General features: G+C 36.4%; 11 protein-coding genes across 18 annotated transcripts; 8 read left to right on the forward strand and 3 right to left on the reverse strand.

Annotated features, from left to right (window-relative positions):
- Nucleotides 1-5,370: 5,370 nt before the first annotated feature.
- LOC131520373 (RING finger protein 223) lies at nt 5,371-8,926 on the reverse strand. Its single transcript, XM_058744564.1, has one exon. It carries the CDS (start codon nt 7,934-7,936, stop codon nt 7,172-7,174), a length of 765 nt encoding a protein of 254 aa, XP_058600547.1. The 5' UTR covers nt 7,937-8,926; the 3' UTR covers nt 5,371-7,171.
- Nucleotides 8,927-9,944: 1,018 nt separating this feature from the next.
- On the forward strand, nt 9,945-18,427 carry sgpp2 (sphingosine-1-phosphate phosphatase 2). Its single transcript, XM_058744550.1, has 5 exons — nt 9,945-10,289; nt 10,858-11,019; nt 12,227-12,406; nt 14,269-14,358; nt 16,505-18,427. The coding sequence occupies exons 1-5, from the start codon at nt 10,035-10,037 to the stop codon at nt 17,066-17,068; spliced, it is 1,251 nt and encodes a 416-aa protein (XP_058600533.1). The 5' UTR covers nt 9,945-10,034; the 3' UTR covers nt 17,069-18,427.
- A 1,987-nt stretch (nt 18,428-20,414) lies between these two features.
- farsb (phenylalanyl-tRNA synthetase subunit beta) lies at nt 20,415-30,409 on the reverse strand. Its single transcript, XM_058744535.1, has 17 exons — nt 30,275-30,409; nt 29,680-29,735; nt 27,393-27,547; nt 27,239-27,314; nt 26,957-27,072; nt 26,721-26,871; nt 25,728-25,836; nt 25,469-25,539; nt 25,149-25,210; nt 24,977-25,028; nt 23,528-23,589; nt 23,211-23,418; nt 23,037-23,117; nt 21,978-22,070; nt 21,737-21,854; nt 21,512-21,664; nt 20,415-20,740 (listed from the first exon to the last, which is right to left on the reverse strand). Exons 1-17 carry the CDS (start codon nt 30,330-30,332, stop codon nt 20,589-20,591), a joined length of 1,773 nt encoding a protein of 590 aa, XP_058600518.1. The 5' UTR covers nt 30,333-30,409; the 3' UTR covers nt 20,415-20,588.
- Nucleotides 30,410-30,795: 386 nt separating this feature from the next.
- scaf4b (SR-related CTD-associated factor 4b) lies at nt 30,796-56,919 on the forward strand. Its single transcript, XM_058744530.1, has 19 exons — nt 30,796-30,991; nt 31,663-31,746; nt 32,572-32,616; nt 32,703-32,864; nt 32,962-33,091; nt 33,677-33,822; nt 35,099-35,194; nt 35,415-35,500; nt 35,588-35,651; nt 35,756-35,911; nt 38,061-38,131; nt 38,212-38,426; nt 38,551-38,651; nt 39,439-39,552; nt 40,138-40,294; nt 40,423-40,517; nt 54,727-54,871; nt 55,406-55,468; nt 55,743-56,919. The coding sequence occupies exons 1-19, from the start codon at nt 30,956-30,958 to the stop codon at nt 56,216-56,218; spliced, it is 2,442 nt and encodes an 813-aa protein (XP_058600513.1). The 5' UTR covers nt 30,796-30,955; the 3' UTR covers nt 56,219-56,919.
- Nucleotides 56,920-58,815: 1,896 nt separating this feature from the next.
- Nucleotides 58,816-149,457, forward strand: tiam1b (TIAM Rac1 associated GEF 1b). 7 transcript variants are annotated; one of them, XM_058744519.1, is made up of 31 exons: nt 58,816-58,940; nt 77,782-77,909; nt 81,437-81,492; nt 102,817-102,882; nt 104,018-104,888; nt 108,297-108,506; nt 109,600-109,873; nt 110,998-111,170; nt 112,093-112,317; nt 114,008-114,193; nt 117,956-118,102; nt 118,354-118,428; nt 119,690-119,860; nt 120,274-120,378; nt 120,860-120,941; nt 123,304-123,390; nt 124,977-125,189; nt 125,529-125,621; nt 135,109-135,161; nt 140,881-141,075; nt 142,471-142,539; nt 143,200-143,325; nt 143,580-143,688; nt 144,045-144,224; nt 146,377-146,495; nt 147,016-147,124; nt 147,238-147,296; nt 147,531-147,636; nt 147,744-147,831; nt 148,243-148,415; nt 148,790-149,457. In XM_058744519.1, the coding sequence occupies exons 5-31, from the start codon at nt 104,028-104,030 to the stop codon at nt 149,305-149,307; spliced, it is 4,806 nt and encodes a 1,601-aa protein (XP_058600502.1). In that variant the 5' UTR covers nt 58,816-58,940; nt 77,782-77,909; nt 81,437-81,492; nt 102,817-102,882; nt 104,018-104,027; the 3' UTR covers nt 149,308-149,457. The 7 variants fall into 7 exon arrangements, with proteins under 7 accessions (XP_058600502.1, XP_058600495.1, XP_058600499.1 ...); XM_058744512.1 differs by lacking the exon at nt 135,109-135,161 and having other exon boundaries at nt 125,529-125,629; XM_058744513.1 differs by lacking the exons at nt 77,782-77,909; nt 135,109-135,161 and having other exon boundaries at nt 58,850-58,940; nt 125,529-125,629.
- Nucleotides 149,458-153,694: 4,237 nt separating this feature from the next.
- LOC131520372 (claudin-8-like) lies at nt 153,695-157,688 on the forward strand. Of its 2 annotated transcripts, none has more exons than XM_058744562.1 (3): nt 153,695-153,730; nt 154,680-154,769; nt 156,019-157,688. In XM_058744562.1, the coding sequence occupies exon 3, from the start codon at nt 156,051-156,053 to the stop codon at nt 156,819-156,821; it is 771 nt and encodes a 256-aa protein (XP_058600545.1). In that variant the 5' UTR covers nt 153,695-153,730; nt 154,680-154,769; nt 156,019-156,050; the 3' UTR covers nt 156,822-157,688. The 2 variants fall into 2 exon arrangements, with proteins under 2 accessions (XP_058600545.1, XP_058600546.1); XM_058744563.1 differs by lacking the exon at nt 153,695-153,730 and adding an exon at nt 153,906-153,963.
- Nucleotides 153,703-170,040, forward strand: cldn8.3 (claudin 8.3). The gene is made up of 6 exons (XM_058744555.1): nt 153,703-153,730; nt 154,680-154,769; nt 158,890-158,923; nt 167,442-167,550; nt 167,660-167,724; nt 168,775-170,040. The coding sequence occupies exon 6, from the start codon at nt 168,817-168,819 to the stop codon at nt 169,843-169,845; it is 1,029 nt and encodes a 342-aa protein (XP_058600538.1). The 5' UTR covers nt 153,703-153,730; nt 154,680-154,769; nt 158,890-158,923; nt 167,442-167,550; nt 167,660-167,724; nt 168,775-168,816; the 3' UTR covers nt 169,846-170,040.
- Nucleotides 159,750-161,109, forward strand: cldn8.2 (claudin 8.2). The gene has a single exon (XM_058744557.1). The coding sequence runs from the start codon at nt 159,824-159,826 to the stop codon at nt 160,715-160,717; it is 894 nt and encodes a 297-aa protein (XP_058600540.1). The 5' UTR covers nt 159,750-159,823; the 3' UTR covers nt 160,718-161,109.
- Nucleotides 163,290-165,068, forward strand: cldn8.1 (claudin 8.1). The gene has a single exon (XM_058744560.1). It carries the CDS (start codon nt 163,423-163,425, stop codon nt 164,218-164,220), a length of 798 nt encoding a protein of 265 aa, XP_058600543.1. The 5' UTR covers nt 163,290-163,422; the 3' UTR covers nt 164,221-165,068.
- Nucleotides 170,041-172,255: 2,215 nt separating the features above from the next.
- grik1b (glutamate receptor, ionotropic, kainate 1b) lies at nt 172,256-203,126 on the forward strand. The gene is made up of 15 exons (XM_058744529.1): nt 172,256-172,867; nt 184,929-185,096; nt 186,610-186,867; nt 188,030-188,211; nt 188,856-188,909; nt 189,917-190,090; nt 191,458-191,601; nt 194,876-194,983; nt 196,624-196,737; nt 196,815-197,018; nt 197,137-197,360; nt 198,313-198,431; nt 198,696-198,913; nt 200,232-200,457; nt 201,332-203,126. The coding sequence occupies exons 1-15, from the start codon at nt 172,699-172,701 to the stop codon at nt 201,619-201,621; spliced, it is 2,652 nt and encodes an 883-aa protein (XP_058600512.1). The 5' UTR covers nt 172,256-172,698; the 3' UTR covers nt 201,622-203,126.
- Nucleotides 203,127-206,509: 3,383 nt separating this feature from the next.
- LOC131520345 (NACHT, LRR and PYD domains-containing protein 3-like) lies at nt 206,510-217,027 on the reverse strand. The gene is made up of 13 exons (XM_058744520.1): nt 216,995-217,027; nt 216,829-216,887; nt 216,136-216,337; nt 215,865-215,993; nt 215,522-215,638; nt 215,184-215,306; nt 214,823-214,939; nt 213,443-213,565; nt 210,370-212,178; nt 209,835-210,008; nt 207,634-207,807; nt 207,036-207,214; nt 206,510-206,687 (listed from the first exon to the last, which is right to left on the reverse strand). Coding segments are annotated over exons 1-13 (3,210 nt in total). The 5' UTR covers nt 216,997-217,027; the 3' UTR covers nt 206,510-206,685.
- Between the last annotated feature and the right edge of the window lie 296 nt (nt 217,028-217,323).

Consider the following 217,323-nt stretch of genomic DNA (forward strand, 5'->3'; position numbering starts at 1 on the left):
AACACTAGGCTAGATTATTCTCTCTTACTTAAAAAGTTAAATCAACGCCAAAGAGGCTGGGCCCTGGAGACACCGAGCCAACGATTTAATGGTTAACAATGAATGTGTGTGTGCGCGTGTTTGTTAATGAGTTTCTATTCGATGCATTAATTGCATTATTCATTATTTTCCTGTCAGGTTAATATATTTTTTATTACATAATTTTCTACATAGGCTATATCTGCTATAAGTCATCTTATATTTGTACAGAGGCTGAATAGGAATTAAATGTAGAGAATTCACACAACATCGTTTCGTTAACTCTGAAAAATAAGGTTCTAAATAGAACCAAGCGGATTGGAGAATATGTTTAAAACAAATGGAATATTATGCATTTATTTCCTACTTTAAACATCTAATAAAAGCCTAATATATTGGCATGGTGTGAAACTGGAAAATGTATGGTACGTCTACCTTATTAAAAATAAATGTTTTTTTTTTTTTTCTAGTTTCTTTTGTGCAGTTTATTCAGCATTAAAAAAAAAAAAAAAAACAGAGGATGATTGTTTGAAAAGGAGAGAACAGGCGGCGGTGTGATGCATGTTTCAGGCTTTGAAACACCGGATCTGCGTGTCGAATCCATTTTTGGAGAACAGATCTCGAGCAGAGGTGCGCTCTGATGTGAGCTTAATTAGTTTTATTATCAAGGGTCAAATATCAATATTCTCCAAGCAAATAGTGTCAAAATAATTTGAATCGGTTTTACAATATGTATATGAAAGTTATTAAAAAGTTTGAAATGCATGCTTTTAGTCCAAGCCAAAGAAATCTGAATAGTTTTTTTTGTAACTGTGATCACCTTACAAAATAACCTGAGATTGAGTATGTTGGTCAAAATTTCCATTAAAATTTGACTAGGTTTGCCAGTGTTGGAAAGAAAAGTGTATAAACCTGTACAGGAATGTAGCAAGAATTCACCAACACAAACACCATTTGACCATTTAATGAACTTCTTGAACAGTGCATATGTTGTTGTGTCATTTGACTTGTGATCTGTCTTGTCCAGCCTGAGGAAGGTCACCACCACTTTAACCTCAATTAGATGGGGTTCACTCAGAGAGAACGTAAATCCTCCCCAAAGACAACTTTAGGATAAAATCATCTGTCCTGCATTTACTGGCACAAGCATCCCTGAGCTCCAGGCTACAGAGAACGCATGGTGCGGATGGAGGACAACATCGTTGAGATAGTACCCTGCGGAGACACTTAGCCAGGTTACTGAAAACATTTATCATTCATTTTCATGCTATATAATAATCAGAATTTGAAGATCATAACAGGTACGCCACTGTAGGCTAGCTAAATAAATTACTGCGCCATTTCAAACTTGGTTCCAAGGTTTAAATGATGAAAAGCTGGCTGAAAACATGAATTTGATTATCTGTTTAACTTACATGAGTATTCACAATAACATATAATAACATAATATTTAATAGGCCCAGAATGTTAGAGGAATTGAGGCTTCCGGTGTAATTCACTACCTGTTCAAAAACAACCCGTTATGCAGCTTGCTTGCTCGTTACGCTCGCAAACTGATAGGCCTATTTGTTATCATACTTTTTACATTTATTTTCGTAAGCATGAACACACTTGTTTGTAGCACGAATAGTTTTACCATTTACTGCACTTGTTATTCTTAGTTAGCTATTAAATAGTTAGTTTCAAAAGGTGGAGACATGCACACACATGCAGCGATTTCATATTGTATATGAAATACATGAAAACAGCCGTTTTCTTCATTTTTCTAATTTATTAGCCAACCGAGAGGTGTGTTCTTGTATGTAAACAGAAAAATTTCAATGTGCAAATACAATTCAAACAGGTTTCACAACAATTATTGAGGCATAATAGTAAAAACACACATAATCCTAATTCTAATAAACATATTACAGAGTATATAAGGGCTGTGTACAAAGCCCATGACCCTACGTAGTGTTACTAAGAGGGCTGGAGTGCATTAAGGGAAGTATAGTCATCCCAGGCAGTAACACTGGGTTCAGGTAAGTGCCGTGCAGTCACTGGGCCAGTGTGTGCGGGAGAAACAGACATATAAACAGATGTGTGCACATCAGGCCTGATGGTCCAGACAGTCACAGCGATAGCGGTACCATGAGAACAAGGGGAGGTCACGTTGAATGGTACAGAAATATCAATTTCATTGGATGTGAACATTTTGATCGTCAGTTTCGTTCTTTCCGGTTTGGTCCTTGTTTTTGTAAGTCAGCAAGACCAAGTTGATTGAGTTGACACAACTGTTTCTGTTTCCTTTCAGGCTCACATCTATGAAATAACTGGACCAGGACAGAGGACAAGAGCATCTTATCTCTTATCCTCATCCCTGTTGAAAAGACCAGCATATACTGAGCTTTGAATGCTGGTGTGCCTTCCAGGTCTCTTGACCTGCAAGATTTTCTTGGTCCAGCAGCTTTTCCAGCAAGACCAGCACTAACCAGCAGTTTACTGTTCAAAGTTTGGAGTCGGTAAGATTTTTCAATGTTCAAGTTTTTTCATGTTCACCATTTACTTGATCAAAAACACAGTAAAACAGTCATATTGGGAAATATTATTACAGTTTCAAATAACTGTTATATATTTTAAAATGTAATTTATTCCTGTGATGCAAAGCTCATTACTCCAGTCTTCAGTGTCACATGATCCTTCGGAAATCATTCAGATTTTCTGCTCAAGAAGCATTTCTGATTATTATCAATGTTCAAAGCAGTTGTGCTGCTTAATTTAATATGATTTAATGTTCTTTCTTTTAAAAAAGAAAAAAAAAAAAATCTTACTGACCCCAAACTTTGTTGTTGGTCTTTTCAGCAGGCAGTAAAAAGGCTGTAAACCGAGGTCATTGTGTAAAGTAAAATTACATATATATAGCCCAACAGAATGGCAGGAGGAGCTGTGAAGCTGGTGACTATATAACACTACTGCACATTATACTATACTTTCTCTACAAGTGTTGCTTTGTACAGCACGGATAACAGCAGATAATGGCTGTTTACTTCCTTAACACTCAGGGAAATAACCTTTGCTTGTCTAAATCACTGCTGCAATACCCCCACATTCACTTTATAAAACCTTCCTTACAAAAATCTAAGCAAAACCTACACAAATGACTGTGTCACTACACTTGTCTACCAACAGAGGGCAGACCTGGTTTGATCCATCGCATCTGCCTACAACAACAGCACAACTTATACATATCAAACGGTAAGCTTATAGAAAATTCACTTGATAATTCCTATTAAAATGTTCCATTCCTTCAATAAATAAACCAATAAATAAAAAGTAAAGGCACATAAGAGCTAATTTAACGAAGTAGTGATTGAAAATGATTTACACACCCTCATGTCTTGCTCTTGCACTTTTTGGAACATGATGTTTTTAATATTTCTCCTTTTGCGTTCCACAGATAAAGCGAGAGGGTTCGGGAATAACATGAGGGTGGGTAAACTACAGAATTGTAATTTTTGGATGAACTGTCCCTTTAAGAGAATATGATCAAGTATGTTTACCATTCTAAAGAAAATGGCCTTTACCCTAATAGAAGGAAATTTAGGCCATCAAGTGTCCTTAATCATCGTCATAAAACCATTAGGTCTAAACTATCTGGACAATATATTCAGTATAATGCCAAAGCGGGCTAGTTGTGTTTTGCACTCAAGTTAACAAGCCACAGTTAGCTGGAGGAATATATCAGTTTGTGACACCAAGACAAATGACCTTTGGGAGAGATGCAAAGTTTCATAAGTGGGTCAGGAAACACTCGAAAGCACCTCTTGGCTGCAGTCCCAGTGTGCGAGTCTTTATCATTGATTTCTCTATGGCTGCATCCTGTCACTGCAAGGACACAGCAAAACTCTAGCTGCTCCTCAGGTGTCAGATTCCTGCTTGCTTCACCCGCCATGCACATCTTTTCTAAATGTAGTCACATTAGCGAAATTTTGCGGGTAAAAAAAACATAATTGTCAGTTTTATAAATCACAGGCTCGCACAAAAGTCACTTTCATACCAAGCAGCTTTCTGTTTGTCAAAGCGAGCGAAATCTGTGTGGCCAACTTTTTTTCAGGCGAAAAAAGTCATTCCTATTTGAATGACTGGAATCTGCTCACGAAATTTCGCGCCTTAACAGAGAACTGTTTGAATACGATTTGTATAGCTGTTCACCAGCACTTTTGAAGTGGAACATCATCGTATCAAATACCCTTTATAAATGACTGATTTGTCATTGCTTAATGTAGAAACGGATCAAATCAGTACTGATTCAATTAACAAAGAAGCTTTCCTCAAGCAGTGAAGGCTGACCTTCATTTCCAAGCACAGTTCAGTATCTAGTTTTTGTTTAACATCATGCAGGTTTTCTTCTAAACTAGGTACATCAGATACTGCTCATCACAGGTTTGCGTGGTACAAAAATCCGATGAACGAGTTGGTAAAGTGAGTACTAAGGTCGATGCATCGTGATGCTACGCACATTAAAAGCACACACAGACGATAGCAAAAAGAGATTGTCAGTTAGTTGTTAAACGACACGGTTTTACCGTGATAGATGCATAGGTGAAGTGGAGAACAAAGAGGTGGTATAAAATTCGCAATTTCTATAGTAAAGCTATTGATCCATAAGAACAAAAAGGTCTTCTTTTCAAAGACCGAATAGTATATGATACAGCGAGAGGATAACAACACCCAGCTGCCATTTTGAGAATATCATCCAATAATTGCGTTTGCTTGGCCGTGTTTTACCTAGCTACCAGACTTTATTAGTGAATTTCCAGTAAATGTCACATAAGCGCAGGTCTCATTTGCTATGATAAAACTGTATTATATAATACAGTGGGGTCCAGAAGTCTGAGACCACATTTTATTATTTAAACCTGGATATAAACAGAATGATTTGTATTAAAAAAAAAGAAAGAAAAAGGTTTTCACAAAAAATAGAAAAATAGTCATTCTAGGCTAGTATGCAGATTTGTGACCAGTTTTTTAATTAAACTTTGCATAGTGCTAACAATGATAAGGTCATGGATGGATTCCCGGGGAATGGATGAACTATTTGAATGCAATTTAAGTTGTTTTGGATAAAATTGTTTCCCAAATGCATAAATGTAATTAATAAAAATGTTGGGTTAAATGATAAAACAATACAAAATAGATGCATTTTCACTAGTGGTTTCACTTTTGGACTTTTGGACCCCACTCTATACAGTGGCCCCCACAACCAAAGTCCGAATATCATTGCTTTAGCTGCTAAATATCAAACCAAATGGCAGCTGTGAGTTTTTCCCAGCAACAATGTTTAACTAACAGATGTTTTGGTGATTTTTAGAGGATGTATGAAGTCAGTTCTTCTCAAGCTCACACAGGTGACCCAGCCAGACGAACCTCAGGTGGCCATGCACAAATATGAGGCCTATGAAGAGCAGCACAAAAATGGACAGAAAGGAGAAGATGGCACACACGTATCCGGTTTCAGTGGATGCCTTAGGGCAGGTTCTGTATCCGATAGTCTGGTATGTGTGGCATAGGGGGCATCTGATTCACCACGGCTTCTCATTGCACACAAGCAACATATGCAGACACTTCTCACTTAAGGTGTGCATGCACTCCAAGATCTTGGGCTGAAATAGTTGAAAAAGCGGCAGATTTTGCACCCATACTCCTTGTCGAGAAACACCGGCCTGTACTATTAAGTGATCTGTTAATGACTCATTAGATACTAGTACTTCTATAAGTACTAGTCCTTCTTTAGTTATAGAGTTATTTAGTTATTAAGGACTTACTTGTATTTTTTCAAGTTTCCCTGTGAACTCCAAGTAACATTGGTAATACTTTACAATAAGGTTCCATTTGTTAACATTAGTTAAACACATAGTTAAAATGAACTAACAATGAAAAATACTTCTGAAGCATTTATTAATCTTACTTAATATTAATTACAACATTTACAAATACACTATTACAATAAAAAGTTGTGTTTGTTAATATTAGCCTAATGGACCTTAGCTAACCAGAACTGTATTTTTATTAACTAACTTTAATAAATGTGACAAATGCATTGCTCATTGTTAGCTAGCCTAATGCATAAACTAACGTTAACAAATGGTCAGTAAATAATCATTACACAAATATAAGCAATTGTAACAAAATGTTACTAGTGATTATATTGTAAAAAAAAAAAAAAATGATGTTTGTAAATAAAACATAGAAGTTGGCATATGTTTTGCAAGAAAATGCTTCCACTTAATTTAATCCAATGTGATACTTGAGGTTTCTTTGTAATTATTTGTGAACTTTACTAGAGTGAAAATTGTTTCAAAGTAGCCAATTTTTTCCCAGTATACTGGGATTGATAGAAGTAGGCACATCTAACCTACCTAATAAATAAAAAGATACGGTAACACTTTATTTTAAGGTGTCCTTGTTACACACGTTACATTTACTTATTATTATAATAACAATTAATTATGCATAATTACATGCAAGTAACCCTTAGCCAAATCCTAACCCTAACCATATGTGACCCTGGAGCACAAAACCAGTCTTAAGTCGCTGGGGTATATTTGTAGCAATATCCAACAATACATTGTACGGGTCAAAACTGTCGATTTTTCTTTTATGCCAACAATCATTAGGATATTAAGTAAAGATCATGTTCCATGAAGATATTTTTCTAAATTTCCTACCGTAAATATATCAAAACTTAATTTCTGATTAGTAATATGCATTGCTAAGGACTTCATTTGGGCAACTTTAAAGGCGATTTTCTTAATTTTTTTTTTTTTTTTTTTTTTTTTGCACCCTCAGATTCCAGATTTTCAAATAGTTGTATCTCAGCCAAATATTGTCCGATCCTAACAAACCATACATCAATTGAAAACGTATTTATTCAGCTTTCGAATGATGTATGGATCTCAATTTCATAAAATTGACCTTTATGGCTGGTTTTGTGGTCCAGGGTCACATATAGTAAATACATATAATACTCAGTACTTATATGTATAATTACACTGTAACAAGGACACCTTAAAATAAAGTTCAATCAAAGATACTATAGTACTAGTAACATGAAAATAAACTAACTGGTATTAATAAAGACTTTAAGGGCTTGTCATACGATGCTCATCTCCTGTCACGCGTTTCTACGGCTCGCGTTAGTGGTGGCCGACGAGCGGCCCGTCTCGTGCTCCGGTCGGTCTTTGAGCCAGTAGAGGAGCCACGTTACCATCGCCGACACCATGGCGAGGATGCTGGCCACCGACAGGCAGAGGGGTCCCGCGGGCGAGGGCGGCCCGCCGTGGCTGTGAACGAAAATGAGGCCCATGAAGAGCAGCACTAGCATGGACAGTAACGAGAAGATGACGCACACGCATCCGGTGGTCAGCGCGAGACGCCTGCAATTTTGGCAGCTCTCGTAGCGCGAGACCGAGTCCTGGGACAGCGTGGTCGCGGTGGACACCGTCGTGGTGGACGGCGTCGCGTGTCCAGCCATGGACGCGTCCTCCTCGCGCCTGAGCGCCACGAGCGCCGGATGCAGCGGAGGCCGGTGAAGCGGCAGAGCATCCTGAGGCACGGGGTCCGAGTCGATGTACAGAGGGAAGTCCTCCGTGACCTTGGTGTTGTTAGGCAGGTTCTGGATCCGGTAGTCCGGTACCGGCGTGCGGTGGCGGCACACGGGGCAGCTGATGCGCCACGGCCGCTCCTCGCACAGCTGCAACGCGTGCAGACACTCCTCGCAAAACGTGTGCAGACACTCCAAGATCTTGGGCGCCCGACGGTCGAGGTCGAAAAAGTTGTAGCAGATTTTGCACTCGTATTCCTCATAGGGAAACGCCTTAGGTACCGGAACACCGGGAGGCTCCGGCCCGTTAGCTGCTGCTGCATCCGCCGCTGCCATGGCATCTCGCGCTGCCTCACATCCTCCACACAATGAACGCGAGCCAGTCACGCGAGCAGCCTTTTCTTCTCTTTATCCAGTCAGCGAATGCCGTTAAACCCGGACATTTTTGTGTCGGGCCTTTTTTTAAAAACGCTTATTAGTCTCCGTGCACGTTGAGTAAATAATTAACCGTATAGTTCCGGTGACGTAATGCCGCCTGAAGGGCGACTTTAATTGCTCTCATCCAGAACCGATTCCGGAAAGATGCGGGACGCGGCGGGAATCACACCTCAATCAAAGCATCAGACACACGTCCTGATCAAACAGCACGAGCCTTTCGGCTAAACGATGCTGTTTACGTCAGTAGATTTAACTCCTTTTTTGCTGTCCGAACCTCTCTGTGTTTTCTTCCATGTATCATTCTGGCCATTTAACCGCGTTTATTCCCCGTTGTGAGACATCTACCTGTTTGGCATTTCAACTGGCTCACGTTGTTGTCATGGAAACTAATAATCCAGAAACATAAAGCGTGCCTAGCCTATATTTCAGCTTCATTCACAGACTTCCCAGACACCCTCCATTCAAACGAATAAACGTTTTTATGTGACAACTAGCCCCAGGGTCCTTTTTGTGTTGTTATATTGGATACAATACTAAATTTACAATTTTCCAAAAAAGGGAATCACATTTTTGGTCACTTTTCCCCATAGCATCTGAGATGAAAAACTTCAAACAAACTAATCAAACAAAACATTTAAATTAGTAATCTAATTATAGCCTAGGTCTTTCCTTCATAGCCCATCAGTTTCCTGCTAATCTGAAGTAAAACTAACAAAAGCCATTTGCCAAATGACATCATCTTCCAGGACCAGGAAGTGCATTTCTGGCGGGAAAACAACAGCACAAACACCAGTTCAAATGAAATATGATTGGGCTTCAGGTAGGCTATTAGATTGGAGCAATTATTTTTATTTATTTTTTTATCTGGATCAGACCATCAGTAGTCAATTCAGGTAAACTGGGACACTTTTTGGGGGGGGGGGGGAGGCCAAATTAACCTGAATTAAGCCCTGTGGGTTGTTAAAAAAAACTTTTTGGTAAGATTGGGATACCTTTGATCCAAAAATCATGAATATCCAGGAAAAAAAGAATGGATTTAGGGTGGATTTCCGGAACAAAATAAAACTTTGGTCAAATAATACAATGTTTGTATCATGCAGTCCATATACAGTGATAAAATAGAAGAACATCTAAAACAATTTTTTTTTTTTTTTTTTTTTTGTGGGTCAGATGAAGATAAATGTTTAAAAGAAACTGAAAACGAAGGAGATCATTCCGATCCAAATTCAACTTTCAGAGCTTTAGCAAGGGATGTGGTCAATTCTGTGATGTTTTGTGATTTAGTTAATTTGTCTCACTCTTAAACATCTCATTAGATAAAATGACATAAAAAGTGTAATTATCATATTATCCTTGATGAGTTTGAATTATTTATTTTTCAATCTGATACCACAAATTCAAAAGTAGGCAACAGTAAGTTATTTTTGAAAGCCAAGATACTAGATATTAGTGCTAATATTTTAATAATTATTTTTTTTTGTGATTTATTTTAGAGGAGCATATGGTCTATAAGTAAATAAAATGACATTATCAACATTACATTGATAATGAAATTTCAGACTTTAATTTTTTGTTTTATTAATATGAAATCAAAATAAACACAGTTGACACCTTCATAATCCATAATCCTTCATTTTTTTGCTATAAATAAATAAGAGCAAATAAATAAAATAAAAATAAACAAGACTACAGTAATGCTTGATCACTTGATTGTTTCTGAAAATTGCTTTCAGATACAGAAATATACGTCTCTAAATGACTAGAATAACACTCGAATATTCATTTTTTAGAGTCAGAGTCAAAGGTATACTGCAAGGCAGGAATGACCCACCTGTGACAGGTACGATAAGCAGGTAATTTTCCGTGCGTAAATATGTTAGCCAATCAAAACAGCCATGAGCTTCTACGTCAGCACACTTTTACGCTCTGTCACCTGCAGCTGTAAAACACACCTGTGCACGCGGGCTGGGTGCGGAAGCTCAAACTCCGCGCGACCATGTGGGGGGTCATCTCGTACCTGAACAGCCCCGAGCTGGTGGCCGGTTTCCAGCGGTGCTGCGGCCTGGTTTCGAGAGACACCCGCTCGCATGTTAGTCAGAACGGACTCGTTCACGCCAATGGATCCGGTAAGGACGGTCCGGTCACGATCCACCGGCGCGGAGCGGAGCAGGTGTCGAACGGGACGTCACGCGCACACGACAGTAACTCCAACTACAAACCCGCCAGTTCACGGTGTGAAACCAAAGGCGAAGTAAGTAAATCAGATTTAAATGAGACTCTTCATTCAGGCGAATTAAAATCGAGAGGTTTCCAAATGCAAAGGCTGTGCTTTTAAAAACAGAAATCCCAAACTACAAGCTTTTCCTGTTTCTCTGGTCGGTTTAGACTGTCAGATGTTTATAAAGCAATTTTTGATGTCTCATCTTGTAGTTACGTTAAAAAACTGTTTTCAAAATTCATTTATGTTTTTAATGTATACAGTGAGCTTTAAACTGAAAGGCAGGTCACTAACCTGAACCTAAATCTGGCTTTCAAATCTTGCATTAACAACATACTTTAATGCTACTACTAATAATAATAATAAAAAACATGTCAATTTTTAGTGTGGATTCAGTTAGTTACAAATGTCATTAAACTTTAATATAATTGAAATATTTAAAAGTGACATTTTTTATGATGCACAGAAAAAAATGCGAGTCTACAACCCTCCAAAATGTTGAAAAACACAAATATGTATATATTTATAGTGGACAACTAAGTATGATTTGTGGTTTGTTGATGTGGTGCGTTTATTCAGCTAGAGGAATTTCTCTGTTCAGGAGCATCCCAGGCCTCATTATGAGGTGAGGAACTGGCTCTTCTACTTCCTGTTTGTGACTTCGGCTACTCTGGGTCACGAGGTCTTTTACATCACCTTCCTGCCCTGCATCCACTGGAACCTCGACCCGTTTCTGTGCAGGCGGCTCGTCAACGTGTGGGCTGTGAGTAGCTGAGAAAATCACGCACACCCTGTGATTAAGTCATCGTACTGGAGGGTCTTTGTTTTTCTGCAGTGAGGAGAAATAAATTAGAATAGACAGAAACAAAATAAAATTGAACTTGGTTGTAACACAAACCAAATTCTCTTATTCATTTTCATCAGTTTTTCTATTATAGATCTTTATGCATCTTTGTTGTGCTATTTCCACAAGTTTACATATAGTTTCCACAGCAACAGCGGTAGACAAACTGCATTTGATTGGTTCTCCTCTGAAATCAATGTAGCTATTTATAATGAACTAAATTTAGCACGAGAGAACTTATTCATTTGCTCAAACATTCAGTGAGCCTTCATTCTGAATTGTTGCTGTATCTCCTGTCATGACTGAACCAAGGTTATTATCGTTAACTACGGGGGTGTTACATGACCGTTTTTAAATAGCTTTTTAAATGTATTTTGGCAACAACAACAACAGCATTTTGGAAAATGCGAACTTTTGAAAACGGGTTTCAGAGTGAAAGGTTTTTCGATAATGACACCTTTATCTGGAGGGCTGCCGTCCTGCAGAGTTTAGTTCAAAGTTTTGACAACGTTGTCGTCTATAATGCAAAATTTTGTAAAAATCACAAAGGAAAAACTTCTGCTTTTTAGTGCAATCCTTGTCATGTAAACAAACCTTAAAACTTAAACAATTACAACATTTTGTTGCTTGAAATATGATAAACTCTTACAGAAAAACAAAATTTTTCATTTTTGTGTAGTTTAACTTGAAGTACTAAAATAACAAAAACGGAAATAAAAAAAACACATGTATAGACATTAATAAATGTATTAATAAAAACTATAATAGTATATTAATGATACTAAAATAATACTGAACTGGAAAGTCACCTAAATCTGGCAATATACTGTAAATGCTAAGAAAAAAAAAGTACCATTTTTAGGTATCGATTTGTATTATAATCTTATACTACACTTTTAGAAAGTACAAAAGCTGTTGCTGGTCGCTACCTTTCCAATAGGTATACTTTTGTACCTTATTTACCCCAAAATGGTACACATATTAGTACCTTAAAGGTATGTATTAATCCTCAAATGTACATGGCAGTACCTAAACGGTACGTATTTGTACCCTTTTTCTTATTTAGCAACAGTACTTATTTTTGTATTTTCCCTTGTACATCTCATTTCTCTGTCTCTCTCTGCAGGTGGTGATGTATATTGGGCAAGTGATGAAGGATATTTTAAAGCTGCCGCGTCCTCCGTCTCCCCCTGTGGTCAAACTGGAAACGCGTGTGGATGCGGAGTACGGGATGCCGTCCACACATGCCATGGCAGCGACGGCCATCTCATTTACACTGCTTCTCAGCGCTCAGGAGAGAGTGAAGGTCAGACATGCTAGATTGAGAGTGTTTTGAATGTGGTTTGTTTTTGCATAGTTCACTGAAGGGGCGGAGCCATCTGTCACCATCAGTCAGCCCAAGTCCCGCCCACACATCTGCTGTGTGCCATTATAATGAACTCTCAGTAAATGACTGTCAATCAGTGTCTGGGTATAGCTTTCAAACCTTTGACTCTTGAGTGTTTTCAAATATTGGTTCAGTTGTAAGTGTAAACCTATAAACTTCTGTGCTCCTTTTATATAGGCCGCAGAGTAGCACACGCATATGTGCATTATAAAATTTTATTAGTGGATTGTAAAGTTGCATTCCTTTCTTTAAGAGTGTTGTTTTGCTGTTTTGTCTGTGGGCTTATTTGTTAATGTAAGCAGAAATTATATATTTTTTTTAATTTAATTTAATTTTATATCTGTGTTGAAGCTAATTTGAAACCGTAGTCAAGATATCAAGTTAAATATACAAAATAAGAGATATAATGATGAAATATATTGAGCAATCAGAGCAATATTTACTCTGCCGTCAAAAGTTTGGGGCCAGTAAGTTTTTAATGCTTTTTTTTTTTTTTTTTTTAAAGAATGTAATGCTTTCAATCGGCAAATATGCCTAAAATTTATCAAAAGTGACAGTAAAGACTATTTCTATTTCAAATAAATGCTGTTCTTTTGAACTTTCTATTTATAATTAATCCTAACAAAACGTATCACAGGTTCTACAAAAATATGAAGCAGCACAACTCTTTTCAACATTGATAATAATCATAAATGTTTCTTGAGCAGCAAATTAGAATGATTTCTGAAGGGTCATGTGACACTGAAGACTGGAGTAATGATGCTGAAAATTCAGCTTTGTGTCACATGAACAAATTACATTTTACAATATATTTACATGGAAAATATTTATTTTAAATAGTAAAAATATTTCACATTATTTCTGTTTTTACTGTATTTCTGATCAAATAAATGCAGCCCTTGTGAGCATTAGAGAAGAAGTCATTAGTTACTAGTCCAAACATTCAGTTTTGAAAATGGCTCAACTATATTGTCACCCTACTTAAAACTGGTTATATTACTAGCTTAAAAGATTAACTGATTTGAAAAACGGTTCTTTGTATGTGAAGGAAACCAGAGAGCCGTATGTGTATGATTTAAGAGTGGAAAAAAAGCCATTCCAGTCAATTATACATGAGCTCTACTGTCCCGCAGTCCTTTGTGCCCATTCAGGAAACGTTCTTCATTAACTTCCTGTGAAAGACCCCCAGCTGACAGAGGAGGAAAGAGAGGGAGGAGAGGAAAGGAGAGATAGACAGATGGAGAGACGGAGAGACGGATGGAGTAAGACAGAACAGAGGGGGCGGAGCAACTTCATGAATATGTAAAGACTCTTCTGGTGTTGTCAGTGATTAACAGAGTCCTGAATAAAACCAGAGGGAAGAGTACATGTCAGAAGAAAAAATGTTATTAGGAGAAGAGCTGCCACACAGAATGGATGGAGACTGCAACATAGAGAGAGAGAGAGAGGAAAGATGGATGAGAGGATGTTTTGATAAAGACACTACATTTTCAGCTAGAAAGACAGATTAGGTGGAAAAAACACTATAGAAGTAGTTCATATGCCGCATGCACTATATACCAAGTCATCTGAAGCTAAAAGATTTTGTGGAGAGCAAATCAAATTTAGCACATTATTTATGGAAAATCTAAGCCTCTGCCATAGCTTTCAAATCTAATTTGTATTTATTTACATTTAAACATATCCATTTTTGACATAAGTGACATCAAACTGACTGTGAATGATGCTAAAATGCGAATTTTTGACTGAACTGTTCGTTTTTCTGTCTTTGTGCATGTTAGTTCCCGTTTGAACTGGGATTGATTGTGGCCGTGGTTCTGTCTGCACTGGTGTGTCTGAGTCGTCTTTATACCGGCATGCACTCTGCTCTGGTAAGTCTGGAAGAGAGACTTTAAAATGGACATGTGCTTTTGCGTCTGATATGAAACATTTATACTCCTGTATAATTCATATAGTCTGGCTGGTCTCCATAGATTTTACCTCTAGTTCCTTTAATATAGCACAGCTGTAGTGGTGCATCATGCTGAGGCAAACGTTTTGCCTATTGCTCATGCTTGGAGATATTAATATAATGAAATAATAAATAAAAATAATATTAATGTGAATATTTAAAAATGTAATATATTACAAGATTTGTATTAGTAAATATTTTTATATGGTATTATTCAAAAACTTAGTAGTTTAGTAGTAGTACATTAGTAGTTTAGCATGAAATCTAGCTGTTAACCTGTTGATTTAAATGGAGCTTTACATGTCACATTGTAGTCAAATTGCCCATATAGAACACCTTGCAAACAGCTAAAAACATCCTAATAACCACACAAAACACCCTAGCAACCACACAGCAATATGTTAACAGCCATAAACATTCTAATCACTCGCAACAACCCTGCAACTGCATAGCAACACATTAACAACATTAGCAACAATATTAAAAACCACTGTTAAAAAACACTGTAGCAACCGCATGGCAACATATTAACAACCACTCAGAACACTGTAGAAACTGCACCGCAACAAATTAACAATCACTGAGAACACTGTAGCAACCGCATGGCAACAAATTAACAACCAATCAGAACACCCTAGCCACTACATAGCAACATGACATCCACTCGAAACACCATAGCAACAAATTAACAACAAAACACTCTAGCAACTGCATAGCAACACCATAACCACTCAGAATATCCTAGCAACACATTAACCATTAAGAACACCCTAGCAACCGCTGACAACACAAAAACTATTGCACCGCATAGCAACATATTAACAACGAATCAGAACACTGTAGCAACTGCATGGCAACAAATTAACAACCAATCAGAACGCCCTAGCAATCTAGCTGTTAACCTGTTGATTTAAATGGAGCTTTACATGTCACATTGTAGTCAAATTGCCCATATAGAAAAATTCAAATTTAGAACACCTTGCAAACAGCTAAAAACATCCTAATAACCACACAAAACACCCTAGCAACCACACAGCGATATGTTAACAGCCATTTAGAACACCCTGCAACCAGCTAGAAACATTCTAATCACTCAACAACCCTGCAACTGCATAGCAACACATTAACAACATTAGCAACAATATTAAAACCACTGTTAAAAAACACTGTAGCAACCGCATGGCAACATATTAACAACCACTCAGAACACTGTAGAAACTGCACCGCAACAAATTAACAATCACTGAGAACACTGTAGCAACCGCATGGCAACAAATTAACAACCAATCAGAACACCCTAGCCACTACATAGCAACATGACATCCACTCGAAACACCATAGCAACAAATTAACAACAAAACACTCTAGCAACTGCATAGCAACACCATAACCACTCAGAATATCCTAGCAACACATTAACCATTAAGAACACCCTAGCAACCGCACAACACAAAAACTATTGCACCGCATAGCAACATATTAACAACGAATCAGAACACTGTAGCAACTGCATGGCAACAAATTAACAACCAATCAGAACGCCCTAGCAATCTAGCTGTTAACCTGTTGATTTAAATGGAGCTTTACATGTCACATTGTAGTCAAATTGCCCATATAGAAAAATTCAAATTTAGAACACCTTGCAAACAGCTAAAAACATCCTAATAACCACACAAAACACCCTAGCAACCACACAGCGATATGTTAACAGCCATTTAGAACACCCCTGCAACCAGCTAGAAACATTCTAATCACTCGCAACAACCCTGCAACTACATAGCAACACATTAACCATTAAGAACACCCTAGCTACCGCACAACACAAAAACCACTAGAAACACCTTTGTAATCATCTAGAAACATTTTAACAACCCCTCAGAACATCCTTGAATTTGCATAGCAACGCGGTTACCATGCATAGAAAATGTGTACATATTTCATAATAATGGCCCATAAACTGCATTATTGTGTCATTATGACCATGCTTAAAACTCATAAATCTAGAATTACAGAGTCTGATAATAATGACTGAAATCGTTCTCCTTTATGTTTCCCCTTCCTCTCAGGATGTGATCTGTGGCGTTGTAATTTCAGCCGTCATCATGGTTGTGTCGTACCCGTACTGGGGAACCATTGACTACCTTCAGCTGCACAACCCTCTCTCCCCCATAGTGGGGGTGGTTCTGCCCCTCTTCCTGTCCTATAAGTACCCCGAACTGGACCATTACAGCACCACACGGGGGGACACCACCATTATTTTAGCATGCTGTTCGGGATGTTCGGTCGGATACTGGGTGAATGAGCGATTGGGCTTGACCTTTGACCTTGCCGGGCCTTTTCCAGTGACCCTTCCACCGCTGACCCTCGCAGCCTTGGGTCTCTATGTGGTGCGATTCCTGGTCGGGTTAGGGATGCTGGTTCTGACCCGGCAGACGGTGCGCTGGGTGAGTCTGCGGGTGATCTGTCGAATTTACGGAGCGTCTGTGAGTGACGTCGACGCACGCAGGAGGAAAGAGATCGAGGTGCCGTATAAGTTCAGCACATATGTTGCCATCGGACTGGTCAACAGTATCTTGGTGAACAGAGTGTTTGTGATGATGGGACTCTGGGATTTGGGAAAATCAGTGTAATTTCTCAGTGTTTACAGGCAAGTTTGAACAGAATCCCAATCTATAATTCATTCTCAGGGAGAAATTCACGTTAGTCTTTGTTTAGGAATGGCTGGCACATTTTAATTCTCACATTGAACAGTAACGTTAGTTTGTTAAACCTCCTAGCTGCGTTTTGTTAGATTTTGAAAACTGAAACCGTTTGTGTGGATGCAGTTTCGCTTGATTTTAAGTGATTATTCATGGTTAAGCACAAGATAAAGGGGAAGTGTAATTTCTGTGCCACACGAGTCATCAAATTAAATATAATACAAATGACTAATGAATAATTTCCTTAACGCTCATCTGCTGTAGAGTGAAATTAGCTAGCATTTTTGTGCAAAGATTTGTGTATTTTTATACTCTCGTGCACTTTTTTTTTTTTTTTTTTTGCACTTCCAGTTGCATCGTACTGAATTTAATATTTTTTTGTGAACAAGTTTTTGGTTTGATGTCTGTGTTTACACAAGCTCAAGATATTCTCTTACACTTTTGCAAACTATTCTAACTCAAACTTTCCAACTAAGGATTGAAAGAGTTGTCAGAAGCTTAATGGTACTGTGGACAAGTTTGTTTATAGCTCACGTTTAGCTTTTTTACTTGTCAGTTGTATTTACGCTTGTTCATTTGAGGAGATTATCATGTTGAACAAAAAGCGTAAGAATCATAATCTTTTATTGGTCCCAGAGCTTATTTTCTGCAGTAATCCAAAAGCCAATGGAAAAATCCTAACTTCCTGTTTTGGCCTACTAAATTACATCATCTCTGCAGTACTCTGTTGCTCAGACAGTCCTGCCATAAACAATACTGGTTAAGTCAGTGCTTTGACCTTTATGCTCTTTTGACAGTGTCTACAGCAAACTGTTGATTTCTTTCAATCATAACCTACATGTAAGTCTATAGTGCAAATATGACTGTTGCCCCATAGACTTCCATTGTAAAAACATTTTTATCAGGATAAACTGTTGGACAAGTTAATATTATTGTTTTCTGTGGTAACTACTAACTTGAATATATTGATTGATATTTTCCTAAAGACAGCCTTGCCTTAAAAGTTGAATTTTGCAGTCACTTTTACCGTTGTTGAGTGGATTTCAACACTAAAAATTTGATTGTTTCAATAAGAATCCATGTAATCTGGAATTTCTTGTGAGGGCAAGTTTTCCACACAGATTTCGTGACGGGTTCAAGATGGTTGCACAAATTATTAATACGTATATCTATGGTGCGAATTTGCCAGGGTTGACCAACATATTTTGTAGATTGAGTGGTACGACACTCAGGAGGTGTTTATGAGCTTTTACCGATGTCGTAAAAGAAATGAATAAACAGTAAAAATGTCTCCTCTCTCTGTTTGTTTTGTGTTTTTTAATGGTGTTGATGCGCTGAGGAGTGTTTACTGTAGAGGGTTTAACAGTTCTTTATGACAAACACTACAGAAACCACAAACACGCCTCTCATGGAGCCACAAACCCTCACAAATGCAGTGTACACACAGACCATCCTTTCACACACACAAATTAAAGACAGCATAACAGCCTCTGATCTCTTACCCTCTTAAATGTGTAGTGCAGACACTAGAGACCTACTCAACTTCTAACACTTAGAATAATGTCAAAGGCATTAAATGAAACAACTACTATGAAACAACTACTAAGGCTACTATGAAACAACAAAAATGCAAGTATGGGAAGCTATTTAGTTCATTTTAATCATATAAAGCCTATAAGCCTTTGGATTCTTAAGATCATGAAAAACTGAAGTTCAGTCAAATGCATGTAAACAAGTCTGGTGTCTGCATGAAATCAGGTGGAGCCTGACTCTTTTGCCCTGACTTGTCTGATAACCTGTTAAACTGGACACTTCCTCACTGTCATCTCAAATCAAACACACAGATTTGGGCTCGTTAATCAGTGATTAGGAGTCCTGTTTAACAAGTTACAGCTGAAATATACTCACATACACTAGCCACCTTCAACATACCTGTGATTAATCCTATATAGCATAAGCATACTTGGTTTTCTAGCATCAATGCAGCTGGAGTTGCTTAAACTTATGACAGTTCAGTGCCACATATCGCCATACAGGTAAACACAGCTTTATTCATCATCCAGCCACGTTACGAATCTGGGGCCTGTACCATGATGGTAGATGAGTTACAGGAAATTCAGAGTTACAGGATCAGTTTCGAGTTGACAAAACCAAACCACTCCAATCCGGCTTCGATGGTACCATGATGCTGATCATCAACTTTCTTTGTCAACTCAGGCTTTGATCCTAACTGAGGTTGTGGAGCACGTGCACATGAATGTGTGACATCACTGGCAAACAGCCAATCACAAGCCTTGGTTAAAGGTTTTGCTAAAGGTTAAGAGATTGAAGAATATGATGAATTCAAATGCATTTACCATGAAAAAAGTACTTGTTCGTGAAAGAGGACAAATAAAAGAAATGAACTTGCTTTATCAGTGCAGTCACAAGTGTAATTTAAGTTAGTTTATATAGTTGGAAATATACAGCAATAGAGACTCGAACATGTATGGCCAAGTAGTCATTTTTAAAGCATTATCTATTGATTCTACAGCTTATATTACATAAGATCTGCATTTATTAACATTCAAAAAAAAATATTTATAATAACTGTTAAACTAAAATAGCTTGTAATGGATTAATAATAATATAAATCATATAAAATAATTATCATTAAAGCCAGACTTTTTTTTTAGTACTAGTGACCTTTAATTTGGAGCAAGAGAAACTGGGGGAGTGACTTTTTTTGTGTAAGATATGCGTCACTTTGCTCACATCTGATTGGTCCAATTTCAGTTTGAGATCTCAAACTCAGAACATAACCTGGTCTGGAGCAGGCTAGCCTTGGAGTGTAAGTTACTATGGCAATGAACGCAGCTAAAAGCCAAGCCACTTTCATGGTACCTAAAACCCAGGATTGCCAAGCTAATGGTGCAAACTAAACTGAAACTTACCTGGCTAGCCAGCTAATCCGGCTTCATGGTACAGGCCTCTGATAGACTGCATGGGCTTAAGACCTTCAATCCATTAAAAGCTTTTAAAACTACTTCAAACATCGAAGTTCGCCTTGATTTTTTAAAACATTTAGAGATACAATATTGTTTACATTACCTTTAGAAAAAGTACAGTGTGTCACATTAGATGACTTTGCTTGATGTACATCAAATACATGCAAAAACCAACAAATCTAGTTATTTTTGATTTATTCATCCATAATTATTTATTTCTATGTTGTAAAATGAGCTGGACACAAACGTACAGCAATTATGTTTAATATATGAATAACATACTAGCAGTGGACAAGCGGAGTTTTATTAAAACACTGATTTATACCATGAACATACAGTAACACGTGCTGTTGTGACTAGAACTCGTTCTCCTAAAGACAGATGTGACAGTAATGTGTGGCTGTGGCTTCGGAGGGAGGAGCCCAAAACGGAGGGGTGTGGCTGAGGTTATTTGCATTATGACATCACAGGAAGGGTTCAATGTCGATATCGATGGCGGAGCAGGGCATGGTCAGCTCAAAACGACTGATGACATCAGGGTGAAGGACCCCGAGGTGTCCGATGCTTTTGCCACATGAGAAGATCTCAGCACAGCGGCCGGGGAAGAAGGTGGAGTCTGTAAGAAAGAGATTAAATGAATTAAATACGAATCTAATTCTTCAGAATAGCATGTTATTTCAGTATGTATTATATGCTATTACAGCATTTATTAAGATTTTGAATCAGCTTTTAATTTAATATTTTCAGTTTTTATTTTAATGTTAAAGTTTTAGTAATTTTGTTTTGTGCTTTTGTCTTATCTGCTTTATTTTAATATTTAGCTTTCATTTGTGTTTGAGTAATTTTAGTACTTCAAATTAATTTCAGCTTTTTCAGAATCTCACGTTTTTTCATAAATATTTATATATAATTTATTTAATTAGTATGTATATTTATATTACTTTTCTAATGTTTTATATTATTCTTTTTTTAATTAAATACAATAATTTTTAATAGTTTTAGTTTGAAATAACAACACTGAAAATGCACTGATGAATAATTCACAATAAGACCAGGAACATGAATCAAGTAATTAAATCTAGGGCCAGTTTTTATTTCATTAGACTTCAAAGAGATTCTTCCATACATCAGGTGGAAATAAAATTAGGAAAACAAAATAAAAATAAAAACGTAATAAAAATAATCCAGTAATAAAAAAAAAAGTCCCACCAAAAGCACTAACCTTTCCTATTTTGATTTTGATTTTTGTTGACCTACAGCACATAAACGCTGTTAATTATTAACCACTAAAATAAATCTTTGAATATGACTCAGAGAGCTCATAAAACAGGTGCACAAGCGGATCACAGGAAGGACACCATGTCGACTTTTAACATTTATGACTCACCCTCTGCCGCCTGGATGTTGTATCCTTGGTTACGGCCTGGTTTGACGTCCAGCAGCTGCATGACCCGGTCCAGAAGTCCATGGATGACTTCAAATCCCGGGCTCTTGTTGTAGTACACCGCACAGAGACGCCTGTTGTTACGGGCTCCTACGTCTGCCAGACACAAAGTTCAGTAACTGCATACATATTAGCATGCATTACGTGATGTGAGGACATCAAACACACCTTTAGTTTCATCCTTCAGGACAACGTCTGAAATCTCAAACAGTTTGAGAGGAAGGGGCATCTTCCTGTTGGCAGCGAGCGTCTTCAGGAGTCCAGGAAGAAGAGAGGTACGCGCCACCTACAGGAAAGTACGGTTTATTTAGTCAAATCTCACTACGAACTGATTTAGACCCGTGAAAGCACCCACTAGTGGACAAATGTGAGAAATGCCAATGGGACTTGTCAGTGTTTTTGTGGGTACCTGAAACTCTGCAGTCTTTGGGTTGGAGATGTGGACTGCTCTGGTTTCTGTGATGTTTTTCCTGAGTTTATCTGCGATATCTTCTTGTGAGCACTGCAGAGAGAGGAAAAGACTGTCACATCATTGAAAAGATAACACAAAAAAACTGTTCTTGTGGCTGTTCACAAAAACAAATATACAGCACAACCAACGTTATCATTTGTTTTCAAATCAGACTTTAATGAGAAGTTTTTTAAAGCTGGCATGAATTGAAAATTTTAATTTTTAAGTTCATGTTATTGTTTTTTTTCTTGACTGATTCATCCTTGATTCATGGATATGTTTTAATATTTGTGACTTTGTTTTTTAAAACAAATTATCATCACTAGGTTCCTGGATTACGTTTTAAAAAAATTATAATTCAATAATCCATTATACGTCACAATACAGAAGAAAATGAATGAATGAAAATGCTTTAAATGAACTCACAAACTCAAGATTTATTAGTTTGAAAAATTACTTGTTAAATCTGTCTTGGTTAATCTGGTTATGCCAGTCAAATTTTAAATATTTATATTTCAACAACGAATTGGAAATGTAATTCTATCATTTAAAAGTCAGCGTAAAAACTGATGTACAGTATGTGCAGTTTAAATGTTTGTATACTACAATTTTTAAATGAGTGTTGATTATTACATCTAAAAAAAATAAATAGCAATGGACTTTCATTTAATCTTTAATATAATATTATAGTAAATGTACCATCCTGTATAGTTTACTGCATTAGTTGAGATATTGTTTTCCTTAAGAAAAATTGACATGTACAGTACCTGATATTTATCCGAACAAATTGATATTAAATTGAATTTTAATGGAATCAAGACCTTGCGAATTGGAAAAGATTTGATTTTTAAAATGTCTACCAAGCCCTAATAACAAAGATCACTTTTATTTTAATGGTCAGAGAGAGAAAAATGGCCATGAAAACTAAATGACAAATGTTTTAGGTTCAAGAAACATTATAAATGGACTTCAGGAAGGAAAACATCCAGAATATAAGAGAAAGGAGTGATTTCTAACCAGAGCGAATGTCAGAGCTTCGGTAAACCCAGCGGCTGCGAGATCTTGCCTCAGTAACTCTGTCAACTTATTTAGAGGGAGCTGCAAATATAAAAACACACGTGTAAGAGCCATAACGTCAGCACTGAATCTGATCTCAAGGTTAATTGGTCAAAATGAATGTTACTCTCAAACCTGATTGGCTACAGTGTACGTGCGCGGCGTGCTCCTGACGATGTTGTTGAAGCCGTACGCTATGGCGGCGTCCTCCATGATGTCACAGGCGTGGATGACATCAGAGCGCGTGGGCGGGATCTCAACCTGGATCAGATCGCCCTCACCGCTGACCTCTGACCTCAAATACATCCGGGTCAGCAGCTGAGCGATGCTTTCTACTGATTCACTGAGAAACAACACCGAGAGTGTGATCAGGCTTCAATCGTTTGACCGAAACTGAGAAAGAAATCTATAATCTCTAACGAGCTCAAATTAAAGATTTATAATGTGCTCACTTGATGCCAACTCTTTTGTTGATGAAGTCCCCAGACAGCGTCTCTGTCCTGTACGCCAGCTCCTGAAGTCAAAGTCGACAGTCAGCAGATATCAAAATGACTTTCAAATAAGGCATAATTTATGACTAATATTTTTTTCTTTAAAGCCACGCTAATGTTGTTTTAATCTGGATTTAATATTTAAGGTCATTGCACACAGAGTCCGAAATTTTGCGCATTAAAAAATAAATACGACCTCATGTTGTGTCAATCACGTTTACACACTGCCTCGAAACTTTTGTCCGTCATAAAAAAATTCGGATCAGGTTCGATTTTCTGCATTTTCGCATCCGTAGCAAGCATTTTGATAGGAAAGGATACGAAAATTTCAGACTCGGTGTGCAAGGACCTTCAGTCCTTCATACAAGTTAAGATCTAGCAACAGCATCTATAGCACAAAAATAACAGATACGTTTTTCATTTAAAATTTAAATAAAGCTTAAATTAATACTTTTATTTAGCAAGGATAATGTTATGAAACATTTCTATTTCAAATAAATGCTTTCAGATAAACAAGTATCACCATTTCCACAAAAATATGAATCAGCACAATTGTTTTCAACACTGATAATAATCAGAAATGTTTGTTGAGCAGCAAATCAGCATCTTAGAATGATTTCTGAAGGATCATGTGACACTGAAGACTGATGCTGAAAATTCAGCTTTGCATCACAGAAATAAATTACATTTTAAAATATATTCAAATAGAAAATAGTTATTTTAAATTGAAATAATATTTCACAACATTACTGTTTTTACTGTATTTTTGATCAAACAAATCCAATCCTTGGTGAGCATGAGGAACTATTTATGACTTATCACTTTAAACAATAGTGTATATTGCATTTTTAAAATATTCATTATATATTATTTATAAATGTTTGGTAACTGAGCTGTAAAGCTGTCCTAATGAGACACTACTGTCTATGTGCGCTTCTGGTTATGTGCTACTGATGTAATTCCTGTGGGCAGAGTTTGTTCCATGTAAACAGCGCTTGACAGATCACATGACAAGCCTTCCTTGTATCCTCATGTGGATATTGTGCGAGAGTTAAATGAGCATCACCATCAGTAGAGCTTAACTTGTATTTCACAAAGAATATTTCATTAAAGAAATTACCTCACCCTTTATTTGTTGTGTGGGACACACAAGACGGTAGCTTGAAGAACTTTGGTAACCAAACGGTTTCGGTTCCCATTATATTTTTGACCATACAATGGAAGTCAATGGGAAACAAAACCGCTTGGTTACCAACATACTTCAAACTACCGTCTTGTGTGTTCCACAGAAGAAAGAAAGGATGAGTAAATGACATGAGGTTCATTTTTGGGTGAACTATCCCTTTAATTCCAGTGTAGTTGTGCGGTTAGTTAGTGTAATTAATATCAAGTTAAAAACTGAATACATACAGGATACACACACAATCTGCCATCAGGATAAACAACCTCTGCCTCCTCAACCCTGAATAAAGAGACAAACATGTTAAATCAAACACATTTCTGTACTGAACAATATACTCACTGGGTGAATCCAAACTGGAGATACTATAAAACAATATAGAGTGTGTAACTTTATACTCACGTGAATGGTTCATCGCAGTATTCACTAAACATGGTCACTACCATATCCAGCGTGACCTTTGCCTGCAAACACACACAAAACGTTTTTCATGTTTAAAAGCATGCTGTAGTTCTTAGCTGCTTTTCAGGATTATTTGATGAACAGAAATTTCAAAAGAACAGCAGTCATTAGTAACATTATAAAAGTCTTTACAGTCACTTTTGATCCATTTAATGCATCATTTCTTTTAAAAAATTTAATCTTATAGACTCGTTTGAACTGTAGTATATTGTATTATTACAAAATAGTACTAAAAACATTATAACAGTAAAACGGTTTACCTTTGTGAGGTCTGTGGCCGTGCACTCAATGAAAACGTTCTTTGTGTTTAATGAGATTTTGCTGTGGTCCCCTGAGAGAGAGAAATACAAAACTTTAGACTAACACTGTTTAAAAAACAAACAAAAAACAGCTATATCTACAGAAAACTGGACAAAATTGAAAAACAATCACAAAAGTTAAACAGAAAAAATGGAGTATGTGTGTGGACATCTGTGCATGCTCCTGTGCATGCATACCGTATGTGTGTTTTTAACTCACCGTTGATGATTGGAGGCATAGACAGGACGATTCCATTACTGTCGTATATGATGGGGTAGAGAGGTTCGTTCTCAATAATGTGCAGGTAGTGCCTCAGATGACTGTCAGTCTACAAGACATTAAATATTCAAAACAAAAAACTTAACATTAATAGTAAGTTTGAAGATGTTTGTTGTAACTTGTTAAATGATGCAGTCTGGGGGAAAAAAACTCAACAGACATACAAGATTAGACAAATATGTTGGCAAATAAGCTACTAATATACTAACCAATCAGTAGGAGACTTGACTGATTGTGGCCAATCAGCATCCATCTGGCCCAGCATTGATGTACTATTATAGTTGTTGTTAATATGTTGAATTTTGTTAATTTTTATATTTTATGATTTCATATTAATTTAAGTTTTTTTTTTTTTACTTATTTAATTAGCCTATATATTTTTTAGTTTTAGTTATGTTAGTAATGTAGCTTAAATTAAAGGAAAATTAGAAATGTTGCCCTATTATAGCTGTAGTTAATATTTTGAATATTTTCTATAGTTTTCATTTTAATTTAAAAGTTGTGGATAAAAGCATGTTTTTGTCATTTTTATTAAATGTCTCTACAGTCTTTAGGTTTTGTAGTTATTTTACTACTTCAACTGAAAATAGGAAATGTTGCTTTATTATAGTTTTTAATAATATTTTGAGTAAAATTTTCTTAATACATTGTTTCAATTACAATTTCCTTAAATTTTTGGTAACTTTGTTGTTTTTATCATTATTTTATTTAACTATGTATATATAGTTTTTTTTTTTTTTTTAATTAAAATTTAGTTTTAATTTTAGTCATTTTAGTACTTCAACCTAAACTAAACGAAAATGAGAAATGTTGCCATGGCAACTAGCGGAATAAAAAATAAAAATAAATAAAAAATAAAATTTTATTTGAAAATGCTGATTTTAGTTAACGGTAATAACCCTGATCTGGCCAGAACAGCCAATCAAATCTCACCTTATAGAGACTCATGAGCTCAGTGGCGGTGTACTCTTTGCTCTGATTGAGCGGTTTGAAGCGGATATCGCCGGGAGCTTTGGCTGTGTACGTGAATGGACCAGATATGGTGTCTAAATCGTGAGTTCCTATGGCAACCAGGGTCCTTTTCCTGATGAGAGAAGAGACGAGTGTTAAACATCAGAATCGGCAGTGCAACTTCTCACAATAAACCAGCAAGTGATCTGATGACTCACCTGCAGACGTTCTGGTGCAGCTTCTCCTGCAGCTCTATGAAGCTCTCGTATCGTTCCTGAGTGAAGGTGATGTTACGCAGTACAGCTGCTACAGCGTGTGGCCTCACAGACGCCGTCTAGATAAACACGTAACATTATCTAATATCAGCGCCGCAACCATTACATTCATTTAAATGATCTCCCTCCATTCTTCACTACGGCTGATGGTTTCTCACTGTATTTAAGCTCTTAAGAAATCAATATAATTAAACCTCTAAGCTGAAATACGACACTGATATGAACCTCCTCAGTTATGACCAGCCGCTGAGGCTCTCCTCCGTCCGCCGGACTCACACGCTTGTACCGGGGAGCTTCCAACCTACAAACACAACAAAACCAGTCATATAAAGACCATAACACTCAACCTGACAGCAGAACCACAAACAGCGAGTCTTACTTCTCCTTGAAGACCTGCAGACCCCTGACGAGACCCTCCAGACACAGGAGATCATAGCGGTTAGCTGGCACGTCGATCTTATACAGCACAACATCAGACGCTCCTTCTGCCTTCTCATCTCCCTGTTCACGGCTTAAGATTTCCTTCTCTGATGTCTAGACATTGAGAGACAGACAAAACAATCAGATTTTTAATTCAAATGTTTAAATTTTAAATTTAAATTAATCAGTAGTGCTAACATGAGTTTTGGAAAATAACACAAATTTCTGTAATGATATTCTAAATATTTATTTTATTATATAAATCATTATAATTTCATATAACTGAATTACTATCGGTCTGTATGTGTGTATATATATATATATATATAGCGTAACAAAAATACACTTTACTATACTATATAAACAATAGAAAAAAAAATAAAAAAAATAATATATACACATACATACAGTGAGGAAAATAAGTATTTGAACACGCTGCTATTTTGCAAGTTCTCCCACTTAGAAATCATGGAGGGGTCTGAAATTGTCATCGTAGGTGCATGTCCACTGTGAGAGACATAATCTAAAAAAAAAAAATCCAGAAATCACAATGTATGATTTTTTAACTATTTATTTGTATGATACAGCTGCAAATAAGTATTTGAACACCTGAGAAAATCAATGTTAATATTTGGTACAGTAGCCTTTGTTTGCAATTACAGAGGTCAAACGTTTCCTGTAGTTTTTCACCAGGTTTGCACACACTGCAGGAGGGATTTTGGCCCACCTCCACACAGATCTTCTCTAGATCAGTCAGGTTTCTGGCCTGTCGCTGAGAAACACGGAGTTTGAGCTCCTCCAAAGATTCTCTATTGGGTTTAGGTCTGGAGACTGGCTAGGCCACGCCAGAACCTTGATATGCTTCTTACAGAGCCACTCCTTGGTTATCCTGGCTGTGTGCTTGGTCATTGTCATGTTGGAAGACCCAGCCTCGACCCATCTTCAATGCTCTAACTGAGGGAAGGAGGTTGTTCCCCAAAATCTCACAATACATGGCCCCGGTCATCCTCTCCTTAATACAGTGCAGTCGCCTGTCCCATGTGCAGAAAAACACCCCCAAAGCATGATGCTACCACCCCATGCTTCACAGTAGGGATGGTGTTCTTGGGATGGTACTCATCATTCTTCTTCCTCCAAACACGTTTAGTGGAATTATGACCAAAAGTTCTATTTTGGTCTCATCTGACCACATGACTTTCTCCCATGACTCCTCTGGATCATCCAAATGGTCATTGGCAAACTTAAGTCGGGCCTGGACATGTGCTGGTTTAAGCAGGGGAACCTTCCGTGCCATGCATGATTTCAAACCATGGCGTCTTAGTGTATTACCAACAGTAACCTTGGAAACGGTGGTCCCAGCTCTTTTCAGGTCATTGACCAGCTCCTCCCGTGTAGTTCTGGGCTGATTTCTCACCTTTCTTAGGATCATTGAGACCCCACGGTGAGATCTTGCATGGAGCCCCAGTCCGAGGAGATTGACAGTCATGTTTAGCTTCTTCCATTTTCTAATGATTGCTCCAACAGTGGACCTTTTTCACCAAGCTGCTTGGCAATTTCCTCGTAGCCCTTTCCAGCCTTGTGGAGGTGTACAATTTTGTCTCTAGTGTCTAGTTTTTTTTTTTAGATTGTCTCTCACAGTGGACATGCACCTCACGATGACAATTTCAGACCCTCCATGATTTCTAAGTGGGAGAACTTGCAAAATAGCAGGGTGTTCAAATACTTATTTTCCTCACTGTATATATATATATATATATATGATATTACAAAATGCACATTAGATTATAAATATTAGAACTTATTTACATATATTTATATATAATGTATTTACTATAAACAAGTAATATGTAAACTATATAATATTAAAATTATTACAATTTCTAAAATGATAGGTGGATCCTGTTGCCAAACACACACACAAAAAAAATCCACATCCAGGCACTCACATAAGAAAAGTAAAAAGGTTAAGTAAGCCAAGTAAAAAGCCTTTATTCTAGGGCAGGACTACTTATTAAAAGTCATCAATGCGTATCAGCCCAAACAGGACTTTGTCAGGGTGTTAATTTTATTATTTTTATTATATTAAAATTTCTGCTTATAAATATATACGTATATATATATATTTTTTTTACATTTCATTATTACTATAACACACACACACACACATGTACACAATTACATAGATTTTAAAACGCTTTAATAACAAAGGCAGTTTGTAAACAAATGCAGTTTTTCATATGACTTACGATTTCGTCCAGCTCGAGGCCAAACTCGAAACATAGTTCATCAAATTCTTCATCAGCTAAAATGTGAATAGAAAATAAAATGTTATTATTTAAATACATTTAAAATAAAAGCCTGAAATTCTGAGTCGCATTATGATTGCGTCATCTATGGGCTTCCAATTTGACATCTCAGCTTTTCAAATGAATGAAGAAGAATAAAAACTACATTACAAGACATAAAGTATTACAGTAGCCTATTCAAGCAACACCAGACTTGAAAATTACATATTAAATATATATATTTAAAAAACTTCACTGAATTCGGTAAACTCTCGGAATAATTTGAATCTGATGCAATCGCTGCGACACACCGGTGAAATGTATTTTAAATTCGTTTTGAGTCTCAATATTAATTCGTTCAGTAATGATGAGATGGACCAGTAGAATATGTGATCTATAAAACGTAATCTGTTTTATTAAGATATTCCTCATCGTTTCCCCAGATGCAGACACGATCAGCCAATCACACACACGCACATTGAGCACATTTTCCCTGCTAACAACACACTCGTGAATGCACTCGCTTTTATAAAACACATACATGTTAAACACTTACTGTATTTTTGCCCCAAAGCTTCAAAGAGCAGATCTCTCTTCACGCTGACTGTCGGCATGCTCGCAGCTGATCACCGGGGTCTGCTCGGAAACGGAGGGTCGAGTGTCACAGGAACTCTACATTTCAAAATAAAAGACCACATAGAACAACATAAAAAACATAGACATAATATACGTATATTATGTCTATGATAAAAAAGGCCTAGATTTAAAAAATAAAAGTCCCAATTGAACACTTGAAAATCCACGTTGACATGACATACTAAACTTCTTAAATTTTGAAGAGACTCTTTTAATAATTTTTAATTCGTGTGTATTTTATATGACGGTGGTTTTGGGGGATATTTGTTTATTTTTTATGTATTTATTTATTTGAAAAATATTCGGGATGGGGATATTGCCAGATTTATACGTTAAAATATTGCTGAAATAAATAAACAAATATATAATAATGTTTTATACATTCTGGCTATATTTTCTGTCCGTGATCGCTACAGTTGTTCTCCGGTCCGCGGCGCGGCGCTCTCTCCCCGCGCGCTCATCACACATCAACGTTCGCGGAAGGTTGTGTTGAGTTTCTGTGCGTCAATCTCATGCGGCCTCCAATTCGAAAATCCATTTTTCACATGTTTATTCAGGTCCAGGAGAATATATCCAAAGATATATTGAGTTAATAACGCTCATGGACATGGAAGCGGTGAACGCCTTTAACGGGGAGGTGAGAATTTACGTTTTATTTGCCGTTTACCCTTTACCATTAGCCGAGCGCGCGCGCCTAGCGACACCAAAACAATTCCTGTTTATGTTTGTTTGTTGTTCACTGACGGATAAATGTCATAGTTTTTTTGTAACTTAATATTCTAAAGTCAAATAAAATCCGAAATATAGTTAAACAGATGTGATATTAGTATGAATGAAGTTAGTTTGTTTAGTGACCTTCCTCCTGTTCGTGTTGTCAAACTGCGCTTCGTTGAAAATTAGTTTCAGTGCTTACAGTACGTTTACGGTTTATAGAGAGATTATTCAAGTGATACATAATATTTTAAGTGATTTAATCTAGTTTTTAAATGTTTGTTGCTTAAAATTGAACGTAGAGAGAATTTCAGTGGCGCCCCCTATAGAGTCAGATACTTGATCGACTGTATCGATGATTTAATCAAGTGTTATAAAGGTGTTTCTGAGCTCAAAACAGAGATCTGCCATTTTCATTGAGTTTGTTATGAGGTTAAATGCGTGTTTTATTCATTTTGACATTATCTATGTTCTCAGAGGTTTTTGAGATTAAGTTGGCCAGTAACTGAGCCAGTGTTTTGGTCTCAGTTCTTTCTTGGTCTATATTTCTTATGTGGGTAAATTTGACATTTCTTCATCCTGCTTGCTACCCTGTAGATGCTGTCCATGATGGACATGACTCCCCCGATCTCTCGAGCCAAAATGATGTCTGTAACCAAAGCAGGAATCAAAGCTATCAAGGTAAGTCAGGACGGAAATAGGAAAGGGAAGGGATTTTGATAAATTATGAAGAATTGTTCCTATTATTTTGAGTTTGCAGTGATTCTTTTATGTAAAAATGGGTTTAAAGAATCTGTTTTACAAGCGCAGTCATATACTGATTGTGTTTAAAGGAAAATTTGCTGAAAATTAAATCAACCTCATGGATCCTCTGCAGTGAATGGTTGTTGTCAGAATGAGAGTAAAACATCACAATAATCTACAAGTCCATCAGTTAACATCTTGTGAAGCCAAAAGTTGCATGTTTGTAAGAAATAAATCCATAAAGATGTTTTTAACTTAAAATCATTGTTTTCTGGCTAAAACACAAGACCTCTATTCATAATGTTGCTTTCTCCAGAGGCAAGCTCATCTAAATCAGGAGAGAAATAAGCACAGATCAAGCACTGTTTACAATTGAAAATAAATATATCAGTGGGTTTTGATGTAAGGTGATGAACTTTTTCACTGGAGGAAGCGTTATGGATTATGGTCTTGTATTTTTGCAAGAAGCGACCAAATCAGCTGCTTGGACTCTGACGGCACCCATTCATTTTATACGGTAGAAGAGAAATGAATTAAGATTCTCATTTAAGCCCAGTTTTCATGTTTTGTCTGTTTATTGATTTTGATATTTAAACCTGATAGTTTATTGATTTTTTTTATTTTGATTTTTTCCTTTTATTTCTCATAGCTATTGGTGTTTTGACATTCTTTGTGACCACATTTTAAATACACAGCACTTACATTTCTGTTAACATTTTGTTGAATTTTTCTTTTGTTTTTATGGTTTATTTGCTTTGTTAGCTTTACAAGCACGTTGTTCAGATCGTGGAGAAGTTCATCAAGAGGGTATGTAATAAATATACTGGCATTCTTGTACTGATGACTGCTGTTATGGGAAGGTAAAGATTGAATGTGTTTCTTTTTTCCATCAGTGTAAACCAGATCTAAAGGTTGCTGGACTCTATGTGGTCGACTCAATTATTCGACAGTCGCGCCATCAGTTTGGCACAGACAAAGATGTGTTTGGTCCGAGGTTTTTGAAAAACTTCACTGTTACATTTCAGAACCTTTTCCAGTGCCCAGCCGATGACAAGGTACTGAGTAATTACACCCAGAATATACAGTGAAATAACAGTGAGATGTTTCTGTGCTGATGAATTTTATTGGTGAATTTTTTTTGTTGAAACGTAGGGGAAGATATTGCGTGTGTTGACTCTGTGGCAGAAGAATGACGTGTTCAGCATGGACATCATTCAGCCGCTGTTAGACATGGCCACAGCTCCTGCATTCCCTGTTTTGGAGAATGGAATCACAGTTGCCGGTAAATGAGCACAAGAATTAAATGTTGGCTTACTTAAGAATTAAATGTATGCTTTACTCTTTAGATTTTGAGTCAAAGTCTTTACATTTACACTACCGTTCAAAAGTTTGGGATTGGTAAGATTTCTCTTCAAGGCTGCATTTGTTTGATCAAAAATACAGTAAAAACAGTAATATTGTGAAATATTTTTATAAATCAAAATAACTGTTTGTGTTGTAATATGTCTTAAACTCCTTTGACACACATTTTCAACATCATTACTCCAGTCTTCAGTGGTGTCCCTTTCAACTGTTGTGCTGCTTCATTTTTGTGGAAACCATCCAGATTATCTTTTTTTCCCCTGAATTATTTTAATTGAAAGTTCAAAGGAACAGTATTTATTTGAAAGAAATCTTTGGTAACATTATAAATGTCTGTACTGTAAATTTTGCTGAATTTCATTGCGTTTCTTACAACAACAAAAATCTTACTGAACCTAAACTTGTGAATAGTAGTAGTGCATATACTTGGCTGAATTGTTACGGTAACTTGTATCCTATTCAAACTAGCAGCCTGTTAAACTGCAGCTTTCATGTCTTTTCGTAGCGCCATCAGCCATGCCAGTGGAATCGGCAGTGCCAGAGCCAGCACCGGCACCAGCTGTTGAGACGGCAGCAGCCCCGTCCTCCCTTCAGAACCCAGTGGCCCTTGCTGCAGTCGCCCAGCTCCTCCAGGGCACAGGGGGCGTTGAGGTAAAACAACACTCACTGCACTCAAACATGGCTTTCTCTATGAAAAACGGACTTGATTATTCAAGTAACAGATTATTGAGCATAAGATTTTGAAGGAGTACAAAGGAGCAACCAGGCACACTGTAAAAAAATACTTTTTAGAAATTGTAAATAAAACAGATTATTGGAGTGTGTTCTTGAAAAAACTTTCAGTTTTTCTAGTTCAAAATGTCATTTTTAGTTCAAAGGATTGTTGTTTCCTTAGTTCTTTGTGAAATTTACTAGCAGTTTCTGAGTAAAAACTGTTTCAAAATACATACTATAGGTTGCACTAGGGCTGTGCAATATGACGATTTTTGATCGTGGATGATAAAAAATGTCTCCACGATCTGCTTTTGAAGAAATATCGTGCTTCAGTGCTACACATTATATCAGCTGCAGTTCTGGCGCCTCCGTCTCAATATACTGTACAACGCCACATACATTCACATCAGCGTTAACTCAGCGGTAGAGTTACTCTCACGGGACACTGCACTTGTTCACAATCACAAAAGTACATTATTTGCTAGTGCTTTAAAGCCTTACTGGTTAAACGTCTCATTCACGTGCAGTTCTGATGTGTGCTTTTTCTGAGCTCGTAACGTTACACCCGAAGTGTGCTCACTAAGAAAACCACAGCGCCTGATCACTAAACTAATTTGTCTTTAGCGCCAATACTGTCAAAACACACAAGGTTTATGTATAGGCTGTGTATAGTTGGTTATGTCTAAAATGAAAGTAAACAGCTGAGAGAAACGAATGCGTGCAGTTCTTAAAGGGACAGTACTAAACATGCTGCCGACAGTCATTAAAGGGATAGTTCACACTAAAATTTCATTTCTGTCATTATTTACTCACTCACATGTTGTTCCAAACCTGTATTAATTTCTTTCTTGTGCTGAACACAAAAGAAGATATTTTGAAGAATGCGGTTAACCAAACAGTTGCTGGTCCACATTGAATTTGATGGTAGGAAAAAAAATATATACTATGGAAGTCACTGTGGACCAGCAACTGTTTGGTTTTCCACGTTCTTCAAAATAGCATTTATTTTCAGCAGAAGAAAGAAACTCATTCAGGTGTAATACAACATTTGAGTGAGTAAATGATGGTAAAAAAATAAAACACTATTTTTATTTTTGGGTGAATTATTACTTTGATGTTAATAAAACACCAAAACACAAAGTTATAATGAGAATATAAAATATTAAACTGAAATGTTTATATTTTGATATTTAATGTGATGTTTGTGTGTCAGTTACAGCAGCTGATCCACACTCTCCAGCAGGCCGGAGGGGCGGGGCTTCCTCTGCCCACTGCCCCGCCCACTGAGCAGAAACCATCATTAGCTAAGGTAAGCAATCTGAATCTGAATGGTTAAATTTGATGCTTTACCACCATTTTGACACAACCCACACATCCTTATATATCTGGGTAGGGAATGAATAGAGTTGAATCTGGAAGATATCAGCCTTATCTTGCTGTTCTTATGCTATATAGAAACCACAGAGTGAACGCATGGTTTAGAGCTATTAAATCACTGCCTGTAACATTGTGTTTCTGGTTCGACTCAGTCTCTGCTGGATCGATTTGATTATGATGATGACCCTGAACCTGTGGAGGAAAAGAGTGAACCAGCCCCTGCTGCTCCCATTACAATGTAGGACATAATAAACTCTCATTCCTCCCTGTTCACATACATTTAAGTCTTTTTCTAGAATTTATTTAATATTGTCATTCTTTACAGAAATCTCCCACCAGAATTACAGCAAGCCCTGCAAGCTCATCTTCTTAGCCAAATCGTTAACCAGGTATTAACTTTGAACCACAGAGCTTTAAAGAATAAGGACGTGTCAAAAATAATGTATGTAATACATTAATTATTTAATAATACAAAGTGTATGTTCATGTCCAGACGCAGATGCATGGTCAGTTGATGTCACAGGGTCAAGTGCCGTCCCAGGATCAGATAGCACCTCAGGACTTCCCAGCGACGATTCAGACCCAAATACCAGATAATACTACTCAAGTGTGTGATGAGAGTGTCATACAGCCCGGTACAACCCAGCAGGTATAGAGAATCATCTCTGCTCCTTTACCAGATGTTAAAGGGGTGGTTTACTGCTTTTTTTCTTTGCTTGATTGTGTTTATGGGGTGCAATATAACATGTCTTCGTGTTTCGTTTGTTAAAAAACGCCTTATTTTTCATATATTTCACCTTTATTGTAAGCCGCTTTCTCCTCGACCGGTTGACTTCCTGATTCTCTGAAACCACTCCCTCAGAAACAGGCGATGGGCTCAGATTGGTTAGTTGGGCCGGTGTGTTGTGATTGGCTAAACCACGTACTGCACACTGTCCGGAAACTTCACGCCCATTACCTTCACGGGCGACAGTTGCATGTGCTCCGGTCAAATGTAAATAATGGTGTCAATATTGCCGTATCAGTTTGAGCCAGAATCAGACCCAGAAAGCGGTAATGAAGAGAGTCAAGCAGAACTTCTGCAAGCACGGCTCTTACAAAACCTTTCTGAATGGAAGTTTGCTGTTGTGATTACATATAATTTTTTGAAGTTCATACACGTTTGTCTTATACACACAAAATAGCATCGAATTAACTGGCTACTATAACCAAACAGCGTTGGCTTGTGTTTACGGTCTTGATCAAATCGAAAAATTACGTCATAAAGTATACATGGAAAATACATTTACAAAATTAGTACATAATTACAAATTCGGGTCCAAAATGTTTGTATGCGTTTGTCATAGACACACGAAATAGCATTTAACTAACTGGCTAAAGCCAGCGTTGGCATTTGTTTACGTCCTTGATAAAACATTACGTCTGAAATTATACATGCAAATACATTTAAAATTATTAAATCTTACTTACAGGTTGTGGCCCAACAACTGCTGCCTCTGGTTTTAAAGTTGGAACTGCTCCATGTTTTAGTAATAGTTTCTGTGTGAATCCGGCATTGAACTCGTGTAAATTCTGGAAGCTGTCTTCCGTAAAATGCGCAGCACAGAGAGCTAAATTAGGATTGTAATTGTCAGGAACATAATCAAACATAAATTTTAACCATTGCTGACGAACTACAGCATCCGTAGGAAGCCCGAACACAGAAGACCTGACAGCTGGGTGAAAATAGCCCGTTTCGACGGCATGACTACAACTCTCCACTATAACTCTTCCTCTTCGACACAGCCGCAGAACATGGCCTTGCCCCCTTTTTTGCATGTTCCGGAGGGAGGGGTTGATGCAAATTTATGGGTTTGTTACGTATGCAACCCGGGAAGTATCTCGTTGTAGTCTCATATGAGTCGTTTTGTAGGCATTAAACTTCCTGATTTTTAAAAGACGATATCTCCGCTTACATTGAACTTTCAGCGCAGCAACTTTGCAGATACTGTTCATGCACCAACAGCAACATTACACACTATTTAAAATGAAAAAAGTGAAATCGCAGTAAACCACCCCTTTGATGTCTCTCATAACGCAAAATGTCCTCCCCAGTCTAAGTAGAGCTCATATTGAAACTTAAATGGGGCGCCTTTAAAATGAATTTTAGTTTTTCCTGAATTCCATTTAATTTTAATTTCTCTCGATTCTGCTCATTCATTACATTTTAGTAATGAAAAACTGAAACAATTCATTAAAAATTTAACAAATTATTTTTTAGGGCTCTGTGAAATCAGTTTTATTTTTTTCCTAATTTTTTCTGAAATGCATTTTAATGGTTTAATTTAGTTTTTATACATTTTATCAAAAAGCATGCCTAATCAACTAAATTGATGAAACTTCAACATTCTTACAAGAATGCAGTGTTTTTATTTTTTCAGAAATTGTGTTGTCTGTTTTAATTTTGTTTTTGTTTGTTTTTTTTACTATCAAACCAGTGGCAATCAAACTAGGCCATAAAACATTAACAATTTCATAAATTTTTAAAAAATGTAATAAAAAAAAAAGTACACATCTCTGTTTGATTAGGTATACAGCCGTACTTTTCATTTATTCATCCAAAATTTGTGGAATTCTGTGATTCCGTGTTTACCATAAATCCCATTTTTATGATTGTGCTCCGTGATTGTTTTCTGCATCATGAAATTCGTAGGGCCATACTTAAATGCTAAAATCATTCTGAACTTTCTGACGTAGGACTGGCAACATCAGTGAGGCTAAAATACATAAAATTAATTGTTTTTGACTCATCATTTCAGGCTTCAGCTGAGAGTGAACGCTCGGTGCATGATGGGAGAGATCGAAGACACAGCAGACGGACGAGATCAAGGTATGTTTGAATGAATGCTTTTGAACATAAAGTCTCTTAAAAAGATTGTGGTTTAGTTTTCGAATGTTGTGTCTCTCCAGGTCTCCAAGGAGACGATCGTCTTCACGCTCACGAAGATCGCGGTCTGGTTCACGTTCCCGCCGAGAACGGTCGAGGTATCACCGCACGCGTTCCCGATCCAGAGAGCGGCGAGGCCGGTCCCCACCGGCGCGATCAGAGGAGAGGAGAGACAGGGAGAAAGAGCGAGAGCGACGACAGAAAGGACTTCCGTCCATCAAGAAGGAAACTCTCAGCGGTGAGAACACAAACTTATCTTATATAATTGTGCCTTTTTTAGCACTGATCATAAATGTTATGTCAACTTATTGTGTTATTGTTCTGATATGCTGTTCAAGAGTGTTTTTGTTTTATTGTTTTAGTGTGCAGTACTACATTATGGATCGGACAGCTGGACAAAAAGACTCAGCAGCAGGACATCATGAGTCTAATGGAGGAGTTTGGACAGATTGAGTCCATCAACGTGAGTATAGATCAATCATATCATACATGACTGTTCAAAATTTTAGGGTCAGAATGATTTTTATTTTTTTTTATTTACTCAGAAAGAATGCGTAAAGCAACAGTAAAGTCATTTATATTGTTAAAAGATTTATATTTCAAATAAATGTGTTTCTTGAACTTTCTATTCATCAAAGAGTCCTGAAAGAGAGTGTATCACAGTTTCAACAAAAATGTAAAGCAGCATAACTGTTTTCAACGTGAATGATGATAAATGTTTCTTGAGCAGCAAATCATCATATTGGAATGATTTCTCAAGGATGTCATGTGACACTGAAGACTGGAGTAATGATGCTGAAAATTCAGCTTTGATCACAGAAATAAATTTCATTTTGAAATATATCTTCTAAGCAAAACCTTTTGACCCTTCTGACCTTAAACTTTTAAAGAAGGCAGGCCCAGAATGCGTTGCATGTGTATTACAATATGGTTTTATTCGCTAATATCCACGTGTTATTTTTAAATGTTGCGTATGAGACTCCGATAGGTCTCTTACATAGTTCCTTTTCAGTTAAGATGCAGCTTCCTATATAGACAGCAAGGCTGCTCCCTAGATTTTGGAACGGAGCCTGTATGTAAAACCTGCTGGTAAAATTTGCACCTCTTCCGCATTGAAAATTTGGCTCACTGGAATAAATATGAAACCAGTATGATCTATTTGGATGAATTTTGCATTGGTAGCGTTTTTAGCATGTATTTACTCTAACTAAAGTTGAACTGTTTTTTATTAAATATATGTCTCTGTGTAGATGATTCCTCCCAGAGGTTGTGCCTACATTGTCATGGTGCACAGACAAGATGCCTACACAGCCCTGAATAAACTCAGCAGAGGGGTTGTTAAAGTCAACCAGAAAACCATTAAGGTACTGTAACCAACCTTTTCTTCCTGTCGGCAGTATTTATGGGTTAAGATGCCTGGTTAGAGTTATTATTCCTTATTACATGACTCTCTTGAATACATTTAGCATACGCTTTTATTCAAACCAAGAACATAAGCAATTTGTTACAGAACCAAAAATATTGACAGTATACAATGCTAAGTTTATTAGAAAGCTAGATTAGGAAACAATGCTTGACTCAAAATGGTCGGTCATATCATTCTGTGGATGCATATATTTGTATAATAATTTGTATAATTGACCATAGCTGTGCTAGTTTTATGTCTCTTGCATCACTCTGCACATTTCTTCTCATGTAATTATTTTAAAGGGTAAGAAAGAAGTTGATTTTGATGATCGTTTTTATCATTTTATTTCTGCCAATAAACTTCTAGACAGTTTCTAGTTAGACACATTTATTCTTTAACCAGTCATAAAATTGTGTTTGCTGTTGGATGACTGGCTTTGCTCCAGATCTGGTCACTTTCTTCCAGATCTTATGTTTGCATATGTAGTAGCTTGTTTTGAATCTATGTGCGGGCAGTTTTTTGACTTGTTGTCCTTGATCAGATCGCATGGGCATTGAATAAGGGCATAAAGATGGACTTGAAGAAGTTTTGGGATGTGGAGCGGGGTGTCACGTATATCCCATGGGATAAAGTGAAACCCGATGATATTCGAAGTCTTCAAGAAGGAGGCTTGCTTGACGCTGAAACACTCAAACCAGGTAAACTCCCACATATGGATTTTCTTTAGCTACTAGTTCATTCTTTAATAATGTTTTATGTAATTTTGAAGGATTTAACATGAATGTATGTGACATTTGTTTTTAAAATTATTTAATTTGATCTTTAGAGTGGAAAAGTGTTGTGGCCAATCCCGCTGTGCCAGTAACAGAAGGACCTGAAGGAAAACAGGAAGAGGGAGCTGCACTTCCAGCAGTATCACAGGTAAAATACGAGGGGTTTCCTACAGAACTCCTCAAGGGTGTTCAGTGTCTCGGTCAAATTTTCTGCTCTCGTTTTGTCACGTCTTCGGCATATGGGAGGCAAACAATGTTTCTGTGTTCTTTGCTTTGCACTGACGGTTTACTGGTGCATGGTTGCCATCATTTTTGGCAAATGAAGAGCCATAGAGCACAAAATAAAACAAGGTTAGTGTCATGACTGTCTAGTTTTCTTTCCGTGTTTCAGTGGCATCGCTTTCAGTGACTGTATTTGTCACAACACGGTCACTGCTGTTCTCTAATAGAGCAGTTTTTGCATAAATGTGTGTCTGTATTGAGCCAATTCATGAAGGTTGACTTGTTGCACACAGTCCCAAAGGCTCGTCTAAATCTGTCGTATGTTGCTTTTTAAGAAACTTTTGATACTTCATTGAAGACTTACAAATGTTTTGTTACTTAGATTGCTGCTTAAAGCAATATATCACCCAAAAAAGAACATTTGCTTAAACTTAAACTCCCCTTCAGCCCATCCAAGATGTAGATGTGTTTGTTTCTTCATCTCAGCTTGGGAGAATTTGGAGAAATGCAGAATTCCATCACTTGCTCACCAATAGATCCTCTGCAGTGAATGGGTGCCGTCAGAATGAGAGTCCAAACAGCTGATAAAAACATCACAATAATCCACACCACTCCAGTCCATCAGTTAACATCTTATGAAGTGAAAAGCTGCTTGTTTGTAAATCTAAGAAGCAAATGAGTTATCAGCGGTTTGGACTCTCATTCTGACGGCACCCATTCACTGCAGAGGATCCATTGGTCAGCAAGTGATGTAAAGCTAAATTTCTCCAAATCTGTTCCCTTTAAGAAACAAACTCATCTACATCTTGGATTGCCTGTGAGTGAGAAAAGTTTCAGCAAATTTTCATTTTTGGGTGAACTTCCTTTAAAGATGCACAGATGCAAATGATTATACTTGAGATCAAAAACTCAGTTTTTAGTAAATGGAATTTACCGACTTCAGATTTGGCCCAAATTTGACTATTTGCGAAACAAGAACAGTGTCAGCGAGCAGTACATTACCAGGAGCTCTAAACAGAAATGACATACTGAAGCCCTAAGAGACCATGCAACATTAATTGTCTTGTTTTCTCAATCACAATTTATGTTTCTTATGATCTTGACACAAAAACAAGTTTTCTTGACAAAAAGTATTAAATATAACTGTAAGGAACTGCCTCCAGATAACCTACCAACATTTAACGCCTGTCATTCTCATGTAATTAGCCTTAAATAGTATAATTTCATTGTTTAGTTACTGTATAAAACGGAACACACACACAAAGAGAGTGCCTTATAAATAAATGAACTTTATTAGATGGATTTAAATCTCTTTCAATGAGAATATGCGCTGTGAACACAACACGGGTTAGCACATGGGCTGTTTCTCTTCATATAACAGTGTCTGACCATTAGAAACCATTAATCTATGCTGTATATACAAACGACGTTCACTGGCGCCTCACATGCATGCACTCCATAAAACACTGAAGCTCATAGACGGTTTAGGAATCACTTTTAGAGGGAGACCAGACTTTTGGTGCATCACTGGCTGATTTAGGCAGAAGGCGGAAGAACAGTTGCTGGGAAAACGCAAAAGAGGACAACAGGTGGGTTCAGGAAATATTTGAGTTTTATTTATTGCTAAAAAACACTAGCTTTGACTTTAATAAGACTTTGGCATGTAGAATCAAATATTTGCAGCTGGTGAATTAGTAATTGTAGTAACTACTCCAATGCATCTAGTATAATTTTAAATACATTACCATTTTCTAGGGATGGTAAACTCTAGCTTCACTACAAGCTGCATGGCAACATGCTACTACACCAAAGATACTTCTTTTTTAGTAATGTGAAATGCAAAGCTGTAATTTGTTTTAACAAGTGTGTTAGGAGACAGAACATCTCCAAGAAAAGTACATCTTAAACTTTTACACGTATGTGTATGACTCTTGAGAAAATTAAGAAATCAAGACAGAACATGTATATAAGGTCAAAAACATCTCTCAAAAGGGTAAAACTTTAAAATCGCAATTAGTAGCAAATAATATCACAAGCTTGCATACAACCTAAAACTTCGTTACTGGCAAATGTTGGGATGCATTTGTGGGATTGGTTTTAACTGTTGTTATTTTTGTGCATCATCCAGTGCTGTTATTGTTCTCTGTGCACTTAAGTATCTTCTCATTGTTTCATCGTTAACTCCTGAATCACTCTGACCAGTTCAATCAGTGAATTGTCTGCCAGATTCAGTGATTCACAAACATACTGATAGTACTGACGGATCTGACTGATGCGTTGAACTGACCTACACAAATGATTAGTTCACAGTTGTATTATTTGATAGTCCTGGTTTTGTCCAGAAGACAGAAAACAACATTTGGAAAGAACTTCTTAAACTGTATGAATCTTAAATCGACGACTTATTAAGGCAAGACACTACAGGTGAATATGGTAAAAATATGATACAAATGTTGTCTAAAGTCAGGCAGGTGATATATGAACAAACCCCCTCTGCGAACACCTTTTGAATATAGATAGGAATAAAACTGCAAAGTTTGGTGTGTGTAAGTGCTACTGAATTGGAGATTTCTGGCTCAGTTCGTGAGAAACTCATTTTTAAAAAAACGGTATGTATTGTAATAGAAACATGCAGACTCAAATGAATAAAGTGTAATAAAGACTTAAGTGCATTTTAGATGTTTTGCATGTAGTGTCTTGCTTTAATCGATAAGAGGCCTCGGTACTATAAAGCTTCATAATCTCTACCACCTTGCTACTGAGAATAAATAATAGCAAATAGCAATGTCACCACCCAACAGTGGTGAAGTTCCCTAATGGTTTTTCACTGGTAACTTCAGTCTGGTGTGTGGTTAAACAGATGATGATATTAAAAGCAGATTTGCTGCAGACATTAGGCTCTTGGTTAAAAAACAAGTTGGTTAGTAAAAATAAAATTTTCTTCAAGCTGCACTCTCAAAAATAACAGTTCTTTATTGGCAACTATGGATCCTTGAAGAACCTTTAACATCTTTCCATTGTGCAAAAGGTTATTTATAGTGGGAAAAAAAAAAAAAAAGTTCTTTATATTATTAAAATGTTCTTCACACTTAAGTTAAACCTTCATTTAAACCAGTGGCTCTCAATTCCAGTACTACAGCCTTATTTTATATCACTTAATGCAGCTTTGGCTGAATTTGAATCTAGACATACGAAATGTTTAGTTTATTCTTTACATAACCTAATTTCCATAAACTCGTCAAACAGCCCAGAAGCGCTTTGTTTAAGCTAATGACGGAGCATTTGAAATGGCACATCGGTGAATTTGCTTTGAGAGCTTTTCTGTGCTACTGGCCTGCTGCTTTTGAATGGAATGAAATCAAATCATCAATATTCTCCAGTGGACTCACAAAGGTGGTGCTGGATTTTGGATGTCCGTCTGCTTTGCGGTTCTATGAAGAACTCCAGTGCTGGGAAGGTAAACGGTCATTGATTTCAGGACAGTAGATGTTAGCTGAGCTTCACTCAGCCTCATACACACGGAAAGGTAACGGCTCAATGCCAGGATGAATGAAGTTTCACAGTTGTGCTAATCTAGTTTAGTGAAATATTTGGATTTTTCACTTGAAAATGGCAAAGCAATGCATGCATTGCAAAGTTTTAAATGACATTTTCGTTGTTCGGCCTGTTGGATTCAAATCTGAGTATGAAATGCGTACACCTCGTTGTCGAAACTGCAGCAGTGATGCGTAGATTGGAGAGATGGAGCGCTATCTCTGCTGATCTACCACAGCGATGGCCTTGTGTACCTGTGGATTGAGTCTTTCATACAGCATCACCAAATGGTGATTGGTTGGAATCGGCTGGAATCGTTTTGGTCAGGCAACCAGGATGTCTGATATTCTGGAGCGTCTGCTCTTTTCCTCGAAGGAACCGGAGGTTTGGTAAGGTGAAATTCTCTTACTTGACTTCGGTCCAACCATTGGTTTTAGGCCATGCTTTAACTGCCTTTTGTTGCGTTTTTCATACCATCCACACAAAATATGACTTTCAGCTGATATTTTAAACATGGTTTCTGTAAAATGTCAGAAAACATCTTTTGTGCCGATGTATTCTGAGACTTTAGTCTTGACTTGACAAATTCAAAGTATCAAATTCTTTTTTGCAAGTGTTAGTCTAGACTAAAAACTATGGTTCTTAACTGGCATCAGTGGTTCCATGAAGAACCTTTAACATCAGTGGAACCCTTCCATTCCACAAAATATGTGGAATTTAGAATGTTCTTCACACACTAAAATGATCTTTGGAGAACCAAGAATGGTCCTTCAATGGCATCACTGCAAAAACACTTTTCTAGGTTCAGAATAGTGTTCTAGTAGAAAAGCATACTGTTCTGTTTTGTAGTATGTGAACCAATAAGTGATAAGTTTAAATATCTTGCCCAATTGAATTAGGATTCAAGAAATAGATGCTTGGTCACAGTTGATGTTGCATTCATCGCTCTGCTGTCCATACCGCATGGATTGATTGTAAACTGCACACGTTGACAAATTTAGCGTGACAACCAGGTATTATATTCACATAGGAAATCTGCACAATATACATCCTGCAAATGTAATCATAGTTAAATAACTTGGCTTGAATAAAGAAGTCATGAGAGATTCTTACCATGGGTAAGGTATGCAAAATGGCATTTGTATAAAAGGCATCTAATTAGATGATTAAAACTACTAAACATTTTTAATGCACTTACAATCTAATTTTACAGCAGGTTCATTGTGGTCTGTGATTCATCTAATCTATTCTATTGTGCCCCAAAAAGGATTTTGACACTTCAATAACATAATTTCTGAATTTCCTTGCATTAGATGTAAAATATCAAATCTGATGTCAACTGTACACAAATAATGCTGGAGCTTTTCTTACTTTTCTAAGCCTTTTACCTTAATTATTTTTAACTAACTGGTCTTTTTTTTCTGCCTTTTTTTGCTACATCATTTGTCTTGCTTCATACACTGTGAAAAAGAAACTCGAGGTAGCATTTACCTCAACAATTTTCACTCAGAGATTTATTAATTGAAAAATAAATTACTGTTATATGATGAAATGCATCTGTATATACAATTGTTGTTACAAGCGTCCGAACACTTTTGTGGCCACTTTATCTTCAAGAACAAAATGCTGTTTTTCACAGACATGATACTGTGATCTTAATGCATTGATGTAATTATGTGACTAAACTTGTTTATAGAATTTTAATTGATTTTCAGGCTTATAAAATGGTAATAAAGCAACGGCAATGTGACTGAAGGAATATAATACCACTAATAATAAATAAAGTGCCTTAGTTCTTATGATTGAATAGCAACATAAGATTATTATTGGCTATATTAATATTGAATTCAGTATTAATCTTGAATATGCTGACACAGGGATTTATGGATATTTCACAGCGACTTCAAACATGGCCTGTCCTTTTAGTATATATAAAATCTGAACTAGTTAATCTAAAGTGTCAGTTACTCTACAGCGTTTTTGGTATTTTTTTAGGGGCACTTTTAATATCTTAAGTCCACTGTTAAATATTTGAATGAAAAATGTTTTGATGTAAATGATCATTTCAAATGTAAATGATCTTTTCTCTGCTCTGGAAGGGACAGCATTCACAGAATGACAGTCATTTATTTTATCACGTCTCTTATGGCTCGCTAGTTCCTATATGACTGCAGTGCATCAGCCCTGATGTCTCCACATGTGAAGGGCTGTTTTCCTGTTGTAGTGTTATGGTACTGTCAGTGAGATCTGGGCCTGTGTCGAGGACAGAGCTCTATGTTAGCGATTTGCCCAGGACCACCACCGTCTTTATAAGGTTAATAGCATGGCTCATAAGAATCCCCTGTAGACATTAAAATATAACTTGTATTCCCTTTCTTTCTCTCTTAGCAGTTTAGTCACAGGAATGTTTTCTGCTTAGTACTCATTGCAAATTGATATGCTCAACTCAGTGCCGAATCCAGTGTCTGCGAGTCTAAAGCAGGACATGCTTTAAACCCACCTACAGGAAATCAGACTCTCAAACTTTAATGGCAAACTGAGTGATATTTTACCTGTTCAAATACTGCACTGGTATTACAGTCTTATAGATGCATATATTAAAACTGATTAAAAAAAAAAAATGTATAATATAATATACTGTCTATATATGAAAGCTTTTCCCGCTCACTTCCAGCATCAAACCTTTGTATGACATTAATATGCTTAAGTTTTCTGGTCATTATCAGAAAACCTTTTTTTTTTTTCTCTCGGCACATTGAATATAGGATTTGTTTTTTTTTTTTTGATATATTTCTCAGATATATTAAGTGAAGTGACGTATGGCCAATATGGTGACCCGTACTCTGAGTTTGTGCTCTGCATTTAACCCAGCCAACTGCACACACACACCGTGAACACACCCTGAGCAGTGGGCAGCAGCGCCCGGGGAGCAGTTGAAGGTTTGGTTCAGTGCCTTGCTCAAAGGCCTCACCTCAGTTGTGGTTTTGAGGGTGGAAGAGAGCGCTGGTTATTCACTCCCCCCACTGACAATCCCTGCCGGACCTGAGCCTTGAACCCGCAACCTTTGGGTTACAAGTCCAACTTTCTAACCATTAGGCCACGACTGCACTATTTATCTTCCACAACTGCCGCTTTAGTGCTAGGAAGGATGGCAAGACACTATTCCTCTGTGTGTCAGACTCTGTTGTGGAACACCAATAAATGTGCTTTCTTATAGTGTGCAGAGCTTTAAAGAACTTTTTTTTTTTTACTGTTTTTTTTTTTTTACTTTAACATACTGTATTCTAATGCTCCAAAAGGGTGCCGTCAGGGTATTTGCGGCCTGTCTAGCACCCGAGTTCTACCCGAGCTCTGGAATATATTATATGTAATATATATTGTATGAATATATAATATATAACGATTTAAAAATATTAACATTACCTGTTTAAAAAAAGTATATGTGTGTGTATATACAGTGGGTACGGAAAGTATTCAGACCCCCTTAAATTTTTCACTCTTTGTTATATTGCAGCCATTTGCTAAAATCATTTGTTCATTTTTTTTCCCTCATTAATGTACACACAGCACCCCATATTGACAGAAAAACACAGAATTGTTGACATTTTTGCAGATTTATTAAAAAAGAAAAACTGAAATATCACATGGTCCTAAGTATTCAGACCCTTTGCTGTGACACTCATATATTTAACTCAGGTGCTGTCCATTTCTTCTGATCATCCTTGAGATGGTTCTACACCTTCATTTGAGTCCAGCTGTGTTTGATTATACTGATTGGACTTGATTAGGAAAGCCACACACCTGTCTATATAAGACCTTACAGCTCACAGTGCATGTCAGAGCAAATGAGAATCATGAGGTCAAAGGAACTGCCTGAAGAGCTCAGAGACAGAATTGTGGCAAGGCACAGATCTGGCCAAGGTTACAAAAATTTCTGCTGCACTTAAGGTTCCTAAGAGCACAGTGGCCTCCATAATCCTTAAATGGAAGGCGTTTGGGACGACCAGAACCCTTCCCAAACTGAGCTATCGGGGAGAAGAGCCTTGGTGAGAGAGGTAAAGAAGAACCCAAAGATCACTGTGGCTGAGCTCCAGAGATGCAGTCGGGAGATGGGAGAAAGTTGTAGAAAGTCAACCATCACTGCAGCCCTCCACCAGTCGGGCTTTATAGCAGAGTGGCCCGACGGAAGCCTCTCCTCAGTGCAAGACACATGAAAGCCTGCATGGAGTTTGCTAAAAAACACCTGAATAAGATTCTCTGGTCTGATGAGATCAAGATGGAACTTTTGGCCTTAATTCTAAGCGGTATGTGTGGAAAACCAGGCACTGCTCATCACCTGTCCAATACAGTCCCAACAGTGAAGCATGGTGGTGGCAGCATCATGCTGTGGGGTGTTTTCAGCTGCAGGGACAGGACGACTGGTTGCAATCGAGGGAAAGATGAATGCGGCCAAGTACAGGGATATCCTGGACGAAAACCTTCTCCAGAGTGCTCAGGACCTCAGACTGGGCGAAGGTTTACCTTCCAACAAGACAATGACCCTAAGCACACAGCTAAAATAACGAAGGAGTGGCTTCACAACAACTCTGACTGTTCTTGAATGGCCCAGCCAGAGCCCTGACTTAAACCCAATTGAGCATCTCTGGAGAGACCTAAAAATGGCTGTCCACCAACGTTTACCATCCAACCTGACAGAACTGGAGAGGATCTGCAAGGAGGAATGGCAGAGGATCCCCAAATCCAGGTGTGAAAAACTTGTTGCATCTTTCCCAAAAGACTCATGGCTGTATTAGATCAAAAGGGTGCTTCTACTAAATACTGAGCAAAGGGTCTGAATACTTAGGACCATGTGATATTTCAGTTTTTCTTTTTTAATAAATCAGCAAAAATGTCAATTTTGTGTTTTTCTGTCAATATAGGGTGCTGTGTGTACATTGAGGGAAAAAAAATGAACTTAAATGATTTTAGCAAATGGCTGCAATATAATAAAGAGTGAAAAATTTAAGGGGTCTGAATACTTTCTGTACCCACTGTATGTATATATTATATATATATATATATATATATATATATACACACACACACACATATATACATTTATTTATTTTTTTTAACAGGTAATGTTCATATTTTTAAATCGTTTTAATGTAATATAAGAAATGTAGTTATGTATCAAACTTCAAAGATAGTTTGAGACATCAGATGCGAAATCCACTTTTACATGCTGTTTGCATTTAAATGTCTTAGCAGTGTGTGGACACAACTACCTACAATGATAAAACTCCGTCCACTCCTTTTTTTAAAAAAAATTTTATTTATTTTTTAATCCCCAAAAAACCCAGTCTCAATTATCATGCTGTTTTTTCTGAGCAGTATAACATCATATTGCTCAAGCCCCGCCCAGGAACGCTGATGGACTGTCCTGTATTAGCATATTTCTGCCGTCAGCCAGTTGTATGCTGTCTGGCATTTTCTCCACTCTCGAACTGCTGTAGCAACAACAACGTCTCATAAACAATGCAGGTGTTTTGCAGTTGGATATAAAAGTGAACATAAGAATCTTGTGTTCTCCCGACATGACAGCCACCAAAGACTTTAGAAATACAAAGACGGTTCACTCCTATAATTATGAATCAGAGAAACTGCAATGCGCAATATGGCAGAATAGTCCCGCCTTCTAAATGAAAGAGCCAATCGCAGATTGATCCACTGAGTAAAGTCATTGCAACACTGCAGCAGCGGTTATAAGCTCTGGTTCCCATAGAAACCTGAGTATTAACCAGCCAATGCACATGTGCGCTCATAAGCGCATAAGCTCAATATTTATGGCGCAGTTAATATCAGATTTAGTGCTGATTTGAAATATGTTGAAATAGTTAGGGGCAGTTTTTTTTTTTTAGGGGCATAGATAGGACTTGGTCTTGTTTGAGCTGCCTGGAGGCGTTGCAAATATGGCCGCCTGGTAAACAGACTTTCCTTGAAAGGGACTTTGGAGCCACTGAGGACGCAATGAATTAGTTTTGTTCTTGATGGTAACATGCCACCGAAAACACAAAACGAGAAGAGAGGGGCGGGGTGAGAAGTAGCTCATTATCATTTAAAGAAACATGCACCAAAACGGCTCACTGTGAACAAAGCTGTTCTTGACCAGATAAAAAGGGTGTTGTTTTACATGACCTTTCAGGAATTTAAACCAAAGTATGTTGCAGGCATTTCATGAAGACCCTAAAGAATCATACCAACTTGTGAAAAATGGTCATCCGATGTCCCCTTTAACAACACTATAATTACTTTTAAGGAATATTATTTCAATACACATTTTGATACATTCACTAGTGCATTAGCAAGAGCTTATGAATTAAATTTCACCCAATAGCAACTGTGACATCAAATTCTAAAATTCATATTTAATGAACTTGAGCACAAATTCATAGAGCAGTTTCATTTTCAGTTCACTCCTGTGTACTGTGGAATTCAGTTTTTTATGTTTTTTTAAACCATGGATGCAACCACAGCCTGATGGTTCAGGATCCAGTTCATTAACTCAAAGGTTGAAGGTTCAGTCTCGAGAAGGTCTGATCCAGGACCTGGAGAGTTACTCAGATCTCAAGCCAGCATCAGGAAGGCACTGTGTGAGCGCTGTAAGTGTGGAGGATATACGGATTCTCCTGTGAAACACTCAAGAGTTTGTGCGAGAATTACTATCATCGGTATCAGTCTCAAACTCTTTATACTGTACAGACTTTTTATTATTATTTATGTATATAACTTTTGTCCTGTTTGATAAGCAAACAAGAATACGGACACCAAATATAAAGAGGTGTTATTTAGGTTTTTCTTTTATTTAATGTTCCTTTGCATGACAAATGAAAACAATTTGTTCTGAAATCAGCTCAAAATATCAGACGTTTGATCTCCGATGACTGAATGAAATCAGAGTCTGTGCTCATCATACACTACGAGATTTTCTTTCAAATCGGTCTGACGTGTTTTAAATTCTAAAGCAAATACTGGTCAAAATGAAGAAAAAACGTATTGTGCCACTTTTTGCTTGCTTGGTATCTTGATACCTAATAAAATTACATTAATATAGTTTAGTTAGTTCTAAATAGTTTGCTTACAATGTATAACGTTAATTGAAATATGTTAAATATTTTTGGTAACACTTCACAATTAGGCTCTATTCATCAGTTTTATTGCATTAGGTATTATAATATAACAATGAACAAAACTTTGACATTTATTAAGTTAATGTTCATTGCAACACACACTATACATCTTTAACCATTTTCAAGTTATAGAAATTAACTTTAGCTAATGTATTATGAAAAAACAATATTATTTTTAATAATTGAACAAACCTAAATTAATACGTTCCTGAGGCCCAACTCATGTTTGTAAACTGAACTGTATTTTTAAATGACATTTAAAATATGCACATGTAAACAGTCATTTGTTACAATTTAATGTCATTAGTGAATTAGTAGTGTTTAATGCAATCTGATTATGAATAATTCTAAAACTGTATATACATAACTGAACATGATGTAAATCCCCAAAAGGAAAGTCTATTGCTAAGTCCTGTTAGTTAGAAACTATTGCTTTAATATCTCCTTCAGTGAGTCTATTAAAGGTGGGAGTCTTGAAACTGCTTGTATTTGAATGATTTTCTGATCAGAACAAGCAGCCACAAAATACAAAACATGCCACTAGATGTCATCATTCTGCATGCACTTTAGAAGTGTTTGCGAGGATTGTGCCTCTAGGGTCAGTGGATATCTGGGATTCAGTCCATTCATCTGTGACCAAACTTTGATACAATTAAAAATGTAAAAAATAATCGCTAATAAGTGAATATATAAGTACTACTGGACCAAAACCTAAAAAGTTCCCTCTAAATTCTTTCCTTGGCAATCTTAGCCTCGAGGCAGTCAAAACAGTGTATAATATATTTAATTTAATAATATATATTAACAATATATTATTTTTTGTATATCATAATACACACACACACACACACACACACATATATATATATATATATATAATGAGTTGTATATGTATATTATTTGAGTGAAGTAACAGTGTTTATAATTGTATTTGGATGGACAGACAGGAATTATTACATTAATGCTGTCGCTGTGCTGTTATTTTTAAGCATTTTTTAAATACTTTATATTTAATACTAGCTGGTAATATTTTAGATAACCCCAACACCAAAAAAAAAAAAAAAAATGCACGTACAAACAAGATGAACAGGCCAGGTGTCTTGAATACTGCACAGACCTTTCACTACCTTAAGGCTGGAATACACAAATGTTCGAATCTGAACAGATTTTACAACAATAGGCATCACACCCTTGCTGACTTTAAAAATGGTTACAGATTAAAACTGGTAATCATATATTGAATGCTTGAGGATCACTGTCAGACTTTGAAGGCGTTCCAAACACAACACACACACACACACACACACACACACACAGAAACACGCTCTAGGAGACACATGGCAACTGAAAACAATGTGTTCTCAAAACATATTTGATATCCGCCCGCTGGACATATCTGCAGTCTGCAGCAAAAAAAAAAATTGCAGAGTCTGTGTCCATGATACACTACGTGATTTTCGGTGAAATGAGTCAAGTCCAATCAGCAGACTTGCTTTGACTTTCAGCAAAATTGTCGACTTGTCCAGACTGTAAATCAGGGCAAGATTTGTATGAAGTATTCAGTGGGTGGCCTATGAAAAAGTGGACCAGACTTTATGCTGGTCTGCTAAGTCTGGCTGTGTGATTAAAAGAATAGTTCACCCAAAAAAGAATATTTGCTGAAAATACACTCACCCTCAGGCCATAAAAGATGTAGAAGAGTTTGTTTCTTCCACAGATTTGGAGAAATGTAGCATTCCATCTCTTGCTCACCAATGGATCCTCTGCAGTGAATGGGTGCCGTCAGAATGAGAGTCCAAACAGCTGATAAAAACATCACAATAATCCACAGCACTCCAGTCCATCAGTTAACATCTTGACAAGCCAAAAGCTGCGTGTTTGTAAGAAACAAATCCATCATTAAGGAGATTTAACGAGACCATTATCCCTGTAGCCTCTGTTGTCCTTTCACATCAAAATCCACTAACATATTTGTTTAGATCTGTTTTGAATGGTTTTCATTTGTGCAATCTGTGCAGATTGCTCTCAGACAAGACCACTTTTCCATTAGAGAAAGCAATGTTATGGATGGAGGACTCGAATTTTAGCTGATAGCAATAATGTCTAATTGATGGATTAATGACAAACACGATGCTTTTCATTTCATGAGACATTAATTGGTGGATGGGAGTCTGGCGGATTACTTGTTGGTGAACTATTCCTTTAAATAGCTTGACTAATGTAGATGATTTTTCAGAAGAGCTTGCTAAACATGATGGCGTGTCCTTCTACATTTGTGACCCTGGACCACAAAACCAGTCTTAAGTCGCTGGGGTATATTTGTAGCAATAGCCAAAAATACATTGTATGGGTCAAAATGATCAATTTTTATTTTATGCCAAAAATCATTAGGATATTAAGCAAAGATCATGTTCCATGAAGATATTTTGTAAATTTCGTAAATGTATATAAACTTAATTTTTGATTAGTAATATGCATTGCTAATAACTTAATTTGGACAACTTTAAAGGCGATTTTCTCAATATTTCGTTTTTTTTTGCACCCTCAGATTCATATTTTCAAATAGTTGCATCTCAGCCAAATATTGTCCGATCCTAACAAACCATACTTCTTCAATGGAAAGCTTATTTATTCAGCTTTCATATGATGTATAAATCTCAATTTAGAAAAATTTACACTTAAGACTGGTTTTGTGGTCCAGGGTCACATTTGTATATTTAACGTCATCCACAATTTTTCACCATCATGGAGATCTGTTGCCACAAATTCACACTCGCTCATGGACAAAATGCAATCTCTCTGTTATTTCTAAATTATCATGCACTGGGATGACTTGGGTGAAAACAAGTTCGCCAGACACATGCCTTCACCTTGCGATGAGGACGTTCCCCACAGCATTTTATACCAAGTCTTTTCAAAGCTGGTGCTGACATTTCAGAGTGCATGTGATGACAGGGTCAGGAGATGGATCTTGCTGTGTCATATAATATTAAACAGTAGTTATTTTGTATTCTCACTGGGTGTAAAAAAAAGGGGAAGGAAGAAGAAACATCAGCGTTTTGAGCTCTGAATGTTGTACAGTAGCTGCACATGTAGGATCTTTAGTTTTGAATATATAGCTTCAGATGGCATTCAAGTGTTTTTCAAATTAAAAATCAAAATAGTATTATCCGGCACATGTGATATTATTCTTTACAACTTCTTCCGGGATTGGTCCCCACTTTTGATTTGAAAACTTTCAGATACAGTTTAAAAGGTTGTATCCAAAGTGTTTATTTGTGTTTTGTGTGCAATAAAGAATACAGCAGAACACTCTTTGCCTCCTCATGTCCTTATAAACATATCTGTACTGTATGATTTCTCAAGTCTCTTTGATGCTGGAAAAGTCCTTTCACACAGCTGTTCTTCATCCTTTTCTTCACTACGTTATAGAACCCCTCAGTTCAACCTGTTGCTACGCTGAATATCGTCCCAGGACCCCCTCCTAACATGAGTTTACCACCTCCAGCCATGATCACAGGAGCCTCCCCGCCATCCTTCCTTCCTCCTAGATTTAACCCCTCACAGATGCCTGCAGGTACTTCCTTTTCTGAAAGAAATTAATGCTGTTATTCAAGAAAGATGCATTAAATTGATCAACAGTGGCAGTAAAGACATAATGTTACAAATCATTTGATTTCAAATAAATGCTGTTCTTATGAACTTTCTATTCATCAAAAATGATCTTGGTTTCCACAAATATATTGAGCAGTACAACTGTTTTCAACATTGATAATAATCAGAAATGTTTATTGAGCGAATCAGAATATTAGAATGATTTCTGACAGACTCGAGTAATGGTGTTGAAAATTCATAATTGCACCACAGGAATAAATTACATTTTACAATATATTCAATCAGAAAACCCTCAGTTAAATTGTAATATTTCATAATTTGACAGTATTTTTGATCAAATAAATGTAGTCTTAGTGAGCAGTAGACAGTTTAAAAAAAAAAAAAACTCATACAGACCCTAAAACTCTTTTTCTACATTTAGATGAATAGGTAGACCTAGCATGAAATAATAAAAACAAATCCCCCTTATCATGAATTGTTACTTTGTTTTAAACAGGATTTGCTCCTGCCATCCCGTTGGCTTCTCTGAACCCCGCCGGTCCTCCTCCATCCATCAAAGGTATCAGTCAACTGCAACTCAGTGTACAATTAAATTCAACATGAAATCAAAATTGGCTTAAATTGTAAATAATTCATGATTCAAATTGTGAATCTTTGTAGCATGTAACTCCAAAGAAACCATAATGTTTTTTTTAATCTTTCAAACTGTACTCAGTACAGCTAAAGTTGTACAATTTTCAGTGAAATCAAACTCTGTTCTGATATGAAACAGTCTGTTTGTAGCTAAACATGTTTACTAAAGCTAGTGATGTTTTTGTCTTTTGTAATATCAGAAACCCCAATCGAAGAACTTTCAGATGAATCCCACGAGGCTCCCAAGAGCCACATGGACCTGACAGGAGCTCAAGCGCTCAGTCCGCCACCTCTCGGGGGGATTCTGGGGCCTAGACCGGGGCCCCTACCGCCACACCCCCCTATGGGACTCCGCCCACCCTTCATGCCCACTTTCGCTAATAACGGGCCCCATCCCATCCTGCCCCCTCCCAATATGCCTCAAATGATGCCCCCTAGGGGCCCCAACCCCATGTTCGGAGAACCCCCTGTGGGCCGATTCCGGATGCGCATGATGGGTCCTCCAAGACACGATTTCCCCCCTCACAGGCTCCCAGTGGGTCCTAGAGGAGAGGAACCGCACTGGCGGGAACAAGGTCCAGAAAGGGGCCCAGACAGATTCGGAAACGAGCCACCGTTTCATCGGGGTGGATGGGGAAGGGGCGGCCCTCGCGGACGAAGTCGCTTTGGGAACTGATTTGCGTGTTTTTTTAGGCACTCTTGACTTCAGCTGTGACTGGACTGCGCCAAACAGGACTCTGTGTCCTTGTGAAACAGGAATACGGAGAACATATTCTACGTATTATATACGGAGTCCATATTAAATTAATAGACACTGTTTCTAAAAGTCCACATCTCCGAATATGAGTGATGGCGCTCACCTTTCTACATGTCGTCATGTTGGTTTGAACAGGTGAGACAGAACCAGGGTTCATATATTATGAAATTCCCATCTCGCTCCATGCGAAAGCTTCGAGGCCTGTCATTTTCGGACGTTACACTCACTACCATAGACTAATATTAGAGGTCTAGTGTAACATGTTCAATGTAAATAGTCCAGGTTTGCACATTTCACAATTGTTCTACTATGAAGAAAAAAACCTGTGGAAACTGTTCAGCCCATCTTCAGTTCTGTATATTTGGAGGTAGTATTTACTTTAAAGCTTCTGTAGGCTTTCAGGAAGGAAGAAAAGCGAAACGCCTGTCAGCGGTAGAGCATCATCTTCAGCTGGTTAATTTTACGAAGCTGTTTTTTACCAATCATTCTTGTTTTCTTTTTCTGTCTTAATGGTTTATATTAACATGCTAAAACGAACACCAGTAAATGTTGTGGCTACTTAAACTGACTTGTTAGTTTTCTTTTGTTAAAGGGTTAGTTCACCACGAAATGAAAATGCTGTCATTAATTACTCACCTTCATGTCGTTCCAGACCCGTAAGACCTTCGTTCATCTTCGGAACACAAATTTATATATTTAGTTTTCCCCCCTGAGTTACATTTTCGGCCTGGAGAGTACCCAAGAACGTATTTGACGTAATCAGCGTTGCTTACGTTCGGGGGGAAAGCGCGCGCATGAACGACAGCTGGAACATTTCAGTTGCGTTGCTGTCTATGGAGGTTCAGATAGCTCTCCGATTTCATCAAAAATATCTTCATTTGTGTTACGAAGATGAACGAATGTCTTACTGGTCTGGAAGGACATGACCGTGAGTAATTAACGACAGAATTTTCATTTCGGGGTGAACTAACCCTTTAAAGACTTGAAGTGTAGAGAATGCAGTATTGCGGTTGTCTCAGTAGAGGGCGCCATTTGTCAAGACTCAGATCTGAACCCTGTCAGTCTTGGAAAATTATTAAACATGTATTTCTCAACCAGGGTTATTATAGTTAACTAAAACTAAAACAATATATAAAAGAAAATCGTTACTTGAAATAAAATAAATGTTAAAAAAAATGAAATATTGAAACCTTTTTCTTTTAATTTCAGCTAGTTGCCAAGGCAACTTTTTTTTTTAAGTTTAGTGTACCTAGAATAGCTAAAATAAAACTGAAACAAAAATTAATACAAACTATACAACTGTATAAAAAAATGAAAACAACAAAATTACTACAACTTGAACTGAATTAAAAGTATACTTGAACTAAATTAATATAAAATAAGGCTAAAATTATACTAAAATAACACTATTTTCAACACATGTGTCAGTTAAAATTAAATATTAATTACATTCAAATTTTTAGTTTGAATGTTAATTCAAACGTTTAAGGCAGGTTATTCTAAATCTAAAATGTAGTACAGGTACAGTTGAATTGTTCCAGAAGGTTCCAGCACAATCCATGAGTGAACAATCCATGGCATACATTTAATATTCATCAGTTTTGTAGATGTGATTAATTGTGTGTGTTATTTATAGATATTTCACTGTAGTGCTGCACATATAGCCAGGATTGTTTTTGCAAAAACAATAAATTTAAAATGATATGTAGTAATATATTACTAATGTATTACTATATGATCATACTATACATTACAATTACTAATATATTACTGTTAATATTGGTTTGTGTATTTATATTATAATTTATTATTAGATACTATTTTATTACTATTTCATTATTTTGTGTTGACGTGCATGTAGTGTAATAATCAAAATAAAATTATTATTAAATAATAATTGATTAAGATTATTGTTCTAGTAATAATTTAAAAGAGGAATAATTATAGTACTATAATTTTAGTAATAATTAAAAAGAAAAATAATAATATAATAATAATGTCTTGTATTTTATATAATAATTTATTATTATATACTATTTCATTACTATTTCATTATTTTGTGATGATTATGTGTGTGTAGTGTAATAATAACCACCATAAAAGTAGAAAATCATAATGAACATTTAAAAATGCACATGCATTTAGTAAAAAATAATAATTTTAAAAATAGTTGTAATATCTCCAGTAATAATTTTAAATCTAGTACTGTTTTAAAAAAAATAAAAATTGCTAAATGGATCAGCATGGTGCCAACAAGTGTGTGTGTGCACCATAAAAAAAATCTAAATTTTTATTTTAAGTATAAAATTAAACTTAATAAAAATTAAAAAATGCACATGTATTGAATAAAAATAGTTATTCTAGTGATCATTTTAAAAATAATTATAATAAATATAGTAATAATTAATATTTTTAGCAATGTTTAAAAAATAATAATTTTTACTCAATGGATCAGCATGTATCCAACAAGTGTGTGCGCGCGCACCACGGTTACAGCGCGCGCTCCTCCCTTCAGCCTCGAGCTAAACACTGGAAGCGCGTGTGCGCGCGCGGAGCGCCGCGTCTGACAGCAGAGATGCGCTGGATGCCATGATGCCTCACAATCACCGCACACGCAGGACACCGCGCGGAATTATGACAGGTATGTTCACATAATAATACACATTTACAGATGAATGGCATTATTTTGTGTGGAATTGCGATGAGGCGGCACAAATGCTGAAGCGCGTGACTGCGGCATCACTGGAGACCGCACGTGCTGGGCGCGAAATGTTAATTGACTCGCAGTAATTGTGTTTGTTTATCTAGACTGCGTGTTTTTCCAAAACCAATAACGGCCGCGTTCAGGTTAGTGGATCTCAGCTAACCGTTTTTGGTTCCCGCCCTGATCAGAAATTTCTAACGGAAATTCTGTCAGAATTAGAAAGCATAATTTACAACATACTACAATAAATAGCCTTGGTGGTTTAGGACATAGTTTACTAGATGCCCGTGTAAAATATAACAAATTAAAAATCTGAAAACTTTAACTTTATTCAGTAGCATCTTATTTGATTATTTACGGATTCATTTTTTCACCATTATGATCCCAGATTATGATATAAATCCCAATATGAATACTGTACACACTGGTTTACGATTTTTCGCGAGAGCAGGTATGTTCTGGAAACATTAGTGTATGGTTTTGAATAAAATAATCCTTAAAGTAACCTTTACTGAATGCTCTGTATAAGTTTTTATTAGGTTGTCAAGCAAAAACCTTCCTTCAACATTCAGACAACGTTAGTTTTTGGTTCTGAAAAACAACGCCTGAAAATAACATTTACAGAACGTCCTGTTTAAGTTCTTATAAGGTTATCACACAAAAACCTTCCTTCAACGTTCTGGGAACGTTAGCTTATGGTTATTAAAAACATAAAAAAATTGTTCCTATTACATTAGGAGTTGGTTCCCAAAAATAACCAAACGTGAACCATATGGTAACATCGAGTTCAGTCATATCTCAGAGATCTGCTGGTAATTATGGGTTATGTGTTTTATTTTCAGCAGTTAAAGTCAAACAGATGCGTTCGAGATGCATCAGATGTTTGAGCGCGTCCATACGTGTGTTATGAATTCATCTGCAGGATGCTCAGTCAATGCCAAGGGCACGAGCTCCCCGGTGACCCTGTCCTTACGGCCCAGAGCTCGCTGTACTGCTGATTTTAAAACACGGCTGTGACAATCCATCATTGCTCATGTCATTGGAGGTTTTCCTCTTGAATAAATGTGGCGAGATTGGCTTCTCTTGATGTGTGTGATGGTCTGACCCCTGCTGTCTAGCATCTGGTGCGTTGATGTTCAGAATATGTGCCACATGGTGACATGCATTAGATCCTTCCTGATTAAAAATGGATGTTTTGGTGCATTTCCCTTAATTTATTAATTGCATAAACAATGCATAACATTATTTTAGTGATGTATTTCAGGCTTCAATGTCATTATTTGTTGTGGGCCGTTGTTAGGGCATTGCTGTTCGGTTGCTATGATGTTCTGGATAGTTGTTAGGTGGTTGCTTGCTGCTCCAAGTCAAAAGACCAACCTAAAGTCTATAATATTAAGATATGGCTCAAATCCCTGCTTCATTAGGTGACTATGGCAGATTTACTTCTATTTTATTTTATTAAAATAGTAATGTTTGCATTAAGCATCTTTCACTGATATGGCCATGATAATAAAATCTGAAAATATTTGGCTATTTTGAGATTAATGAAATTGTCCAATAATGTTATGCTTGCTTTGGCAGTGATAATTCCCGTAGGGTGCATTAGTGCCCACCCACTCCTCTGGAAGTAATTTTTCCATTCATTTTTCCAATACAGATTTTCTTTTGTTAAAGGATTATAAGCCATAAACCAAACCAACCAGCTACATTGTGAATCACAACATTACAAACTTTGATTTGAAGCAAAAAAGTATTTGAAAATCTGATAAAAAAGTTCAAGGTACAAGACTGTGTTCGTCTAATGTTTTTTAAATGTTAAAACTATGCGTTTTTTTATTTTTTATTTAAGTAATGTTCCTATAATGTTTGCAAAATTATAAAATTGAATGTTCCCTTAACGTTTGCAAAAAAAAACCGTTTCGAAAACATTTAAAAATTGGATGTTGTGAATGTTCAGAGAACATTTAGAAATAACATTTATATGAAAACGTTAGCAAAACGTTCTTACAATGTGCATTGCGAATGACAATCAAATGAAAAATTCTGGAGAAATATAAAACTATCCATTTATAAAACTATAAATTTATATTCATAAAGATGAAACTGTACAAATTTGTGTTTATATCTGTAGAAATTATATATTTTAAGTTTACTGCAAAATATGCATATATATGAATATTTAAAGTCCCCCTGTAGTCAAAACTTTTATCCCTTAAAACTAATCTTTGATCATCAAAATTACATATTTAAATAGTTTTTTCTTGTGAAAATAATTTTCTCATGCCTTAAAATAGTTTGAATGTAACTCTACACCCTTGCCTCATTTACTATACGCGGATCTATGAATACGCAAATTAGCCCCGCCTCCACTCAGTCACAGCAGCCAGCGCCTCCTGATCCACGGATAATGACTGATAAAACTATGTTTTTACTAGCAGACAGCTATAGTGGATACTGTAACATTCGTTAAAGTTTCTTACTTGACGATGTTGTGTCTTCAAAATGCCTTGAAGACTCGAATGCAGCCAAGTTTGTGATTCCAGTTCGCGCAATGCGGGAGAGGTAGGTCTGACTCGGGTTATTATTCAAGTTAGCGGTTCTAAATACAAATAAATAACTGCTAACAGCACGTGCCATCGTGAAAATAGTGAAAAATATCAACAGCTAGCGAAACATCTACAGAAAATATACCGGATTAACCTGGCTGCCTTCTCACTAGACCTCCTGCTCTGCAGCACAGTTAATGATATGCTAATGATAGGATCCCTTGACGTGATTGGTTATCGATTTTTGTGACGTAGCAAAAAAAGGGCTCTTTCAAACCGCGTTTCTGGGACTGCCTTTGGGAAACTACAGTTTTAAGGAGAAAATACTCAGCAATGGTGTTGATTAATGGACTGGCACATGGTTCGTCTAAAAGCATATTAAAAACACCACATAGACAAATAAACAACATAAATAACTTGATTTTCACTACAGGAGGACTTTAAGTCTTTTGAGAGTGTAGAGAGACCGACTTTGGGTCATTTGCGGTGCTTCATGGGATTGGTGAGATTTTCTGTACAGCATTATGGGTAATGTAGTTTTTCACCAGAAATTCAGCTTTTAAACATGATATTTTAAAAATAAGTTGAAATAATGTGAACGGACAGCTTCAACAAAAGAATACCATCATTTAACAATCTTAAAGCTCACAGTAGGTCTGTATTTAATGGTTTATCAGCTATCATTAAAAATCTATTTTCCATGGAGAACATGAATGGAATTTATTGTTTCCAGAACACGACTGTTGCGCTTTATTGTGTCAGTTATAAAATCTAACGATTGACCAATATGTTCAGGCATTTCCCAAAAGTATTGTAAGCTTAAGTAGATGATAGAGACTATTGGTGCCAATGGTTTCCACGATACAAAGATAATATAATGCTCCATTAAAATTGAGACAAAGTTCCAAGCAGGGCATGGAAACCGTAGAAGAGCATTTAAATGGTATATGAGGTCGGGGGAGAACAGAGAGTGTTTAGTTAAAGATCTTTCAGTTGTAGCTTGATGTGTCTCTCTCAGGTTCAATCCTCAGTTAAACAGGCTCTGCTCTGCTCCTTTATCAGACAGCAGATATGATCTCTGATGCTCTGAGAAGACTGAAAAAGAGAGATGAGAGGCGTTGGAATGCATTGATATGCACCAATCAGCCATATGCTAAAATAATCAGCTGTATAATCGCTACTCATTTAGAACTCATGCATATTTTATTTTAAATGCAAAATGGCCGTTTAAGTTTTTGACCTGTGTGTCATAATGCAGTCTTCTACTTGTTAAAAAATGATGCCCGTCACCCTTGTTATTCCAGCTGTCGTGGATCATCTTTATCATAATGTTTGTGTGAGCCTTTTGTGTGATTTATGTATTAATAGCAGGGGTGTTTGTACAGATCTTGACGTTTGTTTTGTGCTGTGATGAAACATGCCAAGTGTAAAGGCTCCAAATATGCATATTTTAAATCTTCCCGACGTGAATTATTCATATCATACCCACGTCCACAGAATTGTTCATTCACTCCAGAAAAGGCCCAGAATAAATGGAGCACTGTTTTTGCTGAGACAGTTGGTTTTGTGTTTGTTTATAATAAAGGCAGCGGGATTCACCGACCACAAACTTTCTTCATTGACTTCCCGTCAGCAAAAAAATTCTGAGGGTTTAACGTGAATTATTTTGAGTTTAATTGTACTTTTGTCTTTGTCTATTGTCTATTTACAATGCTGAATTAAGAGTTGTCCTATTGTTGATCCTTTTTAGATGTTTAGTCTATGATCGGATACATTTAACAAAATCTTGAATTATTCATCTTTATATGGGTACCAAGTTGTCTTAGTTTGTGATGTTTGCTAAGGCTAGAATAGTTATTATTACTGCTTAAAGTTATTGACTGGTGTGCTATTACTTAAGTGACTTGCGATTTTTCTTCTGGCACCCAAAACTTGCTGAAAATGTACTTGCCTTCAGGCCGTCCAAGATGTAGATGAGTTTATTTCCTAATGGAATCCGATTTGGAGAAATTTAGCATTAGATCACTTGCTCAGCAATAGATCCTCTGTAGTGAATTGGTGCCGTCAGAATGAATCCAAACTGCTGATAAAAACATATATCACAGTAATCCACACGATTCCAGTACATCAATTAACATCTTGTGAAGTGAAAAGTTGCTTTTTGTAAGGAACAAATCCATCATTAAAGTTCAAGTTCAAATTTCAAACCTTTGCCTTCAGCTAAAATGTGCACCATCTATCCATAATATTGCTTTCTCCAGTGAAGAAGTCATCTCGTCTGAATCAGGAGAGAAATATGCCCAGATCAAGCACTGTTTACAAGCCAACACAAACAGTGCAAACACTCCAACAGTTGATGTGAGAAGACAACAGGAGGTGAACTTTTTCCACTGGAGGAAGTGTTATTATGGATTATGGTATTTTGGCCAGAAGCAACTAGAGATGTTCCGATACCCTTTTTCCCTTCCCGATACCGATTCTGATACCTAGGCTCAGGGTATCGGCCGATACCGAGTACTGATCCGATACCTGGGTGTGTATCTGGTTATACAGCTGTATGTACTACTAGATCTGTATGAATAGATACAATTATTTTATGGTGTGCTTCACCATAGATAGATAGATAGATAGATAGATAGATAGATAGATAGATAGATAGTCTGGCGAGTAAACAAAAAAATATAATATATAATGTTTGGAAAATGGCATTCCATTTTAAAATCTATTTAAATATCTAAAAGTACACTCTTAACATCAGTCAGTGAAGCATTATAAATGTATTATGATAATCGAGTATTATTTAATGATATAACTTTAGCAATTAGAATTAAAACTTGGTAACCATGAATACAGTCATTTTAACTGAACTGGTGGTGGTGCTTTTTTGGTCATTCAGTGTTTCTCTAAAAAATGGGGGGGGAACTATCAATAATACTGATAAGATAATAATCATACTATGAATTCTACTAAGAACAATATAAAACGCACTAAGGATTAACGAGCTGCTGGATTCATGAATATTAATCACGTTGTCTGCGTTAAGCTTGAACTGATTTGCTGAAATCAAAACAGGGACGATTATAGGTGGCGCCAGCCAATGAGATTGTCGTTTGCGCATTAGCTCCGCCTACTACCGGAGAACCCGGCAGTTCTTAAAAGATGAAGAATTCCAAAGGAACTCCATTATTCTGACAGGAAAATACAACAAAGACTATCGTTTACATACCAAGCAGAATTGACGCGCTACATAAGACGCTCTCTCTCTCTTTGCATGTGAGGAAAAAAAGCAAAGCGACGGCGAAAAGCAAAGCTCACACTAGAGCTTACGGTACGTCAAATACAGGTGCGCTGCGCATTCATTCAGATGAACTGAAAAATAGCCCAGATCGCTTGACGGAGAGTGAAACTCTGAAACGCTTGGTCAGAGTGTTCAGCGAGTGACAATATATCTGTGCTAAACTTATACATAGCCTCCAACTCACACACTGGCGAGTATAATCTGAGCATTTATTAGCCAGTGGCTAATATTATACACTATTTAGTCGCCCAGGGTGAAGATTTAGTCGCATATGCGAGTGATTTACTGGCAATGTGCTACCACGTTTGTATTTATTCTTTGCTGCTCTAAATAGTGGTTGCTTGTGCACAACTTCCTGTGTTTGCATTCTGAGCAGCGAAGAAGAATTGATTTCCGATTTGCAGCGTTAAGCAAAGCTAGCGGGCATAACTATAGATCTTGTTTAAGAATGGTATCGGATCGGTACATGGATTCAAGTACTCGCCGATACCGATGCCAGATTTTTTTGTGGTATCGGTGGAATTTCCGATACTAGTATCGGAATCGGAACAACCCTAGAAGCAACAGTTTAAATTTAAAATGCCTCAAGATGTTAACTGATGGACTGGACTGGTGTGGATTACCTGTGGATTATCGTGATGTTTTTATCAGCTGTTTGGACTCTCATTCTGACGGCACCCATTCAAATCAGAGGATCCACAGACAAATATTTGCTTGAGAAATTGTGAAAAATCTAGTTTTGATTTAACTTTTATCTTCATCAGTCATTGTTGCCAATGACTCATTTGTGCAGTAGTGCAGTTGTGTTTGCTCAGGAAATGAAGCGATAATTTCTGAGGTTAAACACTGGCTTGAGTCCAGGTTTAGATTAATTTGATATACTTGCAGCTTCGAATGGAGGGAGTCCAGACAACATGCCCACTTGAGTGAGATAAACAAACTGCTTAAGAATGTTTCTTGTTGCTTTAAATGGCCTTCTTTGTGTGTAACTCATCTCCATTGCCTTAATCATGGGCTTATGGCCAGAATTGTCTTGTGAGTGTTATTGCATCTTCTGTGGAGAACAGCAGATTACTTCTTCCTCCTTATACAACATTGATTAGCTTGCTTAAATATACATTGTGTAATCAGATTATTTGTGTTCGGGACATGTTGGGTTTCCCATGTTTGGACATATAGCCATGTCTCGGGTTATTTGTGTTGAATATTTTCTGCGTACGTGGTATTACAAGATTCCCAGGATTTGTTAAAGAATATCAGTGCTATTACTAAGACATGTCATGCAGTGCGCAAAACCCAGCCCTGAAAGATTGTTGTTTAATTAGCTCAAGGCTGTCTGTCTCTACACTTGTTTACAATCTGTGTCCTTCCTTTGTGTAGCAGCAAAACCACATAAAAACAAGCAGAAATTTCCTAGAAAATATTGTTGACCACCACTTGAGCTCAGTGCTCAATAAGAATATCAAAATATCGGCACCCTTGGTAAATATGATCAAAGAAGGCTGTGAAAATTTATCTGCATTGTTAATCCTTTTTATCTTTTATTTAAAAAATTCACAAAAATCTAACCTTTCATTGGATAATAAGAATTTAAAATGGGGGGAAATATCATTATGAAATAAATGTTTTTCTCTAATACACATTGGCCACAATTAACGGCACCCTTTTATTCAATACTTTTTGAAACCTCCATTTGCAAGTTTAACAGCTCTAAATGTTCTCCTATAACGCCTGATGAGGTTAGAGACACCTGACAAGAGATCAGAGACCAGTGCCCGGTTGCATAAAGCACCTTAAGTTTTTCCCTTAAGTATGACACTTAAGGCGTGATTTCCTTATCTAAGGGAATGACTTGAGGGTGTTGCATACAATCCTTAAACCATTCCCTTAGTTAAGGGAAACCGTTATATTTCACAACAGCGACCCAGGTTTTGCCGTTAAAAAAATCTACTGTTGCCATGGACACGTTATTTGTTAATGCAGATAGCGGTGTAAGTTTTCACAGAAACATAACATTTTCATGGACTAATGTGAATAAATCTATATTTAAATGTAAAGGGACAAGATAGTCATTTTATTCGTATCCAAAACGAGGTGATGTGACCATTATGAAGCGCTAAACACTCCTATGCAGTGTATGGTTCATTCATACTAGAAGCCGGAGGGCGCTGTCGAGCTGAAAGTCCATTCCGGACACAGAAGTATCTTATGAGGGAATACAGCAGCGATCGCTGATTCGCTGCAGCTAAGCTAAAAGCAGAAATGTAAACACAAACACACGATTGCGAAAATATATTTTGTATGTGTGTTTTTCCAAGTCATCTCAAGTAATATGTAGGAAAATACAGGAATAAAATATAGAATATATGTGTTCTCGTATGACGCACTCACGTTTGAGCTATTAGTTGTATGTAATTTGATTAATGTGAATAAATGCCTAAATCTGTTATAAAGCGGCCGATTGTGTCTTGTAGAAGACTTTAGGATTGAATCTGCTCGCTGTGTAACACTTAAGGTGACATTTTCCATACCTTACGTTATACTTAGGAAAATGACAGTTAAGGGGCTTTATGCAACACTTAATGGGCTTTAAGGGACACTTAAGATAAATTCTAAGGGTTTATGACGTTTCACCTAAAGAAACCCTTAAGTGTAATTTAAGGTATATTTTATGCAACGCCCTTAATTGTAAGGGAAACTTAAGGGCGATCCTAAGGGAAAATTACACTTAAGGTGCTTTATGCAACCGGGCACAGTCCTTCATCCAGAATCACTCCAGACCCTTTAGATTCCCAGCTCCATGTCGGTGCTTCTTCTCTTCAGTTCACTCATCTTCTACAGGGTTCAGGTCAGAGGACTGGAATGGCCAGCAGAAGCTTGGTTTTGTGCTCAGTGACCCATTTTTGTGTTGTTTTTGAGTAGGGATGCACCGGTTGACCGGCCATAAATCGGAACCGGACGGTTTTTGCTTATAATGTGCGATCGGCAACCGGCCGTTTTTTTGTCTTTTTTCCGGTCGATTTTTCCGGAAGTGCGCCCGCGTGCACAGACTACATTTGTAGGCCTAATCATTCGCGAACATGTAATTTGTGTGGAAGTATTTCGAAATCTGTGCGCAGGACGTGAAGATTGCAATCTGCAATGTCTGCAAAGGACAAGTTAATCGCGGATAAATAAGAGCCGCTTTCCTGTGCTCGCTGAAGTTGCGCGAGCGTACCTGTCCGCGCCCTGCACAAGCATAGACAGTGAACATTTGTTCAGCTCAGCTTCTCACGTGTTGGATGAGAAACGAAACAGACTAACTTGTGACAAAGCTGAAATGCTTGTTTTTGTAAAGAAGAACTCTTATACACTTTTGAAAAGCCAGAAGTAAACATCGGTTCTGTAAGATATAGGATGATTAGGCCTATTTTTTTATTTTACCTTAAAATTACATTGACTTAATTTGATTTAAAAAGCACCTGCTGTAGCATCTTTGTTTTACTCATTGCACTAAACATTATTTGATTTAACATTTTGGAATAATATATTCATATAGCCAACTTTGTTTTTATTTAGTTTCACTGGTAAATACCTTTTTTTCTTTTATACCAAATTTAAAAATGAAAACAAATGCTGAATGCTGATTAAGTAACATCTTTGTTTGAAGTGTTGAATGTGTTTTGATTGTGCTGTTTGGATTGTGGAACTATGCAGTTGTTACCTTAAAATTACATGGTTACAGTTAATGTATTCATTTAAGGCCAGTTTATAGATTCAACCCAATTTAAAAACAAAAGCTAAATGCTTTTGTCAGTACCTGTGTTTGTATTGAATGTAACCTACTTACTGTGCAGTTACTGCTGTTAATTTCAGATGGTTACAGTTATTTTCAATAGCCAAAACCCAGTTTGGCCTGTTAAATAGCCTACCAAATAAACATCTTGTTTATGTATACTTTCATTCTATCTTGTTTGTTGCTTTGATTAAAAAAATCGGTATCGGAATCGGCCGGTTTGCTTGTAAAAAATCGGTATCGGAATCGGCCATGAAAAATCATGATCGTGCATCACTATTTTTGAGGTTTGTGTTTGGATTATTGTACGGTTGGAAGATCCAAACATGGCCCATTATAAGATTTCTAACAGAGTCAGTCATTTATTGTTTTTTTATCTGTTGGTATTTGATAGAATCCATGATGCCATGTGTCTAAACAAGATGTCCAGGACCTCCAGCAGAAATATAGGCCCACAACATCAAAAATACAGCAGTATATTTCATTGTACACATGAGGTACTTTTTATACCTGTGTTCACCAAACCCATCTTGAGTGTTTGCTGCTAAAAAGCTAATTTTTTTAGTTTCATCTGACCATAGAAGCCAGTCCCATTTGAAGGTCGTGTCTGATAACTGAATATGCTGGAGTTTGTTTTTGGATGAGCTAGGAGAATTTTTCTTGAAACCCTCCCGAACAACATGTGCTGATGTAGGTGCTGTTTGACTAGGGATGTAATGATTAACCGCGAGCCGGTTGAAAATCGATTCAAATATGTGACGATTCAAATCGGTTGAGATGCTAAACAAATCGCGATTCAGTTAGGGGTAGGAGTTTATATGAATGTATGTCTGAGGGGAACTTACTGTCTTTAGAAATTTTTTCTTTTCATCTTGCCTCTATATAATGCATATTAAAGTTCAGAAGTGCAGCGCTGCTTTGTTTACAGCGGAAACCAAGGAAACGCTTAAAGCGCCACCTGCTGGCAGAGAGTGAATCTGCGTCTCATTCAGCTCGTCTTCGGTTTCATTTCATGCAGATATTTAAAACTGAAGTCAGACCATTCTGTTTTTGCTTCAAATTTCGAAATGATACAATATTATTTAGATTAAAAACTGCTCTTGTTGCATGTATGCAGCATCTTTGTTTGGATCATGATTAAAATGCAGTGGTTGCCTCTAATTTTAAATGGAAAGAGCACAGACAAAGCCTTATTTTGTTTATATGAAGAGATTTCTTTTATTTGTGTTATTTATTTGATTTGGAGCTTGTTTTAAAATTTCAATTTAGATTTATTTACATTTACATTATATTTACATTTTGTTATTTAGCAGAGGCTTTTATTCAAAGTGACTTACAAATGAGGACAATAGAAGCAATCAAAACCAACAAAAGAGCAACAATATGCAAGTGCTATATTAGTATATTATTATTATAGTGTTATATTTCAATTTCACAAAGAAACGTGCTGCATTTTGTCCAAGCAATAATGAAAGGATACATTTACTTTATAATTTGTCTTAAATCTCATTTTGTAAAAAAAAAAAAAAAAAAATTGTGAATCGAATTGTGAGTTGAGTGAACACATCCCTGTGTTTGACCATTTTTTTAAAGGTTTTCTGACCCCGAGACTCAACTATTTACTAGTCTTTAGCCACTCAAACTCTCCTTCTCACCATGCATCAGGACGATATAGACACACGTGCTCTTCCAGGCAGTTTCGTAACATTTTATGTTGATTGGAAATTCTTAATTATTGCCCTGATGGTGAAAATGGGAATTTTCACTACTCTAGCTCTTTTCTTAAAGCCACTTCACTAATTTGTGAAGCTCAATCTTTTGCTGCACATCAGAAATATATTCTTTGGTTTTTCTCATTGTGATGGATGATTAAGGGAATATGGGCTTTGTTTTCCCTCCTATTTATATTTCTGTGAAACAGGAAGCCATGGCTGGATAATTTCATGGTTATAATCACCCTGGAGTGCTCAAAATTGTGAATATGAATGGAAATATACTTCAGAGATATTTTACTCATAAGAATTTCTAGGGGTGCCAATAATTGTGTCCAATGTGTATTTGAGAAAAACATTTATTTCATAATGATATTTACCCCCATTTTAAATTCTTATTATCCAATGAAAGGTTAGATTTTTGTGAATTCTTTTAATAAAAGATCAAAAGGATTAACAAAGGATTAAATTAGTCAATTTGGCCGTGACTATATATATATATGTATACAGGTGCTGGTCATATAATTAGAATATCATCAAAAAGTTGATTTATTTCACTAATTCCATTCAAAAAGTGAAACTTGTATATTATATTCATTCATTACACACAGACTGATATATTTCAAATGTTTATTTCTTTTAATTTTGATGATTAGAGCTTACAGCTCATGAAAGTCAAAAATCAGTATCTCAAAATATTAGAATATTTACATTTGAGTTTGAATAAATGACCATCCCTACAGTATAAATTCTGGGTATCTCTTGTTCTTTGAAACCACAATAATGGAGAAGACTGCTGACTTGGCAATGATCCAGAAGACGAACATTGACACCCTCCACAAAGAGGGTAAGTCACAGAAGGTCATTACTGAAAGGTGTGGCTGTTTACAGAGTGCTGTATCAAAGCATATTAAATGCAAAGTTGACTGGAAGGAAGAATTTGGGTAGGAAAAGGTGCACAAACAGGGATGACCGCAAGCTTGAGAATACAGTCAAGCAAAGCCGATTCAAACACTTGTGAGAGCTTCACAAGGAGAGAACTGAAGCTGGAGTCAGTGCATCAAGAGTCACCACGCTCAGACGTCTTCAGGAAAAGGGCTACCAAGCCACTTCTGAACCAGAGACAACGTCAGAAGCGTCTTACCTGGGCTGTGGAGAAAAATAACTGGACTGTTGCTCAGTGGTCCAAAGTCCCCTTTTCAGATGAAAGTCAATTTTACATTTCATTTGGAAATCAAGGTCCCAGAGTCTGAAGGAAGAGTGGAGAGGCACAGAATCCATGTTCCTTGAAGTCCAGTGTGAAGTTTCCACAGTCAGTGATGATGTTGTTGGTCCACTGTGTTTTCTGAAGTCCACAGTCAACGCAGCCATCTACCAGGAAATTTTAGAGCACTTCATGCTTCCTTCTGTTGACAAGCTTTATGGAGATGCTGATTTCATTTTCCAGCAGGACTTGGCACCTGCCCACACTGCCAAAGGTACCAAAAGCTGGTTCAATGACCATAGTGTTACTGTGCTTGATTGGCCAGCAAACTCGCCTGACCTGAACCCCAGAGAGAATCTATGGGGTATTGTCAAGAGGAAGATGAGAGACACCAGACCCAACAATGCAGATGAGCTGAAGGCCACTATCAGAGCAACCTGGGCTCTCATAACACCTGAGCAGTGCCACAGACTGATCGACTCCATGCCACGCCGCATTGCTGCAGTAATTCAGGCAAAAGGAGCCCCAACTAAGTATTGAGTGCTGTACATGCTCATACTTTTCATTTTCATACTTTTCAGTTGGCCAAGATTTCTAAAAATCCTTTCTTTGTATTGGTCTTAAGTAATATTCTAATATTTTGAGATACTGATTTTTGACTTTCATGAGCTGTAAGCTCTAATCATCAAAATTAAAAGAAATAAACATTTGAAATATATCAGTCTGTGTGTAATGAATGAATATAATATACAAGTTTCACTTTTTGAATTGAATTAGTGAAATAAATCAACTTTTTGATGATATTCTAATTATATGACCAGCACCTGTATATGTAGGGTAAACGTACCTATTAAACTCACCAAAATCTACATCGAGACATTTTTAGTGCACAAGATATTAGTTTCAGTACAAAACGTTATGTTAAAATAAAATATTAATCTCTCACACAAAAATATTTAATTTTATTTTAAATGACAAAAGCATTTTAATTAAGATACACATCATTAAATTCAAAAAGTCCGGCTGTGCTTAATGGGTACATTTTTGTGTTCTTTAAGCACACCCCTGTTCCCATTTAAGCTCACGTCTTGTTTTATTAAAAATTATTGTTTATTTTAAGGAAAATTTTTAAAGAATAATTGTAAAAATATATTTTTTGAAGGTACAAAGTCAATTACAAAAAAAAAAAAGCAGAACACTAAAATCAAGCAACAAGGCATTCGAGTTGATCAGTTATATATTAACAGTGAAGTGTCATTTAAGCACACTGCAACATCTAGACTAGTCCACGTTTAGCTAAGTAACACATTCAAAAATCAAATAAAACAAACCAATAAAACATTTAATTCATGGGGATGAACACAGAAACTAGCCTCATTATGGAACCACTTGTTGTTGTGGATGTCAACTTATTTATTGTCTCTTATGGCTGGAATACACTACATGATTCTTGCCCCGATTTTCCACAGATTTACAGTCTGGAGAAGTTGATGTTAGTTGCCAAAGATCAGAGCCAGTCTGCAGATTTGAGTTGACAGAATCCGTAGAAAATTGATTAACTTAACTTAAAGTGACAACCATCAGTTATTAATGTCTGTTTATTAAGTATTTACATAGACGTTCAATGTGGAAGAGCTTAAAGAGAGCACACTGAGCTTAATTGGAGCAGCAACAATTTTTGTAATATTTATTAAAATGACAGGATTTGTGCTAAATAAATAGTCTAGGTCATGTATTAAGTTACATATTTACATATTTTAATTAGAGGTCGACCGATAGTGGATTTTACTGATACCGGTAGCTATGTTGGACCACACTGGTCGATAACGATTAATCAACCGATAGTTTTCAAAATGGATACTGGAAGAGAGCTATTGCTTTACTATTTTAAAAAAAAAAGCAGCAACAGTACTGAACCATAATTTGTAAATGAATAAAAATATTAACATTATTTACTATATTGATCATTAAAGTTATTTCATAGTTTGCTAATGTTAAAAGAAGAAACTTTAAAATTGAAAAATGTAGCCTATTAGTAGCTAATAGTGAATGTTGAAATGAACACACTCTAACAAGGAACAATACTTCTACAGTTTTCATTAATGCTACGAATGGACACTTATTGTTAAGTGTTACCATTTAATTTCAACAGTCATGCTTAAAGATGGCCATCTTTAAATATCTACACAAGGCCATAGCATTAAAATGACATACATATGGATATTGTATGTGTACTCACACACTTTATTTGCTTCTATTTTTTAACACTTGATAATTATCTAATAAAAAAAAAAAAAAATGTTAGTCATACACCGGTCAAAAGCGCAGCGCTGCGTCTAGGAGAACTCAGAGGTATCGCACACACACACACACCAGATGCTTTGCGTTCAAATCAAGTGGCGGTCTAAAACAATTTATTTAATCACCAAACGGACATAAGTTTGCTTCAAGAATGAACAATGTGGCATAAATGAGTTTGAAGTTCGGTGTTTAAAAAAACAGAGCAAGCGGAAAGAGAACGCGCAATCTATTACAGCTCTATATGAAGCATGCAGACTTTATCAGAGCCACAGAAAGACAAACGTTTTGCTGAAAAATGCACAATAGATAATTTATAGCCTAGGGTGAAGTCATTATACATTCACAACTATTTGGGACAAATATAATGTAATTGAATAGAAAACTATGTGAATGGCGATCTGTTCCGCTGTCAGGCTTTTCTGTCGGCTGTATTTAAATGCGAGTCTGGAGTTTCCCGATCTGTGCAGCGCGCAGTGTCACGTGTCAAAATAAACAACACGTGCTGTCAGTGATTTCCGCCTCTAGAGGCCGCTCTCGTACTGTATAATGCCAGCGGACCCTTCTCAGCCACTCCAGCAACGGTTGCAAACCGGAAAACTATCGGCATGGATTTTTGCCGATAACTGATAGTTGTGGCAATCACCTATCGGTGCCGATTAATCGGCAAAACCGATGAATCGGTCGACCTCTAATTTTAATATGAACAACAATTATTAACAATATGAAATTATACTTTTTCTTATTGATTTCACACTGAAGCTGTGTGATTTTCATAGTCGTACACCCTTTAAGCTCACCTTAAAATAATATGAAATCTTTAAAAAATTACAGCACTGTAAAATGACAGACCAGCAATAAACTGTCAATTTTTATATTATGGATGTGAAAGTACAAGCCAGTAATGCCTGTGAAGTAATATATTAGCATAGCACACAATCTTATGCAGCTAGTCAGCTAACTGTGTTCTGTGGCATCTGCGCTGTGTTGCTAAAACTATCTTTTGGATCTAATGTAATTATTTCCCACATCCAAGTTCCAGGTTATAATATGCAAAAGTCTGAACATTAATCTCTTAATTTTACAATAAGTAGTGAAACTTACCCAAAATAAAAGCTTAAACGTTTAAAAAATGCACATTTATGGGGCTCCTCTTTTGGTGAAAGTTTTTAGACAGCTTTCAAAATGGCCACCAGACAGTGTGAACACATGGAAACTCATATCTCAGTGTGCAATGATCTGATTGACTTGAAAAAATGATGTCTGCAGCGTCTTCACACAAAACTTACGAGAGTGTGACAAAAATGCATATGCAAATAAATACAATTTAAATTCGCGTCTCGTACACTTTAATGACCTTTAAATGGAACATATACGCTCGCTTCGATCTGGAATCATGGCGGAATATCCTGTGATGTTCACTTCGCAGGGCACTTACGTTCAAATAGAACAAACGTCTGAAGCGATAAGAGATACACACAAAATGTGCAGAGCGGGGGTACGTTTACCCTATATATATATATATATATATATATATAATATATATATTAGTGGTGTCAAAATTAGTGGCTTAACGCAGGTGATTTAATTTTTTCTGTTTAAGGCAATTAACGCAGGGGCTGAGCTAGGGGTGGCCACCCCTCTCACAACTGCTGCTTCTGTCACTTTTTCTCTTGACAAGAAGTGCATTTATTCAGTCGCAGAACATCTTTACGAGCACATAAAACGGGAGACATTTCAGTCAAACGAGTGCGGGAACGGTACTGTTTTATATGAGTAACATTTAAGAACATGTCTATGAAATGGTTTTAAAAACTGTCCTGGAGCAGCCCAGCACTGTCTCTCACACCTAATACACCCGATTCAACTCGTCAGCTCATTAATAGAGACTTTAAGACCTGAAGTGTGTCAGAAATGGTAAAAAAAGTTGAGAGAAAATATGATGCGTGTCAGATCCGCGTCACGTTCAGCAGCGGCAGATTTTAAAGAAATAACAGCCAAAATAACCTAATAACCAGTTGCTGTGATGTCTATTAATCAAATGACACAGAGAAAAAAGAACTTTGATAGCTTTAAGGATTCATCTATATTTAATTTAGTATTTAGTGTTTAATAATTTCAATTTCTGTATATTTCTGCAGAAAGGGCAAAGGTAAATATGACATTTATTATAATGGGTTTATGTGAAGATTGCTTTAAGTGCAGTTAAATTAGAAGTTATTTTTTTAAAAGTCTAATAAATGTTAAAATTGATAGCCCTCAATTATACTGTAATGTTGAATGGCTATAGTCAATAGGTAAATATTGGGGAAATATGAATGTGAAAATATTGCAATATAAAAGTATATTTAAAAACTTTAATGTTAGGTGAGATTAATCACGATTAATTTCAGAAAAATTAGTTAATTTTTTTAATCGATTGACAGCACTAATGTATGTGTGTGTGTGTGTGTGTGTATATATATATATATATATATATATATATATATATATATATATATATATATATATATAATGCTGTAAATATAATTACAGTATAATATATGTATAGTGCATAATATATTTAATGTATTTACATTATATTCAATATTAATTTATTATTCTAAAAATTATATATAAGTTGTTTTTTAAATATTTGAGTTATTAAATCTTAATATATATATATATATATATATATATATATATATAAACATTTTAAAATAAATATTATTAAATTAATTAATATAATTTTTACATTTTAAGTTGTTTTCAAATTTTTTTTAGTTATTAAATATTTTAAGATGTGCCATCAACTTGAAATTATGCAGTTTTATTAATCAGCCAATGCTATAATCACAAAACGGTCAATTATTGGCTGATATATTGGTCAGTCCAAAGCACCCCCGCTTCACTTTCTTCTTAGTTAGTGTTGTCATGAACCATATTTAGTCTGTTTTTCTCATTTGTGAGCTGTTGTTCTGGACACTGTGAACCGTGTAGAGTTGGACTCTCACCAGTCCTCATGGCTCGATGGTTTGTCCCAGATACTTGGGGCTTAAGATGACCCACTTAGATGCTTTTACTCATTGTGTGTCTGACTGTGCAGCGACACAACACGTGAAATATGTATTACAATACACCTGCGCTCATATTTCACTGTACAGGCTTTAAAGTACAGTGCATGTGAAACTCCACCTGATTGGCTGGTTTCTCTGCACATGCACGCCTGATTGGTTCTGATCTGTTTTAAATCTGTAATTGGCTTGATTTATGTTTTAAATCATCCATCTCCTCTCACTCTAGTCCGGGAGAGGACCGATGTGAAGTTGGCTTGCATATTGCATATTGACCATGCATCTTTATTTTTGGCAGTAATGGATGGTGGGAAGCAGAGGGCGGCTGCTGAGCCAGCGTGGCCGATAAAAGACACGCACGCCTGCACATGCAGGGTCTCGGATTCACATGGATGATCTCTAATCCTGATAAATATGAGGGATGAATTGTCTGGAGGGGCGACTCCAGCTCATGGCTCTGACACCGGGAATGACTCAGCATCCTCTGCCTCCATTATAACACTACTACGGCCGATGAACCTGAAGAGGATTGTGGGGAAACAGAAAGTGGGTCTGTTAGCCCAGACATATAAACCAGGGCCGTCCATCAATTCTGTTAATTATGCAGGAGATAAATGATCCTCGTAACTTTAGCATGACGGAGGACAGATGCTGAGGAGAAATGTCACGGTGTAGCTATTCCGTATTTAGCATATCCAGCCTTATCTGAGATCTGATACACGAGTAAATACACCAGCACATGTTATTGTCAGCCTGATGTGATTGTGTTTCAGAGCCCTGTTTATGAAAGCAGACAGATGCTCCCATTGAAATTAAACTCCTATTTCATTGTTGTTGATGTGAATTTGCTGTAGCTGGAATGATATATAACTGGAACTTCTCCCACCCGCAGGAGTCTGTTTAACACTAATTTGGTCATTGCAATGGAAAAGTGCCAGGATGTTGTGCTGCTGAGCTTTCAGGATATCATTTTCCCACCTTAGACCTGAAGTGCCATAAACATCGCGGACCACCATAGAGGTACAATGTTAAATTTGTAGAAATGTACTAACAGTTACATAAATTATTGGTAAAAAGAAATTTATCTGTTTGAACCATTGAACCATCAAAAAATGTTATGATTTCACTCATTTAAATATGACATACACACTTCAACTATTCAGTATTTTTTAAAGAAATTAATACTTTTATTCACGGAGGCATTAGATTGCTTAAAAGTGAGAGTAAATACTTTTATAATGTTACAAAATATTTCAAATACTAAATGCTGATATTTTGAATTTTCTATTCATCAAAAAAAGTATCACGGTTTTCACAAAAATATGAAGCAGCACAACTGTTTTTTAACATTAATAATGGTAAGAAATTTTTGAGCATATTAAAAGGAAAATTCACAGCAATAAATTACATTTTAAAATGAGTTCAAATAGAAAACAGCTATATAAAATTGTAATAATATTTCACAATGTTAACGTTTTAACTATATAGGCCTGTTTGATCAAATAAATGCAGCCTTGCTGAGCAGAAAAATGTTGAAAAATGTTATGACCCCAAACTTTTAGCATAGATAGCATTAAAAAAACATAAACCATTAAAAAAAACCTTCACAAGAAGTGAAAAATACTTTTTTAAATATCATATTAAACTGTAAAATTAATAGAACATTAATAAGATTTGTGTTTTTTTATGCATAAAAATTTGTTTTAAAAAATAATCAGTTAAATCTGTGCAATGATATGTCTAATATTAGAACATCAGAAGTAAGTCACAAGGGACACACGAGGCACACAAAAGGTAGTTTCCTGTGAATGGCCCTGATTCTTTCACATGGTTTTATCATTTTTATCCATTGCACAGATTTTTCCCCTGAAATCAGCACATTGTGTATTTTTCTTTTGAGGGAATGAGTGATTCTGCTAAATCAGGTATTGTTTTGCATGTGGTTTTCTGGATGGTCTGAACGGACGGACATTGACTGTCCCTCAGTTCAACTCTGGCTGTGTTCATGATTTATTTTTATTAAGGCCACAGATTGTCAGTGGGATTGTGATGGCATTTGGCACAAATATGGAAATGCATCATTGCTTTTGTGGGACAGTTTGATTTGCCCTGTATTTGCAAAACAAGGACACTTGTTTATTTTATAAAGGAATAATTTACCCCCCCCCCCCCAAACAAAAGATTCTGTCATTTTTTTCACCCTCATGTCATTCAAAACTGTTTCCTGTTAACTTTCTGTGCAAGACAAAATGACTAATTTTGAAGGACTCTTCAGAAGCTCTTTTTTATACAAGGACAGTTTATAATGTCCATGTCTTTCAAAAATCTTAAAAAATATATACAGGTTTGATATGACAGTTTAAATTTTTGGGTCAGCTGTTCCTTTTTTAAGGAATGGTTCACCCAAAAATCAATATATGCTGATTTATTTTCACCCTCAGGTCATCCTAGATGTAGATGTAGATTCTTCATCAGATGTGGAGAAATGTAGCATTACATCTCTTGCTCACCAATGGATCCTCTGCAGTGAATGGGTGCCGTCAGAATGAGAGTCCAAACAGCTGATAAAAACCACAATAATTCACGAGTAATCCACACCACTTCAGTCCATCAGTTAATGTCTTGAAAAGCCAAAAGCTGTGTGTTTGTAAGAAACAAATCCATCACTAAGGTTTTTCTTTTTACTTTAAACTGTCACTTCTGATCAAAAATAGGAGTCCATAATAACACTTCCTCCCGTGGAAAAGTTCATCTCCTGTCCTCCTCTCACATCAAAATCCACCAACATATTTGTTTAGAACTGTCTTGAACTGTTTTTGCTTGTAAACAGTGCTTGATCTGTGCAGATTTCTCTCCTGATTCAGATGAGACGACTTTTTCACTGGAAAAGCAATATTACGGATTAAAGTTTCTTTTGAATTTGATTCTTACAAACACACAGCTTTTCTTTTCACAAGATGTTAACTGATGGACTGGAGTGGTGTGGATTACTTGTGGATTATTGTGATGTGTTTATCAGCTGTTTGGACTCTCATTCTGACGGCACCCATTCACTGCAGAGGATCCATTGATGAACATATGATGTAATGCTACATTTCTCCAAATCTATTCCTGTGAAGAAGTAAACTCATCTGCATCTTAGATGAACTGAGGATAATTTTATTTATTTTTTTAGCCAATTTTCATTTTTGGGTGAACTTTTCCTTTAAGACACAAAAATTTCTGACCTCAAAATCACCCACCAGAACAACCTCACCTTTGTCCTGCCACACTGTGCAGTAATCAGCGTGCAGTCATGCAGCCTAAAGTCACATGACTCTGCAGAAACACCCCCTTCCCCTGGTGCTCTGTGTGCAATCATGATTGTGGAAGAAGATCAGCCCACCTCATGCCAACATATCATCGGTTGCCTGAGCGTTTACATGACATGTTCTGGCTGGTTTGCATTCATAGCGACAGACTGCTTTGATGTATATTGGAGAGAAGGAGAAGGAGGAGATGAGATGGAGTCTGCTGGGGATCTTCACTAATGATCTCCAGTATGCTCCGGCCAATCCCTTTCATCTGGTCCCTAATACTGAGGCTGACTCTTTGTTGTTTCAGATCGAGCCTAGCAGGACTGTAATAAATATTTCTTTTTCTTCTTAAGCTCTAATTGAAGTGAGGTATGGCCAGTAAGCATCCTCTACTCCATGCTTATTCGACATGTTGTTTCTACCAGAGGGAAAGAGTGAAGATGAGATCCTAGTAAGCCAACATGCCTGGTATTTATTAGTGATTTAAAGCGGAGTCTCAGATATTGAAGGTTCCTGTACATATTCGGCAGCTATTGCTTCCTAACAAGAATCTCACAAGTTCAATCCAAGGTTTCTGGAACATCTGAGTCATCTTCTCAACCCTTTCTGACAAGATTGTTGAAGTTTTTTCTTCATATTTAATGTATAATTGTAACAAACATTATTCTAAATGAGTGGGTAAGAAACATTAAGTAATTTTATATACATTACTGTTCAGATGTTTGAGGTTTAGGATTTGTATAATGTTTTTTGTGTTTTTGTGTTGCTCTTCTGCTCACCAAGACTGCATTAATTTAATAAAAAAAATACTGAAGAAATGTGATATTCTTAAACATTAATTTAATATAAAATTTAAAATAACCGTTTTCTATTGTTATGTTTAAACTGTAATTTATTTCTGTGATCAGATCTGAATTTTCAGCATCATTACTCATAATCCTTCAGAAATCATTCTAATATGCTGATTCGGTGCTCAAGATACTTTTCTGATTACTATCAATGTTGGAAACAGTTGTGCTGTTTTTACATGATTCTTTGATGAATAAGAAGTTGAACGGCATTTATTTGCTTTTATTCATTTGAAGTGCTTTTGCATTTTTATTTTAATAAAAATATAATTTTTTCTTTATTTTAATTTTTAAAAATGTCCATTGAATGGGCCGTTATATATAAAGCTATAAAAAAATAATAGCCACATTTAAAAATGCATTTTGTTTTATTTTTAAAGACATGTTTATGTTTGTCACACAGACCCCCTGCAGTTTCTACATGGACTCGGCTGTATTATGGTTGACTATTGATCACAGGTACTTCAATGTTTACTTTTTACATCTTTTACAACTTTTTAATTGATAGATATTGTAGAAAGTGATAAGAAAATATTGGGAAAAATCACAAGCCAGACTCAAACCTGCGCCACATACACTATTAACTGCTGCATCACTAAAACTGACCTTTAACTATTGTTATCATTGATACTTAGACTTGAGATTAAGCTAAGTATTGAATTTAGTCTCTTTATGCAACAGGCATTAATGACAGCAGCAAATTAAGCTTTTCTAAGCAGTTTTCATCTGGTGCTTGATAAAAATTTGGTGGAAAAAGTTTCACTGAACGGCGCCATGTAATTATTACAGGATTATCTGACTATCTTGATAAAACAAAACATATAAATCATGCAAGGCAAACAAACGCTTGCGGTCACATGAGAGGTGCAGTGTTTCTCATCCCTGTCATGGTTTACAATCAGACAAGAATGTGATTTCCAAGTCACATCATGTTTCTGTGCATCTTTTTGCTAAGCCAGGGTATTGTTTCCAGTGTTATGAATATGTATTATCTCTGAATGTGATTCCAAATAGCTGTGAGCAAATTTGGAGTGCGTTTCCGTGCAGCTGGTGCGTCAATGATTTTAAATGAAAATCCCAGTTAGGCTGCTAGCATTAGCGTTCGGTGTAAGCCTCTCTCCTGGGTCATTGAGATATTGTGAATTCAGGAACAGTATACAGCTTCTCTGTGGGAACACTGATGTGTTTTGTCTCAGTCGGGGATCTGTTCTTGAATTCCTCAGTGACTGACATCAGAAAGGCTAATGCAAACACGGCAGACGGCGAAGGTAAAGTCCCTGACTGTAATTGAAAGTGACACGTGTCGCCTCAGTTTGAAGAAGGATGTTGCGTTTGCTTGTCCTTTATTATCGTCGTTTGCTGGGCTTAGGTGTGATTCTCTACATTAGCCGATTGAGGAAACTGGTTTTAGGGCTGTTTGGTTTGTTTTAAGGCATAATGATGAAGTTTAGCTCCGTTTCACACACAACGGTCACATATTATTATTATTATGCGTTTTTCAGTGTAAATTGTTCGCAAATGCAGTTTAATAATTTGTTATATTGAATTTGAACAGTCAAGCAATCAATTTACTGTTTTACAAATAATTCATGCAGAAATGTGTGCTGCTCACTTTTCATGTATGAGGCCTGTTGTGTTTCTGTACTGTAGGGGGCGATAGAGATACTTTCCGGGGGTTTTTTAACCATTAAACCAGGTGTGTAATTGCTATAAACGTATTGACAGAAAGTTTAGTGAACTTTCTCTCTACCAGTTATAGCTATAGAATCCTTAGCAGTGCTGAGAATGCAACATGTACTTGTTGCGTTATGAATTGCAAACACATTTTTGAATGTGTGATCCAGTTTGCTCATGTAGAAGTTTTTCAACCCTTGCTTCATTTTTAGTGTATTAGTTTTTTAAGCTTTTTTTAGTAGTGAATAGGAATAGTGATACAGTAAGCAAGTTATTATCACTAAATTAACCCAAATATGAGATGAATATGAGTAGAAATTCAGGAACATTGAATTCAGCCACCTACGTTTTACGGTGGCTTGTTGATGAGCCTTTATTTTGCAATAATGGTCTTCTAACTAAACATTATCCCAGTTATTACGCAGCTACTTAACAAAGCAATTAATATATGGACATGAAATGTTCAGTTTAGTAAATTATTTTATTAGTTCACTTGTAAGGACTGTGCAAAGACAAAACTTGAATATACATTATACTGTTCAAAAGTTGGTAAGATTTTTTTAATGCTTTTGTAAGAAGTGTCTAATGCTCACCAAGCCTGCATTTATTTGATCAAAAATACAGTAAAAACTGAAATGTTTTTAATTATTATTACAATTTAAAATAACTGTTTTCTATGTAAATATATTATAAAATGTAATTTATTCCTGTGATCAAAGCTGAATTTTCAGCATCATTACTCCAGTCTTCAGTGTCACATGATCCTTCAGAACTCATTCTAATATACTGATTTGCTGCTCAAGAATTTGAATATTTGTGTAGAAATATTTTGATAAATTTTTCATGAATAAAAGTATTCATTTTATTGTTTCTGAATTATATATTGTTTCAAATATTATGTTATGTATGGTTGCAGCATGCCAATCACTTCAGTTTGGTGTGACTGAATTATTAAGAAGAATATCTCCTTCAGCAATAGGACTTTCTGTCTGGAATTGGGGTCACAGAGATCATTTCCAATTCTGATACTATATAATTATTATTTCACATATATCCCAACATTACCATATTAAAATGGCCTGAAGATCTGAAGCGTCATGAATACTAAACTGCTTTATAATAGATCAGTCCATCCCATAATGAATCATTCGATACAGAACATGAGAGGTTTCCACGATGGTTCTTAGGAAGCAAACAGCTGATAGTTTATCGTGCGGAGTAGACGTGGTGGTCGGTCTGGCATTCCTGTGGGCTCAGACGGACCTGCGTTTACCCTGTTCCTCCTCACAGCGCTGGGAGACTGTCATGTCACGTCTGTCTCTCTCCTCACAAAAACAACACCGTCTCGTTAAAGCTGATGTGTGTCATTTCTGCACACATCATCGTTAACTTTCATAATGCGTCATATGAAACTGAATAATTGGTAATAATGTAGGGCAGGACTTGATTTTATCCATCAGGATTTGATTGGATCATGAAAAGTGTGCTATGAATATAATGGGTTCATTTTGTTTCTCTCCACCCTTATGGTCTAAGTTGTTAATTGTTTGAACGGTAAAAGTTATTATTAAACGTTAGGCGATAGAAAAAGTTATGTTTTTTTTTTGTTTTTTTTATGATGTTAATATTATAAAATTAAAATTGTAATATGTATTTTCATTCTTGGAATTATTTAAATATTAATTATACAATTTTTAAGATTTTATTTTGTTCTTTATTAATATTATTGAATTATCAAGGTTTTTACATTTACTTTTATTTTTATTTAATATTATTTTATGGTATTATTAATGTTTATTTTTATTTTTAATAATTATTCAGAAATTGTTTGTATATGCTGTTATCATTTAATTTTTTATTTAATATTAATTAGTGAATTAAACATGAGTTCATACTGATTTTGAAGTCGACAATTTTTTCTTTCTTCCTCCTTTCTCAATCTCTGTTTCTCTTTCTGTTTCTCTTTTATTGGGAGAAAGTAACCAGCTTTTTATTAACTATTATGGGATTATTAACCAGATTATTATCAGTTATTATGGAATTGTTAAGATTTATTTATTTTATTGTTTTTGGCAATATTATGGAATTATTAAGATTTTTATTCAGATTTTTTAATAATAATCATGGGATTATTAGCATGTATTCGTTTTTTTTATATTATTTAAATCAAATATGATTTCATATTGTTGTTAAATATGTTACAGTAAGGATGCAAAAGACATTTCTTTCTTTCTATCTTCCTTCTTTCTCACTCTTTTCCACGTTTGTCTTACTGTTTCTCTCTCTCTGTCTCGCTCTGTGTTTTATTTGGAGGAAAGTATCCAGCTGTGGAGTTTGTACAGATTAGGGGTCATAACCTTGCCTGGCAAAGTTAGTCACTTTTAAACACCATCAGACTAACCACAGTGTTGAGGTTCTTATTTTAGACAGTTTAATCACAATCGTCTAGACAGGAGGTTGCGCTTCTGAGCTGCGTACAGTCCAGTTCATCTGTCTGAGCGTGTCGCCCCCTCCGCAGCGCGCCGTCACTGGGTTATATCAGCCAGCCAACACTGCACTCAATCTGGCCCCGGGCGTCTGCGCTGCTATGTATGCAAAGCAGCTCGTAGATCACATGATCAGAGTGATGGAACAGCTTCCTGCTACCAAACACTGTGGCCACTGCCTGGCGTCCCAGAATACCTACACAAGGTGTGTGTCTGTGTGCGTGTGTGTGTTGAAAATGAATTCAGCTCGGGTCGTCATCATTGACGTCTGTGTCTCTCTCCTCCTACAGCTCTGGTGCTATGACAACAACACTGCTGCCTTCCCACCAATCACACCTCTATCTCCACAGACACATATGCATGCTGTTCTGTCCAAATATTTAAGATTTAACCTCTTCGAGCAAGTATTGTGGTATATGATAGATGTTTTTTGTAGACGTTAATAGTAAGATAATACTAAGTGAGGTCGTGATGGGTGAATATTACTAACCCTTTTAGGGCCTGAACATGCCCGGGACATAGTTTTACCCTAAAATCAAATGGTAAAAGCACTAAATTTTGACAAAATGGAGCCCATTTATAGATTTATTGTGTTGCGCCATTATTATAGTGAAAATGAAGCACATTAAGGTCATATTTTTAACTCAAAATCAAAAGAAAAAAATACTAAATTATATTTTGCATGATGAAATGGAGCCTATTTATAGATTTACTGCATTGTGATATTATTTTAATGACAATTAAGCACATATTTCCCCTCATATCCTCTTTGCCGCAATGCAATAAAAATGTCATTTTCATTGCTTTTATGAAAGTAAAAATGATATATTATTTAAAATATTTATGCAGCATGGTAAAAATAAGCTCATAAAAGTATAGGCCCTAATTAATAATTGTTCTTTTGATTTTGTGGTTAAATGTGCCATAGACATGATTTTGTGGGTTGTGCTCTTTATTTTGCAGGAGAATTTGCCCTAAGGTGGGCGGAGCTCTGTGGGAAAGGTGTGATAAGTGGGCGGAGTCTGTGTTTGTGAGAGGCGGGTTTGAATTCTTGTGTAAATTTGGTGCTCTCCACAGGGTCATACCAGACCGTTCAGACAGACCAAAAGGAGTAGAATCACACACATTCCTGCTCCCAATCTCAGTCATTCCGAGACAGAAGGAAAGGGGGAAGGGGAAGGAGGTAAAAAGAGTGTGGGAGAGGGGCGGACAAGAGGGAGGAGATCGCTGAACGGACACAGCCCCCATCCCAAGCTGTTTCAGTTCCCGTCCACTCACGTGGGAGTCAGTATGTTGAGGAGTTGGAGACGGAATGTGGACGGCGCTGCAGGAAACATGAGATTTTAGAAAGGACGCGTGTCATTGGGTCACAGGATCGCCCCCTGGGAAGGTAAGACGTTTGTGCGGTTGTTGAGGTGTGGCGGCAGGCTTTGGGTTTGTGTTGATGCTTTTCGGTAGAAGACACGCTGCAGTTTCACGGCTTCAAAGACTCTGGATATCTGTCGAGAGGCAGAGAAGGCAGATAAAAAGGATTTCCCACATCTGAACTGCGCTGTCTGTACGTCTGACTTTGTCTGTCTCTATTTGACTTGCTCTCTCTGAACATTCAAAGAAGCTTATTGACATGGTAAACAAGGGTTTGCGTCGGCAAAACATTAATAACCATTACATGTTTATTTTTGGTTATTATATACTGAACATAGATCTTAAAGTCTTTTTTGTAGATGTACAAAGCAAGTTGGTCACTTTCAGTGGTTTCATAAGTTTATCCATCTCTACTTTAGGTTTGTTGTTACTGAGGTTTCATGTATAGCTGGTATATCCGTAGTCATAATATTCCTGATGGAATTTGAGTCATCGTTTCAAATAAATCCTAAAAAATCCTAATGGAATCACATAAGAATTGCATAAGATTGTGTTTGGGTAAAATGCTGCCTTATTATTGTTAAATTCTTTTTGAGTCAGGGTCCCCCACAGTCACAACCTGGAAATATAAGGGAATTTTACTTATCGACTATCTTTTTAAACTATTTTTGTTAATTTTTCAAAAATATATATTTTATAATTTTTGTTCTTTTTAGTTAATTTTTCCAAAATACTTTAGTGTTTTAAATAATCACGAAATATTTCAGTGCAAAGAAATAGCTCTTTTTGAGAGCAAAATGTTTCTAGAAAATATATTTTTAATTCCTTATCCAGCTTGTGGGAATAACCGGAAAAGTCTGTTGAGCCCTGTTGAGTCATATTGCATGTTGTGTAGTCTTTATCAGAAATTTGCTGGTATATTATTTTAATAATGTCTTTTTGCTATAGAGTTTAAAGAAAGATGTAGGAGTTTTAAAACCCTGAAAGATTTGCTTTAAGGTCCTTGTGATGTTCTACATGGACATTTGATCCCATTGAGAACCAAATAGTCCTTTTGTGAGCTATCTGTTCTTAAGATCTACTTGTTGGTTGCTGGACTTCTATGTTGGAATTCCTATAGGTTCCAAATGATGGCAAAAATTCCAATGAAGTTTGTTTGGCTGGGGATATGAGTTTGCGTGTGTGATATTTGGATTGTGGTTTGCAAAATAAGTTTTATTTTGCCTTTAGCAAAGTTGCATGTCTTAATAATGCTGCTTTTCCAATTGCCTGTTGCATATTATATACATCCTGAACGAACAAAGCTCGTATAAAACATTGTTACTGTCTTCCACCCGTGGTCTTAAATGCTAATTGAACTGGTAGTTAATGACAGAACATCAACACAGGCTTTCTGCAGGTGTCTGGCGCTGTAAACAGTCCATACGTGTGTCGTTAGAATGACAAAGCTCCTGTGCTGCTGCTATTGTGTAGCTGTGTGAGTAAGATGATGAATTGCAAATGTGTGAGTCGGTCAGAGTCAAGGAGAATCCCCTCTGAGCGTGTCCTGGTGTGAAGGACTTTAGACGGGCTGAATTCATTTGCTCTGAATGGCCTGAGAAAAGGAAAGACGGAATGACAGAAGGAATCTCTCATCTGCTGGTATACAGATGGAAATGAATCAGCTATCCGCAGTCAGGCAGGACAGGAGGTCAGAGCTGGTGGACGCAGCTGTGAAGTGCATTGCATCATATGAGAGCCAGTTGAGAACACATATGGAGAGTGAAAAAACTTAAAGCTAGTTTTGACTCACAAGCAAGGTCAGATTTGGGCCAAAAGTGACTAAAATGGGCTGTCAAAAAGGTCCCTTTTGCAAATTCTTGCTGTCTTAACATTTCATATAGAGGAGACAAATGAGTTGTCTCATTTTTATGTTAGTTTCTTGGTTTGTTTTTAAAACCCCGTTTCACTATTATTGATCAGGAGTTTAGATTCACAATTCATTGAAAATACGTTGACCCTTTGGGACAACTTGCCCCAATAGCCAATTCTTCTTGTCTAACATTTAATGTACAGGAGACCGGGGCTAGTTGTCACACTTTTTACTTTAGTTTCTTGGTTTATATGATTCTGAGAGACAGTTTTCACCATTATTGATGGAGAAAACCTTGGCTAGTCACACTTTTTTACTCTAGTTTATAGATTTTATTCCCAAAATTCAAGTTTCTGAGAGACAGTCTGACTGTTATTGATCAGAAGTTTAGATTCACACTCAATGAAAACACAATAAATGTCGGTGACAACATGCCCCAATAGCATCACAATGGGAACCAGCCATGAAATGTTGTATGTAATAAGCTACTTTTCATGTTGATTTGATTGTATATTTAGGCCATAAGTGTTCAAATTTAAGATTTATGTCGGTTAATTGATTCAGTTAAAGTGTTTTACAAAAATGATTAGTGTGTTGTTATTCAACATGCCCTTCTGAAGGTAAAAATGCCCCTAAATACCAGTTCCTGGGGCAAATATTTGCACTTAATAGGCTAATTTCTGAAAAAAATGCAGAAACAGTATCAGCTTTGAGGAACTAATACTTTGTTTTGACCATAGTGCAGTTCAGTTTTCATAATCTCCATACGGGAACCAGCAATCAAGCCAACAAAGGTTTAATTGTTATTTAGTTCTGCACGAGTGAAGAACTAAACGGGTTTAATACAGACCCAAGCTTTTTCTTCCCTTGAAAGTAATTGATTGAAATAGTTTCCTTCTTTACTCAGGGGACACACTGACTTTGATAATTAAAAATGAGGCTAGAACGTGATTTTCATAAATACAAATCACTTTCATTGTGCTTTGATGTGGTCATTGCCGCTGGGTTGCGTTTCCTATATCAGCGTTGTTAATTAACTCTCCTGGATTGGTTTTGGGGGGGTTAGAGGGAATCAAACCCTTCGTAAGCATGAGATAGTATCTCATCCTGCACTTATGCATTGTTTTCTAAACAGATCCTTCAGAGTTTTATGACTTACGATCCATACCAGGAATAATTCCCTGTCAACAGGATGGAGTGATGTGTTCACACTAGCAGCTGTGATTGTATGGTGAGTGATAGTAGTGTTTAAAGACGGGGAACCCCTTTTGTCTGTGTGCCTCGAGATGCTCTGGTCTAGTTCTCTTTCATAAACCAGATCTACACAGGCAGCATCTTAATGTAAATGGAACCTCATACCGATTTCAAAAGTTTAGTTATTATTTTATTTAGTATTTTTTTTATATACTTTCCTTGAAATATATTGTTTTATTATAAATAGAAATATAAAATTTATTATATGAAATGCATTCATTTTTTAATATACGAGACTCAACTACAGTTTATTCCATTACTTTTTAGAATTTAATTAAATATTTAATTTTTTTGTAAACGTATTGTTATTATTATGAATAGCATTTTGAAATGAATTCATTAGTCCATTTTATAACTACTCTAGAGACGTGTTCAGTAGTGTTTTTATTGTTTATGTATTTTTGTAAATGCATTATTGTTATAAATAGCAATTTGAAAGTAATTTATTATAACTATAATTATATTATTTTTATAACTACACTAGAGATTCCAATAGTGTTTATTGTTTTATTATTTATCATTTTAATTTAATAATTTTATATATGCTTTCATATGAATGTATTGTTTTATTATAAATAGAAATATTAAATACATTTATTTGTTACTCATTTGTGACTACACTAGAGACTTGACTACAATTTATTCCAGTTTTTTTATTTTATTATTTATACTTTTATGTTATATTTTTAGATATATTTCTTTATAAATGTATAAATTTTATACATGTATTATAATACAAATATGAAATGAACTTATTAGTCACTAGTTTTCCACACTAGAGACTTGACTACAAATAATTACAAGTTTATCATTTATGTTTTTATTTAATAAATTAATTTTTAATTAAAAAAATAAATATGAAATTAATTTATTAATGAACTTTTATATTAATACTCGTACTGAATGAAATAAGTATATTTTAGTGCTGGGCAACGATTAATCTAGATTAATCTCATCCAAAATAAAAGTTTTTGTGTACATAATATATGTGTGTGTATTGTGTATATTTATTATGTATATATGAATACACACCCATGTATGTATATATTTAGGAAAAATGTGTTATGTTTATATATTAAATATATTTATATATCATATAAATTATATTAATATAAATATATGCATGTAAATATTTTCAAAATATATACTGTATGTGTGTGACTTTATATACACATAATAAATATTCACAGTACACACAGATATATTATATAAACAAAAACTTTTCTTTTGGATGAGATTAATCTAGATTAATCGTTGCCCAGCACTAGTATATTTATAGTTAACATTTCTCTTACTTCAATATTATATTGGAAAAATTAGTTTTCTCTGTGCACTGCATTATGGGATTGCCTTCTCCACGAAGCATGCATATGATGATCTGGCTAGATCTTTTATTTTGATGGTGTATACTAACTTAAAATGCCTTGGAGATACTGTCTCAATAAGCAGCTCACTTGGTTTTGTCTCACTGGCTTCCTGTTCCTCTTAATGTGGCCTATAATTCCGTTTACCCAGAATGCATCAAAAACACCATTCATACCTGTTCCACCCTGCGTTTTGATCAGTGATTTAATTGAAGGGTTATTATCTCTGGGGTTGAGGGCAGCTGTTTTAAAGTGGTTGTCTATGATGTCAAACCCCAAGACAGGTGGTTTAGGTCGACAGACCTATGAACACGGTTAGTTTGTTCTTGATCTTCCAGCTCCATCGTGGCACAGAGAGGGAAACAGGGGGCGTTATTGTACTGGAGCCGGGTTGAAATTAAAGGCCTGTGATCGGAGCTCGGAGCGAGTAAACTCATTTCAACGCGGCTTTGTGTAGTCATGTGTGTCTGAATCCCATCTGGTTACGCTCCGCTGCACGGGGACGAGGGGTGGGAGGAGAGACCCCAGGGTTCGGCGGAGGCTTCCACAGGGGAAAAAACTCAGATAATGTGCAGGAGAGATTTTCTGGAAACTGGATTTGGTTAATCTGTTCTCGGCGTATCACACGGGGGGCTCAGGTAATCAGAGGAACACATGCCGTCGCTTGTCCTTCGGAAAATACTTCTCTGAGCCGGAAAAGTTTGTTGCTCTGTCTTCCGATGAGCTTTAATCACCTTAGTGTGTTTGAGAAAATGCTGTTTGTGGTTTGTTGGATTGGATTAAGCGTGTACATGTGCCAATTTATTAGTGTTTATGCGATACAAATTTTTTTTGAAGAATTAAAATATAAAAACTAAGTGATTAAAATTTATTAATCTAATTAATTAAATGATGTACTGATTAATTTCTTTAAATTAAGTGACACATCATTTAATTAGTTAGATAACAAATTAAATAACACATTAATTTGGGTTGAGAAATTACCCCCCAAAAGATAAATTATAGTCATTGTGTTAAATGAGAAAAGCATTGAATAGACATGACAAAAGAGTAGCTTAGAAAAAATTTTTTTGACTCAACATATAATTTATTACACAAACATTTACATTTTAAACTTACAATGTGGCCATTTTGTTTTCAGAGTCTGCGCATGAAGTGGCATTTAGTTATATTTACACAGGTGGCATTGCATTTACAGTGCAATTAGAATTGCACTGTAGGATTTTAATTATTTTTTTTAATTGGATATTGAAATATGACTAAAAAATGAAATGATGCTCAAAATATGAAACTAAAACCACCAGTAGGTGGCAGCAAGTCTGTTTTAACGAAGAAGTCATTGAGTCATTTACTCAACTGATTTGTTCAAACAGTTGATTCATTCAGAAACGAACCAAGTGTCTATGAATGGTTCATTGAATAATTGGCTCACTTGATTTGTTCTAAAACCGTGGATTTATTCAGTAACGAAATCGCTCTGACTTTGTTTAGAACTATTTTCGTTTGCCAAATTGAAACAGTACTGTATTATGACTAAAACCTGCATTAAATGAGTTAATCATTTTAACGTCCTGTTTTTTCCACAGTTAATCACACCAAATGAACACGTTAAATCAACAGCCATAATAAACACAGTAGTGAACTCGTAGAAACTTCAAACACAATTCATAATGTTTTTAATGTTTAAAAATGCACTGCACATTGTAAACATTGTTTCCTTAAGCAAGCTTGTAGCACTTCAAACCATTGTAGCAAATCGAGCCTTTGTAAAGCCTTGTTTATGCTTGACACGTTCAGTCTGGCGTGAACTGATGCAGACGTGCTCATCTGACAGCTCTCCAGAGGTGTTTATGCTTCACACGCTCTCTAGAAACAACAGGTGGAAGTGCAGAAAACATCTGAACCAACACAAACAGCAGTGAAGTTTGCATTTGTAAATGACGTCATGTTTGCCAGGAACATGTGTATGAATTAAAGTAGGTTGACCCAGCTGCTTATAGGTAAAATTACTCCAGTATTATCGAGTCCACTGAAACGTTGTCAAAACTCGAAAACCTATCACAGTGATGCTATACTGTTAGCCTAGTAGGTTGCCCCCTCCCCCTTTGGTATTAGTCTCTGACAAGTCACACTGTGGCCATTTCATGTGTAAACATGTAGCACAGAGCCGTTAAGTCCTTACAGTAATTATTGCTAATGCTAATAGACACAGAGAGATGTTTTCACATGCAGATCGTCTTAAAGGTCATGTGACCTCACTCTTCCTCTGTGCTTGAGAATCTTCTTTTGCTTGCTTCTTAAAGGCACAAGTAAACAGCGTGGACTGGTTGGTTGACCCTCTAGCGTGCTGGAACATAGATGGCATTGCTTGTTGTTGAGTAGTACTAAGTCTTGTGTGCTTTACTAAATACAAAAGATGTGTTCTGTAATTATTTTGTGTTTTATTAGTAATGATGGCAAACATAAAACATCAATATTAACACTTAAGCTTTGCTTTAGCTAATTATATAGTATTTTTGTCTCCCTAAAAATGAAAAAAGTTTTTTAATATATTTTTTATATTTCTAGTTTTAACTTATTTTTATTTCAGTTTTTCAACTTACAGCATTTTAAATTTTCTTTCAAGTTTTTCATCTAATATCTCTATTTTATTTTATTTTAGCTTTATTTCAGTTACTTTATTTTCATTAGCTGGTTGTGTTTCTTGTGCTTTTGTCATTTTATTAGTTTTTTAATATATATAAATATTTCTATTTATTTTTATTTAGGATTAATTTTCCGTTTTTAAATTAATATTTAGATTTCATTTAATTTCAACTTCATTTCAGATTTGCTTTTATGTAGTTATGTAACTGTGAATTTTAATTTTACCATTTTTTCAATATTTGTATTAAGCATTATTTTTTTATTTTAGTTCTAGCAGTGATTTTACAGCTAGTTGCCAAGGCAACATTTGTATTTTTTAATTCCAAATTTTTTAAGTTTACAATTTTATTTAATATTTATATTTTATTTAATTTCAGCTTTATTTCAATTACTGAAAATAATTTTTCAGTATTTTCAGCTTTGCTTTATAATTTTTAAGTCTTAAAGTAAACTAGATTATCATTTCCTCAAGCAAAAACCATGTTTGCAAGTAAGCAAGAGTAGTGTTGTACTTCTGAAATTCTTTCTTTCATGCTCGGGTGGGTGTTGTCGGGGTCTCAGGTACGACTCCACCACCTCCCATCCCCCATCCGTACAGCCCTTCCACCTATTGAAGCACGGGGGCAGGGGATCATCAGCAAATGTCCCTGAGGAGGTGCTGGGGCATGCCTGCGCCTCCTATCAGCACGTCGTTCACGGGCTTCAAAGCTGCTAGATTAGGGCAGGATGCTGCATTTGCTCTGACTGAGAGGAACTTAGGAAATACGAGGGCAATTTTGGGAGCATCAAAAGATTTAGTGGATCGCGAAGTATACGACCAGTTACTGTGGTTACGCAGTGAAGATTAGTGTGAAATTAGCGTTCAAAGGGTCACTTTGATATATTTATTATCATTTAATTTTAGTGCAGTTGTTTTTGTTAATGTCAGTTATGTTTTTAATGTTTGCCATTACTTAGCCAATGATGTGCGTTTGGGGGCGTGGCCATCCCCCCCCCCCCCCAATGGAAGCTGTAGCATTTATTAATATTTTTAACTAGCATTCATTTTTATATTTTTTATTTTCAATTTTAGTTTGAGTAATTTTGTTATTAAAATTGCTTATTAATTTTTGTTAGTTCTTTAAATTGTCTATTTAGTTTACTTTATTTTTATTCTTTTTTACATTTATTTCTTTTAGTTTGAGCAACTGTGGCATTTCAACTTGCCAAGGCAGTATTTCTAATTTAAATGAGCTGTTTAGGGCTTTTTTGATACGAACAACATATTTAATTTGAGGTCTGTTTGACACTATTTTGTTGAATCCTTTCTATAGTTTTTTTGTTTGTTTTGCAGTTTATTCTGAGCAGAAACGCAGCCATAATTGCTAGAACAGAAAGAGCTCATTTGGTTGTCTCTCAGGTTTTCTGTGTCTCGATATTGAGTCGACCTGTCACTCGAGGGTATCAACTGAAAGACCTGTCAATCATTCATCACACCACAGTGACCTCCCTGCACAGTTTTGCCAAAGGCACATACTTTAAAATCATAAAATGTTCTTATATTTCTGAACCTCATTACGCTGGCTGTGTTTTATGTTGCATTCGGTGTATCTTTTAGACAGATGGTAAATTTGTGCTGTTTTCATTAGCACTGAATGCCCCTCGCAGCGTTTCTCAATTAAACGTTTCTACGGTCTCTAAATGAGAAAAACAGATACCAAAACAGCGCTGCAATGGAAACACGATGGGTAATCCTGAATAAGAAATCTAGAAAATTATAGAAATGCCCAAAGATGTTTAGTGTTTTGATTGTTTGTGATACAAAATAGTCATGGGAAATTTGAAAATATCATCAGCAGCTGAGGACATAGAAACTTGTTTGTCCAGTGTAATAGAAATATAATTGGCAGAGCTCAAACTGTGAATGTCCATTTGAGTGTACACTCGTATTGCTCATTCTGTTCTCCAGATGCATTGTGGGTATTACCAGAATGGCTTGTTTTCAGACCATCTCCAATATCACACTCTTAAAAACATCTCGTAAAAGAGGATCACCCCTGGAGCATGTCACAAAAACGTCATGCCTATCCTGGAACTAAAACAACAGGCTTTTCCATTTCAGGTTTTTACAGGGAATTAAATGTGCAGTCACATTAGTGAAATTGCAGTTTTGCCTGCAAAAAAGATCAATTTTGCGGAATGCTAAAAAATGTATTTTGAAGAATGTAGGTAACCGAACTGTTCCAGTTAACATTAATTTCCATTTAATTTTTTTGCCCATATAATGGAAATCAATGGGAACCCAAACCTTCTTCTGTGGAATATTTTGAATAATGTTGGTAACCAAAATGTTTGGGTTCCCATTGACTTCCACTGATTTTTTTTTTGTCCATATAATGAAAGTCAATGGGAACCCAAAAAGTTTGTTTGCCAACATTCTTCAAAATATTCCACAGAAGAAAGTTTGAGTTCACATTAATTTCTGCTACATATCTTCATTTATGTTCCACAGAACAAGGAACGTTTGTGTTTCCCATTGGCTTCCATTATATGGACAAAAATACAGCAGAAGTCAGTGGGAACCCAAACTGTTTAGTTACCAACATTATTCATAATATCTTCTTTTATGCTCCACAGAAGACAGAAACTTTGGGTTCCCATTCACTTCGAGTATATGGACAAAAAATACATTGGAACTGCTTAGTTACCTTCCTTCTTCAAAAAATATATTTTTGTATTCTGTAGACCAAATACATTCTTACAGGTTTGGAACAACTTGGGGGTGAGTAAATAATGACAATTTTTATTTTTAAGTAGACTATCCCTTTAACTAAATAAGTTAGTCCACTGGACTAGCCAGATATGCCAGATCATCTCTGGAGGTGATTCATTTAGGTTAATTTCATGTGGTTTATACGTTTTAAATTTAGTTGTGGAGTTGCTGTCTTGTGTAATCCAGAATACCAGTCATTGTTGTACTTCGATAAAGTGCTGTGAATTAATTACCCAGCATGAACATCACAAACGGGCCCTCGCTGATTTTCTTGGCAGGAAACGTTCCTTCTTTTCCACCCTGCTGCTGCTGATGAATTTTAGGTTTTGTTTCCAGCTGCCTCTGAGCGTTCCCAAGCTCCCACGCTGAGAAACACACGTCAGGTTGAGCTTTGGGGCAAAAAGTGCTGTTTTCACCCCTTCGGCTCCCTGAAGCTGATTGTCTTGACTTTCAGCCGTCGGTGGGCAGCTCTCCTGTCTCGACAGGTCATGGTATGTGCGATCAGGGGACTTTTATAACAAAGGACTGCAAAATGCACCTGTCACATTTTTGGGAGATTTGCAGGTAAACACGCAGAGCGGTGAAGCGGGTTTCTGGATCGCGTGATGGAGCCCCTGGGTGTGTTTGTTTGCACACCTCCATGAACGTGAATTTGGGCTGACAGGATGTTTACGGCTGTCAGTTATTTGCCTGACGTCATCACTGGATTTGATAAACAACTCTGTCTGACGCCACACTGTTTTTGCTCTCTGCCAGGGATCATATCAGCTAAAGGCCTTTATTTACTGAGAGGATATTCACACCCTCGCTCATCTCAATAACACATAGAAACTGATAAAACAAGCATGCTTTGAATTTAAATGAGTGTGGTTTGGTTTGAGTTTGCTGTTCTCTTTAACCTTTATTTGGTGGCAGATCAATGAGAAGGCCTGAAATAAGCCTGAGGCCAGTTCAAAACATTTATATTTTATGAAACTAGTGCTGTTTGCTCATGCAAAAGTTGCCAACACAATGCGTGGGTGTTCAGGTTGTTCTGAATGTGTTTAACATGTTGTTTTGAAGTTTCTAGGGTCTTTGTTTAAATCACTAGCCCTGTAGTTGGTGTACGCACTAGTAATACAGTAGTAGTGCTTGACTTAGCAAATACTACTGATAAATTAAACAAGCAAAACGGTGTTTGGTTGAGAATTGAGGCTGATAAACAACAGGCAGAATGACAGATATCGAGCTGTTTTTTCCCTCCTCTCTTCTTCAGCATCCATCAGCTCTTCTGTGAGTGGGTTGTGCCAGACCATTCCCGCTGGAGAGCGGCTGAATGTGACGTGTCCTGATGGCCTCGTGATATAGAGTGGTTATTTTCCCTGTCGGAGGAGCTTGTGTGTTTTGATTTGTGCTGGTTAAGACACGACACGCCATTAGTTACAGATAAACAGGCTTATGGGATGCTTTATGTCTTCACTTAGAGAAGAGTCCGAGTCTATCTATCTATCTATCATTCTACCGTTCTATCGTTCTATCATTCTATCTATTGTTATAGTCATATTTGACTATACCTTATGCATGCAGAGTCTTTCTTTTTCAATATCAAGCCAAGTAGATTTCATGATGGTGGAAGATCATTTTGTAACCTTTTCACATTCGTTTATTACTGTATGAGGCAGATTATGTGGGCAGCTCTTTAAAACACAGCCTGAGGCCTGTGGGCACATCGAGCTGATGTCCTGAACTCACATGTTTTTACCCATGAGCACTTGCTCTTAGCTGCTGTGTGAGAACTTAGATCGAGCACTTGGGGATGTTGCTGGCCCAGTGCTGAAGTGCTTTCTATTTTGGTGTTATCCTGATGGTTTACGCTAGCATGTGTAGACCCCGCTCCATCAGTGAAGAGCTGGCCTGGTTTCCACAGAGACACAGGAGAATTTCTGTGTATTTGAGTTTCCTGGAGTTTTGCACCATCGTGCAACAAGATGGAATTTTTCTGGCATGTTGTATGACTCGCCACATAAAAGGTCAGTGTACAAACAAGACTTAAGGACTGTGAGAATGGTAAATAGGTAAGAGGCTATGTGTTGTCTTGTAAAGCATATAAACTAGGGCTGCAGCGATTCGTCGACATCATCGATTACGTCGATTATGAAAATACCTCGATTAGCAAGGAATGCGTCGACGCGTTGCACCTTTAGCCATGCCCATTGCATGAGCCTGCAGTTATCCCTACTTAAGACTGTTTTTCTGCCATGTTGAACACAAAACAAGACTCTAGAGCAGAAGGTAAAGGCTAGTATGGCAACATCACTTCATTGAGTTGCGTTCATAGAGCATTCTATTATTATACGACCATCAGAACCGCATATATATATATATATATATATATATAGCCGAACTTGCATTCAAAGCTGCGCTGAATGAGCGGAACAGCACGGGACATCGAGTTGCCTATATAATCATGACGGGTTTAATTCACCCACAGAGACGGAGAAGGAGAAATGATTTGCGTTCATCTGAAGATCCACTGGAGTTGCCGTCAGTGCTGTGGGCTCGATTGCGCGAGCACCAAATGCGCTCTCTTCACTCACTAACAAAGCATTTGAAGTCATTGTTAGTTGTTTAACTCTGATGAATTGGACAAGCCTCGACTGGGCTCATTTATTTAAAAACGGGCTGTCAACTGTGATAAAACGTCCCGGTGTTATGACGCCATTTTTGATTCTGTCGCTCTAGTGTCCTGAATGCGGTTGTGACTTCAGCTGTTCATTCATACAGATATTCAAGTTTTAATGTGCTGAATAAATAAAACATTTCAAGTCTCTCACCTGTAAGCAACAGCTGTCAGTCCCAAACAGTAACTGTGAATGCAGCCATAATGTGCATTTCTGTTGATTGTATTGTATCACTACCCTTTCTTTCTTTCTTTCTTTCTTTCTTTCTTTCTTTCTTTCTTTCTTTCGTTATTATTATTATTATTATTTCTTTCTTGATTCCTTGCTTTCTTTTTCTTTTTTTTATTAATTATTTATTATTATATTTATTTTTCTCTTTTCTTCTTATTTTTTAATTTATTGTTGTTTTCTTTCGTTCTTTCATTTTTATTAATTATTTATTGTTATTATTATTTCTTTCTTTTTCTCTCTTTGCTTATTTTTTTATTTATTGTTATTATTCTTTGTTGCTGTTGTTGTTGTTGTTATTATTTATTTTTTGTAAAGTATTAATTATGAGAAAACGTTTGAATAAAATATTAAAAGATTAGTAGCAGAAATTACTGTTCAATATATATATAATATGCACAAATTGCCTATCACAGCTATGCTGATGATACGCAGATTTACCTAGCCTTATCTCCAAATGACTACAGCCCCATTGACTCCCTCTGCCAATGCATCGATGAAATAAACTGTTGGATGAGCCAGAACTTTCTTCAGTTAAATAAGGAGAAAACTGAAGTCCTTGCATTTGGAAACAAAGATGGAGTTCTCAAGGTGAATGCATACCTTGACTCTAGGGGTCAATCAACTAAAAACCAAGTCAAAAATCTTGGGATGATTCTGGAGACAGACCTTAGTTTTAGTAGTCATGTCAAAGCAGTAACTAAATCAGCATACTATCATCTCAAAAACATTGCAAGAATTAGATATTTTGTGTCCAGTCAAGACTTGGAGAAACTTGTTCATGCCTTTATCACCAGCAGGGTGGATTATTGTAATGGTCTCCTTCCAAAGAAGACCATTAGACAGCTGCAGCTCATCCAGAACGCTGCTGCCAGGATTCTGACTAGAACCAGAAAATCAGAGCATATCACACCAGTCCTCAGGTCCTTACACTGGCTTCCAGTTACATTTAGGATTGATTTTAAAGTACTTTTACTCGTTTATAAATCTCTCAATGTCATAGGACCTAAATACATATATAAACCTAACAGACCACTCAGATCATTAGGATCAAGTCAGTTAGAAATACCAAGGGTTCACACAAAACAAGGGGAGTCCGCTTTTAGCTATTATGCCACCCGCAGTTGGAACCAGCTTCCAGAAGAGATCAGATGTGCTAAAACATTAGCCACATTTAAATCCAGACTCAAAACTCATCTGTTTAGCTGTGCATTTGTTGAATGAGCACTGTGCTACGTTTGAACTGATTGCACTGTATTTAATGTATAATCATTTTCTACTCTTTAATTCATTTTAAATCAATTTTTATATCATTTTTAATTCCTTGTTTTTATTGTTGTGATTATTATGTGGAAGGACATGGGTCGGAGATTCATGGCCACACGATCCACCCAAATGGGGCCACTGAAGTCGGGCAGCATGTCTGAGTCGTTGAAGGGCTTCACTTCCTTTTATGTAAAGCACTTTGAATTAGCACTGTGTATGAAATGTGCTATATAAATAAACTTGCCTTGCCTTACAGACTGGCTAGGAGTGAGCGAAATGAGAAAAATGAGACGCAGAAGCACACATGCAAATCAAATTCTTGTTATCCTGTTTTGTTCTCAGACGTCTCCTGTCAGCTTCTCTGCACTTTATGTGCCAAACAAGAACTCTGCGTCCCGGTCCTGATGCTTCGCTGCTGTTTGCAGTTGAGTTAGCAGCACTGTCATGAGCCTTTACTATCGTCTCTCAGCTCTGCTACACACTGACCCCAGTCTGCTCCGGTGCACTAGTCAGGACAGATAGAGAGATCCCACTCCAAGAGAATGAAGAATCTGAAACAGCTCCAAGATGATCCCTCTGGTTCCTGCTGTCTATAGGAAGCGCACTCTCATGTTGATCCAATTTTGAATTACTTACTTTCTTCTATGCAATACAGAATAAGATATATTTTGAATAATCCAAACATGAAAATTTGCTGAAGATTTACTCCCCATCAGGTCATCCAAGATGAAGATGAGTTTGTGTCTTCATCAGAACAGATTTGGAGAAATTTAGAATTACATCACTTGCTGACCAATGGATCCTCTGCAGTGAATGGGTGCCGTCAGAATGAGAGTCCAAACAGCTGATAAAAACATCACAATAATCCACACCACTCCAGTCCATCAGTTAACATCTTGTGAAGCTAAAAGCTGTGTGTTTGTGAGAAACAAATCCATCATTTAGGCTTGTGAATTGTCAATCCATAATAATATTTTCTAAAGTGAATAAGCCCATCCCCTGTTGTCCTCTCACATCAAAATTAACCAACATGTTTGTTTAGAGCTGTTTTGGACTATTTTGGCTTGAAAACAGATCTGCATATTTCTCTCCTGATTCAGATGAGACAACTTTTTCACTAGAGAAGGCAATATTATGTATAGAGGACTCATATTTTAGCCAGAAGCAGTGGTTTAAAGTTCAAAATGTTTTAATAATGGATTTGTTTCATACAAACACACAGCTTTTCACTTCACAAGATAGACTGGATTACTTGTGGATTATTGTGATGTTTTTATCAGCTGTTTGGACTCTCATTCTGATGGCACCCATTCACTGCAGAGGATCCTTTGGTGAGCAAGTGACATAATGCTACATTTCTCCAAATCTGTTTTCATCTTGGATGGCCTGGGCATCAATACAGTTTCAGCAAATGCTCATTTTAGGTGAACAGTTCCTTTAAATCATGCAACTGTAACTGCAATTCCACATTGACCTTGAGCTGGTGATATTATTCATTTTTGTTTTGGTGGTTCACATTGCTTCTGGTGGGTTTTGTTTTTTTGCCAAATCAACATGTGCAATAATGCTTAGTCATCACAGGGTGAATTTTCACTCTTGCTACGAGGGGGTCCATTGGGAAAATCCTGCATGAATAGGCTTTTAACTTCAGAATAATCATGAAACTAATCTCTGTGGAGTGAGTTCTTTGTGTTCCATGTGAATCTAATGGCACCGGATCAGTATGTGTCAGGAAATTTAGTGCAAGTTTATCTTAAGCATGTAAATGTTTGGGGTGTTTGTTTGTAGTTGAATCATTTTGCTAGCAAGTATGCTATTCATTAGTATACTCTACAGCATGCGCCAACCGACCTCTCTCTCGTATCATATGAAAAATGGGTCTTTTGGATTTCATTGTGTATATATTTCCATTCATGCAGGCGTTTATTGGAAGCAGCAGTAACCGCGGGTTGATATATATGCGACCACACACGCACATCCTCTCATGTGGCGGCTCAGAGTGAAGTCAGTCTTCTTGCATTTGTTGAAGCTGTCCAGAGTGCCTGAACATGTGTGGTCTCCAACCACAGCGGCGAATCTCTTCAATCCCTCTTTCAGTTCTAATTCTGTCGTTTTTCTCCGTGGTTAGTCTAATTTTATCCCACAACAGCTCGTCCCCTCGTACTGCCTCAGAAACTGCTGTGTTTGGATTCTTTTGACTAGTAATTTATAACTCTCTTGCTTTCTCTTTTTTCAGATTTTGGACGTCATCTGTATGCAGAGTGGAATCTATCATGACTGTGATGTCGTTGGCACAAAGCAGGTAATTTCAGAAAAAGTCATGCTGTACCTGTCAGACTCGGCTGATGGTGTTATGCCAATTCATGTGTGAAACTCATTATATCAAAAATTATATTATTTTTGAAAATGTGTTGTATTATATTGAAGCTTACTGGATAATTCTAAGAGTAAACTTAAATAAATATTTATATACACATATAAAACATTTTGCATACATTTTTTAAATGTATTATTATTATTATTATTATTATTATTATTATTATATACTCATCATAGCTGCATCACCACCTGGGATGTGCATTATTTTCTAATAATACAAAGGCCCATCGTCAATTATTCATTATTTTTATATATATATATATATATATATATATATATATATATATATATATATATATCTGTGTGTATATATATATCTGTGTGTATATATGTATGTATATGTGTGTGTGTGTGTGTGTGTGTGTGTGTGTGTGTAAACATTTATTACAGAAATTTATTTTTATTATATATGAAAATTTATTTTGTGTCAAATGTATATTTTAATATAAAATAGTAATTTGTTTTTAGTATAAATAAGATTTTTAATATATAATTACTTTTAATATATTTATATAAATAATTAGTATATATTATTATTGAAAGTGTACTATAATATATGATATTAAATAATATAGTACACTTTCAATAATAATTTCAATAATTAATACATCTAAACAGTTCATGCAAATAAAATTTTTGTCTTTTATATTGATTATTCAGCAGCATAAATGCAGTCCAATAACTGACCTTAATTATATATTTAAAAAATTGTTTTAACATATTCACATTTTCATATATTTACAAGTATTCTTTTTTTATTTTTTTTATAAAATAATACTTTCAGACTTCATAATCTTTATCTTTAACTGCACATTGTCATATAATGCACTAAAATGAACCAGTGAGCTTATGAGTCATTTGTTCCTTAATCAGACTCTACTCTGCAATTTATCTTTAATTGTCATATAGTTTTTAATCTTTAATTGTATGACACGGTGTTAAAAAATAATAAATAAATGCATAAATAGTTGTCATTCAAATAATAACAGTGCAAAAAAATCTTAATGGGTCAGTTATATTTAGTTGCATGATCTCTGTGTTTTCTCTGTCTGCTGCAGATACTGAGCCATGGGTAACACAGAAAGTCATAGCAGCGGCCATGGTTACTATGGAGACGGCCAGCGCCACCTCTCCCGTAAGCACATGTCCCGCTCGCTCCGTCTGTCCAGCAAGCAGACGTACTGTTCCCGCCGAACTCCGTCCGGAAAACCGGAGCACCGCAACTCCGAGACCAGCACACGCTCCAGCAGCACTCCCAGCATCCCGCAGTCACTGGCCGACCACGGCCTGGAGCCCTTCAACGACTCGGACATGCTGCCCGACTTCAGTGGCCCCATTTGGGTGGATCGTGTGGCCATGAATCTCCGACCCATGTCCTTCCACAACCATCCGGCCCATTCGCCCGCCGCCACTGCTAAACAAGCCACGCAGGATGCCGCCGAGCCACCGGAGGACACGACCCTTGTCCAACGCACACGGGACAGTTCCCAAGAGGCGTCCAGCTTTAAAAAGAAGCGCTCTAAGTCTGCAGACATGTGGAGGGAGGACTCGCTGGAGGTGTCCTTATCCGACCTGAGCCAGGAGCACCTGACCAGCACGGAGGAGATCGGAGACACGCCGGACGACTGCGAAACCCATTTACAGTCGTCCGCTCAGGAGCTGCTGGACTCAAACCGAGCCAATTCTTTAGATGAACTCTACGGACCGAAGAGCCCCGCCTGCAGGCCCACACACGGACGCTATGCCAAATGGCACAAGGCCGGTGGCACAAGCAGAGAAGGTGACGAGGATAAGATGATCTCGCCCTGTGAGGACGACGGAGCCGCATACGGCGCGTATACACTGCCCTGTCGCCGATCTCACTGTCTGTCAGAGGGACCGACCAATCATCAAGGAGTTATGCAAGGGAGGCGGGCACAAACCATACAGGTGAGTTTGAATTGGGTAGCCCCGCCCACAGTTAATCTTACTGGTCACTGCTCCAATATTAAACCCCAAATACATTCTGTAATCGTGTTATATTTCTCAACATTTATAAATACCATTATAGTTTTGTATTTTCTTTTATATTTAATCTAAAAAATATTAAATATAAATGCCATTATATTTTTATAATTATAACTTTTTTATAAACTTTGTTTTCTATATTTCTATATTTTTTATTATACCATTATATTTTTTATAATTATTTGCATTTTTATATTTTGTATGTAAAACAATATGAATAATGTGTGATGAATAAAGTAGCACCAAACACAGTCATTGCAAAAATGTCGACAGACTGTCCAGGTGTGTAGATCCAAACCAAATGCAAAACAAGAAAAAAGGATCTGCACACAAAAATTTTGGCAAATGCTGGTGTAGTTTTTTTATTTTTTATTGAGGCCACAAAAAAAGTGCAAAAGTTCAAAGAATGTGCAAGTGCAAAATGTTTCCGGGTTCATCAGTGCCATACCTAAAAAAAATATCAAATATAACTACCATTATATTTCTTTTTTTTTCTTTTTTTTTTACATTCTATCTATGAAAATATAATTGACAAATACTTTTATGTTTTCATAATTATTTGCTTTCTACATTCTATCTATAAAAAATATACATGATTAATACCATTGTATTTTATAATTATTTGTTTTGATGTAAATATTCTATCTATAAAAATATGAAATATTAATTATATTTTTGTTAGACCAGCAGTCGTCTGGGATATTCAGTGTAGTTAGCTGAGCTAAAATGATCAAAAACATAAACTGGAAAAGGTTTCAGGTGTTCGTAAAGTGTAGTGTAGCTAAGTACATTTGGTAGGGTGGTAGGGTAGGGTCCTTGTAATTTAACTACTTTAAAATAAAACTAGCTTCCTCAAAACTAGTGTAAAATATTCTGTTCATACTGTCAGTGGTTAAAAAGGCTAGTAGTCTTTTCTGTTTGATAAACATGTGCTTGACTATCTGCGCTTTTGTTGGTAGTGAGCTTTGAGGCTATTCACTCTTCAGATCAGCCGCTCTCATTGAAAGTGAATGGCTTTGTTTGAATGACTGGAGTCATTGAGTGTCAGTGTAAACGCCCGTAGGTGTGCAGTAAGAATGTGAGTGTAATGTTGTGTTAGTGTAGGTGTACACCAGGGAATTTTAGTCTTGCTATGAATGTTGACTGCGGTTAATCCCCCAGAATCCTCTGAGTCTCCTCATGTAAAGACACTGTACATATGAATGACTCATTTGTGTGCAAGTTCACACAGACTCCACTGTTGCTTCCCATCGGACAGTATTATGATTTCACAAGACACTCATCCCAGTCAGCTGTTGGTGTAAACTAAAAAATATAATATGTTATATTTTATATGTTTATAAATAAAATATTTAACAAAATACCAAATATAATGGTATTTATATTTGACATTTTTTTATAGATAAAATATAAAAATGCTGTAAAAATATAATGATATTTATATGTATTTTTTATTTATTTATAAAGTATATGTAAATATACAAAAATAGAATGTCAGTTATATTTTATTTTTAGCAGATAAAATAAACAAAATAATGTACAAAATCGGTATTTATATGGTATTTAAATTATATATTTTTATATTATTAGTATGGTATTAATATTATATATTTTTATATAGATAACATTAAAATTCTCAGTAATTTATTTAAAAATGTGATGGTATTTCTATTTTGTACATATACAATATAAAATATTTTAAAATTATAGAAATATAATGGTATTTTTATAGATAAAATATATATATTTTTTAATTATTATACTACCATGGTTAGATGGACATGCACCGAGGTACTAAAATTTTCAGTTTTAAGGACATTTTATTAAGTAATTTGTAAATGCTATGCTATATCACAGTACCATGGTACTAATATTACCACACCATAATAGTACCACCACTGTAGCTGTCAATCTCTGTGATGTCTGTTGACAATCCTAGTGCACTGTGGGTAATGGTCTGTCACACTGTCCATATGGTGGTGGCTGTATTTTCCTGCTCTCTCTCTCGAATGATCCAGATCCTGGAGTCAGACTTCTGTGAGAACAGCTCGCTTCTTTTGTCATGCTAATGAGCTCTAACTGACAGGAACGCGATTGAGAGAGAGCGAGAACGAGGAGCAAAGGTGGAGAGAGTTGAGCTCTAGATATGCTGGTTTATTTTTGACTGTATTTCTTGCATACATATGTGTGTGCAAGAAAGAAATCAGAGTGTTTCAGTTGTACGTAGGTAGGCTATTAGCTAAAGCTAGAAAGAAAAAGATCAAATCACTGTGTGACACTGCCTCACTGTGAGGCTCCATCGGTGAAGATGAATGGCATGCCGGGCCGCACAGTCCAGTCATGTGACTCCCTCTAGATACCGGGTTTGGTGGGTAATATCCCATCATTCCCCAGCCGCAGTACAGAGTGGTATTGTACAGTCAACTTTACTGCGCTATAACTCAACACGCAGAGTTCAGACAGCGCTGTGGTCTCTCAGTTTCAACTTCTGTAAAATGTTCACTTCACAACCTGCAGCATGTGCTCTGCTTCTGAAGACACGACGTGCTCCGGCCAGCAGGTAGGAGGAATGAAGATGTGTTGGAGAAGAGCCACGTTTATTAGAGTGGAAAACTGAGTCTTTATCTTTCGTTCAGTCTGTCGAAATCGCAAGGCTCATGTTTGGTTACTGAGAAAGAACATCCAGGAACCATGATTAGTTTTAGTTAAAGCAAGCCATGTTAAACTGATGTCCTAGGTCAATTAAGTAGACAGTATTTTAAAAAATAATTTTGTGTACACTTAGATACATGTCGTGTCTTTTCATACAGTCTGGTTTTCATAGAACATTACATGTTTTTTTGTTTGTTTTTTTTTGGCCAGATTTGCTCCAAAATTACTTCATTTATTAAGATTTAATTTGGGCCTATATTTTATATTTATATGTACATTCACTTAATGCTGTCATTTAATGCTTTTATATATATATATATATATATAGACATGAAAACATAAGGGAATTTCAGAAGTGGGATATTTCCAGGCCTAAAAAAATAAATATTTAAATATTTTTTGATATTAATTTAAAATAATTAATTAATTTTTAATAGATTTTTGTTTTTTTCTAAAATTTATATAGTCAATATAAAAAAAGTGTCTTTTTATACTCAGTTGTTCAGTTCGAAAATTTTGTCTTTTTATGCTTATTTGGTCAGTTTCTTTGGCTAGAAATTATTCTAATAACTTAAATTTAAATTCATACCTATAAAATGATGTAAATGAAATCATTATCCCGTTATCACCAATGATCATGGTAAATGTTTATTTTTCATGTATTTATTTCATGTTCAGGATGTCACGGCGGGAGACGGCAGTGATTATGAGGACAGCGGTATCGATGGGCTGACGGGGGACAGCGAGGTGTCTCAGCATCACGCTCGACGCTATAAGACCATGTCTGTGTCTTTCTCCGCTTACTCCACGTCAGCAGGGGGCGCCTTCACCGGGAGCGACAGTGGGAGCAGCAGCGGGGCTGGAGCGGGACCCTCAGATGGCACACAGGTGGGCAGGGTGATACATTCCCACTGTTTCTTCAGTTCCTAGTTTATAATATGTTCCATTTAGACATCAGTAGACATACAGTAATATCAGATAGATGCAACGTCAGTGCAGGAACGCATCAGTGCATGAACATTATGGCCAAGTGAACATCACGCCACAACATCAGTGGGAAACGTTCTGTCAAATGAGTAATGCTCATTAAAATAAAATATATGCAAACAAAAAATTTAAATATTTATAAATGGAATAAATAATAAAGTATGATATTATGTCAGAATATTAATATGTACCTGAAAAATAAATAAACAAAAAAGAAAAAGGCTAAAAGCAAAAGAGTTGATGGTTTTTAAGAAATGGTATGATGTTATAAAAATAACAACCTGCAGTGTTAAGTTTTTAATAATTGTTCTTCTTTTTAGAAATTCTTCCTTCATGTTTTTGTGTTACTTGATGGGGTAAATAAATAATATAAAATAAAATAAAATAAAAAGTATTTAAAAAAAACTAAATATTGCGTCTAAAAATGTATTTATATGATTTTATTTTAATGTGCCAAATTCTGTTACGTTAATGAAATATTGTGACATGATGGTAATTATAGCCAACATTACGTCAAATAATTGCCAACATTACGTCAAAATTTGACGTATATATTATATTATATATATATAATATAGGCAAATAAAAAATCTATTTACTGTTTTATTGATTGATTGATTGATAAATGCATTTCCCATATTTATTTTACAATATCCACCACCACCCCAAAAAAATGCAGAAAATGTAAAAAAAAAAATACTCTGAAACACCGTACCCTTGTTTGTTTGTTTATTTTAGCATATTTAGTTTACCATATCTTTGTTCATAAAATGCAAGAGGCACCAAACACTGTAACATTTTAATTTTTTTTTTCCTAAATGATGAATGGTAAATTATGTAGAAAAAGGGACCAGAGAGCAAACCATGACCAAATGCACTTTATTTCCATGAGACAAGGGGTGGACAAGAGTGTTGTGTTATTTGTAAGTTTGTGATGTAGTTTAGCATCTGTACAGTGATAACAGATGTGCTGGACCTGTGTGTGTCTGGTCAGGGTGTCTATGAGAACTTCCGTCAGGAGCTGGAGCAGAACGTGAGTCCGGCAGAGGTTCCCGAGGAGAGAAGCTCAGCGTTCAGCGATGAGCAGAGCAGCGTGACCCTGAGCTCTGCTTACCACACCGACCCTCTGCTGAGCGTGGCCGCTGTACAGGGAACCGTACGCAAAGCTGGACGCCTCGCCGTCAAAAACTTCCTGGTGCATAAAAAAAACAAGAAGGTGGAGCTCGCCCCTCGCCGCAAGTGGAAAAGCTACTGGGTGTCCCTCAAAGGTGTGTGTGTGTGTGTGTGGTGTTTCTGAAAGAGTTACCTGACACTGTAAACAGGTTTTACAGCTTCCTGTGAAAACGTTTGAAAGAGAAGAGGAGTATTATGTTTGTTGTGTTGTGTTATATGGGTAGGTCCAGAAAAGAGTCTTCAGAATTGAACGCCCAACATTCACTATTTCACCTCTAACACAATTGTTTGTTAAATATTCTGACTTAAGAAATTTCCCATATTTATTTGGGATATATACATATACCTTATTTTTTACCGTTCTCCAAAAATTAGTGCATAAGTGCTTAAAAAAAAAGTTCAAAATATATGTATTTTTTTACCTCACTCACCAAAGCTACATTTTTTTAAATATAAAAAATACAGTAAAAATAGTAATTTTGCAAAATATTACGATTTGAAATAACTGTTTTCTATGTGAATATATTATAAAATGTAATTTATTGCTGTGATCAAATCAGAATTTTCAGCATCATTACTCCAGTCTTCAGTGTCACATGATCCTTCAGAAATCATTCTAATATGCTGATTTACTGCTCAAGAAACATTTCTGATAATTATCAATGTTGAAAACAGTTGTGCTGCTTTATATTTTTGTGGAAACCATCTTATAGGATACATTAATGCATAGAAAGTTTATGTGAGCAGCATTTGTTTGAGATAGAAATCGTTTGTAACATTATAGAAGTCTTTACTGTCAACTTAAATGTGTCCTTACTGAATAAAAGTATTAATTTCTTTCAAAAAATGCTCTTACCTGCCTTAAACGATAGTATATAGTAAGTTCCTTATAAGTGGATACAGACAGTGTAAAAGTATTGACATGTTGGAAAGCTCTGTATCTTTGCCAACAGTGTGAAAACAGAACAAAATCAAAGCTGAAAAAACAATCCAATAAGTGTGTGCGCATTATATTGGATTCTCTTTTAGAAAGCAGTGCTGCATTTCTTATTTTGGCCACTGGAGAGCAGAGTTCAATCAATAAAGCTGCAAAACTCCACAATCTGTTGGATATCCTGCTCCCGTTCCCCTGGAAACAGCGGCTGTAGTGTTAATTGAACTCACGTGAACAACTTTGAATATCTGATACCTGAGTGAATGTCATGATTTGTCCTCCCAGGATGCACTCTGTTTTTCTACGAGACGGACGGCCGGTCGGGCATTGATCACAACAGCGTCCCTAAACATGCCGTGTGGGCCGAGAACAGCATTGTCCAGGCCGTCCCAGAACACCCCAAAAAAGATTTCGTCTTTTGCCTGAGTAACTCGCTCGGAGACTCCTTTCTTTTTCAGGTGACTGAAAACTCTTCTCATATACTAATACTGAACAGATAATGTATATGTGAGTTTCATATATGAACATTTGACTCACTAATATGTCCAGAATGTTTCCAGCCTTCTATGTTTTCCTAATCTAGTTGTCTAATAAACCTGGCGTTGTATATTACGATAAACGTTGGCTCTTTGGCTCTTTGCCCTTGTTCCTCATTTGTAAGCCGCTTTGTATAAATGCATAAATGTAAATGTCATTTTTTACAGTATGCGTTACATCACAATAAACATTAGTGTGCTACTTTGTTGTCAAGGCTTAACAGATCATGAGGTACATTTATTTATTAATAATAAAAATGTTTACTTTAAGCAGAACTGGAAGTCAAAACTCACAGCTGTAGTTACTTATAACTTTATTTTAGGGTGATCATATGTCCTCTTTTTCCTGAACATGTCCTGGCATCCATTTCGAAGTTGCCTAAAATATCCTGGTTTTGGCTTTGTTTTCCGATTGACTGTTTCTCTACAGTCCTCATACATTACATTGCTTTGACTGTTTTCTATAGATCCCATCTCTTTGTATGCAACTATTGGTCGATAATGTACAATGCCTGCATGCTATTGGTCAAATTAGTTTTCAGTTATTACCATCAGCAAGTATGAAAACAATAGGAAACAAAGCCAAAAACAAGACATTTTAGGCAATTTAGAAATCCCAGCCAGGACATGTCCAGAAAAAGTTATTTGTCAATTTGAGAATGGAAAGTCAAATCAAGTCCATTGCATTGTGGGATGCCATGTTATACCAGCTGAAATACCACATATTTCATGCATATAGAATATTTGCTCACCGTGCATATTATACATACTGTATACTGCCAGAAAGGGTAGAGTAATTTGTTAATATGCTATTTAACCTTTGACCCTTGACCTCTTTCTGTAGACCTGCAGCCAAACTGAGCTTGAGAACTGGATCACGGCCATTCACTCGGCTTGCGCCGCGGCCGTTGCTCGACAACACCACCGCGAAGACACGGTGCGTCTGCTGCGGGCCGAGATACGAAAGCTGGAGCAGAAGATCGACATGGATGAGAAGATGAAGAAAATGGGAGACATGCAGCTCTCCGCTGTCACTGACGCCAAGAAGAGGAAGACCATTCTGGAGCAGGCTAGTGATTGGTTATTTACCATGTTTGGGCCTGAATTACCCACAATCCAACATGTTTAGCGTCAAAACATCCACTGAAAGTATAACCAAGCAGCAAAATCACATCTAGTCACAACATATTTGATGTTGAGGTGATTTTTTTATATAATAAAATACACAAATATATATTAGAATATAAAATAAAAATATTAATAAAATACAAATCTGTAAAATTACCATAAAAGCAGATGTTTAACAATAAAATGTCAACAAAAATATTTTTTAATGTTTTTGAAAGCAGTCTCTCTTCTGCTCACCATGGCTGCATTTATTTGATCAAAAATACAGTAAAATCAGCAAAATTGTGAGATATTACAACTTAAAACAACTGTTTTCTATGTGATTGTTTTAAAATGTCATTTATTCCTGTGATCTGAATTTTCAGCATCATTACTCTAGTCTTCAGTGTCACATGATTCATTAGAAATCATTGTAATATGCTGATTTGCTGCTCAAGAAATATTTCTGATTATTACCTATGATGAAAATGCTTGTGCTTCTTCATAGTTTTGTGGAAACAGTGATCTTTTTTTTTTTTTTTTTTCAGAATTCTTTGACAAATAGAAAGTTTTATATATTTACTCATATAAATGTATTCATTTATTTATTTTTATATAATAATAGCATTTATTTTGAAATATAAATCTATATAAAACGTTATACATGTATTTACAGTCACTCTTGATCAATTGAATACAAAAATAAGTAATTTATTTCAAATGACCCCAAACTTTTAAACAAAAAATAATGAGTGCACCTTTAATATACAATAATATGTTCGTATTATACAATATACAAACTATACAATGTGTTTGTAATATACAATCATTTTGGACAAATGCACATCTTCCCAGCACAACATGATGAAAAGAGAAACAAGTGAGGGACTTAATGTTGGTTGCATCTGGTTAGGACAAAAAGCGTTAGTTTTGCATAGCTGTTGAAGAGTCTGTCAGTGCTGTTTTGTTTTCCATAATTATTGTATCAATATCGTAAAGCGTTACGGCACTAACATCCTCCGTTTCCACTGTATTACTGCAGATTTTCATCACGGTAATTCTGATGCTGTCATAATGTTGACAGAAAATTGATTCACTCCACACACTTGCTGCTAAAGTTCACGTTCCACTCAATGGATGTTTACGCAAGAAGCGGAGCTCAGAATGGCCCGCGGCCCATCAGGAGGAGGGTTAGCGGGTGCCTGTGTGTTTGTGTGGGTTTTTAATTTTGGCAGCTTTGGGTTACGCATTGTGCCCTGGTGAATGGCAGCAGGGTCGAGTTCCTAGGGAGTCCCAGACCTCGCTGCCAGTGGAATGTGTGGCGCTGTTGTTTGCTACTTTGTGTGTTGTCTGGACCGCTGCCCCCTCCACCGCATCTTCCAAAAAAACATCCATCCCTGAGTGGCTGGGAGGAGACGCCATGGTGTATAAACCCACTCCACTGCCCTCCAAACACCATTTTATTAGATCAAACCAGACCAAACACAAGGCACGGAAGCTTCTAGATATCTAGAGATGGTCCTTTAAGGCTAAATGTAATGTTTTGACCTTGTTTTCGAGAGAATGAAATGATCATTTTGACAACTCTCACATGCCACTGGCTTGCTGTAAACCGTGTTCTAACCAATAACTTTTTCTCTTCTTTTCCTCAGATTTTCCTGTGGGAGCAGAATTTAGAGCAGTTCCACATGGATCTGTTCCGCTTCCGCTGCTACCTGTCCAGCCTGCAGGGCGGCGAGCTTCCCAACCCCAAACGCCTGCTGGCCTTCGCCTCCCGTCCCACCAAACTGGCCATGGGCCGACTGGGCATTTTTTCAGTCTCTTCCTTCCATGCACTGGTAATTATCTCTCAGTTTTCCATAATTTATTCCATCATTTTGTTTCTAGTTTTTGCTAATACTTTTATTTCTTGTCTTTTGTATGCGTGAGTGTGTATGTATGTGTGTGTGTATATACATTAGATTTCATATATATATATATATATATATATATATATATATGTGTGTGTGTGTGTGTGTTTGTATATGTTATATATATTTCTTATTAATATGAAATTTTATATATTTCAAATATAAATAATTTTTTAACTTTAATATTAAAATATATATTAAAACTAGGGGTGTCAACGTTAACGCATGCGATTAATCTAAAAAGTTTAACGCGTTAATATTTTTTAACGCAAATTAATCGTTTGATAAGGTTTGACCCCAACTTCTTCCCGTCATCGCAGCGCGGAAGGTTATCTATCATTGTGTGATGAGGGTACAGCGAACCAGTGTTGCCAGGGCAGCGGCACAAGTGGGCTATTTTGAAAATACAGTCGCGGGAAAAATTACAGAGCTGTGAGTTGCGGTTTTTTGGGCTAAAATAGATACTTCTACTAATGTGTATTATACTTGGAATGTATCCCTGGCAACTTAAGAACAGAGAGGCGGTTGTAGCATCACAAACAATGTGAGTTTCAGCAGAGCATACATGTTAATTAGGCTTTTACACAGCAGAAATAAACATGACAACAGCCACTATAGATAATAAACACGATTACAATAGGATATTTGTATGTGATTTTCTTGAGAATGTGTACATCTGAAATGCTAATTTGTGCAGCGATATAAAAGGCTATAAATACAATATTTTAACAACAGTAAACGACCAAATTCCACATGTGATCGCAAAAGGAAGTTATTACAAACACTCGATGGTGGTTTAAAGTGAGTTCTGAGTAAAAGTGTACTATTAATCTCATAAATTGTCTTATGAAGCATGATGCTAACATTAGCTCTAATGCACCTGCAGAACAGGTCCAATTCTTCTTCATAATGCACGTAAGGTTGCAAGAAAATGTTTTGTTGTGTTTATTTATAGATACTTTTGATAATAGTTGTGTAAATGTATACTGGGATTGAAGCGATGTGGCTTGGTAAACGTTTTATTGCCAGTATAAAGGCTGATAATGGCTGAATAAAAACAAAAGAATAATGATAAAAGAATAATAAGGATTATGTCTCATACCTGGCGGAAGTGTGAAAGTTTGTCATGCATTTCTTTATTTCAACACATTTACAGGTAAATCCTAGTATTTTAAATTTGTGATAAATCATGATTAATCACAGTCCATGACTTTGATTAACGCGATTACATTTTTTAATCGATTGACAGCACTAATTAAAACCTATAATTATTTTTTATATTAAAATATTATGTTAGATTGTGTGTGTTTGTTTGTGTGTACACACACACACACACACAGTATATTTATAAAAGATTAATAAATATATCATTTTTACTTTTTAACATTAAAATGTATTAAATGAAATTGTATTGATGATGAAAGTGAAAATGATTTGCATGATTTGAGCAAAAGAAAAGTTATGTTACCATTGTTGTCAGAATTTAGTGAAATATAATAATATAACAGTTTTAGAGATTTCAATCTTTCTCCTTTCAAGTAGACATAGAAAACAGCTCTCTGGTGTCTTAAAGGGAATTTACTTTGACTGATAAGTTTTTAAACATTTGCTATCTAGTGTATTTCAAACAGAAGCATGGCTTAGAAACCTACATCAAGAGCATCAGTATCGCTCTATTTTTACCCAGAATGCATGTATTAACCTGCTTCCTTCCCACCCGACAGTGTTGGTGTACGTGGGTAATGGATTTTGGCATAAAAAGAAACAGTAGTTGAAGGGTTGGTCGGTGTATTTTCTCTTGGATGTGGGCCACGGCTCCAGCTGATCAATACCATCCATCCTCAGATTCGCCTCCAGCTCTGGCGTTCTATGCAGGAGCTAGAGGACACTGGGATACAGGGAGATTTTATTTTTGTCTATGCAGCTTGGATGATTTTTTGGGGTGGAGGGGGTGGGGATGTTCTTCAGCATTCACATTCTGAGAGGATGGAGAGAGAGGATAAGTGTTGAGTCCAAATGAAGTGCTGTTGGCCTGTGTGCTGTTCTTGACGAATAATAGCTTGGTTCAGAGCAGTGGAGAGGGTTTTTGATGCAGCCGGAGTGCTTTTCTCCATCAGGAGACCCAGAAATGCCACAGCGCGTTCAACACAGCAAGCGTGTATAATTTTTGAATGACACTGAAAAGAACTTGCCAAACACTTCACTAACCTTTCAAATTCATCCGGACCCGAGTGACCACAGGAAGCAAGTTGTTTTTGTGTGTTTGCTGCTTATTTATGAATGAATATGTGTGTTTATTTATTTCTAAAGGTGATGTCCCACCAGCGGACTCGATTTTGGTAGGGAAAGTGTGTTTTTGCTGAAAAAGAATGAAAGAGTGGTGATGGATGAAATCCGTCCTCTGACATTTCTTTTGAGAATATAAGAGCAAGAACAATTGTAGACTGACTGAATGCAGTTTATGGAGAAACTATGAAAAATTCTGAAAAAGGTCTTTTCAGGGCTGTTTGTATTCAGCAAACGTACACGCTCCTTCTTTCTTATTTTGTTATTGATTTAAATGCAGGAGAACTCCAGAAACACACTGATTACACAGTCACCATTAATAACAATCAGCATTTGTGAGCTTTGTGTTTGCTGAGGGAAAAAATCTCAAGCAGATCTGATCAGGACAATGGCTTTCCTACTAAAAATCAGGCAAAGCAGCTGTATTTTGGAACATTGTAGCTTTTCAACATAGACTAGCTAATGAACCATTTAGACCAGCTCACGGCCAGTTTAGACCATGTAACAACCTGTTTAGACCAGTTCTTGACCAGTTTAGTCAAGATAATGACCTATTTAAAACGGCTCATGACCTGTTGTGACCAGCTAATGAGTTTAAACCAGCTAATATCCCATTTAGAACAGCTAATGACCAGATCATGACCAATTTAGACTAGCTAGTGAACCATTTAGACCAGCTCATAGCCAGTTTAAACCAGCTAATGACCAATTTAGACTAGCTAATGAACCATTTAGACCAGCTCACGGCCAGTTTAGACCATGTAACAACCTGTTTAGACCAGCTCTTGACCAGTTTAGTCAAGATAATGACCTATTTAAAACGGCTCATGACCTGTTGTGACCAGCTAATGAGTTTAAACCAGCTAATATCCCATTTAGAACAGCTAATGACCAGATCATGACCAATTTAGACTAGCTAGTGAACCATTTAGACCAGCTCATGACCAGTTTAAACCAGCTAATGACCAATTTAGAACTGCTTATGACCTGTTTAGACTAGCTACTGACCAATTTAGAGTAGCTAATGAATGATTTAGACCAGCTAATGACCCAGTTAGACCAGTTCATGACCAATTTAGACTAACAAGAAGTTCAGACCCTGTAATGACCCATTTAGACCAGAAGCTAACGACCAGTTTAGACTAGCTAAGGACCAGTTTTGACCAGCAGCTAATGAGCCATTTAGACCACCTAATGACCCATTTATACCCAGATTCTTGAACAACTTTGTGAATGAAGCTGACGACTGAACATCAGTGTGAGCGAATCAATGAGAACGAGTTTCACAGAGCAGCTGTGTTCATATCTCAGACTCCTGCTAGGAGCCGTCTAGTCAGTTTGATCGCTGGGACACACAGTATGAATGTTGTCCCCGTACCTCATGCAGCTGTTTTGTGTCTGTAGGTGGCGGCTCGCACTGAGAGCGGCGTGAGGCGTCGGACACATGCGATGTCGCGCTCCACCAGCAAACGCAAGAGTCGCTTCTCCTCACTATGGGGTCTGGACACCCACTCCAAGAGAAAGAGTAAAGGTCATCCCAGCATTAACCAGGTAAACTACACACACACACACACACACACCTAATTCACACTTAGTGTTTTCTTCCAGAACACATGAACATGCATATGCAGAGATCAACCAGCTCTGCTTAAAAAATAAAATGATAAAAATCATTAATGAATTAAAATAATAAAATTAATTGAGCACTTTTTTCAACAAGCAGATGAAATGCATACTACATAAAACACATACAGTTGGTTTTGGTGTTTTGGTGGGTGACTGCTGTTTGTTATTTCAAACAGGTTTTTGCAGAAGGGGATGATCCAGTTAAAAGTCCTCTAGAAGGCATGTTTGAGGGTTCTTCTAGTGAGACGACGGTAAGAAACATGCATCTCTCAATACTACACTATCTATAAAAGTGGCAAAAACACACAAAATACTATACGAGACCACTGCACCAAATCAAAGCTGCCGTGTTCAGAGAGATGCGCTCTGGGATGGATCTCTGGAGTGGGTTGGCAGAGATGTGGGCGTATATTTATCACTGGCGTTGGCGGAGGTGTGGGCATTCGTGGTGTAGGGAACGGTAGAGATGGTTGTGCTATAATTCACTGACCTGGAGCGCAGATAAAAGTGTTGATGTTCAATCATAAGTAGAGAAAGAAAGATGGTGGAATGGTAGTTGAGATTACAGTGCATTATTATCATCCATGTTTAATGGCTGTGTTCAGATGTTTAGAAGTTTTGGATCAGTAAGATTTAATGTTTCTGAGAAGTCTCTTCTGCTCATGAAGGCTGCATTTATTTTATCAAAAGTACAGTATTACAGTTTTCTATTTAGAACAGTTTTCTATTTGAATATATTGTAAAATGTCATTTATTGCTGTGATCAAAGCTGAATTTTCAACATCATTACACCACTCTTCAGTGTCACACGATCCTTCAGAAATCATTCTAATATGCTGATTTGCTGCTCAAGAAACATTTCTTCTTATTATCAGTGTTGAAAACATTTGTGCTGCTTCATATTTTTGCTTAAACCATGATGCATTTTTTCAGGATTCTTTGAAAAGGTTCAAAAGATCAACATTTATTTGAAATATCATTTTTAACATTCTAAACATCTTTACTGACACTTTTGATCAATTTACTGCATCCTTGATTAATAAAAGTATTAATTTCTTCTAAAAATAATACATACAAAAATCTTACTGATTCAATTTTTGTAAAAGTGTAACTTTTTTAGCAGTCCATTCAAATGTTTAAAAATCAAATTCTGATATTACTTCAAGTTCAGTGATCACAATGGAATTTGAATATCAATTGGGAAACGGTACACAGAACAATATGCTATAGTTGTATAATGTACATTTTGTTACATGTATGAAAATGTGTTTTATGCATACAGAAAATGTGCATACTTTGCACAAAATAAGAAGTAATGTAGTATGCTAGTATGATATTTCAATTATATCTCATTTTCTGCTAAAGTTATTAGCACACAGTGCACCTCATATAGGCAATGAGTTCTTAGAAATGATGAGATGAGGATGATCATCATTTCACATGATTAATAGCATCTCTAAAGGCCTCGTTCACAGCTGCGGCTTCACCGTGCTTTCATTTATCACACTACAGAAAGACACCAAGACCCCAGTGAAAGGTCTGCCAAGACCCAGCACAGATCATGACATCTGGTCCAGAGACCACCTCACTCCATCATGGGTGCTGCTGCCAAACGACCAGCCTGTGTTAGCCATCATCCAACCCGGAGAGTCAGCCCTCGACATGCTGGAAACAATCTGCAAGGTAACGCCAACAAACTCAAGATCTTTCTAGTGCACAAAACATTCATCGTTTTCTTCTGATGCCAGGTTTTCACATTTACAGAGTCGCTTCAGTCTTTGTGGGATTGAATGTCAGTTTGAAGGTCACTGGTGTAGTAAACTCAGATGCTGTGTTCCTCAAAGCATTCCTAAGAGGGTTTTTAAAGTCTCAAGCATGTGTCCACCCTATATAAAGAAATGTATTTGCTTTCCTCTTGCTGCACGCCGAATGAAAATGTGCTGCTTCCTCTCTGATATGAGCGTTTGGGCCTTTTAGCGTGTGATTCCTGTCCATCTGGCCCACTGAGAAGAAGATACAGCCCAGTAACATGTCTTGGCGTCGCTCTTCATCCATTAAATGTGTGTCTGCTTTCATCTCTCCTGGTCTCTCTCCAGGCTCACCAACTGGACCTCACTAAACACTACGTGCGGCTTAAGTTCCTCATTGAGAACCAAGTGCAGTTTTATATCCCCAATCCGGAGGAGGATATTTATGATCTGGTAGGTTTGGAGTTAAACTCGCTCTCCCACCCGCTGCTTAGATGCTCTCTCATTACTTTCATCCTGCTGGGACATCACACTTCATCCAAACACCCTTTCTCTTCCTCTCTCCTTCACGCTTTAATAACAAAATCTTCATTTTTTTTCTGTGAAACACAAAAGGAGATGTTTTGCTTATCCCGTTTCCCTCCATCTCTCCTAAAAAAATGACATTCTTTCGAAGCTTCATTTCTCTACATCCATCATCCTTTAACTTCTGCTCAGCGTCTTCATTTATTATGTTTTGAGTGTCCAGGTCAGACACAATCGATCAAGCGGCAACATAACGTTCTCCTCCTGTGAAATGTGATCTGTATTCTGTCACTCTCGCCCTTTCGTGCCGTCCCATGTGTGTGTTGTTTATGCTGTTTGAATGTGGAATATCAAAGTCGTGTTCAGTCGTGGAATATTAATGAATAATGTCCTGTGCTCTTCTTCTCAGCTGTATAAGGAAATCGAGCTGTGCTGTAAGATCAGGAAGGTCATTCAGTTTGATCGGGATGAGTCCTGCATGATCGGCTACGGTGAGAGCCAAAAATGTGTTTATACTGGGAATTTAACAATGGGACCTGGAAAAGTAATGGAAATGACAAGTTTACATATACAGTGGGGAAAAAAACATTATTTGATCCCCTGCTGATTTTGTACGTTTGCCCACTGACAAAGAAATTATAAGTCTATAATTTTTTAACGTTAGGTTTATTTGAACAGCGAGAGACAGAATAACAACAACAAAAATCCAGAAAAATGTATTTGCTTTTTAATGAGTCAAATAAGTATTTGAACCCCTATCAATCAGCAAGATTTCTGGCTCCCAGGTGTCTTTTATACAGGTAAGGACCTGAGATTAGGAGCACTCTCTTAAAGGAGTAATCTCAGTTTGTTACCTGTATAAAAGACACCTGTCCAAAGAAGCAATCAATCAATCAGATTCCAAACTCTCCACCATGGCCAAGACCAAAGAGCTGTCCAAGGATGTCAGGGACAAGATTGTAGACCTACACAAGGCTGGAATGGGCTACAAGACCATCGCCAAGCAGCTCGGTGAGAAGGTGACAACAGTTGGTGCGATTATTCGCAAATGAAAGAAACACAAAATAACTGTCAATCTCCCTCGGTCTGGGGCTCCATGCAAGATCTCACCTCGTGGAGTTTCAGTGATCATGAGAACGCTGAGGAATCAGCCCAGAACTACACGGGAGGATCTTGTCAATGATCTCACGGCAGCTGGGACCATGGTCATCAAGAAAACAATTGGTAACACACTACGCCGTGAAGGACTGAAATCCTGCAGCGCCCGCAAGGTCCCCCTGCTCGAGAAAGCACATGTACAGCCCGTCTGAAGTTTGCCAATGATTCAGAGGAGAACTGGGTGAAAGTGTTGACCCAAATCGAGCTCTTTGGCATCAACTCAACTCGCCGTGTTTGGAGGAGGAGGAATACTGCCTATGACCCCAAGAACACCGTCAAACATGGAGGTGGAAACATTATGCTTTGAGGGTGCTCTTCTGCTAAAGGGACAGGACAACTGCACCGAATCAAAGGGACGATGGACGGGGCCATGTACTGTCAGGGGCCAGGGCATTGAAGCCAGCCAGGGCATTGAAAATGGGTCGTGGATGGGTATTCCAGCATGACAACGACCCAAAACACACGGCCAAGGCAACAAAGGAGTGGCTCAGGAAGAAGCACATTTAGGTCCTAGAGTGGCCTAGCCAGACCTTAATCCCATAGAAAATCTGTGAAGGGAGCTGAAGGTTCGAGTTGCCAGACGTCAGCCTCGAAACCATGACTTGAAGAGGATCTGCAAAGAGGAGTGGGACAAAATCCCTCCTGAGATGTGTGCAAACCTGGTGGCCAACTACAAGAAACGTCTGACCTGTGATTGCCAACAAGGGTTTTGCCACCAAGTACTAAGTCATGTTTTGCGAAGGGGTCAAATACTTATTTGACTCATTAAAATGCAAATCAATTTATAACTTTTTTGAAATGCGTTTTTCTTGATTTTTTTGTTGTTATTCTGTCTCTCACTGTTCAAATAAACCTACCATTAAAATTATAGACTGATCATTTCTTTGTCAGTGGACAAACGTACAAAATCAGCAGGGGATCAAATAATTTTTTTCCCCACTGTATGCAATAAGTCGTAGCAATGTTATTCTAGTATTATTTATACACTATTATAGTATTTAATAATGATTTGAATTGGCTGTTATTTTTCAATTTTCACATTAATTTTGTTGTGCTTTTGTCATTTCTATATTTTAGATTTCTATTTATTCATTTTATTTCAGTTTTAGTGATTTTAGTACTTCAACTAAAATCAGTCTGTTTTTGAAAATGTAATTTTTCATTTAATATTTCTTTTTATTTCAGTTTTCAATTACTAAAAATTATTTTTACTACTTTTAGTTAATAATAACAGCAATCGTAGACTATATTTGTTACTTTTATTCTATTATGTATTTATTTATTTTTTGCATTATTATTATTATTTTCTTTCTTTTATTTATTTTTTATATATATTTTTTTTTTTTGTTGTTGCATTTTTGTATTCAGTTTTATTTATTACTGCATGTGGGAAATCCTGAAGACATTATGCTAATTTGTCTATATATGATGGTAGTAGTGAAAGGGACAGTGCTGGAAAAAATAAATCATTCTACAATAAATTATTTTATAGTCCATGGAAGAATAGCATTTTTTAGATGTGTTTATAATGACATGATGGAGAGTAAATGGCAAAAATGTCATTTTTGGGTGAACTATCCTTTTATAAATTTATCCTTGTAAATTAAAGGCTACAGGCTCAAACCCTATGAGGTTTGTTTCATGATTATATCATGATATATCACGTCTATCACTTCATCTCTCTGTCTCTCGCAGGTTTTTCCATTTCAGTGGTGGAGGAGGACAGCGTTCAGCAGCTCTATATCACTGACGTGAGAGCTGGAGGATTAGCGTTTGCTAAAGGTTCATTAGCTTGTTTCACCTCCTAATTACATTCTCTTTGTCTTTTCACCCCTGTCTCTTGGTTTGTTCTTTTCTCTCTCTCTCTCTTTCTGTCTGTTGAGCATCTGCTAAGGAATCAAGCTGTATAAGTAATTGCTGTGATATCTGCGCTGTGCTCCTGGTGTTATGTAACATGTTGTCAGCTCTATGGGGTTTCTGAGAGCCAGAGATTGCAGATTTATTCTCAACCCCTCTAAACTCTGAATAATGACAAACGATAGAAGGAATCAGAGAGGCGATTAAAGTCGGATTCACTGATGTGCAGTACTTGTAACGCACCTGCATGAGGAACGTGATGCATTAAACGGAACGTATCACGCTAAACAGGATTTTCCTTGCTGGTTTTTGAAGGTTTTTTAAAGCATTTACAGGCATTTTGCACACAGAAACCTTAAAGGTACAGTAGCAGAAATGGCCCATTTAATTCTAACATTGGAGATTAAAACACTCTACATAAACAACACGTTGCACTGAACTATTTTACTGTAGTGAATGAATTTGAAGTATATTTATATTCAGCATTTCTCTTACTTTCTTCACTAGACATTAGCTAATATTATAAGTGGATTTCAGGGCAAAATATAGAATATGGCCCCTTTAAATGACCATCAAAGCAAGTTTATCTTGACATCCAGACACTGTCAACATGCCGAATAAGACTCTCGTCTCTCTGAGTGATGTCTGCGTGATCAGTGTGGCAGGATCAGGTCCGACTGGCTTATTGCTGACATTTCACATCGCCCAGAGAACTGGGTCAAACCCGCAAGCTGAAGGGCCAAATAGAAATCTAGAAACAATCTCTTTTTTTTTTATTGCATCTATTTATTTTGCTGCTGGCCTTCACATCAGTGAGGACAGAACATTGTATTACTTTTATGACATATTTCAAATTGAAACAGAATATTTAAGTAGAAAAAATGTAACGAAGTACTTAATTGTATATGTTAAGGTCGTCGTGGATTGTAAAATTTGGGCTTTCCATATCGGAATGGATTTTTAGTAATTAAACTTATTCAATTTAGTTATTTATTTAAGCTTATTTATTTCAGTTTATTGCCAATGCAACATTTCTACGTTTAGTATTAGCATGTTTTTAACTTCAAGTTTTTAATCTAAAATTTATTTTATTTTATATTAGCTTTCATTTTATTTCAGTTTTCAATAGTTCTATTTTTGTATTTATTATTTATTTATTTTTGCATTTTTTGTTATTAATTGTATTCATTATGGGTCAAGGAGGAGAAACAAAATTAATACATTTATTAAGTTTTGCATTAATGAATCACGCAAATTAAGACCATAATCATGTTTTAAGAAATTAAATAGGGGTCCGTTTTTTTATGTCATGGTGTATTTTATTTTATTTTTTTATATATCCTTTGTTAAACTTCAAAAATTCTTCATTTGTTTTCTGTTTTTATTAATTCCTTGCAAGTTCACTATGAATTTAACCATTTCATCCATTTTGCATATCTCAAGAAGTCTGTGATTGCAGTATTCCACTACTTAATTATTCATGGGCTATTACCATATTGAAATGATTGCAGGTCTGAATGCGGGAGATGAGATTCTGCAGCTGAATGGGAAGGACGCCCGCACTCTGACCTTTGCTGACATGAAGGTGGCGTTCGCTCAGGTCTCTCTCTCTCTCACCGTCAACACGCTGCCCCCTGTTGACCGCCGGCAGCTCTGCTTCCTGCCACCGAGACGCTCGGACGCTGTGGACAACCTCTACACGGACATCTTCTCTCAGAGTCAAGGTGAGGGGAGGCCAGAGATCTGCTGACCCATTTATTTGACTGTTTTTGTGTTTTGATTTGTCTTGAGATGATATAATGCTTCAAAATAACTGCTAACTAGTGTGTGTTGAAATGCAACACTCACTTTTCTACAGTATAAACAAGGGGTTAATTCTTTGTCTTTCTATGGGAGTTTTTAGAAAAACGTAAAAAGTGTTTAACTTTACACTCTTATTAAGAGCTGAACACATTATTAAATAGTCAAAATATGAAAAGAAATGCATATATAATATATCATCCAGAAACTGCAATGTTCAGTGCAGTTATCTGAAAACTAAAAAATGAATTGTGTTTCCACAGAGGAGATTCTTGATGATGGAGTGGGTCTGATTGTGGAGACTTCAGGAGACAGTTTAGATGACGACTCGGAGCTCTTCGCTGAGTTTGATGACTATGGAAAGGTAAAAAGCTCTGATCAAAGTTTTTCTTTGAAGTTATTAGCCTGGATCTTGTGCGGCTCCACCCGTAACGACGGGACACTTTTCCTGTCTGTGCGTGGGTTTCGTTCACGCTCACCAAATCTAGAACTGCAGGCCTTCGAAACTCTGAACTCTGAGCGAGAAGAATCACACTGCAGAAACGCTTCACCATCTGTCATCTGTGCTGTTTTTAAACGGAGGGACGCGCACAGTTCAGTCGCTTTCTGTAATTTGTCGTGTCACACTGATAAATTTGACCCGGTCTCTGTTAATTGTTTTATCTTTTTGTCTGTCTGTCTGTATATCTATCTATCTGTCAATGTATCTATCTATCTATCTATCTATATTTCTATCTATATATCTATTTGTCTGTCTATCTATCCATCCCTCTGTATAACTATCTGCATATCTATCCATCTGCCTTTCTAACTATTTATTTATCTGTTCGTCTGTCTATCCATCCATCCTTCCATCTATCCATCCATCCATCCGTCTGTCTTAGCTCTATGGGGTTTCTGTCTATCTGTATCTGTCCATCTGTCTGTTCCTCTATCTATCTATCTGTCTATCTATCTATCTATCTGTCCATCTATCTGTCCATCTATCTATAATCCGTCCGTCTATCTGTCTGTCTATCCATTTGTCTGCCTTTCTATCTTTCTAACTATCTATTTATCTGTTCGTCTGTCTATCCATTCATTTATCCATCCTTCCATCTATCTATGTACCTGTCTGTCTTGCTATCTATTTGTCTGTCTATGTCTATCCATCCGTCTTTCTGTCTGGATATGTCTGTTCCTCTTGTCTGTGTCTATCTATCTATCTATCTATCTATCTATCTATCTATCATCTATCTATCTATCTATCTATCTATCTATCTATCTATCTATCTATTATTATAGTTTTATCGTTCTATCTATCTATCTATCATCTATCTATCTATCTATCTATCTATCTATTATTATAGTTTTATCTATCTATCTATCTATCTATCTATCTATCTATCTATCTATCTATCTATCTATTATTATAGTTTTATCGTTCTATCTATCTATCTATCTATCTATCTATCTATCTATCTATCTATTATTATAGTTTTATCTATCTATCTATCTATCTATCTATCTATCTATCTATCTATTTTTCATCCATCCGTCTATCTGTCTGTCTATCCATTTGTCTGTCTTTCTATCTTTCTAACTATCTATTTATCTGTTCGTCTGTCTATGTCTATCCATCCATCTTTCTGTCTGGATATCTGTCTGTTCCTCTTGTGTCTGTCTGTCTGTCTGTCTATCTATCTATCTATCTATTATTGTAGTTTTATCGTTCTATCTATCGGTCTATCTATCTATCTATCTGTCATCCATCCATCTATCTGTCTGTCTGTCTATCCATTTGTCTGTCTTTCTATCTATCTTTCTAACTATCTATTTATCTGTTCGTCTGTCTATCCATTCATTTATCCATCCTTCCATCTATCTATGTACCTGTCTGTCTTGCTATCTATTTGTCTGTCTATGTCTATCCATCCGTCTTTCTGTCTGGATATGTCTGTTCCTCTTGTCTGTGTCTGTCTATCTATCTATCTATCTATCTATCTATCTATCTATCTATCTATCTATCTATCTATCTATCTATCTATCTATCTATCTATCTATCTATCTATCTATCTATCTATCTATCTATCTATCTATTATAGTTTTATCGTTCTATCTATCTATCTATCTATCTATCTATCTATCTATCTATCTATCTATCTATCTATCTATCTATCTATCTATCTATCTATCTATCTATCTATTATTATAGTTTTATCTATCTATCTATCTATCTATCTATCTTTCATCCATCCGTCTATCTGTCTGTCTATCCATTTGTCTGTCTTTCTATCTTTCTAACTATCTATTTATCTGTTCGTCTGTCTATGTCTATCCATCCATCTTTCTGTCTGGATATCTGTCTGTTCCTCTTGTGTCTGTCTGTCTGTCTATCTATCTATCTATCTATCTATTATTGTAGTTTTATCGTTCTATCTATCAGTCTATCTATCTATCTATCTATCATCCATCCATCTATCTGTCTGTCTGTCTATCCATTTGTCTGTCTTTCTATCTATCTTTCTAACTATCTATTTATCTGTTCGTCTGTCTATCCATTCATTTATCCATCCTTCCATCTATCTATGTACCTGTCTGTCTTGCTATCTATTTGTCTGTCTATGTCTATCCATCCGTCTTTCTGTCTGGATATGTCTGTTCCTCTTGTCTGTGTCTGTCTATCTATCTATCTATCTATCTATCTATCTATCTATCTATCTATCTATCTATCTATCTATCATCTATCTATCTATCTATCTATCTATCTATCTATCTATCTATCTATCTATCTATCTATTATAGTTTTATCGTTCTATCTATCTATCTATCTATCTATCTATCTATCTATCTATCTATCTATCTATCTATCTATCTATCTATCTATCTATCTATCTATCTATCTATTATTATAGTTTTATCTATCTATCTATCTATCTATCTATCTTTCATCCATCCGTCATCTGTCTGTCTATCCATTTGTCTGTCTTTCTATCTTTCTAACTATCTATCTATTTATCTGTTCGTCTGTCTATCCATTCATTTATCCATCCTTCCATCTATCTATGTACCTGTCTGTCTTGCTATCTATTTGTCTGTCTATGTCTATCCATCCGTCTTTCTGTCTGGATATCTGTCTGTTCCTCTTGTCTGTGTCTGTCTGTCTGTCTATCTATCTATCTATCTATCTATCTATCTATTATTATAGTTTTATCTATCGTTCTATATATTGTTCTATCATTCTGTCTCTCTGTCTGTCTGTGACAATGAACTGTCTGCAGTGTATCTTGTGCCGGAAGGTTTTGCGGAGTGTTTGGAGATAATTAGTTTGAGTTAAGACGGGTGACAGTAAAACAGAGGTCGTTTGGTTTTCTTTTGCATCCTAACTGCGTTATTATGAGGCACAATTAACTGAATCTTGGAGGCGGCAATGAAGATGGTCTCAGAAGATGATCTCTATCTGAGAAGTGTCAGACAGACATAACAGTTTCGCATTTAGACGTTGTGAGAGTGTGTGTAGTTATTTTTCCACATCTCCGAGCTGCAGGATACAGTCACAGTTGTTTTATTGGACGGACGTGTTGATGGATGTGTTGAGATGATGGAACCAATCAGATTGCACACGAGCCTTCCATATTAACACAGACAAACTATTTTCAGAAACCTGTTTCCAGAATTCCCTGTTCATCTTTATGTCACTAGAGCACTGTTGAGTTGAGACCTTAGTGGTGGAAGCAGAAAAAATATATTTGCTGATGTTCATCCATTCACCAACCTAATTTCTAGACCTTACATGGTTAAATCCCAGTTTTTGTTTCTAGTCCAGCTGTGATGGTCTTCTCCACTGCAGGTTTAGACTGGTTCTGTCTCAGTCCATGAATGTCTTACATGCGTGTCTCTATCCATGAGAGGAATAATGTACTGCAGGGATACTCAAATTACTTGAGGGCCACTTTTACAAAATGAGGTGAAATTGTACCTGATTTGAATTGTTTTTGAAATATGTTGCTGTTTTATAATGTATGCTATAATTTTTAATTTTTCCGGAACATTGTAGTCAGTGTATTTGTGATATTCATGAATGCCATTCATAGTATTTATGAATGTTTCCAGTATGTTGACTTCTCAACTGCTTCATATGCAAATGTCTTATTTACTTATTATTCATGTGTAAGTAACTATTCTTTTTCATAATAATTGGATGCAGCAGTTTAGATATCAGTCCATTTTGTCTGTTTTCACTGTCAAGCTTTCCACATTTTGTCACATTTTTTGTTGTTAAGTGCAATTCACACAGTTTGAATATGCTCCAAGCTGTTGCACCAATCAGTGATGACAGTATTTGCATATCCTGATGTTTCTCTTCTCGATTATTCATGCAGAAATACGACTTGCGAAACATTTTTGGAATTAATCTGCTTGCTCCACCAATTAAATGCAATATAAAAATAAGTTTTACACCCCGTCTGATCTGCAAGCAAGTGCCTCAGCATGATAAAACTAGATCTCTCACATTATAAGCCCGGTCTTTGAGTGTCTCTGCAGTGCAGAATGAGTTGGTTCTGGATCTGAAGAGTGTGGTGCTGTTGGTTGGCTGTCAGGCCCAGGCAGAGAGATGCACTTTGGGTCAGCAGAGAGACGGCAGGACTCTGGGTCTCGCTGGGAGCTTGGAGAAGATTGCTTTTGGCATGCATAGACATGTGTCTGTTTCTTTGCATAGCACCATCTCTCTGGCCTTTATTAAAATCAGAAAGAAGCATAGAGGGCAGACGGGAAATGCAAAGGAATCTATAATCAGCTTTAGTGCACACTCATATGTGTATATATATATATATATATATATATATACAAACACACACACATAGTGCTGAATGTAATGTAAATCAGGTTTAGTCTGAACGTGCTCTGAAAGTATGAATAATTTTGAGCTGTGAGACACAACTAAATATGATCTCCCTCAGCGATTCGGCTTGGTTTGTTTATCTTCTCTGCCATTATGTCCCCACCCAAAAAAAATATTTGTACACTTAAGTCACACTTAATGTGAATATCAATGCATTAGAAACAAAATATCAAAGAGGTTCCATTTATTTGTTTTGAAGTTGCAATATTCATCACAGCAGTTCATCACAGTTTTTCCCCAAAAAGGTATTTAGATACTTGAGCAAAACTTAATATAAATGTCAGTGCAACAAAATATCGAAGAACTTGCATTTATTTGCATTTATTTCTTTAAAAACATGATAAAAGCTCACTCTTCTAGCAAAACATTTCAGAAAAACAAATTAGAGAGGCTAAAAGTCACTGGAAAAATGACTCGCAAAAGTTTAAAAGGTTTGTGATGAGAATAAATCTTTACTTTCAAATGCCACTTAGTTTGATAATTTCTTATGCAGTGCCATGCATGCATTTTAATTGTGGCTATTGCAAGTGTCCAAATACTATTGGAGCCACTGTATTTTGTATGTAATGACCTGGCATTGTGAAAACTCTTTTTTAGGGTTCTTTGGGAAACTATTGGGGAGAAACTTGAACTTAACTTTCCTAGATGAGCACCAAAGCTTAATGTATCAGCCACTAGCCACTGCATTGTTTCCCTCCTAAAGGATTCGGTTTAATTGTGGGAACTTGCTGTAATGTATCCATTTTTAAAGCGACTGTCAACATTTTCACTTCGTGAACTCAGGTGTGAATAATGGTACATTAGCAGTGCTTCTCTGTCTGCTGGGGTATTATTCTGTAGATGGACTAGAGAGGGATTTGTACTCACGGATCATTTGAAACATTTTTCTGTGTGATTTGTCGTTTTCTGCTTGCTGATCTCCACATTAACAGGCGGTTGGGCTTGCGGTGTGTGTGATTTGTTATATCAGGAGACGTCTTTGATGCTAAAAGTGTTCAGTAGAGGATTTGGCAAGTTCAGTCTTCAGCGCTGGTCTTCTTCTGCAAACATTTCTCATTCTCTTTCAGGTGACTGATAGTTTTTGCTGTAACAGACGAATCTCGTTTTTTGTGCATTTCCATTTAAAAGGCAGGTCGGTTTCTTAATCTTTTTTAAAGAAGTTGCTTCTGCTCACCAAGGCTGCATTTATTTAATCAAAAATGCTGTAAAATCAGTAGGGTTGGGTACCGTTCACATTTGAACCGGTATCGGTGCAGTACCGGTACCTGAAATTGCACCGGTACCCAACGGTACCTTTTTCGGTACTTTACTCTCTGTGTAATAACAAAAACATTTATTTCAGTGAAAAAATAAGTCCAAAACTCTCAATTTCAACATTTTTAACAATAGGGCCCTAGAATTTTTTTTTCTTCCAGACATTTTTGTGTTTTATTTTTTTCTGATAATCAAATGAAGGCATTAAACATTTATTTATTTTTAATCAAATGAAAATGAAACCCTTTTATTTTTTGGCAAACAAACAGAGGTTTACTGTTAAAATTAATACATGGTAGAAAAATTGTGTGAATATTCCTTTAAAAAAAGTTCTAATAATAATTGAATTTTTTTTCACAATTAAGTTATTAATGTGGTTGTAATAATTTTTTTTCATTTAATTGTTTTATTTAATTTTTTCAGTAAGTGAAATATATAAAGATGTACATTATACTGTACAAAAGTAATACAAGAGCAATATTACATGAGTTACATGTTAAACCGCACTTTTATTTTGACAGGTTGCCGTGAAGTGTGTGTGTACAATATGATATGCTGGTTTTCTCAAATGTAACGGTAAAATTCTCATGAAGTGACTCTAACAGCCTGTAAGTTCATGTGTTCATGTTGTGAGATGCAGAGAAAATCACCGCGAGGTCACGTGTGCTTCTGTATTTGTGTAGTAAACGAAACCGCGTCTCCGCCATTCATACATACCGAGGATAACGGAACATGCAGGATTCATATTTAAACCGTCTTTTTGCGTTTTAATATTCACATACACTAGTTCATATCGCGAATCGAATTTAGTGACAGACATTCTTTTATTCATCCAAAACTTGACGAATTCCGTGGCATTCCGCTATAGAGTAAATTCCGTTTATATGAATGGACTCCGCCATCCTGTCCGCGTCTTCTCGGAAACCATGACCCTAGAAATTTAAGCACACTTCAGAAGATTTCGGTTTACCATGTGTTGTGTTTTAAAGAGTTGTAGTGGTGACATCATGTCTCTCTCTCTCTCTCATGCGCCCAAATGTGTTCTCAGGTACCGAAATTTGGTACCGAATGATTTAGTGTGAATCGATACTCGGTAGTACCGACGCAATTCGGTCGGTACCCTTAAAAGTACCGAGTTCGGTACCCAACCCTAAAAATCAGTAATATAGTGAAATATTATTACAATTTAAAAGAGCTGTTTTGTCTTGTAACATATTTTAAAATGTAATTTATTTCTGTGATCAAAGCTGAATTTTCAGCATCATTACTCCAGTCTTCAGTGTCACATGATCCTTCAGAAATCATTTTAATATGCCGATTTGCTGCTCATGAAACATTTCTTATTATTATCAATGTTTTGTGGAAACCGTGATACATTTTTTTTTTTTTCAGGATGCATTGATTTATAGAAAGTCTAAAAGAACAGCATTTATTTTGTCTTTACTGTCACTTTCACAGATCAGTTTATGTATCCTTGCTGAATACAAATATTGATTTCTTTCAAATAATCCTGTCAAATTGATTGACTATGATTAATCACGTTAAATCACATCAAAAATAAAAGTTTGTCTATATTTTACATTTATATGTAATATAAATCATATATAAATATGAATATTAATTAATAGATTTGACAGCCCTACTTTCTTACTGACCCCAAACTCCATTCAAAATTAAATGGAAGATTATATTTTAATTTAAATTTTTTAAACATTGACAAAGAGATGAAGTTTTTTTAGTATGACAAAAATAAATTCGATCATTCTGACTTGACTGGAAGGCAGCATGAGTCTGTAGAGCCGAAGTGATTCTGTCGTATCATTGTTCTGTGGCGCATCTCGTCGGCCGTGTTTAACGATCGTGCTCCTGCGCTCCACCGTCGCAGCATGTGTTCACGAACCGCAGTGAAGCCTGAATCACAGGATCTGACGGCGCATTTCTCTCCGTGCTCTTTTAAGTCCTAGTGCATTCATTCTGTTTATTTTCCCCCGCTGGCTGTCTCTCTCCCTCCGCATGGCAGTTCAGATAATCAATCTTTATGAAACAGACACTTTCTCCAGTCCCATATTATAAATCATGAGGCTGCTGTTCAATTGATTTGCTCATCTGAATGCACAGCTACTGTGGTGGTCTTCAAAATGAATCATTCAATTTCTACTTGTGAGAAAAGCCTCCAGCTTTTACTTTACTACTAGTAGACTAGTTGTTCATCATCTTTAGTTTTATATTTTTAGCGGTGATGCTTTAATTAGCATGCTGACAGCTGTTAGACAGTTTGCTCGTTAAAACCCTTCATCCCCTTTTAAGCGCCGCTGCTATAGACGTACACATGCAGACGGACATTTTTGGCCTTTGCGTCATGACTCACAGTCCTCTACCATAAGCATTGCATTTCAAGATGGCTTGTCAAGTTAAAAATAGTTGAAAATACCTCAAGACCCCTCCGTCAAGGTGTTTTTGAACACTAGAACACGTCAGAAGTGTATCTAATAGTGGTCAGGTGAACCTGTAACCAGCCTAATTGGGATTGGGATTATTTTTGCATGCTGGGAAAAGCGCTTAAACCAGCCTGAAGGCCTTTTCACACTGAACACGAAAATTCGGCGCAGTGACTCTTTTGAATCAAAACAAATATTCACACCAGGCGCAATCATTCGCGGCGTGAAAAAGCGAGGATTTTTTTCGTCCTCTGTGTCGATTTCTTTTTCCCTGTCGCTCAGACGATTTGTTAAACTGACTAGAACTGCTTATTGTATTACTAATATTACCTAAATATCAATATTTCCACCAAGTATAGTTTTTTCATAAAATAAGAAAGTATTCAAAATGTATCATTTAACTTACAATCTGCAATGGAGTGGAAAAGTGGATAAAATAATGAGTTCAGTTTTTCTGTTGATTAAGGGATAATACAAGACTTCTTCACCTTGCAAATGGTTGTCAAAAGCAAAAAGGAAATGTTACAAATCATATTTTGTGGAAAGTGTGACGTTCTAAAGCAAAATAGGCACTATTTTGGGAATCGGCACCCAAAAATGAGTAAGAGACGTGCATAGATTTCATTCAGCAGACACGATGCAGGGTGGTGTAATTAACCAGTCTTTGAGGCAGCCAGCTAGTACATTATATTTTAGTAGTTTTGCATATCTGTAATTACAGGTCTTTCACATTCTCACTGCACTGATATTGTTGTGCGTTTGAACTTGCCCAGCCTATCATGAACAATAACAACAGCAACCTTGTAAGGGAGATTCCTTCCACTTCCTTTTCCTCTTCCTCTTCCTCTCTCCATTCACCCTTGATTGTTTTTACGTGTGAGTTGAGTATCTTAACTTATGTAGCTCAGTGTTTGCTCAGCGTGCCAGGAAGAGAGAGAGAAGATAAATGAGGTGGTGTCGCATCAGAACGGGCGGGTGAATACGGAGTTGGACGAGCAGAGAGGAGGTGGGCGAACAAAAGAGAGAGAGAGAGAGAGAGAGAGAGAGAAGAGCGACTGGTTCTGTATCTCTCTCTCTCTCTCTCTCTCTCCGCTCTGTCATTTGTTCTATTTGTCATAAGCGGAGGGATGTTGTTGGGCGCTGCAGCAGTGAATCTGTGATTTCTGAGGCGTTTCCTGTAACTGATCCCGCGTCAGTGACGGTGGGCCGGTGTGTTTCTCTCCGAGGCAGTTTCTACTGATCCTGAGTCAGTCATGTCTGTGCTCAAACGCAACAGACACAGCAAACGCTCATCGGACTCCATCTATGACCTGCTGCACCTGGTGAGAAGCGTTTTATGACTGGCGTTTTTTCTGAAATCACTGTCTTTTTGTTGATCAGTTGAATAGTTTTTTTCTTATCCTGAGCTGGGGCTTATTGATTCTTTGGGTTTATGTGCTGGTTTTTGTTGGTTTTTGTGGATTGTTGCTGTCAGAGGTTTGGGTTTTATAGTCAAGAGTGACATAATTGTTAATATATTGAATTTTGGTGTTTGAAATACCTTAGAGTACCATGTAAATATCATGCACTGTGTGTGTGTGTGTGTGTGTGTGTTTTTTTTTTTTGTGTGTAAGGTTTTACTCTTTAGCCTTTTAGTCTTTTATAGACAAGTCAGATTGTGATTGTGAGCAATTTTGTGCTTTTGCATGCTGCAAAAAGAGTTCAAACCAGCCTGGTCTTGACATCATACCAAACTGGTTTCCAGATAGATTTTTGTTGTTGTTAATAAAGAATAGACCAGTTTATTCTTGCTAATAGATCAGCATATATCTGTTAAGGCTGGTTTAAGTTGTTATTTTAAGCAGGGTGTGGTGCTCTTGTTGGGATTTCATGGAGGGAAGTTCACTGGAAGTGTGGATTTCCCTTTGTGTAGGTGCGCAACGTATGTGTTTGTTTCTTCACAGTGTGCAACCTTTTATACTCATAAGATCAATAAAAAGATCCATAATTCCGTTGTAACACAAAGTTCATATAAAGTCAGGAATATGAACACCCTTATCTGTGAAGTTATGCTGCCAGATTTCATACTTAAAATGACAGTTAACTTCTATTTGGTGAATGTTTTAGGAATAGGAATCCATGCGTTTGGGAATTTTGCCAAAAGGGCGAAAGATTTACCACACAAATTTCCCAATTGTCTCAAGTTGTTCATGCAGATTCACCACATCGACTGACAGAATGCCGCTTGGTCTTAAAGTGACGTCTTTAACAATTAACAATAGACAATGCACTTTTTGCCTGCAAATTTTCACTAATGTGACGCATCTTTAGGGTTAGGGGTTTGTTCCGACAGGAGGTTGTGAGCTCTACACCTCAGCAAACACCACTAACAAGCGTGTTTTCCTTTCACAGCAGTGACATTGGCATTTTCCCAACAGTTAATGTGTTTTATTGTGTTGTGCGCTGGACGTGCGGGGTGTCGTATTTTCTCTCTGCTGTTATGCTGTTCTGAGACTCAAGGACGCTGGGAGAAAGACTGTAATTCATCCTTCGTGTGTCCTTGCGTGGGCATTCGAGGACCGCTAAGACTCTCGCCACTAATGAACAAGGAAAGCAGCTTTCACACTTTTAAAAAAAACTGTGTCAGCCAAAATAAGCACCTGTAGTCTGCTAAGTAAATAAAAGTAGTTGAAAGTCAATATTAGCACTTTTGTCTTTGCAAAATACAAATCACAAGGATGGTTTTAATGAGTAACTGGTTACATATTTCTATGAATCGGTTGTTTTTCCTTATCCTGAGCTGGGTTTATGTGCTGGATTTTGTCTGTGTTTTGTGGGTTGTTGCTCTCAGAACGTCAAATGTTTTGGTTTTCTAGTAAAAGTTTTTTACGTAGTTAGTCATTTATACATGGACGTTTTACTATTTTAACACTTGATACCATGAAATACCTTAGAGTACCTTGTAAATATCATACATATTGTCATATATCAAAGTACCATGGTGTTACCATCTAATTCTTTGATTTTACTGACACAATACTTTTTGGTAAGGTTTTACTCACTAGTCTTTGATTACTTTTAAAGACCAATTGGATTGCAATTATTCTGTGCTTTTGCATGATTTTTAACTTTTTTACTTGAAATAAAATACTAAAACTAAACGCATGTTACTTGAAAAAATAAACGTTAAGTGAAATAAAATAAAATATAAAAAAGTAAACTTATTTTATCGCAGCTAATTGCCAACTTGATGTAATAAAATAACTACAACTAATAACTGAAACTAAAATGAATGAACTGAACACTATATAGACATAAACAGTAATAAAAACAAAAAATACTAAAATTAAAAAATAAAATGAAAATATGAAAAATAAAAACTAATTCAAAATATAAATAAAAACTACAATATTACCTCAGTGAAAGTAAATTAACACTGGTACATGAGACATAAAAAATAAAGCTTATTTACTTTTAAAAGTGCATTCTGGGTGACCTGCCGGTCTCGTCATGCTTTGCTTCTTCAGCGCGACTGTTTGTCTCTCCTCAGAAAAAGAAAAAAAAAATACGTTTTAGTAGCTGACCTTTGGACTCTTTTTCTATCACTGGGTTTGTACGAGAGGTTTTCTGTGTGCAGTATCCTTGATCTTCTTCTTCGAATCATTTTTATGTCTTTTATGTCTCTAAAAAGCCTCCGATGTGACTGTTGGTGGATGTGTGGCGTTCGAAAGGGCTACTTCTTCTCTCCCGCTCTCCTTGTTTCCTAATGTACTTGTCTCTGACTGTGCCGTTGCAGAGGATGATGGAGAATTCTGTGGAAATCTGACAGCTGCTATATCTGAAAGTGTGTGAACGTGTCTCTGTGATAACGGGATCACAAACATCTTGACAGTTCTCTCGCCGCTTGTACGCTGCGGTTGTGGCAGCTGATGATGTTTTAGCTAATGACTAAAGTGACAGGTGAAGCCCGACACCCCTCGGAGATGAAATTCTGCGTCTCTGATTTAGGACCTGATTTATTTGTTTACATGCAGACAGAGACACAATGTGAAGCCAATATTCCCTGACGCGCCTGAGGATTTATTTTGAAGCAATTCTTATTTAATAACTCACATAATGTTTCTACTACCTGGCAGATGTCACTGAAATTGTTGCCTTGAGAAATCACACCTGATGTAGGCTTTGTGAGAAGCAAATGGTCAATCAGAAATGCTTTGTTTACATGCATTGAGGTTTACTGATATCCGGTTACCTGACAGAGAGTGTGAGTTTAGGATAGAGAACATGTATTTGAACATGTATGTGATCTAACTGAGTTGTGTGAAAATTAGTAGCAGCAGAAATCACTTCTAGGACCTTTACAGCAATGAAGTGAGCCTTAATTTACTGTCTGCAATCCAATTGGCCATCAGTGCATTGAGTTGCTGCTTATTTGCATGTAGTTCAACTCTACTCAATTTGGTTGGAGGCTTCAGTGAGCACTTTCAGGGATTATTCAATAAAGTTTACAAAGTGTGGGTCATTTGAAATTTTTGTTTCAAACACTTAGTAATGAAAATAACATTTAAGCTGTCTTCTGTTGTGGTCAAGTTCATATATGTACTTGCCCCTTGAAGTTATTTTAAAGGGGTCATATGATGCTTTTTTAAAGATCATTATTTTGTGCATTTGGTGTAACAGAATATGTTGACATGATTTAATGTTCAACAAACACATTATTTTTCAAATACTGTACATTATTGTAAGTCCTCTATGCCCTGCCTCTCTCAAATGCGTAGTTTTCTACAAAGTCCCTCCTTCCGACAAGCACAGTCTGCTCTGATTGGCCAGCTGACCCAGTGCATTGTGATTGGCTGAACACCACAAGCTCGAGTTGGAAATGTAACGCCCCTTTCCATAATCGCCAGCTTTAGTTTTCAAAATAAATGTAAAGACAGTTAATAATGTCCTTAGTTTTACCATCAGTTCAAGCCCGAGAGGGGAACAGAGTCGCGTGACAGACACAGTGATGAAGCTCATATGCATTTGCAGTACACAAGCCGCGGTTGTGTGACCGTGTCTCCCTCTCTCACACACGCGAGCACACACACACACGCAACACGCAAAACTCCGCATTTGAACAGTCAATAGCGAATACTTAAACAAATAACAAAACATACTTGCAGTCGCTGATTCAGAAGCGCCAGATTGTCATAGCAAAGTCAGAATTACCTCCTCTCCTAGGTTCACGAAACGATCGTCTATAAAATGCGTTGTGATAACATCTGGGTTGTGCTGTTCTGTTGTAAGTAATCTTAATGATTCCTAAATGCATCTGCTTTTGGAAGGCCAAATAAAGTGCTTTTGCTTTCACCTAGAAACACACATCGTGGGGACACGGCTGCATCAACACTACTGCGGTTACTGAAACCATGCCTTCTTTCTTTGCGTGAACATTTGGGAGGCATTACGCAAATATTTCCACATCTTGACGTAGACATGTGGGGGTGTGTTTGAACGAGCCGTTTTAGGAGGGCGTGGCAGAGTCTTAACTTTGATAAAGAATATCTCTTTGGTTTTGAGACTTTAGTCTTTGCGACTTCAGGGATCTTATCTATGCACAATCAGCTTGTAACACTCCAAAGAGAAAGGAAAACTTGAAATTGCATCATATGACCCCTTTTCAAAAAAGCAGCAAAAGGTTGGTGATTTAGAAGAAAACTCTTCAGCCTTGAAAGAAAAAGTGAAAAAGAATGAGAGAATCAAAGATTCTGGATGGATAGATAGATGGATAGATGAGCGATCAGATTAATTCATTGTAATTAGTTCAATGTTTTTATTTATTTATTTATTTTATTAATTGTTTTTATTTATTCATTATGTGTTAATTAATTAATGAATTGCTTATATACCTGGTTCAATATTTTTTATTTATTTTATTTATTTATTCATTAGGTAATCTTTTTTTATGATTTTTTAATTTATTTTTTTGGCAACATTGTGCTACTCTGCACAGTCAAGACAGTAAAGCTCATCTGAATTAAAAAATATATATATATATATATATATATATATATATATATATATATATATATATATATATACATACACACAAACATTTTTCTGGAAATTGTAAAAATATTCTGGTGTATATATTTAATAATAATGCTGTAATGCCTGTTGTTATATAATGCAATGAATGAAATACTTTACAAATGAAAAGCACTTCATGTAATTTGATTATTTTCTCTTTTTATTTGAAACTTCAAGGACTCAAAGGAAAAGATCAGATCAGATTATTCACAACGAATGAATGAGTCTGGCATCAGTGCAAAACAACTTCACATTATGAAGCACTTGAGTTAAAAACAAAAGACTCAAAACAGTGAACACCAATATTACAAAATGACTCATTTGCACTGCAGAATAGGGAGATATGTTTCATATATCAGCCGAACATGGCAAGTTGCGACCTTTTAACACATTCTTCACAAACTTGATTTGTTCGGGACACATCCAGCTCTTCATTTTCACATTACTCCATGTTTCTCAAGTGTAAATATCATAAAGCTGTCCTGCCTATCGATATCATGCATATTTACCTACCAGAGTATAAACACTGTAGCAAAATATCTACCGGTTGACACGGGATAGATGGATGGATGGAGGTACTTTCTCTCAGCCCGTCAGTGTTACTGCGAGAATGACAGTCCATGTGCCATCCCAGCCGTTCCCATAGCAACCGCATCCATGGACAGGTGCTTATGTTTTGGTTGCCGTTCAGAAGAAATGAAGACATTTCAGAAGAGCAGGGAGTGAGGGAGGGATGGAGAGAAAGAGAGAGAAAGAGCCAAAAAGATGGAGTGATGGAGGAGAGGAGAGGCTGAAAATAGAGCAAATGAGTGCTAATGATTTTTATAGCGTTCTGCATTCTGACAGGCATCTGAGCGGCGGGATCCAGCTGCAGGTGCTGCAAGAGTGTGTGTGTGTGTGTGTGTGTGTGTGTGTGTGTGTGTGTGGGGTAATAACAGCGCAGGACTGTCAGATGTCTCACTCATCATCACTGTCTTTCTCTCTCTGTAGAGTACGGAGCAGGTCGCAGCTTTCTGCCGCAGTCTGCACGAGATGAATCCCTCATCCGAGGTCGTCTCTTCCTCGTCCGGCCCGGAGTCTTCCTCACTTCCTCCGAGCAGTGCCACCCCACGCCAGCTCTCCGATGCCGACAAACTCCGCAAAGTCATCTGCGAACTGGTGGAGACGGAGCGCACCTACGTCAAAGTCAGTACCAGTGTGTGTGTGTTTAGTCAGACATGCTCATCTGTGTGTTATACTTACATAAGTTTGCGCCCTTCATAGAGTCGAGGCCTAGAGGGAAAGAAATTGTGCCCTTGGCTTGCCTTTTTCTGCACCCACTCACTCTTTGACAGTGTTTGAAATGGAATACTAGCATACTGCGTAGTACATACTGCCTTAAAAATAGCATTTAAAACAGAATGCAGTGATTTTAAAACAGCAGTTTGTCACATGACCACACAGTATTCTACGCGTTGTGCTTTATTGTACATTTAAAGGGATAGTTCACCTAAAAAAGACAATTGTGTCATTGCATATTTTTTTCTTCTATGAAACACAAAAGAAGATATGTACATACTGCAGCTAAATTTGGTTGTCAAGTCACCTTTTAGTGCTTAATGCTGTTCTGCACACACACAGTTCAGTAATTTATGGGAGTGATAACTGCATTCTACAACTGAATTACTTCCTGAAAAATGCAGATAGTGACAACAGAATGTACAGTAATTCTATGCAGTGAATATAATTAGTTGTTAATGATTAACTAGTTGTTAATGATGTATTTAAACAAGTATCTGAGTTTTGTTTCTGTATCACAGGGTACATTTTGACTCAGTGTTGCCAAATCTTGCTAGATTCTCTCTGTGTTGAGATTAACGACAGAGCCGTGACAGTATTTCCCCGTCTCTCTGAGGACGGCTGAGATTATGGTTACACCCTCACCAACATGCTGGGAATATTTGTGCTGTGTTCGGATTCATCTGACTGTTTGAGCAAAGAACTAAATCAACAGTCTGAATGAAGCACTCCAGAAATGAAACCTGACATGAGTATGTGATGAGGCTGAGCAATATAACTGAAGAAATTATTTGTGTGTGTGTGTGTGTGTGTGTGTGTGTGTGTGTGTGTGTGTGTGTGTGTGTGTAAATATATTGTATACCAAGGACCAGATGACTTTTTTATTATGCCCTTATATGGAAAACATGGAATATACAGCCACTCTCTACCTTTTTAAATACCTTTGTTACTTGAAATTAAACTAAAAAATAAAGTTTATTTCTTTCATTTAGTTTAACTTTATGCACTAAAATAAGTTAAATAAAAATAAATTAAAAAAGGACAAAAACACAACAAAATTACAAAAACTTTAACTACATTTATTAAAAAATTATAATTTAACTAAAATGAAAAGAGAAAGTATGATATAACCTAATAAAAACTAATTCATATTATAAATAAAAAAACTATAATGGTATTCCAGTGATATTAAAATAAACTGGAACCAGTTCTTTTAAATGTAATGGTCATTAAACAGCCATGAAACTGCTCAGATATATAAATATTCTGTATGTTGTTCATAGGCTGTTCATTCTCTTTCAGGATCTGAACTGTTTGATCGGGCGATATTTAACCCCGCTGCAGAAGGAGTCTTTCCTCACTCAGGATGAGGTGAGTCGAAGCACTGCTGATGGTTTCATGTTATTATCAGCAGGAGAGCTGGAACACACCTCCAGAACACAGAATGATATTTCATAATCATCCTGATGGAGAGGAGCGTGTAGGAGGACACAGAGACTGAGGCAAACACACACACAAGAAAGAAGAGGTAGAGAGGAGAGTGGGAGGGAGACACAAAATGAGGAAAACTTACATCAGACAGAGAGGAAGTTCTCAGTCTTCTGTCCGTGTCTCTGCTCCTTTAATGCCCTACATATGGGAGCTGAGCTCATTATGCAGCAGTGCAGACACTAATAATTGAGCAATATGGAGTCTCTTAAAGGCTTGATACAAAAAAAGAGCAGTATATTGTCTACACATATTCATATATACACACATACACACATGCTTAAATAAAAATTAAGAACATTTTTATAGACATTAAAAAAACTAATAAAAATAAAAACTATAAAAAAGATCATAAAAATAAAAACTAATATAAACTTTTTATTTATTATTATTTATTTATTATGTCAAATTAAGATATTGTTTTATGTACACGCATTAAAAAATGTAATAACATTAAATAAAGTGTACATAAAACTGCTGCAATGAACACTTGTTTTACACAATTTTACACATTCAGTTCAATCCTGCATGTGTATCTGATAGCTGGACGTGCTGTTCGGAAACCTCCTGGAGATGCTGGAGTTTCAGGTGGAGTTTCTGAAGACTCTGGAAGACGGAACCCGACTGGTGCCGGACCTGGAGAAACTGGAGCGAGTGGAAGAGTTCAAGGTTTGTGGCTCTCATCTCACTTACCTCACATTAAACCAAGTCTAATTCGCAGTGTCTGGTCTGCTCATTTAAATAACACGATACCGTGTTTTTGGGGCATATACCTTGTTTTTTGGGTGAGTGTGTGATAATATTACCATGTTTTTTGGACACTACGGTTGTAGTGCATCACTCATAGGCATTCATGACAAGATTTATCCAACACAAACCATGATACATGATGTATTTCTCTCAAAATCCCTCTCGTCTTACAGAAAATCCTCTTTTCTCTGGGCGGCTCGTTCTTGTATTACGCCGACCGCTTCAAGATCTACAGCGCTTTCTGTGCCAGCCACACTAAAGTGCCCAAAGTGCTGGTCAAAGGTACGTAAATCTCGGCTCAAAGGCGACCTTGCTGCCTGTCAGTTCTGGGATTTTCACAGAGCCCAGCACCTGGGGGTCTGTAAATCTCATGTGAGCGGCTCCAGTGTGTAATACCATCCTGCCGCGGTGTGTGGGTGTCTTCTCGCTGGCTATTTTTATTATTTAACGTAGATTCTGCAGATTTGTGATGGTTACGTAACAGTGTTTTCCAGTAAGTTAAAGAACTTAATGTGCTTGAAAACATTTTGCGCTGTATTGTGAAAAGCATAACAAATGCCGCCCTTCTTCAAATCGTTCTATCGCTATCAGTGTTGTGACAGCATAATCACATCTTCCTGTGTTTGTGTCCTCTCCAGCAAAAACAGATGCAGCCTTCAAGGCATTTCTGGACGAGCGCAACCCCAAACAGCAGCATTCGTCCACGCTGGAGTCGTACCTGATCAAACCCATCCAGAGAGTGCTGAAATACCCTCTGCTCCTGAGAGAACTGCACTCGCTCACAGACCCCGACAGCGAGGAGCACTACCACCTGAACGGTGAGACACTCTGGCTCATATGAGCATGGGCTGCTTTTAATGTTTTTTTTAAAGAAGTCTTTTGTGCTCACCAAGGCTGCATTTATTTGATTTAAAATACAGTAAAAACAGTAATATTGTTAAATATTATTGCAATTTAAAATAGCTGTTTTCTATTGTAATATATTTTAAAATTTAATTTATTCCTGTGTTGCGAAGCTGAATTTTCAGGAATCTTCAGTATCACATGATCCTTCAGAAATCATTCTAATATGCTGATTTTCTGCTTAAGAAACATTTCTGATTATTATCAATATTGAATACAGTTGTGCTGCTTCATTTTTTCTGTGGAAACCATGATAACTACTTTTTTCAGGATTCTTTGATGAACAGAAAAGTCAAAATTACAGCATTTATTTGAAATATAATTATTTTGTAACATTATAAATGTCTTTACTGTCATCAGTTTACAGTTTTCTTTCAACTGCTTACACACAAAATCTTTACTTGTCACAATTTCTGAAACCTGACACTCAAACAGCAGAACCACACACCAAACCTGCAAAACCTTACACTAATTCTCGGCATTTGACTCAGTTTTCAATTTCAGAAAACACTTTATGCAAAGCACAACACACAATTCTCTATGTAACACACAAATCTAACAGGAAGTATCTTGATTTCCTTTTTCAAACACAACCATTTCAAATGCCACACTAATTCATCAGTGCTTCACACTAACTCCTCACATGCACAAACACTTATTGCTTTATTTAACACCAACCAATCATGGCTTTAGAATAGGCCTATAAATAGGCCACAGGTCAAGTTATACAGTTTTTCTTGCTTCATCGCTTTGATGCATTTCTCATATCAAAAATGAAATTCTCAAAACTACTTTGTTCAACCTCCACATCATCTAGTCACTTGTGCACATCATAAAAGCAGTTTCTCATTCTTTTAAACAAGTTGTGATTGCTTTGGTACATTCATGCAACTGATTGTCTGCGGTTTCTTACATTATCAGTTGCTAATGTCATGTTGCTCAAAATGTATTATATAGTTCTCTGTGCAAGTCAGACCATTAGTAAAAGTGTAACTGTGAATTCGATCCAGTCTCTTTCAATCAATATCACATATACAGTAATGTGTGAATTTGTACTTTTGAAATGGATATATGGCATACATAAGAAGTGCAGCCTTCTACATTTCAATACAGTAACTGTGATCCAAACTGTTGTCATAGTTTACATCAGGTAATACTGACAGAGTGCACTGTTATTTTGACAACATGACTAAGCATTTTGACCATCTTGTTTGTGAAAAATGAAACAAGGACTTTTCATTATGATGGCTCTGATATGTTCATTGACATAAATACTTACTTTTGAGAGATGAACTAAAGATTTTGAGTAAGTTACAGGCTTTCGCAGGTAATCCATTGTGTGGTGCTGTTTGTACAAATTGTTTTGAGACAGTATGCACATACTTCTTTGCCAGTATTACAGTAAGGATAATTCGAGAAATGCACCAAAGTGACGAAGAAAAACTGTAGGTTTTGAACAATGGATGCAAACAATGTATTTCCTTTCTTTCTTACTGTGTAATACTGTATTCAGAACCACGAATGCTTACAGTTAAAAAAATAAATAAATACATAGTTTGTTTTCAATCTTGCGTTCATGTTTACCATGAATTTTTAATCTCTCTGCCAATTACTTTCAATCTTGTACATAAATGTACCCAGGAGCTCATGAAAGAAGAGATTTATGTTTTGAATAACTGTGTGTATATGATATATCCAAAAATGTTTGCAACGTAAGACAAATGTTTGATTTTGAGATATGTGTGTTATTTTGAATGCAGTGCTTCATTTTGCAAGAGATGTGAGGCATTTTGCATTTTGTGTGTGCAATTCTTGGATTTGTGTGTAAAGTTTTGAAAATGTATGTAAGCAGTTGAAAAAAACTAATGTGTCTTTGCTAAATGTATTAATTTGAAGTATTCATTTCTTTAAAAAAGTGTAGTGTATTGTCCAAATAAGATGTTATAACTGGAGATCGGTTTTAAAACCATCAATCTGAACTCTTATGTTTCAACCAATTTTTGTTGAATTCACTGTTATATAATTGACACATTACTGATATATAATTTCTTTTCTCTGCTGTTGTAGTTGCAATGAAAGCCATGAACACAGTTGCCAGTCACATCAACGAGATGCAGAAGATCCACGAGGAGTTTGGAGCCGTTTTTGACCTCCTCATCTCCGAACAGACTGGAGACAAGAAAGAGGTTTGTGAACTTTACATCAGTTTACATCCAGGCGACTAATTTCACAGGACAAGCAGCGTTTCGCAGATTAAATAATCTTTTTTCTAAAATGTGAGTTGCTCAGTATTGACTTATGTTTATGCAACTATTTTATAAAACAATATCAAAATAATATTATAAATATTGTGTCAGTTCACTCTTTATTTTTGGTTGCATGTGAGTGAAGCTTGGAATAATACAGAACTTGGGTCTCAGGTTTTCAACCACATTTCATGCTCTGCAGCTGATAAAAACTTAAAACTGTCGGATCACATTTCCTTCTTTATTCCTGGATTTACTGTCATCTGTCTGCACATTTAAATCTTATTATGTGAATGCAGTGAAACTTTAGTTGCATAATGTAGCTGTATCTTTGAACGATGCAGCCAGGGACAGACGAGATCCCTTCTGGATTGCAGATTGCGAGCTGTGTGTGTGTTGTGTTTGTGTGTGTGTGTGTGTGTTGTGCGAGCTATAACGGTGGCGTCTGCTATGATTGCAGGTTGCTGACTTGTCTATGGGAGATTTACTCCTCCACACCAGCGTGACATGGATCAACCCGTCCTCCTCACTGGGAAAGTGCAAGAAAGAGCCACAGCTGGCCACATTTGGTACGTTCTGTTCCCACACGACCTCAACTCATGATCGATATATATAGATAGATAGATAGATGTCATTTTGTTTCTGAAGTGAATTGAAGTATAATGTTATGTTTCTCTTTCAGTGTTCAAAATGGCTGTAGTGTTCATCTGTAAGGATTACTCCAAGCAGAAGAAGAAAATGGTGAGTGTTGTGATCTTCACTATCAGAGCAGTTGAATATTTCGGCTGTGAATGTTACGCCCAAACACTGCCCTCTCTCTCTCCCACTTTTCATGGGCTTAGAGAGGTATTCAGCAGTTAACTGGGTGTTGTATTCATGCTCTTGTTTGGTGCAGTATCAGAGTTCACACCCTGATCCCCATCAAAGTGATGAATTAATGACATTTTTCTCACACATCTATTCTCTGTTTCTCAGGGTGGTTCTCACAGAGCATCAGTCTCAGGTGAAGAGAAAGATCCGTTCCGTTTCCGTCACATGATCCCCACTGATGCGCTTCAGGTGCGCACACTGTCCAATACAGGTAAGCGCTCCTGTGACCCCCCTCAACACACAAAACATGCCAATGCATGATGATTTTAGACCCTATTGAAGTAAACGGGGAGCTGATCATTGTGTGTGTGGTTTCAGATGGAGAGAGCGCAGCCGTGTGTGAGATCATCCATGTGAAGTCTGAATCAGAGGGAAGACCAGAGAGAGTGTTTCAGCTCTGCTGCAGGTCAGTGTCTCTAGCACTAAAACAATGAGAAAAAATAAATAAAAATAATATATATATATATATATATATATATATATATATTTATTTATAAATTTAAGAACAAAACATTTTTATATAAAAAATAAGTATTAAAATAGTTTTAAAAAGTAATATATATTAAAATTTATTTATAAAAATGTATAATAAAAATCATATATATTTTACCAAATTACCAAAAAAGAACACTGTCACCATCTGGTGGAGGAACCTTGCACAGCCTCAATGCGCATTTGTTATTGTTATGTGAACTACAAATACAAACCATATTTATCTGACCCATTTTTAGAGCGCTGGATTTTGAACATATGTTCAAAGTCAACATGAATAATATACTGACATTGTGCAAATTTGTGTCTTAAATGGTGTCTGCAGCTCTCCTGAGAGTAAGAAAGATTTCTTGAAGACGGTTCACTCCATCTTGAGAGATAAACAGCGCCGTCAGCTGTTGAAGACGGAAAGTCTTCCTCTCAGTCAACAGTACGTTCCCTTCGGAGGAAAACGCCTGTGTGCCCTTAAAGGAGCCCGACCAGCCATGAACAGAGCAGGTACACACAAAGAAATACTCTTATTCAACAAGGATATATTAAATTGATAAAAAGTGACAGTAAATGTTTCTATTTCAAATAAATGCTCTTCTATTGAATCTATTTATCATGGTTTCCACAAAAATATGAAGCAGCACAACTGTTTTCAACATTGATAATAATCAGAAATGTTTCTTGAGCAGCAAATCAGTATATTAGAATGATTTCTGAAGGATCATGTGACACTGAAGACTGGAGTAATGATGCTGAAAATTCAGCTTTACATCACAGGAATAAATTACAATAGAAAACTAATTTAAATGGTAATAATATTGAAAACTATAATGTCAGATCTCTGTGTAAACCATGTTAGTGATTTATTTGTATGTTCTCAGTCTCTGCCCCGACTCGCACTCTGGGCCGCAGGAAACTGGTGCGGAACCGCTTCACCATCGACACGGACATTGTTTTCGACACCGAGCCTGACAGCGACTCGCCAGACTCCCAGCATGCTCAGCAGCAGGGCATCGTTCCGGCGGGCGACACCGACCGCTGGGTGGAGGAACAGTTCGACCTTCAGCGCTACGAGGAGCAGGAACAGGACGTGAAGGAAACGGATATCCTGAGCGACGACGACGAGTTCTGCCAGTCCGCTCTGAGCCCTTCCACCGACCCGGACCTAGAGGGACCGCTTTCCACCCTCTCGCTGGAGGGAGACACGGCTGAGGAGGAAGAAGAAGATGAAGAGGACAGCAAGAAGGACTACAAATCCCAGCATGCCAAGCTGTCTCATTTAGGGAAGCAGTGCGCCATGTCGGTGGCCAGTGTGGATGAGCAGGTGTCCGGTGAGGACATCTGGGTGCGACGGGACAGCAGCACAGAGAACGAGACACAGGACGAATCCCAGAGCTGAAACGCATCAGGAGACGGACTCGATTAAAGAAATAATTCACTCGAAAATTCAAATTTGCTGAAAGTTTACTCACCCACAGGTGTTCCAAGATGTAGATGAGTTTGTTTCTTCATCAGATTTGGAGAAATGTAGCATTGCATCTCTTGCTCAGCAATGGATGCTCTGCAGTGAATGGGTGCCGTCAGAATGAGAGTCCAAACAGCTGATAAAAACATCACAATAATCCTCAAGTAATCCACACCTCTCCAGTACATCAGTTAATGGCTTGTGAAGCGAAATGATGCATGTTTAAAATGTGAAAGCATTATTATGGATTACATTTATTCATTTATCAGACGCTTTTATCCAAAGCGACTTACAATTGGGGAATACACCAAGCGATTAATCTTAAAGAGGTAAATAGAGACAGGAAGTGCTCGTAATACCAAGTTTCAAGCATTGTTCAAATAAGTGCAAGCTAGACAGGGAAAGATTAAAGAAAAGAGAAAACAACTGGGGGTTTTTTTATAATTATGGACTGGTATTTTAGCCAGAGAAAAAGCATCTCAATGATGGATTTGTTTCTTACAAACATGCAGCTTTTGACATACAAGACATTAACTGATGGACTGGAGTGCTGTGTATTATTGTGATGTTTTTATCAGCTGTTTGGACTCTCATTCTGACGGCACCCATTCACTGCAGAGGATCCATTGCTGAGCAAGTGACATAATGCTACATTTCTCCAAATCTGATGAAGAAATAAACTCATCTACATCTGGGATAACCTGAAAGGGATTACATTTTCAGCAAATTGTCATTTTTGGGTGAACTATTCCTTTGAAGCTCGCCAGTCGAATACATCAGCCGATGCATGACAACAGTTTCTCCATGCTAATAATCCGAATGTTAGACATTCCTTTCAAAGTAGCTGTAAGATATGATGCTTTAAACACATTAGATGAGCTCTACGTGTGCGCTGTGGCCAATCAGAAACCACAGGAAACGTGGTGGTACAATCAATAGAATTAGAATTGCACATTCGCAATTGGCAGCCTCAAACATTTGACCGCTAACATCTGCCAAACATTTCCGTTTCGTTCTCGACGTCGTTATTTCCAAAATAAGGGCTGGGATTTATTTATGTCCTTCAGATGTAAGAAGAACAACAGCCGGGTTAAATATCTCACGTTTTCCTTGTTTTTGTTCAGCATTGTCTCATATTTGTACAGAGAAGCTGTAAGCGCCATTTTTTTCCCTTTGAGTTGTAAATATTTGTGTTTATTTCTTTGCGATTTATCCGAAATGTACATACTGTGCACTATTCTGACCTGAAATCTACATGTAATTTGAATATTCATCGAGTAGTTGTGTTGAATATTGTTTTAGATGTGCACATCTCAGGTCAAAATAATGCGGAATGAATTTTTATGATTCCTTTTTCAGAGCAGAGGATTTTTTTTTACAGCTCATTCTAGGTCGCTATGTCCTGTTTTACTTGAATTTTGTTGATAAATGCAATATGATTTTTAGCTGATGGACTGTTCTGTTCCTGTTTAAATGGTTTGTTGTGGTTCAGCTCTACATGAATGACACATAATGACCCACGATTTAAACTCACGATTCTTTATAGAAGATGATCCGAGCCCTTACACAGACAAAATGCATACAGTGTCATTTTTTTTTTTTTTTTTTTTTTTTATGTTTAAACGTGAGTATCTCACATTTAAACTTTGGGTTTATGTTTTTAAATTCCAAAATTTGCTGAATGCAATCAAGAGAAGCCACTGGAAAATATTTTAGATGATATTGAATTCTAATTGAAAACGTTCCCATTGAGCTATAGAGACTGCATTTTTATTTTGTATATAGAGCTGTGGATTGATATTATATCAAATAAATTGGTTTCGTACATATCAAAAGCCGGTTCCCTGTGATTCGTGGATGCTTCTGCATTTCCAGTATGTCTTTACACATTTACACCCATGTTATTAAGAAGCACTTCTGCTTGTGTGATCTTGCCCTTCATGTGTAAAAGTCAGTGATAGTGGAATTTCAGTTGTACAGCACCACTCAGCATTGCTGACAGATGGAAGTGCCAGGATGGCTCCGGGCTGAAGATTTGAGCGGAAACTCTGGAGTCAAGAGTGAAATACAAGACAGGTGAAGCAATCAATCTCTCAGCACTCAGATGAATCTGAGATATACGAGCTGATAGAGTTCCTCTCCTCAGGCCAGACTGACACCGTCGGACCACACATGCATCAGCATCTTCATTCATAGAAATTAATTCATGAACAAGCAACTATAATTCTTTCAATTTATTAATGTTTTTAAAATGTGGCATTCAGATCAGAGTCAACTAAATAATGTGCGTAGATGTAAACCTTTACGAGTGTTTTTCATGTCATGTCAGGGCAAATTGTCACCCATTTTTTTTTGCTGTTGTGCATGTTTAATTTGATCATTTTCACTAATTATCATGGTATTAACTAGTTTTAAGTACTCTACTTTTTAAATTTTTGCTGTTTTCATGAATTATCATAATTGTTATACAGCTGGAAATGGATTGCTTATAGGTTATATATTTATAAATTTGTTTAATTATAACATGGGTTACACTTTATTTCGATAGTCCACTTTGGACATTCTACTAACTATAAGTAACTTTGTAACTTCTAAAACTTCTAAAATTCTCATTCACTTGCAACTACATGTCTACTACTACTAGGTTAGGTTTAGGGTTAGTAGAATAAGTTGACATAATTGCAAAGTCTCTAATACTCGGTATGTTGTATGTTGTGGACCCATCAAAATAAAGTGTTAGAAGATATTAAGCAGACAGTCTACTGATACTCTATTTGACATTTAGTTGCAAAGACTATCGAAATAAAGTGTTACCATAATATGTTATTATAACATTATTTACATATTTGTATTGTTTAACCATAAGATCAATCTGCCTCCCAGTGGTCGAAGTTGGTACCATACTTTTGAGCAAAATATTTTTTATAGGCCTACTGTTCTTAGTGCACACATTAAGTATGCAACAGCATTATTGTGATATGCATAGAAGTTTTTGTTACAGCAGAATATGTGGAAAATTGACTCCGTAAGTTCATTACTGTGTCACAATTACGTTTCAATTTCAATGTTAAAATGTTTTTTTTTCTGTCTTGTTGGCTACTACATTTTTGACAGATGTTGAGAAGATAAATAATGAATACTTTCACATTTAATCTTTGACTTGAAGGATTCTGGGGTCGACTTAACTTCACTAGAGGACTTCTGTTGAGAAAAGGTCAGTTTACCCTGCTAAAAAAAACAATAGAAACCATCACAGAACTTCTAATGGTTTCCATTAAAATACCATTATAAACCATTAGCTTTTTCCAGTAAAACCATTACAAAATTCCTTTTTGTAGTGTGTTTTGGGCATTTTTCCAACAGGATTTAACATCCCACCAATAGAATCCATCACATACCAGTAGACACCATTATAGTTTCCATTAAAACCAATACAATTCCCATTATATCCATTAAAACCATTACATTTTCTATTGTGTTTTGGGCAGGGCTCTATTGATTTTTTTCAGCAGGGTATCAAGTTGTGGCAAATTTGTACTAAATGAACCAACATTTAGGCTAAATATTAGCCTAATTTACAGAGTTTCTAAAAGTAGCTACTGTAGAACATTAACCATGGTTTCACTACAAAAAGAAAAAAAACATGGCAATCACAATGGTTTGCTAAACTAACCATAGTTTAGCCATGGTATTTGTAGTAAAACTGTGGTTACCACACTTTCACTAGCATATATCCCTGCTGAAAAAAATCAATAGAGCCCTGCCCAAAACACAATAGAAAATGTAATGGTTTTAATGGATATAATGGGAATTGTATTGATTTTAGTGGAAGCTATAATGGTGTCTACTGGTGTGTGATGGATTCTATTGGTGGGATGTTAAATCCTGTTGGAAAAATGCCCAAAACACACTATAAAAAGCAATTTTGTAATGGTTTTACTGTTAAGAGCTAATGGTTTATAATGGTATTTTAATGGAAACCATTAGAATTTCTGTGATTGTTTCTATTGGGCTTCTATTGATTTTTTATTTATTTTTTAGCAGGGATGATTTTCGTAAGGGCATGGTACCTGGTAAAATTATGGAAATAGTAACACGTAGCGAATGGTCATCATAAACACATCATTATCTATGTGTTTACCACGAGAAAAGCATAATTTACTTAACGTAAACGTAACATAACGTGGTATATGTAAAATAAATACCGTTAGTTTGTTATTTTTTTAATTGAATGCTTTGAAATTGTGTTCAATATTTTGACGTTTAAGGCGCAGTTTTGCATAGATTCGCTAGATGGCGCACAAACATTTCGTGTAAATATGCAAATCTGAGGAGCGTGTTTTCATCGACCTCAAACGTAAACAATCATCTTTTTTCTACAAAAATCTGCTTAAATGCCGCATATATGTATTTTTCTGGTCATGTATTAAGTGGAGCATCTCTACTGTGAGGTTAAAGGGAAGTAAAGTGCTGTCTTGCAGGAAAAGTGTAGTGTTGACTGAACGAGTCATGTGATGTTAAATGTCACTCTTGTTCTCTGACTGAGTTGACATATGAAACTTAGTCTCAGCGGTCTGACCCGTCAGACAGGTTTGAAAGTTTCTGTTGACTTACAATGAACCTCTAACCGCTTATAGCTCACTGTGTTTTACATGAACATTAGTGACATTTTAGCTCAGGTGAGACACGCTTCTGCTCTCTGTGGGCTTCTGTTAACATACTCAACATGATCTGATGCTCAGCCAGGATTTATATCTGAATCCTTCAGGCCTAGGAGTCAAAATTAAGCATAACACACTGAAATGTAAATACACTTTAGTTTCTGAAATGGGATTATGCAATACATGCACAATAGTGACACAGCATCTGCTGTCAGAAGAAAGGCACCTGTCACAAAAGCATTTTCCTCATATTTTCATTTTGGCGGCTTAATGCATGGATTATTTGATGCGTTGAAACAGTTTCGAGGAAAAAAAACTCTAGTCATCCTCAATGTTAACTTGATTAAATTGAGGTCAAATCTATTAGAAGAGTTTCTGATTTGATTTAATTACTTAGAACAACAAGATTCAGATTAGCATTCTTACAGTTTGATTTATTCAGTTATGTTGTTTTGTCCTTGCAGTGTTACTGATAATGGTTTTAAAGTAAGTTTTCACTTGCAAGTGGCGATTGGTGAATGTTGCCATTAGCTGTAGTTCTACTCTCTTGAATAAGCATCTCACTGTTACTAGTTTCTCAAATGACTGATTAAATTCATATATGCACTTCTAATGTATTTGTGTATATATTTTCACATTTCGCAGCTTTCAAGATGTGGGCACTAAGTGGAAAATAACTACTTAACGATGAATTCTCATTTTCTACTCGACAGCAAGATCTGGATCAGAATGAGGGTGACTAAATAATAAGAAAATAGTCATTTTTGGAAACTAACCCTCAACCTATTTGACCTTTTGACCCCAAATTATTTACTACAAGATTCAAGGGCCATTCATGTAATCTAATATATTTTTATAGTATATTTCTAATATATGTGACCCTGGACCACAAAACCAGTCTTGAGTCGCTGGGATATATTTGTAGCAATAGCCAAAAATACATTGTATGGGTCAAAATGATCGATTTTTCTTTTATGCCAGAAATCATTAGGATATTAAGTAAAGATCATGTTCCATGATACTTTGTAAATTTCTTACCGTAAATATATCAAAACTTAATTTTTGATTAGTAATATGCATTGCTAAGAACTTCATTTGGACAACTTTAAAGGCAATTTTCTCAATATTTTGATTTTTTGCACCCTCAGATTCCAGATTTTCAAATATTGTCCGATCCTAACAAACCATACATCAATGGAAAGCTTATTTAACCAGCTTTCTGATTATGTATAAATCTCAATTTCGAAAAATTGACACTTAAGACTGGTTTTGTGGTCCAGGGTCACATATTATCTTTTTTTGTGTGTGTATATATATATATATCATCTAAAATTGGTTGTTTGTCATATGTTTTAATGAAATATACTTTCGAAAGGTATAATTATAATTGGATAAGTATTATAAATGTGGTTACAATCATTCATGTGATCATACAATGTAAGGTACATTACAAGAAATATTAAATGCATTAAAATTTTATAATGTAGTATGTATCAAAACCTCAAGAAAATGTTACCAATGATTTTTATTCATTTCAATGACTTTTTCCCAAGTCTACAAATCACAATTCCCTCATATATCCACATTTTCAAAGAAACCTTTAATCTTTTTCCAAGAAAAAAATGTTTTGAGAGAACGAATTAAAATATTGATCTTAATATTGATCTCTTTTAGCTTGATTTATGTTATTTTAAATTATTTTATATTTTATTATTTTGTTTTAAATTATTTCATTTTCTTACAATTTTAAATAATTTTAAATATTGTAAATAGTTTTATTTTTATTTTAAACTATTTTATTTACATTTTTAATTTTAAAATTTATTTTGAATTATTTTATAGTCATACTGCTTTAGCTCCAGTCGTGTGTCACTGGCTTGGAGACGGTTATGTGTTTAACCAGCGAGATCAGTTACTGCTATATCAACAGATGCTTGAACTTATGGACTTGCTTTAAAAACTAACTAAGTCATTTTGTCATCAGCCACCAGAAACCAGTGTTACCGCATAGCACTGATGGACAAACCCCTCCTATCTGATTCCTGTCAGATAACCCGTGTACATTTAATCAAACACGCTGCATTTCACCTCACTTCTGCCGTCATGAGGGCTAAGCTGGAGATCTTGGCTCTGGTTCTGGGCACCATCGGTCTGGTTGGGACCATCGCGGTGACCGCCATGCCCATGTGGAAGGTGACGGCCTACATCGGGTCCAACCTCATCGTGATGGAGACGCTGTGGGAGGGGTTATGGATGGCCTGCATACGGCAGGCGGACATCAACATGCAGTGCAAAGTCTACGACTCTCTGCTCATCCTGCCGGCGGACATCCAGGCGGCCCGCGGGCTCATGTGCGCCTCCATCACTCTCGCCGTCCTGGCCGTCTTGGTGTCCGTCTGCGGGATGAGGGGCACAGACTGCTGCCATGATGACACCAGGGGCAAGAACGTGATCCTGCTGGTGGGCGGGTGTCTGTTCGTGGTCGCTAGCCTCGCCACTCTTCTTCCCGTCAGCTGGTCCACTCACTCCATCATCAGAGACTTCTACAACCCGATGGTGGTGGAGGCGCAGAAGCGGGAGATTGGACAGGCGCTGTATCTGGGCTTCGCTACGTTCATGCTCCTCCTGATCGCGGGGGTGATACTGCTGTGCCGTTACAGCCCCCGTCACAGGAAGGACGAGGAGCAGAAGAAGCCGTACATCGCAGTGGAAAAGGACAAGCTGGGAATGAGCATGCTGGGACGGACACCTTCTTCTGACTCGTACCGGAAGAGTCAGTACGTCTGACAGACAGAACTGACTCACTTCACTTCAGTTTGTTTATTTGCTTTTATTTCTTTGCAAATTTTGAACTGCATTTATGTTTCTTGGCTGACTTGGCCATATGAATCAGTGTACTGAATCCTGGTTTATTACATTAAATGTTCCTCATTAACTAACTAAACACATTAGTGTCTGTTGATATGATTGTATATTATATTTTCAAAATTTTGTGTTCTTGAAATTTACTTGTGCATCCTCAAACATATGATTTACTTGCTGTTTTTAGATATTTTTTATTTAGTTTATATTCAAGTAGTAAATGAAGAATGAGACTAAACAAGCTGTCTGTCATTGTAATCTTTAAAATATGTGCATTATTTGCAAAAATAGTACATTTAGTTTGTAATTTTTAAAATCAAATATTATTTATTTACTTATAATGAAATATATTATTATTATATATTATAGTAATTGATTTATTGTGTGTGTGTGTGTGTGTGTGTCTATATGTATATATACATGATAAAGTATTTTTATTACTTATATTTATAAATAAATATTGAACTGTTATATATTATGGGAATTGATTTAGTTCTGTGTTTGTAGGAAAGTGATGACATTAACTTGTGCATCTGCAAACATGATTTACCCAGCTATTTTTATACATGTCTGAATTATGAAATTGTGAATGAGAGTAAAAAAGCTGTCAGGGTAATCTATAAAAATGCATTATTTGTGCAAAAAAAGTTATAAATTATAAAAAAAAGTATTTTTCCCCCCCTTTTATAATCAAATAGTCTATTATGTATACTTATAATACATATTGCACTGTTACATTTTATAGTAATTGTAATATTGCAATTGTAATATTAAACATTACAGTTAAAAGGAAACTATATTAAGGATCATTAAACACTAACATTGGTGTCTAAGTTGTGTGTTTCTCAAAGAAAACTGATTTGTCTTTACTATAGGTTTGAAGCATAATTCTTTAATTTCAGCATGCTACAACTTTTATTTGAAAAACAATTGCATCAGTCGTATTCAATCCACCTGACTGTATACACAAAGCAGACAGGACGAGAAAACATGGCAAAAATACTGACATGCTGTCTGCATTTGCTGATTTGCATCTGACACGCTCAAAACACTTCAAAACAATTTTAACACCCACATGCATTTATTTACTGTAAGTGAAACTAAATGTAAGCTACACTGACACTGGACTGCTGTTAGATGGATGAGATATCTACAGATGGAGACTGTGTGTGTGTTTTGACACTTAAGCCTCTCAGGTTCCACCTCCATCATTTGTCAGGTTCTAGTTCAGTATCTTACCTGGAAACGCTGTGATACCTGTAACACCTGACCTGGTGCTGAAGGAAACCGCTGTAGATCAGGGACTTCATGGGGAATTCAAGTTCAGGAACGTCTTGACAAAAAAAAAAAAAAAAAAAGTGTTTCATTTGGCAGTAACAATAGAAAAGGAAAAATCACAAATATGATCTACATTTAATATCTTGATTGTTTCTACTAGACAGCAGTGAAACCCAGTGGAAAGCAAATAGACTTTTGCTTTTGTCTTCTGCTTCTCAGATTTCTTTTAAGATCTCTCAAGAGTTTCAGAAGATTCAATATCTCAAACTGTGCTTGGATTTGCCAAGATATTGAAGCTTGCAATTATGTCAGAGATCACAATATGAACTCAAACATTTTCCTTTAAATTCTTCCAAGAGATGATCAATTAAATTATCTGAGCTTCTAAACACATTCTTTTCATATGTGACCTATTGTTTGATATTTTTTTATTTTCCTCAGGAATTTTAGGAAAAACATGAGATGAAGCTGAAACATTACTCCGAACTCAGTTAGAGTCTCCTTAGCTGTATTCATTTAACATACAGTATATTTGTGTGTATAGTTAATAAAAGCAATCACAAAGATTATACTAAATAATAATAATAATTATTTTATATTAAATAGTAGTAGTAGTAATGTATTTTTATTACTTGAGCATTAAAATTGTGTATATGCATGTTATGAAACTTCCCATTTTAATTGTTTTTTTGTTTTGTTTTTTTGTCTTTTGTAGTGTTTGATACTTTTTAGTTTGATTGGGCAAGTTGGTAAGTATTGATTTAATGTTTATTTTGTATATTATTATTATTATTATTACTATTATATAATATTATTATTATTATATTGTTTGATTGAGAAAGTATAAATTTTTATTTTATTTATTTATTTATTTTTATATTTTATTATTTTTATAGTATTATTGTGGGGGCGTTGGTCTTGAAAAGATCTTACCTTAAAAGTTACCTTTAATTACATTTTAATTATTGCTGTCAAATGATTAATCGCGATTCATCGCATCCAAAATAAAAGTTTTGTTTACATAATATGTATGTATACTGTGTATATTTATTATGTATATATAAATACATACATATGCATGTATATATTTCAGAAAAAAAATTTTTCTTTATATATTAAATATATTTATAATATAACTTTTATGAATATAATTATAGACGTAAATATATGATAATATTTTCAAAATATATACTGTATGTATGTGTATTCATATATACATACTAAATATACACAGAACATATATTATGCAAACAAAAACCTTTATTTTGTATGCGATTAATCGCGATTAATCGTTTGACAGCACTAATTTTAATTAACCATTCCTAAAGCTATATTGTATTTTGTGCTTGCATTTTGTTCTGAAGAAAATATTCATATTTAGAAGCCACCTTATGGTAGAATTTGAAAATGTCAGCCGTGGGCACGTTTGTTTGAACATTTCAAGTATCACCAGTTTCCTTAGAGCTGTTTATCAGATTCTCCAGGAGAAGGTGAACCAGTCTGTTCACATAACATCATTAACATTTTTCTTGTCTGTAAATACTTGTCATCTGGATCTTCCGGTCTCAGTTGAGAAACACCACAGTGAAGGACAGCAGCGGTACATCTGTGTCTGATCCTTCGTCGTTTTGTCCTGGCACTCGACCATCATGTCTTATGCCGGGTCTTACATGGCCAAATCCTACGCGGATAAGTCCTACTTGGACAAAACCTATGGGGGCAGTGTATACACGGGATATCCGGATGAGAAGTCGGCGAAAGAGGCGTACGATGATCAGCTGAAGCGCGAGAAGAGAAAGAGACGGGAATCCATCTGCTGCGAGGTTGTCGCGCTGATCATCGGCTTCGTCGGACTGATCGGCGTCGCCTCCGTCACGGGCCTCCCGATGTGGAAGGTCACGGCGTTCATCCAGGAGAACATCATCGTGATGGAGACGCGTTGGGAGGGATTGTGGATGAACTGCTACCGGCAAGCCAACATCCGAATGCAATGCAAAGTCTATGATTCTCTGCTGTTCCTCCCAGCTGACCTCCAGGCCGCCAGGGGTCTCATGTGCTCCTCTGTCGCTTTGACCACCTTCGCCTGCATCTTGTCAGCCGTCGGGATGCGCTGTACCCGTCTGGTAGACTCCCGTCCCAAAACCAAGCACATTGTTTTGGTGAGCGGAGGGTGTTTGTTTTTGGCTGGCTGCTTGACCACCATCATTCCCGTGTCTTGGACGGCTCATGTGATCATCCAGGACTTCTACAACCCGCTGTTAATTGACGCCCAACGTAGAGAGCTTGGAGAGGCTTTGTATATCGGATGGGTCTCTTCAGCTTTCCTTTTCTGCGCTGGGGTGATTCTGCTCTGTCGACATGCACCACGGACCCAGGATAAACAGGACATGGCTTCTGTTATGTATCGGTCCGGATCGGCTCCGTATAACTACTCCTACAGGCCCGAATACGGATACCAGCCTGCATACGGATACCAGCCTGGTTATAACTATCAACCGGCCTATTCTCCTGTCCCGACAGTTTATAACCCTCCAAGATACTGAGACACACAGTGAGTGCTGTGCTTTACCACTAAAATCTTCTATAGAGACTCCAATAAAGAAGTTGAGTTGGGAACGATCTGCATTAAGATTCAGAAGAGAGCAGGACGGATGGAGCCTCTATATGACTGTATATGTGGATGTTAGTTTTTACATACTTGATTTGAATGCATTTCCTTCTTGTCTAAAAGACTGTTTGTTATTTGCACAGAAATAATATGCAATATGTGCTAAAATTAATAACACCAACATGTGGGATATTTCCACACAGCATTTAACTGTGTATCCGTGACTTAATGTTGACTCTGTGATATGATTGTGTTTGTTTTCCACTTTGTCCATTTTTAAAGCACTGGTTTGATTTTAATTGTATTAAATAAATGTGTGAAAAGAAATGTGGATGTACTAGTTCCTGGTTTGTAGACTTAAAATATTCCCTTCCTGGATTTGATGACATCATTTTGTTGTTTTTTAAGGCAACACTGGTCGAACCAGTCGAGGTGGTTTTCCAGTGTACATTTCTCTTCTGTTGCTCCATAAGCTCAAAACATCACACCCCTAATGCAAATTCACCAGCAGACATGAGTGACACTGACTATGTGTTTGTGTGACCAGAAGAGACGTGTATGTGATCTAAGATGTAGCTGGAAAAAGTTAACGCAGCAAAATAATGTTATGATCCAAATTCTTATCTGCACTCGCTGATGAAAATGATTAAAATATCACAGTTACTGTCAGCCATCTTAAAGAGAACAGAATCTTGATTCTGTACACTGTCTGAAGAAAATGCTTAATAGTACAAAGTTTGCTAGGTTGTTGCTAGATGTTCTGAGTAATGTTGTTATGTTATTGCTAGGTTGTTCTGCATAGCAACATTCTAAAAACACTCAGCATTAAATGGAATTGCAAAGATACACAAAGGTTGCTAAGATGTTGCTATGCAGCTGCTAAGGTGTTTTGAGCAGCATACTAAAAACAGCTCAGAACCCCTAAGCAGCTGCATAGCAACATCCTGGCAACCGCACAGTAGCATTCTAAAAAGGTAGAACCCCTTTGCAGCTGCATAGCAACACCTTAGCAAACACATAGTAACATTCTAAAAAAAAAAAAATAGAACCCCTTTGCAGCTGCATAGCAACATTCTAAAAACTACTCAGAACCCCATAGCAACTGCATAGCAACACCCTAGTAACTGCATAGTAACATTCTATAAAGCACTCAAAACCCCTAAGCAGCTGCATGGCAACACATTAGCAACCTCATAGTAACATTCTAAAAAAAAAAAAACATTTAGAATTACTTTGCAGCTACACAGCAACATTCTAAAAACTAATCAGAACCCCTCCGTAGCTGCATAGCAACACCCTACTACACTCTAAAAAATGCTGGGTTAAAAACAACCCATGCAGCGCTGGGTGAAATATGAACAAATCCAGCAACTGGGTTGTTTTGACCCACAGCGATTAGGTTAAATGTTTATTTAACACAGCTATTGCTTTACAATTACTATATTTCAAGCTTAAAATTAACCCAAAATAGGATGGAAATTAACATTTATTTATATGTTCAATAAATGAACATGCATTAATTAGTTGAATAAATAATAATTAAATAATAAATAAAAAAAATAAAAAAATTGCTTATTAATAAATGTTCACCTTTTGATTTTTGCTGATGCCTCTAGTAATTATGCGTCTGATTTTTAATTTACAACCTATTTTGGGTTCATTTTAAGCCAGCCGTATAGTAATTTTTAAACAACAGTTGAGCTAAATAAAACTACCCAGAAGGTTGGGTTAAACATTTAACCCAACCGCTGGGTTTGTCCATATTTGACCCAGCGCTGGGTTGTATTTAACCCAGCATTTTTTAGAGTGTAGCAACCGCATAGTAACATTCTATAAAGCACTCACAACCCAGTAGCAGCGGCATAGTAACACCCTAGCAACCACTTAGTAGCATGCTAAGAAGCACTCGGCATCGAATGGAACTACAAAAATGGTCGACTGTATAAAGGTTGCTAAGGTGTTGCTATGCAGCTGCTAAAGAGTTGTAAATGTTTTTTTTTAGAATGTTACTATGCGGTTGCTTATGCTCTGAGTGGTACTTAGCATGTTGCTATGTGGTTGCTTTCTGTGGTTCCCTGAGAACACCTTAGCATCCGTGTAGCAACATGCTAGAAACCACTCAGCATCAAACTGAATTTTAAAAGTACTGAAAGACTGTTTGCAGAGCAGAAATGACACACTTTTCATCTTTAACTAAAGGTAAAACATCAACATGATCAGCTGACTTCAAAAAAAGGTTCTTCTGAACATTTCAGACAGCAATTTAATGAGCCACAACACCAGTGGTGTTAAACATTGACAGCAGTCCAGAGCTGTTGTGTGTTTGCTCGTATCTGGCTGTTCAGTAACCCCTTCAGCTGCATTTCCTCACTTAACAGGATCTCCGCCAGAAAACGCTGCCTGCTGAGCAAACATCAACACGGCTACGAGCTCCTCCCTCTCCTCCCCCAGTGACACAAAACCAGACACAAACACTCGCAGGGGGGATATGATTTCATAGCAACCAGCCCCGGCGTTCCCTCCCTCCCCTGAGCGAGAGGGCGTAGGCTGGGAACAGGTGAACACCTATCAGCTCCCATTCCAGCGGGATGCAAAACCTCACAGTCGAAACCAGTCCTCACTCTTCAGACTTCTGGAATCATGGCGAATGGCGCCCTGGAGATCGTGGGAATGTGTGTGAGCCTGCTCGGCCTCATTGGGGTGGCGGCCAGCACCGGGATGCCGATGTGGCGGGTGACGGCATTCATCGGAGAGAACATCATCGTGATGGAGACCCGCTACGAGGGCTTGTGGATGAACTGCTTTCGGCAGGCCAACATTCGGATGCAGTGTAAGGTGTATGACTCTTTACTAGCGCTGTCTCCAGACCTCCAGGCTGCTCGGGGGCTCATGTGCTGCTCCGTGGCGTTGACCGGGCTGGGTTTACTAATCGCCATTGCCGGGATGAGGTGCACGGCATGCATCCAAGGGAATGACCGCGCCAAGCGGATGGTTCTGATCATCGCTGGCTGCATGATCCTAGCGGGCTGCCTCTGCTGCATCATCCCCATCTCCTGGACCGGACACGCCATCATCCAAGACTTCTACAACCCCTTGCTCATCGACGCCCAGCGTAGAGAACTCGGGGAGGCATTGTACATCGGTTGGGTGTCATCTGCCTTCTTATTCGCCGGCGGGTGCATATTCACCTGCTGCAGCGGCCCCCTGGACAAGGGCCCGGATCCGAGGTACATGTACACCAGGAATGCGCCCTATGTGGCCTATCAACCGCAACCCGTGGCCTACCACCCTCAGCCCCGTTCGGTGTACAGTTACCCGTCCGGGCCACCGTCGTTCATCGAGCAGTCGTACCAACCGTCCAGACAACAGTCGTTCATACAGCCGTCCCGACATCCGTCCCGACATCCGTCCGCCCGCAGCGCCGTGGCTTATCTCTGAAATCCAGCTGGACGTTTCACAGACTTGTGTGTTTGTGCTTGTGTGTGTGTTAGAGAGAGATGGAAAGGACGAACTTCTAACCAAAAGTTTTTAAAAAAGAATATTTGGAAAAAATGTTTTATGTAAGTTAGTCCTACATTTCATTTTTTCCCCCTGTTTCATACTTGGTAATGTTTTTGGCTACATTTAGATGTTATTTGTACTCATATCTATGCAGGAGCATGTGACAGATGGAAAGGACTTTTAACCAAAGCTTTTTTTACACAAGGTAAAAAATACTATTTGGAAATATTTAAATGGTTTTAAATGTAACAAACTTGGGCCTACATTTATTTTTTCCTGTTTCTTTCTTAGGAATGTTTTTTAATACCATTTCTACTTTGGCTTTTTAAATGTCTAAGTAGGAGGAAATGAGAGATGAAAGGATGGACTTCTAACCAGAGGTGTTACAAAAAGAAAATTTTGGGGGGAAAAAATAATAATAAGATTTTAAATGTAACTAATTTAGGCCTACATTTCAGATTTTTCTGTTTCTTGGAAATGTTTTTGACAGAATTTAAATATAGTTTCGATGGCATTTTTAAAATATGTAAGTAAGAGAACTTTGAGAACTGTGAGATGAAGAATTGTTTTAAAGATTACTTGTTGTTATTTTACGATTCATTGTGAAGTACAGATCATACCTCAGGATGTTGTAAAGTATGTTACTTGAGGTATTTTTGTATTATCTGAAAGCTGTCTAAAATAGAAACAAGGAAATAAGTGTTTAATATTCAGATGTTATGTTTTTTTATGTAAATATCAAAGCACAAAACAATGATTTAACTCAATAAACAAGTTTAAAAATATCCTTAATGATGAGATATTTACTATTCCTCCATATCTTTCTGCAATTACAAGTAGTTTTAAAAGATAGTGTTCTGGTTTCTGCTGTGTATGTGCACAGTAATAGTTCTCAGAAGAAATCTGTTCATCTCTATGCTTCAGAGGACATGTTTTCTCAAAAAGTCACGGGATCTGAGTTACAGGCAGGTGCTGAATTTGGAGGTTTAGTTCAGCTCAGTGCGTTCAAGATCTTTATGCCCTGCAGCTTCAAATAAAAAAAAAACCGCAGTGAAATGTAAGACGCCTATTGTCTTGAGCGTCTCTGACACACCCAGAGAATGAGTCACACAAGAGCTGCTTGTTAGTGTAGTAGAGCTACAACAGAACCAGGAAACGGATCCGAACTATTTGCTGTTCAGCTCGGAAAACAGAGAAATACACACCCACACATGAAAACTGAACTAGCAGCTTTAAAGTTTGAACTGCATACTTTTGGACAGACTGGTGTGAGACCTGTTTTACTGAGAACTATTATAACTAGACCAGGGTTTTTTTGTATCCGATGAAATATAGCATATTGAATGAAAATAATTATATAAATAAATCTTTGCCTTAGTGCAAAATTGGTGACCTTTGCTGTGAGGCATTTTAAGGAATCGTAGATTAATTTTTTTTTTTTTTTTAGTATTGTTTATACTATTCTAGTACGTTAGCTTTATTTATTTATTTTCAGTTTTTATTTTCAGCTTTGTTTTAGTAATCTTATGTGCTATTTTTATTATTATTTTTTTTTTAATATTTCTATTTAGCTTACATTTATTTTATTTCAGTTTTAGAAACATTACTTCACCTTAAACTTATATTATTTCAGTTAGTTAAATTATTTCTAATATCCATTTAAGTTTCATCTTTCATCTTACAGTATATTTGTGACCCTGGACCTCAAAACCAGTCTTAAGTCGCTGGGGTATATTTGTAGCAATAGCCAAAAATACATCGTATGGGTCAAAATTATAGATTTTTCTTTTATGCCAAAAATCATTAGGATATTAAGTAAAGATCATGTTCCATGAAGATATTTACTAAAATTTCCTACCGTAAATATATCAAAACTTCATTTTTGATTGATAATATGCATTGCCAAGAACTTCATTTGGACAACTTTAAAGGTGATTTTCTCAATATTTAGATTTTTTTGCACCCTCAGATTCCAGACTTTCAGTTGTATCTCGGCCAAATATTGTCCGATCCTAACAAACCATACATCAATGGAAATCTTATTTATTCAGCTTTCAGATGATGTATAAATCTCAAAAAGAATTTGTGGTCCAGGGTCACATTTATATTTTATTTCAATTAACAAAAAATATTTTAATGGTTTTAGTTAACAACAACAACATAGGCAGCAACTTGTCTGATGAGATTCTTTTGTTGTCGTCCTTCATGCAGAATGCAATCCCAGAATGCACTGTGATGAGCTCATTGAAGAAAAAAATATAAATGCATTTGCATTTGATTTAATACTAAACAATACTGGTAAAACATAGTTGAGTAATTAAAAATGTAATTCCAGTGAGAATACTTCTTCTGTTTTTTAGTTAGCTAGGTTACCTGAGTGGATAGTAAACAGCAAGACAGCTCACTGGGTTTTAAATCAGAGGTATTATGTAATATGCACTGTGGTGGCCTCAGTTCAGGTTGCTAATGCAAAATATGTGGGTCATCACCAGGCAGAAGTGACCCAGACTATAATACTGAAGTCATTGGTAAAGCTAACTACAGCTTGTGCTTTGGATAAAATGTATGCATAATAAATGACAATAATGACAGTAAAAACAGATAATGCTTTTAGCAGCAACCAAACATAGTTAAAAAAAAAAAAAAAACTGTAGGTTGCTGCCCAGTTAGTCACAGACTATACACTTTTTATGTTTAATGTAAGAGAGGGCGCAGTCATATTTGTTGGAGGCTTCCGGTGTCATTGGCTTCCATTTATTTCAGCTGTACAAAAACAGCATGTTTGCGGCTTGATATTGTAAACTGGTATTTCCTATTATATGATTTTAATTCATCATCGTAATCATAAACACACTGGTTTGCAGCACAAATAGTTTTACCGTTTACTGCACTTTGTTATTCTTCTAGATACTAGTATAGTGGATAAATATCCGGAAGTCTTGACATAAAATAGCTTACTTCTTCGTTGCCTCATAAGGTGGATAAAGGACACTCGATCAGCTTCCAAAGCGCTAGTTAAACAGCCCTGACAGAACTAACTTACCTGTAACCAGATTGGCGCAGCGCCTCCCTCTAGTGTTGAAGTGTCAGAATGTTATAACTTTCTTAGTCAAGGTCATCTGTTCATTTGAGAGAGTGTGTTTGTTTATGTGAGAGAGACCTTGTTGACAACATATATGACCACTGGACAGTAAACGCACCATCAGCATCTCCACTTACCCTCATCTTCCTCAACCAATCAGATGCCACTTTCCCATAACAAAGAGAGTAAGTTTGTCATTATTCAAAGCATAAAATACAACACTCATATGGACTGCCGTTTAATCTGGGAACAACATTTACTACATCTAACAACACACCTGTGTTTTACTAACAGACTCCAGACCTCTGGATTTGGACATTAAATCGCTGGCCAACAGGATTATCTTTGTTCAGAACAGGGTGAGTGGATTCATTCATTTGTTCAGGGTAGTTTGCTGTCATTTGAGGAGATGTTCATTCAGGACATGTTCTTCAGAAAAAAGAAAAAAAAGAAAAACCTTAGGTAGAGTACAACAGAATTAAACATTTGATTAAGACACGAATTGAGCATTTACATAATTTTATGCAAATGAAAATGAGTCTGTTAAAGGAAAATGAACATTCTGTTTAATAGGTCAAGGTTTACTCCAGATATACCCTGTTGGTAGATGCAATAACTACACCATCATGAGGCTGGAAGCATCTTTATCTATTCAAATGTAGCCATACTAATCACAATTGACAACAGTAATATCTTGATACATTATTATTACAAACGAAACAAAAAAAAAAAAAAAAAAAAAATTCTATGTGAATGTATTGTAAAATATAATTTATTCCTGTGATCAAAGCTGAATTTTCAGCATCATTACTCCAGTCTTCAGTGTAACACGATCCTTCAGAAATCATTCTAATATACTGATTTGCTGCTCAAGAAACATTTTTATTATTATCAATGTTGAAAATCATTGTGCTGCTTCATGTTTGTATGGGAATCATGATACATTTTCAAAGAAGCAGCATTTATTTAAATATTTAAAAAATATTTTGCAACATGAATAAAAAATTAACTGTAACTTTTGATCAATTTAATGCATCCATGCTAAATAAAAACATTAATTTACTAAAAATCATTACAATATTTGCAATGCAATGGAATGTTTCTAAAATTGAACACTAAAGCAAAAAGATATAGAGCAAGCAAATGATACATAACCATGCATCTTAGAACAAATGTTGTGACTATTGCACAGTACTGTAAATCACAAATAGTTTTATATAGGCTATTTATTATAGTATATATTTTGGCAGTGGCTCCTAAAAGTGTAAAATTGCCATAATGCTGTTTGCATTTAAAAGCATTTGTCTGGTGCTGTTAAAAACCTGACTGATTAAATGCCAGAAGCGCCCTGTGCCAAAGACCCCTCATGTAAATTTCAAAACCAATTATGTCTGTTTCTCTACTTTTAGGAAAACTGATGACATAGTCAAAAGCGTGCGAGTCTGAGGTCAATGATGGTTCAGGGCAAGTGTGAACTCATCGCTCTGTGTCTGGGCATCATCGGTCTGATCGGCGCGGTGGCCATCACAGGCCTTCCCATGTGGAAAGTGACAGCGTTCATCGGTGAGAACATCATCGTGATGGAGACGCGCTGGGAGGGTCTGTGGATGACGTGCTTCAGACAGGCCAACATCCACATGCAGTGCAAAGTCTACGACTCTCTGCTGTTCCTGCCGCCGGACCTGCAGGCGGCCCGCGGGTTGACGTGTTGCGCTCTGGCTCTGTCTGGAGTCGGGCTGCTCGTGTCTCTCGTAGGCCTCCGTTGCATGTCGTGTCTCAGGGATCAACCGCGGGCCAAAAGCCTCATTGCAATGGCCGCGGGGGTGATGCAGATTTTAGCGTCCGTTTGCGTGATCATCCCAGTCTCCTGGATGGCCCACACCATCATTAGAGACTTCTACAACCCTCTACTGATTGATGCTCAGCGCAGGGAACTAGGAGAGGCGCTGTATATCGGTTGGGTAACTAGTGCTTTTCTGTTGGCGTCTGGAATTATATTTCTCTGTCGTCGTGTTGATCCAAAACCAGGCTCATTTCATGCTCGTCCACCAACTAACAAACCCATTTTAAACCGCTTCCAGACCTTTAACTCTATAAGACACCAGCCTTTGGTCCAGAGCAACAGTCTTTCCATTCAACAGCTTTCGCCATCCGCGTTCAGCTACGCCATTACGCCCTCTAGTGGCCAACATTCACCCTACAGCATGCAGGCCATGGCCATGGGGTCTTTAGTGTACAGTCAGAATGGTCAGAATCCGAACTATTATGGCCAAAATGTGATGCAGTACGTACCCAGGAACACACATTACCCGCATCAGCTTTCCACGCACTTTAAAGGAAGCGACGGCAGCGATCCGTACGCTTCATACGCCACCGGATCCACGTTTCATCCTGTGCCGCAGAATCCGCTCTTCTTAGGGTACAACTACTCCAGGGTGCAGTCGTACTGCTCGGACAGTAGCTCTGGATTGCGTATATAAGTGTTTTTGATGTATTTCAACATTTTGTTTTTTAAATTAAAAAAACAAATATGGTCAGAAAGTTTTGTGGGGATATGAAGCTCTTCAAGGCGGTGACCTTTTTCATCCCAAAGCCCCCCATTGTCAAAGACAATATTTTAAAATTTCATAATTAATATTCTCCTCTTTTTTATTTATTTATTTATTTTCAGCCAAAGAGAGTGGTAGTATGTCAAAATAATTAAATAAAATAATTATAAAGAATTTTTATATAGGCTATATTCCATTATTCTAGAAATTTCAATGATTCAATGTTCTTCTGGTTTTACACTTTTTTTTATTACCAATTAATTTACATTACTTTTTAGTCACTTTTTTTTAATTAATTTTTTTTAACTCAAATAGTAACTTCTACCCAATAAAATATTTTAGAGCTTGATATAACTACAAAAATATGTATATAAATTTAATAAATATCCTCTTTTTTTTAAAGATTTTATTAATTTTCATTACTTTTGCAGGTCTTTTTTTTCTTTTTTTTTTCTCCATCATATCCAGGTTTTACATTAATTCTTTCATACCCAAGACTGTGAGAAGCTTGGATCTTAAATAAAAATGGCAGATTAAAATCTTGATTTTTTTAAGATGTTGTAGTTTGTTTTTAGATTGTCTTATTTTAAGATATCTTGTGCCCTGCTTGGAAGTCTAGTAGTTTGAAAGAGAGACTAAGAACAATATACAGTATGCAATGCAAGCAAAATAAATCCCAACTTGTTATTTTTATTAAAGTAGAAATTTTGCTAGTGCTTTATTTTTTCATAGGGCTCTTAAAAGTGTGAAATGGATTTATATTTTTGCCTGTCTGCTGTTTTCACAGCTGAGAACAGAAGCTATTGAAGGTTTTGTGACTGGTGTCATTTTCCTGCAGCCATGAGCAGCTGCCATTGAATGTCAATACTAACGTAAACCACCCGTACTCCAGGTAAAACTGTTAATGGATGCCGAGCTGAAGTTATGAACTCAATACTACAGTTGTTTGTTATGCCAACTGCATTCAGCCCCCATAAACAACCTCTGTTTCACATTGGGGCATGTGGACAGCAAACACTGAATCAGCATACGGCACAACAAACTGGTGGTGCATATTTGCTGGCAGTTAAGAAGCAGTGTGTTATTCTCTAAATAAACAGCTGTGAGTTTGTCCCGGAGCTGAGAACATGACAATATTTGAAGAGATGCCATGTGAATCTCCCATCATTCTCTGCTTTTGGCAAACAGAGGAATAAAATCATACTGCATCATGTACTTTTTTTTGTATTGCCCCTTACAAATGTGTGTAAATTATGCATTGTTTTCCAAGTCTGCTGTTTCTATCAAATGTGGCTTTGAGAGAGAATAATGTATTAAATAGAGAAGATCGGGGTTAGTTGTCACAAGGGATATTTTAGTTTTGACTCCAAAGTTCAATGGTTCGAATGTGATTTTTTGTGTTTCATTGTTGTTTCTTTGTTTAATTTTCCTGAAGGCTCTTATTGACTTTCAAAAACAATGTTATCACTTGCCCTGACCTCCTCTACTTATTATAATGATTAACCAGTAGATGGCCTTAAAGGGATGCTTCACCTTCAGTTGGTCCTCATTGACTCGTGTTTTTTCCTCCTCCATACTATGGAAGTCAATGGGGACCAGCAACTGAAAGTTAGCTATTCCGTTAAGTATGGGAATTGAATCTTTTTTGTTGCTGGCATTTTATAAATTGTAAATTGCACTGGAATTATTTTATAGAGATTTTTCCTTCTGTTACACTATAAAGAAATATAAAATGACAACAAGAATTTATTATAATTCACAGTCAAGTATGTTGTCAAAGTAGTGTTAAACATCCTGTAGAAAGACATGATCTGGCTTTATTTACTGGGGCTGAACTGTATCTTTTCTTTCTAAATGATCTGTGATCCAGATCCTGTCTCTGTAATCCCTCTAATGCTGTATAAACCCACTGTCACAATGACCTAAAGGATATGAGTAATCACCTTCTAAACCAGATCCAGAGTTTTGAAAGCTCTCGCAGTCTGTGGAAAGTTAAAACACACCAGTTTTGATTTGACTTGTTGATATTTGTGGGGGAAAACAAAATTATGATAGGCTACTTCTCGAAGTAGATGTATTGGCAGGTAGATTTCTTACGCGATCGACTCGTTCAAACGAATCGGTTGAGTGAAGATTCAATGACGCTGAATTCGGAACAGCGCACTATCATAATACTACTCTTAGGTAGTACGCTATTCCAAAAGCAGCCGCAGGCGAATCTGATCGAATCATTTTTAACAGAACTTGTTTATAAGATTCGAGTCATTGGAATGAATCAAATCTCTGCTCCATCGCTTCACACATAAAGTTCTCACAGATGCCTCCGCGCACTTCTCTCCTGACCTGTATGTTTTCTTTGACTTTTTAAAATATAAGATTTTTATTATTTTTTTTATTATTAAAAGTAGGTCAAACTGCTGTTGAGTAAGGTGTCTTCCACCAAATCACAGACAGCGAGTGACGGATAAACGGGTATTTAATCCGCTGGCAGATGTGCGTTTCCATCAGAGCTCCGGCACAAGATTTAATCATTTCCTCGGTGTACCAAAGAGCAAAGACGTTGTCGAGGTCGACTGCTGCCAGATTTGAAGTTAATCTTCACAAGGGACCCATGTTTGCGCTCAGTTGAGCCCGTGCGCTCTCGGTCTCTGTCGGCACCGTTATGTCCTGAGAGCACCGCGGGAGGGATGCTCATTCACGGTGACTTATTCTGGAAAGTGATGCCCAGTTAGCACCTATGGATGTGAGGATGGGTGACTCCCAGCAGTACGAGTGAGTGGAAAGATGCTGCTCGGATGGAAATTATTCCTGTATGGATACAAAAAGAAGAAGGACATGGATGTTGAATGTTCCTCCTGCAGGTGCAGCATGCTGAAGGGGACAGGTGTGAGCTTCGTCCTGCTGTGTCTGATGGCAGAGGTCAGTCTCAGCGCGCAGCAGGTCTTGAGAATCGGTGAGTAGGAAAACCTTTATTAATAACAGCTGTGTGCTTTTATCTGTGAATTTACATTTCTAGATGCATTTTTGTTGTTGCTTATTTTGCCTATTTCGGCAATATTTAAACTCTTAAAATGAGTCTGAATGTCAGTGCATTAGATAACAAACTAGAAATCAACTTCTTTAGGTTTTGTTGCTAAGTGTCACATGCCTGAAATACTCACTTCTATGCAATGAAAGTATAATTTTGGTCTATTTATCCACGTATAAAAGTAGTTGGACACTTAAGTCACTTAAAAAAAGTGACTTATTTTATTAGATTAGATATCAAAAAAGTTACATTTATTTAAAAGAAGTAGCTTAGGTTATAGCACAAGCATATTTTGCAAGCAGAATATTCACTGAAAAGAAGTAAACTGTTAATTGAATTTTCTTTGTAAATAAAACAAAGATTATTGGAGTATGCTTTACAAGAAAATAGCCTACTATTTCAGTCTGCTTCAAAATTTCATTAAACTTAATGTGTTGTTGTGGTTTCTTTGTTTATAACTTGTGAAATTTACAAGCATTTCACAAGCAAATCATACAACAAATGTTTTTTTTTGTTTGTTTTTTTAGTGTATTTTAATAAAACAATGGCTATAACGACACCTGTGTGAATATGAAAAGAACTGACTTGATAAATCCACTTAAAATCATTCAAAGCGCTGTTGATTGACAGTAATTGAGTAACATTGATGAAGAAGATTTTGGTTCATTTTATGCAGATGCAATTTGATATGTTCTAGTGCTGTCAAGCGATTAATCGCGATTAATCACATACAAAATAAAAGTTTTTGTTCGCATAATATGTGTGTGTTCTGTGTATATATTTTTTATGTATATATAAACACATCGTGATTAATCGTTTGACAGCACTAATATTTTCTTATCAAATGCAATGACATTCAGACATTTGGTGCAACTTGAGTTAGTTTTTCTTGACAAAACCTTGAAGCCTGAATTAATTTCGGTGACTTTTGGATTGCATTTGGTTTTTCTTATTAGAAAATGATTGATCTTTTGTTATGTCAAGCTGTGGTTGACACTGGTGAGTGCAATTCTTGTTGGGTATAAACTAGATTTATCTACTTGGAATTGAAGTTGAGTCTTATGATCACATTGGCCCAATTTGAACTTGGCCATGCATATAACAGACTATCATTCATAAGTTCTCAACCTGAGTCATTAGTTTGTGTTTGTATGTCTTTGAAAATGGTTGTGCAAGAGATAACATTGATGTCTATTCCTTCTAATCCTGATTTGTCAGTCCTGATGTCTGTTGAGAGATAAAGCATGGACAGATATGCTGAAATGCAGAGGTCAAACCTCTGTTAACAGTTTCTTATGATCTGTTGGGGGTTTATTGACCCTGAGGTTTCTAATTTAATGCACTTCGGTCATGAATGTCATAAGTTTGTTGATGCATAACTCATGTAAAGATTGTGTGGTATTGTTTGGGCGTTAATAGTGAAGTCATGTTATTTAACCAGTTAAATAACAGTTAGAATGATTAGTATCAGAGGCGGTTAATAATTCTCTTTGAGGTCTTTTCATAATGTTCTTTGTGTGTTTAATCCGCCTGTATAATTTCTCCTGGTTTGAGGTCGAATCTAATCTTTGTTTCTCTGCAACCCTTTAATCTGCTCCATATGGCTGATGTTTCAATTAGTCCTCTCAGCTTTTGCTTGGTTAGAAACCCAGTAGCTGGGTGATACTGGAAAATCGCCCCCGTTAAGCATGTTAAACGAGCTGGGCTAATCTGCTTTCTGCTCAGAGACCCTCAGAGTGAGGACTGACGCCCGGCATCCAGAAAAACCCCTCAAAACACTGCGAGGATGCATGAGCTTAGCAGTTTGATTGAGAAATGTAGAGTATTAACAGTTCGGTTATGAGATGCTGTCTACAATTTATGGTGTGAAAAGATGAGTTTATGACTCTAAACTAGAAAAACTAGAAAACTAGAAAAGAGATGTCCAGGTCACATTTCACCTTAAAATCAAAACACTCAAAATCAAATCAATTTTGTATAGAAAATAATCATTTATATTGCTAATGATTTAATTGTTTTGTTTTGATTTGTATTGAAATATTTTATTTATATTTATTCTAAATATTTTATTTTTAAATTGTTTTATAATAATAAATAATACACTTACAGTATATTATACATCAATAAATATATAATACATTTGTTTATAGTATATATTGTAGTATATACATTTATTTGCATTATTATAATAACTATTTTGGGGGGTTAAATGGGTTTATATATATATATATCGTTTTTTGTTTTTTTTATTATGTTTTATAATAATAAAAATATTATATTGTGGGGGGGGGGGGTGTACTTAATTGTCATGAAAATTATGTCGAAATGCAAAATGCACCTTTTTATGGTCTTAAAATATAGACTCCATTTCCTTTATACAAAATATAATTATTTATTTACTTAGACTTGACATTCTTCTTGAATTACATTCTTGACAGAATGTTATTTTGTGAGATTCACCTCTAAAGTACATTATGTAAAGCATCATCTGCATGATGTTCATAATCAGATGAATCCGATGCTGTTATTTCACTTAAAACAATAATTGTTTTTTAATAAGACTTTTTTATTTTATTTCAAGAAGAAGAGTATACGCGTAAAAACAAAGCATTTTATTGGCCAGTTCTAGAGCGATCATGTACCCAGAACAGAGACAGAGACATCTCAGTCTCATGCTCATGCTCATCAAACACACACACACACACACGCGCTGGCTGTATTCCAGTAATGTGGGATCGTGGGATGTTGAATGAATGGAGGAAACAACTGCATCTTTGTCCTCAGATCCTTTAGTGGTTCACTCACATCGCAGTGAGCTCCATCTCTCCGACACAACACTCACGTCCACAACTCTCACAGCAACAGCCCTCGATCACTGTACTGGCACAGTCTCGCCATTATATCACAGATTTGAGGACAATCTGGATGGGTTTTGCCTGAATTTTGCTTCTTATAGGATATTTGTTCAAAATGTATTAGTTAAAACTGATGGTCAAAAGGGTTGTATATCAAGATGTTTTTTATGTTTAAGCTAATAGAAGTCTCATGCCAATGCTTACCAAGACTGCTTTTATTGATCAAAAATACAATAAAAACAGTAATCTTGTGAAATATTATTACAACTTAACTGTTTTCTACTTGAATATATTGTAAAACGTAATTTATTCCCGTGATGTAAAGCTGAATTTTCAGCATCATTACTCCAGTCTTCAGTGTCACATGATCCTTCAGAAATCATTCTAAGACACTGATTTGCTGTTCAATTATTGTATTGGTGCTCAGTTATTACTAATGGTTTTTATTATTATCAGTGTTCAAAACAGCTGTGCTGCTTAATATTTTTGTGGAAACTGATACATTTTATTTTTCAGGATTCTTTGATGAATAAGTTCAAGTAACATTGTAACATGATAAATGTCTTAATTGTCAATTGATCAATTTACTGCATCTTTGCTGAATAAAAGCATTCATTTCTTTTCTCTCTCTCTCTGGTAGTGTATCACTGTTTCCACAAAAATATTAAGTAGCACAACTGTTCTCAACATTGATAATAATCAGAAATGTTTCTTGAGCAGCAAATCAGCATATTAGAATGATTTCTGAAGATCATGTGACACTGAAGACTGGAGTAATGATGCTGAAAATTCAGCTTTGATCACAGGAATAAATTACATTTTACAATATATTCAACTAGAAAATAGTTATTTTAAATGGTAATATTTCACATTATTACTGTTTTTACTGTATTTTTCATCAAATAAATAGGGCCTCGGTGTGCATAAGAGAAAAAATCGTAATCACCGGTAGGAGGTGCTAATGGGTTTAAAGGACTTATATTGCTATCAGGACTGAAGTTGCATTGATTTCTAATGTGTAAAATGTAGCTTTAAGTAGAACATGTTTTTTGTTGGTCTTAATGGAGTCTCCGTCAGTCAGTCAAATACTGCTTTGTTTCAGATCAGTAGTCACAAAGACAAACCAAGGTCTTCCGTGTGACACGCAAACATTACAAACCCAGAGCCTGAAATCAATTAATTCCGATTTATTCCGCTTCACGGCGAATTGTGCAATTAGTCAAAGTCACGCTTTTGATTGATGCCTTCATTTGATTAGCATCTCATTACCCAAAAGCCCCTGCAATGATGTCAGAGCCGATGAGGTGCAAACCGGTTGTGAACTTGATGATTTGAGTGTTTAAGGTTCATCAAGTGTTTCTTTCTCAGTTTTTCTCAAATTCGAATTTGCATGTTGGTCTGTGATTGGATGATTATATAATAGGTCAACAGGTCAGCCGATCATATGATTTCTCTCTCTCTGGTAGTGTATCACTGTTTCCACAAAAATATTAAGTAGCACAACTGTTCTCAACATTGATAATAATCAGAAATGTTTCTTGAGCAGCAAATCAGCATATTAGAATGATTTCTGAAGATCATGTGACACTGAAGACTGGAGTAATGATGCTGAAAATTCAGCTTTGATCACAGGAATAAATTACATTTTACAATATATTCAACTAGAAAATAGTTATTTTAAATGGTAATATTTCACATTATTACTGTTTTTACTGTATTTTTCATCAAATAAATAGGGCCTCGGTGTGCATAAGAGAAAAATCGTAATCACCGGTAGGAGGTGCTAATGGGTTTAAAGGACTTATATTGCTATCAGGACTGAAGTTGCATTGATTTCTAATGTGTAAAATGTAGCTTTAAGTAGAACATGTTTTTTGTTGGTCTTAATGGAGTCTCCGTCAGTCAGTCAAATACTGCTTTGTTTCAGATCAGTAGTCACAAAGACAAACCAAGGTCTTCCGTGTGACACGCAAACATTACAAACCCAGAGCCTGAAATCAATTAATTCCGATTTATTCCGCTTCACGGCGAATTGTGCAATTAGTCAAAGTCACGCTTTTGATTGATGCCTTCATTTGATTAGCATCTCATTACCCAAAAGCCCCTGCAATGATGTCAGAGCCGATGAGGTGCAAACCGGTTGTGAACTTGATGATTTGAGTGTTTAAGGTTCATCAAGTGTTTCTTTCTCAGTTTTTTCTCAAATTCGAATTTGCATGTTGGTCTGTGATTGGATGATTATATAATAGGTCAACAGGTCAGCCGATCATATGATTTCTCTCTGCACGAAGCTCAGTGTTTTGAGTTCAGAAAAACCTGAGAACAGCACAACTCAGCAGAAACTGCTGTAATCTAAACATCAGTTTCCACCGAAGCGGGTCAGAATAGTGGAACGCTTCTCTAATGAAAAGCAGTCCTCGTTTGTGCTGCTACATCTCTGCTGGAAGTCACATGAAGGTGAGGATGTTGGAGGAATCTGGCATGTTCAATGTTTCTTGCTTGGCTGCTCAGCCTTATTTTCATCAGAGCTGTAATTTGGTCCCATAATGCACTGCTGCTTTTGAGGTGATATTTGCCCTATATGCAAATGTCAGATTATGATTTGAATAAAATCCTTGAGATGACCTCCATCTGGTATTCATAAATAAACAATAGCCGCATAAACAATATAATAAACAATGAGTAAAAAAATAAATAAAACCATGAATTAAATGTAATGCTGATTTAATTCAGCAGATTTCAAGTGATTACAAAGGTGTTTCAGCTTAACATATAAAACTATTTTTTATAGCTTTTACCAAATATAAAGAATGAACTAGGAGAGTTTGAGAAAGGAAAGACTTGTTTTTCTGGAAATATTACAAAATGAAACTGAAAAATAAAATGTAATTAAAACTGATTATTATCAAATAATTAAATGTAATCAAAAATAAATGTAATTGAAATTTAATTTAACATTTAATTTAATTTCATTTTAGTTTTGAGGATTAATATAGGGAAAAATGGGCTTCAAATATTTGTAACAAATACCAGCACAATAAGGTATTTAAATTTATCATAAATAAATACAATTTCTTTTATTCTCATGCATATTAACTAATTGAATACAGTTACCCAAATTCTAACCACACTCTTTTCACAATTTAAAACAATTATGCTGATTGTAATAAATCTGAATAAATGCATTTTGAAAATATGATTATTTAAATAAAGTGGAATAAATGCAAATAGTTTTTTTTTTTTTGAGTGCAAAAATCTTACCTGTTTCACTAAGAGTACTATAAAAGACTGACAAATATGCATCACATAAAGTTTATTAGTTTATTGTAGAACTGTAATCCAAATGGATGGACATTTTATATGCAATTCAAATGCATAAATCTTAAATTTAGGCTTAAATATTTTACTCTATAAACGAGTTAGCACATTAAGTTTTGCTGATGATGATTGGCAGGTGTTTGTTGGACCGGTGGGGTTTCTTGATTATTTGGGAGAGTCAGCAGGAAGCTCATGTCAACAGCGGCTCCATGCTGGTAAATCCAAACAGAGAGCTTTACATGGAGAGGCTTGTGGAAACTGGTCACTTTGAGCTACTTCACCAGCGGATTCGCTGTTCACAGTGTTAGGTAGTTAATCTCAAAATGGAGTATGCGGTGTGTTTACAGACGTGGATTAGCATGTGCACAAGGTGACTTTGAATTTGTGGAGCTTCTGCAGAGTAAATAAGCCGGTAATGGCTTGATTTAGTGCTTAGGCGCGAGTTTTGATTTTACCTTTTTAATTTAAAAGATAAACAAATGTCAACTTTAGGCTGTACTCATGATTTCAAAATGCTATGGATCCAGTACTGTAAAGTATAATAGTATACTTAAGTAGTGAATAATTACTATATTCATATATCATTGTATGTACAGTATGCTGTTTATTTCAGCAAGGCAAAAAAGCAATTTTTCAAACTCTTTGTGTTTGTTGGGCCGTGTGAGGCATTGACCCTCGAGCCCTGCGAACCTTGACGATGCATTTGTTTCTGATGACATCAGTGACTTTACACACATTTGTGAAAACCAGGTGCCTTAACCAGTAACCTGGCAACAAGCAGATCAGGACCCTGTCATGGTTGACTTCCTCGCTGCCTGAGAGACAAACAGCTCTTATTTAAGCCGGAAATTGAAATAGCATTTAAAGGAATGAAAAAAGGAATGTTATTGTTGCAGAGCTGCTCTGCATTAATACTCTAATATAATCTGGTTGGTGAAGAATGAATGGGAGAATTTGTGGTTGCTGTCCTTTATTTTCTCTTCTATTAAGGGCTCATAGTTATGTATTTCTCACCTTGTATCATATATTTCAAATGTTATATATTTAGCTTGAGCTAAATATCTGCCATGTACTCTAAATAGGCAGCAGACTTCTAAGTTAGCATCCTAACTGAAATAGAACATCATAAATGATTTACAACCTGAATTCCGGAAATGTTGGGACATTTTTTAAATTTGAATAAAATGAAAACTAAAAGACTTTCAAATCACATGAGCCAATATTTTATTCACAATAGAACATAGATATCATAACTTAAACTGAGAAATTTTACAATTTTATGCACAAAATGAGCTCATTTCAAATTTGATGCCTGCTACAGGTCTCAAAATAGTTGGGACGGAGGCATGTTTACCATGGTGTAGCATCTCCTCTTCTTTTCAAAACAGTTTGAAGATGTCTGGGCATCGAGGTTATGAGTTTCTGGATTTATGGTGTTGGTCCCATTCTTGCCTGATATGGGTTTCCAGCTGCTGAAGAGTTTGTGCATCATTTGCATCATTTTTCATTTAATGATGGACCAAATGTTCTCTATAGGTGAAAGATCTGGACTGCAGGCAGGCCAATTCAGAACCCGGACTCTTCTACTACGAAGCCATGCTGTTGTAATAGCTGCAGTATGTGGTTTTGCATTGTCCTGCTGAAATACACATCGTCTGGAGGGGAGCATATGTTGCTCTAAAACCTTTATATACCTTTCAGCATTCATAGTGCCTTCCAAAACATGCAAGCTGCCCATACCGTATGCACTTATGCACCCCCATACCATCAGAGATGCTGGCTTTTGAACTGAAAGCTGATGACACACTGGAAGGCCTCCTTCCTTTTTAGCCCGGAGGACACGGCGTCCGTGATTTCCAACAAGAATGTCAAATTTGGACTCGTCTGACCATAGAACACTTTTCCACTTTGAAAGGACACGACGGCGCTTCTGGACCATGTTCCCATATGGCTTCCTTTTTGCATGATAGAGCTTTAGTTGGCATCTGCAGATGGCACGGCGGATTGTGTTTACCAACAGTGGTTTCTGGAAGTATTCCTGGGCCCATTTAGTAATGTTAATGACAGAATCAAGCCAATGAGTGATGCAGTGTCGTCTGAGGGCCCAAAGACTACTGGCATCCAACAAAGGTCTTCAGCCTTGTCCCTTACGCACAGAGATTTCTCCAGTTTCTCTGAATCTTTTGATGATGTTATGCACTGCAGATGATGAGATTTGCAAAGCCTTTGCAATTTGACGTTGAGGAACGTTGTTTTTAAAGTATTCCACAATCTTTTTACGAACTCTTTCACAGATTGGAGAGCCTCTGCCCATCTTTACTTCTGAGAGACTCTGCCTCTCTAAGACATCCCTTTTATAGCTAATCATGTTACAGACCTGATGTCAATTAACTTAATTAGTTGCTAGATGTTCTCCCAGCTGAATCTTTTCAAAATGTCTTGCTTTTTCAGCCCTTTGTTGCCCTCGTGCCAACTTTTTTGAGACCGGTAGCAGTGTATAAAAGTGTAAAATTTCTCCGTTTAAACATTTGTTATGTTCTCTATGTTCTATTGTGAATAAAATATTTGCTCATGTGATTTGAAAGTCTTTTAGTTTTCTTTTTATTCACATTTAAAAAACTTCCCAACATTTCCGGAATTCGGGTTGCATTGGGAACACCCTAAATAGGGAGAACCTCTATATGTCATAAACAGCACTTCTCAATTGATTTCAATAGAGATTGGCAGGTATTCAGGCAACTCTAATAAGAATAAAAAAGGGTGTAAAATAATAAAAGTCCAATTTTATTTTATATTAATATTAGCTATTAATAATAATTTAAAATAAATGATTTCTTCTTCTTGTAATTATTAAAAATAAATGTTAATTTTTGAAAATTTGGAATTATGATACAAATATTTTAAAGATATAATATATTATTAAATGTATTTTACTATGGAAAATTTTACTACGGAAACTTGTTTCCACCACAGGATAAAAAAATATAAAAAGGTAAAAGGTGACTTTTTGTTTCAGAATTGCAGGATGTGAATTTTGTAATGTGAGAACAAAGCTGGAATTGTAAGATACAAAGTTATCTTTTGTACAATACAATTATCTTTTGTATTTTTTTATTTTATTTTTATTTGTGAGATCTAAACTCAGAATTCAGAGGAAAAAAAATCACAATTGCAAGACGTAATCTCAGAATTGTTTTTTTATTCAGTGGCGGAAACGGGCTTCCATATTTTCCATATATACTTTTTGGTATTGAGTGACTTCATTCCAATGCTGCCAAAATAAGGTATCTTATAAGGCAGTGTAATTTTGCTGTCTACTTTTTGGAACAACCTGTGATGCTTTAAAATGTTGTCTTGGTAGGCAGCTCACTAGGTTTTGGAACAGAAGAGCATTGATAATAATATTAGAAGAATATTGTTTGATATGCAAAGATGTTCAGCTATGTCTGTTTTTTAATATGCTGAGAAAGATTATAATAATGCATGCTTTTACAAGACATTAATAGCTGTATAAACAAATATATACTGCAATTAGTTTATGCAGCATATCATGAGACAGAAAACATCATTAAAGCAAACATGGCAACTGAACAGAGACACAAGTGGAACGATGAAGCTGTCAAAACCGATGAAATGAATATGAGCGCGGTTCCACAGGAATGATTTAAACATCTGAAGCTTTAGTACATATTTGATTTTCATGCCCTTTTCACATAAGTGGTTCTGCTCGAGCAACCACAGTGAAATGTCATTACCTTGAGTTACCGACGAGAAAGTCTGTATTTTTATCCGTCCTGTGAGAATGAAATATTCCCACGGAACAGAGCGGCTCTGGTGCGGTGTGGTTTGCTAACCGTAATTAACCCTGGTGTTTATAGGGCTGGATTTGAGCGCATGTGGCGCCCACACAAGGCTCTCTCAGTGTGAGGATGAAAGGTGCCACAACGCCGCTGGAAGAAAAAGGTCATTCACAATCAGAGCCCAAAGGGGAGGCCTTGCCCTCTCGTTCTTTACCTCTCCTCTCTTACAACATCAATCACAATCTCTCCAAAAATCCAGCTGAAATTGTTTTTCCAGGTGCTTGCAGCCAATCGCTGATTGTTCCAGAATTGTCATTTATAAACCAGGAGGCTGAAACAACAATGTGCTGATTTGATGTAATTTGTTGGGAACAAGAAAGGGGAACAAAACAACAACTATTTTGATCAAACATCACAAATGTTAAACAATAGATTTTACTCATCATAATAAAACATAATGAAACAAGAACTCAATAAACTAAACACAAACTACCACTAGAGAATCCAATTTTGTCCAATATGTCACATATATATAGTATATATATATTCCAAAGGTTTTTAGAATATTTACATCAGTATATACTGTATATTAGGTCACATTTATTGTCACACAGGCACATTTATTTTCTGTGTCTTTATCAGCAGGTTATTTGTTTCATTTTAAATAACGTGAGCGGTTGTACATTAACAGAATATTTGTTTTAGTTCGTAAGATTAAGGACTCTAATTATACAACCTTTAATTAATTTTACTCAGTTTGAGTAATGGAAATATTGAACATGTTTGAGAAAAATGCTGATCGGTTTGCGTTATTATCAAACATCTTTAACTACATGTACTGTAATCAACAGTACTTGTGTGTTTTGCATTTGTCATCCCACTAAATGTGTTTTTTCACATTTTGACTAATAATTTGAGTATCTTTTGTTCATGTGCAGATATGCGTGTCTGCTCTGCAGTAAAGCAGATTTTGCATTATTTGTTTGTTTTGTCATATTTTGGCTGTAGTTGTCATGTAGATTAAAGGTCATTTAAGGATTATAGACGTCATGACTGAAAATCCATCAACTGTTTTGTGCTGCCGCAGCTTGAGCAAACAACAGCAGCATTCACTCAGACTGTGACACAGCGAAGATGGCCTGTGTCTTAGGATAATAAGTGCTTAAATTACAGTGTTTTAATCTTCATCTTACACTTAAGGGTCAGAAATTTTATTAGAGGACTTTTTCATTTTCTTATTTGTTTCTATTGTAAATTCAAAGCGTCATTTTATCATTTCTCAAAAAAAGCATGACTGAAAATTCTGAGAAAGTCTCTTGAGCTGCAGTTGACATGCATTGAAAGTATAGAGCTATTTGAGTCATTGTTCAGATCTCAAAAGTCCATTTAATGTCATTATTATTTATTATAATTTAAGATCCTAAAGAGAATTCTTTTTTTTCAGTGCTAAAATGCTTACTAATCTGAGTTTATCTGGCAACACTGATTTATAAACTTTCAACTCAGACTTTGATTTCCTCAGAATGCTGAATTTACATCTTGCAATTGATGATTTGTGATTTCGAGATGCATTTCTGAGGAAAAAAGTGAAAGTTTATAAATCAGTATTGCGAGATAAACTAGTTAATATCTCGCAATTTTGACTTTTTCACACAATTCTGAGTTTGGATTTTTCAATGAGTAACTCGCAAGAGATGAGCTCACAATTGTGAAAAAAAGTCAGAATTTTGAGTTTATAACTTTAAGATCGAGATTCATAATTGTGAGATTTACATTTCAGAGTAAAAAATGTCTGAATTGTGAGATATAAACTTTAGGGAATAAAGTCGCAGTTACCTATTTTATATTATTATTCTGTGGTGAAAACAAGCTTCTGTAGTACACACTGTGATACTATCAAATACTGCTCTCTTTGAGTGCCACGTTAGCTTCAGACTCTTGGGACTGCCAAATTATGTTTGACCAAATGACCTTTGTGGTTTTGTTTTAAACTTTCTTTTTCTGTCTGTGCAGGTGGGATTTTCGAGACACTTGAGAATGAGCCAATCAGCGTGGAAGAACTTGCCTTCAAATTCGCTGTAACCAACATTAACAGAAACAGGACTTTAATGCCCAACACAACCCTCACCTACGACATCCAGAGAATCAACCTGTTCGACAGCTTCGAGGCCTCCAGACGAGGTTTGATTCTTACATTTACACACTGCCAGACCCTTTTATCCATTACATGCACAGATCAGTTCATGCATTCTCTGGAAATCCAACCCATTGGCATTGCTAGCGCCACGCTTTACCATGCAAGGAATGGAGGAATGGTAGCAAAAAGAGCTCAGCATCAAAACTTACATGATATTATATTATATACACTGTAAAAAAAAAAAAAATGTGTAAATAAATGTTGAAAATAAAACACATCTTATTGGAATATGTTTTACAAGGAAATGCTATTTTCAGTTTTTCTGTTTTAAAATGTAATGTTTAATTGAATGTGTTGCATTTTTTGTAACTGTAGAATTTACTAGCAGTTTTTTTAGTGAAAACTGTTTCTACAGCAAATTTGTTATAGTGTCCTATTAGTTTGTTTTTATATAATTGCTATGGGAGCCTGTTTTCAACATGGAATAAAACATTTAAAAAGATAATTGTGACTTTTTATCTCACAATTTAGACTTTTTTTTTTTTGAGAAAATGTCAGAACTGTGAGATATAAACAGAATTTTATATCTCACAAGTTTTTTTCTCTTAATTTTGAGTTTACATCTTGCAATTCTGTTATTTTGTTTTTTTGCCATGGAATAAAAAGGAAAAAAAAGGAAATTATGATTATTTATCTCACAATTGTGAGAAAAAAAACTGAATTGTTAGATAAAAAGTTGCAATTACCTTTTTTAAATCCTGTGGCCGAAAGAAGCTTCTATAAATTGCATTTGAATACACTGTAAAAAAAAAAAAGTGATGATCAATAAGTCGTGGCAATATTTGTCATTTTCAACATTTTTTAAGTTATACAAGATCCAACTAGGCAAGATTTTCAAAAATGAGTTAAAAATAACTTGTGCAGCCAATTTGATTGTTTTTAAAAAATTGAAGGCAGCGAGGCTAAACTATAATTTGCTTTCATAGTACATTACTAGTCTTTTATGCTTAGAAAGAACTACTTCAGCAGATCATCAATTGGGATTCAATTAGGGTGTATTCAGAACATGCAAAATGGCTTTCTCTTACTATGCTCCTTGTGGAACGATTTTCAAATTATTACTCCATTAGAAGCAATTCCTTCTTTGATTATTTTTAAAAATTCATTGCAGCATGTAATGAATGAACCTTGTTGCTGTTTTAATTAAGCTGTTGATTTATGATTACTGTTTTGCTTTGGTCGTATATAATTTTGTTTTGTGTCTTGTAGCCTATATGTTACTTTTTAAAATTTATGTGAAACTTTTGAACAGTCATCTTGGCCAGGACTCCCTGGAAGAAGAGATTTCTTTTAATCTCAATGGGACCTTCCTGGAAAAATAAAGGATAAATGATTGAAAAATGTTTTAATGGTGCCTGAGAGGTTCAATGTTTACACTTTTGGGAGAAATAAACCCATGAACAGCATACTTAAGAGACTGTATGTTGACGTAAAAATCTTAGAAATGTCATCTTAAGTTTGTTAATAAAGTGACTGATGTTCTTTTCTCAATGGCAGCCTGTGATCAGCTAGCTCTCGGTGTGGCCGCCGTTTTCGGGCCGTCCCACAGTTCTTCAGTGAGTGCGGTCCAGTCCATCTGCAACGCTCTGGAGGTTCCTCACATCCAGACCCGCTGGAAACACCCGTCTGTGGACAACAAGGACAGTTTCTACATCAACCTGTACCCAGATTACGCCTCCATCAGCCGCGCCGTGCTCGACATCGTGCAGTTCTACAAATGGAAAGCAGTGACGGTGGTGTACGAGGACGCAACAGGTGGGACGGCTGATTTTATTGCTCCAACATTTGTCATTCATTGCTTAGGTGCATGGCGTTCTTAGATATAACTCAAGTATGAACTTTGACTTGTATGCTTCTTCTAAAAAATAAACGTGTGATATAAAACAGACACAAATGAGACAATTATCTGCATGAGAAGGAACACAGGAAAAACACACACATATGTGATGGCCTCATACAGGAGTGATATAATTAAATAGACTTAAGTAATGAGAAAGAACTTTTCCAAGTGTGCAGGAATTAGATGCATTTATCATCATCATATTATTGTGTATATACCGTAATTATCAACAAGCCCGTGAGTGTCTGATGGTTGTTAGGATCTCAGTGCTTTATGAAAAATGTCCATAATTCACATTTCTGCTCTGAATTTGACATTTTTGTGAAAACTGGTGCAGTAAATATTGACTTTGAGATTATATCTGGGATAATTTGCTTGCTGAAATGACATTTCTTCATTATTAAAAAGATTAGGATATGATTAATTGTGTGTAATTTGTCAGGGCTGAAAAAATATTAAAAACATCCCAAAACAGCAAGATTTCTGTTCAGAAAAGGAAGATTTTTCCTGTTTAATTTCAGATGATGAATATTTGAATTAAAGCTGAAAATCAGCTTAAAATGTTATGTGCTAAATCTGAGTCAAAGAAGAACTTGATTAACTCATTTAACACACTACCATAAAAAGACATCTCTTCTTCAAGGCTGCATTTATTTGATTAAAAATGCAGTAAAATCAGTAATATTGTGAAATATTAAAAAAATAATATTTTAAAATAACTTTTTTCTATTTTATTCCTGTGATCAAAGCTGAATTTTTAGCATTATTACTCCAGTCTTCAGTGTCACATTATCCATTCAGAAATGATTCTAATATGCTGATTTCTTATTATTTCAGTGTTGAAAACAGTTGTGCTGCTTCATATTTTTGTGGAAACCATGATACATTTTATTTCAGGACTATTTGATGACTAGAAAGTTCAAAAGAACCGTACTTATTTGAAACCTTTCTAAGATTATACAACTTAACTGTCATATTTGCTAAGTAAAAGTAATAATTTCTTTAAAAAAAAAAAAACTTTTGAATTGAAGTGTGTTTCTATAATCTTTGCTGATTTTGTCTATATAATATTTTTAGGGCTAATTCGTCTTCAGGAGTTGATCAAGGCTCCGTCACGCTACAGCATCAAGATCAAAATCCGACAGTTACCGATGGGAAGTAAAGATGCTCGGCCGCTTCTTAAAGAGATGAAGAAGGGGAAAGAGTTTTGTGTCATCTTTGACTGCTCATACCAGACCGCAGCAGACGTCCTAAAACAGGTAACACACCAGGACCAAACTTAATTGAGATTCCCTTTTAAATTCCAATTTAGTTTGGAATTTAAATTGAGGTACCAAACAGGATGCAGATTTGCAATTCAAATTTGAATGTTTGAATGCAATTTGATTTTTGAATATGACTAATTTTGGACTGGAAAAGCAAAGATCGTAAACACAAGCCTTGTTTGAAAGTTCCGAAAAAAAGTTTGAAGTAAAAATTTTATTGGCGCAAGACCTGTGTTGAATCTGATATTGTGAGATACTGTTACATTATTCAGTGATGTCTGATTTCATGCAATCCTATTTTCTGTGTTACAGCAATAAAAATACTAATCCCTAAACTAAATCTCCATCAGTTGATTGTACCATGTTGTTTTTAAAAACATTTCTTGATGTATTTTCTAAAAGATACAGATATGCTTTACTTCATTGTTTTGATTTCAGGTCTCTAGATATTTAATGCATGCTTCCTGTTACAGCACATCCTTTACTCAACCTAACATTGGGAATGAGGAAAAGAATAATCACAAATGATGTGAAAGGCTGTGAAAATTAAATCTGTGGGTTATTTGTTCATAATATGAGTGATGTGTTTGAATGGAGGATGAGGGTTTAACTTCTCTCTCTCTCTCTTTCTGCTGTAGCTCTTGTCTATGGGCATGATGACTGAATATTACCATTTCTTCTTTACCACTCTGGTGAGTTTCATATATGGATTCTCTGAGTTTTTCATTGGTTTTGTCATTGTTTCGATTTGAAATTTCATCAAGGTTGGTTCTGCTGATTTTGTTTTTAGTCAATAAAGTGCTGCAGGAATGACATTTTTTGTAGGCCAATCTGGAAATTTGCATCACTCTGGTTCCCCCAACAAAAACCCAATATGATTTTTTGGATTATTGCAGAAAATAAGCTCTAGGACCAACAAGACTTTAAGATTCTTAAATGTTTTGTTTATCATGATAATCTTCCCAATTATGAATTCTGAAGCCTAAATGCAACTGCCAGAAGTAAAAAGCTAATGTAGACTATAATCAAACTACACCACGGTCACACACGGTTTCACTAAAAGTTTGAATTAGTATATTTTGCAAGAGCGCAATTATAAACACAATGAGGCTGTGAAAGTTACTATAGAATAGATGAGTTTACCTTTCACAAGACAAATAAAAAGTTTTGGTAACACTTTAGAATAGGGAACACTTATTCACTATTAACTACGACTTTTCCCTCAATAAATTCCTAATTTGCTGCTTATTAATAGTTAGTAAGGTAGTTGTTAAGTTTAGGTATTGGGTAGGATTAGGGATGTAGAATAAGGTTATGTAGAATAAAGCATTAATATGTGCTTAATTTGTACTAATAAATGGCTAAGATTCTAGTAATATGCATGCTAATAAGCAATTAGTTAAGAGACACTAAAATAAAGTGTTACCAAAGTTTTTTTTTTTTTTTAAGTCTCAAGGTGGTATATGCTGAGGTATAAAACTTGAAAATATCTTGAGCTTGTGTTTACCACAGACCTTATTTCAGGCATTTAACAGAATCTCATTGACTTCAGCATGTCGTTTCTGCTCGTTTCAGGGTTTAGGCCTACAAAAATAGGTCATCAATACCGCGCTCTACAGCTAGAAACCAAGCAGCATTTTAAGAAAAGGAATCTATTGTTAAACTTCATATATTGATGTAACTGTATGACACACTTCAGGATCTGTTTGCGTTGGACCTGGAGCCGTACCGATACAGTGGCGTGAACATGACAGGTTTCCGTCTGCTCAACATCGACAATCCTCATGTGGCATCAGTGGTGGAGAAATGGTCCATGGAGCGACTTCAGGCTCCACCCAAACCCGAGACCGGCCTGCTGGACGGAATGATGACAGTCTGTCCACTCTCTCTCTCTATGTATTGTATTAAAGACAAATGTTCCGAAGGGGGTTTTTACAGTGATGCCATAGAATAACCATTTTTGGTTCCGCAAAGAACCTTTCAGTGAACAGTTCTTAAAAGAACCATTTTTTTTTCTTAGCGTGAAGATTTTTATAATCTAAAGAACCTTTTTCCATTATAAATAACCTTTTGTGGAATGCAAAGGTTCTATGTATGTTAAAGTTTGTTCTTGGAACCATCAATGCCAAAAAAGAACCTTTATTTTTAAGAGTGATATATATATAATGATACTGAATGATTCATATATATGAAGATATGATAGCACTCCAAGGTATTTTGAATAGCATGATTTTACCATGGTACATGTCTAATAAACATAGTTTCGCCATAGTACTTGAACAAAAGACAAAACTAGTCTGTGATTGAAGTATTTGCTGTCTTATTGTGCATTGATCAAGTCATCAACTTTATTAAAACAGTACTTTATACAGCACAGATTAAAAAACAGTAAACAGCATTAATGTTGCAAAAGTCAATTATGAAACAATTTCAGCAGTTGTACAGGAGACAATAGTGTCATTAAGCTCGGTTTAGTTCAGTGTCAATTCAGTTTTGTTCAATAACAGTGTAAAAGTCACAAAGTTATGAAACTCAATTCAACTGTAAAGCAGCTCTACAGAAAAAAATAGTGTCAGTATTCAGCTGAACCAGTTGAATGTTGATTCAATTCAGTTAATTAACTCCAAAGTTCAACAATTATAAAACAAGTTAAATTCAACTGTAAAGCAGGTGTACAGAAGTCAATGTTATTATTCAGCTAATGTCAGTTCATCAGTTATAAAATTAACTCAATTCAACTAAGTTCAGTGTTGATTCAATTTAGTTGAATAACTGTCAATGTTGCAAAGTTCAATTATGAAACAAGTTCAATTCAGCTACAGCAGCTCTACAGTTTCATTATTCAGCTCAAGTTAGTTCAGTGTTGTTTCAGTTCAGTTCAATAACTGTGCAAATTTCATCTATTTTGAAACAAATTTGATTAAGCTATAAGGCAGCTCTACAGAAGACAACATTGTCATTATCCAGTTTTGCTCTTATCTGATCATCAGTACAGTCAAATTGATAATATTAATGAATATTAAGTTCTTTTGAACCCACAATTTGATTCAGAATCAGAGTCATTTCATTATGTGAACAGATTTGCATGGTCTAGTTTCATGTGTTCCGGTGTGTGTGTGTGTGTGTGTGTGCAGTTGAATAGGTTAAATGCAGAGCACAAATTCCAAGTATGGGTCACCATACTTGGCCACAAGTCACCTCCTTCTCCTGTGTAATGGCTCATTTATGTCTGTGCTGCAGACTGAAGCTGCGCTGATGTATGATGCTGTGTATATGGTCGCTGCTGCATCCCAGCGAGCGTCTCAGATCACCGTCAGCTCACTGCAGTGTCACCGACACAAACCCTGGCGCTTCGGCTCGCGATTCATCAGCATGTTCAAAGAGGTAAACGCACCTGTTTAAACCCTCGTCCAAAACCAAACGAACAGTTCACCCACAGATCATCATTTACTCATCATGTATGTTTGGAATGAGAAAATGATGACTGAATTATCATTTATAATCTTTTAAACTGTGTCAGACGCTTCTGAACTCTGATAGAGAGTTCAGTCTGTTTAGTCTAAATGCATCATTACTCACTTCTCTGGAAAGTGTTTCGAGCCACTTCTAAACAGCTGCAGATGATTTATGTGTGGACAATCTCTCTCTCCCAATGATAACTTCCAAGTGTTCTTGTCAGGGCTTCCTGTGTTGGAGGAGGTATTGTTGAGTCAGCATGTTGGCATTGCAGTCCGAGGATGAATGTGTGTTGGACGAGAGCGTAATGACTCTAGCTGAATTAGTGATGCAGTATGGGTGAACTCATTACAGTGGGGCTGTGTTCATTTAAAGGTGAAGCGTGTCATTTCTGCTCTACTAGTGGTGCTGAACGGAATTGTTACCAAATGGACCGACATGACAACATTAACCTAGCTTCCGCTGCTGAAAACCCATAAATGTGAAAAAGGTCTGATTCACTGTTTCGAAGCGCTCCAACCAGATCGCGTATCGCAAATCATTTGATTTAGGTTGGGATTTGGGAGCGTACATTGAGTATCTTTTTTTCTGATTTCTTTTTTTTTCTTCTTTTTTTTATCAAGCAGTACAAAACATCCAATTATTAAGGCAGTTCACTAATAAAAACAAAACAAAGAAAGTATAAACATGCTGTATACAAATCCTTTAAGAAAATTAACAATGTATTTTTTTTTGTTTAACCACAGTTTTACTAGAAATACCATGGTTAAACTATGGTTAGTGAAGCAAAACCATAGTTAATGACAAAAACACAAACTCACTTCAGTGTCTGACTTATAATTACGTCCACAAGTTTGTGTTTGTGTTTGGATTAACTCATTAACCTGTTGTTTGACCTCTTCATATTTAAAGAGAAACTATAGTTTCCTAAGTCGGGCATCGCTTGTTATGATTTTCAAGGGCGTAGAATTTAGTAGAGATGCTATGACATGTCTGTTGTGTCCCCACCAATGCCAAAATCAAACCTATGCCCTTGCTAGTGATGATGTAGATGTCACCTTCCTGATCTTAGTGAGCGTGAATGGGACAGTTAATGCAGTCTACATTAAGCACTGCTGGTTCTGGCGTTTAATCTTGTGTGATTTTGGTAATTGAAGCTCACTGTGCATGTGATCTGAGCAGGGTGTGATAGAGATGGAAAGATCAAGTGAGATTTATACTAGAGAATAATGACTAGAACAAATCTGGACAAAGGTCATGTGACCTCAGTGTGAGTATATGAAGTCAGTCTGTGCTCCACTACTGTATGTGAAGATTATGAATGCTATCCACCTCATTTGAATTCTTAAAGAACAGCAAATTAAAGAAATAATCCATTGGATTTGCACACGAGGCTTGAACGTCTGTTGACTATATGAGCACCGCATCCTCATAAATTCACGTGTTCTGATAAAAGATCCACTGAATCATGTGTTGGAAAGATCGTCGCTCCATTTGGCTTCAGACCTCACATATTCACTCCATGAGCTTGATTATAGAGTCCATTTACTAACAACTCCTTGCAGAACTGAGTTGATCTATTGCTTTAGGCACTTCTGTTGATCATGTGATTTTTTTTTTTTTGGTTTTTTTTTTTCCTCTTAGCAATTTGTCACTAGATGAATGGGGCTGTATCTGTGTGTATAAATATATATATATATTTTCTTCTAAAATGAGCATTTTCTCCTCTATGGCTCCTATGTTTAGGTTCAGTAATTTTACTCTAATTGCAGTGCATAGGTCCTTTTCTATGCAATTAAAATGAAATAACTGAACATAAATATATGAGCCTGATAAAAATGCTCATTTTAGAAGAAAATTTCAGATGGCACTTAGAGGCTTTTGCATCTGAACTCTTCATATATACATGTATACGTATGCATATGTGTGTGTGTGTGTAGTATGTGTGTATTCTCAACCTGAAAGCCAGATATACTTTACCTCTAATAATGTCTTTGGGAAAGTATAACTAGCTGGACAGTTTACATTTCAAAGCCTTATGCTCAAGGACCTGACACTAAAAAGTGCTTGGTAGAAAAAAAAAATGCATTTGAAAGTCAAATATTTTTTTTAATTTTTTTATTTTTTTAATGAAACAATAATTAGATTAATAAATTTATTTAATAAATGGTTACACTTTATTTTGATAGTCCACTTTTGACATTTGTAAGTACATGTCAACAACATGTCGACTAATTCTCATTAATTTGCAACTACATGTCTACTAACTCTCAGAGTAGACTGTTAGGGCAGGTTTAGGGTTAGTAGAATAAGTTTCTCATAGTCAGTATGTTGTATGTTGTGGACCCATCAAAATAAAGTGTTAGAAGATATTAAGCAGACAGTCTACTGATACTCTAATGACTGCTAGTTGACATGTAGTTGCAAAGTTACTTACTGTTAGTAGAATGTCTAAAGTGGACTATCGAAATAAAGTGTTAGCTAATAAATATATGTATTTATTTAACATAAATACAAAGTGCTTGTTAGAAAAAATATAATGTATTTCTATAATTAAATGCAGTTTATATTTGATTAAATTAAATTCATTAAATCATATTTTTATTTCATGAATTAATGTATTTAATTAATTAATTTATTTATTTATTTAGAAAGAATTAATCCAGTTAATAAAAATAGAATTATAACAGAATAGAAATAAATAATATAATCGTTTAGAATTAAAAAAAATGAATCACCATCCTTATATACATGCTCTTAAATATATAACATAAAAAATAAAATAAATAAATATATTTTATGCTGTGGCACTGTGATCACATAAGTGTTGTTGGTTCATGGGTTCCCAGGTTTGAGTCTGATCTGGTTTATGTCACAGTCTCATTCCCGCTCACTCTTACTTTCCTGTCTGCACTTCACTGTACTATTAATATAATGGCAGAAAGCCTCCCAAAACACATAACAATGTGTGTGTAAGCTAATGCATCAAGGAAAAGTTGGAAACACTAGGCTGAGCATGAGCCAAAAACACATTCTCAACTAATGATGATGATGATAATGCTGCATCTGGCCTCTAAAGTGAGACTTAAAATAAAAGCAAATGAGCAATCAGAGTTTTATCATCTCTGTCTTTATTACGACACCCTCATTTTTAATCTAAACGCCTGTTCTGGAATGAAATCAGATTTCTTCTCTCTTGTAGGCTCAGTGGAACGGACTGACCGGACAGATCATCATAAACAAGACGGACGGCCTGAGGAAAGACTTCGACCTCGACATTATCAGTCTGAAAGAGGACGGGATGGAAAAGGTAAAACCAGAACATAATCCCGTTTGCATGATCAGCATCTGTCTAAACTATAATATCTGTCATACATGTCAAATTTTTGTTTTCTTTTCACAAGCAGTTTATGGAAAGTGGTCGTTTTAACAAAGTATGGAAGAAGGTTTGTACTGAACGTCAAAAATGTGATATTTGAGTCCCTTTTCTCCTTACAAAACATACCATGGTACTGAATGATATTGTGTTATTTCCCTTTTTCCATTTATGACCCTCAACCTGCTAATACCTCTTGTGCTGGTGTCTAGATGTTATTGATGTCTTATATACTCTCAGGTTGGCAAGTTCATGGCTCAGTTATGGATTATACTTATTTATAATTGCATTAAATAAACTTAATTTATTTCCTTTTCTAACACTGTCAAACTCTCAGCGGGTGGCTCTAAACCAAACGCTACATAAAGCAGCTAAGAGTTCTGCATCCATTTATGAAACATCACATCACTCATAGAGTCAACAATGCAGAGAGCTCATTTTATAAAACATCTGTTTATGAGCACTAATCACACGCCAAGCGCTCAATTTGAGGACTCTCTCTTAATGCATATTTTACAACACTCCCCGTGACAACAGCTATCAGACAGAGGTGACGTAGCATAGCGAATGAAGCTACTGTGCTGCACAGAAACACACAGATCATCTCAGAGGAGTTACTGCTTGCGTCGTCTTTCAGTGGATTTACATTAATTGGTCATGTAAAAGAAGGCAGTGATAGAGCACTTGCTTTGCACATTAATATATGAAGTAGATTACTCAAAATACAGTCAGTTCTCAGCATGTTTAAGGCTTTCTAGATATGTTTTCTCTTAGATAATGTACTTTTCCTTTGCTCCACTAAGTAATCCAGGTGTACTGTATGCATTTATTCCCATTTTGCCCTTAATCCCTTTATTGTCGTTTTTATTGGCCCTATTAGACCTAAAGCTGAAACTGAAGTGTGTAATTCTTATCTATCTATCTATCTATCTATCTATCTATCTATCTATCTATCTATCTATCTATCTATCTATCTATCTATCATCTTTCGGTAACACTTTAGAATAGGGAACACTTATTCACCATTAACTACGACTTTTCCCTCAATAAATTAATAGTTAGTGCGGTAGTTGTTAAGTTTAGTTATTGGGTAGGATTAGGGATGTAGAATAAGGTCATGTAGAATAAGGCATTAATATGTGCTTAATTAGTACTAATAAATGGCTAATATTCTAGTAATATTTATGCTAATAAGCAACTAGTTAAGAGACCCTAAAAAAAAGTGTTACACATCTTTCTATCGATCATTCTATTCCATAGAATATATCAGTTTTTTTTTTTTTTTTTAACTGGTGTTTAATGATTTTAGTTTTAGTTAACTAACACTGTTTTAAACCACAGATATGTAAAAACGGTACACACGTTTCTCCCTGGTAAATATTAAAATAAATAATGCGTCATATTTTACTCATTCTCATGTCACCCATTTAACTCATGACAACAGGAGGATGAGTAAATTACAGATTTTTTTTAATTTTTGGGTGTATTATTCCCTTAATCTGTCCTGTAGAATAAACACTATTCGGCATCAGAACAATTAAACTATTTGCTCATGTGGTTCTGCATCTGTTTAGATCGGTGTGTGGAACTCAAACACCGGCCTTAACCTGACAGACAGCAACAAAGACAAAAACACCAACATCACTGACTCCATGGCCAACCGCACGCTCGTCGTCACCACAATTCTGGTAGGAATCAACCAAATGCAGAACATCAACAAGACCATCCACCTGCAACTAACACTTTTGTACTTTTGTCCCTGCAGGAAAACCCATATGTGATGCACAAGAAGTCAGATAAGCCACTGTATGGGAATGATCGGTTTGAAGGCTACTGTTTGGATCTCCTGAAGGAGTTGTCCAACATCCTGGGCTTTTCCTATGAAGTCAAACTGGTGTCTGATGGGAAATACGGAGCTCAGAATGACAAAGGAGAGTGGAACGGTATGGTCAGAGAGCTGATCGATCATGTAAGTCTAATAATTAAGAGTTTGGTGGGTCATCTGTATGCTAGTATCCTTGTCAGTCATTTCAAGTGGTCTTAAAGAGTCAAGAGAGTTCCCATGAATGAATTCTCACTGGCTTTAGGTGGCAGATTTGGCCGTGGCACCGCTCACCATCACTTACGTGCGAGAGAAAGTCATCGATTTTTCCAAGCCCTTCATGACTCTGGGAATCTCTATCCTCTACCACAAACCCAATGGCACCAATCCAGGCGTCTTCTCTTTCCTGAACCCGCTCTCTCCGGACATTTGGATGTACGTGCTGCTGGCCTGCCTCGGGGTCAGCTGTGTGCTGTTTGTCATTGCCAGGTAAAATCCATAACAACCCATTTTAACCTTTAGATAGGATTAAATTCTTCAGATTGGACCGGTTTCATGCTTGTAATGTCTTATTGGATTGTGGTTAATTAGCTCTTGTTTTACTGCCAAGCAGTAATAGCTCAAAAACACAGTCTTGGCCAGCTCATTTTTAATACAAATGCAAATGTGTCTTCATTATACACTTTTTTAATTCATACTTCTATTTGAATATTTGCAGTTAAAATATAATTTTTAGTGATGTTATCTTTTTTGGCTTACACTCTAAAGACATGTTTTGGCTAAAAAATGTAAATAAATAAATTAATAATATTAACAACAACAGTTTACATCAATCTTTTTAACGTGAAATTATGTTCAACCTGTAAATTACATTGAGTTAGTAGAGCTTAATTTGTAGCATAAACACTAAAATTGTTTTAGTTGATTACCATTCCAACTAATTCCAACATAAATAGGTATAACTATATAAATAGTTATTTCTACCTGATTTGTTTGCATAAATTTGTATATTTAGGTTGATTCAGTTATGTTAAATAATTTAGACGACCATTCTTTCAGTATAACACCTAATTTCCACATCTATTCTCTTTATGCAGTCTTATGCAAATGATGCTGAGAACTAGAAATCTAATGCCCAATTTTCAGGTTATCAGGACAATTTTAAACATTTTAGTTTAAATTACACACAATGTAAGTTGATGGAATGATCAACAGTATTATGTCAGTTAGAACTCGTCAAATAATATTGGCAACTTAAAAGATTTAAATAAAGCAATAAGAATTTTAGAATTTTAAACTTATAACTTGCAACCATGTATTTATTTAGCTTGTTTTAACAGATGCCCTGAATTTATTTTTTAAAATGCATCAGCCACAGTGCTGATTTGTGTCCATTTACAGTGAATGTACAGTATGTTGGTGTGTTGGTGCTGTTCTCTAGGTTCACCCCGTATGAATGGTACAACCCTCATCCCTGCAACCCTGATTCAGACGTTGTTGAGAACAACTTCACCTTAATCAACAGCGTTTGGTTTGGTGTTGGAGCTCTTATGCAGCAAGGTATGAGATTTAACACACATGGTTTCCTACTTTAGGGTGGCCAAATGTGTTGAAATCTACAAAATTATCCCAGTTAAACTCTGAAAATAGTGTGTGCTTTCAATTTCATTATGTTCTCTTCATGCATTTTATTTTTTTATTATATTATATTATATTATATTATATCGTGTTATATTATATATTGTAAAACTAATAAAAAAAAAAACATTTTACAGCATTTTTAACCATTCATCTGTTAACTAGTTGTCTATTTCTCGTGGTCAGGATCGGAGTTGATGCCCAAGGCTTTGTCCACCAGGATTGTTGGAGGTATCTGGTGGTTCTTCACCCTCATCATCATCTCGTCCTACACGGCTAACCTGGCTGCCTTCCTCACCGTGGAGCGAATGGATTCGCCCATAGACTCGGCCGATGATCTGGCCAAACAGACCAAGATTGAATACGGTGCCGTGAGGGACGGGTCCACTATGACTTTCTTTAAGGTTAGGCAACTCGCTTTGATATTGTATTATTATTAGTCTTTATTACAAGCAAAAAATCAGCCTGTTTAACATTTCATGCAATATGTGGGTGGTTTGTGTGATACATTCATTTGGCGCTGAATTGAGACAGGTGGTTTGAGGTTTGATGGGCAAACAGCAGTTACACCTCCAGACACAAAACCTGTGATTTTACACGCACAGATTGGCAGGACACGGACCTCAGCCAGCGGGAAATACATGTACAGAGCGAATTAAAGCAGCTTATAGAGAAAGAGAGCGTTATGAGGACATCTGTCACAACACTGATCTAAACCAGCACAGCAAAGAAGGATTTCATGGCAGAAATAAGACATAAGTACAGGAAATCCAGTAAGATCAGCGTACTGTAAATTTATTCACAGCTATAACATGAATTTTTGGCAGAATGAAACACTGCTCATCCTATAAAAACCCTTGAAATTTGCACTATGGCTGTAAATAATTTCATATGGTTTTTAGGAGTGGAGATTATGAATATTCTCTTACAGAAAACAATAGTTTTGGCTTTTAATTCTGATTATGAAATGATAGTTATGGTCCTGGATGCTGACTGGTGATCAATGCATTGCTTTAATTGTACTTAATGTGTATATCAGAGACAGCTTAGTTTACATGCTTGTGAATCTTTATGAATTTGATTAATAAAATTACATTTTAAAAATACTTAAATGTATAATACAGCCTTGTCTTATTTTTTAATTAGATGATCAACATTCAAAACTGTAAAAACAAAGAAGGTTAATGAACTAGACTAATTTGCAGATACATACTAATATTTCAATGATTAATAATGGTTGTCTTTTATCATATTAGTGTTACTGAAATTTTATAAAACAATAAACCACTTAAGATTTTTTTCTTAAGAGACGATCCCTTTATTTTTTTATTTTATTTGTTATTATTAATTAATTTATTTATTTATTTATATTGTTATTTTATATTATTATATATTATTATTTATTTTGTTTAAATTACATTTTATTTGATGTTATATTGTATTATTTTATTTTATTATTTATTTTTTTACATTTTATTTAATGCTGTGTAATGTTATATTGTATTATTTAATTTATTTAGTTATTTTATTATTTTAATTGATTTTTAACTTCAGTAAAGATTGTCACACACCTTTAAGTGGCTCCTTGCATTAATATAAACATTTTCATGTATTCATTTGATATATATACGCTGCCAAAGCCACATTGCATTCAAGGTACGTATATTCCTTGGAAATCGAACCCATGGGCTCCACTATAATACCATCATATATCTTTCACAGAAATCAAAGATCTCCACCTATGAGAAGATGTGGGCGTTCATGAGCAGCCGGAAGAACACGGCGCTGGTGAAGAATAACAGAGAGGGAATCCAGCGTGTTTTGACCACAGATTACGCTCTTCTGATGGAGTCCACCAGCATCGAGTACATCAGCCAGAGAAACTGCAACCTCACGCAGATCGGAGGACTCATCGATTCAAAGGGCTACGGAGTCGGCACTCCTATTGGTACGCTCACATTGTCAAAATTTGTCAAAAATGTTTGAATAATGGTAACAGATACAGCTTTTGTTTGTAAAACTATTATTAAATGTAAAATTAACATTAACGAAGACTATTAAATGCTAAAAAGTATTTATCATTGTTAGTTCAAGCAATGTAGGTAAATAATGTTGAAAGTAATGTAAGTGAAAATTTATTCTAAAATGTTACCAATAAATTGTTATAAATGTTATTTGTTTAAAAGGTTATTTATTTATTTAGTTAGAGGAACCATAATTTGGACCAGTGATATTTTGCAAAAATAAAATGCAAAATAAAAGTACTGGCATTATAAAAATATTTACAAATAACAAATCCTAGAAAAAATGGACTTGAAGCTTTGTTACTTTTGTACCATTAACCTGTGTTGTCGTAGTATCATAGTTTTAATTAACTAGATTTTACTTTTAATTTTTATGGTTTAATTTATATTTTATTTAAAGTTGTAGTAATTTTGTTGTGTTTTTCTCATTGTTATCAGTTATTAGTGTTTATTAAATACCTGTATATTTATACAGTAAGTCATTTTTATTTCAGTTTTAGTTTTAATTATTTTAGTACTTCAAACTAAACCAACGTTATTTTAATATTATTGAGATATTATTATAGTTTTTATGAATAATTTGCATCCAGTTTTTAATTATTTGTTTTTCTTTTAGTTAAAATTTGTATTTCCATTTGAGTTAATTTAGTACATTAAGTTAAACTAAATTTAAATAAGAACTGTTGCCTTAGCAACTAGCTGAAATATTTTATATATTATTTTAGTTAACGTTTATTTTAAGTAAAACGTTTGTTTTTGTATAGTTTTAGTTAACGATAAAAACTCTGGGTTTCTCAGGTTCCCCGTATCGTGACAAGGTGACCATCGCCATCCTGCAGTTACAGGAGGAGGGCAAACTGCACATGATGAAGGAGAAGTGGTGGCGAGGAAACGGCTGTCCCGAGGAGGACAGTAAAGAGGCCAGCGCTCTGGGAGTGGAGAACATCGGAGGAATCTTCATCGTTCTGGCGGCCGGACTCGTCCTGTCCGTGTTCGTGGCCATCGGCGAGTTTATCTATAAATCCAGGAAGAACCTGGACATCGAGGAGGTGAGCGTGGGACAGTGTGAATGGCACAATAAATACTGATGGAGCTGATGGACATCACAGGACTTCAGAGGACGTCAGGGGGAGTTTTATAATGTACTTTTGCTCCTCTGCCTTCTCAAAACCAGATATACTCTGACTAAACAATACTTATATGATGTCAGCCGTGGGAGAATTGCTGGCGACGTTGGACGCTGAGCAACATTTTCAATTCATTGTTTTTTTACATTTTTCATTTTCAGATGGACACACAATAAGATGAAAAGTATCTGTCAGTAAAATATGAATTAAGAGTGCAAGTTCACAGTTCAACTATTACACCAGTTACTATATTGTAGAATAGTTCACATCCATGTAGTTTGTGTTTAGATTTAAAGACTTGAACGTTTTATTCTTTACAGACATATTTCTCCTTAATTTATGACAAGACATGTCTGTGAGTTTTATTATAGGTGATGTGTGTAATTTTTCCATGTTAAAATGAGTCAATTATACATCATTCATTCATAGGTTGATTTTCCCGAAGAGTGCACACAACATTATTCTGTTTTATTTTGTTTTAAACATTTTTATTTGAATTACGATTTCACATTACAATTCATTGCAATAACGGGGAAGTCAGAGTTGTAAAAAAAAAAAAAGGATACATTTATTTGGAAAAATGGGTTCGTTTTATGTCTTTTTCAGTAAATGCATTTTTACAGTAAAGTCTTCACATGAATTTATGAATTTATCAAGAGCGTATTACCTGAGACAGATAGTATAGCATTAAAATATTATCAGTTTCTCAAAATGGAGCTTAGAGCAGTTTCTCAATATTGCATAGTAATGATGATTAATTTGTTATTTTATGCAACGTTACTCTGTTTTAGCATGCATGAAATGTCAAATAGTAGATGGGAAACCCATTTGATGATGTAGGAATTACATACATCACCTTCAAAGACTCGTTCTGACTGTCTTAGCCTTTCTCTTATGAAATGACTTATTTTATTCAACGACTGTGAGTAACATTTGTCTTAAAACTGTGTTATATAAACCCTTTTTTAATAGTAAGAATGAGCAAACATGTCTACAATGCAGATTTAACATGCAGAACCAGCATTACAAGAGTTCTCGTTGAAATTGAAAATGTTGAGGGAAGTGACAAAATCATAACTGAACAGAGCATATGTAATGTTTCATATGCAGTGTGATGTGGATTTTGAATTTGCGCAACACAACTAAATGCTTGTCATGGCTCTTTTTGTGGTTGAAGCTGGTTAGGACAAAAACTCTGAATAACAGGCTGGTTACATTTTATTAAGTCTAGGTGCAAGTTCATTTTTTCATCATTTCTGCTTTTGTATTGACACTTATGAAAATGCATATAAATATTTTATCACTTTGAAATGATTTCTTTATGAGCACAATATATTTGTTTTCCTTGGTTTCTTGATTAATTTCTTTTTTTTAATTATTTGCCTCCTGTAGTTTGATAAGTGCTTTAATAATTTTTGAAACACAAAGTTTCTTTCAGGAATGGACGTCGTCTTCTGCGTCTGAAAGTTGGCTATGTGAATTGAATTCAAGTATTTTATTACTGAACCTCTTTGGTGATGTGCTTCTGCTGAAACAGCATTGTGATTTATTTTCCTTCATTTATTAAAGTTGCAGTATGTAACAGTTTTGTTTAAAAATTAAAGGGATACTCCACCCCAAAATGAATATCTTGTCATTAATCACTTACCCCCATGTCGTTCCAAACCTGTAAAAGCTTTGTTTGTCTTCGGAGCACAATTTAAGATATTTTCGATGAAAACCAGGAGGCTTGTGACTGTCCCATTGACTGCCAAACAATTAACACTGTCAAGGCCCAGAAAAGTATGAAAGACATCATCAAAATAGTCCAAATGCCATCATTTGTTTACGAAGCTACGAGAATACTTTTTGTACACAAAGAAAACAAAAATAACGACTTTATTCAACAATTCGTCTCCACCGCGCCACTGTAGCACCATTTTGGAGAGTATGGACGCAAACAGCGAACGCTATTCTGTGATTCGCTGTTTTCATTCAAATCAAAGCGTAAATAATCATAGAAAAGGTATCCATGTGGTGCGGCTGACACAGAACAGCGTACGCTGTTCGCGTTCAGTGGATACTCTCCAAAATGGCACTATGGTGACACTGACAAATTGGTGAATAAAGTAGTTATTTTTGTTTTCTTTGTGTACAAAATGTATTCTTGTAGCCTCGTAAAATTACGTTTGAACCACTGATGGCAGATGGACTATTTTGACGATGTCTTTCATACTTTTCATCCAAAATATCTTAAATTGTGTTCCGAAGACAAATGAAGCTTTTATGGGTTTGGAACAACATGGGGGTAAGTGATTAATGACAAAATTTTCATTTTGGGTTGGAGTAACCCTTTAACAAAAATCAGTTATTGAACAAATCCTTATCTTACCTCGATTTTCAACGGCAGGCTTATTGGTTTATAGGAGTCGGGTCCGATTTCGCGGGAAATTAGCGTCTTCGCGTGTTTACGTCAAGTCCGTAAACAGAAACAACAGTGTTTGTTGTCTGTTCTTACAACAATTGCTTAGAATTTAAACATGTCATCTTGATTGCTGCTTTTTATTAGTAAAGTTCTAAACAACAATTATCGTTAACATCTGGGGAACCTGGTGTCAATCTAAGAAACCTTTGTCCTTAGTCAAAAAGAGAAAGCGTTAATGCTGTTAGATATGCGTGAAGCAATTCTACTTTGTGATCCGCTGAACGGAGCAATCAATAGAAATAAACATCAGTGACATGATTTGTTTTAGAACATTTACGTTTTTATTTTATCAGAACAAAGCACCAGATGTTACTTACTTGTTCGGGTGACATTTTTGTAGGAAGATTCATCCGCGCACAGGAGCAGTGCCGAAGCACAACCCTCATAAAAAAATAACTCCGCAAGTAACTTGCGGTTTCATGTTTCATGTTTCTAAAGTCATTCAACAGCTTTTTTTTTTTTTTTTTTTGGAGGGACACACTAAAATTTAAGTTGCTTTTGTCCCAAATGCTTCAGCACTCATTACACACATGTGAACCAGTGCTGTTTGGTGCCTGAAACGTTTCATTTTTAGGTGAACAATTGATTTCTTGTAAACCTTTACAAGCATTTTCTGAATAATTGAAGAACAGGTGACCATATGGAGGTACTATGGAGCTTCTATGAGGGCTTGACATCTCTCCTCAGGTTTGGTAAAGTCCTCTTTGAACCCTCCGATATCTGCAATGAATATGCCAGTTTTTGTCTGTTTTTCACTTCTCATGTCTCACAATTTCCATATGATTATGAGCGGTGGCTTCAGGGCTCAGCCCATCAAAAGAACCATTTCTGAGTTCATAAGAGACCTGTGAAATGATTCCATGCAAATGAAGATCAGATCAGATGTCTCATGTACAGTGGGTGTGATTTCTGCCTCCCATCAAATGGGATTTTAAGTCAGAGAAAACCAAATGGAAAAAGTCTTGCACTCTCATTTCTTCCATCTGTCCATGAGATGAAACTGAAGGTGAAAACAAACGTCATCCTCCACTGATCTGGGTAAAATGTACTCACTCTTTACACCGATTTAAAAAAAAAAAAGTATTTATTTTCTCAGGGACAAAAAAAATTAAAAGAAATTGAGTGAAAATGGAATGCAAATACAGATGCTTGATCTAATGCAAAAATGTTCAAACATTTTTATTTGCTATAAGTAACCTTTTAAAAAGCACTTTCTTCACACATATTTTGTCTAGTTATTGAACAAGGGAATAGTAAAGTATTGCTTTGGAAAATCATAATTATGAGATTAAAAGTCAATTATTATATAATCAGTCAAAATGACTAGATAATACACAAAACTCATTTAAATAAAATCAAAATTATGGCACATTGTTGTAATTGTTAGTTTAAAAAGTCTAAATTGACAAAATGGAACTGAGATAGTCATAACTGACATAATTTGAAATTATCCTTTTATTTTATTATTATATTTATTATGAAATCAAGACTACATGGTGACAAAAAAAAAATCTGAATTATGACATGAAATTAATTTGTATTTATGAGATGAACTGTTGAAATTTGACTTCATGTCGTAATGACTTTTTATCTCATAATTCTGACTTTTTTGTAGCAAGACACTGGCACATAGCATCTCTTCTGTTGAATGAAAGTATGAGCTGCACAGAAGCTTGAAAGGAGCTTTTGCATTAATCTGCGGTTGAGATGACAGTCTGAGGTTTGTATTTTTGATGAACTCTGGGATTGAGTTTAAAACTGCTTTCATTTTTGTTCACTGGACCGTAATCCTCTAACCCTGCTTTCTTAATCAAAACTGGGAGTTTTTAATCTAGCGTCGCACAGCGCAGGATTATGGATCTATGACCTTGTGCCGCAGCACAGCTGTTTCCTCCTCAGAGCAGCTCTCGGTATTGTAGTGCTTGTAACGTCTGGAATAATCACTCTTCGTATCTTTCTCTGCATATGTGATGTGAGTTTATTTTTTTACTTGTATGTTATCAGTGTGTCTGCCCATCTTCTCTCTGCACGTTTAAAAGCTTTAAATGGTTCTCTATGATAGGGAACGATAAGGCCCCTTGAATGTATTTTTTTCCTAAAATACTATGACAACAAAACCCCCCATACTTACAATATTATAGCTTAACAAATGGTTTTGCGTAAGTGGCGAGGAATGTAATTATTGTGACAAGTGGGTTCACAATTTACTGGAGAGTCGCAATGGAAATTAATTGGTTAAATATATTCAGCTGTAGCTCTAAAATGTACATTGCTCATTAACTAATATAAGTCGTAAAGTATGTAAAATATTATAAATAATAATAGTAAAAATGAATAGCTTTGCTAATTCCTTAAATGCATACACTGTAATGGCAATAATAAAGGTGTTGATGAATTGACAGTGAAACAAATGCTGAAATAATTTGTAGTGTTTTCTGCCCTCTGCTGGTAAAGCAGTAGAATCACAGTTCTTCACTGTGTTCAGTCTCTGTTGATTGTGTGACTGTGTGTCTCTGCAGCAGCTCCTTATTCACCATCAGCTGACGTCTAAATACTGAGAGTCCTACAATAAAACACACAGACAGTATAAGACATTACTGCTGTCACATCGCTTCAGCAGATGCATTTCAGAAAAACACACAGCCAGAGATATTAGGATATTCATATTACGGCATGTTATCAGAGATATGAATGAAAGACTGCTCATAGATTAATAACGGTAAAAGACCAACAACTTTCTCTTTATCACTTAACACACAGACAATGTAAGAGAAGACATATTCATTTTCAGATATCACAGAATTAAACTCTTATTAAATACAGAGACTATTACATTCTCCAGTTAAACACATATGTTAGTCTATGATAGCCTGTTAGTCTATTTAAAAGCTTTAAATAAAAATATACTCACAATAGTATAGTTCCAACAATTTATAATGTGGATCATCCTTTAGATCAGACAGTAACTGCACTTCAGAACATCCCAAGTTATTCTCAGACAAACTAAGATGTCTCAGGTGTGAGGGGTTTGACCTCAGAGCTGAAGCCAGAGCAGCACAACCTTCATCTGTGACACCACATTCTCTTAACCTGTAGAGAATCACACAATGTGAACTGTAGTTGAGATGTCTGTAGCTTGTTATTGACTCTGGTCTCAGAGCAGGGAGGAGATATAAGGGCAAGCACTGCCACATACTGCTGCTGATAGAATGAGATTTATGCATGTTGATGATCAACGGTGCTGTTTGAAACTGTTATGTGCTTCAGAACTGAACAGTTAAATAAGATTAGCAACTGTGTCATGTTAGGTCTGTGGCAGCTTATAAATTGAATAGTATTATGGTGAACTGAATAAAGACATTCAAGGAGTAATGAGATCATTTGTGCTGAGATTTAGTATGTTTACTGAACAATTATTTTCTTGGCTGATTTTAGAGTTTACATTAAAGGTACATTAAACGCGTCTTACTGAGGACAAAAACGTGTGACTATCAGAGAAATGATCTTACCACAGTTTCTCCAGTTTACACTGAGGATCTTTAAGTCCAGTACAAAGAAGCCTCACACCCAAATCTCGTAGATTATTCCAAGACAAAACCAGTTCTCTCAGGTGTGAGGGGTTTGATCTCAGAAATGATGCCAGAGCAGCACAACCTTCAGCTGTGACACCACATTCCCACAACCTGTAGAGAACAATGACATACTCTTCACTCTTTCAGTTCAGATTAGTGCTGGGTGGAAAATTATAAATAACTATAATTCATACAAGTATAATAAATAATTAGTAGGTAAAAGACTGGCAATTTTGGTTTTGAATTCTTTCAAATTCCAGAATAAAACCTGCTCTAGAATAGCCATGTAGCGTTAGTTACCATGGTGACAAAACCCACTTAAAACCAACCAATGCCTACATGAGCTGTCGATTGCAGCATTGGGAGAGCAGGCTGGAACCACTGGAAGCAAATGACTTGGCTGGAACTGCTCCGGATGCCACATTTCAGTCTGAGGCTGACGTTGAGATGGCAGCCATGCTTACAGCTCAGAGCATTGGGCTTGAGCGGACTCCCCCACCCTCCCCTGAGCGCTTTCGGCTGGATAATTGATTCTTGGGGTCCGAGCACGACACTCAGCCACGCTCCACCCCAGATAGATCTGATAGATCAGTTTGCCTCATAAAAATCCTCCCATTGCCCATTGTGGTATTCCCTGACCGAGGCTCACCTCAGCACGGACACACTGATGCACAGCTGGCCCAAGGGCCTACGCAAGTATGCATTCCCCCAAGTGAGCCTCATCGCACAGACTCAAAGTCAGGGAGGATATGGAACAGGTCCTGATGGTGGCGCCATTTTGTCCCAACAAGACCTGGTTCTCGAAGCTCATGCATCAAGCCCTCCCTGGCAGATGCCCCTGAGGAGGGAGCTTCTTTTGTCAGGGGCAGAGCACAATCTGGCACCTACACCCAGACCTCTTTAACCTCCATGTCTGGTCCCTGGATGGGACGAGGAGGAATTCAGAGGGCTTTCACCCGCAGTGGTAAATACCATTAATCAGGCTAGGGCCCACTCTACGAGGTGGCTATATGACCTGAAGTGGCACATTTTCATTAACTGGTGTTCATTCCGGGGAGAACCTCCAGAGATGTGGTATTGGATCAGTCCTATCCTTCCTTAGTGCCCTCTCTATGAAGAAGGACTACCCGACTGTGCACATTTCTATCAAGCGGATGAGGGATTTGTAAGCCTTCTCTGTCAATGAAATGTGCCTAGAATTTAGGCCAGCAGAATCTTACATTGTCCTAAGACCCGACCTGCACCTAAGGTTCTCACTAGGGACGAAAGTGGTGACCCTGCAAGCTATCCCTCCTGACGAGGGAGACCCAGACCTGTCTTTGTTGTGCCCGATGCAAGCCCTGCACATCTATCTGGAACACACACAGAGTTTCAAATCGTCTGAACAGCTCTTTGTCTGATTTGTAGGACAGCAGAAGGGGAAGGCTGTCTCCTAACAGAGAATCTCCCATTGGATTGTGGATGCGATTCTCATGGTTTATCAGGCCAGAGGCTTACCATGCCCCTAAGGAGTGAGAGCTCACTCAACCAGGGGCGTTGTTGCTTTGCCAGCTTTGGCAAATGGTGCCTCACTAGCAGACATTTGTAGAGCTGCGGGCAGGGCTACACCTAATACATTTGCCAGATTCTATAATCTGTGAATGGAACCAGTTTAATCCAGAGTTCTGGGTACTAACACCTGAATTCAGATACCTGGTAAGGTGATAATGTGTGCACTTGAGTCCAGATTCAGGTCCGTCTTATAAACCCTGGACTATCCTCTCCATCAGTCAAGCGCTCTCATGCAGCTTATTTTGTGGTGGAAGTCACTGCAGAACCCATTAAGTATCCCTCAACAGAACTCTCATATTAGGTTAGTGCTCCATATGTTGTGACTCCCTATGGCAGTCCCATATGTGTATCTTCCACTGCTAAGTTTCGATTAAGGGACTCAGTGTTTCCCCTGGACAGACTGTTGCTCTCTGTTCGAGTCTGTTTGTAGTCAATTTCAGTCCTGCAGTATCATATTACTGAAGAGCAGTTCATGTGTTCAGTCATATACAGCTCAATCAGCTGAACTCACAGCAGCAGAAAGAGGCTGAACACTTCAAATATACTTTACTTTGTGTTTCATGTGTCAGAGTCAAATATGATCTTACCACAGTTTCTCCAGTTTACACTGAGGATTCTTGAGTACAGAACAGAGAAGCGCCACACCAGAACTTCCTAGTTTATTCCAGGATAGATCCAGTTGTCTCAGGTGTGAGGGGTTTGATCTCAGAGCTGAAGCCAGAGCAGCACAACCTTCATCTGTGACACCACAATCACTTATGCTGCAGAGAAATTAAAATTATACTTGTAAACACTATGAATTGAAAACAAAAGCAATAAAATAATTTGCTGCAATAAACAATAATTTGCAATTCCAATGCAATTAATTCGTTCTGTAAGAAAAACCCACAGACATAGATGTATTTCTTAATTTATTATTTGAATTGAATCAATATTTATAGCATTAATTCATTTGTAACTTAAAACTTGTTTAGAACTAATCCACAGATAGAACTGTGTAGAAAACATAAAATACCGACAACTAAACTCTGGATAACAACTGTAGAACTGAAGATTTATGAGCTTTAATTTTGATTTTCTTAAAGTTTTAAAAGTGAAGTGATTGTTCTTAGTGATACTCACTGAACTGATCTGGATTCTTTAATCACAGGCAGCAGCTTCTGAAAAACTTTCATATTTTCAGCTTTACTGCTTCCTACAACAAATGTCTTGAGATCAAACACATCCAGCTCCTTCTCTGATGTCAACAAAACAAAAGCTACAGCTGACCACTGAGATGAAGAGAGTTTGACTTGCTTTATTGTTCCAGATCTCATATACTGCTGTATTTCCTCCACTAGTGAATGATCACCCAGTTCATTCAGACAGTGGAACAGATTGATGAATTTCTTCGGAGAGTGACTGCTCCTGATCTTCTTCTTGACATACTCAGCTGTTTCCTCATTGCTGTCAGAGCTGCTTATTGTCTCTTTCATTAGTCCTTGTAGAAGAATCTGATGAGAATCCACTGACAGACCCAGAAGGAACCGCAGGAAAAAGTCCAGATGTCCATTTTTACTCTGTAGTGCCTTATCCACAGCTCTCTGATGCAACTCAGATAATGAAACATGTTTTGATGAATTGATTTGAAACCAGTCCTTAATTTTAGACACCAAACTACGTTTGGTGATTTGGTCAAACACATTTCTGTTGTGGACTGTACAGGAGATGTGTGCATATAGAGCTGCTAGATGTTCCTGAATGCTCAGATGAACAAAGCAGAAGACTTTCCCCTGATACAAGCCAAACTCCTCTCTGAAGATCTGAGTGCACAATCCTGAGTACACTGATGCTTCTGTCACATCAATGCCACACTCTCTCAGGTCTTCCTCATAGAAGATCACATTGCCTTTTTCCAGTTGTTTGTATGCCAGTTTCCCCAGTTTGAAAATCATCTTTTTGTCTGTGTCCTTTTTCTCGTTGTACTTTGTGTCTTTGATGTTAATCTGTGCCATCAGGAAGTGTGTGTACATTTGAGTGAGAGTCTTGGGAATCTCTCCACTCTCTGCTCGACTCAACATCTTCTCCAGAACAGCGGCTGAGATCCAGCAGAACACTGGGATGTGGCACATGATGAAGAGGCTCCTTGATGACTTCAGGTGTGAGATGATCCTATCGGCCAGACTCTGATCACTGATTCTCTTCCTGAAGTATTCCTCCTTCTGTGGCTCACTGAAGCCTCGTACCTCTGTCACTCGATGGACACACTCAGAGGGGACGAGATCAGCTGCTGCTGGTCTGGAGGTGATCCAGATGAGAGCAGAGGGAAGCAGATTCTCTGCAATGAGGTTCATCAGCAGCACGTCCACTGAGGCTGATTGACTTACATCACATAACCTCACATCGCTCTGAAAATCCAGAGACAGACGACACTCGTCCAGACCATCAAAGATGAACAACACTTTATATTTTTCACTGAAAATGTCTATTTCTTTTGTTTCAGGGAAAAAGACATGAAGAAGGTCTGAAAGACTGAGTGTTTTGTCCTTCATCAGATTGAGTTCTCTGAAAGGAAGTGGAAATATGAGCTGGACGTCCTGATTCTGTTTCCCTTCAGCCCAGTCCAGGATGAACTTCTGCACAGAGACTGTTTTTCCAATGCCAGCGACTCCCTTTGTCAGCACAGTTCTGATGGGTTTGTCTTGTCCAGGTAAAGGTCTAAAGATGTCACTGCATTTGATCGGTGTGTCCTCTGCTGCTGCTCTCCTGGATTGTGTCTCAATCTGTCTCACCTCATGTTCATTACTGATCTCTCCACTCTCACTCTCTGTGATGTAGAGCTCTGTGTAGATCTCATTCAGGAGTGTTGGGTTTCCCTGCTTTGCCGTTCCCTCATACAGACACTCAAACTTGTTCTTCAGATTTGATCTAAATGTGTTGAGGACTTCATGGCTGTAAAATTAAATGACCACATTATTTCACTTTAGTCATGATAACTATTTGAATTATTTAAAATACTTAAAGAGATCTATCATCAATACTCAACCTCATGCCATTCCAGTTATATATGACTTTCCTCCTTCAGATGAACACAAATTAAGATTTTTAGAAAAAATAATCCACTTCTTAATTTCTTATAAAGCAAAATGAAAAATAGGTTTAGAAATTTAAAATACAGTGTTGTGAAAAAGTGTTTGTACCCATCCTGATTTCTTTTGTTTTGTGTATATCTCATTCTAAAGTGGTGGACTATCTGAAAAACACTGGCATCCATGAAAGATCCTATTCAAATCATAAGAGTAATTCCACCACTGAATGGCTCAAAAAAAGGAAAATTATAGTTTTGGAGTGGCTTAGTCAAAGTCCTGACTTGAACCCAATCGAGATGCGGTGGCAGGACCTTAAACAGGCAGTTCATGCTTGAAAACCTCCACTGTGGCTGAACTAAAGTTCTGCAAGGAAGAGTAGGCCAAAGTTCCACCACAGCACTGTGAAAGATTATAGGAAGCATTTGGTTGCAGCTATTGCTGCTAAAGTTGGCAGAACTAGATTTTAAGTTTAAAGGGGCAGTTAATTTTTCCACATAGGTGATGCATATTGAATAACTTTATAATTATGCCACCTATTAATTTGCATTACATGGACTCACAAAGGTGGGTTATTTTTTTCTTTGTTTGTGTTCATCTGAAGAAAGATAGAATGGCATAAGGGTGAGTAAACGATGAGAGACACTTTATTTTTGGGTGAACTATCCTTTTAAAGGTTTTGGCAGACTAGCTCTGTGTACGCTGGTGCTGCTACTGCTAAAACAGAAAAAATTTAGAAACATAAAATCCACTGTGTGCAGATCTAAACTGGTTGGTCTGTGGAGGAGTTAGGTAATCACTAGGAAGGCATCAACGCATGATAGTATCTGACATACTATATACAAAACCTCTTTTAAGTGGAGTGCAAACATATATCAGACACATGACGTATTGCTTTACACAAACTAAAGCAGATTAATCAGTAAATATAACTAAAAATATTAGTGCTTTTAAACTAGCAGTTGATAATACAAATTATGCTTTTTGCATTGTGTGCCTGCTGATGTTAAGATCTAAGTTTATGTAAGAATGTCAGGTGAGGATTTAACAAGCATGATCAACAATGTACAGTCAACAATGTGCACCACAAATAATGAGCAATAAAACATTTAAAACTTTACAAACTGTACCGGTGGCCAGTGTTTCCACCATTGAGACATATTTGGTAATCCACTGAACAGTCACTTTTCACAGGCACATGGCTGGGGTTTGGTAACTGGAAGAGATGCTCTCTCATGCTGTTTTTTCTCTTTCTGTGAACACCAGATTAAGAGTAACTTTTTATTGAACAATATGTATGGTATGTATTTAATGTATGGTGTATAGCAATACACAATAAAAGCGCTATATATAAATGCTCCATTCATTCATTCAACAGTAAATACATGTGAATAGAAAATCCAAAGTAATATTTACTTTGTGTTTTATCATCTAATCAACTGATGCAAAAAAAAAAAAAAAGTGATTAAAATTTACTCTACACAGAGGTGCACAGAAAGAAACCATTAACAGACTTGTCCAACGGAAGCTTTTTCTCCACAGAGATTTCACGTAAAGAAATAGATTAAACTACTTAACGTTTAGTCGTGTTGCATGTTACCACTATTTTCTTTTCAAGTTATTCAAAATGTCCATGTGTGCACTCTCCTTGGATAAAGTTTGCTAACAGGTCAGTTACCTTAGCTAATGCATTCATCCAATAAAGCAGTTGTTAGCGTACTCCATCTGTGTTGAATACGAGTGGCTTGTAAGTAATTTCTTTCTAATATTAACTTATAGGCAGATGTTTCATTTTAAATACGAGCGCTAGAACTGTGAACTTTGGTTGAACCTATGCTTTGTTTTGTACCTCTCTTGGCTTTAAATATGCTAAATTCGATTTAATGTAATTAATTATTAATTCATATCGGGTGTGCACTGGACATCAGTTTATATCTACAGACTGAGGACTTATTGTTTGAATTAAGCTGGTTTGTAATCACTGTACAACCTATACAATAATTATTATCTTTTCATTACTGTATGTGTGATGGTAATGTTACCTTATTTTGCTTTTGCAGAAAGATGATTCCATTTATTTATTTATTTTATCCTTACCTTTATAATGGACAGATTTTTTTTTATGTAAAATATTTTCTATCAATGTTATTGTTTTTTTTTCAGATGTTTTAACACGATCAATATGAATCCTTCACAAATGATTTGTATTCATGTTAAAAATACTTAAAGTAAACGACTTAAATTTAAATAAGACCATTATTACCATTAAAATTATAGTATTTTTACAAACAAAATTTTGCAAACAAAGTGAGTCAGCAAAGTCACCAATATGTCACCTTAAACATATGGTTAAATTTACTATCAATTTCTGAGTGAAAATTGTTTCCTAGCTTTTTCAAGGAATTAATTACATTTATTATAAATGATTGATCCATGCACATAATTATTATTATTTCAAAAAAGTGCCCTCATAATCTTTAATCAAATTGTTTACCATATGTTTACAGTACCTGGTGGCAGATGATGTGTTTCCAATGTTAAAACGCAGTGGTGGATCCATAGACTTATCACTCTTCATAGACACACAGCTGGGCTCTGCTGATTCTGTTCTCTTATGCTGGATTGATCTGAAGTAGTTTAGAGATAAACAGCAATTTTATAAAGCAGATTTTATAATATTCAAGGTCAAGGAGAACAGAAGACTCACAGAGAATTGCAAATCTGTATCTTGAACTAAGTGCTTTAGTCTGAACAGCACCAGGAACATGAAAACATTCGATGAAAATATAAACTCCAGCACATCATTCACATTATGAATTTCCATCTCAGTGTATACAAAATACTGACTCCGTATGTTTGCAGAAATATTACCTGTAACTGCAGCCTGATGGCATGTTTCCAACGTCAAAACGTAGTGGTGGATCCATAGACTGATCGCTCTTCATAAACACATAGCTGGGCTCTCGTGATTCTGCTCTCTTCTGATGGACAGAACTGTAACAGAAGGCATATATAGGCAGAATTGCAAATCTGTATCCTGTATTAAGTGCTTTTGTGTGAACAGCACCATGAAGATGAAAAAAATCAGATATAAATGGCAGTTATTCATCAAAATATGAATGGACATCATTCACATTATGAATTTCCTGTCATATTCTACAATGTGTACGTAATACAGTTAGCACATGTTAGTTGAAATATTATTGTACCTGCTGCCAGATCTTGTGTTTCCATCATTAAAACATAGTGGTGGATCCATACACTGATCGCTCTTCATAAACACATAGCTGGGCTCTGCTGATTCTGTTCTCTTCTGATGGACTGAGCTGAAACAGTTTAGAGATAAACAGTAATTCTATAAATCAGATTTTATAATATTCAATGAGAGCGTCCTAAGATCAGGGAGAACAGACGGCTTTACATAAAGCAGAAGTGTAGAGCTGTATTCTGTCAACAGCACCATGAACTTGAAAACATCAGATGAAAATATAAAATGGCAGAACATATGAATATTTCCTGTCATATTCTACAATGTGTACAAAATACTGATACCATATGTTTGCAGAAATATTACTGCATTTGTTTCCATCATTAAGACGCAGTGGTGGATCCATAGACTGACTGCTCTTCATGGACACACAGCTGGGCTCTGCTGATCCTGTTCTCTTCTGCTTGACTGAACTGTAACAGTTAAAGACACAGCTGTATGAATAAATGTAACGAATACTGGCATATCTTTACTTAGATAGAGTCTCTGAGACCCTTGTGATTTCTCTGTGCTATTTATTTTACTGGTGTGTCAGTTTAAGTCTTTAAAGAGTACCTGATTCCTGGACAAGAGTCTCCATTACTGGATGTCTGTGTGTCGTCCATATTGAGCTGCAGAGGATCAGACAAGTCTGATCTCTTACACATCCATCCACAAAATGTTCCACAGTTTAGTCCACAGACACTGCTGTTACTGACAGTCTGATGACTCTTAAAAATCTCTACTGTACCAGTCATTGAGAAATGCATGTAACCAACTGTAAAACAGAACAAAACAAACTATATGCCACATCCAAAAATCCTCTGACTGTTGCATATAGCAGTCCAGAGACTCCTGACATCCATTTGGTTTCTATTACACACATATGCATCTGTAAACATAAACATAATTACAACGCTAGTAAAAACGACCTTTTCACTCGTCCACAAGTTCTCATTTACATGGAGATATGTCCAGTTTTTAAAGTATTACGTAAACTAAAATGATCATAATGTTCTTGACAAAGACGCGTAGATGAAGTTTGGGAAAAGGGCGTAGCCAAAATTTAGGAGTCTACACTACACAAATATTAAATTAGTTATGTTTATAAACAGACCTAACTCACTTAAAGGTCAAATGGACAAAGACTTAACTTTACTACATTATGATTCTGTAACTGTCTTTCACCGGATATGTATAAAGTACGTACAAGTACAAGCAAACTTCATGCATGCTTTGGTCGATAAAACGATCATATTTGATACTCACTCTTTCTGCTATTTTGTTTTGCAATTCGAGTTGCAGTTATTTTAGCCACAAAATGGCCCCTGAAGAAACAAACTTTCACTTTAGTTAAATCAGGCAAAACCATTGCAGGAATGAACCACTGCAGAATCAAAGGCATGCAGTAACATTTCTGACGATTATTATTTACATTGGGAGGTAAGGTAATTACAGCATGTACAGGGGTCAGTCAATAATTTGATTTCTGTCCGAAATTTAAGTCTGTGTTTTATGTTGTTGTTTTTTTTTAATGGCTTGATTTTCATATGAACCGCAGTACGTATTATGCATGACTCTTGATAGCCAGAAGGGGGCGATATTTTATTACTTTTTTAAGGTTTTGGAGGGTGGGGGTTCAGTGTAAAAGTTTATGATGATTAAATAAATGCAACAAGTAGATTTATTTATTGTATAAATCTATATAAATTATTATATATTTATGGTGTGCACCATTTATACCAGTCATGTTGTATCAGTGGT

The sequence above is a fragment of the Onychostoma macrolepis genome, chromosome 15 (genome assembly GCF_012432095.1).
Source record: "Onychostoma macrolepis isolate SWU-2019 chromosome 15, ASM1243209v1, whole genome shotgun sequence".
NCBI classification, from domain to species: Eukaryota; Metazoa; Chordata; class Actinopteri; order Cypriniformes; family Cyprinidae; genus Onychostoma; species Onychostoma macrolepis.

Excerpts from the sequence above, each read along its gene's own strand:
- cldn8.2 (XM_058744557.1), top strand. The coding sequence starts at position 159,824 with ATGTCTTATGCCGGGTCTTACATGGCCAAATCCTACGCGGATAAGTCC.
- scaf4b (XM_058744530.1), top strand. The coding sequence starts at position 30,956 with ATGGACATGGAAGCGGTGAACGCCTTTAACGGGGAG. Across the intron at positions 32,617-32,702 it reads TGGAGAAGTTCATCAAGAGG|TGTAAACCAGATCTAAAGGT; the intron begins GTATGTAATAAA and ends TTTTTCCATCAG. Across the intron at positions 38,652-39,438 it reads GACAGATTGAGTCCATCAAC|ATGATTCCTCCCAGAGGTTG; the intron begins GTGAGTATAGAT and ends GTCTCTGTGTAG.
- LOC131520345 (XM_058744520.1), bottom strand. Across the intron at positions 213,566-214,822 it reads AACACATCATCTGCCACCAG|AAAGAGAAAAAACAGCATGA; the intron begins GTACTGTAAACA and ends TGGTGTTCACAG. Across the intron at positions 207,215-207,633 it reads TGTAAACTGGAGAAACTGTG|GTTAAGAGAATGTGGTGTCA; the intron begins GTAAGATCATTT and ends GATTCTCTACAG.
- cldn8.1 (XM_058744560.1), top strand. The coding sequence starts at position 163,423 with ATGGCGAATGGCGCCCTGGAGATCGTGGGAATGTGTGTGAGCCTGCTC.
- farsb (XM_058744535.1), bottom strand. The coding sequence starts at position 30,332 with ATGCCGACAGTCAGCGTGAAGAGAGATCTGCTCTTTGAAGCTTTGGGG. Across the intron at positions 25,540-25,727 it reads TATGCCTCCAATCATCAACG|GGGACCACAGCAAAATCTCA; the intron begins GTGAGTTAAAAA and ends TCTCTCTCTCAG. Across the intron at positions 25,211-25,468 it reads CGGCCACAGACCTCACAAAG|GCAAAGGTCACGCTGGATAT; the intron begins GTAAACCGTTTT and ends GTGTGTTTGCAG.
- tiam1b (XM_058744519.1), top strand. The coding sequence starts at position 104,028 with ATGGGTAACACAGAAAGTCATAGCAGCGGCCATGGTTACTATGGAGAC. Across the intron at positions 111,171-112,092 it reads GAGACTCCTTTCTTTTTCAG|ACCTGCAGCCAAACTGAGCT; the intron begins GTGACTGAAAAC and ends CTCTTTCTGTAG. Across the intron at positions 143,326-143,579 it reads AGCGAGTGGAAGAGTTCAAG|AAAATCCTCTTTTCTCTGGG; the intron begins GTTTGTGGCTCT and ends CTCGTCTTACAG.
- cldn8.3 (XM_058744555.1), top strand. The coding sequence starts at position 168,817 with ATGATGGTTCAGGGCAAGTGTGAACTCATCGCTCTGTGTCTGGGCATC.
- LOC131520372 (XM_058744562.1), top strand. The coding sequence starts at position 156,051 with ATGGACAAACCCCTCCTATCTGATTCCTGTCAGATAACCCGTGTACAT.
- sgpp2 (XM_058744550.1), top strand. The coding sequence starts at position 10,035 with ATGTGGGGGGTCATCTCGTACCTGAACAGCCCCGAGCTGGTGGCCGGT. Across the intron at positions 11,020-12,226 it reads GGCTCGTCAACGTGTGGGCT|GTGGTGATGTATATTGGGCA; the intron begins GTGAGTAGCTGA and ends CTCTCTCTGCAG. Across the intron at positions 14,359-16,504 it reads CCGGCATGCACTCTGCTCTG|GATGTGATCTGTGGCGTTGT; the intron begins GTAAGTCTGGAA and ends CCTTCCTCTCAG.
- grik1b (XM_058744529.1), top strand. The coding sequence starts at position 172,699 with ATGCTGCTCGGATGGAAATTATTCCTGTATGGATACAAAAAGAAGAAG. Across the intron at positions 188,212-188,855 it reads CAGCAGACGTCCTAAAACAG|CTCTTGTCTATGGGCATGAT; the intron begins GTAACACACCAG and ends TTTCTGCTGTAG. Across the intron at positions 194,984-196,623 it reads AAGAGGACGGGATGGAAAAG|ATCGGTGTGTGGAACTCAAA; the intron begins GTAAAACCAGAA and ends GCATCTGTTTAG.
- LOC131520373 (XM_058744564.1), bottom strand. The coding sequence starts at position 7,936 with ATGGCAGCGGCGGATGCAGCAGCAGCTAACGGGCCGGAGCCTCCCGGT.